Genomic DNA, 282,306 nt, shown 5'->3' on the forward strand with positions numbered 1-282,306 from the left:
GCCAATGCAGTTCCCGAGGCGGCGCGTGGCATTGCGGGCTCGGCTCCACAGCGAGGCAAAGTCCCCGCCGTCCCAGCTGAACTCGCCCTCCAGCGAGCCGCCGAGGAAGGTGGCCAGGTCTTGTCCAGCGGGCTGCCACCCGATCCTCTTGTGGGCGGTCTCCTCTACACTTGATCTGAGCCTTCAAGAGGCCAAGAAGCGACTACACTGACATGCTGCTCCAGGGGTGGAGTAAGAGTCCCCTGTGAGACCCTGGAGCACCTGTCGTGTTGCCAGATAAGAACACCCTGGTGAGGGGTAGCCCAAGTGAGGGGGCAGAGATGAGGACCCCAGTGGGGGGGAGAAGAACCAGAGGGTGGTGTGCCCAGTGTGTTTACATGTATTGAGTTGCCCCCAGAGGGCACCAGAGTAAGCTTGGATCCAGCCAAGTAATTGGCTGGCCACTACCCCAGTGAGGGTCACGGGAGAGGCCCAAAAGATGGTATGACTACCACCCAAGGGATGTACTAGCTAAGCCTATGACCTAAGGGGTCTGCTCCAAGAGGGAGCAAGGCAGAATAAGTTGTGGATGTATGAAAGAGACCCTGTGTGAAAGGGTGGAGTGAGAGAGGCCCTAGTGAGAGGAGGGCAGTATGAATGCATATGTGACTGTGGCCTGATGGCGTGGCCTAAGCTTGCTCCACCAGTAGGCTAGGAGCGCTGTAACAGCTGGATGCCATCTGTGAGGCATGGGCTGCAGTGTAGGAGCCACAGATAGTGCCCCCTGGCATCAGGGCAGAAATGGGCAGCCTCCCGCCTTAATTAACAGCTATTAATTAATTAAGGACAAGGCATGGCAGGAGACTCAGGTGGGTGGTGTGCCCATAGGCAAGTGGGGAACCTAGCACCGTGGCTAGGTAGGGAGCCCCATGTTGCCACAGTAGTGATTTTTTAAATTTTTTCCTAAAGCACTGATAAAAATATTAAATTACATAAGGCCAAGACCCCACTAAAAACACTGCTATTTGAAAATAATTATCTGTTGATAATTACATTTTGAGACCATCAATTAGCCGGGTTTTTTTTGTTTTTTTGTTTTTTTTCAATGTGTGCCAAGTTGATTTTTTTATCAGTCTAGTTTTATTAATCAAACTAGGGTGAACAAATGATGGATGACATGGAGAAGGCTGACACATTCAATGTTTTTTGGGCCCGTTTGCCACCAAAGAATTCTTAAAACAATATAATAGCTAAAGAATATGCAGATAAAGTAATTTTTTTTCATGTCAGCTGGACTTGATGAAATTTACCCTTGAGTACTTCAGGAGCTTTTCTTTCAATCATTAGCACTGATCTTTGGAAACTCATGGAAGACAGGTGAAGTCCCAGAGAATGCGAAACACAGTACCTATCTTTAAAAAAAAAAGTGTGGAGGGGAGAAAGGCACAAAAGGAGATGAAGAAAGTGACAGATCAATTAACTTAATTTTGACACCCAGGAAAGCACTGGAACTGATTATGAAACAATCAATTTGTAACCACCTAGGTGGTGATAAAGTAATGAGAAAATTAAGGTAGATTTGTCAAAAACAGAGATCATGCCAAATTAATCTAATTTCCTTTAACAAGGTAACTGAGGGGTAAGTGGAAAATAGTAAATGTGATATATTTTGAGTTATGACAATGTCTCTTCTGAAATTCTCATAAGCAAATGATGGAAATACAGTTGTAAGGCTCCTCTGCAGTCTGGGTCAGCTCTGTAAGGCTCAGTCAGGATCCTACCCTGAAGACCTTGTTAAGTATACCTGGCCCAGTTAAAACTAATTAAGGCCAGTTCCCTCTGGTTGTGGAACTGCTTTTAAGGAGCTTCTCTAGTACCTGACCTTTTTAGTGCACAGCCTACTGGACTCTGGTCTCTTGAGTGGCTCATGTCCTAGCAGTGTCTCTGGCTCTCCTGGGTATTGACCCTGCTGTTGGCTTCTCCCTCGATTTTTGGCTTTGGATTGCCCCATGAATGTTTCCTGGCTCATGACCCTGGTTTGGCTTCTGGACCTCTCCTACAGATTGTCCCTCAGATTTGGTTACTAGGCTTCTGATTCCTGGATCCTGACACTGGCTTGATGTTTGGTGCCTGACTTGTGGCTTCTGACTGCCACCCTTATAATGCCCAGTCCTACTCCCAGCTCTACCCACTAAACCAGCCAGCCAGTCTTGTGGATTGTGATAGTCTAGAATAAATTGATAAGATGTTGTTGCAAACTTGGAGAAAAAGTCATACAAGGTCCTTTTGAATTTTATCTTGTGTTTAGTACTATCCATCATTTGACTCTAATAGTACTTAATTTAGATTAGAGAGGTCCCTTATAAAATTGGAGGATGCTGTCAAGTGGGCAGGGGTTGTAAACATTCAGGGGGAGAAGAGCAGAATCCAAAATAATGGTGAGAGATTGGAGAAATGACCTGAGATCAATTAAACTAAATTTGGTGAGTGCATGTGCAAAGCATAGTGCTTAAAAATGAAGAAATGAAGATGAATGCAAAATTCTAATATTATAAAAGACTTTGTCTGTCTGTCTGTCTGTCCATAATGATTTATTCACACTCTGACTGGTTGTCTCAACAGCCAATCAAAGTGCTCCAACAGACAAACACCTGGAGCGCTGCTATGACAGTGGGGACTGAGGGGCCGGAGATGGGGGCAGGGCCAGCAGCACTGGCCCCAGCCCCCCACCTCCTGGCCCTGCTCCTTGAGGCACAGGGTGACAGTGGGGACAAGAGCGCTGCCATGACAGAGAGGATGGAGTGTGTGGGGGGGGCAGCAGTGCTGGCCTCACTTCCCCCCCACCTGGGCCCTGCTCCTTGGAGGTGACGGTGGCGGCACAGAGTGGTGGCAGTGCAGCGCTGGCCTCACCCCCCCATGCAGTGGAGCACCACCATGACAGTGGGGACCGAGGAGCTGAAGCTGGGGGGGAGGCGAGGCCAGTGGTCCTGGCCTTGCCCTCTCCCCAGCCACTTTGGAGTCAGGGGCCTGAGGGCCCCCCCAACAACAGCTGGCAGGAAGGGGGAGGCAGTGGGGAAGATGAGAGGGAGGGAGGAGAGCGGGAAGGAGATGAGGGGTTAATGGTGGCAGTGACACCCACCACTGCCATGTGCAAGCTCTCCTCCCCACCCTAGTCCTGGGAGACAGGGGGTAGGCGCATGGGCCCGCACCCAAAGCAGCAGGGGGTAACAGGACTAGAAAAGATGGGGGAGAGTGGGGGAACGAGCCTGGGTCTGAAGTAGTGGGAGGGGAAGGAAGGAAGCGGGCATGGACCCGAGTCGGCAGGGGGAGGAGGGGAGCCAGACCCCAAGCCACAGTGATGCGGGGGGCAACACAGGCCTCCTCGCCCCCAGTCAGGCTTGACCATCACTTTGCTGGTGGAGAATAACTGCCCAGGCAGCAACCCTGTGGCAAATGATTTGGAAGTCATATTGAACGTAAGCCAACAATGTGATGCTACGAAAAAAATTAAAAAAGCGCAAATGCCAACTTGGTATGTATTGATAGGAGTGTGGTCTGTCAAACACAGAAGACAATGATTCTATTCTACTCAGTCCTGTTAAGGCCACGTCTGGAAACCTGAGTCCAGTTTTGGGTACCATATTTTTTTTTAAAATGTAGACGAAGTGGAAAGGATCCAAAGAAAAGTAACAAAGATGAGAGCTTTAGAAAAAGTGATCTCTGAGGAGAGGTTGGGGAAAAAATGGGGAGAAATCAAGGTTCTTTCTGTTTAGTATAGAAAGAATGAACATACATTTTTCCATGGGTACATAGCTATTGAAAAAAGAACAGTGTTCAAATGCTCTCCCGTCCACTAAAGGAAGGATAAGAAGTAACAGGCTTAATTTAAAGCAAAATAGATTTAGGTTAGATACTAGGGAAAGCTTTTTAATTATAAGGAAATTAAACACCAGAACCAGCTAAGCAGGGAGATTGTAGAATTTCTCTCACTGGAGTTTGAGTACCACAGTACCACCATTGAGTAATCAGTTCCCAAGTCTTCTGGTCCTGTGGGCTGGACGAGTGGCCCGAGACCTGTTCATAGGCCATATCCTGCACAAGGGGTTGGCACATGGGTGTGATCCTATGCACCAGTACAATTCTGCGCACTGAATCTGGCTGCATGCTGGCATGACCTTGCACACTGGAACTGGCTATGGAGTGACTCCACGCGTGGGCCCACCAGTGCAGATGAGAGATCTATGTGCAGGGCTACATTGTCTGGCCCACTGGGTCAGAAATTTGGCTGTAGAAGAGTGGCAATTAAAACTGCCGCTACGAGGTGTGACTGGTGCCTCTTAAGTCTGTGGGGGGCACAATTTGTGCGTGGGTCCAGGGGCGGGCCAAAAGCCCTCCTATACTTCTGTGCCACAGCTTAGTGCCCCCTCCCCCACAACACGCTGCCAGCCCATGCAGCAAAAAAACTGCCGGTCCTGAGCAGTACGGAGTCAGGAGCCAATCTCAGGGGAGGTATGTGCCCCCCTGTGTCCCCCTACCATTTGCTTGTGGCTGCCACATTTCTGAGCCCAGGGAAGCCTCATGGACTGGAGGACACAGCTCTGCAGAATGATTCTGGTCTGCAAGCTGGAGTCCGTGCACTCCTGAATTAAACAAACATCTATCAGGGATGATTTTAGAATCCTTGATCCTGCCTCAGAGCAGCAAGATAACATTGATCTTTCTATGGTTGCGTCTAGCCCCATATTTCTATGTTACTTTATCACACAGTACCAAGTCAAATGTGTTACAGCAATTTAAGTACATTATATCAGCAGGATGATCTTTATGAAGTACACGTGCACTTTCATCAAAAAAATATAAAGCTAATTTCACAAGACCTATGTTCCACAGACCTCTGCTAATTGGCAATCTTACTACCTTCCTTTAATTCAAGTCCCATATCAGCCATTATTTGTCTCTGAATCAATGTCAGACTGAGTCGTCTGTAGTAACATGGGTCATTCTTCTGTTTACAATTTTTTTAAATATTGGCATAGCATTAGTTTACTTCCAGCCCTTTGGTCCTTCCTCAGTGTTCCAAGAGTTATTGAAAATCAGCTTTAATGGTCTGCACAACTCCCCAGCCAACTCTTTCAAACCGGTCAGGTGCATGTTACCTAGACCTGACAATTTTTACAACTCTAACTCTAGTAATCATTGCATAACTCATCCTTAGTCACTGTTGGAGTAGAAACTAATCCATCACCATCCAATGTATGAATACATCATCAACTTTTTTCCCCATAGACCAGAAATATTTATTTCACAAGGTCTACTTTCTCTGTGTTGTTACTGACAAATATTCCGTGCCCATCTATTCATCAACTAATTTCGTTGCTGGGATTCCTTTAGTCTTTAACTCTTTTTCTTCCCTTATCAATTTTATTTACTTACAAATCTAAAGATGGTATATAATGAGGGTAGAAAATGTAAAGATATATATAAAATATTTGATGATTCCTGAATGCAGCTCCTATCTTTGAAAGAGGCCAGGATAGATGCAGCCATCTTTTAACTCAAAGTCTCCTGCTGGGTGCAGATATTTTGCCTTTGAGTGATACTAGCTGCAATATGACCTTCCATGTCAAATATTGGGGTGCCTCCTGGCAGGGTTTTAACTGTGGTTTTAGTAAAACCAGTTCCCATTTTCATGCCATCACAGAAGTTCTGATTTGCAGCACTGTTGACAGCTCACCTCTGGAACTGGCTAGTACTAAAGTTTGTAAGCCCAGGGGAGCAGTGGCTGCCTTGATCTCTATAGAACTGGATTTTTACGTACTAGAAAAATGCCCTTACAGTGCTCTTGCTGCCTGCAATAATATGTTACCTATACATTAGGTGTATAAATAATCCATCTGTTACCCTAGACCAGATAAAATAACTTGGTGATTGTAGACTATAGTCTTCCCACATCATATGAATTTGAACAGTACTTAGCCTAAGGGTATAACTGTAAATCAAATAACAATTAAGCTAGAGTCAAAACAAGAACTTTGGGAATGAACTACCTTATTTTGGATGTGACTTGTATTCAGATCCAAATCTAATTCTGCCATGCTGTTCAGTAGCAGTATCCAAACCAGAGGCAACCTGTTCTGTTTCTAACAGAACTGTGACTGAAATCTTGGAAGATTGGACTGCCACCAGGGCTGACCCCACTTTGGTTTGGAACCCAGGCATATCACTTAATATGGATCTGAGCACAGTTTCATGGGCCAGCAATGCTATAACAGCACAATATTTATAACATGAAAAGCCACCATGCTGCACACTTCCCTGCACTACTACTACCATGTGTATCCTAACCATGTGAAGGGAACCAAGGGCATTGTTCCCCACCCTACTTTTCAATCTTCTGTTTTCAGCAGCATTGAACTAGCTTCACCATTTCAAGTTTTAATTCTAGTGAATTTGTTTTATTATCTATCTTGTACTCTCTCATTCCCCTATGTCTACAAATGTTACCCATTGTTTCTTTAAATCAGCTACACATGCCCTACCATCAACTTGGTGTAACTTGATCTTAATCTTGTGTTCCAGACATTCCTTGATGCATATGCACAGCTTTGGAAAGTGCCCTATTAACTACGAAAGGGCTATTAGTGAGCATGACCTCTATTATTAAATTACAGAGACAGGAAAACATGTTCAATAAACACAAGATGCCCTGCGGAGTAGCTCAAACCAGACTTTTTATGTAAATTGGACTTTATAGCTGGAGAGGGAAAATATACAAAGAGGGCTTTTGCAAATACTGGATGGTGGGAGATGCTGGATACTATGACTTCAGGTGCTAACAGAGCTAATTGTTGGATTCTAAAGGCCAGTGTGCTAATCTGAGACTGAGACCACGCATTTTACCAGCAGCACAAGCCAAGTTTCCCAACGGTTTCTGTGAACTGAAAAGCCCTTTGTGCTCTGGACATGCAAGCCAAATGCCCGTGTGTGTGTTTGTGTTCACATCAGCCTGCCATCTGGATAAGTTCTCTTTTGTTTCTTTTCCAATTAAATTTTAGGAGGGGGAGATGGGTGGTAGTTGAAGGTACATTTCACAGAGTCTGTAATTGCTTACAAGCTTTCAAAGCTAACGGCATTAACAGGAGACTGAGAGAAGATAGACTAGGGTCTGCCGCTCTCTAGAGCATTGTCAGGAAGAGCAAAGAAGCATGAAGAGGGAGGGTGGGAAAAGACTGTACTGACAGTGCATGTGTAATCTAATCTGGGACATAATCATTTCCTACTGGCTCAGCATCAGTCAGATCATTAGTCTGACCCTGAAATTAGATCTTGTCTGTCAGTCACATTCTCATTCAGACCTGGACCAACACGTCACTGAAACTTCCTGTCTACTATTTAAGCTGACATGAGACTTTCAATTCCAGTTGCATTGACCGAGACATAGGAGCAAGCTTTTACTGGATTCTTATTGCCAATCAGGGAAGTCATCACACATGAATGGTTAAAGAGGCAGCAAAGAAAAAAAAACCCTCATCATCTTAAGTTTTATCTTGACACTAACAAACACTGGAATCTAGCACATGGGATTTAAAAATATATATATTCTGTCAATTAATTCTATATGCTTTCCATGTAATGTATAATGGACAGAATTCATGCAGGCATGACTCAACTGTCTGCAGTGGGCAGTGGGGAAGAGCTTGATCCAGTGTATTTGGCTGGTAACCATACAAGCTCATGCTGCAATCTTGTAAGCTAAGTGTGGTCCGGTGAACTCGCCTATTGCGGTTGGAGTTTTTAGGGGAATCCTAGAACTTGAAAGAAACCCTGCTAGCAGTGGACTTAGGACCACTATTCTACCAGTGTCATGGCATTACTGCGTGGGGATTGTTATGTCTCTGGTCTTTATTTCGCTGAGACTTCATGGCCCAGCTACTTGTCATCAATCATTAAAAAGCACTTACAAAAGTAAGGAGTCACCACCAAATTCCAGTGTAACTGTTTTCTGTATTATCTTAATGCTCCTGCACTTTCAATTGTGTGTTCCTTGCAGTCCTAACCAATATTGTAGTGTTGCTGGATTTCTTCCACAATGGTAGCTGCATTTCAGTGCTAAGCATAACAATCTAAGTATATATGGATACACAGTTGTTAGACTAAATGAGGTTCAGACTGGGATTGTACCAATTCATGGTGAATAGGTCTATCAAGTAGCTATTAAACACAATAGATAGTGCTGTAACCTTGAAATTGGGACTTCCTAGGCCACTAAATCCTGGAAACTGTAGTGGGAGAGTGGCAGGGGATTGATGCTACTCTATCCCTTAGTATCCCCTCTCTGCCACTGTCAGACAGGCCTATTTGTTGTGCAGTGACAGCAGGCCTAAGCTTACCAGGAACTACAGATACATCTCATGGCTATAGAAAGGCCACTAGGTGCATGACAAGCAATTGCTTCACACAGCAAATGACAAATACTAGGATCAAGTACTAATGGTTACAAATTAATAAGCAAGATGCGAAGTGGGGACAACAAGCAGGGACCTCTGGCTAATGCTTACTGCTTCTTGAAAACATGGGGAGTCATTATACAGTGCCCAGTGAAATCCAGCTTGAAGATGTGTACGGACAGGGGAAATGAAAACACTCCTGCAATTACCTGGGACCCGTGCAGCCAGGCTCTCTTTCCTGGTGTGGTTTATGGTTAGGAAAACACTAACCAGAAAGTCTCAGAATTTCTTTGGGGCTACAGATAGTATGTAGATAGAGTTAGTGGTGTGGGAGAAAATGCAGCCAGAAAAGGTAGAAGAGAGCTGGCAACCTGGCACACTCCAGATGTGCACGCGTCAAGGTCTTCCTCTTTCTATAGAAGGCACAAATACCTGGGAGTCTATGAGCTTTACCACATACACTTCCATGCTGAGGTTTCCATGCAGGAATCAGGAGAGATCGGATACTGGGCTAGATGGATCAGTTGTCTGATGCACTATGGCATTTTTTATGTTCTTAGTATTTATAAGGTGCTTGGTCCTTGGCTTTGATTCTATAAAGTGGAAATGTATGTGCTTAACTTTAAATACTTCAGGAGTTCTGTTGACTTTTCATTATTAGTATGCACAGTCAGTGGATGAGAGTCAAGGCACTTAGCATCTAGCAGGATAAAGCCCTGAGTGGGATTCTCAGTTAGTGAGGCAAAGTGAAGCATGCTGGGTACCATCTGGATGAAAGCTGATATAGAAATATATCATTGTGGTCAAAATCCTGATTAACTTGCTTAAAAATGTAACATTTTAAGCTCTATAAAAGAGATAATCAGACCCTCAATTTATTAAAGAATGAAAAATCATCAGTTTTTATAATAAGAGGAATTATAATTCCTTATGAGTTCTTTAACCATCATCCTACTTGCTGGCATTTCAGGAGGGTTTGGAATAATTACAGTGTATTCATTTATTCAACCAGGGGTCTGATTCTGAAGTCTGTAGTCAGTCCAAACCCTTATTGAAGTTGGTGGGAGTTTTTCCCGATTTAAGAACCCAGGATTGGACTCCAAAAGAATTAATTCAGGATATGGCCTAAGATGACTCAATTTAACTTAGCTTTAGGAGACTTTTTCGAATTGAATTTTGCTTAATCCTTATTCTTCTATTCCTTCCCTTCTTGTTTTCACTATGGCCTATTTTTTTTGTCTTTTACTACATCTGCATCTTCCTGCATATGAAGTCATCAGCATGTGTAGTGCTGAGAGCATTTCAGCAAGGTTCACACTATATATAAATGCGCACACACTTACTTCATTATGTATTTTTCATGACCTGGGGCTAGGGGACTAATTTTAGAAGATGTGTTAAAACAGAGGCTTGAGGTGAGACTACACTGTAAAACTCTCAGGGGCCAGCTCTGCAGCTGGAATAAATTGCTGCAGCTTTTACACCAGCTGAGGATTGAAACCCTAGCTCCTAAATTACACTAACTGTTTATTTCACAGTCGAGACGTATTGATTTGCATTTTGTAATTTATGGGTCAGAACTTCTGCTAATGGATGTTTGGATGTAGGTTTCTGTATTCAGGGTACGGAACATCTATTGAGCTGGTCATTCATTTATTGATTATCTATTCTACTGTTAAACGATCTTCTCTGATCACTCATCTTCATTATGCTTGGGATTCTGGGAGCAGCTTGTGTACTTTGCACACTCCCCATCACACTAATGGATATTATTGATATGGTAATTGCCTAGGAGGTAATCGTTAGACTTGTAGATGACAGAATTGTCTCATAAGTCTACAAGTTGTCTATTATGACTACTCTGGAATAATTTGAGTAAATATTGAAATGTAAATAGAATTGGATAATTAAATTAATTTCATATGAAAAGATTCAGAAATGTTTTTGGAATAAAATTAAAAGGCCCAATTTATCTGGATTTCTGATTGGTCGCTGCAGAAAAAAACAACCCTCCAAGTCACGAAGGTTATACAAACAGTGATATCTTGCTCTGATTTTGTAGCTAGATATTTTGAACTACTTCCTTAGGTCAAAACTTTCATTGCCCCAAGAGGGTGCAGGTTCTGAGCCCTGAGTATGGTGAACATCCATCTGGGAAGCCAGATTTTGGATCCTGCAGGACTTTCTACACATACCTTTTTCTAAGTATTCCTGCTGAAGTCAATGGGACCGTCTGTGGTAATAAAGCATGCAGGTAAGCATTTGGAGGAACAGAGTCTAGCACAGAACCCTAGCAGGAGGCACAGTCACAGGAGCAGGTAATGACACTTCAGGAACCCTGCTAAAGTCACCAGCTGTTGACCTTGTAGGGGGCCTATGCAGAAACGGAGTTGCCCCACTTCATCTTCACAAATGCTTGACCCAGGAAAGGCAACAGGTAAAGGTAGGAAAGAGACACTGGGGTGCTTCCTGAATGGTTTATAAATGAGACTATCTAATTCAACAATTTACAAATATACATATAGACATTTACAACTATATAAAATGGTTACGCTAGAAAAAGCTTCCTTGCAAATGAATCTGGTAGTGTGGACCACTGCCACTCTGCAGGGTCATCTTAACCGATGGGGACTGGGATTAGAGTCGGGCCCTATACCTTGTCAGACTCTACATTCTAGCTCCTCTACAAAAGCAGTTTCATCAAAAGCAGCTGAAACCATGAGGCTTAGAATACTCCTGGTGTGAGATGGAGAAGATCCTCTGGGAAAGAGTTGGGCAAACATATATCCACTGAGAAGTGAGAGGGGTTTTGGAGGTAATTGGAACATTTGGCATTCCTGCTATTCTGGGCTAGCACACCAGCCTTCAGGAGGCTACTATAAGTTAATGGTTTCATGTAAAAAAGGGGACTGTAAAAATGCCTTTGCCCTGCACTTTCTTTGCATTTCCTGAGAGGGACAGTTCAAAACTGGGGTCCTATGTTTTTAGTATGGTCAAACTATGGCTAAGATGATGATAATCATTACTAATATCTGAAAGAGACAGTCATTGAAGGCAAAGCTGTAGGTTTAAGTTGCTTCACACATTATAGGACTACTGGTAAAATGTATCTCAGTCAATTGCTATGCCTGCAATAATAGGGGAAGAGTACTGAACAGGGCAGCTTCCTCTATGCCAGTTTTTAGGGCTTCCAGACACTGGCCTGAATCTGCTGCACTATTTGGCTCTGGGGTTGGAGGGGCTATAGGTGAAACTGCAAGGCCCAAAACTGTCTGGCAGCACCAGGAAGTGAGAAGGATGGCCATTAGTGCCATCCTCCTGGTAATGCAGTTTAGGGCCTGGCACAATTACATACCAAGGCCAAAGAAGAGTATGAAGGAGGTTAATACAAGTGGTGGTTTTGAGATGAAAGGGCAATGGAAGCAGAATATCAGACATTGCTTCCTGACAGGGAGCTCTCTTAGCCTGTGGAATAATCTTCCAGGAGAGAAGAGGGTGGGAGGCCCCTCTCTGGAGCCATTCAGAATAAAGCAGACAAAGCAGACAAAGAATTACTGTGCTGTAGGGGACAATCCAGCATTGTCAAGGGGCATGGACAAATGGAGCTAACATGTCTCTTCCATCTCTGATTTCTGAGTCACAAACACTAAGTGCCATTAAAACCATGTGTCAAGCCAAATGAGACCTACACAGCAGGGGGCCATTTGCAAGCAGATGATCTGTGCTGAACAGAAGGGGAAGGAAACTGGGAGCCCTGTCAAGAATTATAAGAGAGATTTTACCTGGGTATTTTTAAGCAAAGACAGCTCAAGTTTCCTTCTGGTTCCTGAAACACTAAGCCTGATATCTGGCAAGAGAGGAGGCGGCTTTTATACATCATTAGGTTAGGTTCCACCAGTGTAGGATTCCAGGTCGATTCCTTAACAGGATGTATAAATCACATCTGGATGCTCACACAAAGAGGGAGCAGCATGAATCTCCAGAGACTATTTCTAATATTAACCACTTGAGTTCCTCAGGAATACTGTGTAACTATCTGAGGAGTGAGCACATGGGAGCAAAAAAGGTAACAGGGTATACCTGCTAGCTAGAACCCTTTATTTTTGCAGCTTCATGTCCAGGGGGCTGTGGAATCTCTGATTATTTAGGGAACATAGGTTATTTTAATTTTCTCTTGGCAAAATCTGTCGGTTTTTTTTTTTCTGAGGTTTCTAGTGTGCTTTCTCCTACCTAAAGAATGCTCATTGCTCTTAATTAAATCGATATAAACAGTGGTGGATGCCCTATAAATGCTTACAATGAATGTCCCTTTTATATGTCTAAGTACCCATTTGATCATCCATGTGTGGGAATCTGGATGTCCTATTAAGACTTCCCCTTTGAAAACTGAGCTCTAATTCTGCTTTCTAAGCTGAATGCTGGTGGAAGAGTCAGAAGAGCTCCTAGCTTGATACAAAGTTACAGATCAAAACGCCATAATGAAGATGAATTCTAATGGGCAGATGGATATATGCCGATATGCTAATGTGCCTGTTTGACTTGATAAATGCTAATGATGAAGACCATTTTATAGACATTTTTGGACCCACATTTATCATTTTGCCATGAGATATTAAAAACTGGATTATTATTATTTTGAATTCATCAAAAAGCTGTTGCTAAGCCCTGTGCCAGGCTCACTGGCAAGCCAAAGTGGCAGGCAGTCATTTATAAAACACTGCAATATATTAGTACAAGTTTTTGTCCTTAATTAACACAACCCCAAATTTTCATCACCATCAATCCTGTTGCCAACCCTGACATGTATAAATGACCAGAATTAATTTTTTTCCCCCTGAGTAACTATTTTTCGAAGTGAAGCCAGCAGGTATAGATTACTGCTAGAGACATTATTAGATTTTGCTTCTTCATATCACTTCTGGATTATGAGGAGGATTGTAAAACTGAACATGAGTTACATAGTCTGCCACTTAGAAAAAGGTTATCAATGCCACATGTTGGGCTTAATCTTCCAAAGTGCTGAGCACCCCCAATTCCCAAGGCCATCAAGTTGTCTTCAAGAAGCTGATACTACAAAATGTGCCACATGGGTAGCCCTTCGTCACATGTGAGTAAAAGTCTACAGGATTGCTGTGAGAGTGGAGAACACCCAGCAGCTTTCAAGATCATACCCTTCAAAGATTAGAATGACTAAAAGCTAATACTTTCTGCCTTTTCATACCTGATGTTATCTGAAGGACTTCATATAATTTTGTAGGCAAAAGTAGAAGCTGATAACAACAGCTTTCACTTATGGGGTACCTTTGACATGTTGATCTCAAAGCACAAGGTAAATATTAAATAATTAACCTTCATTGCCAGTAAGTGTTTTGCTGTGACTAAGGCCCCTGACAGATGTTCACATGATGGGCTCTGATTCCCAGTCCCAAGAACTGCAGCTCCTGCCATGCCATACATGTATGGCCTGAGGTGTAAATAGGAATCAGACCACAATTACACCATATTGCCAGTGCAGGGGGAAACCCTGAGTCCCGGGACAGTCTCAGTCTGCCATCGGCTGGCAGGGACCACCCCAGGTTTTAAGTTCCATGGTGGCACATAGCCTTTTGTTCAGAGAAGAGATTAAGACTCCCAGTTTATCCTGCCACAGGCAGCAGCCAGGTGCCTGATAAGGGCAGCCACTTACCTCCTCGGTGCAAAGTGAGTTGGAGCGCCTTATAACCCCAGCCCTACATCCCTGGTGGTATTCTAACAAGCAGGGGGAGCCCAGGGCTCATCAAGGTGCCCTGAAGCAGAGCTCAGGCTGGAGGAGGGACCTGAGGCTGCACCCAGGCAGCAGAGGAAAGCCTGGGGGTGTGAGTCAGACCCTGTGTGAGAGGGGTAATGAACAGAGCGGCCCCGTGGGTGAATGAGAAGGCCCAGTGGGGGCACAGTGGCCCAATGAGGGACTAGAAGCAAAGTAGGCTTACAGTCGTACAATCGTTCAGGCGAGGGTAGCGGGAGACACCCATCAGACTGTGCCAGGGTTGACCGAGGTGAGGAGAGCTAAGCCTGATGTCAGGTGAGGCCGGGCAGCATGAGTGTAGCCCCTGAGAGAGGGCAGTATGCAAGAGGCTGGGTGAGAGCCAATGGAGTGAGTGGGACCCCGGTGAGAGGGGTGGTATGTGAGTGGCCCTCCAGGGCTGTAGAAAAGAGCTAAAACTGTGTTCCCAGTTTGCTCCAGCCATAGGCCAAGGAAGTAACACCATAGTAACATCTGCGAGGCATGGGACCTGTGGAGGGAAGGTCAGAGGGGTATTAGGTCCTTGTCAGCAGGGCGAGTAATGGGTATCCCCCACCTCAGTGATAACTCTCATATTTTCCATCAAGACGTGGCAGAAAAGTGAAGCGGGAGGTTACCTCAGGAGCAGGGCAGCCAGCAAACACCTGACGAGGAGGCCACCCTGTTACAATGAGAGTCATAACTTGAATGAAGACATTCAATCTTCAGAGGCAAGTTTGCAGCCAGTCAAGCCATGTGGACCCAATCACCATTTAATCATGTGTTATTGCATTAAATGCTATTTATGTCAGTAGACCGGGATATTTATAAGCAGAGGATTATGATGACCTCATTGTAGGATCAGCCAGAAGGAAAAATTGCATCTGGTAAGGAAAATCTCTTGGAAAAATACACATCTTTCAGAATAGTAATGGAAACACTAGAAATTGTGGTCAGTAGTAATTATGTATGTAACCAACCCAGCTCCGTGTGACAATTTTCACTGCTTTAAGTTCCATAAAAGTATAATCAGGGCTGGATTAACTCTTTAGTAGGCCTTGGGCAAACAAACTCATGGGCCTCTACTTTTTTCACTCAATTATAATATGAAAAATAACCATAACTGGGCCCCTTCTTCACTTAGGACCCTAGGAATGTGCCTAGTTTGCATATGCATTAATCCAGCCCTGAGTACAATACCTACATATGAGAGAGGCTTATTTACCAAGTCAATCTTGTAATAATATGGGCCAATGGGAACAGCATCCAGGAAGCCAAGATGAGAATGTGACTTTTTATTTTTATTCAGCATAATATTCTTCATTGCACTTTGATCGCATTTGTGGTACTCTGTATAACCTGGATCTATCAAGGTACCAAGCAACCCCCAATTCTACCAAAACCCCTGCTGTGAGACCCTCCTAGTATCATCAGGAAACTGAGTTGCACAGACAGACTTGTTCAAAGCTATGCTACAAGCCTTCAGCAGAACTGGAATTTGAAAATAGATTGGTTGACTGGCATACTGGTTCAATGTCTCAACTAGAATACCATCCTTCAACCCCTGCAATCTAACTATCTTGTTAAAGCTAAGTTGACTAGAAAATGTGTAGTAGTACAACTGATATGCTCTTTATTGTGCTTACTGATGGACTGAAGAAGAAGGAAACTCATGTAGAGCCTTAGAGGCCTTTTGGAGTCCCTCACTCTTCTCCCAGCACACTCTCTCCAATGAACACAAAAGAGGCTTGCTCGCTTCTTCCCTTACTGTGCTACTGGGTCCATACTCCTTTCTTGGACTCCCTGCTTGCTTTAGTATACCTGAGCAGCTGACATGCACTGTCACTTTCTTTATGGCCTGGGAGAATTGTTGAGCCAACAAGTGTCATATCAGGACCATAGACTACCAAGAGAAGTGTGGGGAGAAGGCGCATTCTGACAGTGGAGAGGAAATTTGCCTAGGAGGCAAAAATCCCTTCTCCTCTCTCGAAGTCCTCCTCTTTTTCTTGCAGTCTCCTTCCCAAGTCAAAAGCAATATTCAGCTCTGGATACTAGCTAGTTGTCAAGTTAGTGTCTACTTGGGAATTAACCATTAAGGGTTAAAGCTTCATTCCAAACAAAAGCTAAATTTAGGTATTCAGATAATACTTTTATTTTAGCTAATAAAGCATGCTCATCCTTCCAAATGATGTGAAGTTCTCATCAATAAATCTCTAGCTCATAAGCTTCCCTGACTATATTAAACATGCATTACAAGAACTCTGCTTGTATCCAGAAGTATTTTTGTACAGATTAGTTGAAGACAATTTTAGAAATCACTTGGCAGCTTTTGGCTGTTATAAACTGACTTTAATTCTTACCCAGAAGAACTCATGTGCTCAGCATTTCTGTACAACTATTGAAGGTATGTTGTGAACTTTTTGAGAGTGAAAGTTTATTGCATACATGCAGATTTAGTCGCCTACCTACCACACACTCAGAAATAACTTATGGTCCAAAAGGTATCACTCTTCTTAATTAATAGGCACCAAATATCCCACAAAAGCAAGAGATCAAAATGGTTGTTGTGAACTAGTGCAGATCTCTCAATCCTTAGTGTTCTTTAAACACTGAGAAAACAACCAAAGACCTGCATCAGCCTGCCTTGGGTCACGAATGTGGCCCCCCTCCCCAAAAGACCATTGAGGAAAAGACTCCGGAGGTCTTTTCTACCTTGATAGCCACCTCTCTCAGAAAGCGAACATTGATGAAGAGATCTAGCACAGGATCCAGTGTGCAAGTGCCTCCTTTGGGAAACTGCTTTGGTGTGTCTTTATTCACTGTGATCTCTGAAACAACACCAAGATCCAGGTCTATAATGCAGTTATCATCCCCACTCCTCTGGATGTGAAACGTAGGTGATATCAAGAGCCTGGAGAAGTATCACTAACAATGCCTCCGGAAAATCCTCCATGTCAAATGAGAAGATTTGTTGCACAAACACCAGCATCCTTGCTGAAGCCAATCTTACCAGCACTGAGCTGTTGATCCTCAGACACCAATCTCACTGGACTGGACATTGTGTGTAGCTGCCTGACTCTCAACTCTCAAAACAAGTGCTCTATTTCCAGCTTAGTAACATCCTGAGATCTCATGGAGGTCAGAGGAAATGCTACAAGGACACTTTGAAGGCATACTGCAAGAAAACAGATGCTAACATCCAAGAGTTGGGAGGAGCTGGCTGCTAACCAGCTCCAGTGGCATTGCAACCTCAGCAAGTGGCAGCCTATTTTGGCGTAAAGCATCTTACCCTCAAAACAGAGAAAAGAGTGCAAGGGAAGGAAAAGGAGAGGAATCTGCACCCCCTGCAAGCTACTTTCCTGGTGAAAAGAACTGCAACTTCTGCAGACAGGTCTGTGGCGCAAGGTTTGGATTCTTAAGTCACCTCAGGACAAAGCAGTAGAGATCATCTTTGAATGGAGGTATTGCCAACGAGTTGTTACACAAGGATACCTCTGTCTCCAAAGCAAGGCCTGCTGTTGCTTCCATTGAACATAAGGATTTCAGTGCTGTCAGGATCTGGCTCATGAACATCAAGTATATTATAAAAATGCATTACAGCATTCTTAATGCTGGGGTTAAGTGACTGACTGTGCTTTACAAGGACTGTAAGTGCCACAGACTAGTTTTGATTGATTAGCTATAATGCAAATTTCCATCATTTTCCAGTGACACTATGGGAAGACAGATGGCAGGACTTCCAGTGGTGAAGAAAGAAAGAAAAGGCTTTTTGAGAGGTAAGAAATCTCAGTGCCTTGCTTAAGTGCAGAAAGAAAGAGACAACATGGATCTTGTGAGACTGGATCTTTGTTTTCAGAGACTAGACACATAGCTGCAGATCTAACTCGCTCTGTCTCAATAGCCCTTCCAGGGGACAAAACAAGGGCCCCTCCATGCATGTGTGCTAGCTATGTGATTGATGCACAAGGGTATGGACTTGCAACTTTCCCTTATTTCATACATGTGTTCCTCATATTCAGGACCTTCCATAACTGTTGCTTGGGCAGTTGGGGCCCAGCCTAATGGATTTAATTAAAACATAGTCTGTTTAAATGTGTAGCTCCGGCACTGAAAAAATGCTATGGAAGATGCTACTTAATGAGTATTATTTATAGCCCTGTCAGTGTTGTGTTTAGAAGCCGTGAAACTGGCTGGCTCCCCATATTTACAAGGCTTCTTAATAGTCTGCTTCAGAACTGCTATTAGAAGCCTTGAAAATAGAGGAAGAGAGAAAGAGGGAGCAGTTGTGAGACCGACCAGTTCCTGTCATTATCAACCAGGACTCGTACTAGGTAGGGGTAATGTCTTTTATTAGGCCAACTAGGTTTTTGCCAAAAAAACCATTTAAAGAACTGCATTTCTGAGGTATGCCATCAACCCTTTTTTCTTTTCAAAAACCTAGTTGGTCTAATAAAAGCTATCACCTCAACTACAAGTCCTGATTGCTTTTTCCTGTAGACCAGGGGTGGGCAAAATGTGGCCTGGGGGCCGGACGCGGCCAGCCAGGCCATTCTATCCCGCCCACCAGGCCTCTAAAAAATTTAGAAAATTAATATTGCCTGTCATGCGGCCTGCAATGACTTGCCAAAACACCGTAAGCGACCCTCCGCCCAAAATAATTGCCCGCCCCTGCTCTAGACCAATATGGCTACAACCTGGATACCTGTCATTCTTGAGACTTTAACAGCAGCCCGTTGACCAGTTTCTCTTCTACTGTTCCTGGTACATTTAGATGGAGTGTAATTAGTTGAAAAATAGGTATATGCAGTTAGCGGGGTACTTGATATTTCAGAGCTGACCATGGGGCAGAGGGTTCCTGTGCACCTAAGTGGTGCTCCGTTAGGGGAGCCGGTTACACGGAAGCAGCCGGCAACAACCTGGGAAGGGCATCGTGTTCGGCCGCTGAACAGACCAGGTACCGACCCGATGTGCGCAGCAACGGCTAGACACGACTCCAGTGCCCAATCCAGGAGGGAAAGCCTAACCCTTTACCAATCAGGAGGGAGGCCAAAACAAGCAAGATTAGCTAAAAATAAACAGATATTTTTAGAGGTTGCTTTTCTGTATTTTTTCTCTCCCTTCCTTTCTCGCTGTGTGTCAGACGCAGCGGACTCCCCGCCGCAAGCCGGACAACTTCCCTCCAAGCACACACGTGGCCGCTTTGTTTGCAGGGGCCGGCGAGGTGAGATGAAAGCGCGCCGAGCCCCGAGCGGGCGGCGGCCGGAGCGGCCCCAGGGGTGCCGCGCTCGCTGCGGGGCCGGGCGGAGCAGCGCGCAGGGCAACTTCCCGCCCGCGCGCGGAGGGCCGGGCCGGGCCGGGCCGGGCCGTGTGCCTGCCCGGACCGGGCCGGGTCCGGGGAGGAGCCGGCCCTGGCCGCGCCTCCTGCCTTCCCGGCCCCGGCGCGGCCCCGCCCCGCCCCGCAGCCGCCGTCTGGGCCGGGCGTGAGCGGAGCTGCCGCGAAGTTGTCGGCGCGGCCGGCGGGGCCATGTGGCTGCTCTGGCTGGTGCTGGGCTCGGCGGGTGAGTGCGCGGGGCCGCGGGCTCGGCGCTGCCTCCCGCGCGCTGGGGCCGGGCCGGGGCCCGCCAGGAGGGGAGGTGCCTCTTGCGGCTGGAGGGGGCCGCGGTGTCCCTGAGCCCCTCGGGGCTGCCCCGCATCACGGGGTGCGGCGGGGGCACACTTGTGCCGAGCCCATTTGCGGGGATACTTGTTTGGGGGGGTCAAGCCAGCCCCCCCCCCCAGGAGTGCAGGAGATGGCAGTGTGGGCTAGGCGGGGTGGGGTGGCAGTGGGCACCACGGCGCCAGGGCAGAGCGCCCTTCTTGGCAGCCCTGGCCCTAGTTCAGCAAGGGCAGAAGTGCCCCCTCACCCGGGGTTTAAAGGGGGGTTCCTCAGCCTGTGGGTCGCATGGAAGGGTTGCCAGCAAATTTGGAAAATGGATCAGCAAACTTTAAAAATGGATTCTCCTTTAAAAGGGAAACACTGGGGGTTTCCACTTGCAGGCTGGCAGAGTTGCAGCTTGCTTGGCACCCCCTCCATCCCACACCCCCACCTTCTTCCCCATGCACTGGGGGTTGGGGCAAGGGGCAGTAGTTCAGGAGTGAGGGGCACTGGGTCAGTCAGGACCAGCCATCAATGTTTACAAATGGGTCCTGGTACACAAAAGGTTGAGAAGCACTGGTTTAAAGATGGGCCTGCTCAGATGGGAGTTAGTCGACTGTGTGCCCCCCCCCCCCCATTTGAACGTGGTGCCAAAGCTGTTTTTTAGGGTGCAGCTGCCTTTTCGGGTTTAGAAATGTTGCCAGTAATAAGGCCATAACTCACAGAGAGAGAGAGAGAGAAGGAGACAGGAGTATGTGGTACAAGCATCTGTTCACAAGTCAGCAGTTGCAGGAGTCTCCAAGTGATTCAAGTGCACTAAGGTGCCTATGCAGACAACATCTGTAGTTGGGGAGAGGAGTTTCCTCCTTTGACAGTTATGGAGCTCATGCAGAAATAAGAAATGCTCAAAAGGATTGAGATTGAGAACCCCTCCACACCTTACAGGTATCTCACAATTAACTGATTAATTGTGTATATGCATTGAGACCAGCTACATGTGCAAAGTAACTATCACTTCATAAAAGTGCCAACTGGCTATAAAGTTAGACCTGGAAAATGTGTATTAGCTTTATTGCTGGTTGCCATCTAGCTTTAATTTGCAAATGTAGCAGGGTCCTTGGACATGTATGTCAGAGGGTTGTGTCCATCTCCCTGATTTGTCTCTTAATGCTTAACTGCTTTGTAAATTATGACCTTAAAGGAGTTTTACAAAGTTGCATGCTGGGAGGTGAACTTCAGTCTCAATCTGCAAGGCAGATATGATGCTGTCCCTCTGGGTAGGGTGAGGATAGCGTTACTGAGACTTGGCAAGTTGTGTTTTCTTGTCCTGAAATGCTTGTAGTAGGAATCTCCCACACACCTGTTTAGCGAAATGATAAGCCAGTGTATTTATTAAGGGTGAAATTACTGGGTTAATGCTTGCAAGGAGATCACTGATTCCAACCAGCCAACCTGACTGGATGGTAGTTGAAAATGCAGCGTTAAGAAGTTGAGTAAAATACACCCAGAGGGTAGATCAGTATTTCATGTGTCTGTGTTTGAACATTTTCTGATTATAAGAAAAAATGATTTTCAGTTAAATTCATACAGGTAAAATGCTTGTCAGATGCCATACAAAAAACTAGAACTCTTGGTTCCAAAACGATACCTTTTATTAGACCAACTGCAGTTGGTCTAATAAAAGGTATCGTTTTGGAACCAAGAGTTCTAGTTTTTTGTAAGTCTTTTTGTCTCAGATCAACACGGCTACCAAGTACACACCCCTGTCAGATGCCAGGCATATGCCTGTCAGTGCCTGATCATACTTCATGCAGACTTGCTGGCAGGTACGAATTACTTCTACAATCTGATTTTAGCTTGCACCTTTTCAGACCTTGTCTGTGAAAGTGTGACTGGCCTAGCTTCGTGTTGCCTGCATGTGTTATTGAAATTGCTCCATAGCAATGTACTGTCTGAAATGACTGTACAAAACGAGTAAAAACTGGAAAATCAAGCTCAATTTCTCCAAGAGTGAAACTTATGAGGAAGTTGTGAAACTTAAATAAAGCTGCTTGCATAATTTACACTTAGATTAAATGGGAAGCTGCCCATTGTTGGCTGTCTTGCTCCTCTGACTTACGAACAGAGCTCTTCTAATGCCCCCCCCCCAAAAAAAAACCAAAACAAAAAACACACAACAAAGCCTTAAAAATGAGGGAAGGCACAATAAAGATTTTCTTGTGTTAAATCCTGAGGCACGTAACATTTGTGGCTCATGAATAGTTCTTGCACGGGCTTTTTGCTGTTGCTTCAGTAGTTCATCTTTTGGAAACCTTCAGGCAAAGCTTGGGTGTATGCACTTAAATTATGTTTACTTCATCCTATTATTATGTGCCATCATACTCTGACAGTGTTGCCAAAATTTGTCTAACATACTTACTCCTAGTAACCTATCCATCTTGTGCTAAATGTAGTTGTTTCCGTAATATAGCCAATCTGTCAAGATGTAAGAACATCGTAGAATACACGTTATACTAATATCAGTCTAATTTTTCTTTACACATTTCTTTTTATACTGAATTCTTCCTTCCCTCTTCTTTTTTTTCTCCCCTGACCATAGGGGCAAATAGCAACTGGGTTTCTTATGAAAACTAGTATTTTAGTTTTATTTTTATAGGTAGAAGTCTGTCATAGTTATACAATATCTTCCCTACAGTTATTTAACCAGAGCCTCAGGTTTTCCTCGGGACAAGAGGGTACTTAACATTCAAAAAGCTTTTTACAAACACTTTTTTGGAATCCTTGTAATGTTCACATTTCCTTTTGAAGAGGGAAATATTGAATTTTTGGAGATTTTTTTTCCTTGTTTTGGTATGCGTTTCTTCCTTTGTATGTATTGGCATCTGCAGTTGTGATAGGTCACACAGAGAGAACTAGTTAGTCTCTTCCTGGTCCCACTAGTCTCTTGAATTTTAGTTTTTATAACTGCTGAAAGTAGTGTTTGTTCCATAACTGGTCTCTTTTAGGGTATAGGAGGAAAAGCTTGGAACTTCTGGGGATCGAGCCTAATCATAGAAAACCCAAAAAACTTACAAATCACTGAGTTAGCATTTGTCCCAGGCAGCATGCAAGAATATTTGAAGACTTGCATTGTTTTAGTCAAAATTTGCCTTGCTAATCGTACAGCCCTGTACAAAGGCCAAATGTTATTTCTGATCCTGAAGACTTTTTTTTTCTTGTTATGAAGTATGGTGTGAATTAAATCAATATATTTATGACAGCCTAACTCTTGGGGCTTGTCTGTGTGGGAAAGTTTATTAGTTATTCAGGTATAAAGTACATGGGCCCACAATGGTGCTTGTTAATAACTTTAATAGTGGCTTTCTTTCAGTTCAATGTAAGCCCCTTTCTGTGCATTACAAACTAAATTGGAAAACACTCTTAAACTGTAAAATATTCTAATGATGGGGTGCCCATGTGTGTTATATAGGTGGTAAAACTTTCACCTGTAGAGAAGAGACAAATGAAGAACAAGCTCTGCTTAAGTTTTGTTCCTTTTTTTTTTTTTGCTTTGTATCTTTAAACTTCTTCAGTGACGCCTAAAACAACTAGCTTAAATTAAAGACTGACTATGTTTTTAAATCTGTTTCCTCTTCAGATGAGAGCAAAGATTGCATAAATTATTGCTACTAAGCTTAACATGCATACTTTAATAATTTTAAAGGTATAACCTGAGGAAAAACAAGGGTAAAGGATTATTGGGTTTGCATAACAATAAGCCCTTTAAATCCTGTCCGTACTGGGGATGTGATGTAGTCTTAGAAATATGAAAAACCTAAGATGGCTGGAGAGTCAGAATGCCATACGCAACTTGGATTCCTGTGCATGGCCTCCAGAATGCCAAGATGCAATTTAAGTCTTCCCTGATTAACAGGCCCTACACATGATACACATGTTTCCTAAAAATGTGGTCAACTGGCTGTTTGTGGAGCAGGCCCTACCCTTTTTTCTTTTTTCCCTTGTTCATCAGAGCTAATGCTGTTGGAATCAGTGGACAACTGCCAGAGAATAAACTCAAAACATGCATGCACAAATTTCTATCATCACATGCATTTGTGATTTCAGGAACTGCAAAAAAACAGGCGGAGATTTGGTTGGCGAGTAGAGTGTATTAAACTTAACAATACAGATTAACTTAAAACCTCTGTGTGTATTTACACAAATGTACGATGTTTGCTTAGGTTGCTCTTCAAAGTATCTTACTTTCAAATCATTGCAGAGAGGTATGATTTTTAATGCGAATTTTGTGGTGGAGAAATCCCATCTATTGTATGGGAAACAAACCCTTGAAAATACTATTATGGTGCCATGTGGGATAGAGTGGTTTTCTTCCTTTTTCCTTCCGAGGCTATAGAATCATTGGCTTGTTATGAGCACTTACAGTAAAAGCTACGTATGAAGAGTAATAGCAAGTGGTAATGAAAAGCTTTACAGATGAATACTTGAAAGTGAGTAGGAGTATTTTTGGAATAGTTATTCCACTCCTGTCCTCTAACTGGCAAGGCCAAAATCATACACACTCATCTCTAAATAGTGCATTATCTACTCTCAAGAGATTTTACAACAGACTTAATATTGGTATTCTATGGTCCAGCCCTACAAAAAGCCTGGGCCTGACTCTCTTAACCAATGTCTCTCTCTCTTATTGGCTCTGTCAACCATGGGTCTGTCAACCATGGGCTTATGAACCAAACAGCATTCCTAAAATTGACAGTAATCCTGACAGTGCCTTTGTACAAGTTAAGAAACTGCCTGCTCAGCAAGCTACTGGGAACGAAGGTGCTGTACACTAAGCTTCAAAGCTATTTGCCAGAAAAGTAAATCTGGTAGTATGGAGGAGGCAAGAGGCAACGCTTGGGTGAAAGGCCTTGTCAGCTGTTGAAATGGGGCTTTGGAGTTTCTACTAGGGCTGTATCATAGAGCTTAGCGTCAGAAGGGACCTAAACAGATCATCAAGTCTGACCCCTTGCCCTGGGCAGGAACGGGTGCTGGGGTCATATCACCCCAGGCAAATATCTGCCCAGCCTCCTCTTGAAGACCCCCAGGGTAGGAGAGAGCACCACCCCACTTGGGAGCCCATTCCAGAGCCTGGCAGCCCTAACTGTAAAGTAGTGCCTCCTGATGTCCAGCCTGAACCTTCTGTCTTAACAACTTGTGGCTGTTATTCGTAGTAACCCTGGGTGGTGCCTGGGGCAACAGAGCCTCCCCTAATCCCCACTGGTCCCCTCTGGTGAGTTTGTAAATGGCTGCCAGATCCCCTCTCCTCCTCCTCTTTTGGAGGCTGAACAGGTTCAGGCCCTTTAGCCTGTCTTTGTAGGGCCTGCCCCGCTGCCCCTGGACCATGCGAGTGACTCTCCTTTGGACCCTTTCGATGCTGGCCACATCCCTCTTGAAGTGCAGCGCCCAGAACTGGACACAATACTCCAACTGCAGCCTGACCAATGCTGCGTAGTGGGGGAGGATCACCTTCCTGGACCTGCTTGTGATGTCTCTGTAGATGCACATTTAGCCTTACTGACCGCTTCTTCGCATTGGCAGCTCATATTCATCCTGGAGCCAACAATGACTCCAAGATCCCTTTCTGCCACTGTGTTGACAAGAAGGGTGTTCCCTAGCCTATAGGTGTGTTGCTGGTTCCTTCTCCCCAGGTGCAGCACCTTGCACTTGTCTGTGTTGAATTCCATCCTGTTCTTATCCGTCCACCTCTGTAACCTGTCTAGATCTAGCTGGATTCTGCCCCTTCCCTCCAGCATGCCCATCTGGCCTTACAACTTGGTGTCATTGGTGAATCTGGACAGCGTTCATTCCACACGCACATCCAGATCACTGATAAAGGTGTTGCACAGTACAGGGCTCAGGACCGAGCCCTGGGGGGCTCCACTGCCCACATTCCTCCAGGTTGAAAATGACCCGTCCACCACCACTCTGGGTGCGACCATCTAGTCAATTTGCCACCCATCTGACTGTGGGCATCAATGCTGCAGTCGCCAAGTTTTAAGAGATTGAAGAGTTTTTTGTATACCTGGACATTGTGTGCGGCAAGGCCTTTTGTAACAGTGTCTGGCTGCTAAGCATCTCAAGTTTGAAGGCATCCTCTCTGTTCTGCTTGTCTGTATTATTATTATTTTTCTACTCATTGGACTACTGGAAGAGGAAAGGAACTCCGTTCTTGCCATCACTCTCCTGTCCTATCCTCCCCTTATTATGGCTGATGTCTGGTATGGCATGTTCTTTGTCCCTGTGCATTCAAAATAGTACAGCTGAGCTAGCAAGCAATTCTGGCAGCTTAAGACAGTTGTCCAGGAACATCTGATGCAAAGTTAGATTCTTATTATTTTTATTCTAAAGTTGGATTCTTATTGGAAAAACCTACCAAAACAGCATCTTCTGTGGTCACAGTGACTCTGCTTTTGTGGAAATGCTGCATGCTTGCTTAGGAACAATATAGCAGAACTGAGATTTGGCGTAATCGTAGGCATGGCCTTAATGTCAGTGCCCTTGCAATGACAGACCTAAGGATTGTTCAGCTTTGTGAGCTGGTGGGGGGGCTCTGGGTTGTCATTATTCAATTGTCTTTTGTGCTGCAGATTGAAGCTAATAATGCCCTACTTCGGTAAGCAAGCAGCTTGTAACAAGTATTTAAAGTGGTGTTCTCAGAGGTTTGACTTGAAAGCAGTTTTGTTGTCAGGAGGTGTTAGTTCAAGGTAAAAGAGAAGAATAGCCCTTGGCTTTTAGGTTAAACCCCCCCCCCCCTTTAAAAATGGCAAAAGTGAAATTTTCTTCTTTTTTCTTCCGCAAACCTGCCTTGACAGAATATGCCAAGATCCAATCAAGTTTTTCAAGCAAAACTGATTTTAATGATGAGTCTTGTTTTAAATGATATATCTGGAGTGAAGCCTTGTACCATACATTGCCCCCTGCCCTTGAATTTAAATAGGCCAAGGAATATTTTATAGGCTGGCATCAGTCATCAGTGGCATGCAGGTAAGCTTGCTGACTGCTGGAAGTTTTATCAGGCAAGTTGCAGCAGTATGACCTAAGATGTGAACTTACATGAACATAGTGGTAAAGATGTATGGACACACATTCTTAGTATAAAAGGGAATTATTTTGGTTTCCTGGAAGTCAATTAGGAACAGGTTTGACACGAACAAAATCACCATCTCTTATGTTAAAAGAAGAGTGTATGTGCAGCTTCTTGCACTGGTTTAATTGCATTAGATTCAGAAGCCAGCTTCTGGATGCAGCTTTCCGTTGTTGACAAGGCCCTGCTATCATCACAGGAAAAACCTTTTAGCCCGAGTGACTTTGTGCAGTCTTTATTTACATGAAAAGAAATGTGGTGTACTGAAGCAATCCAAAAGTGATCAGGAAAATGCTGCACAGCTCTGTTACATGGCACTGGTTCTCCTGGTTTCCAGCTGCTGTACAAGTGTCCACGCTCTTCGTTGTGAAGGAGAGCCTGGAGGCCCATAAAAATGGCTGGACACCTGGGGCTAACTTAGCTGCCTTTTCTGGCAGCCTGTCTAGAGAAGCAAAAGGAAAGTAAAAAGATGCTACTCTTGGGTACTGCCCCCTACCTGTAGAAGAGACGAGCCTAGGGGAGCAAGGAGAAGCCTGCAAAGGAGTAGATGACCATATGTACACAGAGAATAGCTTGTAAGCAAAGAAATGAAAGCAAAAGAAAACTGCTTAATGTCATTCCCAAGAGCATAAAACATTGATCGCTCTAAGGGCAATTAAAATGCATAAAGTGAGGTTGTTTTAGCAGCTGCTACAGGGCAGTGCTGTGTGGACAGGACAAGGGTTGGCCTGTGAAATTGTTCATGGCAGGTCACTGTAAGAAGGAACTTACAGTGGATTGTGTAGGGTCCTTTGAAGCTGGGAGTTGGTGATTCAGTAGTAGATCTGACAAGTGTCTAGAGTGTCCTTCTGCAGGTCGCAGGCGACCTTTAGGTGCATCTGTCACACAACTTTAAAATGGGTACAAAACCTTCACCTACCAAGCAGACAGGCTAAGAGGCTTAATGGATTAATAGTTGTGAAGGGTTTAATCTTAATACTCTCATGATATGCCATATTATCTTTCAGTGAGATTTGAAAAAAAAATCCTTTTCAGTTTGCATAATTTTTTCTCTCCTCAAGCTGGGACCTGCTTTTTTTACGGTATTCTGAGCCTTTAGTATTGTGAAACTATCTTTATTATCTGCTTCATGGGAAAATTGTTCTCCAAGAAAATGTCCGTCTTGAAATACAGATAGTGTGTTTTCAGGGACAGTGTTTCTGGAAACCCAGCTGATTGTTTGCTTTGGTTTGAAGTGGAAATAGTTTTAAAACAGGATGGCTTTAAATGGGACTAAAACTGAATTATTTGGGACAAGTCAAACTTGATGGTCTCTGTCCTGTGAATTTTAAAATGGCTCAGTCCAGAGGGGGAAATTTCAATTCTAATACAGTGTTTTTAAGAGTTTTAGTACAGTATGGTGCAGGTGGTAAGGTTACTTCAATGATTGGTGTTCACAGTAGATGCAAGTTAAGATGAAAGTATGTGAACATGGGCTGCTAAGTATAATCCTTTTTTTCCCCACTTTCAGACTCTGGACAGAGTTTATTGTTAGTTTTTTTGTGAATTCTTTTGTAGAATTCTCCAAATTTGAGGAGGAATTTTAGGCAGGAGGATTGTGAACTTTGTCATGAAGCTATGTATGTGACAGGCCAAATCCACATTCATAGACAGTCTAAAAGAAGTGGTATGGAATGGGGTACCAGGCAGGACTTAGTGATCTGGTTTCTATTTTTGGCTATATTTAAATCAGCTATGTGATAAAGCAAAATCTCAATGCTTCCCCTCTGTCTATCATAACTATGCAGATTGTAAGATCTTTGGGTCGTGGACTGTCCATCTGCCATGTTTATGTGTTCAGTCACTAGTACAATAGAGGTCTGATCTCATCCAGGACCACTATGTGAGGGTTGCAAGTAAAAATCCTGAGCATACTTGCCATATGTGCCATGTTTTGTTATATCTCCTCAGGTACAACTTTGATTTGTGATAGGTTTTTTTTTTTGCCTTAACCACTGTAAGTTTGTTTTGGGTCCTTCTGCTTTTTTATTCTGGAAGTGGTATTGTTACAGTGACATAATTAAGATCACACACTGCCTGAATGCATAAGAGACTTTCCTTCTGCAAAGTCTTTACAATATGGAAGAAAGAAAGCAGGCAAACTGAATTTGACATAAGATATGGACAGCCACTAAGGAACCTGACAAATGCATACATTTTGTTAATAACATTATTTTTTCTTGCTTACCTTACTGCTGTTTTGGTGCAAAACCAACCTGCACCTCCATTATTTGTGCAAAGTGTTATTCATTTATAATCAAAATGTACTCTGTGTATTGAGTACGTAAATCTAGTGATGGTTTCACATTGGATAAGGATATTGCCAACAAACTGCTGGACATGTTAGTCCTATACCTAAGAGGTTCATATTTTCAATGCTGGTGGTCATCACGTTTTCAGTGCTGGTGGTCACAGTTTCTAATGAAGTAGTCATGCTTCCACCCTCCCCACCCCTATAGAAACAGATTCACCATTAGTTTGGAAACGGGAGTGGAAAGAATACAATCAATACAAAGACTATATAGAGGTCACTAGTGGCCTGTCCTTCCTTCCAGACATCCAAAGGTCTGCAGCAAAAATAACCACTGTCTCCCTCTTGCCTAGATTTATTACCACCTCCCCTTTTCTTTGTGTGTCAAGTTCAGACTCCTCACTTATCCCTGCCTTCATCTCTACTCTCACACTCTTCTCCTTCTCCTTACCACACTTCAGTGACTTCACTCCTCCTTGGATGATCCTTTTGTCTCACCTCCTCCCACCTGTATCTCAGTATCTCTCTCTGATGCTGTCCTTTCCCCTTCCCCCTCTTTGTGTCAAATGGCTTGCATCTCAGCCAGATCCCTCTGTGCTCAGTTGTGGGCCAGCCTGCTCTTGCTAACCTTCATTCTGTGTAAGTCTGCTTTTGTGTCTGACTTAAAAAGACTGTGGCACACTTCATCATTTCTTTAGGTCACGCTCACTGTACAGCTCCTGGCATTCCTCCCTCTTCCCCACCTCTTCCAATGGCTCTCTATTGGCAATGCTTCCATCTTACTGTATTTTGGGGATTCCCCGTTTTCCTCTCTGCCCCAGGCCACTGTCTTCCATTTTTTTAGTTCCATGCCATGATAGGAACCGTGTTCCTCCCTCTATATTGTCAGTATCTCCTATATCTTCTTTGGGTAGGACTTCACTAATCTCAGCCAGCTAAATTCAAGATAGGTTTCTTACCTCTCTCCTCCTCCTTCCTTGCCAAATCATGTAATCTGAGGAAGAAATCAACAGAGAATTTTTTTTTTCCCCTCACTGCTCCTTGTCTGTTGTTATTTACTGGACTGTGCTTTGATTTTTAACCTCACTTTGTAGCACAAGCTGTACTCTCTGTGGACCCTGATTGCTTCTCTGCCATCAGTGGGGAGGAGTGGCATTACTTAGAGCAGAGGTCTGGGAGCCAGGATTCCTGGAGTCTCTTTCCAGCTCTCCTACTCGGTCAGTCTTGAACAAGTGACTCAATTCCTCAGTGGCAGTTTATGAGATAATCTTAATAGTTACATACCACCCAATGTAGGGCATGTTTTATATGAATGAATGCTTTGTGTGTTCACTGTATTTGACATACTGATAGTCAACATATTAGAACAATCCTAAATATTGTTTTTAAATATACAGAATCAATTAACTTTTGCTAGGCACCATAAAGCACATCAGTTCTTCATAAATAGGTACATTTCTAGACTTGGCACTTATAAACTTATATAGGAAATGCATTGTGGAAATAGAAATAAACTTCACAGGCAATGTACTCCTGTGATATTATAACAAGCAGAAAAACTAACAAGTCTCTTATCAAAAGCACAGATTCCTCAGGTAACCAGGACCAGAATTATGCAGTATCGGAGGGGTTGGGTGGAATTATGCAGTGTTACACATATATTAATCCATCTGATTGGAAGGTAAAATGGGTGTCAGTGTTAAGGCCTATTCTGGGATGTCTGTGCAGCAGCAGGATCTGAGTTATTTGGAATTCATCATTATGCTGATCTGGACCAATAAGTAAAAGAAACTATAGTGATTCATCCAGAGGCAAAACACATTTGTTTTATCAAGATCTTGGCATTATGTAGAACAGAATCTTTCAACTTAGTCATCTGAACATCCAGTGAGTGGAGAGACAATGTAGATCCTGAGATCAAGACCCACACGAAGCTGACAAAATGGATATTGTTCTTGATGGGAATTCTGGAGTCCAGAAGCACTGGCACTCATTATTTAATCAATTTTAAAAGAATAAGTCATTAAACTAATTGGACACAGTTGAAAAATCAGCCACAAAAGCAGCTGCAGGACGTGTTTTTATTGCCCTGTGCTAAGAGACAGTTAAAAAAATCTTCTGAATCCTATTAAAAAAATACATCCACTCTGCATACAGTTCTCTGCCTGGGGAGAGGCGGATGGAAAGAACAAATCATGTGAAGCAGATGTTAGTCACATCACTCAACATACCACTTGAAGGAGTTCAGATATTGTGATTACAAAGGCATTATAAGATCCTACGCTAAACAGAATGCAGACTACAGAGTCCCCATACCAGGAAGCAGTGGGCATAAACATGCTGTGCTGCTTCACGTGGGCTACCTCCTGCCCTGGAAGCAATGTGGCTGTATGTGCACAGTGCTGTAAGTGGGCTAATTGTCACTGCTGAGTAGCAGCGGGGTTTCTGAACTGCAGTATTGAGGCACCATGCTATAGCCAGATTTATTCCCTGAAAGCTGTGTATAAAATGAATGCAAGGGAGTACTGTGCATTCATTTTATACCTTTTCAGTTTGAGCCTCTGCTTTCAAGCCAAATCCCGAAAAAATTAAACTATTTAAATACACATTTTCTAGCTTTAATTAATTCTTGTCCTTGGTGGACACCTACTGACCATTTTTTGCTATCCTAGATTACAGACAAATCTGTTAAAGTATAATTTCCATTTTGTAATCTGCAGGTAAATAATATAACAATGTAGATTTAGCCAAAGTTTTTAACTGTCTACTGATTTTGAATGCCCAAACTTAAGGTCTGATGTCCCATAAGTCTAAATGGGATACCTAAAAGCAGTGGGCATCTAAAAATGTTGCCTTTCATGACTGCTGTCATGGATGGAAAATACCATTCCAATTTGGCTGTTATTTGATAGAGACTCCTTAGATGCATTGGTAGCCAATGACTTTTTATTGTATACATTAGAATGATTATATCTGGGAAGTCTTAAAGCATCTCTAATCTTTTCACTTCATCCAAGTCAGAGACTTGAGAGATGACATCCTTGTCGATGTAGAAGTCTGATCAACGTGGTTCTTCTGAAAAGTTGTAATGGTTGAAAAGTTGAAAACCTGCCAGGCAGGTTTTATACGCTTCCTGATAAATCACTTAAACCATGGCTCTGGTCTTTTAGTTGGTTAAAAGTCCTGAAATTAGGCTCTGGCTTCTTACTTTCTAATTTCCACATGTTATCTGTAGATAAACATCCACTTTGATGGATCTTACTACTTCATTACCCGAGTCAGAATCTGAAAATCTCAGAAGCAGGTTTTATTACTCTGACAAGGCATTCACATCCTAACTGAGTTCTAGTGGAGACTGCTTGTCAGTATGGTTTATTATTGCTGTAGCTCCTTGATGTATTTGCGTGGGAAATGGCATTCAGTCTGTTTTATAAAACAAAGTTTAGTTTAGCTCCTTTTTTTTTTCATTTCAATGAACATTACAGTGAAGCAGCATGCACCTTGTGTCATACTTTCCCTTTTAAAAAGCAATCAGTGTAACTTCCTTAGTACTCAGGTAAGATGTTTAACCTCTAAAGAAAGGTGCAGCTGAAATATTCATTAATGACTGGATTTATTTTGGCATCTTCAGCACTTTTTAACTAAGATTTTTTTTGCCTCCCTCCCCATCAGTGCAAGTTTGCTTATTTTATTTGAGGCTTCAGATACTTTAGAAGGTGCCCAAATTTTTATTTTTGTTGTCTAAAAAAAAAAAAAGTGTGTTTTGTTTTGTTTTGTTTTTTCTTTTTTTCTTTTTTTTAAATTGTGGTCTGAATGTTAAGAGCCAGGCTGTGCTTGTTGCTGACTTTGTGTAACTTCAGTGCATTTCAGCTTCAGTTTGCCCAGCCATAAAATGAGCATAATATAAATGCAGTTATCTCACGTGGTGATGTTAGTGTTTGCAAAGCATTTTAACAATTAAACGGGGGAGGTATATGTGTGGGCACAAAACATGAACATGGATGGAGCCTGCTGTTTCACTGAAATTTGGAAGTGACGGTTGGAGGATTTCTTTCTTTGTTTCTCTCTTTCTCTCTTTGCATTTGCTTTTTCTTGTGTGCCTAGCTTCAGAGATCTTCAAGGGGCCTTATTCCAGAAAATGAAGACCTTCCCTTTAGAAATCTAGGGCCACCTGTACACGTGGGGAGGGGAGGGGGGGTTAGTTTTCCCTGAATTTAAATGGTTAAAAACACACCCATTTCAGTTTAGGGGCTCCGTCACTTATTGTGAGGGGCCCAATCTCTTTCCCCCTCCCTCAGTGGAGCCTGCCTATAGCTGGGAGACTAACTGCCAGCAGGCCCTGAGTTGCCAGCACTCAGTCCACCGGCACCCTGCCCAGGCAGCCCCAGGGGACGTCACTGCCATGGAGGGAGGTACCAGGGCCCCCTGTAGCTCACACGCTGCCAGCAGCTTGCCCCTCTAGCCCCGTGTACACTCCACTGGAGAAAAAAGAAAAAGGATTGGGCCCCTTGCTGCTTTTTATTTCTTAGTGGAGCCTGCCCGGTGCTGGGGGGTGAGCTGCTTGTGGACTGGGGGGCCCCAGTCGTTCCCTCCAAAGGGGCAGCACCCCCCAGAGCCGCCCAGGCAGTGTGCAAGCAAGCCAGGTGCTGGCTCTGAGCTGGGACAGCACCTGGCCTGCTAGCACCCTGCCTGGATGGCCCCAATGGGCACTGCCACCATGGAGAGAAGGACCAGGTCCCCTGCAGCTCAGATGCACTCACACCTCAGCCCCAGGAGAGATGGACAGCCTGCGATGGGGGGGGGTGTAGAAAAGGCAGGTCCCACACTGTTTTTATTTTTTTTCCCTTGCCAGGGCTTCCAGCACCCCATGCACTGTCCTCTCCACCTTCTTTGGCTACCAGCATACCTAGCTGCCCTCCTGCCATCCTCCCGTACTGCCCCAGGGGCAAACCAGCCTGTTCCCAGGTGGTCCCCAGCAACAGGAAGGCAGCAGAGACAGCGCATGGGTCGCTGACAGCCTGCCAAACTGCTCACCATTATTTCCACCCCCCCACCCCGTGGAGCCTGCCCACAGCCAGAGAGAGTGAGCTGCTGGTGGGCCAAGTGGCCTCTGAGCTGCAGGTGGCCCTGGAGATGAATGTATTGCTGCAATTTATGCTGCCCCATGTGTAAAGTGTAATGCCATTTAATTGCCCTTTTTTAGCAATTTAATAGCTAAAAGGGGCAATTTCGTCATGTGTACAAGTGTCCTAGCTCCTTTAAGCTATTGCGTTCAAAGTAGCTTGGCCAGTCATAAAAAGAATTATGTTGGCAGGGCTTTGTAAATACGTTTGTGTATTCACTTTAGTTGAAATGGACTGTGTTTACCTATCAGGTGTCTGATATCCTGTTTCATTGAAATGTTGTAGTAAATCTGTTTGTTAGGGAGTCTGAGTGAGAGAAGTGAAACCTTAAACCAAGCATTACCAAGAAAAGAACTCCTAACATTATACTGCTTATTTTACCCTGGAAAAAGAGTGTGCAAAAAAACCCAAAACAAGTATACAGTAAGTTGCTCATAAAATGTAAGCTACATTTGTGAAATCTTTGTCATCTTTGCCATCAGAATTTTATTTCTTTCATTTTATGTTTTTTGGCTAGTTCTAACATACTTTATGTACTGAGGCAGAATATGAATGAAATCAACACCTACAGCAGGAGTTCAAGTGAAACCTGGGTCAGTGCAACAAAAGACTGCTGCCTGTTAAGTGGCCCATATAAACTGCTGGGGAGGTAATAGATTCAGTGGAGCATTCGTTTCTTAAAAATAACTGGCAGTGTAAGTAGAAGCTAAAGATTAAACCGGTTTGGAAACCCTAGGGCTTTGGCATAGGTTACCTGTAAGTCAGAAATATGTGGAATGTTGCAATGTCATAAAATTGTGACATTTTCAGAGCAGTCTCTGGTGAAGGCTTTGTGTCACTTCAGGCCCTCCCAACTATGACTTGCCATTAGAGAGCTGGCGTGCAGGGGTCAGGACTCTCTTCTTCCCCTGGTGGTAGGAAGGGTGGGGGGGAGGCTGCTGTGTATCTGGGAGGAAGAGAATCCAGCCCAGTTAGCAGGAGCCCAGCCAGAACAGAGAGTGGGAGGGGAGAAATCTTGCCACACTTTTTGAAGGGAGGTGGGGGAGGAGTAAAGAGAAAGGAGTGTGTGGGGGGGTGGAATCTAAAATCTTGCATGTGTCTCAGTGAATTGGGATTGGGGGGTGGGGACTTGAGTTAGGGGCAGCAGGGGTCATGCTGCCTGGGATGGGAGAACTGTCCTGGCCTGGAGGACTGGGGAAGGGGAGCATTAGCCAGGCCACAAAGCTGGGAATCAGCTTGCTGCATAGCACAGAGCACATGTCAGGGCAGAACTGAGGACCTGGATGCTTGCTGCATGGCACAGAGCATATATCAGGGCAGAGCTGAGAAACAGGGTTTGTAGGGCCAGGGGAACTGGGGCACAATGACCTGGCCTGTGTTAGTAAATTGTGGGTGGTGCTGGAGGGCTGTGGAGAGCCTGCTAGCTGAGCCCAGCTGGCTAGCCCTGTGCCAGCCTGTCCCAGTGAGCCTGTTGGCGCTGCCCTTTCTGGGGAACACTGTGGGGCCAGGATTGGGTCAGGGTAGTAGGGTTGTTCAGGCTGAAGTGGGGCATAGGGGGCTGCGTATTCCTGTCCTGGCCAGAGTGGGAGGGAGCTTAGACAGAGCCATCTGCCTTCAACAAATCCAGTGGTCCTGTCCCAGGTGGGTGGGTTTAGGGTGGCACCAGTTATCCTCCCATGAGTCCTCCACGGTCCCACCCATTTTAGGGTGGAGTGGAGTGGTGAGCAGAGCTCTGCCAAACAGGACCTCAGGCCCCCATTCTGTCCAAGCCCCCATGAGGCTTGCTCAGGGCTGCCTGTGCCTTCAAGCCCAGTGCAAGGTGTGGGAAACTCCAATTAAGCTCACTTTACCTATGGGTAATTGAAAGTTTCACACAGGAACGGGTCCTAGTGCCATGTTGTCTCCTGGGCAGGTGAGTAAAGGAGTGCTGCTTTTCCTTGCACCCCCAAGTCTGGTACTAGATGAGGGAGGGCTATGGAAGGCCAGGGCACAGAAAGCTTGCTTCCTTATCAACTCAGGATAATACTCTGTCCTGTCCCTGCCACCCTCCCGGTGCCTGGGAGTAGAGCCTGAGGGTGCCGGGGCCAGACCAAGGCAAGACGCTGGAGCCAGAGGAAACATGCTTCCCCCAGCTTCGTGATCTTGCTGCACTTAAGCCTGGCAGCCCCCCAGTATGGAACCACCAGGAGGCAAGACCCTGGAGTCACGGGAAGCATGTTTTCCGTGGCCATGTGGTTTCAGGTTACCAGTACAGAGTCTCCAGATGGGTTGGGGGTGTTATGTGGCCATGGGAAGCAAGCTCCTTGCCGCCACTGTACTGCCTCCTTTGAACTCCATCCTTCCCCTGGCTATATGGTCACTCTGCAAGTAAATGCTGACAGGGCTGGGGGTGAGGAAGGAGACCATTGGAGAGTGGGAAGGGGTAGAGTTGCTGGGAGCTGTTCATCCAGGGAAGCTGGAGGAATGGAAGTAAGTTGTTTTATTTCCCAGAGCATCCATACAATACCCTGGAATGACCTAGGCGAAGGGAATCGGGAAATAAACCTCAGCTAGATTGGCATATCTTGGAAATGTTTAGAGGGTATTTATGGCAGTTAAACACTGCTTAACTAATGACTGCTCTCTTTTTAAATGCCTTCATGCCATTTTTAAGGTAACTTGTGTCAAGGCCGTTATGCTTAGAGGGATACCACCTCGAGTCTTTGTTTTACAGCTCATCTCTAATTAATTGCACTATCCAGGTACTTATATCCATGATGGAGCGACTTCACAACTCCTTGATCAGATGAATAGTAGCCATTTAAAGCAACAGACAAGCAAAGGATGTTTTACTCTGTGTCTTTGTTTTAATCCATGCATGAAACAGCCCTGGGTAATGCCCTTTAAATAAAAAGTTATTTAATCTACTTTGTGCTTTTCTTTTGGTCCTAATCTGTCCTCATCACTTAAGCATCCAAGTACCTCACAGACATGAATGAATGTACCCTTGCAACATGCCCTGAGGATAGGGAACTGTGTTATCCTTGTTTGATTTTGTAATGAGGAGCTGGGGCCCAGAGGAGTGGGGAAGACTTCTGAAGCCATGCAAAGCCAAGATTTGAATTTTGGTCTCTTGTGTTTCAGTTCAGAAAATAATTTTTATCTGAAAGTGATCCCACCAAGTTCAGTTTTGAATGCTTTTGTGGGAGATTCAAGTTAATCTCACTTTTCCTCATTTCTCTAGCCTTCCCTCTGATGGGAATGTTACTGTCGTCAGCTCACAGGCACTTTAGGTACTATTTTTGTCTAGCATTCCTCTGAAAACATGAGGACACATGTTTAAAATATTATAACTTGCCTGCCAAGCACTCTTACCATGGTTTTTACTAACAGAAGGTATGGGAAATATTAGGAAAATTGTTAAGGTGTAGGTAGAGCCCGGATCTTATCAGTCCAATATATTTCACCATTTTCTAATGTCATTTCATGAATAAGAGAGGATGTAGGGGAAATTTGATAACGTAATATTTAAGTAAATTTTTGTGCTGCTTATATCTGTTTCATTGTCTGGCAGTATAAATAATGACGGGACAGCGGAAGGCTTGAAGGTAGGCTGGGGAAGATATCAGGAGATAGTGCAGTGGTTTTTCCCCATCCTCCTAATTGCTTTTATACATTAGTGATAGGAAATGTGCCTGCATGGCAAGAGTTACGACAGTGTTTGTGGTGTTGGTTGAAGTAGAAGTATGTGAAATCCAAGACTAAATTACTTTGCTTTCTACTGAGTGGAAATTGACTTGATTAGCAAGAAAGTTCATAACTTGGAGGCATGCTGTTTGCATTAGGACAGACTTAAAAGAATCTTGGAAGAGTAGGATTTGGAGGCCTGCTTTGATATATCCAGGCACTTTGGCCTCTGGCAATATTTAAAGGCTTAAGTTTTCCAAAGTTCAAAAGGAAATGCAGCTTCTAGTTTTCTTTGGCTTGATTTTGGCAGTATTCACTCTTCGTAACATTGTTAGACCAGCAAATGCACACAACAGTCTAGTGCAACGTGATGATAACATTATTGATTCTGTATTTTACTTTGTGCACATACTTAACGTTCCCTTTTAAAGTAGGATTTAAAGGTGAGAAAACTCAAGCGTGAACATAAAGTGTGATTCACTGTGTCTAGATATGTCTCATTTCTCATCTTGGCCCTAGCAGCAATTCTGGGCAGTGTTGACAGTGGGCAAGTCACTTAGTTTGCCTCAGATGCTTTCAGTAAAATAGCAATTCTGTTTACCCTGTCCCGCAGAAGTGCTGAGCTTTTCAGTGTTTATGAAAGTGCAAGACATCAAATGAGGGATATCTGTTGTTCATTATCTATCACTTAATCGGTCTTAAACTGGCTGAGTTAATTTTTTTTAAAGCAGAACACTGAAAATGTATTTAATGTTATGTTTGGTGTTTCCTTAGTTTCATTCAATCCACTGCTGTTCAAAAAAAAAAAGGATTTCATACTTGTTCTAGTTTCTCATCCCTTTTTCATTGATACTGTGCAAATATTATAATTACTAGCAAATTGGCTGTAAAGAATGGTTGGGGCCAGGGTGGTGGCTCTGCACTGCCCTGCTCCACCCTCCCCCCCCCCGCTGCTCCAGGTCCAGCCGTACTCTGCCCTGCCGCTCTGAGTCCAGCCCTACTTCACCCCCACCCCGTCCTGGCGCTTCGGGTCGGACCCTGCTCCCCTCCCTGCTTTGCATCCAGCCCCGCTCCCTGCTTTTCCCCTCCGCTTTGTGTCCAACTCTGCTTCACCTCCTCCTCCTGCTGCTTCGGGTCCAGCTCTGCTCCCTCCCTTCCCCCTGCTGCTTTGGGTCTGGCCCTGCTCTCCCCCCCTCCTGCCACCCTGCTTCAGGTCCACTTGGCCCATGTCCACCTGCCTCCCCTTCCCTGCTGGCTGTTCCAGGGAGGGGGGCGCTGCCACTGTGAATTGTCCCCTTTGCCCTCAGGCAGGGAGGTGGGGAAGGCAGCCCTGCTGCTTGGATGGCTGGGGAGTGTTCCCCGCCACCAAACTTCCCTGGCAGTGGCGCAAATTTGGTCCCATGCAGCCCAGGCCACCTAGTCAGGTGAGTGCGCAGTTGGCCAGAAGCCTTATGGACAGACAAACAGACTAAGCCTTTTATTATATTAGAATAGTGGAGATAAAAAAGAAATGACTGACTTGGCCCAGAAAATGAAAATTTCCTTTCTGAGTTGTGGAACTAGATTTGAAGGCAAATTGCAAACAAGCTGAAGTTGAGAGATTCTTAGACACATAGAGCTAACTTTAAAACATAAGAGAGTTTGCCGGTTTTTTGTGTGTTTGGCTCATCTGTGTAGAGACTCTTTCTGTCCTCTGTTTCATTTGCTATCCCCCATTGTGTGAAGTTCTTAGATTGACTCCAAAACATGCTCCTTGTCTGTTTCTGTTGTCTGTAGACTTGGTTGAAGGAGCTCATTTTGATTGATGTGTATGTGCTCCCTCTTTGGAATAGTTTTCTAAAGGCAAATGTAGAGATCATGTGTTAATCACAGTCTTTTAAAGAAATGGGAAACATCTAAAATTATTTAGTTATTGAATAGTACATCAGGCATTAGGAGCTGGGATTATGGAGCTTCTCCTTTTCAGGGTTTCCCAATCGAATGATGAAAGTAGCTCCAGTCACTGCTGATAATGTTTCATAATAGATATCTGAGATATGTGTGACCACTGCACTTTTCTGGAGCAAGACAGGCTGTTCTCTGTGGGATACTAAATTAGAATAAAGCCAGGAAGCAGTGCAATATCACATGCAGCCGTGTCTCATTCATGGAAATGAAGGATGGAAAAGCTCTATTTGGTTAGGTATCCACTTCTTCTCCCAAGACTACAGTAAGATTGCATTCAGTGCTGCATGCACCAATTATAAATTAATGTAATAGAGGACTTTAAATATTTAGTGTATTATCTTCTAATCAATCCTTTTGTTTTGATTTTGTAAAGTAAAGTTTCTTTAATATCTCTTAGGCTTCAGTAAGGTGAATAATTCCCAAACACTGCTCTAGATTTAAATCCCGATACCTGTATGCTTGCAGACTGCATGATTGTTTTTGCTCTGCCTGATGGATTGCCAGGAAAGCATTAGTAGTGTTGTAGTGTTGTTGTAGCCATGGTGACTAGGGAATATGTGAGAATCAGAGTTTGTTTGGTAATGTCTTTTATTGGATCAGCTTTACTGTTGGGAGAGATGTCAGACAAGCTTTCCGGCATGAAATGCCCTTCCTCAAGTCTGAGGGGGAAAAAAGCAACCTAAGCTAAATACCAGGTAGAACAATGACTGTTGTTCTATTCTGAAAGGTCATTCTCTAAGTGAAAAGATAGCTTTAGAAAAGAGAAATAGGCAATAAACCTATGAAGCAAAGTGATCAAAAGTAGTCATTCACAGACCAAGAAGAACCCTTGAAATAGATGAACCTAATATTCTTTAAAAAACAGTTCCTTTCCTTACTACCCATGGAGCAAAGAGAGGTTAGCAAGTGGAGCAGGGGACTTTAAATAATCCATAAAACTTTTATATGTGTTAAAATATTAGTTTTTAGTGTCCAGGCAAGTTGCATAATCTTGTTCTCAGACCCACCTTCTCAAGGTATTGCATAGATTTCCCTTGAGGACAAGGCCTGATGAGTGTTGATCCTTGAAAACTGTTCTTCCTTCGAGACATCTTGCTAGCTCTTAGCAGAGGAGATTTTGCCAGCTAGAAGGATCAAATTTTTGTCCAGTCATGCACTCAGAAAAGATGGACCCCAGCACCCCCTTCTAGGGAAGAGTTCTGTCTATATGGTCAAATATGCTGAAATCACACTTGCCCTGACAATAAATTTATAAATCCTTATGCTATCTTTTATTATAAGAACAAAAGCAAACCTAAGAAATCAGTAACCATATGCTGAGATACAGTCAGAGATAGTAGAGTAAACAAACAAAAGAAAATATCTGAACAACCATCTAATCTTACCTTGCATCTTAATCTGTGCAGAGAAACAAGCTTAAGGCAAAGCTTAAGTGTAGTTTATCTGGCCATTTACATATATCATCCATTGTATTCTTGGGGAGCCCACACACAGTGCATATAACTTCCTGCCCCTTCCACCCCAAGGTGTATTTGTGTAGCCGAATGGGAGTCTTTCCTGATCTAATTAGCATCAGGAGAATATTTCCACCCTTTTAGGCTTGAAGATTTTTAATTCTATATATATAAAAACCAGGAGATCTTACAACACCTTCAGCTCTCCTATGAAATATGAATTTTACTTAGGACAAATTTTACAATCTTTGCATTCTCCGATGCCTGAAGAAGGGTGTGTGCGCCTGAAAGCTTGCAAATAAAGAACTTTTTTGCAAATATCTAGTTGTTCTAATAAAATATATCATCTCTGCCATGGGTTCTGATTCCTTTTGCCTGTAGACCAATATGGCTACAACCTGTGACCCTGAAACTTGGAAGATATCAAATTTAGCTGTTTTAGAAATGAAAGCTTCATAATGTTATAAGAAGGAAGCAAATTCAGGACCGTGGAACCTGAAAGCTGACACCCTGGCTCCTGTCTATTGTTTCAGCCAGATCTGCATGTTCACAGAGCTCAAAGTGCCTCAATACAAGAGAAATTCCTTGCCCAAGAGAACATTCATTCCATTGCCCCATCCTCCTATGAAATATGAAATATCATAACCAGAAGGAAACATAATTCAACATCCTGCTCGACACCAGACAGTGTAGAGGTAAATAGATTGCTGTAGCTTTTACCTGAGCGTATTTGTTTTTGTATTTGTTTTCTTGTTTCTATTTTGTTTTTTGGTATGTGGTTTTCCATAAGGTGCCATTCTGGATGTGGATCATGGTATCTAGAAAGCTGATGCTGGTGTAAAGAAAGGAGGAGTATTCCACAGAGCATGTAATGGAGACGTAGTAGTTGAAGTTTCAGTAGAAATCAGTAATTGAATGTGGGTGTTTACTCCAGATGAAGATGATATTATCTGTGTACCAGAGATGCAGTGCAGGTTTGGTTGTGCATAGTTTTTTATAAAGACTCTTCTTCAAGATGGCTCATCAAGAGATTGGGATCATCTTAGTGTCTATGGTTGTGCCTTTGGTTTAGATCAGGGAGGGTGAAGATACGACCTGCAGAGCTGTAATCTGGGGCTTCCCTTGAGTCTGGAATTTAGGTAGTGGAGGAGTGGTGGCAATGTTAATTGCTGCCACTGCTTGTCTTGCTGCCAGACTGCCAAATGTGGGGGGAGCCCTGTGTACCCACAGAGAAGGCCTGTGTGCCTGCAGACCGGACTCCTGGGGCTCCATGAGTGAGGTACCAGTGGTTTAGATGAAGTGTCTGTTATTGATGGTAAAATTGTTCTGGGTGAGAATGAGATGGATGAGTTGTGGCTGGAAATCCAAGTCTTGTCTGTGGTCTTCTAGGTATTTCTAGCAGGCAATAATGCCTTCATAGTGTGGGATGGTAGTGATTTTCATGGTGGCAAGTATGGCCTTCTCGGGGAGGTGCTTTATGTGGATTTGGTTATAAAGTCCATTTGGTCTTGTCACACAAAGAGCATTTTTTTCTATAAGTGGCTTCAGGATATTTTCTATGAACCCTGATTGTTGTTCAGTAAGAGTACCATAGCTGGATATGATGGGTCTGACAGTCCTCATTTGTGTGTCTTGGGGAACATCCTATGATGGCAGAAAGGGGAAAGGGGGGTTTAGTTTATGTAGTTTTTCTTAGAGCTGACGGAAAGGATTTGAAGTTTTATTTATTTATTTGCCATACTGGGATGGTGTCTTCAGTTTCCTTATAACAGTATTGGAGAGTTCACTATTCTCCTTGTTGATCCACTCCTAGTGCTTGAGGATAACTTTTTTTTTTTCTCTGTCTGATGATTTGATTACTGTTTGGTTGTTGGATCTTAAGGGCAGTATGGCTTTTCTCTCCATTGGGGAGAGGTTGTGACAGGGATCCCGTTAAACCAGGGGTTCTCAAACTTTGTGATACCGCGACCCCAAGTGCTGGATGGTAGCGGTGTGGGACAGGGAGCTCGCATGCGGCAGCTGCCGCCACCATCCACCACTCTGTGCTGCCACTGTGTGCCTTTTCCCTGCACCATCACGTGTACCCCTGGGGAGGTTTGTGCCCCCCCCGCTTTTAAGTTGTTTGTGACCCACCAGGGGGTCAGTTTGTGAACCCCTGTGTCAGACCAATTTTATTGTAACTTTTTTCCTAAAAGTTGATGGTTCTACCACGGGGACATGTTCAGCAGGGTTCCTGGTTTCTGTTTGCTAAGGAAAATTGTGGACTTTTTCCTTGAAAGGAAAAGAATGCAGGAAACTGTGGCTTTCTCTTTTCAGGCTGGCAGAGGGTGAGGAGAAGAGCAATTAGGCAGGGGGTGCTACGTGCATGTGGCAGCCAGGCAGCGTGATGGAGAGCAGCTTTGGCCACTTCAGGGTAGGTCTATGGGGGGACATAGGTGACGCATTGGGGAGGAAGTGGGGGACATGTATCCCCCAGATTTGTGCGCTCAGAGCAGGCACAGGGCTGCAGCCTGACAGGTGTGTGAGGGTGGAGCAGGGTGGCAAGAATTATTGAAGCCACCACTTCCCTCATGGTACAGCCCCATGCTCGCTGTGGGCTCTTAAATATGGGGGGCACATGTCTTCTCCCCATGTCCCTCCCAGCACGTCACCTGTGGTTGGGCATGGCCCTGCCCCACACACCCCTGCCCTACTCCACACACTCACCATCCCATGCACTGGGAGGCTTGGGGTGGGAGGCAGTGGGTCGGGAGTGAGGGGCATCAGCAGGGCTGGGTGGGTGGAGGGGTGCAGGTCGGGAGTGAGGTTTACCAGTGGGGACACGGGGCTGTAGGTCAGGAGCGAGGGACACTGGCAGGGTTGAGGGGGCTGTGGCTTGGATGTGAGAGGCACCAGCATATCAGGATTGCTCAGCACCACAAAGTAGCAGGGGGGACAGCTGTAGCTGAATCTGTGTCCTAGGGAGCAAGGGGAACTCTGACTTCTTATGATTTAAAAAACAAACAAAATCAGTCACTGAAATATATAGGTGTTTCGAATGTATTTTATTGTAATGACTGAGGCACTGGTAGGCTTCCAAAATCCTTGGAATTCCGTCAGCTATTAGGTAAGGGTGCCAAAAAGTGCCAAAATTGTAAATATATCAATAAAACCTTGTGTTCAACTGATACCCATATATATAGTGGCATTTTAATTGTGGAAAAACATGGATCTGGGGGTTTTCAATCAGAGAATCCGGGAGTTTTTTATCAGCAAATTTGGAAGTTTTAAACAGAAAACCAGGATCCCAGGTGTTCAGTCAGAATTTGTCATTGTTACTGTGTGGCTTTGTAGGGAGAAAATGGGGTGAGGTGGTTTTGTATCGGTTGTGAAAGAATTCCTCTAATCCCCTATTATTAAGATTTTGTTGGGCTGTTTGTCTGGGCAAGGATTTCAATCCTTTGGAGACTACAGGATGAGTAAAGGAATGTTTTTATAAATTGACTATTTTGGTGAGTGGTATTCTCCTGGTTTGTTTCTATATTACTGTTTCACTGCCTGTTGAAATGATTGTTGTTTATGCTAGTTATTCCACTTCTTACATTGCATGGCTGTCATCAAGTTGGTTTTTGTTATTTTTTTTGGAAGTAGTTTTGGGCTTGCTGCATAGTCATTTCTTGTGAATTTGCTGCAATGTTTAGTTCTTGCAATTTATCAGAGTATGCAATAATTTCTTGTGTAAGTTGATCCCTCTTTTGGAGTAGGTGAGTGTGTCCAGATGTGTGTGGATGTTTGGTTCCCTGTGGACAAGTAGCAGTGGCCCACTTTGTGCCGCTGATGTTGTCCCCAGGGAATGCCCATGCTATGTGCACTTTGGCAGGCAGAAAGTTATCCCAGGGCGGTAGGGTAGGCTGGGACCATCACTGTGCTGGCTCCAGCAGCCTTACCTGGGGTTCTGGGGGCCTCCCGAGGCTGCAGCCATGGCAGTCTTGCTGGGCGGAGCTTGGCCAGCAACCGTAGTGCAGCTCTGGGCAGTTGGCTCTGCTTTTCAGCAGCGCGTGCTGCCTGAGCGTGTGCTACTCATTTTTTTTTTCCTTGCGTTGTTTTTGCCCAACTGGATATCCAGAGATAAAAAAAAAAAAAAACCCGCAGAGAAAAGTGGAGCAGTGCATGCTCAGGCATTGTACCACTGCAGTGTGGAGAACACTGGACTGTGCGGTATGTGGCATTGCAAATGCAGGACCACGTGACCATGCTCATCTAGACGTGCCAGGGCAGTGCTTTTGATGTCCTGCTTAACTATATAGCACATTTAGAGTTAGCCTTGGGTTTGTAGATGGCAAGTCATCTGGCAGTATTGTTTTGTTTCTTGCATAAGCTTAGACAGTAGATGATATTGTTTAGTTTTGGCTTTTTGGCTACTTACAGACGGAAAAAATAAAAAATGGCACTTTAAACTCCGCATACCCCTGTGCTGAGCCCAGTACATGTCCAGAAGAGGCACTGCATTAGATGGACCCAGCTCACCCAATGTCTGTATAGATCAGGCATTTCAGCAGGGCTTTTTTGGCACTTCTATCTACTAGCTGATTCAATCAGCTAGTGGATAAAAAAATGCCAAAAAGCTTTGCTGAAGTGAATAATCTATACAGTCATTGCAGAGCTGGGTTGAACTAACACTGCCTCTTCTGGTAATGCGTTGTTTTTGGTTATCTTTCATGTCTGTCAGAAGCCTTTGTGCCTTTGGGTTGAAGAAAGCCTATACAATAGCCTATAGGAGGTGGGTGTAGGAGGACAAATACATAACTTTAATAGACACCACAAACCATGGACTTAACGTGGAAAGAAGGGGTTATCACCAGGGAGGACTATTCTGTAGTTGCTCGGGGATGTAGGGGGGCAGTTAGGAAGGCCAAGGCAGAGATGGAACTGGGACTAGCTTCCCAGATTAAGGACAATAAGAAGTCTTTTTTTAAATATGTAGGGGGTAAAAAGAAGGTCCCGGGTAATGTGGGGCCCTTGCAGGACGACATGGGTAACTTGTCGGCAAAGCTAACATGTTTAATGATTTCTTTGCCTCCGTCTTCCTAAGTAGGGACCAGAACAGCCACCTCCCTGCTGGGCCCCCCTCGGGCCCTGGGGGAGGCACACCTGGGCCACGGGTTAGCGAGGATTTAGTTAGGGAGCTTCTGGAGGGGTTGGACGTATTCAAGTCAGCCGGCCCGGATGATCTTCACCCTAGAGTTCTAAAGGAACTGGCCGGGGTCATTGCGAGTCCCCTGGCACAACTTTATGAGCACTCGTGGTGCTCTGGTGAGGTACTGGAGGACTGGAAGAGGGCCAACGTGGTCCCCATCTTCAAAAAAGGCAGGAAGGAGGACCCGGGAAACTATAGGCTGGTTGCCTCAATCCTAGGCAAGCTGTTCGAGAAAATTATGCTGGCACACATCCAGGAGGGGCCAGCAGGAGACTGCATACTTAGGAGCAACCAACATGGGTTCATCAGTGGCAGGTCCTGTCAGACCAACCTGGTGGCCTTTTACGATCAAATCACCAGATTGTTAGACACAGGGGTAGCAATGGATATAATCTTCCTGGACTTCCGGAAGGCTTTTGACACTGTCTCTCACCCTGTTCTCATTAAGAAACTGGGGGGCTGTGGTGTAGACACCCACACAGTCAAATGGGTTGCCAACTGGCTGGAGGGCCGCACCCAGAGGGTGGTAGTGGATGGGTCCTTCTCGACCTGGAAGGACATGGGCAGTGGGGCTCTGCAGGGCTCGGTCCTAGGGCCCGCACCGTTCAACATCTCCATCAGTGACTTGGATGAGGGGGTAAAAAGCATCCTGTTCAAATTTGCTGATGACACTAAGATGTGGGGGGACGTGGGCACACTGGAAGGATGCAACAGGCTACAATCAGACCTCGACAGGTTACAAGGGTGGGCGGACGAGAATAGGATGGGTTTCAACACAGACAAGTGCAAGGTGATGCATCTTGGGAGGAACAACCGGCACCGTACCTACAGGTTAGGGAACTCCCCTCTTATCAGCACGGAGGCGGAAAAGGATCTGGGGGTCATCAATGACTCCAAGATGAACATGGGCCGGCAGTGTGGGGAGGCAGTCAGGAAGGCCAACCGCACCTTGTCATGCATCCACAGATGCATCTTGAGCAGGTCCAGAGAGGTGATCCTCCCCCTGTATGCGGCACCGGTCAGGCCGCAGCTGGAGTACTGCGTCCAATTCTGGGCGCCGCACTTCAAGAGGGATGTCGACAGCATGGAGAGGGTCCAGAGGAGGGCCACTTGTATGATCAGGGGACAACAGGGCAGGCCCTATGAGGACAGGCTGCTGGACCTGAACCTGTTCAGCCTCCAAAAGAGAAGGCTGAGGGGGGATCTTGTGGCCTGTTATAAACTAGTCAGGGGGGATCAGCAGGCATTGGGGAAGTCACTGTTTCCCCGAGCACCGCCAGGAGTGACCAGGAATAACGGTCACAAGCTGGCAGAGGGTAGATTTAGGTTAGCTATCAGGAGGCGCTACTTCACAGTCAGGGCGGCTAGGGTCTGGAACCAGCTTCCAAGAGAAGGGGTGCAGGCTGCTACCCTGGGGGTGTTTAAGAGGGTGTCAAGATGAACATCTTGCTGGGGTCGTTTGACCCCAGTATTCTTTCCTGCCATGGCAGGGGGTCGGACTAGATGATCTGCTCAGGTCCCTTCCGACCCTACAAACTATGAAACACAGACACATTTATTTTGCTTATTATAACCTACCTGTTCCCTCTGTTAACTTCTCTTTTGAACTTTTTTTAAAACATAATTTAGGTTTATCCACTTCACGGTTTTTTTCTTTGTCTGAAAGTACTTGTGAGAACTTTTCTTTCTGGTTTACTTCCTACTTCCCCCTTTTTTTTTAAGTAACCATTTGCATTTACAGAATAGGGTTAAACATTTGTAATTGTTCTACCTGCTATTTAGTTTAGGCTGTATCTGCTTGTTTCTCCGACTGGAAGAAGGGCATGTTGTGCCTAAAAGCTTGTTAAACATTTCTCCCAACTGAAATGTTGATCCATTAAAAGAGGTTATCAAACAAATCTTTTTCCTTCTAAAACTTTCTTACAAGAAACCTTTTTTTTCCATAGACATGATTAGATTCACAACGAGTTAAAGAATATTTTGTGATTGAAGATTGGAGAAAGAAAGTGGAATAATTGTTAGTGGTTTTAATTCTCCTCTCATTTAGACCAGGGATGCTCAACATCTGGCCTGTGGGTAAGATCCAGCCTATGGAATTGTCATCTGGCCCCAGTGGGTCCAGACATTTGACAGTGGAGGAGCAGTTCCACCTGTCCCCTGCTGCCAAATTTCATCTAATCTTGGTGTTGGTGACTTAGAGGGAGCAGTGCTGGGCTCCCAGGTCCAAAAATCAGCATGTGGAGGGCAGGAGGGGGCAGCAAGGAGGAATGGAAGGGAAAGGGCAACATTGTGACCCGGGGCGATCCAGTCTGCAAAAGGGTCCCATGGCCTTCATCTGGCCCCTGGGGCTGAAAGGTTGAGCACCACTGATTTCGATTTTACACTGGTATGTTTTTTATTTGGACCCCAGTAAATAGAGTAAGAAACAACTTATTTCTGAGACTTGGGTTTTAAAAAAAGCCTTTAAAATTGGTTCTATGATAAATGTGTCTTTAATTTAAAACTGGATTCATGAAGTTTAGATATAGGAATACAGGAAGTATTAAGAAGAAAAAAATATCAACCAAAAATGGTTGCTCATTGATCAGAAAGCAGAGTTGGTCCTAATGCTTCTGTCTTCCTTGAGTAAATATGGAATAACTTTCCAGAAGTTTCTGTTCCTCTAAAATGTGGGTAGGCAGGGAAGAATTAGTCCCAGAAAGCCCATCACTTTGTAGGACAGATGTCTATTGTAGAGCTGATCCAAAACTTTAAAATCCCACTATACTAAATGCTAAAAGTTTTGTCCAAAACATCTTGGGTTTGATGGACATTGAGTGCATCAAAGGTAAGCTTCTGAGGAAACCCTGCCTACTTTCCTGACTAGTCTCTGAGGACCTTGTTTGTTCCAGAATGGCTACCTAGATATACCACGCTAGCTGTGCAGCCAGAAGACTGAAAGCATTGGGAGCCCCAGCTTGAACCTAGATCCAGATCCTGCAAAGGTCAATATGGGTATTCAAGATGCATGGTGTTGGAACTGTTAGACTTGGCAGGGTTTCCATGTTCCTTGTTACAGAGCTGAGGGTATTAAGGTTTTGGCATTACAGCTCTAATTGGTTCTTGGCTTCTGGCACCGCAGTCTTGACATTACACTGGCGCTCAGAGCCTGGAAGAAGCAGAATGGGTTCACAAGGCCTGCGGCTTCAGGGCAGCATCGCCATGTCAGCCTCACCAGCCATTCAGCGAGAATGGGGTGGGGCTAGAAAATTGGAAACCTGGGGCTTCCCTGCATAGGACAGTTTGTATGGTGGAACTGCCCCAAAGCCATAGACCCTACAAGCCTCAGGCCCTGCTCACTGAAACTGTGAAGTATATTTAATTTCATAAACTGCAACTTTTGGTATTTCAGAAATGAGAAGCTTTGGCTGGGTGGGGATTTCTGGTTTATGGAAACATTTTTACGTCACGTGTTTCAGCAAGCTCTAGTCTGCTGTTCCTTCTAAACAGCTTTGTTCCCTTATTTGTTCCAAGGCAGAAAAAGAAAATGAACCAGACACAAAGGAAGCTATTGCAGTTGTGGTGTCTAGCAAAAAGAGCAGAATTTTGAAATCAATGGCAAAACTAATGGGAGTTTTGCTTTTGATTTCAGTATCCTGGGATTTCACTCCTATATTTAATGGAACGATGAGCCTGTTTAGATGCATCCCTATGTAATCTACTTTTTTCAGTTGCTCACTGAAAACTTTGTTTTGTTTTTTGTTTTGAAAAACAGCAAAGTGGGGAGGAAAAATAGCAATTAATCATTGCTCTGAAGGCCTGCTGAGTGTAAAGCCTTGCATCTTCAAAAGGATCATTTGTGTAAACAAAATACTTGGTTCTATATGCTTGGACCCTTGCAATTCCATTAACTTCAAAGAAACTAGTGTAAAATTTGTGTAGCAGAAAGGAGAACAAGGCCCTAAGTGTTAAAAGAATCACTTGATTTCCCTTTCCTCTTTTCCATAAGCAGTTCTGGGTCTTCATCTTACTCTGTTTAGGTACAGTGTTAGCTTGAGTCTCATCTTGCAATGCAAAATTGTTTGCGTTAAGTAAAAGTGTTTGATCACAAAATGTAGCTGTTAGCATTGAATTTTTGATGGCAAGGTGTCTGAAAACTGGAGTATATCTTGCGTTACAAGAGAAGTTGGTAGTGTCACCTGGTTCTGGCTGTCAGTGCGAATGAAGTTAGCTGCCTGCCTTCTCTGGGCCTCAAAGCAATGTCATTCCAGGTCCCTAAACCTCTACCCTTCAGTTGTGCAGTGTAATATTTGGTACCCATCATGTATTAGCTTTGATCAAACATCTTTATTAATGAGTAGTTCCCAGCTTTGGTAATCCAGATTTACAGTGAGATTCTGAAGAACGTTGAGTGTTTCCTGTACCTCGGAAGCCGTCTCTTGCAGAAGGCTGACGTCGACAAAGAGATCCAGCGTCACTCTGCTAGTGTAAGTGCAGCCTTCAGACTTATGAAGAAACAGGGATTCAAAGATGGTGACATCAGAGCTGAAACCAAGCCCATGGTTTATCAAGCAGTCATGATCCCTACCTTACTGTACAGACCTGAGATGTGGACAGCATACAGGAGACATCTCAAGTTGCTGGAGAAGTACCATCAATACAGGTGCTTTAGCTGGGATTCATCGGTCCATCATTCCGATATTGGATCGGCACTGATATAAAGAAAATTATCTGTATCGGCAATCAGCCTAATATGGCCTGTAAATGGCCTGTGCATGCATGTAGCTGCAGCACAGCACATAGACAGTGAGGAGCACAGCCAGCAGAGTGGCGAGTTGTGTGCAGCTGGTAAGTCTGTTGTGGTGGAAAGGGAGGGGGACAGATGAAGGCCTCCATGCTGAGGAGGGTGTGGGGCTGGGGCAGGAGCAGGCACTGCTCAGATAGGGCGGGGGGGAGGGGGCAGGCCAGAGATGTGGCTTGTCCAGGGACCATGGGCAGCTCCTGCTACTGTGCACAGCTTGTTCAGTTTGTTCGTTTGCTCATCTGGTGGCTCCCACTGCTGCTCATCCAGGAGGGCTGGGGGGGGGGGCGTGTCCCCAGGTTTGCATGGGACAAGTGGCAGTGGCACTGGGAGGGGGGGGTCTGTGGGGCAGCTATGGTGATTTTTGAGGTAGCTGCAGCCCTCCCCCGTAGCCCCCTTCCAGCGCCACTGCTGCTACCTGCCTGGTGCTGCTCCAGTGCCAGCCCCAGCCTGTAGCTGCAACCTGTCCCGCACAGATCCAGGGCATGTGCCCCCCCATGCCCTCTTGGGGTGTGCCCCTTCTCTCCCCACACCCCCTGGAGTAGCTGCGGGTCTGTCCTATGCCCTGCTCTACCCTAGCTGGGCAGTGCCTGTCCCATCCCCACTACCTCCCTCACTGTGGGAGGCCTTGATCTGTGCCCCCCCCACCCTCCTTTCACCACAACAGACTTACCAGCTGCATGCAGCTGTATTGGAAATCGGGTTGGTATTGTCTGATATGCCTTCTTAAAAATCGGCTATTGGTATTGGCCCCCAAAAATCTCTGTCGGTGCACATCTAACCATCGATCCTTTGAATCCAGTGGGAAGACAGATGCAGCAACATTAGTGTCCTCTCAAGCAAACACCGTGGTCATAGAGGCAATGATTGTCTGACATCAACTTTGCTGGGCCAGCCATATTACCCAGATGCCTGACTCTAGAAGCAGGTTTTATTTTCCTAGCTCAGTCAAGGCGTACACATAAGAGAAGGGTAGTGAAAGCACTTCAAGGACATCCTTGAGGCCAACTTGAAAAAACGTAACATTAACATGTGGGAGGCCCAGGACCACCCTAAATGGAGGAAGAGTCTGTTGCAAAGAAATCAGTACTTTGAAGCCTCATGATGGGAACAGGAGACAGAAAAATGGGAATGGCAGGAACAGCATGTCATAGACCGAATCAAGAATCCAGAACCACCCACCCTGCACCAAAACATGTGCCTGAATTGTAACAGAGTCTGTTGATCCCAGATTGGCCTTGTCAGCTGTCTTCAGCCCCACAAATAAGCAGTCATGGAAGACAGTCATCTTCACCTGTGAGGCATTGCCAACGATGATGGTTTCCTTTATTTTTGAATGTCTTCTGTGCAAAGTTCTTGGTGCTTTCCGAGTAGTTTAACTGCACAATATCCATGCTTTCTGTATGTAAGTGAGATGCAACTGGAATACTCCATGCACTTGTAAGAAGGAGTGTAGCTGCCGCTGTAAACAAATTTCTTGGTAAAATTGTGGATGTGAGAGGAAATAAAGGAAACCCAGTAAAGGGGATTTTCCCAGTCTGGGAGTTCCCTGCAGACAGGAGTGTCTAGACATTTTCTTACCACTTTCCACTGACTTTCCAAAGTGCCCCTATTCTCCATTTTCCTTTCTTCCAATTTTCTTGATTGCCCCTCACTCTCTCCTCTGGTTAGGTATATTTGGTCCATTAGAGGCAAGTGGAAGATAGATTGATGGGCTTATATTTTTTAGCCCAGTCTATACTATCGAATTTTGCTGGCAGAACTTCGAATACATCCATACTCAAAAGTCCTTTGTGGCGATACAGACTTCCTTTCTGTAGGGTTATGTTCTGCCTTGAGCTTGTCTAGCGGCTGGGGGAAGGTGTGTGTAGACACTCCCACACCTTCTGGCTGATACTGCCCTGAGCAGGTGGTGCCTTCCCAGGGTGCCTTTCCTGCGCTGTGGCAAAGCTGCTGCAGGTGAACTGATGGAGGTGCACAGACACATTTGCATTTTGGCAGATAGTCAGCGGCTGGCACTGTCTGCTGCCAGAACATCTGCCAGCACTAGCAAATAAGTATAGAGAAGACCTAGGATGGTGACATTCATCTTGTAGCCCTTTGCTTAACATGTGCTGACAACCTATACACTCTGAGGTAAACTGTGGCAAACCCTTCTTTTGTGGCTGGCACAACTTCTTATCCCTGAGTTTGAACACACTCAATGCAAGTCATGAGCTTTCCATGACTTCAGTCACTGTCAGAGAGCTGATCAGACTGCTGGCCATGGGGAATTAAGCAGGTGTGCATTTATTCTAGAGTTATCTTATGCAGGTCAGGCATTTACACATTTAAGTTTCTTATAATTCACAATCTACTTCAGTCATATTAAAACACACATATGTAACTGGATGTTGATTATACATGTACTTTGATTTTGAAAAGCACATCCCAGTGCTGTCTGGTTCTCTACCCTGCACAAGGCCTTTGATTCTGTTCACTCAGGCTAACTACAGGCAGTCAAAAAGTGCAACACTGAATTGATTCAGTCTTCGCAGGTTGGTTTAAACTGCAGAGATTAAACTGAGAAACAACTGGACAGACATTCATTTTTGATTCAGGAAATGCAGCCACATGCCTGCAGTAGCTCAGGCCAGAAGCCAGAGGATGCTAGAGTATAGCTCTCTGGCACATAGCCAACATGGGTTGTGCATTTGCTTCCTCTTCCTGATGCTCCTAAGGTCTGGGATTTACAATCCAGAATTACAGCAGCAGGATTCTGCAGGGTTGCTCATCACTTCTTCCTGCTTCCAGGTGCCTCTGGGATTTGTAGTCCATAGTCACAGCCAGCACTAAGTAAGCCAGCAGTAAGTTTTTGGCAGGGCAGGGTGGCTCTGTACTTGTGGAAAGAGAAGTTTAAACCCCCTCCCTGGCCCCAGAACCCAGCCAGGGTTTGCTGGGGAAAGGGGTGGGGACAGTCCCTGCCTCACTCCCCTCCCTCCCTCTAATGTTTCTGTTCTGGAGCAGACAGAACAGCACAGCCCAGCCCAGGACTGAAAAGCATGGTGGGATGCTGGGGGACTGTCATTTAACTTGAACCAGGAAGGAGTGTAGGATAGAAGTTTCATAAACCAGTTTGACCCAGATCAGTTAAGTCTGATACTACATTCAGCCAGGTTTATTTTAAATCAGTTTCAGCCATTTTGAAACTGCTTTATGTGCACTGAACTTAGATTTCATAGATTTCATAGACATTAGGGCTGGAAGGGAGATTCCATCATTGAGTCCAGCCCCCTGCCCAAAGGGCAGGAAGTCAGCTGGGGTCATAGGATCCCAGCAAGATAAGCATCCAATTTACTCTTGAAGGTGTTCAATGTAGGTGCTTGAACCACCTCCGCTAGCAGACTGTTCCAGACCTTGGGGGCTCGGACAGTAAAGAAATTCTTCCTTATGTCCAGCCTGAAACGGTCTTGCAGGAGTTTGTGACCATTCGACCTCGTCATCCCTTGAGGCGCTCTGGTGAACAAATGTTCCCCCAGATCCTAGTGGTCACCCCTGATAAACTTATAAGTGGCCATCAGATCACCCCTGAGCCTACGCTTTTCCAGGCTAAAGTGTCCCATGGCTCTCAGCCTGTCGTTGTAAGGCCTGTTTTCCTGACCTCTGATCATGCGCGTGGCTCTCCTCTGGACTCTCTCAAGCTTCTCCACATCCTTTTTGAATTGTGGAGCCCAAAACTGGACGCAGTACTCCAGCTGCGGCCTCACCAAGGCCGAGTACAAAGGGAGAATGACGTCCCGGGATTTGCTCGAGAAGCATCTATGGATGCAAGCCAGCGTTTTGGTCGCTTTACTAGCTGCAGCATCGCATTGGAGGCTCATGTTCATCTTGTGGTCAGTGATGACCCCCAGGTCTCTTTCTTCTGTAGTGCTATCCAACGTAGCACTGCCGAGCCTATAAGGATGCTGCAGGTTTTTCCTCCCCAGGTGGAGAACCTTGCATGTTTCAGTGTTAAACACCATGAGGTTCTCGTCTGCCCATTTGCTGAGCTTGTCCAGGTCAGCCTGGATCACCCGCCTATCTTCTGGCGTGGATGCTTTGCCCCAAAGTTTGGTGTCATCGGCGAACTTGGCCAGTCCACTCCTGACTCCAATGTCCACATCGTTAATGAAGATGTTGAACAGTATGGGTCCAAGGACAGAGCCTTGAGGGACCCCACTGGTCACAGGGCACCATGATGAGTGACTGCCATCAATCACAACCCTCTGGGTCTGACCACGGAGCCAGTTTCCCAGCCAGCGGATCGTGGTGGAGCCAAGGCCACAACTGGGCAGTTTGGCCAAGAGGTGATCATGGGATACCAGATCAAAGGCTTTTTTGAAGTCAAGATATATGACATCAATCTCTTCTCCCTTGTCCAGGTGATAGGTCACCTGTTCCAGACCTTGGGGGCTCGGACAGTAGAGAAATTCATCCTTATGTCCAGCCTGAAACGGTCTTGCAGGAGTTTGTGACCGTTCGACCTCGTCTTCTGAACTTCTGTTCTGCTACAGGCTTAAACCAGTTTCTGATCACTTAAACCGTTTATGTGTAACTTCTGTCCCTAGCCTCAGTGCCATTGGGTACTGCAGGTCTTTGACATTTTGAGAGAGTTTTATCAGTTAACCCTTCCAGACATGCTAATGAGATTTGTATAGGACTTGGCCAACAACTCCGGTTCAAGATTAAAAACTGTAGCATGTTAACACAATCACGAACAAGCAGGGGAAAATACTTTAAAAGAGGTAAGCCTCTTTAAAGTTTGCTGATTCAAAGAAAGGCAGACACAATGCATGCAGTTTCAGGTCTTTGCAGAAAACATCACAGAGCTGCAGCTGACAGTTTGAAGAGCCATGTAGGGCTAGGAAGTTGTAGTCTGAGTAGCACTGGCTTAAGACATGGCAAAAGACTGACTGATATTAATGGTTGTAAGGTGTGGGGGGCAAGGTATTGAAAAGATGGAGCAGACTGCAAGAGGGGACACAGTTTGTAACACACAGCAGAAGATAAAAGCTAGTGCCACCATAATTTTTTTGTTTCTCTTTCTCTTAAATTACTTGACTTCCATATCAAGTCAAGTTTCAATGGAAGAGGAGGAAAAGTGAGTTTTTTTTAGCAGGGCAGGTAAAGTGGTTTCCCAGGGAAAAGCTGCATGAGAGCTAATGTGATACTGTATGAAGGAATATAAAACAGGTGCATGATGGCCTTCTGCCTAGGGGAGTTATAACTACAGAGCAGCTATCAGGAATGGAGTTTATTCTGGCAGAATATTGTGTGTGCTGCTTAGTAAAAAAAAAAGAGGGAAGCAGTGTATGGTCGTAGAAGGTGTTGCACATGGGATGAAAGTCTTTCTCTGTCCTCTTCAGGGTTAACATCTTGTGATCAAGGTGGCGACTTTATTCACAAAGTCTGAATGTGTGGCCTTGAAAAATGGAAAGGAAGCAACTCTGAAATGATAACTGGTGATCCCTGAATCTTGGCCTGTGATAGTGTCATATTGCAGGCATACTTGCAATATGCATCCCCAGTGCCTTGGATTTATGTGATGTGTGCTAGTTACAGTAATTAATGAATTAATGTAATTAACTTTGCCTCATTTAAGCTGTGATCTAGTCATAGTTTGTAATGTGAGAAAGTATGTATCGTTTTTTAGGGATCCTTTAGAGCTGTGGTTCTCAATCATATTAGACTCAAGATACCTCTCAGATACTGCCAGCTCTTAGTTTTCACTGCTTTTTTTGACTATGAAAAAATTACAGAGGAATTCTTCTGTTGCAGGGAACAAGAGTTTCTGGATAATTTTGATGCTCCTCTTCTTTCCAAATTGGTACTCTATTATGCAGACAGGAAGCACTGTCCATCTGGGCTATTTACCTTTCATATGAAGTAAACAATTGGTCCTGGCCATCAGGGTGGATTTGATTTAAATCAAATCACTTTGAATCATGATTTAAAATCACTATTTAAATCACTGGTCAGGATGTCTTGATTTAATCACTGTTTTCTACAAAAAGTGCGTTCTTGGTGTTTGATATAGCCTTAATACATGTTATTCACAATTTAGAGATGGATGTAGGTTTCATTTTTAGAAGGTGCACACTATATATTTTAAAGCAGTGATTTATTTTGATATTTTTTCCTATTAATTTTGCAGCTGCATCAGAACTGAATTATGATTTGTTTATTTTATTACCAAAGCTAATTGAAGCAGATACTTGTAAAGTCATTGGGAAGTGAACTATGTCCGATTCACTAGATTAATCATGAATATTTGTGGGGGGGGGAATTTTTGCCACGCTATATTGGGAGGACATCAAATGAGCACTGCAGCCATATATGTTGTTATTTTGTGGCTTTCTTCACTTTCTGCTAGTTTTCTTCTCATCTTTGATTCCTTCTCTTTCATGGCCTGGCAAGCCTGCTGCCATGATAGGGTTTTCCCTTCTACATACCACTGCTTCACTAGATCTCAAATCAATAGAGAAGCTTTACTCAGAAACTTATCCCTTAAGACTCCTGGAATATTTTGCTCAAAATGTATCTCTTTTGTTTTTACTGTCCCACCCTCCTCGCATTTATCTCGTCCAGATCTACTCCACCCCCAACAATCCTCTCTATTCATTTAACTTCTTGAAATGTTGCACTTTTAGAGAGAGGTAAGGGATTGACTCTGTGTACACAGACTTGCAGAGAAGACAATAGAGCTGATGGGTAAGTAATCAGTCTGTTCTCTCTCACTTCATATACTGCTAGTAACAAGGATGTTACCTCTGGAGACACAAATGCACAGTTTGAGAACTGAAGCTAAACTTCACCGAGATATTTAATGGGTTCTTCTAGACTGAACATTGAGGCCTGTTGGGAAGAGTAGTTTTCTTTCATCTTTACTTATCTATAGAAGAGTTTCTGGGAACCCCATAAAATGACCTGTTGTGACCTATTTATAAAACTTTTCTAAAAAGGTTACATGAATGTTTGTCTCAAATTATATATAATTAGAAGTTATAATCTCTATTCCATCATGATATCTTTGAGCTTTAACATATCTTTAAACTATCTTTATATAAGAAAAAGCAGTTTAGCAAAAAAATAAAATAAAATAAAAACTTCTGATTTAAATTTTAAAAATCCATTTTTTTATGTTGAATTTTATCCACCCTGTGTTAACTGTTAAACATATCATGGTATTGTCATAGGAACTGAATTATTAACATTTCTGTCCTGAACAGTTTTTTTAGCCAATTCTGCCCATCTACTATAGATGGTCCCTATCAGGAGAGTCGACACAAATGGTTAACAATTAATTTTTTCTTTGTAGGTGTTAACTTCCTGAGTCAGGAATATCCATGTAGGTTGCTTGCAAAGCGCAATGACAACATAAATCTCTTTCTGCTGTATATTATAGACTATTGCATTTGAATGCAGGAAAATTAATTGCGTAAGAGGCTAGGAAGACAGGAAAAACCTATAATAGTTTATCACGTTCTGCATTTTTTTATGAGTGTTATAAATTTAAGTTATACAAATTTATTATTTAGGCTTCATGCCTTCATCAGTCTTCTTATTTAAATAGGGCTGACAGGTCCTTCCACAGAACAGGGGCCCTGTTGTTTAAACTGAAAATGAAGGCTGCTGAAAAGAGATGCCTTGAACATAATGGACAACAGCAGAGTTCAGACCTCATGAAAATACTCCAGTTACATGGCCATTAATAGCTGAATTATTAATGCAGTGTTGCTGGTGGAAGATGCTTTTGACTGTTGGCTATCCTTTTACATTGGCACATTAATCGCTGGAATTACAGGAGTCGCATTCCATGTGGGGCCTTTCATAACACAAGCCGGCTTTCTTTTCAGATTTTGGGCACAGCACATAGACTGAGTTTTCAGTGTTGTTTCTTCAAAGCTCAGAGTCCTAATTCCTGAATGCATGGAATTTACTTTGGTGGGTGGAGTGGAATAAACAAAGAGCAAGGGGCAGACAACATCCTCTTCAGTACCAGCAGGTGAAATCAGCCTAAGATGAACTTATGAGAGCTCCTTTTAAAAATAGAACAGCCTGTCATACTAAATATTGCAAAATTGTGGGTTGTCAGACAGGATCACTTACTTTACCCTCATGTTCTTGAATCCTGTGTCTTAGTTCTGCTGCTTGTTTTATGTTGGTGTAGTAATTAGTGTAGCCACCCTGTTGAGTTGCTGTGACATGGTGTCACTGAGCATTAGCCATTACTAACAGGAAAGCATCATTTTTTTGGAAGTTGCCCTAAAGGCATTTTAATTGAGGGCTTTTATCCATCCCTGATTCATAGGCTGTGTTACCTGTGCAGAAGGACTTGACCCTACTCCTTCATGGACAGACACATTTATAAATGACTTCCATTCTAGAGTGCTCGCTCATGTGTCTGTCATTTGCGGTTTGGCAGAAGAGAGTGAATTCAGAGCAGAGTATTTATAATTTTATTCTTTGAATGCCTGCCTCCTTCCCCCTCTTTTGTTTGGGACGTGGCCTTCAGTATGTAAATTTTTGCTGTTCATTGGGCTCTTGCCTTGTATGATCTCCTGTATTTCTAAAATGACAGTAATATAGGAACTAAAATTTTCTTAAGTTTATAAGTATATCCTGAAGAAGTCTATCAAACTAAATACACAAAATCACTTCTCTGATCCCTGAAACACCAGCAGAATTGAGGAGAAAAAAATCTCTGTGTGTGACAGGCTATTGTTTTTCAACGCGAGGATCAGATATTGTGACTTTGCCCTGCGAGTGTTCTTCCTGTGTGGCAGAATGACATGAGAGCCTGTACATTACTTACCTGTCTTACACGCCAAGTGAAATTATCTTTGATATTCATGTATCCAAGTAAATGGGTCTCATCCATGAGTGAGTGGCTTGTGTCTGTGAAAGGAAGTTTATTAGCTCTCAGCAACCTTTCAATTCACAGATATCTTCAGGAGAAAAATAGGCCAGGCTGAGAGATGTGTTCAGAGGAGGTTTGCAAGATTCATTTTATCTCTAATATATGCTTAGTTAAGGAGAAAATATTTTTGGTAGTAGTAATGTTATTATGAGGTTGCAATAACTCTCAGAGTTAAAAATGGGATGTGAGTTCTTTATCACTGCATCAAAGTGGCAGAGCTTTCTGGTGATCTAGAGGGTTTTAGGTGATATTTCTTTTGGTTCCTCTTAAAATTACATCCCAACAATCTGTTGTTCAACAGGTCTTTGCACCTCTGTGGTGTGAATCAAAACGGAATCCAGAAACTCTTCTTTGATATCCTATCACTAGTAATGGGCAGTCTCAGCAAAAAGGCTAAGGAGTGATGGTGACCATAAATTGAACTCACGGGGCATATAGATGTGCCCTGGAAGGGGGAGGAGGGGGAGACATTAATTAGCAAGCCAGGCTAATTAAAAGTGCCTGAGCGTCATATGCATCAGTGTCCCCATGCCAAAAAATGGTGGCAGGGCTCTGTGAACTAAAGCTCGTTGAATGAGCTTTTGTTTAAAGTATCCCACCACCATTTTTTTGGTGCGGGGACATTGATACATGCGACTCTAGGGGCTGCTGGAGCGTATTAAATTCCATACTTCAGCAGACTTGATTAATTGAGTCTGCTTCAATGTACTGCATTCACAGCATGTTGGAGAAGCCTCACTGCATGTCTGTAGGATCCCATAGGGCTTGATTATCCCAGTTCAGGGCCACTGTTCACTGCCAGGGGATATTAGGGAACTTTTCACTGCCTCTCTTCCCCTCATGTTGTTCATTCCAGTGTCAGTTGTAGTCAGTCCATTGCTAAACTTGTACTACTTCTGAATAATTTAAAAAAATAAATATAGAGACGCTATGTCTATTTTCACTGTTTTCGGTGCATCCTCCAACTTAATGGGGCAGGCGTAGGTTTTATGTATTTCTGGTGTAACAGTTTAGTGCATTGAAGAAATGCAGTTGGAGCCAGTCCTTTCCCATACTCAGCCACAAGTAGAAGAGACTCAGACACACTTGATGAAGAGAAAATTTTTGTTTTAAAAAGGTAGTTACTTTAAAAGTTGCTCTTTTCCCCCTTTCTCTCCACCCCAACTGAACTGTAAGTACTGCTAATAATTCTTTGTCCTCAAGTTAAGTGTGGGAAAGTGATTTTTAATACCTAGCATTTCAGACAAGCTTTACTGACTTAAAAAAAATCTTTATCTTTCATATGAACTCTGTCCTGTGTTTTGCAGAACAGAAAATGCATGGATTTCTATTATGGAGTGTGATTTGCTCCCAACCAGTTGTGCGCTGCCTACCAGTAAAGGAACACTTTGTTGCAAGACCCACCTTGCTAAATATATACCATGTCATTTTTGGAAATGTATTGCCACTAAATTTGCAGAATGGCTGGAGCCAAACATACCTGCTTTGCAGTTATATCTGTTGGGTTGATAATTATGGTAATAAAGTACCAGGACAATGAAACCTGTCAATTAGAATTAACCCTTGCTGGCTGAATCCTAGAATTGTTTTCTATTTCTTGGGGTATCAAGGTGAGCCATGGTTAAGGTTCCCAGGTATTACTTCAATACAAATAATGGTTGAATTCACAAGCCCTTCAAGTAGATAGGAAAACTACAGATGTGTGCAACATTGGGCCTAGATCTCGATTGTGACTGCCGAGTGTTACTCTGTCACAAAATAAATATTGAATAAATATGATGATCTCAGTCTCACAAATTTTCAAGTGGAAATGAAATACGGAACTGAATCAGAAATCTAATTCCTGAAGGAATTTTGCAACGCTGTTCTACAACTCTGTTCTACAACAGTTGATCTCATAATGTTCCCTCATGGCTAGATTTCTAACATCATTTCAAGATTTGGTTTTCTTAGGAATCTGAAATCAGTCTCCAAAACGAGGGTAACTTTTTATTCCAGTCCTTTCTGAAATATTTGAAAAAGTGAAACAAGGGCAGAGCCGTTTTCTGTACATATGGGAGCCTGGATTTAACTCCTTACTCACTCGGTCCTCAGATCAGCAGATGAGAGAGTTGTGATTTTTGCTGCTGCTAGGGGTAATGCCTGTTATCTGCCCCAGCTCCTTCTATTAGGACAAGAGGAGGGCTATTGGATGTAGTGAAGAGTCTTGTGCTTTTGGAAGTGATTAAAACAAGAAAACAGGTTTTGTGGGGCTGTCAGGGACATATAGGGACTTCTTGGACTGTATTAACTCCTTGAAGACTGCATTTGGAAACTGCTAAGCTAAGTCTTAAATGTGAGATAACTCTTAGGATTTGTCAGGTAATCACAAGTACCTTGATTTGAACTTCTGGAAATAATAGGGAACAAGACTGCCCAGGGCATTTCTGAATCATTGTGAAGTGTGTTTATGTTAAGGTTTCCTGACTTTGAGGCATCTAAATCCCTTTTTGGATTACAGACGTAAGCACCCATTTGGTAAAAATGGGCATTTCTTGTTAAGCAACAGCAGAGCTTCTGAAGTTTCCCGGTGTTCATGTTTTGCTGAATTTTCTCAATGAACTTCTGTACTTGTGTGGTTTGGGGAAGGTGAAAAAAACCTAACCAAAAACAAAAAACCTAGCTTGCTACTGTTTCCGACCCCTTGTCATCCCCAGTAATGTGTGTGCGTGCGCGCGCGTGCATTTAAAGTAGAATTAGAATTGATAGGAATGTTGCAGTTAGACTTAATAAATCATGAAAATGAGAGAAGAGAAAGCTTGATTACATCTGCATTGACAGTGATGAGCTAGATGAAGTGTTTCCTACAGTGAACGTTCCTACGGATTTTGTCCGGACTGCTGAATACCCACAATTGTCTCCTTTCTTTCCCCTGGGAGGCAATTGCATTGTCCAATTGAGCATGTTAAGACTTGAAACCCAAAACTTCCTCTGCTCAATAGTGGAAGAGGGAATTCCACTATTCCTCTTTCCTGGTTGTATTGCAAAATATTGTTGGAAGTGCCACAATCCAAGATTAACTTTATATCTCGCAAACAACTGCATTACTTTCCTGCCAGCTTTTAATTGTCTTAATATACAGCATACTTGGCTAGCACCTTGCTGCAGTCATATTGTTTGGAAAGAATTGGTCATCTATCCCACACAAGAAGATTATACCATCCATATTACACACCCCACATTAATTTCCCATTTTCATGGATTGAAAATATATTCTATTGTAGTAAAGAGAGATATTTTCTTTTAAGGTGAAATTAAACTCCTGTGAAAAGAATGAGCCTCTGCCTTCAATATAATTCCCACGGTGTATCTTCATAACAGCATGTGTCCCATTGACAAAATGCAAATGCCATTCATCTTTTTATTATTGATTGGCTTACAGAAAGCAGTGGAAATCTAATCCATGCAGCAATACTGAGTCAGTTTATCTTCTGTACTTATTTTTATTATTACCATATAAAGCACATCAAAGAACTCAGCTGAGAGGAAAAAAATCACATTTTAGAAAAGGTGGTTATAAAAGCTGTTATTTTTCACTTGGATGATTATTTTCTAGCTGTCTAGCACTGATTATGGGAATTTCCCAACTTCAAATAAATAACCACTTGTTATCTACTTTTCACCCCATTTAACTTGTTTTAAAGGTTGGGGTGGGGCAGGATACCTATCCAGAACTGCAAGAACTTGCCAAATACAGAGTGCTTTGTCTTATTTAACAGACCTCCTAATATCTGAAGACTTTGGCATTACTTGTGCTGTGTGATGTATCTCACTTTAAATGGATCCATTTATGAGGAGGTCTCCAAAGTGCATGTATGAAAATCAGGGGCAGCCCTTGGCATTATACAGTGAAGTTTGTGGTTGCTTCATGGTTTGTTAGTTCTTGGTATGGGCAGGTTTGGGGGGCAGGATAAATAACAATTACCAGATTGTTGTATCTCTTGAATGACGCTTTGGAGCCTATGACTTTTTTTTTTTCTTTTGTTATTCATTCAAATTTTGATATCTCTGTAGTATTTGATGAATTTTCCCTGCAAACACAGAAATTGCTGGAAAGAGCTCTTTGACTTCAGATTTTCACTGCTGATGAATTGGTTTTAAATTTGCTTGTATAATTTGTTCAACAAGATGGAAGAATAGGCATATGTTGTAGGAATTAGTGGAAATAAGTGCATGTAATATATACATAGTTGGTGAGATATTTGTTGAGACTCTTCGGCAGTTTTAAGCGTGGCAGTAGTTGGGTACTCTCTTGATTTAAAGGAGCAAGTCAAATATGACTTTGTAATTGGGAGCACCCAATTACATACATGCATGCAATATTGTATATTTTCAGTCCTTATCTGCATTACTAAACATTATCTGCATTTGTATCAGCACTTGTATCAGCACTAAACATTTGTATTATGATGATACCCTCTTTCCTGACACTCGCCTGTCCAAAGTTAAGAACTAGTATCCCACTTATATCCTCCTTGGCCTGTCAGCAGCGCTTGATATAATCCATCTGCTCCTCCTAAATGTTTGTCTTCCTTTTACCTCCTTGTCTTCTCCTATTTGTGGAAACTGTTGCTTTAACATGGCATGTGGAAATCTTCCTCATGCCCTTTTGAAATATCTGTGGGGGTTCCACAATTGCTCTTAGTCTCCTTTTCCTTTACACCTGAACTTTTGGTAATAGCCAGAAAAATAAATTTAGTTATCCTTTCTGTAAAAACTCTCTGGTCCAGATTTGAGTCTCTTCGTTCAAATTAAAATCTAAATCTGTATCTGTGGCACCTCCTTGTAGAAGTTCAACCAGGTAAGAACAGAGATGTTAATTTTCCCCTCTCGTCTCAAACCCTTTCTGCAATGCTGTGTCTTGATCGCTGTAGATAACTTCACCATCTAGGCCTTATCATTAAGGCCCATAACCTTACTATTTCTTGGATACTCATTCAGTTTCCATCAGATTTTGTCAGGGCATCTTTAAGGCATGGTCTTTTCTATCAACCCACAGAGCTGAAAGCTTTGTCTAACTTTCATTAGTTGCCACAATATTTTCTTCTATTCAAGTTTGGTCCACACACAACCATTTTGGGTGCTTTTGCAAATACCATTCTCCTAATCTCTCCCTTTGATAACGTCACCCTTTCTCTATGAAATTCCCCTGCCTGTCCATTTTGTCTTCTCAAACATAAGCACAGTCTATTCCAAGCCTTCCTGTCTCACTTGCTATGGAGATGCTGACCTAGGATATTGGGTCTCCACTTCGTATATTTTCAAATGCATACTTTTTGTATTCTCTCCCCTGCTGCTCTTCACATGTAGGAGCTTTTGAAAAATATCCATGAATTTATCCGACATCAGAGTGTATTTTAAAAACTTCTTGAAGATGATGCATACGAACAACTTGACAGTGATTAGATTGCAGTTGTGTTGATACTGCTGCATCACCACTGGTCACATTGACCAATATTGTTCAGTTGTTTCCTTGTATTTCCCATCACCATCTATGTATCTGCATCCATCTGTTCCTCTTTCAACTTCTACATAGATTGGAAACTGTGGGTAAGAATACTCTCTTTCCCCCCACTCTCTCCCCCTCCCTGTGTTTGACCATTGTCTAGCATAATGAAATCCTAATACATGACAAGGGCTTGTGGGTGCTGTAATCATAAAATAATTGCAACTTGGACAAGACATTTTTGTACCTAACATTCATCACCTGCCCACACACAACTGTTCTTTAGTATTTTAGCAGTTGCTTATGCAGATATATTGCACTCTTTTCTTTCCTCTTTCCAAGTTGTCTGTCAAAGGACTGATTTCTGTATTGTGGTCTGTAAAACACCCAGTGGAATACTAATTATGATTACAATCGTAAAGGTAAGCACTGGGCCAAGGGACAGCAAGGGTGACATTCTTTTGATTTTCCTGCTGATACTAAAGGTCAGCATAGTTGCCTGGTCTTTTGCGTTCTCATTGCTCCTCCTTTTATCCTGTTTCATGTGGGTATATATCTAAGCATAGGTTTTCTGTAGTGCTATACAGTACAGGTGACCTGTGCCAGGCAATTGGGTACTTCTTCCATAGGCTTTATGATACAATGTACCTTGTAATGAACAGAGGATGCTGCATAGTTAAGCTAGTGCAGTGATTTTCAACCTGTGGTCTATGCACCCCTGGGGAATATGAAAGATGGCAGTGAACAATCACAAGTATGTGAACACCCACACTTACAAATCAAAGGGGTCCACACCTCCATTCAAAATTTTTTAGGGGTCTGCAGATGAGAAAAGGCTGAAAACCACTGCTGTAGTGTGATGCTTTACAGTATATCTGGGATTGTAGGTGTTTTGTTCTTTTTTTTAATAATTAAATTATATATTCAGATTGATCACCTAAATTATAGTTTATACTGCCTTGTAGAGTAGTTCCAAAGGTGTGGTAAGGATTACTTTAAAAAGGACTGTGTTTATAAACAGCTCTCGTATCACAATGGTGCAGAGAGATGGGGAAATAGATGTGTGTAGCAAGGCATGTTGTTTTGGCTAGACTATAGCAACAACTCTGGGATTTTTCTTTGTCTGGTGTGTGACTAATTAAAATGTACTGCTCTCATTAGGTGATGAGAATACTTGTCCTACACTTTGCACAGCTAATTAGTATCAGTGCACACAAAACCTATACTAAGTTTTAAAGGAAGAAATCTTTGTCAACAGCATCAATTCATAAAAGAGCTTCTCCTGTATGGTGCCCAGACCTTGCAGAATCAAGACTTAAAGAGCAGTGCAGCACCCCACAGTAATTTTTGGAAATAATGAGTCTCTTTTTTGCAATTACAAAAACTTTGGTTTTTGTTTCTACAGTGAGAACAGTTAGATTTAAGGCTCTTCCTGTGTTGACAAAAGCACTTAGATTATTGAAACAGAACCCCATTCACCAGTTTTGCTGTTAAATGGAAAAGTGCACAGTTACTTATTTTGGATATTGAAAGCTAACAGGCAACACTTGCTTCCTGGCCCTCTTACATTTGTTGACTGTGGTTGTGTTTTAGATTTTAATAAATTGATAGGTACGCTAATGATTGCTAAAGAAGCTTTAATAGCTTAATTCTGGATGTGATCCTCTTGCAACTCTAATTGACATTTTTCTCCTTTCCTTTCTTTAATCTGAGACATTAAAGTTAAAAATACAGTCCAATGTTCACTTCTTCATTCAGGATTCTCTCTCTCAGAGCATCCAGCTTTGCATCATGTCATTACTAGTTTATACAAGATTATGATTTATTCTGAGTGTTGAGCAGAAGTATTCATTTGTGAAGGAAAATGTTAAACAAAAAGGACCATGTTTGCTCGGTAAACAGGTAGCTGAAATAACTTATTTTAGATGCTAAATGACAGAAACTAAATGTATTCTGATCTAAAAAGTTTTAAAAAATATTTGTGTTTTACTAGAAAGAGTTAACAGACAAGGCCAGTGGTGCTCAACCTTCTATCCCAGAGGGCCAGCTCAACATTGCAAGGTCAATTCATCACATGTGGCCAGCTTGTGTGTACCAGATCTGGCCATGGAGTGAGCCCACTCCCGAGCCCCACTGTGTGACAGTGTGATTGAGGGCACAGGGCCACATCATCTGACCTGTGAGGCTCCCCACAGGTTCATAAATTTGGCAGCAGGGGAGCAGCAATTAATGCTGCCACTGCTCCTGCCACTACATTTCTGGACCTGCGGGGAGACCCACATGCTGGATTTGGCATGTGGGTTGGAGGTTGAGCTCCACTGAGCAAGACTGTAGGGTACCAATGCAAGATTAAAATGCTTCTCAAATGCCTAATGCGGTTTCCTCTTTTTTAGACTATGTTGCATGCTCTTGTGTTTATGAAGTAAAGGTATATTTGAATCTTTTCTCAAACCTGCTCTGAGTTTATCCAAAGACACTATTATTAAAATGATGTTTCCCACCAAGGTATCTATGGATAATGGCTTGTTGTTCTCTTCTCTCCTGTAATAAGCCAGTCAAAGTTAGAATTTAGAGACTTCTCTTGAAGAAGAGGGTCACCTTGCAACATTTCTCTCTGTGGTGATGTTGGGCTTAAACGTCTGTAGGCAAAAAAATGTTATTCTTATCAGTAGGGTAAAGGCTTGACTGGTGAAGGAACAAAAAAAAAAAAAAAGGTAGAGCTGCTGTAGATCAGAAAGTGTAAATTTTACCTTGATGGTGGTGGATTTTTAAATTTTTTTGAAGGAATTCAAGTTCTGGACCAGGCATTGTAATGCTGAACTGAGAGAGTTGTTTTTTTCTTGGTGACATCCATCAGCTGAGTACTGATCAGAAGGCACTTCTAGTGCATCTGTCACTATGATATATAGATTGCCATTTATGAGTTTCCTTTTGTTTTGCATGCCAGACAAATGGTACTGACTAGTCTGAATATCCAGTCTGGTATTATTTGACTTTATGGTTTTAAAGTGGGGTGGAAGGATGGTCCAGTGATGGTAGAGTTTGTTAGCATCACTGTCTCCCAGATGGTGCTAAGGGATTGTTAAAGTACAATTATTCCTTAAATGGAAAGTGAAATATGAAAGAAGACAACTCAGTTTCCTAAATGAAAGTCTAACTTTATTACTACAACAAGTATTATCTTAGCAGTTTCTATATTCAGAAAGAAAAACATTCACTACAATAATCTCACCCAATTGCAGATAGTACTTCGCTCAACAAAAAAGCTGGCCACTTAGTTCCTGGAAGCAAAGGGTACGTCATGGGCTGGGGTGGTCCAGACAGTTGTTGAAGGCTGGATTTATGATGACGGTGATGATGACTAATTTTCTTGCTCCCCCCTTTTCATGCTTTTCTTCAACTTCACTCCTTTGGTGACTGTTTTCAGATTGGTCCCTTTGTGGTCAGCATCCTATCCATCTTTTATCCCATCAGCATATTTGTCTAACAGACAGACCCATCACAAGCACACCTCTTAATTTGGCCTTTTCTCGATGTCTTACTTTGGGCTTTGTCCACTGGTCTCTCTTATCTCCTTTCATTAATATATCCAGTTGTTTCATCCCTCTGATTCAGCTGATTAGTATCAAGTTCTTTAATTGGAGCCGATAACAAAGCCATTGCTATGTTATGTTAGAAGTATGATATGTTATGATAAAAATAAAATGTTAATAGGACAGAACTTAAGCAATGATTAAATGAGGCTAAATATAAACAATACTATAAGCAGGTGCAACTTCAAAGCATTAAATATAACAAGCTACCCTAACAAGTTGGCATGGGATGCAAAAGGCCAGAGCTCAGTTTTTTGCTGCATCAGAATCTTCCTCCATATCATTGGAAAAGTCTCTTAGTTCCTTTGTGAAGTGAGAGTAATAGCATTTCTGCGTCATATTAATGTGTTCAAGATTGTGAGCTTCAGGGGAAGATTGTGGGAGAGGAGGATGCAGTAGTGGTTACATGTCTCCCTCCCTCCCCCTTTGATTCCTTTTCTTTCCAAACTTTAAAAACAATTGTCTGGGAGGGACAGCAGCATTTCTGTTCAGACAGCAATGAGAGAGTCAATTGACTTTATGGCTCATTATTAGGGGTCTACTTAACTTGCGGCAAGAAAAAGCCATTTTCATGGCTTGGTTGCAGCACAAAGAGCTGATTTCGCAGGCATTTCCTGGCTGCCCTGCCCCTTGCTGCCAATTGGTGGAGAGGCATATACTGTGGAAAGTAAATTGTTATATAATTTATCACATTATAAATCTAAATATTAAATTTAAATCTAAGTTAAATATATTATAACTGTATATACAATATTAATTGTAACAATTTATTATATGTAGCATTCTACAAAAAGTTTAGAAATATTAATTAATGCTAACAATAGAAACATTTTCACTTCACTGACTACTAGCAGCTAATCTACATCACTAGCAGGCATGTCAATAACTCTCAATCCCGTGAGCTATGCTCTAGTGGTTGTCATGCTGTCTTTGTATTACAGTAAGCATTGGGACATTTTAAAACAGTGTATTATATGAATAATGGGTTGGGTTTTTTTAGGTTGATTTCATAGGAAATCGTGGCTAATACAGTATTTCCTGGTGATCAGGCAGTGCCATTTTTCATGTGAACTCTGCAAAAGGACTAATTAAGTAGACCCCCCCTACTCATTATCAGCTTTCTGATTCCTGCTAATCTGTCTCCACTTAATAGGTGTTAATAGTAGGGGTGTAGGAAGCGGGCAGTATTAGATTCGGATTTGGCCCAATTCGGGGGACAGTGATTCTATTAGCTGATTTGGATCACTATCCCAATATGATTTGGCTGTATCTGAAGATTTGATTCTGATTCAGACATAGCTTTATACGTTTTTTTTCCTACATACTGTGAGGCACCAGGTGCAGCTTGTGAATGCTGAGATAGTCCCATGGGAGCACGGGCAGGGTGGGGCCCTGCGTGCTAAGTGGAGGACGCACAAGTGGACTAGAAGCACTTCCAGGTCCGCTGCTGAGTATGCAGGGACCCCGCTGCCTCCCCAGCTTGGCAGTTGGCTGTGGGAGGACCGTGGGTGTCCCCTCAGATCCAGAAGGTACCAATTACGGAGCCAGAGGGTGGGAGGGAGGGTCTCTCACGCGCTCTGCGGCGAACCCAGAAGTCGACCGGAAGTACTCCTGTTCTGCTTCCGGGTCCACCACCAAGCGCACAGGAGATCTCCCTGTGCTTCCGTGGGACACTCCATCCACCCCGCCATGCCTGGTGCCTCGAGGTACATAGAAAAAAACATAAAGCTGTGTCTGTGGTGGAATCGTAGAATCTCTCCAAATTGAATTGGAGGCTTTCGATTTGATTCAGAAAGATTAATGGGTCTCCTGATTCGATTCAGATTTGGAGATTCGGTTGCCAAATTGGGCTGAGTCTCCTCCGAATTAAATCAGTAACCAAAGCTTTGCACAGCCTTTGTTAACAGCCCTCTATCCTTTTTTAATGGTCTTGATGTTACACCACTCAAACTAGGCATGCAAGGTTTTTTGATCTTATCTCTGCATATCATTCATGTGGTATCTTTTATTCCAACTGAGTAGTTGGAAAAAAGTTCTTTGCAAGCTTTCGGGCGCAGTCGCCCTTCTTCAGGTATAGGGAGTCTCTGCTGTTCTGATGATTGTGCCCGAAAGCTTGCAAAGAACGTTTTTCCAACTACTCAGTTGGTGTAATAGTTCTAGGTGAAAATCTTAATTCAGGTATGGTATACTATATTTACTTGAATCTAAGATAATTAGATTCTATATATGGAAAATTTATACATTTGTTACAAGTTTCCACATACAGAATCTAATTATTGGAGGGTTGTCATATACTTCATCTCTCCCACTGCTGCAGAGAGGCAGTCAGTGGGGAGACAGGTGGTATGGGGAGGTTAAGCAGCTTGCTCCCTACTTGTGTGTGCCTCATTGTCATGTCTGCTTCCCTCCCCCTTCCCTCTCCCTGCCAGCCTTTGTTCCCGTCCTTCTCCCTGTCCCCCCTAACCTCTGTTCCCTGCTCTCCTCTCCCCCTTACCCATGCTCTGCCCCAGCATGCTTTATCCCCATTTGAGCCTGGGGCACAGGGCACAGCTGGAGCCATGCTCAGTGTTGCAGCTTGCAGCACAGACAGAGCTTACTAGCATAGAGCACAGTAAAGGTAGAGAAGGAGAGGGGCAAGTGGGGGAGCAGAGACTGGATGGGGAGAAGGGGGAGATGGGGGAAAGAGGCTAAAGTGGGGAGTTGAAAGGGACCAGAGAAAGTGAGAGTGGGGCGGGGAAGGCAGCAGCTGCAGCTACAGCCCTCACCCCAGGCAGGGGCTGGAGCCAAGCCACAGCAGCTTCCTGTTCCCCACCCTCATACTTGGGTCTGTCTAAGACAAGGGGCTTTTCCTCCATGGTAATTGGGAAAGAAAACCTCATCTTACAGTTGAATAAATATAGGATTAATGACTAACAGTGTAGCATTGGCAGCACTACCAAGAGCTCAGGAAGGCTAAATTTTGATTTTTGAATCTGAATAAAAGGTGTGCATTTCACTGTAATGACTACAGGACTAATGACATTATATCTTTTGACTGTTTTGACTTTTTTTCCTTGGTTTGTTGTGGGTTTTTTAAAACTTATATTACCCAGCAAATTAGTGTTCATGTTGATAGTTTTTTGTTTTTGCTTTGATCTTAAACTGAGTAACACAATGCTAGTCCCCATATAGCCTATTAGTAACACTTCTTGTTTCTCTTTAAATAGAGAAAAGTATATGTTGCGTTGTGTGTGATGTGCCACGCTTTTTTTACTGCCCTTTTCAAAATCCTAGATCTGCCCATGTGAGGCTTTTAGATATTATATTGATGGGGCTATGTAGTTACAGTAGATGCCCATTCTGACTGGGAATACTCAGCTCTTCATCATCTTTGGAAGTAGTAAACCACATGTTAATAGTTTATCTGTGTGAGGGTCTGTCTGCAAAGACTTTAACAATTATGTTTCTCTGGTCTACAAAGGGTCTTTTGATGTGTCCTTGACCTAGACCCATGAGATTTGTCACACCTGACCTCAGTTTTCTAGTGTAGTATGTCTGTCTCAGGAAGAGCTAGATTTTAGTGGTGTGCATTGTGTTTATGGTTGGAGAAAGACTTTGATCTTTTTAAGATGAAAGGCACCACATGTATAAATTGTTCCATGTAGCATAGTACCTTGTCCCTTATACTGTGGCGCAGGATATAAATACAAAACTAAATTCTGTTAAGTTCATGTTTAATGTACCGAGGGAATTGTTGGAATTTCTTGCTTTGTGCTGGTGCATTTTTGTGCGTGTCAGTATGTACTGTCGCATACAGTACGCTTATTTTTGCCAGCATCACTTTCACAGTCTGTGATCAGAATAAAACTTTAAGAAGTTAAACCAAAAAAGCATACATTTTTAGCAAGAGAAGTTTTGAAAGAGGACTATAGATCAGGACCTGGTAATATGATTGCAGCCAAAGCAAAGTTAGCTACAACAGCTTGTCCTTTGGGACTTAGCACTGTGATATTCTATAAGGGTCTAAGCCAAGCTGTTGGCACCAGCTGAGTTGGAAAAGTTGGAGCTGATTCAACAAATGGCAGATCTACCATAGTGCCTCTGAGGACGAGTGTTGTTTTCCGATGCTACAGCTGAACTTCCGAAGTGATCAGCCTGTAAAACCAGACAATGCCACCATGAAATGTTGCCACATGAGAAATTTAAAAGATTTAGTGCTCTGGTGTTTGAGGGGTGAGGGGGGAAGGGAAAATGCTGGTGAGCTGGTACTAAACCTGCACCTTGGGTAGTGCGCTAGGTAGAAGTGGCATCTCTTGGAGATGTAAGACTTTCCAGGAGCACTTGTGGTCATTAGCTGCCTGTACACATGCTCCTTCTCTTTCTAATTACAGTGCTCCAGCATCACTGCACCATCACATGCATTAATCCCCTGCATATTTTAAAATGGTCGCAGGGTGCTTTATCCAAACCTTGATCATGGTTTAGATAAAGTGTCCCCTGGCCATTTTTAAACTCATGGGGGGCTTAATATGCGTGATGCTGCAGTAGTTTAATTGGAGTGGCTGCCCAGAAATAGCTCTAATTAAAACAGTCTTCTCCCCCCTCCCCACCTCCAAGCTTGCATATAGGCAGCCATTGAGACTACTAATGATCTACTGAGTCCTGCATGGCTTGGACATGCATCTGAGGTATGTCTTTATTTTGCTGCACCTGAAGGCAAAAGAGTTTGAGTGTGCCACTGGGTTCTCATCTTTATTGGTATTGAATCAGGATCCCATCATGCTAGGGGCTGTACAGTAGCACAGGGATAATTGCCTCCAACTGCAAAATGAGAGGTAATTCATGTGCCTAAAATTAAGTATGAGCAGCCACTGTGAGTGTGCATGTGTGGTTTGTGGTACCTCAAAGCCACTTGAGACACTGCAAACTGAACGTGGAGCATGTGCACCTGTGTGCCACACTGTTAATTTCCAGCACGGTGGGGTTTTTTTATACCAGGAGATCTTGGTGTCAGAAAAAAACACCACCAAAAATAGTGGCACTGCACACCGCAGGAGCATGCCTTGCCAGAAACTACCCTGGCCAGCCAGGGACATGCTCTTGCTGCTGGCTAGGGTCCGAGTGGCAGGATTGCTGTCACTGTTGCCTTGGGAGGCCCCTAGGACCTCAGGTAAGGCTCCTGGGGTCAGCACAGGCGCTGACCCAGCCTTTCCTACCCCACCCGGGTCTTTTTGCTGTGCACCATATTTGAGCCACTATTGTTTGTCCAGAAGCAAACATGTGACCCTGCATGTGTGTGCTTGTGGGGATGCGCCAAAGTGGGCTACTCATGCTTATAGGTAGACAGACACGTGTTTAAAAACCCATATCTGAATCTATTTTGAAAGGGTTCTGACAGAGCATTTTCTCAGTGTATAGTTTCTGAACTTACTTCTTTCTCTGCCTTCCTTTGGTCAGTAGAATCAATGGAATCAACAGAATAAGGAGCAATGGTCTCAAGTTGCAGCAAGGGAAGTTTAGGCTAGATATTAGGAAAAACTTTCTCACTAGGAGGGTAGTAAAGTACTGGAACAGGTTACCCAGAACAGAGGGGTTGTGGGATCTCCTTCCTTGGAGGTTTTTAAGACCTGACTAGACAAAGCCTTGGTTAGTGATGGTCATTTTTTGAGCAGGGGGTTGAACTAAATGACCTCCTGAGGTGCCTTCCACACCTCATTTCCTATGAATGCATTTGTCCTTATCTGTTCTCCTAGAAAGTCATTCAGGTATGCAGCAGTTGAACAGTGAATATTAAAATGGTCAGAAGAGAGTGGCTGTTTTTTTGTGAGATGAGGCAAATAAGGTGGAGCAGTTTCTTTAAATTTTTTGGATTTTTATTCTTACTTAAACTTTCTGTGCAAGTGCCCAGAGGTAATGGCTTAGCCTATCTGAATATATTCAGAACAAATTATTAGGGAGGGTGATGATGATGATTAGGACCCTCCAGAGTGGATTGCACTACATAAATGCATAATCTAATTATTTGCAAGATGACTTTTCTAATCTTAAAGTCAGTTTCTTTAAAATGACAGAAAACCTGAAGTTTAAAGCGTCCCTTCCCCTGGAATGCCGAGCTTGTAACAAGGCTGTCTGGGTGGCTGGGAACCTGGGTCTGAAATCGACAGGTGGCTTTCCACCGCAAGAGAATTTTTGTGGGGGAATCCACTACAAATATAACCCCAGTTTTCTCAAATGATCATTACACTCAGTGGCTAGAAGCCCTGGGTTGCATACTAGTCATTCTTTCTTCTTCATGGCCATCTTAATTATAAATCCTGCAATGTCCCATACTGGAGACTTTTAATATGACAAAGCAGCACATTGCTTTGGTCTCCAGTGACTACAAGGGATTATCAGCCTTATCCCTTATGGGATAATAAGGGCTTAACTGCTTCACTGCTGAATTCTTATCTGCAACGCCATATGTGCTTTTTTTAGGGGTTAAAGGCTTAAATGCATTGCTGACAGATCCCACAACTACAGTGGGGAGTAACCATGAGGTTATAAGTTAGTGATGAACTCATCACCTTCTAGGCAAAGTGGCAGCATAGTGCAATTATTGGGTCATTGGACTGGATTTTGGAAGACCTTCTATTGATCTGAACAAATTAAATTTTATTGCTCTCCCTCCCAGTCCCACCCCCACTCTCTCTCTCTCTCTCTCTCTCTCTCTCTCTCTCTCTCTCTCTCTCCCCCCCCACACACTAATTTTTTCAGCTTGAAAGCTCTCTGCAGCAGAAACGACACAGTGACAGCCCAGTGGATCTAGCTTGAAATTGCTGTAGTAATACAAATAAAGAGAGCACCAGTTTTTCTGACTCATTAGGGTAATGAAGGGAGACACTTTCATCTCATTTTTAAAGTATGAGTGTATTGGTAGTCAGCTACAGTAATAGGCAAAGTCAGCAGGCTCATTTTGTATAGTCTGAGCTGAGTTTTGGGGAGCAGATCAATGACCCTTCAATCTTGGAGCTGCAGTATTCCACTGACTCCCTTTTAAAGGTTGATTTGAAGTTAAAGCAGTCTCAGAATTCGCAGGATTACGGCCAGATGTTTGTACACCTATTTAGTGCTGGAGGCTGAGAGTAGGCTTCATACCTTCAGGATGTGGAGTTTGATGGGCCTCATAATTAGAACTCATAAGTAAAGTTGTGGACACATAATTGTATCTTTTTCAACTAAAATGACAGTTCCTCTTGGTACAAACCCAAATCACATTCTTGAGAGAGAGAGGAATAGTCGCATCATCAACCTAAAGCAGAGGACAGTGGTCAGGACCTCTAAATATTATTCCTAGATCTGCTGCGGGTCTTTTGTGGGACCTTATATAAAACTTTTAGCCTCCTTGCCCCAGTTGGCACACTTTTAAAATGCGGATACCACTTCTACCAGAGTGGTCATGTAGGGATTCATTCTTTCTGATCATTAAAGTGCTGTGAGATCTTTTGATGTCAGAAGTACAGTCCTTGCTAACTTTATATAAAAAGGAACCTAGTTAGGTAACATATCTAGTCTTTTCTCTCCTGTTTACTACTGCTGGTAAACATTCCTTCTGAGACTCCTGGCAACCACATGGAGCCAGTTTAGTAATAAAATATGAAACCATTTCCCCTCTTCACCCTTTGCCCTTTCTTTTTTTGCTTAAATCTGTATTGATTTGGTGCCACCTACTGCTTCCACGTTAGTTCTGTTTGTAAGCAGCCCACGTTCCCCTTCTCTTCCACCACACTAAACAGGCTTTGTGAGCTTTGACCCTGTTGAGGTTTTTTGTTTTTTTTTTGTCTGTATATAAGCTGAAGTAACAGCTGCATTGGAGGAAGCTAAACTTGGGGTTGCAGATTGCACCAGAAATCTCCCAACTGTCTGCACTAATTAAAGTAGGCCATGTGCACCTCTTCACTATGCACAAGAAATTCCTATCCCAACCACCCATTAAAATGCAGGTGCAAATTCGCCATTTTTTTAACTAACATTCATAAAGCACACTTAATTCAGAAAGAGCTTGGAGCTGTGTGTATGGTATAGTTACATCTTTTTGTAACCAGCACTGAAATGCTGTCTTTGGGGTGGAGTGCGGCAGCTGTTTGATGCTGTTAGACACATGGAATAGGAAGAATAGAGTACTCTTGCTGCCGCTTCATTTGTTTATGGTAGTGTCTGGGTTGTACGAGGCACTTTTTCAAACCTTCAGTCAGAGGTACTCTCTCCTTGCATTGGGGACCTTACAGGTGAACGACAGACATCCAACAGTGGAGTAAGCTGCGATTTCTTAAGTGATGTGACTTTTCTGCTTTCAAACTGGATGGCTAGACCTAATTTATCCTAGATTGGGGTGCCCAACTAACTCCACCCCTGGGACTGATCTGTATCATGGGGCTTTCCGGGGCTGGTTCTGGATATGTTGTGTAGCAGGTGGTGGCAGGAAGGTTTGGCACAACTATTGCTCACCCCTGCCACTGACAGGCATTGCCAATGGGGCTCCATGCACTCACTTTCAGTGGGTGGGTCCTGCCTCTATTGGGTCCCCCAGAACCCACATGAAGCACTTTGGCCCAGGTCTGACCTGCAGGGCTTAAGGTTGACAACCCTACTCTAACTTGTGCAAATGCTGAGGATCAAAGGCAGTCGTTCTCCCAATGTCTGCCATAGGTTGTCACTGATCTTCAGAAAAAAAATAATTGGGGCCACCTAATGAGTCATTCTTTAGATTGAAGGCTTAGGAAACAGAGGTTCACTCTTGTGAATGAACGTTACTTATGGATTTGCATTTTCTTGTGCCTGTCCATCTGCCTTCATAAGTAATCCTCGCTTCCCCCCAAACTTTGAATCAGAAATGTAACCATCAGACAATTTTAAGTGGTGAGGGAGGAGAGAAGGATTAAAATTGTTCAGTCGGATTAGAAGTCTTCAAATAATCACTAGCAAGTATCCATTTTTTTTGCCTGTAACAGATGGCTTAGGTGGCGCTGGAGCTGTAGTGGAGGGAGCTTGTTTCATCCTTCAGTTCTCAGCGCCAGGTTGGGATGCTTGTCTTTCTGTACTTCTGATATGTTTGGCATCACTGCAAACAAAAGCAATCCAGCCAGAGACTAGTCCCTACAGGGATTTAGGAGGCAAGTTTACAAGCAGACATCTACAGACAAACTTGCGGGTGGCATCAAATGTAATTATTTAAGGCAGGGATCAGGAGCTTTCTGGCAGAGGGGTTGGAATGACCCAGCTCTGGGCAGAGGACGGTGGGAATTGGGGCCCAGCTGCCACTTCTCCCCACTGCTCAGCTGAAGCGTAGCATGGTGAAAGCCCCCCTCTGCTGCAGCCTGTGTTGCCTGACTGTGGCATAGCGCAGGCAGAGACCCCCTGTGGTGCTGTCCAGGGAGAGCCCTCCCCCTGTTGCTAAATGCAGTCCTAGCTGCCGCTCTTCAGGTTGGATCCAAAGTTTCTGCTGGCCACATCGTGCTCATGGGCTGTAGGTTGCTAATCCCTAATTTAAGGAGATACAGAAATTAAAAGGAGTTCTTCTTTGTCCTCTCTGGGGATCTGACTTGGGCCAGGAGGCTGCTTCTATCTCTATGTTGTGTAGTGCAATTAACGTGGAATTTATGTTCTACCCTGCTTAATCTAGGGTTTTCTCCTGAGTGGCAGGCAGGTGCACCATCTTCATTATACAGTTGAATAAGTTCAGATAGAAGAGTTTGTGACCTGTTGAACTGTAGAGGCAGGAACAAAACCAACAAGAGTCCTTATTTGTAGTCTTCTGTCATATGCAGAAGTCAACACTAATTCCTGCTTCCAGTAAACTAGGCTGGGTCTGTGCCAATCTTACCAGAAAAAATGTTCTTAATGTGGACGAAGCTTGTATATGCAGACTGAACATACTTCTGGCTTGGTTGTGTCTGTTGGAGATCACACCTCTTCACTACCCTGACCAGCATAGTTACGCCCTAAGTCTGGTGTAGGTATTGCCTTTGTGAGTCAGTTTTATGTTAATGAAACAAGGTGGGAGTAGCAGCAGGGCAAGTGCTGTGCATTTATGTAGCATCTTCATATGACAAAGCAATAATTAAACCTCACAGTTTCCCATGAGACAGGTAAACGTTATTTCCATCCATGAAATGGAGATGATAAATTGAGGAAAATCAAGTGAAGTCAGTTAGCTGAGAAGAGACTTCAGTAGTCTAAATCTCCTACTTAACTAGTTTTTTTTTCTCTCTCTTTCTTTTTTTTTCTTTACTGTAAGCCAATTTCTTCTAGTGTGTTAGACAGTGGGGACTTGGGATACATCATTTCTCTTACCAGAGAGAATACAGAAATATGAGATTTGAGTATTGTGCAGATGAACTTTGTAGAAGGATGATTTGAAAGCTCAGACTGGTTTTACTTCCTGCCTTTTATCATGTCAGGGCATTTCATCCAAGCATGGTGATGCAGGAATAGATGCAAGTACATATCTGATACTCCATAATCAAAATGATCTCTTTTCAGGTTTTTTGTTACAAAGCACAGATACTGATCCAATGGTTGTAGCTAGAGGTATAAACACTTCTGGAATATTTAACCACCTTGGAAACAGGTTTGAAATATTGGTAATAGGTAGGGTAGGGGGCAGGCATGACCCACAAGGTTGTCTGCTTGTGGGTTGTCCGGAGTGTCTGGTGCAGTCTATGGGGAGAGTTGGGGGGGGTGGGGATCAGGGGCTACGTTTAGCCCTGGACCCCCCACCCCTGCAAGCCTGTACCCCAGTCCTTCCTCCCCTCCCCACACTGGGACATCCTTGCTTGGCTCTGGCAGCAGTGAACACTGATAAAAGTGCCTGCACCCGGAGCAGCTTTTGGGATGGGGTTTGAGAGGGCTAGTTGGATTGGGGGTGGGGCAAAAAATAGCCCAGTGGTGGGGGGTGGAGGGTGAAAAGAGCAGCCCCAGATCTTAGGCCAGTAGCTGGGTTTTCCCAGCCCCAAGGCTGCATAGGGAAAACTTAGAAGTGCCATGCATTGGTTTAACCCAAATCAAGTACATTTGGTACTACATAGGTCCAGGTTCATCCTAACTCAGGTTCTGCAGTTTTTAGACTGCTTTGTGTGCATGGAACTTCTGTACAGACTAACTGCTGGTCACTGAGAGCAGGTCTGTACCAGGATGAGCTAAGTTTAAATTGGGCGGCTATTAGAACCCTGTTTAAACACCTGAATGTCTGTCTGTAGTTAGCTTTAGAAGAGACATGAAGAACTTTGACCTGATCTAGGTAGATACTAGAGGTCCAGTTTGTCCTGAACATTGCCTACTTTTATTTTCCTGTACCTTCCACCAGAGAGAGAGGGCAGCATTGCAGTAGCACTAAATGCTGTAGAAATTGGTTTGGAATCCTTTTGCAATGAAAGATGTTGTCTGAATGATATACTTGTCCTTCTGTACTAATAAAATGTGAAGAGCGTAGTATGACCTTTTTTCCTGAATGCTTAAAACTTTTTTTTTTTTTAGCAAGTGTTAAATATTTCGTGCCAATATTTTTGGAAGGAGCCATACTTCCCCTCCCCCCACAACCCCCCTTAAAGTGAAACACGAGGCCTTTTTTATTCAGCCCAGATGGTGTGTGCTTTTTAAAGTGAGCAATGTGTTACAGTGAAAATGGGCCACTTTTTAACTTTTCTTAACTGAACGCATGCATGTAGTTAGTATCTGCTTTAGATTCAGAATTAGTCAAAGAGGCTTGCAGGATAAATATATCAGCTATTGGAAGCTGCCTGTGCCAGACTGAAGGAATTTCTGCCATTGCCAACAGGCAGTAGTATAGCAGCTTGGCTGCAGAAAAGCTGACAGCTGTGTGGACATTATTTTAAAGTAGTGGTTTGATTCTTCAGAGAAATGGACGGTATGAACTAATTTGGTCTTTCTTACATCTGTTTTCAGTGTTTCTGTAACACCTACTCCCTATGAATTAGCCAGCACCCTGTGTTTTGGTTGAATGGGCGGAAATAGTGCATGCCGGGGTTGAGGGGCAACAACTGGATTGAAGATACCATCACAGTTCTTCAGATTTGTTGATATTGATTAGGACAGACTGAAGGAGACTCCCAATACTTGTGACCAGTTGTGTTTATTTTACATATTATAATTATTGAGTGAAAAATGTCCCCACGAGTTTGTTTGCCTAGGGCCCACTAAAGGGTTAATTTGGCCTTGCTAATCATAACTCTGAAGTGAAGATTTTATGTGAACTTAGCTGAGATACTTATTCACTCTGTATCACTTTCCCCTCTGGTAAAAAGGGGCAAGGGATTCTTTTTTAAAGGACATTGTTAGGATAAATTTGAGTGTCATTAGAAAGCCTATAAGCAATCCTTTATTAGCTGCTGAATGAGATTTGATATCTAAACCAAGAATCCTGATCTATTATATCTTTATCTCTCTGGGACAGCATAATCATTTTGTATTTAAAAGGGATATTAAAAGGGGAAGAGAAACTTGGAATGGAGAGATTTCCTTTAAGAAATTTGGCTTGACCTAGAATGAATCTGAGGCATTTGTCCTGGTAATTTAGGTAAAATATAGAAAACAAATAAAATACTAAAGTTTAGAAGTTCCAGAGTCTGTAAGACCCATTGTGTCTGAATCACATTCTTTGGAAACGGTTCTGACTAGCTTTCTTTTGCTTAGAGAACAGTGGTTAAGACAAAAGAAGGGGAGAGTTACCATTCTTAGCTCTGCCAGACTTCCTGTAACACAACCCTGGCTCTCATTCAAGGGTGGGTTCAGGGAGGTGCAGTTGCAGCCTCTCCACCTTGGATTACTGCTCCACCCAAACTTTAAAATCAGCTGCCTGGGAGGGCAGCACCATTTCTAGTCAGGCTTTGCTGAGAGAATCAATTAACTTTATGGCTCATTATTGTCTCTCTGATTCGTGCTAATCTCTCTGCCCATTTCACAGGTGTTAATAACAGTCTGTCCTTTTTAATGGTCTTGATGTTCCACTATTCAAACAATCCTTTTCTCTGCAATTTAGCTTGTCTGTTAGCCATTTTGACTACCAGTATTTTGACAATTTTTTTCCTAGTTTGTTGTGGTTTTTTAAAGCTTTATATGCAATCTAGGGAATTAGTGCATATTCCAATAGTTATATTTCTTTTTGCTTTGATCTTAAACTGAGTGATGTAGCGCTAGGCCCCTAGCATGTTCGTAAAGAGACACTTTAATCATTAACTGGAGAATAGTTTTGTGTTGTGTTATATGTGATATGTGCCACACCATTTGTACTACCCTTTCCAAAATCCTAGATTCTTCCATGCTCTCACTGGTGAAAACACAACCAGAATTTCAGTTTCATATAAGTTGAGTTCTGTGAATGAATAGAGAAGGACTAGATAACACGACAACAAAAATATGTGAACCCTAGATCATACTTTCGCTTCCACCGATAACTAGTATCAGAGGAAGATAGGCCTGCACATGCTGCGACTTAGATTTAAACTTTCTTAGTGTGGACTAGGGCCTCACCTTAATTTCCTCAGCTGTAGAACAGAGATAATACTTCCTGTATTTAGTGCATGGTAAATCTTAATTCATTAATGATGTAACAGTATAAAGCCTTTGGCTCTTTCTGTCTCAGGATCTCTCAAAGAAAATGCCTGTTATTAAAATTACTAAACAGGGACTGTCTCCAAAGACAGCGTTCCAGTAGCGTCACATTGCCCATATGTATGTGTGGGGTTTTTTGTTTTTTTTACTGATCCCATTAGGATCTGGTATTAAAGTTTAAGCTGTTATATTCTGTATAATTAGACTAAGAAGAATGCCGATCAACTGTGAGCCAAGAAAAGAGGATCTAGCCATGTTATTTCAGATTTTAACTCGGCTAATTATATATTGCTTTCTCTGACAGTGGGGCATGTGCACTGTATTCTTAGCACGTTGGTTGCTTTTTGCTGTTAGAAGGTTGCTGTAAGGTTCACAGTGTTCACCCTCTGTGTGTAGTTGTTTGAAAGTGTTGATTTGACTTAGCAATTGCTTAGCAGATACAGATCAATGATGCAAAGAATGACTTGAACTGGATTCAGGTGAGGGTGAAAATTGACTTGTTGGTTGAGCATAAAATTGCAAAACTTGTATCTGCAGTGATGCTCTGAGGCTTTGCACTTGCCAGGTGCTTACTGCTGGTAACTGTAGCCAGCAGTGGCTGCAGTTGAACTGATGCTTCATGTGGTTTTCTCTGCAAGAGTAGTCAAGGACAAATCATTTTCAGTACTACTTTAGGAATGGTGATTCAAATCTGAACTGGATCTGGATATCGTTTGCCTCAAACTGCTGTCAGCAGTAGATATTTCTGCTAGTGAAGACAAGCTAGAGTGGGCAGGCATTCAGCTCAGGGACTCTTTCCAGCATGTACTAGGTAGTGACCTCTATGCACTGGGATGTGCGTCAAATGAAATTGGCTTCACTTGAACAGGTATGTAATGAAGCAGAGAATGGAAAAAGTTGAAATGGATAAAATTGACAAAAGCAGAAGGAAATAAGTGTTTGCATTGCACATGGTCTGGGCCTGTTCTTTGAAAGGTGCTTTCTTTTATGCAGCACTGCAGATTAAAATGGATAGAGCTGAAAGCATAGCTAATAGTTAAGGTTCCCAACTCAAGGTAGATATTGTAGTTTTTTTCGGCACTCTGACCAAAAACTGTTGCCTACCCCTGGAATAAGCACTTAAATTTTCCCTGATATTAAGGGAGCACAGAGAATAATAGATTGTAGTATTGTCATCCCCAGTGTTCAAAGAGCACAAGAATATCTTAACAATCAGAAGTTGTTCTTTATTTTTTAATACATTTTCTTTCTTTTTTTTAATTTGCCTTTCCTGTTTTTTGAGTCATTGGATGCAAAGAGTAAAATTTTTAATTTGGACAGCAAAGTTTAAGGGTTAGAAATGTTGTTGTTGTTCTCACTCTCCCTCCTCCCCCCCATTCATTCCCCAGCTCCTATATATGAGAAAGCTGAGATTTTTCTTAAAATTGTCTGTCTCCAAGATATGAGGCTTTATGCAAGACACCAAATATGTTCATATCAATGTTGAGAAAGTTGGTAATAGTGAGATTGGAATGATGGAGTGGAGGCTGCTGGGAAGGGGGTTTGGACCACTGATGGGGGTTGAAGGAACGATGTCCTAGGGGATCAGTACTTGGAAGAGAGAAGGCGAAAATGGGATGAGAACCCTGGGTAGGGTTGGCAGTCTACGCAACTGAGGTGGCAAACTATGAAGGGAGGAGAAAAGCATCTTTCTTCCACCATCTGTCCCATTCATTATTATTCTGTAGTTCAGATTTGAAGCTTTACAGTACTGCTCTTCACCTTGAATCGGGGGAAAAAAGGATTCCTATCTGTGAGCTTGCATCTTCAGTTTTCTTTAACAGCTTGTTGCATACTCTCTCATGTATTTTTCCTGAAGTTTAGTAGGGTATCTGCATTTAACACTTCCAAGGGATTGAGATTACTGAGTAGAGCCACATTTGACCTGTAGACTTGGCCCTCATGCTTCCATCCTGCTCTGAAGCCCTCCTTCCATTCTAGTGCTGAATCTGCTTTCTTTGCCAGACTGTTTTAATGTGCCAGCTGCCTTTCTTGCCTGTGAACAGATGTATGCCAGGGGACTAGATTAAGACCAGGAAGCTCACTTCTAATTTTCACTAGCAGTACTGTATTTAAAACTAAATTGAAAAGCTAGTATGCATTAACCAACAAACCATCTAGTTCCCAGCCCCTGGGGGATAGAAGAATGTTTTGCAGACAAAATACTAATCAGGCAGAATTATGGGGATTTGGAACCCAATTTGTAGCCTTCTTTGGTTTTACATGGGTGTATGCCTTAGAAAAGAGGAGAAGCAGCCCAGAGATCTCTATAATTTGGGAAAATCCCACAGGATGTAGTGGGTGGGAATGAGGGAGGGGAAGATGGTGCTTCTGGGTTGGAGAGCAGTAGTGAAGAGTAAAACCTTTCAAGGAAGCAGGTTCCCTGAAAATCATCATGTGTTTTAATTCTTCCACTGGTGAGCAGCAGCAGCATTGGCTTTGCGTTTGTCTGTTTATATCAGTGGACTACAACTTAAGAAGTTAAAGTCACTTCTGTAAATCATGTGGGATCTTTTCTTTTTGTCCCTTCTTTTGCAGATAGCCAGCTGTTGCCTGGAAACAACTTCACAAATGAATGTAATATTCCTGGAAACTTCATGTGTAGTAACGGGCGCTGTATCCCGGGGGCCTGGCAGTGTGATGGGCTGCCCGACTGCTTTGATGAAAGTGATGAAAAGGAATGCCGTAAGTTGTCACTGCCATTATCGTTGCACATTTTTATCACATGGCTCTTTTAGGTATCATTATATTCTTTGCTTTGATACGGATTCTTTTAGTGATGAAGCATCTGCTGGACTGTTAATCTTTCAGTTAGTGATGATATACTCTGAAAATGCCTTTGATTCCAGAGCTCCCAAGCTCCTAATGTGGTTAAACCTCATGTCAGTCCTGTGATGTAGATACCTTACCAGGCTTGCCGAACATATGGCCTGTGGGCCGCCATGTGACCTGCTGAGGCATTTTCTGTGGCCCGCAGTGCTGCCATGGGAAACAAAAGTAAACGCTGTTTACTTTTGTTCCCATCCCTTGTCCTTCCCCCAACCCCTCAGCAGCTTCCTAATGGCTGCTGAAGGGCTGGGGAAGGGGCAAGGTTCCCACTCGCACCGCGTCAGCTTGACGTTGCCGATGCGGTACGTGTGGGAAGAGGAGTAGCCATGTGCCGCTTGGGACAGGATGAGCCCAGCCGGAGCAGCGGGGCCTGAGATGCATTTTCCCCCTACCTGTGTTGGTCAGTCCCAAGTGGCATACGGCTCCGCCGCCACTTCTGCTGGCTGGTGCCGACATGGGTGGGTCTGTCCCATTCAGAGCAGCATGCAGCTGAAGCCGGCTTCCCACATGCTACTGGGGATGGGAGGAGTCTGGCCAGGTCTGCACCAGCCAGCAGAAGTGGCAGCAGAGCTTTGTGCCGCTCAGGATGGGATGAGCCTGGCAGGGTCTGAGATGCATTTTCCCCCTGCCTGCACCGGTCAGTCCCAAGTGGCACACGGCTCCGCAGCTGCATCTGCTGGCCGGTGCCGACCCAGCTGGGCTCCTCCCATCCCCGGTAGCACTTGGGAAGCCGGCTTCAGCTGTGTGCTGCTCCAGATGGGACAGACCCGCCTGGGTCAGCACCAGCCAGCGGAAGTGGTGGCAGAGCCGTGTGCCACTCGGGACTGACCAGTGCAGGTAGGGGGAAAGTGCAGCTGAGCCCCTGCTGCTCCGGCTGGGCTCATCCTGAGGTTCATTTAATATTTATAAAATGCTTGGAGAGCCCCACATAGATACACTGCATAGAAATGCAAAATATATTTTGACTTATTTGGTTGGCACCTTGGGCTGAGATTTTCAAAGCTGAGTCAAAAGGCCAACTTCCATAAAAATGAATGGGATTTAGAGGGCTCCAAATCTTTTATGACAACTTTGTAACATGCCTATCTACCTCTTTTTGCAAATCTCAGCCATAATTTGGAAGCTCAGCCAAAGAACATAAGAGCTTCTGAACATAAGAGCATAAGAAGTGCCATGCTAGGTCAGCCCCATGGTCCACCTTGCTCAGTATCCTGTCCCGAACAGTGGCAGAGGTGGATGCTATAGAGGGAGAGTTTTGAACTGGTTAGACCCATATCATTGTCACTTACTGCAACTTCATTGGTGTCAAAGGTCACATGACATCGCTTCCTGATGTGATACCACTTCCTGTGAGGTCTTTGAATATGGCTCGCCAGCCCACTGGGTGATAAAAAGTTCATGATCCAGCCCCACATTCAAAAAGGTTGGACACCCCTGCCTTAAACCCATGGTTATATTAAGAAAAACTTACCTGTGTTTTTGTACTGAGCAGACTCGATTTCAGTGGGCTGCCCTCTGCATAGGCATGTAGGTGAAATAAAAGGCATATGCATGACACTTGGGATGGAGCAGGAGGTGGCTCTCCTATCTTTTTTCGCCCATTTAGACCAGTAAGTTATTGGTTGGGGCATTTACTGAGAGAGCCAGTAGACCTGGGTTCTGGCCAGCCCTCACCAAGAGGGAGTTGCATCTTTCCCCCTTTCCAGCCAAATGATCTAGTTACCAGGCTACAGGCTGTGCATTGTTCAGAGCACTTTCTTCTGAACAGTGACCATTAGCACAGAGATACTACTCCTCTCTTTAACACTGTAAGTGTGCTATTTTTTATTTAAGAATCTTTCCTTCTGAAACTCCTGTCTTTAGGAAGAGAAGCAATGGTTCCTGTATCTCCCCAACTTACTTTTCATATCATTTAAAAACATCTCTTAGGCTTTATCTATGATTCTTATTTTTTTCTCTTCCTTCATAACCTGAGCTTGAGAAGGTAGGTACTCATTCTCTAGAAAGGTATCAAATAAGTTTAAGATTTTTTTTTCCTTTATTTTTTTTAATAGGAACCCCCCTCCCTCCCCCAATCTCTTCCTCTGCAGCATTTTGAACCATAGGAGCTAATGACAGCCTCTGGGAATCTAAGCTGAGTCTCCTGTGTAATTGCATTTTCTTTTAAAAAAAGAAGGCTTTTATTTTAGTTGGTATGAAGCTTGGCATATTAGCTAGCTTAGTTAGTGTGATGGTTGGCATTCTATTCAGAAAACAAGACTGTACAGTCCGTGGGTACAGATTTGTGATTAAAAACTATACAGGAAGATCAAACTAGAAAAGGTTCAGTGAGATTCTAAAATGGGTTAAAATTAAAAAAAAAAAAAATTCACAGCTGTCAGCTTAAATGTAAAGGGGCCACATTTGTTTGACCTCCTTGATGCTTTTATTCATCTTAAACCCTGTTGTAAGAAGCTTACCTTTACAGTTTATTTCCAAGTCATTATTCACTCTCCTTATATGTGCACTGAAAGAAGGAAGAGCTTCAGCTAAATTCATCAGATTAGAAATAACACGTCTGGTCAAATGCTATTCTTTCATTAACCCTCCTGGGTTTTTCTGCCTCACTGAAAGTAAAAGAGCTTTACCTACTGTACAGTGAGAATTCACCTAATTGCTGACATAGCCAGTAAACTAATTTTATTTACTTTTATTGCTTTCCATTAGAAGTGCCTGTCTAAGATACCGGACATATTTTCCAGTCTTTTATAAAACATCAGGTTTTGACCTGCCGCATCTTTCCACCAAGTCAGTTTTGTGACGAAACGGTGGTAATAAATATTAATACTGTGTCTTAGCCATTAGAATGTAAGTTCCTATTAAGGGACAGTCCTTGACTCATTAATATATATAACACCTAGTGCTCTGCATCTTAGCTTTCACTTGGAGGCTTTTGGTTCTAATGTAAGATGATGATGATTAAGAATGGGATAATAATGATTAAGATGCCTTTCTGAGCTCACCATGTCCATCAGTTATGCATACAGAAGTTGTCATTGGTGTATATCATACCTTTCCAAGCTTGGTGCGGCCCACTGTGCTTCCATGCCACAGACTGTCAGACCAAAAAGTGATTTTTAAAACTAGTTGAACTAAATGCTATTTGTCCTATAAGATATTTATAGGATGCAACCTTGGATGCTTTCTCCTTTTGCTGAGAACTTTGTCATTCTCTGCAGTTCTTTCCCCCTGGCTGTAAATAGACTCTTCATAAAATATCACCAGCCTGGAGTTAGCGCTTATTTGTTCATGTATCAGTAATAGCCAAATGTGCTTTGTGACCACCTCCATTCAGCTGCTCTCTTTAGCAGGAATTGGCTGAATCCAAGTGAGATGAAGGCAGTAATGAACACAGTAACTGACAATAAAATTTAAATAGCTGTAAAACCACAGTTCATAAAATTATTTTTTTTCTTTGGGTAAATTACAGTGAACTCCTCAGATCAAAGTTCTGCGCTGTGATCATGCATTTAGGTTTTCACAGAATTGTCCTCTCCAGGTTTTTTATTTAAATAATACTCTTCAGCTCAATTGGACTAACAAACAGATTTTTGGTTGAGTGTCCTTGTGGGCCTGCCCAAACGAACAAAGATAATTAGGCTGTTCTTTCCTCTTCCTGTGTATTTATCTGCCAGCTGATCCCCTGCAGGAATGTAAAATTAGCATGGAAGAGAGAACTGGGAGAGCAAATGATTCATATCCTGCACTGGCCTGCTGTTGAGAGGTCGGAGAAGCCAAAAGCAGAAGGGAGGTATTTGAATTCTTAGACCTCTGTGAGCTAAATTGATCTTCATGTGGGCAAGATGGATCCAGTGACACATCCCAAACCTTTCAGGAGCTTGGGGTTTCCCTTTTCCTTAGTCTGGTGGCTCCTAGGCTGCATTAAAACTAAAGAGACACAACAATTATATTGCTGTCAAAGGACACGAAACAAGCTGTTATGTCTGCTTGATTCTGTAGTGATATAGAATCATAGAATCAATGAGTCGGAAGGGACCTGGACAGATCATCGAGTCCGACCCCCCCGCCATGGGCAGGAAGGAGCACTGGGGGTGGGAGGGGTCATAAGACCCCAGCCGGGTGCCTATCCAGTCTCCTCTTGAAGATCTCCAGGGAAGGTGAGAGCACCACCTCTCTGAGAAGCCCATTCCAGGCTCTGGCCACCCTTACAGTGAAGTGGTTCTTCCTAATATCTAACTTAAACCTCTCCTCCCTCAGCTTGTGGCCATTGTTCCTAGTGACTCCAAGGGTGAACAGACTTTCCCCGAGTCCCTGCTGCTGGCCGCTGATAAGGTTGTAGGCAGCCACAAGATCCCCCTTCAGTCTCCTCTTGTGGAGACTGAAGAGATTCAGGTCCCTCAGCCTCTTCTCATAGGGCTGGCCATGGAGGCACCCAACCATACGAGTGGCCTCCTCTGGACCCCCTGCAGGTTCTCCACGTCCTTCTTGAAGTGCGGCGCCTAGAACTGGACACAGTGCTCCAGCTGCGACCTGACCAGTGCCGCATAGAGGGGGAGTAAGACCTCTCTAGACCTATTAGTGATGCCCCTGTTGATGCATGACAGGGTGCGGTTGGCTCTGCCTATTGCTTTGTTGCATTGGTGATTCATTCATCCTGGAGTCAATCCTGACTCCAAGATCCCTCTCTGCCTCTGTACTGCTGAGAGGGTCATCCCCTAACCTATAACCATAACGCTGGTTCCCTCTCCCCAGGTGCAGCACTCTGCACTTGTCCTTGTTGAACCACATCCTGTTCAGATCCATCCACTTCTCTAACCTATCCAGGTCTGCCTGAATGAGGTCCCTGCCTGCCAGTGTATTCACTTTACTCCACAGCTTGGTATCATCAGCGAACTTGAACAGGGTGCTCTCCACACCCTCGTCCAGGTCTCTAACGAAGATATCGAACAGCACCAGCCCAAGGACCGAGCCCTGGGGGACTCCCCTGCCCACACCCTCCCAGGTTGACATCAACCCGTCCACCACCACCTTCTGCGTGCGCTCCTGGAGCCAGTTTGCCACCCATGTGACTATGCATTCGTCACTGCCGCAGTCCCTCAGCTTGCCCACCAGACTTGGGTGGGATACTGTGTCGAAGGCCTTCTGGAAGTCCAAGAAGATGACATCGACTTCCTCCTTCACATCTGACCAGGTTAGTCAGGCAGGATCAGCCTTGCATGAACCCATGTTGGTTACCCCTCAACATCACTTCCCCTGCAGGGCTCTCATAAATGTGGCCCTTGATAATTTTTTCAAAGACCTTCCCCAGGATAGGAGTGAGGCTGACTGGCCTGCAGTTGCCAGGCTCTTCCTTTCTCCCCTTCTTGAAAATAGGGACCACATTGGCCCTTTTCCAGTCCTCAGGGACTTGGCCCGAGCACCAGGAGTCCTCAAACAGTCGTGCCAATGACTCTGCAATGACACCAGCCAATTCCCTCAGCACCCGCGGATGAAGGTCATCCAGGCCCGCTGACTTGGACATATCTAAGCCCTCCAGGTAATCCTTAACTAAGTCTGAACTAACAGTCAGGGGACTTGCATCCTTCCTGGGCCTCTCTATGCTATCACCCGAGAGCACCCCGTTGTCAGCAGACAGGAACACGGAGGCAAAGAACTTGTTGAAGAGTTCTGCCTTCTCTCGTGCGTCCATCGCCATCTGCCCTGCCCTGCCCGGCCTCGTAGGGGTCCAATGTTACCCTGAGACTTCTTGCTACCTATATACTTGAAGATGGACTTTTTGTTATCCTTAATCCCCGAAGCTAATCTAAGTTTTATTGCTGCTTTAGCCTCCCTTACCAAATCCCTACAAGCTCAAGTCAGGGAGGTGTACTCCTCCTTTGTCTCTGCCCCCTGCTTCCACCGCCAGTACACTTTTTTCTTTGCCCTCAGACCAGCCTGGATATCCATGCTCAGCCATGAAGGTTTCTTGGACCCTTTTCCCGCCTTCCTGTGCAGAGGAATTGCGTCCTACTGTGCCCCAAGGATAGCCTCCTTGAGGAAGGACCACCTTTCCTGGACCCCCATACTATCTACCCCCTGGGCTCCGAGTGCCTCCCTGACTACTGCCCTGAGCACATTGAAGTTGGCTTTCGTAAAGTCAGGCATTTGCGCTGTGCTAGTTACCCTCACCACCTTTCTCTGAATAGCAAACTGGATCATTTCATGATCACTGTCTCCTAGCCTCCCTTGTACTAGCACATCCCCCACCAGGTCATCCCCAGAGGCTAACACCAGATCCAGTATGGCATTTCCCCTAGTGGGGACGAGTACCTTCTGCACGAGGTGTAGGTCCTGTACGCATGTGAGAAACCTTAGTGAGTGGCTAGACCTGGCTGACTGCTCCTCCCAGTTGATGTCAGGGTAATTCATATCACCCATGACCACAACATCCTTTGCACAAACGGCCTCCCCCAGCTGCCTGGAAAATTCCAGATCCAGCTCTTCCTCCTGATGTGGTGGCCTGTAGTAAATCCCTACCACCAGATCCCTCTCCCCCCGCCCTCCTTGAAGTTTGACCCACAGGGTCTCAGTTAAGCCTTCCTCTGGTCCCATTTGGAAGGTAGAACTGGTATACTGTTCCCTAACATAGAGCACAACCACCCCACCTTTTTTCCCCTTCCTATCTCTTCTAAACAACCTATAGACCTCTATGTCTAATGCCCAGTCAAATGTTTCATCCCAACATGTCTCCACTAGGCCAACCAGGTCGATTTTACTACTTGCAAGCAGGAGACCAAGCTCCTCCTGCTTGTTCCCCATGCTTGTTGCATTAGTGAACAGACACCTTAATCTCCCCGTGGGAGCCCTGGGCACCCCCGCTTCCTGAGAGACAACTGGTCCCTTGGTATATACCTGAGCTCTTACCTGGGCAGGTCCTACACTTGGTTGAGTTTTTTCTTGCTCCTGTGGATCCTCATCCCCTGACAAACTTAGTTTAAAGCCTGCCGGTGGAGGTCAACTAGCCTGTAAGAAAACAAACTCTTACCTTTGGGGGAGAGATGGAGACGATTACGCCCCAGGATGCCCTCTGCTCTGAAGTGTGGGTCGTGGTCCTGGAAGCCAAATCCGGTGTGACGACACCAACTCCGGAGGCACCAATTCACCTCCCGGATGCAGGTGCTCTGCCACTGACGGCCTCCACTAACCGGGAGGAGGGACGAAAAGACCACCTGGGCCCCCGACTCTCTAAGCTTGGCCCCCAGAGCCCTGTAGTCATCCATGATCTGGTCCAGACTCCTATATAAGCAGTAGCAAAACCGCCTCTTCCAGGGGTCAGAATTAGGGTGATTTAGCTCACCAGTGTCATTACAGGATTGCGCAGGCCTAGCAGTTACAGCAGGTCTGAAGCAGCTGTCCCCCTCCCCTTTTAAAGCAGCTAAAATGTATGTGTCCTAGATGTTCATGTCCTAATGTTTGCCCTTGAGGAACTCCTTTAGTTACCCTCGGGATATATCAATTCTGGTGGCTGAGCCAAGCTATAAGCCCATTAAACTTTGTGCTGTCCCAAGACTGTTGGCAGGCATCTGGTTATAGCTGTGCTTTTTTTTGGTACGCTTCCACTCCACCATTAACCTGGGTGATTTGTACCCAGGATTAAGTAGTTGCGTTAGCCTGACGGGGGAATGAGCACTGCTATATCAGGCTTTTAACTGTTACTCTGTCCTTGTTTCTGCAATTGCTTGTGCATGTGCCTGGGGACATATCTTGTGAAGCACTGTGCAGAAGCACTCTTAAGGTTTTTTTGTAATCAGTTATGGAGAAACTTATCTTGTCCTTCAGGGGGAATTGTAGGAAGGGCATTGGAGAGTACTCAGGTGGCTAAATCAGCTTCCTCACTGCACATAGGTGGATCTCAGCCCAAGCTTAATTGCAGTTCAACGTCTATTCCATAACCCAAGCTAATAGCACCTCTGGACTTCGGCTGTATATTTTTCTGTCTGGATAATCAGGCTTGGGGGCTAGCATGCCTTTTACATCTGGCAGAGGCAGGAAAACCTATGGAGATTGGTGATACTGACTGCTGTTTGTTTAATAAACTCTTTATGGTCCCTTGTTCACAGTTCTTGATCAGTACAGGTGTGGGATCCTGAAAAGGGTTTACGCATTGAGAGTGGCAGATGGTGGGCACAGTCCTTGTCCTGTGGCAAACAGACTGAAGTTCTCCTGATTGACTGAAGTTCAAAGCCCATGGCTGTGGTGGGGACTCCAGGAAGGAGTGAGCTGATTTATCCATGTATGAAATCATGAGTTCAGAAATGGCCATGCTACATCAGCCTTGCAATCCACTGTGTAAGTGATTGTTCCTGCCAGTGGCTAATACTAGAAGCTGAAGGAAAGGGTGCAAGAAATCCAAGACAGGAAAATCATGGAATAACTGGTGCAGTTTTTTCCCAGTCTCCATGAGCTTGGTGCTTACCTTTATTTTCTGAAACATAAAGGTTTATGTTTTTTCACCCTATTTTAATGAAGATGTGGATGTTTTATAGCTCTCTCTTATACATGTCTAATCCTGTTTAGAATTCTCCAGAGTTCTTGGCCTTAATGATAACTTGCAATCAGTCACTCCAGAAGTTCAGTATGTCATGTGTAGCTAGAGTAGAATTCATAATGTTTCCAAAAAACCTTCAGCAGTTTGGAATGGGCTGGTTCCTAAGGGGTGGTGACACAGGAGCCACTAATGTGGTCAGTTTCTTGATAGAGAGGACTGGAATTGAATTAAGAGCATGAACAGTTCTAAAGGTCTAGAATTTTCTGTAGTTAAGACATATTGATAGGTAGACTTTTTTAAATGGACCTGAAGAGCAGATTTGATTTGGTTCCTGGCTGCTACTGGCTGTGGTCAGAGCTGTTGTAAGAATGGCAGGGGACATGGGGTGGTCAAAATGCTTTTGCAGGAAATGGGAGGGGGTTATGCCAGAGTTTAAATTACCGGGGTATATAGTAAGGGTGCACCAATAAAGATTTTCTTAGCCAATACTGATAGCCGATTATTAACCAGCCATATTGGCCTATACCCATTGGATTACCGATTTACAGGAATGCAGCCAGGCAGTGTGGAGAGCAGGGCCCTGCAAGTAAGTCTCTGAAGGGGAAGGGGCATGGGGGAAGGAAGGAGCGTGGGGGGTGGCAATTGAGGCCCCCCATGGTTAGGGAGGAAATGGGGCAGGGGCTGGGAGCACTTCCCAGCCAGGGCAGTGAATGGAACCCGGCGCTGGTGCAGGTAGTGGACAGAGTTGTGGGTGGCTCGTCCAGGGGATCAGCATCTTGGTGCTTAAAAATAGCAGCAGGGGTGCTTCAAGCATCTCCCCCAGCATTTTTAAGTGCAGGGATGCTTGTAACCAGAGTGGAGCCAAGCAGGGCAAGGGCAGGTGCAGGCTGCCTTCTGTGGGCTTGGGTCTTTCCACTCTGTTGTCTTTCCCCTGGGGGTCCTGTGTCGGCCATTCACCTCCTGCTTGCCCGACAGCTGGAGGCACAAACTTACCTCTCCCACCGCTGCCAGGCAAGCAGGGCACAAGCAACTGGTGTGGGGCTCCTGAGTGAAAGCAGCAGAGTGGAGAGCCCTGAGCCCACAGAGGGCAGCCTGCATCCACCCCACACACAAATCTGGGGGGTGGGGGTACATGCCCCCCCGGCCTCTCCTGAAGGGTGTGTGCAGCGGCAGGAAGCTGCCCCTCTTGTTGCCCCCCTGCCCCCAATGCCCCCTGGACACAACCCACCCATGGCTCCGTCCTGCTCCTTGCCCCAGCCCTGGGTCCCATTCACCACCTTGGCTGGGCAGCACCCCCAGCTCCTGCCCGGCTCCCTCTCTTACCATAGGGCCACGATCTACACCAGAGGGTCCAGAGGAGGGCCACTCACATGATCAGGGGGCAGCAGGGCAGGCCTTATGAGGAGAGGCTATGAGACCTGAACCTGTTCGGCCTCCACAAGAGAAGGCTGAGGGGGGATCTAGTGGCCTGTTACAAACTAGTCAGGGGGGACAAGCAGGCATTGGGGGAGTCCTTGTTCCCCTGAGCACTCCCAGGAGTGACAGGAAATAATGGTCACAAGTTAGCAGAGGGTAGATTCAGGCTAAACATCAGGAGGCGCTACTTCACTGTCAGGGTGGCTAGGATCTGGAACCAACTTCCAAGTGAAGTGATGCTGGCTCCTACGCTGGGGATCTTTAAAAGGAGGCTGGATGAACACCTTGCTGGAGTCATTTGAACCCAGTACTCTTTCCTGCCATGGCAGGGGGTCAGACTTGATGATCTGCTCAGGTCCCTTCTGACCCTACCAACTATGAAAGTATGAATGGAGAAACTTGCAGAATTCGCAGTTTTGAAAATTGCTCTCTGCAGGCTGGCAGATTTCCAACCTGCAAGGGGCTGGAAGGGAGTGGGAGGAAGGTGGTTTGGCAAGTTTGGAGAGCAGCTCCTGCAGGTAAGTGTTGGGGTAGAGTTTGAGACCTTCCCCCTACACATAGGAAGGGAGTTGGCCAGGGATGGCAGTGTGTGGGGCTTGAGGCCCCAGTGCATGACTTCAGGGCCCTAATGCAGAGTGGATGGGGCCACAGGCAGCTCATCTGAAGGGCAGGGTGGGTGGATCCAGCTTTCTGCTGCTGCGCACACTCCTGGGGGGGGGGTGCAGGGATGACCCATGATCACAGGGCAGGGGTGGGCTCAGGCTGCTCACTGCAGGCTCAAGCTCCCTGCTTTGCTGCCCTCCCCTGGGCCTCTGCAGCCCAGTGGCTGGGACCCAGCCCTGCAAGGCACAGCGGGGCTGCACAGGGAAGCTGCTTGCTGCTGCGACCTCCACATTGCCCTAGCAAGGTGTCCCCTGCGCACTCGGGAGGAGCAGGGGTGGCAGCATAGGTTTGTGCCCCTCATTGCTGTCCTGCATGCAGGGAACACACTGCCAGGGCAGCGCAGAGCTTGCAGTGATAATGAGCTTCCCTTTGTGGCCTCACTGTTCCCTGCAGTGCCGGGTAGCACCTGCTGGGCCACAGAGACCCTGGGGGATGGCAGCGGGGGGGAGCCCGAGTCTGCAGCAGGCAACCTACCCCACGTACACATATGGGAGACACGGGGTCTGTTGGCGGGGTGGGGGTGAGGGGCATGAGCAGGGGCCTGGTAGGCGAGGAAAATGAGGAGTACAAGCAGGGCCAGGGGGGGAGGGGGGAAGTGAGGGGTACCAGCAGGGCTGGGGAGTAGTGAGGGGCCTTTTATTTTAATCATAGATTTTGGGGGTTTTATCAGAGAATTTGCATTTTTTTTTAATCAGGGAAGACCACGATTCCTTGTGATCATTAAACTGGTTAATGTGTAGCTTCTTTCCCTAGCCATGATGGTCCAAGAAATATGTGAGATTCAAGAATTCTTGCAAGTGATATCTTTTATTGGATCAACTGCATGATTAGGATACACATATAGGGTTGGGTATGACAGTACCCTTACCATAAGAGACCTGAGGAAGGGTACTGTGATACCTGAAAGTTTGCCAACTTCTACCCCAATAACATGGCTGGTCCAATAAAAGGTATCATCCACAAGAACTCTTGCCCCTTGCAAAAGCCATATGGTACCTCCCACTGATCTCAGTACTAAAGGTACTGGAGCTGGACATTCCTGCAGACACACCATGTGCCCAGGGATGGTTCCTGAGCAGGAGTGGGCAATTATTTGGGCCCAGGGGTCACATAGGGAGTGTTGATGAGTTGTGGCAGGCTGGGTCAGCACTGCCCCCCCTACTCCCAGCAACTCACCAAAACTTGCTTTGTGTGCAGTTTGCACTTCTGCCCTGTGGGGGGAAGAGGGAGGAGACCAGGAGTTTGTGCAGATGGTGAGGAGGCTGCTTGGACTCTAGGTCTCAGGAGCCACCAGGGGCAGTGAGCATGTGCAGCAGAGGTTTTCTGGATGGTGTGGTCTGCAGCTGCCCCTGCAGCATTTCTCATAGGGCTGAGCCACACCCTGGGCAGCCAGTGCAACATTTCTGCCCACACCCACCAATCCTGATCGGGACCAGTGCACATAGCTTACTGGTAGGGCTGCTCCTGGTACGGCTGCAGCCGGCTGGGTGCTGCTTGGTTCCTTTTGCCTCTAGCAGTGGTTCCTCCTCCTGCTCCTGCCCCTGCTGTGCCGCTCTGGGTGGGGAGGGAGCTTCAGCTGGGCACCTCCTGCCCCAGCATTTGGGACACTAGCTCCAGCTCCCAGCTTTCTTCTACCCAGTCAGCCACCCATGCCAGGTAGAAGCTGTGTGTGCTGGTCCATACTGGGGCCAGCCGGTGTGGGCAGGAGCATGGCCCTGGCTGTCCTTGGTTGGGCTTGGCCCCATGCAGTGCCATAGGGGCAGTTGTGGGCTGGATCCAGCGAACTGGAAGGCATTCCCTGCGGGCAGGATCCAATCAGCTGGCAAGATGGATCTGGCCCAGAGGCCATATTTTGCCCACCCCTCGCCCAAAGGGTGTGCAGCTGTGTAGTTGCACCCCTGCTTCTGTCATTGTTGCTGCTGTTCCCCTGACCAGATGTAGGGAGAGCCACAGAGCTGCTTGTGCTTTGCTCCAGTCCTGGTTTTGTGGCTGTGTGGGGTGCCAGGTCCAGCAGGGGACAGCAGCAGAAGTGAGTGGATATCCTCTTTCTGCACTTGCTCACAGTTTCACCCCCCCCTTTCCCCTCTCCCCCCCCCCCACATGCACCGTGAGTCCCCGTTGGCTGGGAGCAGGTGCTGCAAGGAGGAACTTGCCCACCTCTGTTTCATCCCAGCTGACAGAGATGGGAGCCCCAGAGGCACTCCAGCCATGGGTTGCTGGGAGTGGCTATGTGGGGAGCTGGGCTCAGCCAGAACCAATGCCTGCAGTCGACAGGTTCCTTTCTGGCATCTGTTCCTGACTGGAATAATTGCATGTACAGATACAGACTGGGGAATAATTAGCTAGGCTTCAGTACTACAGAGAAAGACTGGGGATTATGGTGGACCATAAACTGAATATGAGCCAACAGTGTGCTGTTGTTGCAAAAAAAGCCCAACAGCATTCTGGGTTGTATTTAACAGGAATGTCTCTTGCAAATCAAGGGAAAGGATTGTTCTGTTCTATTCAGTACTCATGAGGCATCACCTGGAGTACTGTGTCCAGCTTTAGGTCTCGCACTCCAAGAAGGATGTGGACAGTTTGGAAAGAGTCCAGTGCAGAGCAGCAAAAATGATTAGGTGCCTGGGAGGTAAAACTTATGAGGCAAGGCTGAAAGAACTCGGGTTATTTAGTCTGGAGAGGAGAAGACTATACAGAGATTTAGTAACAGTCTTCAAATATCTGAATGGTAATTGTTAAAGAAATTCTCTGTGACCATAGTGGACAAGACTAGGAGCATTGGCATTAACCTTCAGCAGGGGAAATATAGGTGGGAGATTAGGAAGAACTTTCTGATTATTTCAAACATTGTAACAGGCTGCCTAGAGAAACCCTGGAATCTTCTGAGACATTTTCAAGGACAGATTGGACAGACACTTGGCTGGAATGGTTTAGTCAGGGATGATCCTGGACGAGATGACCCTTCCAGCCCTATATTCCTATGATCCTCTGTCCATCCAGCTAATCTTTCCCAGGCTTCACAGGCATTTGAAATGCTTCAAAAGTTACCTCTGTCCACACCCTCAGGTGATAGTTTCATGGGTTAGCAGCTGTGCACCTGACTAGCAGCAAGCAATTTTGGCACTTTTCTCCAGCCATCTCTACAGCTGTGGCTGTAAAGCTGATACTGCCACACAGCATGATAGTAGTGGATATGGACTAAAGGGTTTAACAATCCTGTGTGTATCCAGACAATAGCTGTTTGCCAAATGAGTCTGCTGTATGTGGTCTAGATTGTATACACATCCCACTGGGGTCCTGTCTTCAGTGCAGTGTTAGCCTGAGTTAACATAATTCAAGTTAGTGGCCCTCCTGGTTAACAACACAGGGCTGGTCTTAGCTGGTAAAAAGCTGCATTTTTTTTTTTTCAACCAAGCATGTAGCTTTAGGATCAAATTAGTGAATTTCTTCACCATGTGAAAAAAACTAATACTTTGTCTTCCACTGTGTCATTATGTCAAAGTATTTGTGTTAACAGTTAAGACAAGCTCACACAGCAGCTCTGTTTGCAGCACAGTCCCCCGTTGCCCACTATGGCACTAGCTTGAGCATCAGCAGCGCTCCAGATTCAGCCCCAGCTAGGTCAAGTTTAAAGCATATATTTGAACTAGAAGTTTGTATGCATTAATTAGGAGTTCAGGTAGGGAAAACATGTAAGTTGTACCTCAAGTTAATCTTGTTTTCAAGACCAGTCCACCTAAACTAGGAAGGTAGAGTTCTGGGGCGCAGTAAACTTTGATTACTGAATAGTTTCCTTGCATGTTGATAAGTACCGAGTAACAGTCTTTTCCTTTTGACTATAATTGCTGCATGCAGAAAGAGACTAGTAACGTTATTATAATGGACTGGTCAGATTATTTTGAGCCCATCCTTCCCCACCCCCCAATACAAACAGAAGTATTAACCATCTGCCTTGAAAGAAAAGAGAGAAAAATAAAGGGAAATAAAAGGCTGAAAAATCACTGAGATCTACCTTTTCTGTTCCTTTAGTGTCTTCTTTTCTGTCATGTGAGACCTACTCTTTTAATGTCAGTTTCCACATTTCAGCTGAAGGTTTCCTTTTTGTTTTCTCTTCTTCAAAAAAGGTGGAAACGGCAGCAGTATCTTTTATTCCCTTCTTCTTCCACGTTTACAGTATCTGTGCCGTCTCCCCCTTGGCTATCTCCTGTGTTTTGCAACTTGCTTCTCTGCCCTTATCTGTAGTCATTCTAGCCTCCCTTCTGCTATCTGTTTGCAATTCTATTTCACATTCTGTAAATGTGAATCAGATATCCCATAGCTCCTGTATAGACAAGAGGGAAACTGAGGCACAGATATTGAAAGCAATTTCCTCATGGCCACACTGGGCACCACTTTCTGAAGCGGGATTACAAGTTGGATCTGATTTTTATTTCAGTAGGTTATGTTGCCTCTTGCTGATGAGCTGCCCTTCCCTGTAGTCAGCCTTACTGGTTTTTCATTTAGTTGAGCTCGTGGCCCTGGATTCTGCCCCCTTGTAGTTGCAAGTTAATATACAGCCTCCACCCGTCTCCAACAATGAGTAAACATCTGTAATTTTTTTCCATGGGGCTTCTTGGCCAGATCCTGTCTGGTAAGAAGATAGTTTATAATCTCTCCTTCATAACAGGAAATAGCCACAACAAATGTATAACCCTAATGATTTGGTTTTGCCTCTTCAGGGCTGTTGCAGTAATGCCAACTTGTGATTTCTAAGTCATGATTTCTAAGTAAAATTAAGTCTGACTCATGATCTTGTGATAGAACTCTCAAATCTCAGTATTTTTTCTTCTGGCATGTCTCATGTGAGCCTTGTACAGCCTTCCAGGGCTGGGCCGAGCAGGACAAAGTTTGGGGTAGGCCCAAGGTGGAGCCCAACCAGGCTAGAACCGGCTGCAAATTCCCTGCCAGCCCAGGCTGGGCCCAGCTGGGGAGGGAATGGGGGGGGTGCAGGGAGTCCCGCCAGGTCAGCACCGAGCCCAGGGCTGTAATGGGTGGGGGGCTGCTCAGGGCATGTGTGTGAGGAGCCGGGGGGAGCAGGGGTTAGAATGGAGGATCTCATGATTTACATACCAAATCTCTTGATTTTTTTTTTTTTTTTAATAGTTTGTCTTGATTTTTGACATGGTGGGGTTGGCAATACTCCTGTTGTCAGATATATGTAGTCTTTGTAATATAGTGGAGGTTATTTAAAAAGTACAAAATCTTAATAGCCAAAATGTGCTGTCTGGGGGCTTCGGGCCACTGTCTCTGAACTTTCCAAAGAGCCTGAGCATGTTTGTGTATCATTAGCTGTGTGCTGTCTCCCATCTTTTTCTGCACGTAATCAGAGCACTGTTGGTTGTCTTGTGCTCCAAATCAGAAAGTATGCATGTGCGTTTAGGTGGTGGTGGGGAGAATGGAGTGCAGGAATGAGGATTTGCAGAGGAGGCTGGAAAATACTCGCTTATTCCAGGATATTTTTAGAAAGAATGAAGGCATCTAATGTTGAATTCATGTCAGTGGAGACATTCTTTTCAGGTCAAATGTAGGCTCCATTGATGTCAGGGGTTCTCCAATGGAAGCAAGGTGCTCTCATTGCCGTTATCGTTATCTTTTTAATTTGCGTTTCCTGTTCTTTTTTGCTTTTTGCTCTTTCGTATATAATTTTGTTCTTTCTATAATCATCTAATAAAATGTGAGCACTGAAAACGGCTTTTGTCAGCTAATGAGCAACATCCCCCAGCTAGTGGGGAAATGGCATGTTGCTGCTTTTCTGTCAGCTAACGAGCAGCAGATGGTGCCGATTCAGAGCATGGCACATCATCTAAGCTAACTGCCTGGCATGACAGGAGCCAAAATTAGAGATGTACCAAATACTTGGGAACTCCAGTTTCTCTTTCATCCCTCTTTTGAGAGTCATTTCTTTTATGCCAGGTCCTGTGTATGTGCAGTTCTGTTCCTGTGAATTGGCAGTGACGCACAGTGACCAGCTACCTTAATACATGTCATGTTGGAAAAGCTCATCTAGAGGCTGTAGGCTGGAAAGGTGCCTGAACCAGGATGGCCAGGTGGCAGGGGTGGTGTTTTGTAGCTTCCAGTTCATATGTGCCTCTCTGTTTGCAATTGCCACGGGGACAAATTCCATCTGAGATATTAAAATCAAACTGGCATGCGTCAGGGGGAATTGCTTGTGAGGCACTGTAGTTTTGATTTCGTCCCCGTATTCTAAAATTCCCTTGGGCGGGGGGAGAAATTATTAATTTAGCCTCAATCATGCTTCAGGTCAACAAAACTCTTGGACACAAATGCTTCTCATGGGCTGACAAAGATCCATTTGTCCCCCCAAATTGTATTACTACTGTATTCACACAATTAACAGAGGTTCAGTGATGGTAACTCAATTAACTTGTTTTTTGGATGCTTGTTAGATGATGCAGTTCGGAGTTTGGGGTTGCACACTCCTGGCTGAGCCAGCCCCTGCAGGACTATATGGAGACAAAAATAGTAGTGACTTATTTTGTCACTGAAGTCCACTGATCTGACTAATATTTTGGGAAGCTGATGTGCTGAGCAGGGCTTGACTGCCTGGCAGCTGGTTGAACCAGGACCCAGGCAGCCCTGAAAGCTCTGGCTCTGGTTAATGCTCTATGGATTTCATGGTTCTGTGAAGACAACTGGGAAGTCCTGAGATTGCCAGCCTGGGAACTTCCAGGATCCAAAAATCCCATTAAGTTTAGTGTTCAGGATGAAATACAGCAGGATTCGGGGGGGTGGGGAAAGAGGCATGTGTGAATTCAGTTCCCAGAACCCAAGCATTTTTGTGGAACATGCATTTGATTTCCTACTGAGCTCTAGTGTTCACTACAAAGGTGTTCTTTTTAGTCATTTTTTGTGACCCAGATCATGCTTCAGAAGCATTGGGTGACCTAAGCAGAAATGGGAAATAAACCCTAGGTTTTTTTTTTCATATTTCCTCCTAGTGTTTTGTACACTTATTTCTGTAACTTGTCTGTTGGGTACGTTTTCAGCAGCTTAATGTAATTTGCTTTTCTGTGTATACTTAATATAGTTATAATGCTTGGTAGTTTCTGAACACTTATAAACCTCCTCACAGCAGTCCTGTGAAATGTGGAGGATTGAGGGAATGGGTGAAGAGTTGGGGGGGAACAAATGCAAAGCCACATCACACACGCACACCTGCTCTTTGGCAATTCTGTATTGGCAGGGGATTGGACTGGATGAGCGATTATATTACTGTGTGAAAATACAGCCTGCACTAACCACTTTTAAGTATCCCCAAGGTTTCCTGTACATTTTTGTACTACCTCTAATTTAAAGAACCACCGACCAGACAAATGTTTACTGCTCCCTCTGGTGTTCACTTGCAACAGGTTTTAACTGCTTCGTACAATCAGGGAAAATAGATCCCACAGAAAATGTTCACAACAACAATTATATACAGGGTTGGATGAGTTATGAAGGGAATTAAAAAACATACCAAATGAAACCCACACTCTGCAATTAACAGACTAGGTCTCCTGAATTACGTGACAGATCTTTTTGTGTGCTCTAAAACCTTTCAGTTAGAAAATTGAAACTCTCACAGAACAAAGACAGGATCTGTTTTCATTTCAAAACTGATGCTTCAGAAGCAAGCACTGACATACAGAAACTATTGAATAATAGTTCATGAAGAAACTTCTTTATTAAGCCATGAGGAATTTAGAAGAAGTTACTCTTTAGGCTTCATAAAAAGGAGTTGGGATCCAGTTTGTGGTTGCTCTGTGGCTGCTTTCTTCAGCAAAGCAGCTGCACAGACCCCGGGAGGGTCTACCTGGGGCAGGAAGATTTGTAGTAGCTGCCATGCCTAGATAGACCTCCAAACAGGAGCAAACAGAGAAGGTGGCTGGCAACCTGGGATATTATTAATTTTACCTAATTAGCACAGCAACTAAACAGCTGTAGGAGGCGTAGGCATAAATACCTAATCCAGCTACTCTCTCCCCTGCCCCTGCACTGGGCTTGCCACTGGTGTATAGATTAATTGGCGGTGGAGCCTTTGGGCATACTTCTGATCTCCTGCACACAAGTGTATGTCTGGAGTTACTGTGTTGAATCAACAGGATTGAATCTGTGAGATCAGAATCAAGCCACAAGTTAGTGGCTCCCAAACTTTTTTTTCGTCAGCATGACCCCTTTTATGGCCCCACTTCCTCAGCATGGCCTCTCACTCCCAACCCACAGCCCCCCACCCCTGTGACCCCATCCACTGATGGGAACTGCTGCCATAAATCCACCATGCAACACAATAACAATCTGGAATCCCGTCAAGAGCTGTCTCTTGCTTCATTTTCTGCATTCTCACTCATTAACGTCATAGAATAAAATGATAGCAGCAAAGCCATCATTACTAAACAACTTGAAGTGCCATTCCATGCATCCTCCTTATTTTGCCTGTCCTGGTGACACTTTGGGATTTAGAAGTAGGGCAGATATTAGTCTTTTTGCCTCCCTTAGACTTGTAAAAGCAGTCAAGAATAAATAGCCAGTTTAACCAGCCACTTCAAAAAATAATTAGCTTTGTTTGGGATGGCAAATTTTGGAATCTCTGTAAGCTAATTAATGATTGCTTATTACCACAGTACAATTATTATGGTTGAAGTTATTTTGCTTGGATTTGCTCTGCTCTGCAGAGTCAGAGGCTAATGAATGGCTTTCATGTACAAGAACAAAGGGCACAGAATACCTCAGGCTGCTATCCTTTAAATACCAGGCTTTAGGATAGACATGCAGAGCTCAATGCACTGGAAGAATGAGATGCAGCATTCTGTTAATAAGAAATGTCTACCCAATTCTGTGGTGGTAACAGTAAACCCCAGGAGTGGTTTAAACCATCTGAGATCTTCCTTGAAGTAGAGCAGCAGGCCAAGAACTCAAGTCAGACTAATCCTTTGCATCTGTAAAGATTACCGACAGTATGTAATTTAATGCATCAGTGGTAAAGAAGTTTCTTGGAGCATCAGTTACTCTTTTCTAGTTAACATCAGTCTCCAGAATCTCAGATTGTTGGTGTGTATATGTATTCAGGCCAATGGGATTAATTTAGAGCGCTGCATGCTTGGAGCCATTTTCTGGGCCGTACTGCCTTGTATGGAGAGGAAGGCACCTATTCGCTGCTCAATTGCATTGCAAACTAGCAGTGTCCATGGAGATTTGCCAGTGATGTCTTTGGCTAGGCTGATCTCTGGACTCTTGCATGCTTAACACAAATAATTACGATGTCATAGGGATAACACACCTGGTAGGACTCCACCCATGACTGGACCACAGGTATAGATGGCTATACATTGTACAGGAGGGATCGAGTAGATAAAAAGGGCGGGGGTGTAGCTCTCTATGTTAAGGAAAGCTACTCGTCCCTGCAAGCTGATGTTGGTAACCAGGGTGGACAGCTGAAGACCTTCTGGGTTAAAATCCATGAGGAACGTGGCACAGGGGACACAACAGTGGGAGTCTACCACAGACCTCCCATCCAATGTCAAGAGCTTGACCAGGAGTTAACCCAGGAATTGACTGAGGCTGCATGCTCCAGGACCATGCTTGTCATGGGTGATTTCAAGTACCCAGACATCTCGTGGGAGGATCACTCAGCAAAATCCAAGTGGTCACAAAGCTTCCTATGGTGTGTGGATGACCTCTACCTGTCTCAAGAAGTCTATAGGCCAATGAGAGGTAAAGCTTTGCTCGACCTGGTGCTGGCTACTGGGGATGACCTAATCGGCAACCCAGTGATTGATGGGAAGGTGGATGACAGTGACCACGAGCTGATCACCTTCACCATCCACCGTAAAGCTGGCAAGTCAGTCAGCAACACTGAAGTCCTTGACTTCAAGAAAGCCGACTTTGACAAGCTCAGGAGGCTTGTCATTGAGGCCCTAAGGGACCATGTCTCCAGGGGAGGGGGGTCCAGGAAGAGTGGTCGCTCCTCAAGGGAGCAATCCTCAATGCACAAGCTAAGTCTATTTTATCTTGGAGGAAAGGCAGCAAGAGGGCACAGCAGCCTCCCCCGGCTCTCCAGATATCTAGCAGACCTCCTGAGGCTAAAAAGAAAGGCCTACAAAGGATGGAGGATGGGATTCACCTCCAAGGAGAATTATTCTGCACTGGTCCGGATCTGTAGGGAGCAAACTAGGAAAGCCAAGGCTGTAACTGAACTCCAACTAGCTTCGAGCATCAAGGACAATAAAAAGTCCTTTTTCAGATACGTGGGGAGCCGGAGGAAAAGCAAGGACAACATTGGACCCCTGCTGAACCAGATGGGACAACTGACGCCCAGGAAAAAGCCAACCTATTAAATGGGTACTTTGTGTCAGTCTTTCATCAGTGCCATGGGACACCCATGCCCGCTACAGGACAGGGAGGTCCACGTGAAGGAGATCTCCTGCCCTCCATCAATGCTGACCTCGTAAAGGAACACCTTGAGAGGTTGGATACCTTCAAGTCAGCTGGCCCTGACAATCTATACCCAAGGGTACTCAAGGAGCTGGCGAGCATCATAGCCCAGGCTCTGGCACAGATCTTTGACAACTCGTGGTACTCTGGTGTAGTGCCCAAAGACTGGAAGAAGGCCAATGTGGTGCCTATCTTCAGGAAAGGGAGGTAGGTGGATGCAGCTAACTATAGGCCCATAAGCCTAACTTCTTTCCAGGGGAAGATCTTTAAAAAGTTTATTAAAGATGCTATTCGTAACAGACTGGCTGATGGCAACATCCTGAGGGATAGCCAGCACGGGTTTGTTGTGGGTAGGTCTTGCTTGACCAACCTCATTTCCTTCTACGACCAGGTGACCTATCACCTGGACAAGGGAGAAGAGATTGATGTCATATATCTTGACTTCAAAAAAGCCTTTGATCTGGTATCCCATGATCACCTCTTGGCGAAACTGGCTAGTTGTGGCCTTGGGTCCACCACGATCTGCTGGCTGGGGAATTGGCTCTGTGGTCGGACCCAGAGAGTAGTAATTGACGGAAGTCGATCGTCATGGTGTCCTGTGACCAGTGGGGTCCCCCAAGGCTCTGTCCTTGGACGCATGTTGTTCAATATCTTCATTAATGTTGTGGACATTGATGTCAGAAGTGGACTGGCCAAGGTCGCCGATGACACCAAACTTTGGGGCAAAGCATCCACACCTGAAGACAGGAGGGCTATCCAAGCTGACCTGCACAGGCTCAGCAAATGGGCAGACAAGAACCTGATGGTGTTTAACACTGAAAAATGCAAAGTTCTCCACATTGGGTGGAAAAACCTGCAGCATCCTTATAAGCTTGGCAGTGCTACGCTGGCTAGCACTATGGAAGAAAGAGACTTGGGGGTCATCATTGACCATAAGATGAACATAAGCCTGCAATGCGATGCTGCAGCTACTAAAGTGACCAAAATGCTGGCTTGCAACCATAGATGCTTCTCAAGCAAATCCTGGGACGTCATTCTCCGCCTGTACTCGGCCTCGGTGAGGCCACAGCTGGAGTACTGCATCCAGTTTTGGGCCCCACAATTCAAAAAGGATGTGGAGAATCTTGAGAGAGTCCAGAGAAGAGCCATGTGCGTGATCAGAGGTCAGGAGAATAGACCTTACGACGACAGGCTGAGAGCCATAGGGCTCTTTAGCCTGGAAAAGCGTAGGCTCAGGGGTGATCTGATGGCCACTATAAATTTAGCAGGGGTGACCACCAGGATCTGGGGGAACGTTTGTTCACCAGAGCGCACCCCAAGTGATGACGAGGTTGAACGGTTATAAACTACTGCAAGACCGTTTCAGGCTGGACATAAGGAAGAATTTCTTTACTGTCCGAGCCCCCAAGGTCTGGAATAACCTGCTATCAGAGGTAGTTCAAGCACCTACATTGAACACCTTCATGAGTAAATTAGATGTTTATCTTGCCAGGATCCCATGACCCCTGCTGACTTCCTGCCCCTGGGGCAGGGGGCTGGACTCCATCTTCCAAGGTCTCTTCCAGCCTTAATGTCTGTGAAATCTATGAAATCCTAGTTAATAAACAGGTGTAACTTCAAGTAAAAATGCATAGTTTTTTTTCCCCAGATATCAGTGGCTTGGATTCCTATTTCTGTACACACATAGGGATCCAATTTATTTCACCCTGCTTGATGCCAGGATATTAGTAGGAATGTAGCTGCTTTGTAGAATCATAGAAACTTAGGGTCAGAAGGGACTTCAGGAGGTCATTTAGGTTAGCCCCTTGCTCAAAGCAGGACCATCCTCAACTAGCTCATTTCAACCAGACCTTAAAAATTTCCAAGGATGGAGATTCCACCACTTCTCTAGGCAGCCCGTTCAGGTCCTTCACCATAATCCTGGTGAGAGAGTTTTTCCTAATATCCAACCTAAAACTCCCGTGCTGCAACTTGAGACCATTGCTCCTTGTTCTGTCATCTGCCACCCCTTAGAACAGACTAGCTCCATCCTCTTTGGAACCTCCCTTCAGGTAGTTAAAGGCTGCTTTCAAATTCCCCTTTGATCTTTTTCGTATGAAAGCTATACTGACATTAGACTTAAGAGCAAAGTGACACATTGTTCCTTCACCACCAGTGTGTCACAGGACTAATGACTGACATTAATTTTCTGTAGTTGCCATGAATTGCCTATAGCAGGGGTAGGCAACCTGTGGCATAACTCTCTGTGTGGTGCCCAGGAGATTAGGAATGGCACGGTGGCTGATACAACTTGAAGCAGAAAACAAAGCAGCACATTGGGAAAGCAGCATGGGAAAGGAAGCAGAAAGTGAAGCAGCAGATTGGGTAGGAGAAGGAGATTGGAATGGCGCTTTGGGAGGGTTTGGGGCTAATTTTGTGTCACTCCTGCCACTGGTCTGTAGTGTCCTCTACTGGAAGGAATCAGCATTGGTAATTCCTCTTCCCTACCATCTGTTCTCTCACCCTCTCGCCATCCTGTGGATGGTGCACTAAAGCAACGCATGTTGAATGGTAAGTGCCCACATATTTCAAAAACCTGTTGGGAGCAGTTTATATCTGTTGCTTTGAAGAAAATCTGAAGTTGGTTCCATAAGTTGGAAAGGGGTATCCAGTGCAACCCTTGTTGCCAGGCCATCATTTGTGCCCTGCTGGTGGTGTTGGGCTTACAGGGTACATCTACACATGTGCTTTAGTGCACACTAGCCTATTTGAATGTGCATTAAAGTGTCACTAAGAAACCATGTTATTTAGTTAATATGCATTAAGACAGGTTAATGCGCATTTTCCTAGCATCTCACAATAAACTGTGCTTACACGCATGCAAGAAGCCAGCATGTTGGAACAGGAAATCCAGTGCGTTGGAGCAGACTCAATTAATAGAATCTGTTGGAGCACATAAATTGATGTGCTGTGACAGCCTTGCGTGTCAAATGTTTTAGTGGCGCAGCATGCTTCCACACTGAGAAAATGGCAGCAGTACGCTTTGAACTAAAACACATTTGATGTGCTTTAATTCAAAGTGCACTGCCGCCATTTCTCAGTGCGGAGGCACGCTGTGCCACTGCGTGTGACGCACAGGCACTTTTAATTAGCTTTTAATTAGCATGGCTCACCAATTAAAAGTGCTTGGTGCTATGTCAGCAACGCATGTAAAAATGCCCATAGATACTAAATGCAATGCACGTTAACTAAAGCACATTAATGCACGTATAGGCATGTCCACAATGCTTCCTTCAGAGCATAGGCTCTGTGTACGAGTGTTTAGATACTAAGGGGCCTTTGTTACTAGCCTAGTAAATCTTTTGGCTTTTGTATATCTGATTTTTCAGGAGGGCCAGAATTGCGCCTGACTTTATAGAACAGAGACTATGCAACCCAGCCTCCTTGTTCTGTGTACCACAGGCACCAACATAATGTACCTATTGAACAAAAATAAATCTCAAGTGGTTGATTAGGGAGCTTGGTCTGAAAATCCATTTCAATTGCCCTTGATAAAACAAAGGGGCTTCTAACAGAGGAAACGTGGTAAGGGTCAAAGAGGCATATGGTAACTCTGACTGTAGGAGCAACTAAGATCTTTCACTGTAATTTGCGGCAGAACCACTGCTGACTTCAAAAGAAGTGGGAGTAAGCTAGCAGAGTAATCGTATTTGTATTGCTTTCTGGGAAAGGAGCAGCAGGGAGTGCTTCTGGAGAATGAAGCCCAGAACTACTCAGAAAAGGCTTCTTAAGCAGGTAGTTGGAGGAAGCAAGCTTAACAGATCCATTTCTTTGGGTTCTGGAAAATGAGCTGTGATTAGTGAGTGAGTCCCCTGTGGTTCAGTGGCAGAATTCTTGTCTGCTACACAGGAGACCCAGGTTCAATTCCCAGGTACTTATACAAATACAGCCATTTAGGTATTAAGTGTCTGGACCCAGCCTGGCCTTTGGATTTTGTCTCAGTGGTCTAAGGATGGAAAGTCTGCCAAAAAACCTCCTGCCTAGGCCTATACATCAAATGACTAGGGTGACCTCTCATGTACACACCATAATTTGGAAGGATCAGTGGTTGCCAAACTTAACTCAAGGAGTGGCAGGCTTTTTTTTCATACAAGGTGAGCCTGTATCTGTGGGATTCTTTTTCTCTGGGAAAGTGTCTGCATCTTGCTGCTCCATAAAGAAATTGGCTGCAGATTGGAGAGGGAAGAGTTGTGCCACAGAGGAATGTTATTTAAGGGTGGAAAGAACAGGAAGCTTCATCACCCTGCTCCTTTCTTTCTATCCCATTGAGAAGCTGTTAGCTGAAATTCTGGCTGGGAGATATGATTTGAAGCAGGGTTTTTCTGTTTGGTTCAATCCAAGTGTCAGCTGGGTTTGATAGAGATAGTTAAATTCTGTATCTCCCAGTGGATCAGTTTGCATAAATGTTTTCAATAGTATTTATTCATCGTGGCAGCGTCTTCATCTGTCTGAAGATCTTAAAGTACTTTATAAATACCAATTCCTGCATCCTTAAAAACATCCCTATGAGAGAGGTTAATTTGTTCCCATTTTCAGTTAGGGAAACTGAGACATAAAGATTTGTAGTTAATTTGCTAATGCCTGAGAGTAAGTTTGTGGCAGAACCAAGAATAGACTACTGACCTCCCAAGTATTAGCTATGTGCCTTCAGCACAAAACCAACCGTGCTTTTTAAGTCGTTACTATTTCACTGGTGTTATTGCCTTGCTCATGTGAAATTTCATTTTCTGGATGCTTCAGTTAAAGCCATCGATCCACAAAATGTCCCTCTGAACCCAGTCTGCATTGCAGAAGTCACCAGATATGAAGGGCAGCGTATTTCTGGTCTTTTCTTGTTGACTGCCTTTGAGTCTGTGCCTGTTACTGCTTTTGGAGACTAATCTTGAATAGCCAAGCATAGGTGAGAGGCATAGGAGCCTAAAATACCATTTGGGTTTACACTGGAAGCAGAGCAGGCATTGAGCTGGTAAGGAACAATCATGGTGCCTGGCAGAGTGGCCTCCTAGGCCAAGGGTGAAATTCTTCTTTCCAGTAGGAAGCAGTTGCTCTTAATGTGTCTCCAGGCCAGCACGGGCTTTGGAGGTGGAATTTTTAGCAGAATTCCTAAACAGGGCTGTTTCCAAGTGCCAAGTGTCAGATTTCTTATGCAAAGTAAAACATTAAACAATGAATAGAACAAGAACTCAAATTAATTCGGAAGGGGCTCCAAGCCAACCGATTTCTTTCTGTTTGTCCCTTTTTCTGAGTCCTTAAGCCATCCTTTGGACTAGAATCAACTCTGATCTTCATTTGCACTTGGTCAGCTGAACAGCTGACACATTTATGATAACTTTTATGATGAGGTGACTATGCTCAGGGTTTTCTTTAGTTTGAAGCATGGCGACAAATAAGAAGAACAACTACTATTGTAAGTTGAATTTACAGCCTTGCAAGTACTTTGTACATGCTAATTTAATTCTCATGTTATCCTTTTATGACGTCAGTAGAGGTGAAACTCTCCCAGGTTTAAAGAGCCAAACTGAGGCAGAATTGCCAGAGATTGAACAATGTCAGTGGCAAAGTAAGAAACAAATACCAAGAAATCTTCTGTTTCCTTCTTTAACTAGTGGGTTGAAGCAGGGTGACAAACTGAATAAACCAGTATACAATTACCCAGTGACCAGAATTTGCATCTATTATTGCATTCTTGTAGGGCTATATTCCACTGAATGAGTCGATCTAAAATGACTGCATGGAGGTCAGTGAAATTATTCTGAATTTACAGTAGTTTAGTGTCTAATTTTGGTTATGCCCCTATCATAATTTATTTAAATACTGTTATAAATGTTGAGTAGGTTTCTAAACCTGTGTTCTTCTCAAGGGAAACCATTCTTTCAGTGATCTGAAAATTACATCTTTAAGCCTCCTTGGGTACCTTGGGCATTGTAATTAGTATTATATAGGGCATTACTGTTTTGGACTTGTTAAATCTAAGATAGAAAAGAAAATAAGACTCCTTTTCACCAAATGTATTGTTCAAATCCAAGACAGTTCTGTCTTGTGTCTCATCAGCTTTGTAACAACTGTGAGAGGTTGCTAGACTTAAACAAAACCCTGGGCTATTTCAAAAACTTACTACTTGCCTAAGAGCAAGCAAGGGCTACCATCCGTTTAGCACCCTAACTATAAAGCTGTTTGCCCTTTTTTTTTTCCCTCTTTCAAAGGAAGTGATTAGTTCTCTCTATGGTGGGGGCAGTCTCTAATTTATTCCCACTAGCTTAATTTAATTGTTGAATCTTTTAATTATTTGCTAGGAGAAAAATGGTACTCATTAGAATAGTTTTCTATTTCAGGTTTCCCATTTCCTATTTCTGTTGCATTTCTCTAGTGATGTATAGGTACACACAGCTTTAAGTAATCAATTGGAAAGGTTACCCTGGTTTCTTGCATGAGAATGAAATCAGATAATCACGGGGAATTTTTCAATGCAATAAATGCTGTGCAGGATATGGGAAGACAGCCATATTTTGGACACAGACTAGCTGAGGTTCAAAAACTGCATTTCTGCTGTGTGTGAAAATGCATAGTGTTAATGACCTTGAATTAATACTGGGGAATGGTGCCAGCTTTAGTCTTATTTACCATGAGACATGCCTAGCAGAGACAGTGAAACCTACTCAGTACTGGACCAGCACGCTTCTACCCTACCCCTAAGGGGATCCACCCTTAAGCCAGCAGGTCATGCTCTCCCATGCCCACATAGTGTGTTGACTGCTGATGGCAGTGGGATTTGCTGGTCCACTAAGAACTGAAACTACAAAACTCTTTTTAAAAAGGGCCTCCTGAAAAGCAATTAAATAGCTGGGAATAACTTTCTGTCACAGCTGAGCTGATACGGATTTGCATCAGCTATCCAGAGGTGAAAGGTGGTGCAGCTCATTGCCATTTTTCTTATGGAGCATAACTTCATAAAGCAGAGTCCTTATATTGATGCTAAGCTCTTCACTCAGGAGTGGGGCTATGATTGGGGAAGAAGGAAACTATTCTTAACTCTTTCATAAAGCAGTCGCTTTGTTAATGCTTTATACCTCCATTGTATCAAGCTATTTGAGCCTTCAGCACAGTCTTGCATGACAGAGGGGCATCGTGGTGCTTTGGCCATTTTCCTGGAATGTCTGAATAGCCAAAAAAACTCTGGTGTAACAGAGTACTTGGAGTTAGGGAGGGGACTGGCAGAAAAGAGGTTAAGAAAATATTAGTGGCAGAAGCATAATGCAGCATCTGCACATGATACACAATTAGTTTAGAGAGTTGGGGCTCTTGCATGGAAGATATCAAAGTTTGATTAGTCAAATACATCATCATTATTGTTGGATTGAGACCTGTGAGCATGAAGCCGCATAGACCTATTTTGCATGATTGCTATTGAAATTGTGGGGAAAGGAGGGAGGGAGTTTTGAGGCAGTATGTATAGCTTATTTCCAGCTGCAGGGAGTCTTGACATGTCTGCTCCTTAACTGGTGTTTTGAAACACAGCTGCATCATCAGTAAAGTTTTTCTTTGTTTCCTAATGGAAAATATCTGAGAAATTATGAAGATGTCTCTGTTTTTTTAAGAGATTTAGGGTGGGAGGAGTACAAAGATATCTGTTTGTTCTAATGGGTGTGCTGTGAGGTAGCTATTTTTTACTGTCCAGTATCTTCATGGGATGCACTAAGGTGGGGCAGAACAAAGAGTGAAATGCTGGAGGCATGGACCAACTGATTCAGGAATGGAGAGCCAGCCAGTGAGTTTTCCTCCCTGGAGTTCCCTTTGTCAGATTTAGTGCATTGGTTACAATAAGACAAACCATTTAGTACATGGAATTTAAAAATCTTCCATTTGGGATCCTCCTGGTCCAAAGGCTTCCTAGCATGTGGCTCTAGCTTCTCAAAAGCTTTTCTCTTTGATTTCCCAGCAATGTTTTTTTTGTATTTATTTTTGAACAGTGTTGGGATTGTCTTGGAAGATCCTGAGCCAGTCCTTCTGTTCTTAGCCTTTGTTCTTTACTTCATCTTCTGCACCTCCCCTGCTGATAATTAGCTCGGCTAACAGATCTCTTGGCTAATCAATTGCAGCATTAATTATGCAATACAAAGCATCTGTGCATCTGAGAAAGAGGTTCTGCTTTATTACTCTCCAGTTTCAATCATGTTTTGGGACCCTATAACCAAGCTGCGGGGTTTCATAATTTCTGTTTATCCAAGTATATATAATTATGTTTGTACACAGTGTATGCTGTATGTCTGCCTCACTTCACACTGTAGATACTGTTCTTCTGTATGCTGAAAAATATAATGAAATAGATTAAACTTTTGGAAAATAATGCATTATGAGTTTCACTCTTTTTGTGCCCTAAAGCTAGTAATATGTTTTTCTGTTAATCAATGCTGCAGAACACTGCCTGTGAGCTGTCATTTCTACATTGAAATAAACAACCCAATTTTAAGGGAAATTGCTATTTTTAAAGTAGACCAAAAAAAAAGTTAAAAACAAAGAGCAAGTTTGCTTTTAGGGTGTAAATTCATGCCCTGTGCAAAAGGGCAGCAGGAAACTGCCAAAATAGGTCTCAGGACTAGTGGGGTGCACAGACCTTGTGAAGTTCAGTATTAACCAGTGAATCAATGTGAGGTTTCACGTTAGAGATCAGTTATTATGCTGTAGCCAGTAACTATTTCTAAACTCAGTTGACCAGCCATTTTATGATGTAGTTTTGAGAACTGGGCAGTGATTTTAGGGAACTATTCCTAGTGGATAACGGTGGCCAGTGTAAGGTTCTGAAATGCAAAGTTCACTGGTTCTTTTCTCTGGTGCTCCTTTTCAAATGCTCCAATCTATCTATTCAGGCTTAGCTGATGTAGGTACAAATTAAGACTTGTGTTACTTCTGAGATTTCTCCATACCAAATGTAGCTGGACAAGGGAGAATATTAATTTCCACCATACATAGGTATACTGGAAATTTCTGCTTATTGAATGGAGGTAATTGTACTTGGGATAAGCATGGAAATCAGGTGGGCTGCTACTCGGGTAAACTGTTTTACTCTCCATGGGTCATAGCCATCTACTTAGATACCTGACTGAAGCAGGATTTTAGTGATATGGACACTTGTGGAAGTGGACTGAAGCAAACACCATAACCATCAAATGGTAGCAATTTGCTACTGCCAGTATCTAAACCTCCAACCTAAAAGTGAACGTTTCTAAATCCCACCCACTTGCTTACCGTAGGCATTTGAGATTCTAAGAATTTAAAAAGGTTTTGCCTCTTTTTTCTTTTAGGTTCCTGAATAGTTTCATGTGATTCTTAATTGGACTTAAATGAATGAAAACCCTGGTCCTGTTGTTTTCTTCTCATTGTCAGTATAAATTGACTTAGTATCTTACGTTTCTTAACAACTTGTCAAAAGACCAGCGTTAAAATTGCAAAGAGCAGCACTCAGGAGTTAAGAATTGCCAGCATTAAGGTTGCCTGTGCTCTGTTAGTATGGCAGTTGGGGGGGGGGTGCATGCACTAGGAGTTGTAACACAGTCGAGTCATTGGATCTCTTAACTGCTACAATCAAAGTCTGTGAATCAGATGCAGACTGCAGGTTCCCCAAAAGGCTTGTAAATTGGCCAAGCTTACATCTATGCTAAAATTCTACCAGTAAAATTTCTGCTGGCATACAGCTGCTGACATTGCCGGGTCACTAGAATGTGTTTGCGTTTGTCTGCCATTGTTGTTGCAGCACTTTCTCCCAGAAACAGAGTGTATCAGCAGAGGATGTTCAGCACTGCGGTAGACATCCCAGCGTTCTCTGCATCGCTTTCTTGCGCCGCGCTACTTTCTCAGAAGTTATTGTAGTGCATTGTGGGATATCAGCTATCCTCTTGGGGATATGCAGTGATTTTGCAATTAAGTTTCCACCACTGTTTCCATTCCATTCTATTATCTATTCTTCCTTGGGTTTTGATTCCCCTGCCATTTGGGTGTCAGGGGTAGGGGGTGGGTGAATGAGCTGAATTGCCTGTTAGAGAGAGGGTGACCGGCTCTTCAGTATTTGTGGAACTACAGCTACCTCAGTGACTAATCACGCAGCATTAAAAATGAGACAGCTTGAAGGGAAGGCAGTGAATGAAAGTTGGCAGAGGCTGTACTTATTTGCTGTCCAGCTTTACACAGTGGGTTAGGCTTTTGGGGGCTGGTGAAATGAGCAGTTAGTGGTGAGATTGGATTCTGATGTTAGTGTGGGACTGTCAGCCACAGGTGAAGGAATTTCACATTCCTTAAGTTGTTGAGTGCACCAGTCCAGTGGCATGAATATGAAAACTGTTTTGGTTGTGGGGAAAATGGGGTGAATGGGTATAATTGGGCTCAGAGAGTACGTGTAGACACGCGAGGATGATGTTTCAACTCGCTGTAATTACAATAATTACAGTACGTTGCAGCAGACTTGATTCATCTGTGCTGATAACCTGTGCTAATAAGCACCCATGGCACCTTGTGTATTCAGCATCCCCATGCTTCAAAATGGCAGCAGAGGCATTTTAACTAAAGCTTGTTGAACAAGCTTTAGTTAAAGTGCCCCTGCTGCCATTTTGAAGTGCAGGGCGCCAAATGTATGAGACGCTGCAGGTGCTTTAATTAGAACGGCTTTTGGAGCTGCTGTAATTAAAGTGCCCCACCCCTGGAGCTGTGTAAAGATGCCCAGGAAGCTTGCAGCCTTGGGTTGGGCTAGATCAGTAGGCACTCCATTTGGTTTTGGAAAATGCATGGTGTCAGATAGCTGTTATCCAGATGTGCAAGGCTGTTACGTTGCATAGAACGGTGATTCTGACCAGTCTGCAGAAAATGATAAACACTTTCATTAAAATGAGGTTTCCTAACAATAGTGAGGTGATAAATGAACTTCTGTCTTGATTCTTTCCCACCCATCCCTCCTGTTGTTGTTGAGTTCACAAACAAAGCAACCTGTGGTGATACTATCATGCATGGACCACAAAAGGAGTTTTGCTGACACTTAACACTGGATGATCGGAGACGGCTAACGGTGCTCATATCTTAGGAATACTGTATGCAGGGACGCTTTCTCTACTGGCACCTTCACATTGGAGGTATTTCAATGCCAGCTGGAATTCTTGCTGCCCCCATTTGCCCTTTTGATTTCTTGGCTCATTAAACCATATACCGGACAGTAGAAAGGAAGGATTTGACTGGAACCTCAGGGAAGTACTGGATGACCACCGAAAATAAATTTGGCAGGTTAAAGGGCTGGTAGAGATGGTTTACAACTAGGCTGGATCTCAGTTGAGCCAAGTATTTCTATTATTTTTGCAGCATGTTGTATTTGTAGTGCCAAAGGGAAAACTCTGCCAGCAGGTTAGAGGGAGAAACTTGGAAGACTGCTAATTTAGGATAGCCGATACATGAGCAATTACCAGAGTCTACTGAGGTTCTGAATAGCTGAAGGAGGCCTTAAGAGCATGCTCTGACCCTTTGCCCTAGCCAGGATAGTTTGCTGCACAGTGGTGTTCTGGGAGTGTGCAGTACACGGCCAGGTTATGAGTTGTTCTGAACTCTGAATCTGATGAGATGTATATTAATTTGGGACTGTCTTATCTCTGTAATGTAAACCAAAGAAAATCAGATTTTTCACAAAAACAGAAGCCCATTGTGTCTTAATAACCAACAACCTCTATTACAAAGGAATGTACAACAGGTTGAATGCTCTGGGCTGCAGCCCAAGTGTCCGTATATGTATTCATAGCAGCTCTCCTTACTGTCTAGTGCAAATTTGTGCTACTGTTGCAACACATGCTGGCACTTTGCGGGTGGAGTGTCCACGTATCAGGGCACTTCTCGGTGCATTTTGGGCCCTTTGCCTTCTCTCTAGCATGCAGTCTGTCTATCCCCTAATCCCTTGGGCTTTGGACTTGAGACTCTTGAGCAGCTCCAAAGCGTGTCTTCCGTTTTTGAGGGTTTTTTTTTTTTAATTTTGGTCAGTCCTTTGGCATGTGTGGAGCAGGGAGGGAGCTTCTCAAGGATACCAAAGCCAAGGTCATCAAAGCAGCCTAATATACAACCATTGTTTACTTGTAACACTTTAAATATAAGGCAAACTGTCAACTCAGATTTTTCCCCCAGATAGGTTTGCCTAAAAAAGTCAGGGCTTTAAATCATTATCAAGAGATACTTTTGAAAACCTTTAGCAATGATGGGTGTGTGCTGGAGAAAAGGGAGGGGCAGGTGAGTATAGACTTTATTCGGTAAACTGCTGAACTTGCTACTGTCAGTAATGCTTCATAGATTCATAGATGTTTGGGTTGGAAGGGACTTCAGCAGATCGAGTCTGACCCCCTGTCCTGGACAGGAAAGACTCCCAGCCAGGTGCATGTCTAGCCTCCTCTTAAAGACTCCCAAGGTAGGGGAGAGCACCACCTCCCTTGGAAGCCCATTTCAGATTCTAGCAACCCGTACCGTGAAGAAGACCTTCCTGATGTCTAACCTAAATCTGGTCTTTGTCAATTTGTGGCCATTGTTCCTAGTTACTCCAAGGGGTGCCCTAGTAAACAGAACATCTCCTATTCCTTTCTGGCCCCCCCCCCATAAATTTATAGGCAGCCACAAGATCGCCTCTCAGCCTTCTCTTGTGGAGGCTGAAGAGATCCAATGCCCTCAATCTCTCCTTGTAGGGCTTTGCCTGCAGGCCCCTAACCATATGAGCGGCCCTCCTCTGAACCCTCTCGAGCTTGCCTACATCCCTTTTGAAGTGCGGCACCCAAAACTGGATGCAATACTCCACCTGTGGCCTGACCAATTCTGCATAGAAGGGAAGTATCACCTCCCTGGACCTGTTTGTCATACACCTGCAAATGCATGATAAAGTGTGGTTAGCTTTACTGATTGATTTATCACATTGACAACTCATGTTCATCTTGGTGTCAGCAATGACTCTGAGGTCCTTTTCCACTGCTGTACTGCTGAGGAGGTCCTCCCCTAGTCTGTAAGTGTGCTGGTGATTCCTTCTTCCTAGATGCAGCACCATGCACTTGTCCTTGTTGAACTGCATCCTATTCTGTTCTGCCCACTTTTCCAAACTGTCCAGATCTGTCTGGATATATTCCCTACCCTCTGGTGTGTTAACTTTACCGCATAATTGGGTATCATCTGAGAATTTGGACAGAGTGCTTTCCACACTGACATCCAAGTCACTGATGAAGACATTGAACAGCACAGGTCTAAGGACCAAGCCCTATGGGACTCCACTGCCCACATCTTTCCAGGTTGATACCGACCCATCTACCACCACTCCCTGGGCATGACCCCTAAGCCAATTTGCCACCCACCTGACCATGTAATCATCTATGTCAGGGGTTGTCATCCGGAGGTACATGTACTCCCAGGGGTATTTAGACAAGTCATAAGGGGTACGTGCAGGTGGGTGGGGACAGTGTCCCTGGGGCGCAGTGGTGGTGTCTCCCTTGGCATGTTTGCCTCTTACCTGGGGGAGAGGGAAGAGGAGGGATGCATCAGGCACTGCTGGCCCCACACAGCACACCTCGGGCCTCCCTGCCTCCACCCGTCTAATGGTTCCTGCCCCATTCCTTCCTGCACTGTGGGGGGCTCCATCGCCAGCCCCACTCCATCTCTCACTCTCGGAGGGGAGGGGGAACAGGTGAGGGAGGGAGTGGGACAGGAGTAGGGGCTGGGGTGAGTGGGGCCCCAGCCAGGCTGGGTGGTGGGCAGAGGGCTGGAGGTGCCACACCACCCAGCCCGGCCAGGGCCCCACTCACCCCAGCCCTGCTCCTGCCTATGCCCTGCTCTCTTCCTCACCATGAGGGACCTCAGTCTGCCCTTCTCCATGTCCCCTTCCCCTCCCCCTGCTCTTTCCTCCATAGACTTAACTGCTGGGGGGAGTGTGCACATACACACTCATCCCTCACAAATAATTTTTTCTCCCTCCACCTATGCAACGCCTGCTTGAACCCCGCTCCCTCCCTCACTGTGGGGGCTTTGATCTGCCCTGTCCTCCCCAAAAGAACAGAAAAAAATATGAAGGGGTACACGAACTGAAACATTGAGACCGAAGCAGTACACTTATTAAAAAAGGTTGAAAATTTTTTATATATATCACAGCTGCTCGGTTTATCAGGTTCTGGAAGACGTATCCTCCAGGATAGTGCTAAAGGTCTTGGAGCTTGTTGCATTGCTATGAGAAGATCTCTTTCTGTAGTAAAAGGAACAAGCTGCCTTTCTTCTATGAATTTCTGGGCAACGATCAAATAATACCTGCTCAGAAGCTTTGGGTGTTTGTACTTCAAGGACTGATCTAATTAAAGCACATGGAGCATCTTGTGTATTGGTGTCCCCACACTTAAAAATGGTGGTGGGGCCACTTTAGATAAAGCTCATTCAATGAGCTTTAGATGAAGCTTGTCAAGTGAGCTTTAGTTAAAGCCCCCCAGGTGCCATTTTTAAATGCATGGATGCTGATACGACACATGGGAGTCTGCTGGTGCACAGTAACTACCATGCTCCAGCAGATTCGATTAATCGAGTCCACTCCTACATGCTATAATTACAGCACATCAAAGTAGTCGCGCTGCTCGTGTATGAGCACACTTTAAGTACAGTTGTGCCAGAGGGCCAAAAAGGATGTCCAATCTAAAATAGACTGCAAATTCCATAAGCGCTGTGAGTCTGCCAAGCCATGCTGCTTTGAGTTAGCAGAAGTTTCAGCCAAACGTATCGGAGGCCTCTGCTAAAGGTTATATTTTGGAAGGTTTGTTTTGGTTACTTTAAAATATTTTGTTGTTGTTAAATCTGTTACAAATAGCGCAGAGTCTTGAAATGAAAGAATCAGCTACTCATAACGAAAATGCTTGGCGTGTCTACACATGCAGACATGCAGTTAATATGCCTCAATTTTCTGTGCAGAACATTCAGGTTCATTGAAGTGTTCCTTGGTGCACATCTACACATGCACTCCCGTCAGGAGCAAATTGGAGCTCCAGGCTCCCCCGGGTGCCAGCCCCAGGCTGGCAGAGGGTGTTTGGGTTTAGCCCCAAGCTCTGGAGGGCTGAAGGGTGGGGTGGAGGAGCTGTCGTGGATTGGTGGGCAGCCCCAGCTGGGGGGAGATCGGGCTTGTCCTGAGTTGGAGGGGACAACTCTCGCACCCATGTGGAGATCAGGAGGAGTCCCAATGTCCACATGGCTGGGAGGCAGCTGCCCAGTAACTGGGACAGCTCTCTCTGCTACATGAAGATTGGGGTGGTTTAGTACTAGTATCTACAGTACCTGTATCTACAGGTACTAGAAAACGGTGCATTAAGCTAATATACTGCACAGTAATTGCTGCACACATGTAGACAGTGACACTTGAATGCACATTAGATTTGTTTACTGCACATTAAACTGTCTCATGTAGATGCACCCAGTAAGTCTACATGAGCCCCCTTTTCTCTTCGGTTGGTTCTGCCCCAGGTTCAGTGGTGTTTCAAAGTGCTTTTGGCAGTCTGTGAGATCTGTATTTCCCCACATCCCCATCCACAGGTAACTCTGTTGCCAGATATGCAGTGGAAGACACTCCAGAACTATTTCACAATGTCATCTAGTTTTTCAGTTTTGATTATAGGATTCCTGCATGGTATCTAGCTCCATATGGTTGCAGCAGCTCTGTGGCTTTGGCTTCCTTTGTCATCTGTGTAGGACTGCTAAAATTTCATCCTCTTTTGTTGGCATTGGACCTTGTGCCAGCCTGCTCCTGCTCCCTTTTGCAAAGGGAAGACTGACACATTTTACTCCCAGGTAAATTCTGCAAGAGTGCTTGCACTCTTCTTTCCACCCCTTACAGGTAGAGGAAATCCATTTGGTCCTTTTAAAGCCAGGCAACAATATGTTTTACAGTAGTTTTGTCAGTTGCATTTCCTGCAGGCTAATGAAGGTATGGTAGGAAACAAGGTGTTTCCCAAATAAGTTCTTAAAGTAAGAGAGATGGGTTTCTCTTACCTTAAGAGAAGCAGCAGAGATCAGAAATTCTGCCTGGTGTGGTGGTACTTTCAGTGGTCTTTGTAATCTGTAGCTGGGGTGGTTTAAAAAATAAAAAAGGAGTATGGACTTTTCTCAGACCTTAAAGCTATTCAATTACATTGATAAAATCCATGATACCACAAGCTCTGTGGTTACAAGTTTTATCTGTAGAAGGAGTTCTGAAGTCTTTCAAATATTTTGCAGTTGGGAGGATTTTTTTCCACTGCCAAAGTTAGTGTGTGTTAAATGTGGTGGTGACTCCAGGATAATTTATTACCTGTTTTCTTCAAAGCAATGGCCCATTATTTCTGAGTGGACCTTGGATTTGCTTCAGAAAATATGGTAGTTTGGTGGATATGTGAAATTCACTGATAGATCTCATTTAATGCTTCCTAATCTGAACTGAGACTGTCTTGTATGATGAAGAGAAAGTGCGAGAGGAACTGCAGACTTTGTTTTGAAGGGTATTAAATCAAATAAGAGGGATTGTGTGACTTCTCTTAAAACAGTTTATATTACAGTATCTGCTGAACAACATAGGAAAGAGGCTTCAATGCATCTGTACTCGCTTCAGCTCTGCAAAAGAGAATCTCCTGCAAATTAGTACTGAAGTCTCAGAGCCAAAGCAGCCATCACCCTTCTTAACGGCTATCACTTTTCTGTTTCTGTTGCCATCCCCTGTGCCTCCTTTTGATCTCTCCCATACCGCTGCTTCATCATACTCTCATTAAACTTTGCCAGTCTGTGCCATGTAGACTCATTCTGGCACTGTTTGAAGTCCAGTTCAAGGGGCCTTCTCAAAATCTGTGTGTTGTAAAAATGTGAGATTTTTTTTCAGCTACCCACACATGCACACATAAAAGCCAGCTTTGTGAAAGGGCACTGCCATGAACCTAAGGGCTTTGTGGGGTATCTTGCATGATTTAAGTTTTGGTGATATGGCATGCATAAGCTCTGTGTACAGGTAATGTCACAGTGCATTTAGCCTTATTGCCCTTCTGTTCACGTGTATTGTGGTATGGGATATAAAATGTATTTCTTATGTGCTATAGTAGGGCCACGATTACACAATGTGAGAATGACTTTCAAGTAGTAAACTGTGCTTTTCTTTGACCTGTAGGAAGAACCCCAAGCCTAAGTATTTGAGGAGCAGTAATGCCTTGAAATTAGCATATGACTTGAGTTGTTTTCTCCTGTCCTTCATGGATGTGCTCTCAGGCATAGGAGCCAGGCTTTACCTGACAATGGCTAGTCAAACTGTTTGGGGGAAGGAGATTTCTTCCCATGGGGGGAAATTATCTGCAATCATCTTTAGGATTAGTAGTCTGTCTGTCTTAAATAATGCACATATTCTACTCTTAATTAGATGAGGAAAGGTGTTACTTTAGCAGACATGCACCTCAGTAGAGGGTGGGGTGGGGGGGCAGAGAGAGCTTTGTATAGAGCTGGCCTCCCGAGAATCAAAGAGTCGATATATGTGAATAGCTACATAAGCAACTATACTTAAGCCTGCCTTGAGAGCATGGTTGGGTCTTCAATTTTTCCTGGATATAGGGAAATGCTGGAGTCCCCCAGCTCATGAGCTTGGTGGAGACTGCATTCTTGGATTAAAGATGCAGAGCAAGACTGGGTTAGTGTTCTGATATTTTCTTTTGTTTGTTTATTATTATACTTCTGTCTGTATCTCAGCATACGGTTACTTATTTCTTATGCTTGTTCCTGTTTTATAATACAGGAGTATTTTGGTTATCTTTTTCTATCCCACTTATTGTCAGTGATTCCAGTGATTTTAACCATACAGGCTTGCCTATTCTAAGGAAAGAAAGTTTCATAAAACTTGACTGGTCACTAGCTGGCAGAATCTCCTCTACTAAGGGCTGGTGTGGCCTGAGACAGACAGGTAGGGCTGAAGCATATCAGGCCAACAAGCTGGCTCCTGGTACATCTCAGTTTATTCTTAGTGTTCAGGCAGCAGTCAGTAGAGATGGGTTTGGGGCAGAAGGGCACCACAAAGGTGTGGAAGTACCTGGGGAGGGTGTCCCAGAGATGCACCTGGCATGCATCTGGATTTGGGGACTGTTACAAACACTGTAAGATCGATGACTGGCTGTACTTTGGAGGAACTCTTCCAAAGGAACCAGAATGCTGGGATACAGGTATAAGGACATAATAGCTGCAGGCGAATCCTAAATAGCTTAAGAGAAGGGAATCAAGGAATTTGAACAGATGTGTTGTTCAGCTACCCTATTGGATTCCTGTGACATGCTCCAGGGAATGGGTTATCCATGGCCGCTTTATCCAGACCTCTTGCATTGAACAAAAGTGATGGAGACCTATGTTTTTGCAGCGAGGGGCTCTGAGTTCTTTCTTTGCTTTTGCCTTGATAAAAGTGGCCTTGCTGTGCTGCAAAGCAACAAACACAAAGATCCAGATTATAGAGCAGCTGTGTTTAAATCTTGTTTGCTCAGGGTGTTTTGATGCTCCTGTTTTTATTCCTTATTATTTACTGTGTTGGTGCTCTTAAACTGACATAGTCACTGTCATGAAGAACTTATGATCCAAGAAAAGACAAATACCAGAGGAGAAAGGGAGACAGTTCGTGCAGTCTGTGTTTTCCTGTTGCAGACAAAAAGGTTCCAGTCTTCTTAATATTTATTTAATAAAGTCAAATACTTAAAAAGTAAAAATGTTAGAATTCAGAAAGTTGCCAGTGTAACTTCTAATGTGTATGTGCATGGATGCTGAATTAACAATGTTAATTCTAGCATTTTTGAATGCTTAATTTATAAGCTTAATGTTCATGTGCATGTGGGTGTGTCTGTGTGTGTAAGTGCAAACTGAAAAAACAGAAATGTCATAAGTGGCACTATGGTGGCACCCATGTGCGCCATGGAACCTTTAGGGCTGCTCCACTGACCACATCCAAGCAAACCAACTGGTAGCAGTAGTAGGTTGTCATCTTCCATGTGGACCAGAACTAGAAAAAGGACTGAGCATACACAATCATTAGTTGATTTTTACGTAGATGTGTTGACTTCAAAGGAACTTTGGGGTCCCATCCAGGTCCAGGATGGGAGTGTGCACTAGTATCCCCAGTTTCTTTGCCCTGTCAGTCACAGGACCCAGTTGCCCGGCACCTCAGCTAATCTTTCTTCTTTTCCCGCTGTTCCGGCCTCTTGTCTTTCTCCTCCCACACGGTCTTACCAATTGCTTTTGTGTCCCAGACTTCCTTCACAGTCTCATCATTAAATCTGGATGTTCCTCTCTTCCCCTGATTCCGCTTTTCTTTGTGTAGCAAGTTGCTTTCTCCCTCCACACCCCAATTTCTAATCCCAGTTTCCCTCGCCTACTGCCAGGCTCTTCTTTCCATTCTATGACCCTATGCCTAGCTCTTATTTCCGCTGCATTTAAAATAGGTATCTTCTTCAACTAGGCTTCTTGAGCCTGGCAGGAAGAGCATTAAAAACCAGTAACATAATTAGGGAGTGGAGGGGTGGGAGGAATTGGAAATTGGGACAAGCAGCTCTTCTTTTGTGTCTTAGGGACAGCGGCAGGGGGACCCTGCAGCCATCACAGCTGTATGCATCATAGCTGCCAGTTGCCCTGCTTACACCTCTCTTAAGAACGCAGGAGAAAGGAGCCCCCAATTTAGGTTCTCATTTTAAGTACCTGGACCCATTGCAGACTGTAACAGACCATACTTTCAGGGAAAACCTTGGGCTGTGGCTGCAAAGCTCTCATCAGTGCACCCATCTCTGCATCTGGCCTGCTGGGTGAGCGTGCAAGTTACTTCTATCCTTGCGTCTCCATTTTCTGCCTGTGTAATAGGTAAATAGTAATGACTGCCTTCTGTAAAGAGCTTTGGTGATCTTGTATACTAATTGTGGGTTTTTTCCACCCTAAGATGGGAAATTCATGTGAATTTCCAAGGGGATACCAGAGGGCATTCTCCTGGATGCTGTAAGGGCATGGTCCAGCCCTCCTGCTAAATTTCGAGTCTATGGTCAAACCCTAGGTCTTTTAGAATCCTCCAAAGAAAAGGTCACCAGAACCTTTTAACAGGGCAAAACATATTTGGGGTGACCAAAAGATTCAGGTTGAGGCATGGAAACGTTCAGCTCAGCCAAACAGTTTGGCAGCATCATAAGCCTGGAAAACTAGTCTTACAATGGAGAGAGCACTGACAACCTGAATACCAGGTGATGTGCTCGCCTCATCTCTAATAATAGCTCCTTTTGTGATGGAAATGTTTTGGTCTCCTGTAAACCCTTCCTAATTCCTGCTGTCTTTGTTTGTATTTCAGCAAAAGCCAAGTCTAGATGTGGGGCCACATTCTTCCCCTGTGCTAGTGGTATCCATTGCATCATTGGCCGTTTCCAGTGCAATGGCTTTGAGGACTGTCCAGATGGCAGCGATGAGGAGAACTGCAGTAAGTGCCAAGTCTGTCTGGAAACAGAGAAACATCTTCTTTTTCTTTCAGCAAATCGATATAACATAGGAAGGAAATGCTGTTGAGCCCTAGTCCTGAGTCAGATGCACACTCCCTATTATTTACTACCCAGCTTGTCTTGTGCTTTTCGCTTTGTAAATGACAAGACACCTTGGTAGTAAGCAGATATTTATAGTGTTAATAACAGTAAGGAATCTGCCACAGCAGGGAGTGAAAACTTCAGTGCTTCTTAAAGGAGCTTCTTTCTCTCTCTCTCTCTTTTAAAAACGAACCGACTTATCTTGGCCACAGGTCCTGCTTTTAGAAAATCTGTTTATTCTCTGTTTCTAAAGTGCTTTTGCAAAAAAGTGAGCCATAACTACACAATGGCCCCAAAGCACCCCTCATTCCCCTTTATGCATTGCCCCTGTGACTTCAGATACCCCTAGGTCCACTCTGTCCCCTGTTAGCCACACATCCTCATGCTCAACTCCACCCCAAACCCATCAGACCCTGCCATCTACTTTGTCTCGCTGCATCCTACCCTGCCTCTTCACTGCCCCCATGAATCCATGGCACCCTGCACAGACTTATCCTGATTATGTCCCAGTCCCCCCGACCCTGCGCCATCCCTCATGTTTCACTGAGCCCTCCCTTGACTCTTTGAGCTTTCAAACCTCACTATAGCCCTCCCAACCCCCTTGTACTCTTATTTCACCCTCAGAGACCCCACTGCCTCCTTTAGCTGCAAACCCCATCTGTCTCTCGTTCCCACCCCCATAATACCCCAGCCCCTCCCTATTCCTATTCTCTACCCCACAGGCCCTTTCCCCCCCACCAAATCCCTGTTGCCCATGGACCCCTGCCCCCCATTCAGATCCTCAGAGCCCCTTCCCTTAAACCCCTCCTAAACAGTCCCCCTCACATCTCACAGCCCCAAACCATGGAGCAGGTAGAGGGCAGGGCTGTAACTACTTCTGCCCTGCTCCCCCACTTCCTCACAACATGCCTGTAGCTGGTCTCCATTGCTCTCTACCCTCAATTTACAGAAACAAACAGTTAGGGTTGAGGGAGGATTTGCTCCAGTCATTGGCCATGCTTTTACCTGGGAGACCAACCACTCTTATCCACCATTCCCCATTTTATGCTGCCATGATTGTGCTGCTGGCTCAGCCTTCTATAGCTTCTGTAAAGGGTCACTGAAAAAATTTACCTCTGCCTCCTCTTTGCAACGCCTCCTGTTTCTGAATACTGCCCCATTGCAGAGCTAGACCTGCTTCTAGCTATTCCCTTCCCCCTCCTGTTTCTGATTTACTGCAGATTTATGTTCCCTAGGAACAAAGCCATTCAGTACAGGTTCCTAGGTAGAAGCACAGCTTTACTGGACATGCTGGAGGGTAAGCAGAGACACATTACCAGGAGTAAATAACAGACAGGATAATTGTCAAAGAAAGCCTAGCTTGATTAGAGGTAGATCAAGGGGTGCTAACAACTAGAGGTTAGCAGGAATCAAGCATTGCTTTAAATTCAGTTGACTTCCTCAGCTCTCCTTGAACAGAAATGCAGCTGTCTGCCCTGGGCAGTTGGTTTTACATTTTCAGTGGAGCAGGAGTCAAAGTGGACCCCAAACCTCCACCCCCAGATCTGCCTCCACTGTTTAGCCTTTTATTTTTGGTGGCAACAGAAGATAGTAGGGTCCAGCTGGACATTCAGATCCCAGAATCTGGCTGTTGAAAAAGCAGCACTTATTTCATGTGACTTCTAACAAGACAATTCATCCCTTTATGGCTGGCTCTAGATGTTACAGAATAGACTCTCTCTGTTCCTTAAATTCCACTTAAAACTTTGTAATGGGAATTCAGTTCCAGACAGGCATTGTAAGGCTCTTGTACACAGAGGCGAATCTCACCCAGATTGGGTAAACTTGAGTGGCTGAAAAAAATTAACTTGCTTTGCTATGTCATCTTTTTGTTTTAGGCAGAAAAGGTTGATTTCTCTGAGCAATAAGTATACTTGGACACCTTGGTATATCCTAGTTTACAAAATTAAAAATTGTTGAGGTGAAGGGTATATTTTGGTTAACTTCTTGTAAAGAGGAGAACATTTTTTCCTAACCTGAAGATACTTGATGATGCACTGGCTCGAGTCATTCTCCTGCTGGGTAGTTTGCAGAGAAGTCGAGGTAGAAAGTTTGAGTTTCAAACACTTTAATAAAACCTTTGCACATGGCTGGATAGATCTATTTGTATGTATAACTACTGCTGGGGGGTATCATAGCAATAAAAAAAAGGTTATGTTCGGTACGTTAGGTGGCTCTGCTGCTCTTAGCAGAGCTTGGTACCCTGACGTGCTGTGGGTCTGTAGATGGTAGCTTGTAAGAAATACACCCTTGCTAGAGTGAACTGGATTTTTTTCTCTTAATTACATGTAAAGGTCAAATGGAGGACAACAGACACCAGCTTTCTCAGATAACAAAAGGGTAATCTCTGTGGTGATGCATCACTGTCTCCTGCTTGGAGGACATGTCCTCCTTGTCTGTATACTTCCCTCCCACACCCCTTGATGTCTCTATGGTAGAACAGATGTCTCTGATCTTTCTTTAAGATGCCACCTGTTGATGACTTGTAATGCCCATTTGGCATCCTGGAAGGTTTTGAGTAGGGACATGGCACCCCTGCTGAGAGGATGAAAAAGAGGATTAAAGGGCATGGAAATGATTTGTGGTCGTTGGTTACCTTTGGAACAAATGGTACCAAAAGGAGCTTTGGACAAATCTGCCTAGAACCAGGGATGGGCAAAATACAGCCTGCAGGCTGCATATGGTCCACTAGGCACTTTCATTTGGCCTGCAGCACCTCACAACAAATTGTACCCTGCCTAGCCCTTCTGCCTGTGGGGGTGGGAGCTAGGTGCCTACGTCTGCCCTCAACATACCCTATTATGCCTTGCTCCCACCCTTGTGCGTGCCCCTCTAGTACCGGGTGGGGTTGCTGCTGTAGGCTTCCTCTGGGCAGCAGGTAGGGAAGTGCAGGGGAGGCAGGGTTGCGATGTGCAGCGTTGGTCAGAGCCAAGCACCAGTGCCCTTACCTGATGCTGTACCATGGAGGGAGTGTGTGTGGAGGGTCCCCACACACATCCTACCCTCCCTCCCACCCCATAAACGCCACACATGCGCACGCACACCAGTGTTGCCTGCCTTGACTGCAGGAGAAGACAGTGTGTTCCAGAGCCACACACCCACATCCCACAAATGCCACACAACCCCCCACCATACCCTATGCCCCCACATACCTGCACCCCCTCACAAATTCCCCCTACAGCATCCCACCCCCCGCACACACACATCCTGCAAGACTAAGAATTTATTTTTGAGCTATTATGCCATCACCTCTATATACAGTACACAAACACAAATCATGACAAAGATATTTTTTGTAATAAAATTTAAATACATTACAGTAGGTGTTTGACTTTTAGTGTATGATTTGGTTTTTTGTGGATCTAAGATGGCAACTCCCTCCCCCCCAGGAGCATTTCTGTTGGGCAAAGGTCAGGGGTTAGGGAGTGGGACTTCTGGTCCCAATATGGCAACTAGGGCAGCCATCCAGGGGTGGCGCTATGCGTGCGGCCCTCAACAGCTCACCAAACCTCATTAAGTGGCTCTCTGCCTGAAATAATTGCCCGCCTCTAGGCTAATAAAGCCTTTGAGATGGTGGGAGGGAAAATGGCTATCATTTTAGCACACATGCAATTTGCTACCAATTACGTAATTTCCAAAGTGTATATGGTACGCAGTTCTAGGCATACCTTACAATTGGTTGTATAGCACTGCTTCACTCCCCCTCCCCCTCTTGCAAGCTTCTCTAAGGCTGTGTACAGGCAGTTAAAAAGCCTGAGGCTGAATCAGTTCAATCTTCACAGGTTAGTCTAAGGTGCGTAGATTGAACCAATAAGCAAGTGAACAGACATTCGCTTTTGATTCTGGAAAAGCAGCCACATGCCTGCAGTGTCCCAGGCCAGAAGCTGGGGAGCACTGGAGCTTGCCTCCCTGCTTGGCTGGAACAGACAGATTGGGGCAAGGCTAGCCCACCCACCTTGTGAGGGAGAGTTTGCAGGGGAGGTGCAAAGCATTCTGGGATGCTGGAGGAGTGTGAGTTAACTGATTTAGGTTAAATCAGTTTATTGAAATTCTCTCCCAGATTCCCTGCAGATTCAAGTTAAATCTGATACTACATCCATCCAGGTTCATCTTAAGCCAGTTTCGGCCATTTTGAAAGTGGTTTACATCACCGAACTTCTATTATGTTACAGATTTGACATGATTTCCAAACACTTATACCAGTTTATGCATAATTTCTGTTCCTAGCCTAGATGCGACAGAAGCAGTAGCCCCTGCTGTAACCTCTGAAATTAACTGCCATGTGTTTATGCAGCAGCTTCAGGGCAATGCAAAGTTGGCATTTGCATTATAAACACATACTGGGGTGGGGTGTATACACACATATAATTAGCCCAGACGTGGAATTATATACTGTAGATTATATGCACAGAAGTATCTAAACTTTTTTTTTTTCAGTTCTGGGATTCAGAAATTGTACCACACGACAGGCTTTTTTGCTTAGTTTAAAGCAGAAAATTAGGCAGCCAGTTACTCTTTGACAGCCATAATCCCCTTTGTAATTCAGTCAGGAAGCACTTTGAAGCAGATGAGGCATCTAAAGGGACACTGTCAACTGCTTTTTAAAGTTAAAATTGGAATACTGCATTCAGTTTCAATCACCTCATTTCTGAAAGTTGGAGAGGGTTCACAGAAGAGTGACAAAAATGATTAAGGGGCTGGAGGAGTGATTTATCAGGAGATATTAGAAGAGCTAAATTACGTACAGCCTTGCTTAGCAGTGACTAAGCAGGAAGATAAAGCCAGAAATGTACTATATGAATGGTGTAAGCACTCTTTTGGGAAAGGGATTATTTCGTGTAGTAGTTTGGGAGAGTAGTTGGATGAGAAGTGTGGTACCCAAAGGAATGTGAAAACTTAAGATGAGTATCAGGGAAGTCTTCCTGATGAAGAGATGTGTTAGGCTGTGAAACAGTGTCCCAAGGGAAGTGATGAAAATTTTACAGTTTGAGACATTTTGAAATAAGACTGGACAAGAGTGAAAGTGCTGTAAAAAATACAATGCTGGCTAGGCTGTGTAATAAGAGGGCTTTTTCTTACTTTTATGATTCTGTTTGGACGGTGGGCTCTTTGGGCTGATCCTGTCTTTTTCTTATTTTGTGTTTTTCTATTACATAATACAATGAGATCCTCTTCTGTGTGTGGTGGTTTTGAGCATTGCTGTGACAGAAATATTGCACTCAGAGGGGAAAAAACTTAAAATAACATTATTAAGCTTGCAAAGTTAAGGAACGTCAGATTTCAATTTTTTTATATAACTTTAATTTAGTCTCTTGGTGTATATGTATTATGATGCAGTCTCTAATTAGAGACAGCCTGTCTCCACTTTAGTTCCATTGCCTGGACCCAGTACTGCATTTGGGAACTGTGGTTGCAGGCTGTATGAAGTAGGAAGCCTTATTCAACCTGGGAATAGAGGATGTTTAGTGGGGATGCAATCTTTGGGGAATTAAAAGCTCTACAAAGTCTCTGAAAAAGAACAGTTTGCAGATGCTCTGCAAAGGCTAATGCCATGGCCATATTTAAACAAATTTTCAGCAGGATGGCAAGAGGCATATCTTTGACACAAAGGTTATTCACTGTCAAATTTCAAATCCCTACTCTAAAACATGGCAGAAGTTTTCTAAGAAAAGGTCATAAGAGGGTTTTCTTTTGTTTTTTAAAAGGGTGGGGGGCGGTAAAACAATGTTTCTTTTTTAGCATAATCCAAATAATGTATTTTTCCACAGTCTTGTGCCCAGAAATGTTTGAATACCTTTAATTAGAAATTTTATATCAGAAATGCCTGAGGCTGGTACCCTGTCTGGCATTTTTCAGCCTGGATGGCTAAAGTCTGACAAAGTTCTAAGTAACTACAATAGGATCTTACGACATATCAGGCAATGTTACAAAGAGGCAATATTAACAGTTCTGCCTCTAATGTCAGTGAATATTAAATATCAAAGTGTGTGTGTGCATGAACTTACTATCATGTAGGAAAAGAGGGAAGGATTTGCTATATCACCTATTCCATAGTAATTGTCTATGTGCATTCTCTTATCCTGCGGTATGTGAAAGATAGCCCACAGTAGCTTAGTGTGAAAGGGGATATTACTAAACTACCCTGATTTGGCTTTGGTTTACCATGATTAAGAGTGCCTGGCTTCACAGTTACCACAGAGCAGCTGAAATGTGACAAGCTCCTAAACTCTCTTGCCTCGCTGTGGGCGCATCTACATGTGCTTAAAGTAACTGAATAAACTCTGGCATAGTTTGTGATGGAGTTTATTGCTCCTGGGCTGTTTGCTAGGGCTGTATGAAACGGCTGTATTTCAATTAGGTTTCGGATTCAGCCGTTTCAGAGGAAAGTGACTCATTTTGGTGTTTCAGATCACTCTCCTGTTTTGTTTTGGCTGAATCTTTTTTGGACAGGCTGACAAGGAAGCTTTGCACAGCCCTACCCAGCCAGGCAGAGCTGCAGGGCCTCAATGGGGAGCAGGATAGTACCGTGGGTGGCTCATCCGGGGAAGATGGAGGGCCGCTGCCCTCTGTGCAGGTGAGGAGACCCCCGCATGGGTCTCTGATCTGTGTCATGCTGGGGCAGTTGTGCGGCAGGGAAGCAGCTCAAAATGGTGAGTTAACTGGCTGGTCCCTGCCACGCGACTTGGCTCCTCAGGGAACAAAGATCTGCTTTGGGGGTCTCCTTGCCGCCGCTGCCTGCCCCCTGCTGAGGCTGTGTGGGGCAGGTAGCAGCAGTGAGTAGACCCCGGCATAGATCTCTGCTCCCTGCAGAGCCAGGTTGTGCGGCAGGGATTCCCCAGCCCCCGGTTCAATTTTTCCCAAATCTTCCCAGGGGGTGTGGGCCCCCAGTCGGGCCAGCAGCAGCACTGCAGTCTTCCCGGCGCTCAGCACTGGGTGTGCTGAGCAGCTGCTGCTGGCCTGCTGCTGGCCCCAGCCTGCAGCAGCAGCCTGCTGAAACCCCATGCGCAGATCGGAGGCCTGTGTCCCCTGGGAAAAGCTGGGGGGATCGAACCAGGAGCTAGATGTTAATATCAAAGCAGTCCTTCTCCCCCTTTCCCCTCCCTCTTAGTTTTTGTTTCCCTGCAAGCCCAACTCTGAAATTCTCTAAAACATTCCCAAAACGTTTTGAAGCCTTCCGATTCATTTCAAAGCTGTTTCTGAGCCTTCCATTTTGCTTTGGATTTGGTGTTTCAGGCGCCGAAATGGCCCGAAACACCTCTGAAATGAAACAGGTGCCAAAATTTCACACAGCCCTACTGTTTGCACGTTATGCCCAGGACCACAGCATGTTGAGCCAGGGTGAAGCAGCCCCAGCTGGCAGGGGTCTGAGGGTCAGTCTGTCATCCTGGTTCTGCTCCAACCCGGCTCAACATGCTGCCGAGGTGCTGGCTGGGGGCATGAGTGCTTCACCATGGGGCTGGCTGGCAGCCAGCCCCTGCACTGAAACATCCTCATGCCCCAGCCAGCCTGGTCAGTGTCTAGACATGTGCTGGGATGCACTAAATAATGCCGCAGTTGGATAGTACTTGTTTACTGCAAACTAATAGTGCTACACATGTAGATGCTGATGTTTTATTGTGGAGCTAATTAGGTCTGCAGTAAATGTCTCATGTAGACATGCCCAGTAAGTAGTTTTGCGTCCGTGGACTGTGAGCGATTGTGATAAAGTACAGCTTTAACAAGAGGCCTATCAAGGCAGGGAGCAATTAACTTCCTGTTACTTGTAATGAATGTTACTTTGTTTAAAAGTAGTACATTTACATGATTTCCAGGTCATTCTAACAGACTTGGCGAGTCAACCAAGTTTTGAATTGTGATCCATAATGAGTTTTAGGAATGCCTAAAGACAGCTTAGCTCTCTGGGTGACAGCTGAAGTTTCTAATGGAAGATCATACTTTGTTTTCCTAGCAGCCAATCCCTTGTTGTGTTCAACTGCCCGATTCCACTGTAAGAATGGACTTTGCATTGATAAAAGCTTTGTGTGCGACAATCAAAACAACTGCCAGGACAACAGTGATGAAGAAAGTTGTGAAAGCCCTCAAGGTAGGTACAAGGTTTGGGGTTTTTTAATTTAGCTTCTCTTGTAAAATAGTATGCTATACCTAAGTGCTAAGAAACTGATTTATGAAGAAATGTGATATTACTGGATTGGCCTCTTTTGGAAGTACCAGTTCTATCACGGTCTTGAAAGTAGTCTTACCCAATATGCATGTAGCCCTCTATCTGAGCACCCTAAGGATTCCTTACAGCTGTTTTAAGCTAATCAGTAAATGTGTCTGTAGCCTGTTTGGCATAGTTGGAATGTGCTTCTATAGCAGCTTTTGTAGGAAGATCTTCAAGTGCTTATAAATCCTGAGAAGGCCTCTCTTGGCTTCTGTGGGAGTTGGAGTGAATTCAAACAGATAAATAAGAAAACCCTGCAATCCCCATACTTCTAGGTAAGTCCATGCTCTACCCATTTTACAGTTAGTTTCTGTATGCATGGGGGAGGGATTTAGTTTTTTCTTCTTTTTAATTTGAACTCACAAAAAAAATATTGTAGCCTGAAAGAATATCCAGCCTGAAAAATGTCATCCCGAAAAATGAAAGTTTTGAAGATGTGACCAGCTGAAAACTGGATTAGCTAGAAGGGAAATAAGTTGAAGAGATGCAACCCTGGTTTTCATCTTTATTTTAACATTGTGGGCTCAAAAAAAAAACTGTAAGCAAATGGGCATGTTATCCACTGTTCAATTGCAGTCGGGATTCCCCTATGCCGTTCCTACCATTCAAACATTCTGGGACAGGTTTGTTTATGTCTTTCTGAAATTGGGATGGTATTTTCCTATCTCACAAGGTTGATGAAACCTAATTAAGCTGTCCAAGTTTGCGCAGGTAGAAGGCACTATAAAACTGCAACATCTTCTTTCTTATTATAAAAAAAATCTTATTATAACGTAGCTGGGAATGCTATCTAGGTTTGAATTTTCCTCTAGTAAGTGAGTATATGCTGTCTGATGAAAAATGAAGCTGCGACAAATGCAACATGCTGGATAGCAGTTCTGCTGCAGGAAAGGTTGGCATAATTGCCGCTGGGGAGATCAGAGGGAAAGTTTTCAAAAAGGGTTGGGGTTTGTGGAGCAGTTTTCAAGCATAGAGTCAAGGAAACTGGCTCAAAACTGAAAAGAGGACCATTTTTAATAGTGGTTGGCAGTACTGATGATTTGGTATTTTCACTGATGGTGGGGGGGAAAATCCAGAGCTTAAAGACTGTGAAAAATATTTTTAACAAATGTGAAGCAGCATGTCACTGCCATGTTCCTAGCTAGTACGGGGAAAAGCAGCATAGTAGCAACATTCCCAACTTCTCTATAGAATTTGCTGTCTCTTCTTGCATCCTGTTTCCCTGGTGGACTTGAGCAGAAGAGCTCGGCACAGACAGGGTTCATTTAGTGAGTAGACAGTCTGAGAACACACCTCTGTTTCCAGAGCTCCTGCTGGGCTGCTGCTACATCATGATCGAAATACTTCTTTTAAAGGAATGACTCTGAAGGAATTATCATGTGTGCACTGCTGCTGTTATGATGCCATTGCAAGGATGCTGAAGGGTGCATTGTTTTTAACTGTAGGCCTGTGGCAGTGTAATAAGATTAATGTGCATGTGGGTTATTTTGGCATTTGAGGCTTAAAGCAGCAGTATTCTTTTCAAGGTTTGGATGACTACTTCCTCTGCAGATTAATTGGCTGGATCGCCTCCAGGTTGTTTGTTGTCATGACAGTTTGCTTTGGAAGTGACTGTCAGGCTTGGGAAAAGAAAAGACCCGCATTTCATGAGGATGTTACTTTTGTCTTTAGTCCTCTGGAAAAGTCAGATTAAGGGGAGTCATTCAGTTGGATTCTGTGCATGAATGAGCCCCTGTACAAGGAAACCATACCCTGATTCTGTGCTTTTTCACTCGGGCCAGAATAGCAATTTCCCCAATGCAGTCTACTGTGAAAAAAAACGCCTTCACAACTTTCAAGAAGAGAGACTGAAACTGAGCACCAGACTGGGGGTGAGGAACTCCATCGTTCAAATCCTTGCACTGGCAAATGATTGCTGGCACTTGGCCTCAATCAACAAAGCTGTGACACCATTTCCAGGTGATGTAGCTCCCCACCCAGCACATCCACCCGATGCCCAGGGCAATGCTTCTTGCCATAGTGTCAGTCCCACTACTGGCTGTTTTTATACCCTCTCCACCCACAAAGGCAGCTCCTGGGGCTGTTTCCCTCATCTCCCCCACCTTAGTTATGCTACTGCCACTTCCACACGTGCTTAGCTGTCTTGATCTGTCATGCATATTTTAACATATTTTTATCAAGCATATTTTATTGGATCTCTCTAGCATATTTTAACAACCCTCATAGCTGCAGAACATTGGCTGCCATAATCCTCCTGCCTTACCTGTGGTAGGTTAGGGTGTTATGTCTTGTGGCTGAGTCAGGGTTGACTGTACAGGTTGGACAGTGGTTTGAATAGGGATGATCTTGCATCTGAAGGCCGGGAGTGGGGAAGATTAGACTAGAAGACCTCTACTTTACTTTTCAGTGATTCTATACCTGTCTTTTACAGATCTAAAGACTAAAACTCTATACAGTTTAACATGCTATATTTCATACTTCAGTATAAATAAAGATTTTGTATATCCAAGTTTACTATTATGAGTCTTCACTAGGCTTCAAAAGTGTATTAAATCTTCAATTTTCTTGACAAAGGCTGGTGTGAAAAGGAATGTTGTTTTTCTCCTATTTCCTTATTGAGGATATTGAATTAGCATGATGTCTGTTGGAGGCTATATTGAGGAGGAGAGTGATGATTACTTGTTTTACTGCAGCATGTACAAGTCCTACTTAAGGACTGGGATTCTGCTGTGCTGGGGGCTGTACCCAGAGCCAAAAGATGGTCCCTGCCACAAAGAGCTTACAAGCTATGCATTATTATTAAAATATAGTGTAGATATTTTCTCTGTGAACTTTGTCATAGTATTGAATATACTTCCAGTCCTATACAGTATATTGAAGTCTGTATTGTTCTTGGGTGCATCTACACATGCAATTAATGCACATGAATAAACTCTGGACTTCATTGCTCCCAGGCACTGCGTCTTCACATGTGACCAGGATCGCAGCACATTTAGCTGAGGTGGAGCAGCCCTGGCTAGCAGGAGGCCCGGGGGGTCAGCCTGCTAGTCTGGGACTGCTCCCCCAGCTCAGTGTGCTGTGGAGGGGCTGGCTGGGGCATGAGGGTACTTGAGTGCAGGGTTAGCTGGTAGGAAGCCCTCACCCTTGTGCTCCAGCCAGCCAAGGCAGCATCTACATGTGCGCTGCTGCGGATCATAGAATTCAATATGTGCTAATTAAGCCTCACAACTATACAACATAGCAAGTTGGCATCATTATTCCAGTTTCATGGTTTAGAAAACTGAGGCACAGAATAGCTGAGCAAAGTGCCTGAACCCATAATGTAACTTGTTGGCAATCAGGAGTAAAACTCAGAGGTGGCATTTCACATGCCTGTTGTGAAAATTAATTGGTGCTTGTGGAATGGTTTAGAATACCCTGGAAAAATGTGCTTTAGAACAGTGAAATATTAATTGTGACCTTGCTTTGTGCCTGCTCTTTGAATACCCTGACATTTTTCTTAAATTAACACCTCTTCACATCCCTTCTGAGCTTCAAAGTTCTCCTCTGTTTTGCTGTCATTGCTAAAAGGCTCTAATAGTACATTCAGTTGGTCTGAATGTGTCAAATACTCTTTGATGCAGTTAGAAGGCCATTTCACTAGGCAGTGGTCACTAAGGAAAGCAGAAACCACCTGGTGAAAACTTCATTGATCTAGCACTAGCATAGAGAACTTCAAAATGAGCCAGCATCAGTAAGTAATAACTTTTGTTAGGTCATCACAACTCAGACTGAACCTGAGGCTGGGGGGATTGTTGGTGGATGTGTGCAAGGCAAAGGCAGTGAAGAGAGACAGAGAGAGAGAGCAGCTTCTTGCTTCAATTGTAGAAACAGGAGAGTGGTTAATTTGTCTTTCTGTAGACAAGCATTCTTTCCCTTTGCAACTGAATTCTGCACATTTATGAGGCTTTCAAATCACAGCTGAAGCAGCAGTTTAAAATTTCTAAATGCTCTGATTTAGATGCAAGGAAAATGATTCTGAGCTCATTCCTGATTCTGATTATTTGCAGATCTTGTAGCTGCCATGGTAATCCGTAGAGCTGTTGCTTAATCTCACCCCATTTATGCTTCTCATTCTGTCATCTCTATATATTCCACTACTGTAGTAGCAGAATGGCCAGAGTTTTCTCTTGTCCTGAAGTGTAGCATTAGTCCCAGTGTGTCAGAATCATAAGAGCTGAAGCCAAAAATAACTGCTTACATCATCCAATCCATCTCTCTTCAGCTAATGCAGAATTCCTCTTTATAGGATATTATTCTGGTGACTCATTTAATTTAATTTTAACTCCTGCAAGTTCTAGGAGTTCTGTTTCTGTTCTGCTACCTAATACTTCTTTCTGTTGGGTAGATTTGGATATTAAGCCTAAAATTTCCTTTTCTTAATTTTCTCCTTACTTCAGGATCTTTCCCCATGTGTCAGACTAAAGAAGTGGTAGCAATAATTCAGAACACCTGTTCTGTGCCTACTCCTGGTGCATTAACCTTATCCCCACCTGTGCTGCAGGACATTTCCTGCCCAATGTGATGATTCCACTGGGTACTTTTTTTAATGTGTGTTTAAGATACTATCCATGAACTTTAGGGATGTTTTTAGGCTCTGGGATTATATGCTCATGCTATCTAATTATTCCCTTAGCTGCTCTGCATCAACTGTTTTTGGCACTGGCTTTTCCTATGTTTATAGAACAAGATTTTAAGAGTTCAGATTGTGGCCATTTATGAATCAACATCATCTTTCTCTTGTAATATTTATTTTTCCTTTCCAACATGTTATTAGAAGCCTGTCTTATTCCCTTTAACTCCTTTGCCTACCAGCAACTATTTTTTGCTTTTATTGGTGCTTTTATCTATTCCCAACAATCCTGAACAGACTCTGAGAAATGCTTTAGGAGCAAAGATTCCTAGTCATATTCCCCACATTTCTATCCGTGCAATCACTATTTTAATGATAGCGTTGTACGCTAGACTAGTTGTTGTTATAACTAGATCCCAGTAGTATCAGGGATCTTACTACCATGTATTCAAGTCATTCTGGTTATACCAGTTTGCCTCTAATCCAAGACTTCTGGAGGGAAACAAGCTATTTTTTCCCAGCAGAATTCTACTTGGATTAATCATCTAGTTTTCATTGTAAAGCCTCTTGTTGTTTTAACTGCATTTACCATCTATCTAAGACTGAGGCAGGAGGTTAAGTGACTTACCCAGTTTTTAGTAGGTTAACAGCTAACCTGCAATTACAATTAGAGAACTTGATTCTGACCAAAAGATGAAACAATGTTGGGCCCTCAGATAGTTGTAAGTTTCTGCTAGAAACCTACTTAGCCATATAAGAAGGCTAGTTAAGCAGTGGATCAGGTTACTTCAGGAGGTTGTGAAATCCTGTTACAGGGGGCTTTTTTTAAGAGCGGATTAGACGGACACCTCTCAGGGATGGTCTAGTAGGGGGGTGACCTCTTCAAGTTTGATTCAGTTCTAAATTTCTGTGATCCTATAATCTGCAGCACAGGTAAATACATTCTTTCAGGTTGTAGATTTCCAGCGTGTTTCCTTTTTGAGATCTTGACAACTTCATTTTGTGAAGTATTAGACGAATAATCAGTTATCAGTATTCCAGCCCTTTCCTCAACTGTGGATGCTCCTTGTTGATACAAAAAACTGCAGCACACTGAAACGGAAAACTTTGGCACTGTGTAAAACAGACCAAATTCAGTATCAGTGCAAGTAATGCAAGAAAACCTGCAGTGGCCACTTCTGAGCTTAGAGCTGTCACTCTTATCAGGCTCTGGTTGTCATCCATAGGAGACTGTAGGTGCATCCCAAAAGCTGATTGGATTTGTATAGGTATCTTTCAGCCAGCGAATAAGTAATTCTGGGCAGCAGGAAGGGGGATTTAGGAAGATCCTAGAAAAGTGATAAAACAAAGGCAAGAAAAGCTATTCTATCCCACCCACTTCAGTATTTCTCTTTCACACTCTTCACTCATAGGGACAGGGCCTGATCCTGAAGACACCAGATGCTATAAATATTCCCACTGCCTAGAGTTAAACAACTTACAGAAGCAGGCACAAGACAAGTACTGAGCATTTTCAAGACCAAGCTTTTAACTCTAAGTGTGTTCCAGAGCTGGCTGCCAAATGGAGCAGACCTACACTAATTTGTAATGAAATAGCCTAATACCTAATTTATAAAACACAAATAGCTCCCAGCACCTCCCACTCCATGTGGAGCTGTAACCAATCCTCTACACGTGGCAGATTGAAACCCTCCTAAATTTCCTATGCTGTGGTGTCGTTTAGACTTTCCAAAGCTTTGCAGTCTGATTCTGGCTGTGTAAATTTCCTTTTATTGAGTCTGTCTTTGACTCATTATTTACATAGGCTGTAAACTGAAACTTAACTTGCAATTACTGTACATCAGCTTAGTCCAAATGCAGCCTACAGCTGGAACTTAATACTCAAAGGCAGACTAAATAAAAAGAAGAAACTTAAGAACAGATACAAATAAAATGTCACTGAATGCTTAATTAAATAAAGGGTGCATATTTAGTAGTCTCCTATCTCCTGGTTATAACAGGTGGTGAAGGGAAGTAGTTATATCAGCTGTGAATATTTCTTCTGGTTATTTTAATTCTCCTTCTTTCTTTCCTTTTTTTTTCCTTAGTTCCCACGTAATGATTTATTTGATGGAGTTTTTATCAGGGATAAAAGGCAAATTCATCTATGTAGAGCGTAGAAAGATAAGATGTGCTAGACAAGATGCATGCTAGAGCATTAGAAGGCAGTTCAGATGATCCATGTGATGAATGGATCTGTGCACCTTTTCCCCACCCAGTTTGGGTCCCTGTGGCTATACCCCTTGGCCAGGCACTGGTTTCTAAAATTGATTATTTACCTATTTCATTTGAACAGTGGATACTAGGACATTCTTTACTATTAGTTGTATGGCTTTATTTAAACCAGTGGTTCTCAACCTTTTTAGACTTGAGATGCCCCTTGTTAAACATCAGGTATCCTTAGAAAATGTCAGCTCTTTGTTTTCACTTGTTTTGTGACTTCGGAAAAATAATAGAGCAGCTTTCTCTTGCAAAGAACTCAGACAGACCACAGCAGATCAGAATGTTTTTAACACAGTGGGTTCCTATTAAAAATCTCTGGGTCTATCTTGTGATCCATGTTTGCACACCTAACAGTGTTAAACTGATTGGGACCCTTGAAAGGCAGTCCCAAGGAGTTCTTTGCAACAGAAGAATTGTGCTATTATTTTTCAAAATATCATTCATCAAAAAATGAATAACTAAGAGATGGCATTTTCCAAGGGGTGCCTTGAGTCTAATGAGGTTGAGAACCCGGGCTCCAGGGTTCCACCCTGTCTTGCTTTCTGCCTTGCTCCAGATTATCATGGCTAACTACCTCTGCCTATTGAAAAGAGGTGTATGTTTGGCATCACATAAGTATGTGTCTGGGCACTGCTATGCCTTACATTTCCCTGAGTTTTACACAGATGTGATGTTCTTTTGTTGCATAAGAATAAGGATACAGATACAGAATAATTCTCTGCCTTGGCTCGTTAGCCCACATTCTGCTGCAACCATTAACATCCTGGCAAAACATAAGGCCATGCCTAGTATCCCTTTCACTAGTAAAGTGGATGCCTTTCACTTGGAACACGGCAGCAGTCAAGTAGCTATCTGAGGACATCAGAGGTACAAAATGATCAACACTTTTACAAAGATGGGTTTTGATGACCAATGAGGTATAGTCTTTTCTCTGAAGCACCTTGTTCACATTCAGCTCTGGTGAGCTGAGACTGAAAGCAGTTTTGATGGTGTCTTGGCTGAGGTCAAATCAGTTTTGTGAGCTCGGTCAAGTTCAGGTAGATAAGTGTACATATCACACAATCTGCCAGCTTTTCTGGCAGCTTTGATGAATGGGACAATGAGCAGGTCGCTCAGTCTTACCCCTGGAAGTGCTGCTTTCAGGGTAGCATAGGGGAGAGTCTGGCTGGGGTCACAGAGGTTCCAGTGGCAGTTACCTACATTTGGTAGATGGTTTTAGTCCCTTCAAGATTTCCCTAGTGCTGAATTCACCCAAAATATAATACTGAAAATGGAGTTTAATCCATGTAGTGTTGAAAATGATTTGCACTGGTGCATTACTAAACTCTTTCTCTGGTACAGTATAGTGATTGATTTTTGCAGCCAAGGCTGAAATAATGATGCAATTTTTATAACTGTCTTAGGAACAGGGATTAGTAACCATTTTTTCCACTAGATGTTGGTGTTTCTCCTTCAGCTAATGGATAATTATGGGAACTGGGAATTCAGATTGTAAATGATTTCTTATCAATAATATAGTTGTAAATTATGAATTCAAGCCATTTCTTCCAGCTGTCTTTCTTTTACCTCTTAATTAGGCTTACATTCCACTAAACAGTGCTAGAGAGAGGTGATGACAAGCTCCTAGCATCTTCCTACAGAAAATCCAAGTCTTCAGAAGCAGGTGGTCAAAGGATCATCTTTTTGTAAGTTCAAACAAAAGGCCATCTTTCCTCAGCCTTTTTGTTCATTAAGTTCTTGTTTTTGAGCTTTCATGGATAGAACGGTCCTTATAAGGCACTCCTTCCGAGTTTTCACCAGAATGAAGATGCTTGAAACGTGCCTGTGTGTTGCTTTATTGTACCAGAATCCTCACCCTTAAACTGCAGAAATTTAGCTTGGGTATCACTGTAAAAATGATCCCGGTTGGAGAGTAGCTAGCACATGGTCTGAGCCTTTATGCTGTCATTGGAATGAATCCAACTAAAAGGCACAAGTGAAGTTAATTTTGAGTTGCTGTAGAATACAATGGATTTCAGGGAAGCAGAACAGAGCATCTTGATCCAAATGATCCCTGTAGAATTATTGAGCAGTATTTTTTTAAATACATTTTTAAAATGCATTAGCTTTCTAGCTAGGCCTTTTTCATGGTGCTTGTAAAGTCCAGTCATTGCTGACGGGAGAGGTAGTTTTAACTGGCAAGCGTGTCAGGGGAAGGGGTGACAACAAAGCTACCAGTTTTAAGTTTTTATTTAAAAAAAAATTGTATTCTTGATGACTACAAAGAACCCTTGTAAACTGACCAGTAATTCAGTGCTTGCCTCATCTAGAGAATGCTCTTTTACTGCTACTTCAGCTCAGACTCTTGTTGCTGAGGAAAAGGTAATGAACTCCCGTAGGCAAGAGTGAAGTTATCCAAAGCCATGTAAAATTCAGTCTGACCTTACTTTAGAAATCTATGGACAGCAGCAAAGCCAGGGGAAAGAGACCCCAAAAATGGAAGCTGCAAGTACAGTTAAACTTGTACTCGCTTAATTAAAGCTCTGATTGGATGCTGGTTGAGAGACTGATCTCAGCATAGCTTGTCTCATTTTATAAGCACTATCTAAACTGATATTATTTATTATTACATAGGAGTTGAGGTGCATGTCATATACTTGGATTTTTAAAAAACCTTTGATACAAGTGTCACATCCCATTCTCATAAAAAAAAAACCAACAAAACTAAGCGGCTGTGACTTAGATGATTACACGGTCAGGTGGGTGGTGAATTGGCTACTGGGATGCACCCAGCAAGTGGTGGTGGATGGGTCAGTCTTCACCTGGAAAGATGTGGGCAGTAGTGTCCCCCAGGCTCAGTCCTTGGGCCAGTGCTGTTCAGTATCTTCATCAGTGATTTGGATGAGGGGGTGGTAAGCACACTGTTCAAATTCTCAGATGACACCAAATAATGGAGCAAAGTAGACACACTGGAGGGCAGGAAATAGATTCAGGTGAATTTGGACAGGCTGGAAAAGTGGGCAGAACAAAATAGGATGCGGTTTAACAAAGTGAAGTGCAGAATACTGCATCTGGGGAGAAGGAATCACCGACACGCACACAGATTGGGGAATAACTTTCTGGGCAACACAGCAGCAGAAAGGGAACTTGGAGTCAACTCAACGATGAACATGAGTTGACAATGTGACAAAGTGATCAATACAGCTACCCAAACTCTATCATACATTAACAGATGCATCATAAACAGGACTAAGAAGGTGGTACTTCCCCTCTGTGTGGCATTGGTAAGGCTGCAGCTGGAGTACTGCATCCAGTTTTGGGCACTGCACTTTAAGAGGGATGTGGATAACCTTGAGAGGGTCCAGAGGAGGGCTACTCGTATGGTTAGGGACATACAGAAAAGGTCCTATGAGGAGAGATTAAGGGACCTGAATCTCTTCAGCTTCCATAAGAGAAGGCTGAGATGGGACCTGGTGGTCATCTACAAATTCGTTGGGGGCTGGGGGGCTGCAAGGTATAGGAGATGCTCTGTTTACTAAGGCACCCCTTGGAGTAACTAGAAACAATGGCCACAAACTGACAGAGAACAGATTTAGACTTGACATTAGGAAGCACTGCTTTACGGTAGGGGTTACCAGAGTCTGGAATGGGCTTCCAAAGGAGGTGGTGCGTTCTCCCCTACCTTGGAGGTCTTTAAGAGGACACTCGACAAGCACTTGGTTGGGTCACCTGACCCCAGCGCTTTCTTGCCCAGGGCAGGGGGGCTGAGTCGATGATCTACTCAGGTCTCTTCCGACCCTAAAAATCTATGAAATCTATTTACTGTAAAATTTAGAATTTTCACCTGCAGCATCTAAAGCAATTTAAGAAACTACTGCAAGATAATCTCCACAAACAGCAGAGTTATACCATTTTAACTGTGGTAGTGGAGTTAGTGATACAGTCTCCTGATGGCAGACAGAGTTCAACCTTATTTTTATATACTGCTATAAATCATGGGAGCATGATTTACAATAGCCATAAGGGAACATGGATAGACAATAGCCATAGAAGTATACTCTAACTGGGGGTTGACCAATGTAGCTATTTCAGTAAAAAATTCAGATATTGCATCCCTAGCCGAAATAATTACACTGTTTAAAAAAATAAAATTAAAACCAGGTCATAATTGGTGAGTTGTCTGCTTACCAATGCTTGTTTTAGCCAGGTTTGTAAGAACATTTGTCTCTATGTGCAGGTCATTCCGAAGTTACTATAATAACATGCTCTGACTGGAGAGCATAAATCACCATCAGGATGATTCTAAGACAAGAGCCAGTTGTCAAATGAAGCGCCAGGGAAAAGTATTTCATGCAAGTGGATCTAAAACTAACAAACATAATCAACAAACACATTATTAAGAAAAGAGACTTTGCCCCCAGATTTAGATTCAGCCAAAATTTATCCTCAATTGCTTGTTTTCAGAAAAGTTATAAATCCTTGAAAAGCGGGGCTAAGGAAACATGAGCTTTCCCAGCTTTGTCTCTTTCATTTAATTTCTGATCTGCTTCATATCCTTGGAGAGTCTGGCACCACATCAGATTTTCATAATGGTTACTGGACACAGTTGTGGGGTGAAGAGCATTCTTGAATGTGTGTGGTGTTCTCCAGGCTTGCAAAAGCAACTCATGTTTCACATCTAACATTACCAGATAGTCTGCACTAATTTGCTATAAAGAATTGTATTTAAAAAGGACCATACATATTTATGAGGGATGTTAAAAACATAAAGCAATTATGTGGTTTGCAATTAAATAAACATCAACATGCAATGGGAATTAGAAGCTGAATAATTAATTTTCCGTTTATTTGTAGTAAAGAGTCTATGCAAACAGTAAAACCTGGAGATCAAGGAGGGGGAGGAGTGTAGGTGGTCCGGTGAATTAACACTTCAGCTTTTTGTCTCTAGAGAGATGTAGCTGTGGTCACCAAAATAGGTGTTTTCCCCCTTTCTGATGGGATAGCTGGGTAGGAGAAAGACAAACATAAGACGTCATTATACTGCTGCTGTACAATCTGTGTTTCCAAGGTACCTGCTAAAATGGGTCCAGAACAGAAGTAGCAGCAGGTGACAAAATATGTCCTACTGTCCTAAAGACAAACCTGAAATTCAGGACCTTCTGGGTTTTAAATGTTTCTGCCACCCATCTGATATGTTACCTTGGGCAGCTCATTTGGCATTGAGCCTGTGTTTCTTTGTCGTAAATGAACCTTCCAAGGCTCTAGGGACTATTAAAAGGATTATAAAACACTTTGAAGATGAAAAAAAATGTTTCTTGTTGTTCTGTTAATATCTCATATCAGATTTAAATGCACCTTCAAATCTGTGTGTGGGTTTGGTTTGAAATAAGGGAGGAGGGTGTAACTCAGGACTAAGCTGTGTTGGAGGTGTTCATGCAGTTGCTGTTCACATTACTTCGGCACATGCCTGGCCAACAGTATTATATTTCAATGAGCATGAAATTAACTAACTCCTAAAAAGGTAAATGAAAATACGTTTGGGGAATCTGAGAAAAGTACCTTTGGCAGACATTAGGAATGCACTGAGCTCTCCTGAAACTTATGGGAATTGAACTACCGGTACTTTATACTCCATTGTTCAGCCCTCACTCTTACATCTTTGTTCCCCTAAACCTCTAGCTGCTGAGTAAGTAGCTAACATCAAGTCCTGTCTTTGGTTTCTGTTGTCCAGGAGACAAATGCCATGCTTTTCTGACACATTTGTTGTAGGAAAAGCCTATTTAAAAATGGCTTTGGCAAGTTGCCTTAAACAAGACCAAATGGAATTCATCCTGGCATCTCACAGTGGGGAATTCTGCAGCATCAAGATACTCTTTATGAATTTGAACCCTGATAGCTTTTCAGATGGTTGTAGCTGCCGTCACTGATTATGTGGGGAGAGGCTATTTCTGAGATAAAAGACTTGACTGAGATTTAAGGACATCAAAGGTAAATGATTGATCTCCCCAGTTGGATGCGAGGCAGTGAGAGACAGGGCAATAATGACTTTGTAAGACCCATAGTCGGAAAGAAAAAGATACCAAATGCTTCACAAGTGAAAAGGTGGGAATTGATCTCTTTCCTGCAAGCAATTCTAATCTTAGTACTTTGCACTCTAGGACAGTCATAACATGTCTGAAGTGGTAGTAATTAGAAAGTTCTTGAGTCTGTTAAATTGGCTAAATACTTGGAAGGGAATAGGAGTGTATAGCTTTAAGACAAGTGTAGCACGTGAAAACACATACCCTTGCCTAACAGAGGAATAACTAGTCATCAAACCCAAGATGGAGAATGGCAAGAGTAGATGCTTTGTGAGATGGTTTCAATCCCGAGTCTTTGACATCATCAGAAACTGATGTCAGCATCCTCTTGGAGCATGTATGATTGGGTGGTGGTAATGAATTAGACTGGAAGACCAGAACTGACCTGGCCGAGCTAAGAGGATGCCTCACACCTACCTGCTTCCTGATTAGACTGTATTTGAGAGGATTTTACTTGCCCATGTTTAGAACCTCTGTGTAAAATAATGATGTAGGTAAAGGCTCAAATCACATGCTCTGTTGTTTTTCAAGAGCCCTCTGCCTGTGATCTAGACATTTCAGAGTGTTATGGTCTGCGTACTTTATTGCTAACACGGCAGCAGAATTACAATATTGTGCCCTAGATGGACAAATTTTGTGATAGCGACCCCAGTGGAAGGGATAGTTGGGGTGTTGCAAATTCAAGCATCAAGCTCAATTTCTCGGTGATTTTACTGAACTCACAACATGAGAATAGTTGGCTGGTCAGACCCGAGGTCCATCTTTCCTAGTGTTGTATCTCACAAAGTGCCAGGAGAGAGTGGATGCTGAAAGGGCGACGAAACAGGATATGACCTGAGAGAGGTGTTGGATAATGGGCTCCAGACTGGAAGTGATTAGACACTGTTGGAGCAAGATCAGCCTTCAGTTTTGTTGGTAATTACATGAAAATATGTAGAAGGAAGCTTTCTAGCCAAACTGGATAGAATTCAAGATCCTTTAAATAAAGGAAATCTTTGACTGGAGGTGCTTGAGGAAATGACTAGTGATAACACTTCAGCGTTCCATAATAGAGCAAGGACATGGTTTGATGCCTTTGCAAGCTGTAGCATCTTTGTTTGTGGAGAAGAAACCAAGCAACCTGGAAAATACTGTAAAATATGTTAACCATGTAGTAATGAATTTCCCAGAGAGAGTGAAGGAAGGCTTTGGGTTACGTGTTACTTTCTTACCAGTACTCTGGCAATGTGTTCCTCTTCCCAAAAAGCTCAGTGTATACTAGGGGGAGGAGGTATATATATTTTTAAAGACAATGAAAGAGAACAGCACCTGGAACATAGTGAATATGTTACTTGAGATCTTTCCCTGGTGGGTGTTTAAAATATCCTATTCATTGAATAGTATTCGACAAAATGCACATAGTGGAAATATGCTTAAATGTGTTGACTATTTGACAAGACATATCTACCTATCTGGGTACTCCCATTAGTACTAACATATTCCTGTACTGGATTTGACCTGGAAAGGTCTGGTCCAACCAAGGGAGGCATGGAGGATCCGGCGCATGTACCTGTAGTTAGCTCTTTGTCCTCTCTACAGCATTCTCCTCTGTAGCCCTTCTTGCTCCTTTCTGGGGCTTTCATTTACCTGGCCTCTCTGCAGCCAGGGTATCTGCAGCAATGGTAACAGCAGGTGGCTTGACCTCTCCAGGGACCGAGATTTGCAGCTCAGGGCAGGGGGCAAGGTCACCAGCTCTGTCCCAAAGCAGCAAAATGTTGCTGACCCCTGCTCCAAAGCTAAAAACAGACATCATGAACGCAGACAGAAGTGACAATTTTCACCTGATCTGGCCACAGAAAGCTGTGACTAAATACAAGTGCACAGCTGCAGACTGCTTCAGAAATGGCTGATCAGGTAAAAATAGAAACCCTCATTGCATGAGGGGTCAGATAAAGACATTTCAAAACAGAGCATCTTCTGTTACTTGTCTGTGCTGCCTGCCAGCCTGTTCCTGTTTTCAGAATGGGAGGGGGGAAAGGGAGCTGAGGGGGTTCGGTCTGGGTTATTTTTAGCCCCCGCTGGAGGGTAGGGCAGGTGTATTAGAGCCTCACCAAGGTGGGGGGGGGGAGGAGGCTCCAATTCACACACCCCACCCTCCAGCGCCAGCTGGGGAACCTCTAAAATAAGCTCCCTCTTCTCCTTCCCCCCCCTCTTCCATTCTGAAAACAGTGCAGCCTCGCGGGGAGGAGGAGCCATTGCTAGGGGAAACCGGCTGCAGGGTCCCAGCCAGCAGCTAGATTCACCACCCCCGGAACTAACTGATAGTGAACGTCTGTTTGGTCGGGGGGGATCATTGTAACTCGGAATGCTTCCTGCAAAGTGTTACCGTGGGGAGCTGCACTTCTGTTTGTGCCCCGTGCTTCGCCTTTTATCCTGGGATCCTAAAAATAAATGATAGAGCCCATTGGTTCACTTTAGGTACCTGTGAAGTATCTGAATTAACACTTTGCCCTGGGACAATCAGAAGCTAATGTGAGTTAATTGCCATTCAAGTCCGTGTGTGTCTCTGTAGAGCTTAAAATATTGGGCTCTTACTGTCATTTATCATGCCTGATTTTTAAAAAATGCAAGTAGGGAACTTTTTCTGTTTTATTTTTACTAAAGAGCAGATTTGGGAAACATTCAGATCTGTGCCATGTAATTTTCTAAAAGCTGCTAAGTCTTACTACCTGTTCATGAGTGCCAGCTGGTGGCTAAGTGCTAGAAGTCCTGCCCAGTTATTGAAGTTCATGGCCACTGGTCGGAACTGGGTTGCGCATGCATTTTTGCCTGTCTCTTCCACTAAGACTCATATCAGGATTTTAAAGTAGCTGCTGGTTTAACCGAGCCAGGTGAACCAGAAGTCCATCTCTGACCCAGCTGTGCTAACCCTGTCTCAGCAGGAACTTCCTCTCTGCATGTTGTACCGCATGATCCATCCTCCTTATGTTTTATTACCTTGATTTACTGTATGTGTCATGAGTGTCTCCGACTTTGCTAGAGATCTGTGTATGTGGTTTATTTGGTGGGAGCAGCTTCCTGATGCTTTTGACATTAGGGATGTATTTGGCAGTAGCATTTTCCTATACAACAGAACCAAACAGTTAATGGGGGAAAAAAAGCCTCAAAAGGAGTTACTGCATTCAACATCTGTTGAAGGGGGAAATTTGAACAGGTACCGATTTAACAGTTTTGTTCTGGAATGTAATCTTGGATTGCCTGCCATCCCCTCCCTTGCAAGCTGCAGGTGGCAGCAGGTACAGAAGCACAGTAGTTTGTTTGACACAGTTCACTAAATTTTCAGTCTTCAGCTTAGAACTTCCCCTACTGCATTAAAACCCCTGGAAAAAGCCTTAGAGGAGAAAAAAATCTAATACAGAAAAACAAAATCTGCCTCACATTTTTTTTATGGGGGTGCAGAGATTTTTACATACCCTCTCTTGTTAAAAATATTGCAGGGTCCTTTCCCTAAGCTTTTGGAGCCCGTAGTCTCTGTATCCTCTCTAGCCCTTGGTTATTTGCCTTTTGTTCAGGTCCCTCGCCACCTCTTTCCACTGGACCACACAGGCAGAATGCTTGGAACTACAGTCCTGTAGTGTACTAGATATTGCAAGAGACTGGCTACTGAAATGGAAAAAAACCAGTATGTGTGGGGTGACCATATGTCCTGGTTTGGCTGGGACAGTCCCAGATTTCATAGGTCATCCCAGCATCTCAGACAGTTGGTGAGAATTGAAGGAGAAGTCCCCTACCCTCATGTCCCCAGCCTGGCTTCTGAGCAGGCTGGAGGCAGGGGGCTGTCTGGGCTGAGCACTGCTGCTTCTGCCTAGGCAGGGTGGGCCAGGGGAAGGGGTCAGTGTCTGGGTCTCAGGCACCTGTGCAAAGCAGGCTGGGATGGCTGGGTGGGGCTGTTATGGGACAGCACGGAGGGCCACAGCCAGGCTCCATCCCCTGCACTCAGAGACTGGACCCAGCTGAGAGTGATCCTAATGTGGTCCGTCCATGCCCCCCTGCCCCAGATGTACCAGCCCAGGCTGCACAGCCACACAGTACCTCCCCACCACTGGCAGCAATTTTATGCCCTGCTGCTCTAGCCACTGCTGAGGTCTGGGCTGCTCGTGGCAGCCCTGGGCAGCTGCCACCAGTAGGGGAAAGGTGCCGTGTGCTCTGCAGCACAGGCTAATGGAGCTAAGAGGGGCACCACACATGGACTGCTCCCAACCTCTGTACATGAGGAACGGAGCATGGCCACGGGCCTCAGTGCTTTCCTGGCCCACCATGCTTCACCATCATGGCTCCTGAGAGTCACAAGATTGGGGCTGTGTGTGTGTGGGGAGAGGGATGCAGAGACATGGTGTGTGTGTCTGTGTACATACACATGCACTGGCATGTTTTGTCCCAGATTTCCTTAACCTGTCTCAGATTTCTCTATAATTATTATGGTCACCCTAACTATATGTTCTCCCCATCAGCCTAAACATTTTTCCTCTTTCAGTTCTTTTAAGTCTTTATTGTTGCCACCAATGCCATATGGAGAGACATCTGGAAATCTGGAAGATAGTGCCACAGAAAGATGGTCTTTTGTACAGGAATAGAGACTATCTGACCACAGTATATTCCTAATGTGCATGGATCTAGGGGTTATATCTGTGCTTAAATCAGGGTGCCATGAGATTCTTTTAAGGCTGTTGCAATATTAGTACTGTTGTATATTCAAATGCATATGCACAAATCACAAGATAAAGCCAGAGGTAACAAATAGGAATTCATAGTGCCAAAAACATTCTGTCCTGCTCCAGTCTTTCTGAGTTCTTCACAATAGTTGCTCACTCATTTTTCTGTAGTCAAAAATTGAGTGAAAGTTAAGAGCTGGCATTTTCCAAGGAGTGCCTTGAGCCTAAAAAGATTGAGAACCAATAATTTAAACCAACAAAATGGAAAACTTTGTAAAGGATTATATTTATCTAAAGCATCTAAATGTTTTAGGGGTGAATTTCACATGGATTTGAATAGTTTTGTGCTCCTAAAGCATTCAGATGCTTCACAATAGCCTACCTTATCATTATAAAGAAGTACAACCCAGATAAATGCCAGGATTTCAAAAAGAGAAGTTGATTTTTTTTAAAAGGATGAGTTTCAGAACATTACAAAATGCAAGCAGCATTGATTTAAACATTTATTGCCTTGCTTCGGAGGAGACTCATTTTTAGGTAGAAATAATTTGTTTTGTCATGTTTGAATTCCCTGAAGATATACAGAAACATGGAAATTAGAGATGGGCAAGATCTGTGAAGTCTCTAGTCCATCTGTAATCTAACATTCTGTGTCTCAAGTAAGAGATTCCACTACTTCTTTGGAAGATTATACTGCCTTGTAATTTTGACATATAGGTTGGTCCCAAACTGTAAAACACTTAGAGAGAATAAGATGAAGTTAGAATTGCAAACTTAATGTTTTCCCTTCCCTTCTTGGTGCTTGTGTTTCTCAGGTAGGATATTTACTGTGGATATAGATCAAACCTTTCTTTCACTTATTCTTGTCTGTTCTGTATGCAGAACAAACACACTGTCTGCCCATCCCCCTCGTCTGAAAAACAGTGAATTTATCTGACCACTCACGGACAAAGATTGATGCAAAGATTAAAGAGCACATTGTACTGCACCACTCTGTGCTTTCTCTATTTCTGTAAACGTGCCGTGAATCCACCATGTCCATTTAATTTGTGTTCTACATTAAATAAAAATTCCAGCTTTACTCTCTACCCCTCCATGTCCCCCAAATTGTGCTGTGATTTTTTTTTTTTTATGGAGGTTGCCTGTGCCTCTCATTGTCCAGAAGTTTTACTGAACTTCATTGAATAACTTCCCCCTGCAGGAAGGTCATAATTGATCTAGAAAAACGATGGTGGCAGTGCTGAGCATACCTTGTCAGTGGTCAATTTAGTGTCATGGTGAAATTAAGGTATCTTTGAAGAATGATGCACACTGTGTCACTGAGAAGCACATTAAATTGTTGTAACAGAGACTTTTAAAATACTGTCCCTGGTTTGCACAGGGCTCTATTTGGAGAGGAAGAGCTCTATTTGCCTGGTCAGTTTTCCCTTTTCTGTTTCTTGTCCATTTCACCTTTGTATGCTGTAGTCCCATAAAGCTGTTCAGACTCATTTTAAAAGATGACTGGGAGATGATTAAGTTGAAGACGTTTGTATTTATTTTATTTAATAACACTTTTAATCTTCCAGTTTCTACCACCTAGTTCTCAAAGCATCATTCAAACAAGGATAAAGATAGTTACCTTCATTCAGAGATGAAGAGACACTATTCTGAAGTGTATTCTCCCTATGCCTAAACAAGGGTGTTTGTGCCCGAAAGCTTACAAAGAACAATTTTTCCAACTATGTAGTTGGTCTAATAACAGATATCGCATCTATTCAAAAAACCTTGACTCAACCATGAGTTAGATTAGTGACAGAGCTTCCTTTTGTGTCTCCCGCCCCACTGCTTTATCTGTTGCCCTCATTAAATTTGATAAACTGCCTGTTCTGACTAGATCTTTTAATCCTCAATGGAAACCTCAACTGTCCCACAGAATCAACTTTGCTGAAACATTCAGTTGGCATGTGCAGTGATTAAACTGATTCTTGCAGCTGAAAAGGCTTCAGGGGTTTTTCTTTTGCTTTGGAAAAAAGTTCAGCAAACCTGAGGAGTAAGTCCATGGTCACTAGCATGGAAATCCTCTGGACTTGAGCAGAAAGCTTTGTTCAGAGTCAAACTTCTCTGTGAATACTGGTCACATGAGAGAAAGCTTGAGGAAAAAAACAGTCTTTGCCCTTCAGTTTAAAGCCATTTAAGGAGCACTGCCTTTTCTTGTTGGAATTGGAAGAACTCCATCTTGTGGCCAACTGCTATGAGATGCTTGCAAACTCTGCAGGATATTCAAGGACCTGAGGGAGTTTATTTATTCAAGTTCCGGCACGAGTCACATTTCAGGAATTTAAACCTGTGTTTTAGTTCCCAAGTGTCATGAATGTTCAGGGAAAAGATCTGTGTGAGGGAGGGGGAAATAGCTTTTTGAAAAAAGCACTGTTGCCTTTTGTCATGGCTTTAAATCATGTTTGTCACTGCTTATAAGGTGTTTGAAGCCTGTTTGCTTACTGACTAGACTAGGTCTCTTTTCAAGCATGGATTTAGCAAACATCAATTTGGCAAGCTGTCCATATAGAAAAGTGTAGTCCATCTTAATGAAGTCCTCCCTTAGAAAGCGTTATGTATACTACTCCCTCCTAGTTCTTTTTCAGAACCATCACATGCAGAACAGTTTCAAAATGATAGAGTATAAATCTTGTTTGGAAAAAAAACACACTTTTATGTTCAGTGTCTTGATACGCTTAGTCAAATATCTTTTAAAAAGTGTTTAAAATGATACATGATCATCAGAGTGACAATGATGGAAAAGAGAAGATATATTTATCCTTTTCTCCCAGTAGATGGGATAGCAAATCACCAGTCATGTAAACTACACATGGTGTGTTTGCTTGTTGCAGGATTTACTCTCAGCCCCAGCTTTCAGAAGACCGTTCGTTCCCCTAGCTTCTAGTTTTCAGAAGGCAGGGAAAACGCCTTAGACTGGCAATTTGTAGCTAATTTCAGACATAGGGAGATAGACTAGATTTGAGGGCCCTTTCTCTAGATTTGAGGGCCCTTTCTCTACCATGTCACTTTCAGGATTTGTGGACCAGGTTGGTGGATATGAATTATGTTGATTCATTAAATATTTCTCACACTTTTGTAGTCTTACAGAAGAGGTGGGGAAGTTATGCTTGCCCTCAGATTTTGGAAATCCCACATCTCCAGCAGGTGTGTGTGTGTGTGCGCGCGCGCGCTGGGAATGTGATCCATATCCAGTCCCCTAGAGGAGTGCAGTTACTTCCTTTTCTTCTTTCCAACCCTCATTTCCCTGCCTTTTGTTTCATATGGATAAGCTAACACTTAAGGGAAAAATATCTACCAATAATGTCTTAGGAATGTGCTAGTACTAGAAAAAAGTGGTTGACTGCTGAGCAGAGTCTTATGGAGCACCAAATACAACTCTTTTACAAATCACATCCATTGCTGCTTTCTCTCAGAGCACATTTAATTGAATTTATTCACTTGGTCTCTCATTCACAGAGAGGTTTTAACCAGACCACAAGTTCCTCCCCCTTGCTACCCATTTCAGTGGAAAGCTTTTCATTTGCCCCTCAGGAAGAGTGTGTTGAAGTAGAACGTGCTTGTTAGGTGGCCTTCATTTGCTGAATAATGGGGGCCTCCGATGAATGAAGAGAATATATTAACTATCTAAGACTGCAGCAAAGAGTGATTACTGCCAGGACTGGTAAGTCTAAAGATACTGAGTTCCCCTCTTTTGCTTTCATTAGTCTGAAAAACCCAGAATATTTTCCCTACTTCATTTAGCAGTCTCAATTTTTCTGAGGTGGAAAAACCAGCATCAGAGACATGCTTAAATGGTGGTGTGTCTCTGGACATCTTAAACTCTGAGATCCCTAGAGGCTGACATGTTGGGGGCACCCTTCCTGCTAGTTCTCCCCATTTTTCTGTTTGTGATGTGGAAGTGGGGAGAATTTGTGTCATTTAAGATGTTTTGGCCATGCTTCCATTGATGCCCCATCTTAAACTTGATTTAAAGGGGAAGGGTAGCATAGGAGGAGGTGTTATGGGGAATACTGCTTTCCCTAGTCAAGAATAAAAGGGGTCACACCCTTCTGTTTTTAGCAAAGAAGAAATAAGTACATGCTCTGGTGTGCTCATAGTTTATTTTATTTGATGCTCTATTCACTAAACTAATTCCAAAGGTATCTATACCTTTTGGATGGAGGGAGTTAAGATAAAGTGTAAATGATGAAACATCCCCTTTAGGAGATAAAAGACATCTAATTGTTTGTAACAGAGTGGACTCTATCATCCATCACATTTAATAAAGTACAGCTTATGGGAGCTACAGGTGCTAGCACAAGGCACAGTTAGGATCAAGATGGACTGCATCCTTCATAGATTCGGAGATTGTAAGGCTGGAAGGGATGTCAGAAGATCATCAGGTCCAACCCCCTGCACTAAGGAGGAAAGATAACTGGGGGTCAGGTGACCCCCAGCAAGGTGACTGTCTAGTCTCCTCTTGAAGATTTCCAGAGTAGGTGATTGCACCACTTCCGGAGGGAGCTTATTCCATGGTCTGGACACCCTGACTGCAAAGAAGTTTTTCCTAATGTTGATCCTGAATTGGTCTTCCAGGAGTTTGTGGCCATTACTCCTGGCTTTCCCCTCAGGTGTCCTGGTAAACAGTTGTTCACTGAGCCCTTGATGTACTCCCCTAGTATAGCGGTAAGCTGCCACCAGGTCCGCCTCAGCCTTTTCCTCAGGCTGAAGAGTCCCAGATCCCTCAACCTTTCCTTGTATGGCTTGCCATGGAAGACTCTGATTATACGGGTGGCTCTTCTTTGGACTCTCTCAAGCTTGTCCTTGTCCTTGTTAAAGGGTGGTGCCCAGAACTAGACACAGTACTCCAGCTGCAATCTCACCAGTGTTGCGTAGAGTGGAAAAATCACCTCCTTGGTTTTGCTGGAGATGTTTCAGTTGATGCATGCCAGAGTATTAGTTGCCCTACTGGCTACAGCATTGCACTGCCGGCTCATATTCATACTGTGATCTATTGTTACCCTCAGGTCCCTTGCATTGGGTGTTCTAGTCAGTTTGGTGCCACCACACCTGTAGGTGTGTTGGGGGTTGCTTGTCCCAAGGTGGAGCACTTTACATTTCTTGACATTGAACTTCATCAGGTTCCAATCCGCCCAACTTGCTAGCTTGTCTAGGTCCACCTGTATCTGTAGCCTATCCTCAAGCGTGACCACGCTCCCCCATAACTTGATGTCGTTTGCAAACTTGGCCAGTGAGCTCTTCACCCCCACATCCAAATCGTTAATAAAGATGTTGAAAAGTACTGGACCAAGCACCAACCCCTGTGGCACACCGCTGCCCACTTCTCGCCAGGATGACACCAATCCGTTCGCTACGACTCTCTGGGTTCTATCCTGCAGCCAGTTTCTCACCCACCTGATTGTCTCAGAGTTAAGCCTACAATCCTCCAGTTTTCTCACGAGGACACTGTGGGATACTTGATCAAAGGCCTTTTGGAAGTCTAGGTATACAATGTCAACTTGCTCTCTTGTATCCAGGTGGCAAGATACCTGGTTATAAAAGGAAATGAGGTTGGTAAGGCAAGACCTGCCTGTGATGAAGCAATGCTGGCTGTCATTCAGAATCTTACCTTTTACTTTATTCTTACCTAATCTAACTTTGACTTGAGATCCACAAGGTTCAGTTTCTCTCTTAGCGGTAAGGACAGCATTACACATTATACCATATTATTAGGAATTTAACCAACCTGAGGAGGCAGCTGGCTGATTTTGCAGGGAGCTTGTGGGTCTGGTCACCATTTTTGCAAGGTGATTGTGGTGCTCCCCTTACCCCCCCAATGTCTCTAATTGGTTATGGGGCCCTGGTGGCCCCACCCTCACTGCTGATTGGTTGTGAGAGCTGTCCATCATACAGCCACACCCCTCACCACTGATTGGTTGCAAAGGCTGTCCATCATGAGACTGCCCCTTACCACTGATTGGTGGAGAGGAGCAGAGCTACATGACAGGCAACCTCTCAGCTAATCAGTGATGAGGGGCCAGGGCAGCAGCCATCTCCCCTTTGTGGTGGGAATCCCACTCCCCCCTTTCCCCTTGGCAGGCTGCATGGCTGGGCCACAGTGCTATGAGGATTGTTGACTCACTCTGGGGAACCAGCATTTTATATTCAGTAAGTTTCCCTGCCTCTCACTCCTGCAGATTTGGCAGACATTGCCTGATTTTGCAGGCAATGCTGGATTTCATGATTTCTGCAAAAATTGCAATTTTGGGAGATTCCTACATATTGTAAACAACCTTGGCTGGTGATACCCAAACTGTAGCCCGTGGTCCTCAAGGTCATAGTACGTGATCTGCTAGTGTTCCTCAGATTACACCCCTCCCTTCTGCCTCCCCTTACAAGTTAGCAGTGATCAACAAGAAATTTTGAGAGATGACAGTGGCCCTTTGATCTCAAAAGCTTGGAAACACCTACAGTAGGCTCATTTTACTTTGATTTTATGCCCTGATTATTCTTTCCCTTAGCTGCCATTAAACTTGTATAGCTGAGCACCCACACACTTGTCTCAGCTTGAAGACGAGAATCTTACCTTTCAACTTGTGTATAATAATTGTAAAAATATAACATTATAATGTCCTATTCCTAGGCTTGTTTCACGTGAAGAAGAGAAAACACTAACTGAGAATGTTGGCTTCTTTTTCCACCTTTGCCATTCTCTGGCACCAGAGTTAATACTATCAGCTGATCAGCAGAAGTTGCCAGAAGAATAGGCATATCCATGTGTCAGAACATTTCCCTTCCCTCAGAATTTAGTTCATGTTAACAGCTAGTGCACTTCTTACATTTAGTGCCTGGCAGCTAAACATGCAGATTTTAAAATGCTGTACTTCATAAAAGGATCCAGAGCTCAGTTTTTGCTCATCCAGCACTTAATTATGTAGCCACATGAGATGCATTATTCCTCCCAGTTTCTCTTTCCCAATTAATGTAGCTCAAGCAACAAAAATAACTCATTGAAAGAAGCACATTTACAAAAGTTCAGAAGACTAGCTGAGAAGCCTAAGAGCTCAGATGGAACACTTGCTGTCAGCGTCAGCAAACAGTCCATTTTGTAGTAATTCTTGTATTCTATCTATTCAGCACGGGTGAGGTCACATCTGGAGTACTGTGTTCAGTTTTGGACTCCCCACTGTAGAAAGGATGTAGGCAAATAGGAGAGAGTTCAGCAGAGGGCAAGGAAAATGGCAAGGGGACTGGGTTATGGTTATGAGAAGAGTCTAAGAGAACTGGGCTTATTTAGTTTGCAGAAGAGAAGATTGAGAGGGGATTTAATAGCAACGTTAAACTACCAGAAAGGTAGTTCCAAAAAGGATGGAGCGAGCCTGTTTTTGGTAGTGGCAGATAACAGAAAAAGGAGCAATGGTCTCAAATTTCAGCAAGGGAAATTTAAGTAAGATATTAGGAAAAACTTTCTCACTAGGAGGGTGGTAAAGCACTGGAACAGGTTACTCAGAGGGGTTGTGGCATTTTCATCCTTGGGGGTTTTTAAGACCTGGCTAAACAATGCCTTGGTTGGGATGATCCTGCTTTGAGTGGAGGGTTGGACTAGATGACCTCCTGAAATTCCAACCCTAATTTTCTGTGATTCTATGACTTTTGGGTAGCTTTCTGGAAGAACTGTGCTTTATAGCTCTTATAGCAACATGTTCAGTAGGGCATTGGATTAAGGACTTGGGATACTAAGTTTTTATGGCATCTTTACTTATGGTATCAGATGAATCATTTCTGTCCATTTTAAAGCAACGTAAGGTACTTGCCAATCTCATAGGGTACTTTGAGAGTTAATGCTTGGAACTCATTTTGCAGCCATTAAGTGATAGTTGATTTCTATGTAATGATTAATGTGCCATTCATTTGGACTCATGACATCTGTGAGTTCATAAAGTGATTATGGTAAATGATTATGATGATGTAAATTGGTAGATGGCTTTGTTAATGTCTAGGTTGCATGCTTTCTATACATAGATATTTCTACTCAGACTTGCCCTCCAAAACACTTTACCAATTGTATAGTGTTTGTACTGGATTTGCTAAAAAGGGGATAGAGCACAAAGGCTCTTTTGTTTGCACAGTGGCTTAGAATGGGATGGGAAGTAAATCATACCTTATTGAATTTTAAACTGCAGGAGGATTTTGTCGTCAGAAGGTAGCAGAACTTGTACTTGAATTTGCCTGTTGCACTGTGACAACCTACACCCCATGAAGTGCCATAGGAACTTTCCCAACAAACAGTCAGGAGCATAGATTTCGTAGACATTAGGGCTGGAAGAACCTTGGAAGATCGTCGAGTCCAGTCCCCCACCCAAAGGCCAGGAAGTCGGCTGGGGTCATAAGATTCCAGCAAAATAAGCATCCAGTTTGCTCTTGAAGGTGTTCATGTAGGTGCTTGAACCACCTCTGATGGCAGACTCTTCCAGACCTTGGGGGCTCGGACAGTAAAGAAATTCTTCCTTATGTCCAGCCTGAAACGGTCTCGCAGTAGTTTCTGACCGTTTGACCTTGTCATCCTTTGGGGCACTCTGGTGAACAAACATTCCCCCAGATCCTGGCGGTCACCCCGATAAACTTATAGGTGGCCATCAGATCACCTCTGAGCCTGCACTTTTCCAGGCTAAAGAGTCCCATGGCTGTCAGCCTGTCGTCGTAAGGTCTGTTTTCCTGACCTCTGATCATGTGTGTGGCTCTTCTCTGGACTCTCTCAAGCTTCTCCACATCCTTTTTGAATTGTGGGGCCCAAAACTGGACGCAGTACTCCAGTTGCGGTCTCACCAAGGCCAAGTACGGGGGAGAATGACGTCCCGGGATTTGCTCGAGAAGCATCTATGGATGCAAGCCAGCATTTTGGTCGCTTTACTAGCCGCAGCATCGCACTGCAGGCTCATGTTCATCTTGTGGTCAATGATGACCCCCAAGTCTCTTTCTTCTGTAGTGCTAGTCAGCATACCACTGCCGAGCCTATAAGGATGCTGCAGGTTTTTCTTCCCAAGGTGGACAACCTTGCATTTTTTGGTGTTAAACACCATCAGGTTCTCATCCTTCCATTTGCTGAGCTTGTGCAGGTCAGCCTGCATCACCCGCTTTTCTTCTGGCGTGGATGCTTTGCCCCAAAGTTTGGTGTCATTGGCGAACTTGGCTAGTCCGCTCCTGACTCCAATGTCCACATCATTAATGAAGATGTTGAACCATATGGGTCCAAGGACAGAGCCTTGGGGGACCCCACTGGTCACAGGACACCATGATGAGTGACTTCCATCAATTACTACCCTCTGGGTCCGACCATGGAGCCAGTTTCCCAGCCAGCAGATCGTGGTGGACCCAAGGCCACAATTGGCCAGTTTCGCCAAGAGGTGATCATGGGATACCAGATCGAAAGCTTTTTTGAAGTCAAGATATATGACATCAATCTATTCTCCCTTGTCCAGGTGATAGGTCACCTGGTTGTAGAAGGAAATGAGATTGGTCAAGCAAGACCTACCCACAACAAACCCATGCTGGCTATCCCTTAGGATGTTGTCGTTGGCTAGTCCATTAAGGATGGCCTCTTTAATAAACTTTTCTAAGAACTTTCCAAGGATGGAAGTCAGGCTGATGGGCCTATAGTTAGCCGGCTCCACTTTCCTCCCTTTATTGTAGATAAGCACCACATTGGCCTTCTTCTAGTCTTTGGCCAGGAGTTTTCAAAGATATGTGCCAGAGGCTGGGCTATGAAGCTTGCCAGCTCCTTGAGTACCCTTGGGTGTAGATTGTTAGGGCCAGCTTACTTGAAGGTATCTAGCTTCTCAGGATGTTCTTTCACAAGGTCAGCATTGATGGAGGGCAGGAGATCTCTCTCACCTGGACCTCCCTGTCCTGTAGCGGGCATGGGTGTCCCATGGGACTGATGAAAGACTGACGCAAAGTACACATTTAATAGGTTGGCTTTTTCCTGGGCGTCAGTTGTCAGCTGCCCCATCTGGTTCAGCAGGGGTCCAATGTTGCCCTTGCTTTTCCTCCGGCTCCCCACATATCTGAAAAAGGACTTTTTATTGTCCTTGATGCTCAAAGCTATTTGGAGTTCAGTTGCAGCCTTGGCTTTCCTAGTTTGCTCCCTGCAGTACCGGACCGCAGAATAATCCTCCTTGGAGATGAATCCCGTCCTTCATCCTTTGTAGGCTTTTTTTTTTTTAGCCTTAGGACGTCTGCTATGTCCCTGGAGAGCCAGGGGGGCTACATGTGCTCTGGGAGGACGGTGGGGGGACTTTGAGAGCCACTCTAATTAAAGCACCCATAGCGTCTTGTGTATCAGCATCCCCATGCTTAAAAATGGCTGCAGCCATTTGATAAGCCATCTAAAGCTTATCAAACAAGATTTAGATAAAGCACGCTGCCACCACTTTTAAGCATGGGGATGTTGATACATGAGACTGCTGGGGCGCAGTAGTTATCAAATGCCGGGAGACTCGATTTAATTGTCTACTCCGATGCTCTGTAATAAACAGTACGTTGGACAGAACAGCCTCGCTGCTTGTGTATAAGTGCCTTTTGTGTTTAAATCACACCTGGGAGAGCCCTTGAGTAAAGCAAAATATCCTATCAGGTTGGAAAGCCAGTGTTTCAGATGAAAGTCTTAAGTTTCACCAGCTGAACTGGCAACTCTGCTTTCTGCTGTAATCTAGGCATTTCACAGATTTTCCCCAGTCAAAAGATAAGCCTAACCTAACTGCTGTGCTTTGACTTCTGAGATATATTAAGAGAGATGTTTGAAAATAGATGGCTGCAGTCATTATACCCCCAGCAGTTCTGGACACCTTGCTTAAAGTTTATTTTTGTCAATTGATTAACAAAACATTATTTTCAAAACAAGTAAAAATCTATTTAAATAATTACTTCAGAAAGTAATAACATTTTATGGAAGGTGGAGACTTCATGTTTCCTAACTTTACGTGAAAACCTTTTTCTGTATCAGAAAGTTAAAAGGTAAACTCTGTCAGTTAAAAAGTATATGCAGTCTATCTCTGCTGCACAAAGCAAACAAGCCAAAAATTCACTGCTTAATGCTGATATACTTTTATCTTTTGCTTTGTAATTTTGTTTTTCTTTGCCTCATGCCATTGTTGTTGCCAGTTTTGAAGACTAGCTTAATTTTGAAATCCCTGGTTTACAGAGGTTTATTGCTCAATTTCATTATGCATTTTCTTTAAACTGGAACAGTTGGCATGAGAATAGGTGTTGCCCCATGCAGTTGCGATAAACTTCCCTGCTCTACTAAAACTAGCAGTGGCATTGCTTTGATTTATAATTAATCCTGAAAACTTTGAAGCATCTCATTAATATAAAACAACCTGCATCTGACTATGTGACGGGGCATCTTTTGTTGGATGCGAAGTGTCACACATTTTAATTTTTGTACTGAACTAAAAGTCAATAGATTTCCCGTGAATAATTTCTAAGGAAGAAAAGATCTATTGTGTGAGACTCTTTGAACTTGAAAAGACTAGTCAGCTTCTTCAGGAATGCGAGATTCTGGCAGTTGCTTTAAAACTTTCTGTTTTAAAACATATATAAACATATTTGTGCTTTTGTTTTGGGACATCTTGGATTTGCATGGGTCCCTAAAGAAACATATCTGCTCCTTCAACTCCAAAGAATCAAGTTAACATGTATTTGTCATTCGTAAATGCCTGCGATCACAGTGCGAAAAGGAAGAATTTGTCAGTTTATACCCAGTGCATGCTTTGATAAGCGACAAGAAATAGCTGCCAAGATACTTCTCACAGTTGCCCTACTGGATGAATAGACTGAGAAGTCAAAGTCCAGTAAGTCTTTTTTTCCCCCTCAAAGTATATTTTATTAGAAATGATCTGATCTGACTTTAAAGCAAGAAGAAGTGAAAGGTGACATGAGAGATTTAGGGGAGGGGGAAGGAAATGACAGAACAGACAGATAACTGACACATCCTTGGTGAGCAGGAATTCAGACTCTGGTTTCCATGACAACTAGCAGAGCCAGCCAAATGTGTAGTCTTAGAGGAGGGTGCACAATCCCATTGCCTCCATAGTTCTTCAGTAGTACAGTATTGTTTGCAGGTTGTGGTCATATATTAGGTGGGAGTGATAGGCTGGAGAAGTACATGAGGATTTATTCATCTAGAGGACAGTACTGGAGAACGGGAGGCTGGAATGTATGTTGCCTCATGTCAAAATGCGTTATCAGTAGGTTTGGTTTTGTTGAGTTTTACTGGACAGGCTGTTGAAAGTCCATCTATTGATATCAGGTATGTTGTGCATGCTGGTATAAGGTTGCTCATTCTTCTTACAAAAATAACTTTTCACAGGGGCAGGAGCTATCAGTGGTGATTTGAATGATGATTCTACTTCAACACATTTTTCTCTTTAAAAGACTTTGTTTAGGCTTTGGATTCTCAATTGGAGACTCTCAACACATGTTAGGAGGCCCTGATCAATATTTCTTCTGAGAAATGACTGGATAGATGGTGTGCCCAATATGGTAAAAGGGAGTTCAGGTAGGGAAACGATTGAGGATTGCATAGTCACAGTATACTGTACTGCTAGTTTAGACAAAAATGTTTTCTGCGTATGTCCTACTTAAATTCTATTTAACTAGCAACAACTTCTGCTCATGGGGAGCTTGTACACATGACGAAAATTGCCCGTTTTTGTGGTTTAATTGCATCACTCTTTACATGTACAGGGTTTTTTGTGAGTTAAACGAGTTTATGTTACAAATTCAACCACATCCCCATGTAGTTTAGTTTGCAACACAGCTACTTGTAACATTGAAGCTTTAATCTGGCAGTTCTCCCCCTGGCTGCGAGAGAGGCAGGCAGAAGTGGCAAGGGGCCCTGTCCTCCTCTTTTTTTCTTTTCTCTCCACAGAGCTTGTCCATGTGTCCCGCAGCTGAGGGGCAAGCTGCCAGTGTACCAAGTGGCCTCTGATCTGCAGGGGGCCCCAGTCCTTCCCTCCGTGACAGAAGTGCACCCCGGGGCTCCGCAGGTGGGCAGCTAGCAGACAAGGGCCTGTCCCAGCTTGGAGGCAGCACCTATCAGATCTAACTCTTCCCTGAGCCCTCCAGGGTTTCCAGTGCTGTGTGCATGGTGTCTGCTGCCTTCTCACCACCTGGGACTGCTTGGGAATGGGCTAGCTTGCCCCTGGGGCAGCACAGGAAAGTGCCTGGGTGTGCTGGCAGTCAGAGAAGGTGGCAGGGACAGTGCATGGTGTGCTGGAAGCCTGCCATACCCACGCTTCCCTAAGCCCACCTGGGCTTCCAGCACGCTTTGTAGCATTTCCACCACCTACCCTTGCTGCCAGCATACCCAGCTACCATCCTGCCGCCTCCCCACACTGCCCCAGGGAAAGCCAGCTCGGTCCCAGGCGGCAGGAAGGTGGTGAGGACCCTGCACATGGACCCTGCACAGGCTCGGGGAACAGGTTGAATCTGGTGAGTACTGCTTCCAAGATGGGGCAGCTCCTAGCCCTCCTAGCTGCCTACCCAGGTGGCCCAAGGGAGGCACTGCCACCATGGAGGGAAGGACTGGGGCCCCCCACAGCTCAGTGGTTGCTCAACCCACCGGAAGGTTGCACAGGCAGGCTCTGCTAGTGGGGGAAAAAACCCCAGCAAGGAGCCCAATTCCTTTTTTTATTTTGCAGAGCGTTCCTGTGGCAGGAGGATCAGTCCTTCCCTCTGTGGCGGTGGCACCCCCTGGGGCTGCCTGTGTGGGGTGATAGTGGGCCAGGTACTGTTCCAGCTCAGAGGCAGCATCTAGCCTGATGCAAATTTTTCCTGAGCTGGGGCAGCCACTGGCCCGCTAGCAGCCTGCCTGGGTGGCCTTGGGGGGTGTCGCTGCCATGGAGGGAAGGACTGGGGCCCCTTACTGCTCAGGGGCCACTTGGCCTGCTGGAAGCTGTCCCCTGGCTGTGGAAGAAGTAGACAGGATTAGTGGGGGGAAAAAAAGGATCAGGCCCCCACCGTAACAGTGACAGAAGCCCCTAAATTGAAACGGTGGGTTTTTAATCATCACAATTAAAAAACCAGTGTTTCAGTTTAGGGGACTGACCCCCCATCACATGTACAAGTATCCGTGGAGAGCAGAGTCTTTGTAGCATTGTTAGTAATTATGTTTTCAGACTGTTTGAACATATTTAGCAAACTCTCTATAGTTAGAAACAAATACAGAATTCTTGTAATATCAGTACCTATCTGTGCTTTTTCAGTATCCTGTGTCCATACAGTGTGTAAACAGGGCAGCTTTAAGGTTTTGAATACAGTATAGTAACTTAATGATTTTTTTCAGCTCAGCCTAATCTTTGCAATGTCACCTTCTAATGGCAGGCTTTGATATGAACATTGCTTTGCTAGTCTCGTTTACAGTGTGGTTGCCTTCAACTCTCATCAAGCCAGATGAATCGTACTAGGCTTCTCTGGCCTGTTAGTAGAATATAAACTGATCACTAAGGTCTCTAGATTTTATTGTTGTAGGCAACTCTGTGCCACAAGCAGCAGCAGTCTGTCCCAGGTAGAGGTGGTCTGCCCGTGTCAGAGGAGTCACGTTACCAATTTGGCAAATAGTCTGTGTAGCTACCATATTGGAATCCCAGATGGCTGCTGTGAATTGCTGTGAATTCACATTTTGGTCAATATTTCAGTCGCCACTAGGGTTAGAAAATTAATTCCAATGACAAAACCAAAATTGCATCAACTGAGACTATCAAGACACAATGCTTCTTTTGTGGATTCCAAGATGGCTGACACATTAGCATCTATGTATCAACTCAATGTGATTAAAAATCCTAGTAAACAATAATACTAAAACTTATAAATTCTATCACTACAAGTTTCATAGCAGGCCTATAGTAGTGAAAACATTATAACTCAGGCTAGCCTACTTGTTGGAGTTATATATTGAATAAGACAATGCATTTTTAATTTCAGAATGCAGGTAAGTCTGCTATTAATAATACAGAACTCAATGGCAATGTTCAGCTTGAGTTCATAGGAAAATATAATAGTCTCGAGGCAACAGGAAAATGTAACAGTGGTAATATAACAGTAATACTATAGTATGACATTAATACAGTGAGTAAAATGGTAATAAGCTGATGGATAATAGGCTTAGGTTAGAGATCAGAAGACAATATTTTACAGTTAGGGTGGCCAAAATCTGGAACCAACTTCCCAGGGAAGTGGTCTTCGCCCCTACCTTGGGCAAATTCAAGAGGAGGTTGGATGATCACCTGTCTGGGGTCTTGTGAACCCAGCATTCATTCCTGCCTGTAGCAGGGAGTCAGGCTAGATGATCTATTCAGGTCCCTCCTGACCCTAGCTACTATGAAACTATAATTGGAGTTTTTCATATCTCTTCATCACTTGAATCCATTTCTGAATCCCTTTATTTATTATACCGATTGCAACATGCTGTCTCATAGCACTTGTAGCCAGGACTGCATAGCACATTAACCTGCTTGCACGTGCATGCAGGTCCCTGGCATTCTGTCTTGCACTTGCAGTTTGTTATTGGAAGGTATCCTGCTGGTAATGGCTAAAGTGCATTTATGATAGGAACATAACTGTCATTTTCAGCTTGCCAACCACACTGTTCAGGTGATGGCAGTGTTGGATTAGGTTCAAGTGCAGCTTGCTAAATGAGACTTTGATAATTGGCTCTACGTATGTAGTGCACAAGGGAGTTGTGTGTAGGTGGAAGTTTATCCAAAGCTTTTCCTTGATGGAGTAATTTCACTCTAATATCCAGAAGGATTGTCATAGATGTTGACAGCTGATACAGCAAAACAACAAACTTTTCCACACAACTGTACAAATCCTTATCAATGTTAGGCCTATTTCCTAGACTTGCCAATAGATATAGATGTCAAATAAACAATTTCCAAGCAGTTTTCTTAACATGTCCACTGAACTGGCTCATGGTGTCACAATTAGTGATGCTGGAATCTGATTAGATGTTCATGACTGGTTTAGGTAATTCTGACACAATATCACCAACTGAAATGAATCTTAGTGTGTTGCTTCTTGTCATCTAAAACTTAGGTGCAAGATTATGCCAAAGAAGAACAATACGTATATCTGTGTCATCTAAGGAGACTATGAGAGCGGAATATCCCAGACCAACTGCATGTTTGCTGTGTAAGAGCATTCTTGTGCGCATCTCTTGCTGCAGATGCAGGTGTGAAATGTCACATAGGCCAGAGTGCTCTGCTTTTCCATCAGTGAAATCACCAGTAATGAGCTCTCCATCACTTTGGAAGCATCAACGTGATTCCTTAAGAAGCTCCTTACTTAGAAAATTAACTAGGTTTTCTTTGTTTCCTGGTGAGGCTATGAAACTACTCCATGATGCTGGTAATGGAAAAGTTCTGATGATGATGATTCTGTGAATTGGCTTAGTAGTTAGGGTCCTTAATATTCTTGTGCTTGCCTTTATGGATGGTGATATATATTGATTGAAGACAGCGTTGACTTGTTTGCACATGTTGGACTAGTTGGTAAACACTTGTTGCATAAAGTTATTAGCTAAATCTACAAATGTCCATGCAGTTGTTGGCTTTCCTATGCTCTGTATAAGAGCCATGATGTCAAAATAGCAGATTTTTCAGACATAGCATTGGCAGAACAGTTACTGCTTTATCTCCAATCAAGATCCATGACAAGACTTCTTTGTCAGCCACACTGAGTAATTTGTTGGGTTTAAAAAGTGACACGGGGTATCCAGACAGTTTGTGCGGTAGGACACAGTGTATGTCAAACCTTCTACCTGCTGCAAATGCTGCAAGTAGCCTTTGCTGGATCTCCTTTGCATTTTGTGTCTGTTTCATTTTGCTGCACTGTCCCATAGTTGACTTTACATCCTTGAAAGTTTTCAATTTTGATTTGGGCATGTTTGCATAGAAGCTCTTGGTAGCATCTGCAGTAAGACATTCCTGGGTAATGGTGTTAACAGTTTTTCTTCTTTTGTCACATGCATTCACAATGTCTAAGTCTGAAGTTCTTGCATCAGTGTGGTCAGAGGACTTCACCACCTTCATCTTCTAGTAACTTGCAATATCTTTTAAGTGTGTATTTCAGACTGCACATGTTTTTCCATGCAAAGCCAGCATCTGGTTCATCAATCACTGGATGCCATGCTCTCGCTTCAGGAGAAAGAAGAATATCTTCTTGCACAGTCTCCACATGCAAATAGGAATGAGAGACTTGTTGCTTCTGTTGTTCCTCCCACCTGCATTCAGGATGGTAAAGTCCCTCAGCAGCTATTAGGTCTTCAACACCAATTTGGCAGTGTATCACTTCATTTTTCTCTGCCAGCTTGTGTATTGCAGGTGATAACACTTGTCTCACTCTCTTCTTATTAAAACATTTCTGGTAGAGTAATCACATCCTCCAACTGCAGGAGTAGATGATCTGCTTGATGTCCTAATGTGTTCTTCACTTGATATTGATGGTAGGGTTTCCCTTTCATCCTCTACCTTGCATGACTTTCTTGACAGTCTCTCAATATGTCCTTTATGTGTAAAAGAACTTTAGCAAGAATAGTGTCAGCTGAGGCTTTTGGAATGGTGCAGCTCAGGATCAACACAATGTGATAGTCTGCCAAGAATACTGCCATAACAAGTGTTGAATTCAGCTGTCCTACACTGAATGAGTGTCTTGTTTAGTTGTGCAATTCTAGCAGGTGTACTTTGGCTAATCATTAACTGTAAATCTACTTTGAGACATACAATGCGTCTTATAGATTCTGAGTCATACCTCCCGTGCTTTGCTGGACTCAGTGATGCTGTTGGCTCCCTTGTAATGTTTGCTTAAAGACAATAAGGGCAAGTCTCTTGTTGACGGTCTTCATCGGAGGTTTTAACTCCAAGGTAATCTGAAACGGAGCAGAGTTGATGTAGCAATTCTGAAAAACTTTTGGGTATCTAATAATGAACAAAGCCTTAAATTCATGGCATCCATCTTGGAATTCAGTATGGATTCAGTATGTGATGGAAAGGTTATGATTAATCTCTTTGGTTCATACAATGTTGGTTTCATTATTGGAATTAAATTTCTACCTCTGTTAGGGGCTGAAATATTGACCAAAATGTAAATTTAAGGCAGACAGTCTTCGATTCCAGTATGGCAGCTGCACGCACTACTTGCCAGATTAGCAACATGACTTTTCTGTCATGGGTAGACCACCTGTACCTGAAACACCATTGCCACTTATAGCAATATACTGCTTACGGAGTGACACCATTACCCTTCTTTTTTACCGTAGTATATGCACTAAGCTGCTGCTTCAGCATCAAATTGCTACAGGCACCTCAGTATTGACAGTCTTCATGAAGCAGTGTTATGAGAGGCTGCAGATAAATGAATGCTTGGTGAGAATTGTTCCCTTTCCTGCAACTGGTAGAGCATTAGATCCCATTATGCTGATCCCTCCAGGAAAGGATATTGTGAGAGAGGATTCAGAGAATCAGTGGACTTCTTCCCCAACATTTTTGGATCACATCTTACCTACTATATGCTCCGCAGCCTGTTTCTATAGGTCCTCATACTGTCTGTTCCATCCCACCAATGAAAAACTATGTTGCACATTTCAAATCTAAATTGCAGTACATTACACTACGTTCTACAACTTAACGTATGGCCGGTCTCGATCAAAATTTGGGACTACAAACACAAGGGGCCTCTGAAATTATGAATTAGTCCTTTCACAGGGTAGACCTCAAGATGTATATTTGAATATAACATTTCCAACAAATTTTCAGGTTTTCTATGGAAAACAACAATTTAGGCTATGTGATAGAAGAAACATGAACAAGAAACAACTTGACCTACAAGAGAATAATCATGAGCAAAAGATCTTACTAGCTTTGGGTACTTACAGATATTTGGGGAGGTTAGGGGGAGATTAGGTTGGGCTAAAAATGGCCACCCACTCTAAGGTAAATTGGGATGTGAGGGGCTAGTTGGGGGGAGGGCATGGGAAAATTGGGAGTCCTAGCAGGGAATGGACTGGGGGAATCAAAGGGCTATTGAGGTCTGTAGGGGAGTGTGGCAGTGCGACTTGAGGGTGCCGTGAACTCCCCTAGCGCCCTGCTACCTACCGTGCCAAATCAGGTTTAAATGCACCCTCTTTATCTCGCCTGCCACGTCTTTGACGTTAATTATTGGTAAAGGGAGGCTGCCTTTTACCCTCTTTGGCACGGTGCCTTAAGATGTCCCAGTCTGTGCCCTGCCTTCGGTGACACGGTGCACTCGCCCTACAATCACCCGGGCCCTCACGGGCTCTCTGCCTCGTCCTTGCCCATCTGTGCCCTCATGGGCACCTCCTGCCTTCTCCCACGCTGGCAGCCCCCACTGGGGCCTGTCTCCCTGCGGCACTCACAGCCCCCACCAGGGCCTTGCCTCGCGATTCCCTGCAATCAAGGCTCAGGTGGCCACAGCCGTGCCTGGCCTCCAGACCCTCTTTCTGGGTCTTGTGCCCCACTGGGGCTTCTTACTGCCCCCTCTCGCTCCAGGGTTCCCTACTGCCCCCTCTCCGGTGCTAGGAGACCCCACACTACTGTGGAGCTCCTATGAGGCCTCCTCCACCCCAATAGCCTCGCCCGGTCCTCCGGTCTTATACAACAACAAAACAGAAAACTCACACTCCTGTGTTCCAACATAAATTCCAAGCCGGCTGGCTAACCTTCATACATATCCCTACTAGGGTTTCCTCCACCCAGTACCCTCATGCAGAAACCACTCAGACCGTCAGGCTTCTCTGCTCTGCTTGCTCCAGCAGAGCTCCACCTTCCCCACTGCCAGAGGGGAACTGATCTCCAGCCTGGCTTGTTTATATAGGCCAGGCCCTGCCCCCTTCTGGTCAGCTGACCAGACTGGTTGTCTCAGCAACCCACACTTGTGCTGCCCCGATGACTGGCAGCTGAGCCCATATTACTGCTTGTCAGTAGCAGGCACCTTAGTGACCTGCTACAGGGAGCTTGGTGGAATGCAGTGGGGTGCTAGAGGAATCTGTAGGGGGATTGGTGGGGTCCATAAGGATTTAGCAGGATTGGGGGGGAGGGGCTAGTGTGGTGTGTGGTTGGGTTGGAGGGATCAGGAGGGTTGTGGGGACTGGAAAAACTCCAAACAGCCTCCAGTCCTCCACTCTGATTTTCCATTGTTTCCTGCCACTGGAAGCAGCTTGCAGGGGTGGGGGGTGGCAAGGCTGGTCCAATAAAAGAGCAAGCTTCAGTTCTGTTTAAATTTCTTATGTATTATAGTGACTCATTCAGTACTAATATTCTACCGCAACTTTCTAATATATTAGGATAATGCTATTGGCTACTCACCCATGAGCGTCAGGAATATTGTTATCAGTGGTCCTAAATGAGTGGTGTCTGGTCTGCATTTTCAGTTTGTTAGAGCCAACAGAGGATTGACAAGGGCAAGTCATAAAAAAACTGTGGAATAATTTGGCTAATATAATATCAGAATTATTTGGCGGATTCTCTATCACTTCACAGTGTAATATTTTTCTTTCCCTCCCCTATTATTACAGTGTATTTATTTAATTTCTATATTCAGTTTATATGCCTCTCTTCCCAATAGGGCTCAGGGCAGGGGAGGAAGGGAGGTTTACAACAGGAAAAACAGAATATTTATAAAACAGGAAAACAATAAAAACCCTTAAAAGGGAACTGGAATATCAGCATAAAACAGAAACCACTCCTCCCCGCCCAAAACAATATCTCATCCTAGCTTTGATTGTTAAACATGTGCCCAGTGCTTCCAAAAGATGTCCAATATCAGGTTTTTAAGGGCCTCAAAAGCGAGGGAGTTCTAAAGCTTAGGAGCAATTAAAGCTCGGGAGAACTGTGAGCCTTTATCTACAAACATATAATGGTTGTCTGTTACAAACTAAGATGTCTTGGACAGTGTTGTATAACAAAATGTGGACTTTGCATTAAGATGGGCAAGCTGATCAGTTGATATTTTTTGACCGGTTAAAGATTATAGTACTTTTACAGGGAGTGATTTTTTTTTTTGGTAGATTTCTTGATAGAAATATGAATTGTTATTATTTTTGACACATTTTTTAATAGAAAAATTGTGTTTTTTCTGTGCATTATTTGACTATATTGGCATTTATTTTTTATTTATTTATTTTTACATATTTTGACCAATATTTGCCGGGTCAGTTGACCAAACTCAATATGATCGGTCAAGCAGCAGGGACTCGGGGAAAGTCTGTTCACCAGGGCCCCCCTTGGAGTCACTAGGAACAATGGCCACAAGCTGAGGGAGGAGAGGTTTAAGTTAGATATTAGGAAGAACTACTTCACTGTAAGGGTGGCCAGAGCCTGGAATAGGCTTCCCAGAGTGGTGGTGCTCTCACCTTCCCTGGAGATCTTCAAGAGGAGACTGGATAGGCACCCGGCTGAGGCCTTATGACCCCTCCCACCCCCAGTGCTCCTTCCTGCCCATGGCGGGGGGTCGAACTCGATGATCTGTCTAGGTCCCTTCTGACTCATTGATTCTATGATTCTATGAAATACCCAGCCCTCCTTTGTATAGCTGTTTGCTAAACTGCTTTAATAAACTTGCTGCATTTGAAAGGTACCACTGATAACCCATGAAAATGACATTTTCTGTTTACCTGCAGCTTGAGCATTAGTAATGCAAGCTTCCAGTACACCCTCAGCCATTTTACATCATTTTACTGTTTCATCAGGTCCCTCAGTAGTTTTCTGGATCTTCAATAATTGGTTCCCCTGGCATGTTGTTATTGCTTAGAATCAATTTGTAGTTGTTTAGTCAGCTGTTTGTGTGTTTAAATGCTCAGAGTTTCAAAGGGGAGATGTTTCTACATCATATGGACCTTTATTGATCAGGATTTAGTGGGAGGCTAACTTGCTTCTCTGAATGGATCATGTGGATCAAGAAAACCTGCTGACCAAGGACAGATTTTAGGCATTGTTAATAACTGAGGGAATGTACTGTCAAATGTTTTCTTTCCATAGACTATTTCTGGCATCACATCAGATAAAATTTAGCTGATTGTATCGGCATCCTTAGGCTCCATTTATTTTTTGTGCCTGTCAGTTGGGGTTAGGAACCCATACAAGCCATATGATTGGATTATTTTCTGTCTGTCATTAAAAAAAAGTTGTCTGATGCAGTACTATGGGCTTTTTAAAGCATTTAGTACTTCTGAAAGGTATAGCTTTTCAGCTCTAAGTTATGAGGCTGTCTGTCCTCAGTTAAAGTATGGATAAGAGCCATGCATATTGTCCTTTAACTACTTTTCAAACCTCTGGAAGAGAAAGAAGGGGAAAGATCAATCTTTGAGATTGCTGACAAGTTTTGCATTGTCATTGTGGTGTTAGTCAGCAGAATGCTGCTTCTCTAGAAAACATAGTAAAATTACCAGGCCCCCTCACATAGGCCAACAAACAGTCATTGGATGGTAATTTCAGTCAGCCCTCATGCCCTGGAGTAGTGATCTAAAAATGAGAAGCACAAAAGCCCATGAGGCATAAAATGTAACAATTTCACTTATTTGATTCCTAATTCTCTGGGTTATTACTACTGCAAATTTTGTCACAATTACTTTCTAATTGCCCTGCATTAAGGTGGGGAGAGAAGATGAAGAGAAGGCTGCTTCTGCCAGCATTGTCTATTGCTATTGGCATAGACTTTGGAGCAGGGTATCAGCAGCAATAAGACTTGCACTCCTAAGCTGTTTCATTGTAATGATTCTAATGATCCTTTTATAGCAGATCTTTTGTGTGGTGAAGAAGTGCTACTATTAGGGTTACACAGAGCTAGGTCTTGTGAATATGTCTTTTACAGAAGAGAAAGGGGTATGTGAGACTGCATCTGACTTCCCATGTGCTTTGACAATGCCTCAGATTGCTTGCCTGTGGAATGCACAAAGATGCACCTCACTTCTGAAGCCTTTAAGTGTTTGATAATAACAGCAGTTTTCCTTTAGCAAAGGGTTAGCAAGTTTCAGAAGACAGGTGCTTATACGCATTAAAATAGTACATGCACTTACGCTAGCTAAAATAAAAATACAGGAGCTATCTGGTGTTACACTTCATAGTATAATAAAGTTAGGAGAGAGGTCACAAATTAGCCCTCCACCCTTTCCAAGTGCTGCTCCACTCCTTTTCCCTTATTCTCACCTGCTGCTCTGCTTTCTGCTCCCTGCCCAATGCTGTTTAACCAAGCAGTTGCTCTGCTTTCTGCTCTCTTCCCTATCTGCCACTGTGCTACCTGTTTGCTCCCCAGTCTTCTGTGTGTCACACATGCAGGCTGCCTGTACCACCTGTGGTACTTGTGCTGCAGATTGGCTACTCCTGATCTAGTTCAGTCCTCTACATACAAAGAGGATTTCCTATTCCTAAACCACCCCAGACAGGACTGTCCAGATTCTTTTTGACAGTCCCCAGTGAAGGAGATTCCACAGCTTCCCTAGGAGGCTTGCTCTACTACAAAAAGCAGCCCTTCCTAAGAGTTAATCTAAATCTGCTTGTCTGCTGTTTAAACCCACCACTTTATATCCTGTCTTGTGTGCCAAAGGAGAAAAAAAATCCCCTTCTTTGCAGCAGTCTTTCCAGTATTTAAACAGCATGGTCATTTTTCTATTTAATCTTATTTTCCTCAAATCATATACACCTAGTTCCTTCAACTTCTGTCATATAATGACTTGCATTCCATCTACTTTATCATCTCTAGATATCCTCCACCTTCTCTCCAACCTTAAAATACATTGCCCCAAACTAGCCACAGCACTCCAGTTAAGGTCTAAGCAGTGCTTGGTTTGTTGCTGATGCTGCTTCTATTAATCTAAGCCAAACTTTGCTTTTTTTTGTGACGGCCTACTGCTGGCTCGTGTAACTTCATGGCAAAAGTGTATCATCACTGGGGTCGCTGGGGAAGAAATTGCAAGGAAAAAATCAGGCTGTCCTCTTAGTAGGGTCTAGCCTAGAAACTGGAAAGACCTGAGTGTATGAGTGTATTTCCTTGCTCTGCCATAGGTATCCTGTCTATCTCTTTATCAGATTGTAATCCTGGAAGGGACCTCAGAAGATCATCGGGTCCAACCCCCTGCACCAGGTAGAAAAAACAAGTGGGGGTCAGGGGACCCCGCAAGGTGACCATCCAGTCTCCTCTTGAAGATTTCCAGGGTAGGCGATTGTACCACTTCTAGGGGGAACTTATTCCATTGTCTGGACACCATGACTGTGAAGAAGTTTTTCCTAATGTTGAGCCTGAAACGGTCTTCTAGGAGTTTGTGGCAATTACTCCTGGTTCTCTCCCAGGGCAGCCTGGTGAACAGTTGTTCACTGAGCCCCTGATGTACTCCCTTGACATGGCAGTAAACTGCTACCAAGTCCCGTCTCAGCCTTCTCTTTTTGAGGCTGAACAGTCACAGGTCCCTCAGCCTGTCCTCATATGGCTTGCCGTGCAAGCCTCTGATCATATGGGTGGCCCTTCTCTGGACTCTCTCAAGTTGTACCATGTCCTCGTTAAAGTGCGGTGCTCAAAACTGGATACAGTACTCCAGTTGGGGTGTCACCAGTGCCAAGTAGAGTGGAACAATCACTTCCTTGGTCTTGCTGGAGATGCATCAATTGATGCATGCCAGAGTATTATTTGCTCCGCTAGCAACAGAGTCACATTGCCAGCTCATATTCATGCTGTGGTCTGTTATTACTCTCAGGTCTCTTTCATTTGTAGTGCTGGTCAGGTTGGCGTTGCCAAGCCTGTAGGTATGCAGGGGATTATTTGTCCTCAGGTGGAACACTTTACATTTCTGACTTGCCTAACTTGCCAGCCTGTCTAGATTCACCTGTATCTGTAGCCTATCTTCAAGTGTGACCACACTTCCCCATAACTTGGTGTCATCTGCAAACTTGGCCTCCTGCATCCAAACCAAGATGTTGAAAAGTACAGGACCAAGCACCGACCCCTGCGGAACATCGCTACCCACTTCTCGCCAAGACGACACATCTGTTCATTCAGACTCTCTGGGTCCTACCCCGCAGCCAGCTTCACACCCATGAGCGGGGCTCTCCTCCTCTCCCTCACCCTTCCCGAATGTAGGTAAATGTTATTTACTGCTACTTTCAGACAATTCTTACAATTGATCTCTGTAAGACTAAGGCCTTGGGTTTATTTCAGATGCATACAACATCTAAATATGAGATCAATTTTAGAGAGCTGAAGTACCTTGCGTAATTCTGTAAAGATCTGTTTATACCCTAAGCCTTCAACCTGCTGGAAAAGAATGACAGGAGATGAAAGCACACTTTAATCATCTGATCACGAGTTTTTAAGAGACTTACCATTTGATTTGCAGTGTTTTCTAGAGGCAACATAAATCATATTTAAAAAATTGCAAAATGGAATTGATTTGTTGGCAGAATATCTTTTTCTTTTGCAATCCTGAGATTTTATTTCCTATCTCATATTACATCTTTTCATGCTTATTAGCATCATGATTTTTTTGACAGCATACATATTAAGTTTCACTGTTTTCTCAGGGGCTCTGATAGTCTTCTGGTAAAGGAAGGGTATCACTGCTGTAATTTTAAGCTTGAAAGAGAAGCTATAATTTCAAGCAATTAAAAAAACCCCAAACTATTACAAGTAATCAGTCGACTGTTTGCTGAAAAAAGCAAAATTTCAAGATGTAGGATTTTGGGCAATGTTGTTTGCAGTCTAATGTGGTATCCAGATGATACAGAGTTTACCTATTCAGTGAAAGATTATGTCTGTATCTGTTTTTAACAAGAGCGTTCTATATTGTTTATGTATGCATCAAGATGCAAAGTAAAAATGTGTTGTCACACATACATAAGATAAAGCAACACTTGTGGGAAGTGAGAAAACATGCTTCATTTCATCTGGAAAAAAAACACATGTATACAGACTGTAGTTGCATGTTTTGTCTAGAAGTTTTTTTTACAAAGGGCCTTAAATGAACTTTCAAGTGGTTTGACCTGAGCATTCACTTGTCTTATGTTAGTATCCAGTGTAGCAGAAACTCTGCTGTGCCTAATACTTGAAGTACTACAGTTAAGATGCTGATGAGTTATGTGAGTTTGTTTTTCTTCTGGATGGGCCCTTGTTAATGGAGGGTTTAACATACAAAATTTCCCTATGCATCTAGGTGAGGCATATTGGTGAAGTCAGTGGGAATCTACTGGTTATTTTGTAACTTGATTCAAAACATCTTATTAGACTGGTTTACTTGGAAAAAGATCTTATTTATGGGTTTTTTAGTCCCTTCTAAAATAAATCAAAACAGCAAATAAAAAGCAGCAAATCTGTAGCAAAGCAGTGTGGAAGCTGAAGGGATTTTTTTTTCTTGTTGTTTCCCTGGTCCTTTTACTTTTCTCTCATCACAGGTTGGTGCTTTCTTCTAGTAGTCTGATGGAGATAAACCAAGTTTAGCACTTGTGAACTCACTTTAGTTTTTATTTTAACTTCCAGATTGGGTTGTTTTTTTTTTCAAAATCTAGTATAGTAAGGGTGAAAGGAAGTTCATGTCTTGGTCTTAATTCACCACTGTGTTTCAGTTTTCTGCAGGAACCAAACACAATGCAGCTGTGAATTAGGCCATCTAATTTTAAGTTGCTCACTTAATACGTACACTAGTTATTATAAAAGACACCAGCTATAGGGCCAAATTATGTCCTGATTTGGGATATGCTCTTAAAGAGATGTTGAGGTGGGGAAAGCTGATTCTTCTTTCTGCTTTTCCAGTTGTTCCTGATTCCCAAATATCGTAAGCTACTCTGCCCCAGCCCTACCGCTTTTGTCATTTAGCATAGCATCATCTACACTAGATGTCTTCAACAATATAGTGGTACCACTTGTGGGGATGTGATTTTTATGACATTTTCACTGAAAAAAGCCTTAGTGCAGACATAGTTATATCAGGAAGAAGTGGAGGGAGTTTTCCCTGGAATAACTCATTTATTTTAGGAAACTGGTATGAATTTTACCAACAAAAGAACTTTTACTGATATAAACTATGTCCATATACAAGGAGGTTTTGTCAGGATAGTTTTACCAGCAAACCCCTTCTGTGATTTTTCTGAGGAGATGGTTTACTACCTGAGAATTTCTGTAGAGGGGGGAACGGGGTCCTTTTTCACCCCCAGCACAGTCTCTATGCCAGGCAGGAGAGGGTTGGTATAAGCGGAAGCTCATTCAGCTTCCCTGAAGGAATTCTCAATTGTCTACCTGCAGACAAAATACATTGTCCTTGCACATTTTTGGATGAGGAGGGAGCCAGGTGTAGAAACTGGCTTGGCATTCCTATGGCTTTTCCCGTTGGAGTTCTATTTGAAGACATTCTCTAGTAGTAGAACAGTGTATCTATAAGCATTGTGCCTTTTTTTCTCATAGAATGTCTTGATGGTTGTATGATATTTTATCTAAACCTTCAAGGCATGTAACTTATTAGAGGCAGATTCCTGTTTGCTTTGAACATTAAACAAACTATGATAGACAGTAGTTTTTGTTCTTTTGCCTGCTGGGGTAACAATCAGCAAGCTTGCCTGCATTTCCAGTCTTCTTTCTTTCTAATGGACTGCTAACAGAGAGTAGTAACAAGGCATTTCTGGGAGAAGGGGATCTGTCTGGGGATGTGAATGTGTTGTACACTCTAATATAAGGAAGACTTACAGATCTGGGGTCTTGTGAACCCAGCATTCATTCCTACCTGTGGTAGGGGGTCAGGCTAGTTGATCTGTTCAGGTCCCTCCTGACCCCTATCTACTATGAAACTATCTTTTGGTTGTCTCGCTTGACCCTCAAAATGTCATACTGCTGATTGTCCTTTAATTAGCACTTGGGCCTATTATTCTGAAAATCTGGCCATTCTGAAGTTATAAAAGTAACAGAAATTACTATTCCAGGGCCATTAGTAGCTCCCCTTCTGTTCATGTGAGCTGAAAATCTCAGAGAGAGAAAATGTTGCTTTTAGAAAGATAAACTGACATTCAAAACTTGACAGGAGAGTTTCTGGGGTTTGCCATAGTCAGCAGGTTTGGGTTTAGATACTCAACATGTAATGGACCCACACATGGAATAGATGGTCTAGTGCAGTGTTTTCCAACCTTTTAAGTAGCAAGTACCCCCTAACTTCTGAAAATTGTAATAAGTCCCCAACACTCAAATTTTCCAGGGGATTTTATATTTACAGACTAATGTGTGCCATATGTTAGAAGAAGGGCTGTGTATGTAAGGCCGTGATATGACAGATGTCTAATCTGGTGTGGGTAAGGTTGCCACCTTTAACACCAGGGCTACACAATTCAAGTATGTACCTGGGCTAGAGGTGATGTTGGCCAAAGATAGGAGAGCTGAACCCTCCTAGCAAAGTGCAGCATGCAAAATTATTACTGGGGAATTTAAAGCACCCCTCAATGCGTGGCATGTCAAATTTTTTGCAATAGTTTTGAGAAGAGGAAGGGGCGAGAGAGAGAGGAAAAGAGGGCGAGAGAGAGAGAGTGTTGGGGTACCCATGTACCTGCTGTCTGTGTCTGGGGGTACATGTACCACAGGCTGAGAAACTATGGTCCAGTGGACAGGGCCTTGGATTTACACTTAGAAAGCCTGGGTTCTGTTAGTAGTTTATCTTTCCTGTGTGACCATGACCAGGTCATTTAATTTGCCCTGTGCTTCAGTTGCTTGTTTGTAAAAGAGGTCAATATTGCCCTACTGCACAGCTTTGACAATAAAATCTTTTGATAATTGTGAGGTACTCAAGAACTACATTATTGAGGACCATGAAGTGCCTGAGCAGACTAATTAATTCGTCCAAGATGGATCATTTTAGTACTGTGAATCTACAAGGGAGAGGATATTCAGAAGAAGTTGTTAATGCAAATATGTGTATTTCTGAAACTGATCTTAAGACGAGGTTGGTGCTGTCTGCTCCATCTGGACTTTGTTGCCTGTGTTATGCTTCATAAGAGCAGACAATTGCTCCAGAATCCTTAGCTGAAGTTTTATTCATTGTGCCAGTCTAACTATCACTCTTCACCCTAATCATAAATGAATTAAAACTAGTGCTACCTATCTGTTACTCAGAAATCCCAAAGCACATTCTTAGGAATAAAAACTGATTTGTTATTTATTAGTTATGCAGGAAGAATGGTCTTAGTGCCGCATAAGGCATGGATGGATATGAAGAAAGTTCCCAACCCTGCAGGGCTTAAAATCTGAGACAGAGACAAATTTACTGGGGGATGCTGAGGAGAGTGCAATCTCAGTTTGTTAATGTAATGTAAATGAAAAAATATGCTATTTACATTTATTTTGGATTTATACATGCTGGAGAAGGACATTAATATAAATATATATGTAAATGCCAAGTCTCTCGACCCAGAGACTTGCCTGTAATATAATTTTAAACCCTTCAGAATACTTTTCATAGGAAACACCATTAAAATTAAAAACAGCTTTATCATCTGAAAATCCTAAAAGCTACCACACATGAATGGAATCTAAAATTGGTTGAGACTGCAGGATTCCTGCAAAGTAAATTCCTGCTTTCACATTTTGATCTTTAAATACAATCCATCAAATTGTTTTTCATTCATTTCCAGCAAAATATGAAAAGATACACTTTCCTGTCTCCTTTTCATATTTACACCTTTTCAATTGATGCGAGTGTGGGTGAAGAGTGTTACTGAATATTCATAGCACAAAATAATCCACTCACTGGTTTGCTTCCATGCTGTGAGTGAATATGGATGAAGTTTAGTCAACGGCATGTCTCATTTTTTCATTCCTTTTGATTCTTATACACATTGTATGGAAAATAAATAAAATAAACCAGATACTTGAGTAGTGAAGAAGTTCCTCCTAATATCCAATCTAAATCTGCTCTCCTCTAGCTTGTGGCCATTATTTCTTGTAACCCCCGGGGGCGCCTTGGTGAATAAATACTCACCAATTCCCTTCTGTGCCCCCCTGACGAACTTGTAGGCAGCCACCAGGTCGCCTCTCAACCTTCTCTTGCGGAGGCTGAAAAGGTCCAGTTTCTCTAATCTCTCCTCGTAGGGCTTGGCCTGCAGGCCCTTAACCATACGAGTGGCCCTTCTCTGGACCCTCTCCAGGTTATCCGCATCCTTCTTGAAGTGCGGCGCCCAGAATTGCACGCAGTACTCCAGCTGCGGTCTGACCAGCGCCCGATAGAGGGGAAGTATCACCTCCTTGGACCTATTTGTCATGCATCTGCTGATGCACGATAAAGTGCCATTGGCTTTTCTGATGGTTTCGTCACACTGCCGACTCATGTTCATCTTGGAGTCCACTAGGACTCCAAGATCCCTTTCCACTTCCGTGCCACCCAGCAGGTCATTTCCTAGGCTGTAGGTGTGCTGGACATTTTTCCTCCCTAGATGCAGCACTTTGCATTTCTCCTTGTTGAACTGCATTCTGTTGTTTTCTGCCCACTTGTCTAACCTGTCCAGGTCTGCTTGCAGCTGTTCCCTGCCCTCCGGCGTGTCCACTTCGCCCCATAGCTTAGTGTCATCTGCAAACTTGGACAGAGTACATTTCACCCCCTCGTCCAAGTCGCTGATGAAGACATTAAAGAGTATCGGACCAAGCACCGAGCCCTGCGGGACCCCACTGCCCACACTCTTCCAGGTTGAAACCGACCCATCCACCACAACTCTCTGGGTTCGACCCTCCAGCCAATTCTCCACCCACCGGACTGTGCAGTAATCCAAGTCACAGCCCCTTAACTTGTTCACCAGTATGGGGTGGGATACCGTATCAAAGGCCTTCCTGAAGTCCAAGTATACGACATCCACCCCTCCTCCTGCGTCGAGGCGTTTTGTGACCTGGTCATAAAAAGAGACTAGATTGGTCAGGCACGATCTACCTGCCACGAACCCGTGCTGGTTTCCCCTCAGCATAATTTGTCCTGCCGGGCTCTCACAAATGTGAGCCTTGATGATTTTCTCAAAGATTTTGCCAAGGATGGAGGTGAGACTGACTGGCCTATAGTTACCCGGGTCCTCCTTCCTCCCCTTCTTGAAAATGGGAACCACATTGGCCCTTTTCCAGTCCTCCGGGACTTGACCCGTGCGCCACGAGCATTCAAATATTCCCGCCAGTGGCTCTGCAATGATGTCGGCCAGTGCCTTCAGTACCCTCGGATGGAGCTCATCCGGGCCTGCCGACTTAAAGGCATCCAGTTCCTCCAAGTGACCCTGCACCACCTCAGGGTCCACGCATGGAAGTCTGGTGCCTTGCTGCTGCCTCCCTACACTCCCAGTGAGAGACTTGTCGTGCCTCTCACTTAGGAACACTGAGGCGAAGAACTCGTTGAGGAGTTCAGCCTTGTCCCCTCTGTCCGTCACCAATTGTTTCTGCCCATTTAGCAGGGGTCCTATTCCTCCCTGTGCCTTCCTTTTACTCCCTATATATCTAAAAAACAATTTCTTATTGTCTTTTACTTGGGTTGCCATCCTCAGCTCCATGGTAGCTTTGGCCTGTCTAACTGCCTCCCTACAAGCACGAGCAGAAGAGGTATATTCCTCTTTGGTGATCTCTCCCTGTTTCCACTTTTTATGTGCTCCCCTTTTGGCCCTTAGTCTGCCCTGGATTTCTCTGGTCAGCCAGGGAAGCCTCCTGGCCCCTTTCCCTCTTTTACCTCGCACGGGGATCGTCTCGCTTTGTGCGAGAAGGATAGCTTCCTTAAGGCACAGCCACCCTTCTTGGGCTCCCATCGTTTCAAAACTACTACTCTGCAGTGCATCCTTCACTAATCGCCTGAGTTCGCTGAAATCAGCTTTCCTAAAGTCCAGCACGTTCACCCTACTGGTTACCTTACCCACTAGAGTGTTACTGAATATTCATAGCACAAAATAATCCACTCACTGGTTTGCTTCCATGCTGTGAGTGAATATGGATGAAGTTTAGTCAACGGCATGTCTCATTTTTTCATTCCTTTTGATTCTTATACACATTGTATGGAAAATAAATAAAATAAACCAGATGCACCACGTGTGCCTAACTTGAGTAAAACTGTCTTCTGCTTGCCTAAACCGGGAGCAGCCCACTTTGCAAGTACAGTTAGGTACAGTATCATTTATATAATTTAGAAATGATGTTTATTCAGCATTTTTCATTCAAGGGATTCCAGAATAACTTACAAAATGTCCACGCACATCAATATTCCTAAGACAGCACATTTGGAATAGAAGAGTAACAGCTGAATGGAAGTATGGGTCTTTACCAAGCAGCACAGGAGGGAAAGCTTCAGGACAGCCCTGCTAATATAAAATATGCTGTGGTTCGGTGTAGAACAAACAGCACTTTGCATGCTAATGATCTCATCCAAAGTAAGTCACACGGCATAACTTTTTTCTCCAAAAAATAAAAGACTGAGTTTTGACTGTCTTTTAATGGTTCCAGTAAGCCTACATATTTCATGTTTGTTCCCCAGACTCTCCCCTCTGACCTAGGTTCCTGATTACTGTTGATTTATGGACAACTGAAGAAAATCTGGTATTTGATTCTTTAATGCACTGTCTTGATTAATCAAATACATTGGCCACCAGGAGTAAAAGTCTCCTGTTAAATATAATTGGCTTAGTTAGAGACTACTAATGACACAATAATAAGGTGTCATCAGTGTATTGCCACTTACTTCTTTTAAGACTTTGGCCATCTTTAGTTTGTTCATCATTGCTTTTTAATAAATGCACACCAAGGAATCATTGCCTGATAAAACCAAGGAGTAGATATGCAGACCACACAGAGAAGGCATAAAGGTTCTTCCTGGGTAAAATGGTATGTAGGGGCTTTATAAAAGAGCAAAAAATCCTGAAGTTCTTTAAATAAACAGTAGGAAGCATTGTAGTTTTTGCAGCTTGCAGAAAACTCCATGTAACCTATAATGTAATTTGTCAGCCTTTTGTTATCCATTAGCAATTTGCTTTGGTTGTAGTTTATATCTACACTGATGTCTAACTCTCTAGTTTGAAAAAACTCAAGCGTCCAAATTAGAAATTTCTAATAGGAATCCATATTGTCAAAGCATTCTGACTTGTGGTCATTGTTAGTTCTTTTTCATAGATTTCATAGATTTCTAGGGTTGGAAGGGACCTATTAGATCATCGAGTCTTACCCCCTGCTCCGGGAAGGAAAGAGTGCTGGGGTCAAGTGACTCCAGCTAGGTGCTTCTTAGGTAATCTTCTTTTGAGTACCTCCAACGTAGGGGAAAGCACCACCTGCCTTGGAAGTCCATTCCATATTTTGACAACCCTCACTATAAAGAATTTCTGCATGATATCCAATCTAAATCTGCTCTCCTTCAGTTTATGGCCGTTGTTTCTAGTAACCCCAGTGGATGTCCTGGTAAACAGTGTCCCCTATTGCCTGCTGACACACCCCAATGAGTTTGTAGACAGCCACAAGATCACCTCTCAGCCTTCTCTTGCAGAGGCTGAAGAGATTCAGGTCCCTCAGTCTGTCTTCATAGGATCTTACCTGCAGGCCCTCAACCATACAAGTAGGCCTTCTCTGAATCCTTTCCAGGTTATCCACATCCCTCTTGAAGTGTGGCAAACTGGACGCAGCATTCCAATTGTGGCCTCACCAATACCGCATAGAGGGAAAGTATCACCTCCCTAGACCTGCACGTGATGCACCTACTAATGCACAACAGAGTACGGTTAGCCTTTCTTATTACTTGGTCACATGGGTGACTCATGTTCATTTTTGCTTCAACTGTGACTCTGAGATTTCTTTCCACTGCTGTGGTACTCAGAATAGTCTTCCCAGTCTACAGGTGTACTGGGGATTCCTTCTCCCCAGGTGCAGCCCTTTACACTTATCTTTATTAAATTGCATCCTATTCTGATCCACCCACTTCCCCAGTCTATGCAAATCCACCTGAATTCGCTCCCTACCCTCTAGTGTATTTACTGTACCCCATAGTTTGGTGTCTTCTGCAAGTTTGGCCAGAGTGCTTTCTACACCCTCATCCAAATCATTGATGAAGATATTGAACAGTACTGGTCCAAGGTCAGATCGCTGTGCTGGTCAAAGTGCTGTATTCAGTGCTGATCATTAAACTGCTTCGGATCAATTATTGGGGTACCCCGAGCACCATTCTCCTTAGTTCTGCAAAATTCAGCATTGATCCCTTTAAAAGACATTATTAATAAATCTCACTTGAATAAATGTTATAGTAACAATTTAAATCTTCAGTTCAAGGAAAGGGCTGGCAATGCTGAAAATCTAGTAGATGGGTTCAAGAAGCTCTCTTGTTTGTACATGGGGGTGTGTGTGTATGTGTGTGTGCACGAGAGAGAGAGATCCGTACCTTAAAGAGCATAATTTTCTAAATAGAAAAGGGCAAGTGGAAAGAACAGAGGTTGGCACAATTATTCAAACTGATAGTATTCAGTGAACAATAAACCAGCTATCCATTATTGCATTTCTGCATGGCAGACACGCTTCCAAATGAATGATGATTTACCAGCTAAGTTTCAGTGCAAATGTCCACAATGCTGAAGTCAGCAAAAACTAAAGCAATGCAGTAATCACCCAGTGAGAAGGTTTAAAACAGATACTGATAGAATTTTCTACTTAACTGCTTGCATGACGTGCCAAAACTGGAGCATGACATTTGACACTGCCCTGTAGTTCAGTGGTATGGCTGGTTATTCATCATAAGATTTTAGGATTGTGCTTCAGTTAGAATTAAAATTTTTCCAATAGTCTCTCTAAAAAGAGGGCCCAATCTCTGTTCCCCCAAAATATTTAAGTTTTACATTTATGCCAGTTGTATAGTATGTGCATGTGGTGAAGGGCTGACAGCTGGTGATCCAGGGGAAGGAGACTTCTAAAACTTGACAAGTCCTAGATTCTTCAGTCTCTTCCTCTAAGCACCTCTGCAGTACATCTTAGTCCTGACCTACAGCTGCCTTGCTACTTCAGTCTTGCAGCCTGTACACCAGTTCATCCACTGCATCAGTCTTGTTCTCTCCCATTCCAGGTCAGCTTCCACTTTCCTGAGTGCAACCAAAATTAATTTGCACTTGGGTATTACAAAATGAAAGGTTTGGGAGCTGTTGCATACTTGGCTCCACAGACTTTTTGACTAATAAAATATATCACAGTGAATTATAGTTTCTACAAGTGTGGGTAAACTGAAAAATTGTAGCCCAGTGTCTAAAAGGCTTTTATGAGACGTTGCTTTCTAGCATTGTACCTTTCTTCAAAAGATTTCAGATGATGTAAGCGATAAATAGATTCCAATATTGAAAGCACTGATTGTCAGAAGGAAAAGGTGTGTTGCTGAATCAGGAGTCATCACAAAAGGACATCCATTCCTTAACCATTAAAGAACTGTCTTGCATTGGACACCCTTGTGGTTTCATCTCTGGGGTGCTTTCTCATATACAAGAAAGCATCCATTATTTCTGCATCCTCTATCCAATGTGACTGAATTGTTCTACTAACTGGTGAGGAGGGCTTGGGGTCAATGTCACTGCCCTTTGTCCATCCCTAGTTCCTTTTGGCCCCATGCCACAGGGTCTTCGCAGTGGAGTATGCCTAAAAGATGAGGAAGCCTTGTGGTGCCTCCTTTTCTTCTAACTTCATGCTTACACAGACAGGCTCAATTTGGAGGAAAGTTAGGTATGAGGTAGAGCAGAATAGAATGGAGTCTGGATCTAGGCATGAGACGAGCTATGCAAAATATTCGCATTCATATGAGGGTTTTTAATAGATTAAAAATACCTTCTATAATGACTTGATACCAAGGCAGTCTATTAGAGTAAATTCACAACAAGATGAGATTATCCCAAGTGTCAAATTGTCTAAAGTTAAGAAGAACCCATTGATCTGATCCCATCCAGAAGAATGTGGTTGACTTCTGTTCAGTTTACCAGAAAGTCTTTGACAACTCAGCTACATCCATTGAACCATGGTTGTTCTCTGGCTCTACTAAACTGAAAATTACTTTGAGTATAGGCTGCAAGATCGGATGCCAAGGAAAAATGTTTCCTTTCAGCAGCACAGTTTATTAAAAAAGGTATTGGCATCAGTCTGAAAACAAAGCAGATCTATGTATCAACCCAAGTTGCAGCAAATGCCTAAAATTAGACTCTAGTGTCAGAGAGTGAAGCTGTTATCAAATAATGTTCAGTGCAACAATATCTCTAGATGATGGGCTGCAATGTTTTGTCAACAGTCTTCAAGGTCACTTATTTTGAAAATGAGGGTAAACGTGTCAATGGCTTAAAACCCTGTTCTGTAAAAGAATTTCTGTAGCTCTTACAGATAGACTTCAGGACATACTGGTCTTATGGGGGAGCCAAAGGCATCTCAGGAAATGTTCAGAGCCTGATCATATAATGCAGTTTGCACCAGCTTAAATTAATATCTTTGAGTTAAACTGATGTAAATCATATTGGAATCAAGTACTTTAGTAACTATTTTAGATGGAAACTGCTACTGACCAGGGGAATATGGGCTGGTCATCTACGAAGAGAAGGCCCCTTACTTAGCCAAGGCAAACTTTGTCTTCCCATTTGCTGCCAATCTCTACCAGTGAGTCTGAACTTCGCACACCTCTGTAAACTAGAGTTAAGACCTTGTACTCCAAAACACTGCAGGATGCAACTAAGAGAATCCCCCAGAGAAAACAACTGCATTTAAATAATCAACTGCTAATCTCTGTTCTGAAACATAAGCCTGAAGCCAGAGAAGATAGTAAAAATGTATAGAATATAAAATGTCACAGGAAAAAAACAACTGTAGCCCAGCAGTAATGGGAATGGCTTGGGTTCTTACTTTCCTTTCACAAGTCCCAGTTCTGTCTGGCATTTCTCACAGACTTACTTTATCAGTTGTTCTCTTTGCTTCCTACATTCAGGTTGGAATACAGCTGGTTGACAGATGAGGGGGAATTTATATTTGTTTTTCTTTGAACAAACTGTATTAATTAAAATGTCTCCCACTGGGCTTGCAGTTTCCTATAAGTAGCACATATTTCATTAACATTTGCTTTTAAAACGAAGAGGATCATAAACTCAAGATTGCTTTAGCCTAAATGTTTTCCGAGTGTAATATGCACACTATAACCCAGAGGCAGAGTTGTAAACATGGGTATACAACTTTGGGTGCTCCACAGATCTGTGTATGTGTTTTTAAGTGTAGAGGGAGTAGGTAAATGATGGGCCTGCGTTTTACCAGGAAAGTGCTCTGTTAAGAGCAAACCAAAGAACTAAAGTTATAATTAAAACATAATTGAATTGTAAAGAGTGGATCTGAAAGTGAGATTTTTGCTGAAGGGCCTATGCATTATCAGAGAATGCAAGGGCTGAGATGTGCATTTCCTGTTGAGATGCATTCAGTTAAATGCTACCTAAAATTTGTAGGCTTCCTTTGTAACATGCCAGGGCTTGAAAGAAAATAAAATATAGTCCTTGAGCATCAAAATCCCACTTGTCAAGCTACAAAACCAAAAATTCTTTGATGGACAGGCGAAAGCACCCATGCTAGGCACTTCATATTGTTTTAAAAAAGTAAGGTTTAAAGCTTGAGAGGCTGAGCCTGTTTATTTTTTAAAATGGGAGAAGCTTGAAATTCAGTAGGAGGAAACAGATTGATGCTATATAGTCCTGGAAGGAGTAGGTGGTGAAGAGATTTGCAGTCATCAAGGGGAATTTCTAGAGCTTTGGGGAGTCCGTTTCAGGAGCAGGCAGCAGTTGTAGAGTGGAACCAAAAAAAGATGCCATCTGTTCTAACAAGTTTCAGTTTGCACTGACAAGGGTAATCATTTTCACTATTAACTACACTGGGTACAGTCTGTAGTGAAGGAAGAGACGGGAGAGTGTTCAAACTAGAAAGTGGGTAGTTTGTGTACCGCATTTCAAACATTTACTGGACACCCACTTGATCTAGTACTGAAGCCACGGTGAATAATTATTGGACTTATTTTAGGGGCAACATTTCTTAACGTACAGTGTAACAAATGTAACTAGAGTCAACACAATTGTGTTTTGGGGGAATGGGTAGGTGGTCAGTTTTGCCTCTTGGCTGTTAAGGAGGGGGGAAAGGTATTTTTAGTCTTTTTAAAAAATCCTGAAAAAATTAGCTCTGAGTTATGTTGTTCAGAGTTTATTTTGACTAATGCAAAATAGAAATGCATTAGTCAAATGTAGCTTAATATAAGTGCTCATTTCATCAGGTTATACAATTCATAAAATGAAAGACTTTGTATTCTGGTTGTCAGAGAAGGTAACAGAACAGATAGGGATTGGAGATGGAGTTAGCTGCTTGGTTAAAATTCAGAATCTGCCTTAACAAAGAGAAGTCAAAAGCAAATGTATGTATGCTTTATCTGTTTGAGAACATGCTGATAATAGATAGCACTGGGAGTAACAGAATAAAGATGACAAGAATAATAGTCTTGAAGTTTAGTGACATAGAGATATCAAGTGTAGTTATTCTAAAAATTAAACTTTGCCTTGTGCTTTTGTATATGGAGACGCATTTTTCAACCATGTCCATCTAGGAGCGGGAGACTGCCACCTGTTTCCGTCTTTCCAACTGGTGAAATGATGAAATTAAGCTAGGCTCCAGCAATGAAAGCAATTGTCTTATGCGAAGTCTCGCCTTGTGGCCCAGATAGCATAGATGTGAACCTCACAGGCCATCCATACTCGGAAAAAGGTGTTGTAAGGGCAGCTATCTTGAAGAAAGGAAGTGCTAGGGTTTGGAATTATAAAAGAGTGGCCAGAAATAAAGATAAGGAATCTGAGGTAATATTCAGATGAAAATTTGATTAATTTAGGGTTTTAGAGGCAAACGAAGTCCAAGGTTCAAGTGTCTAACAGACCCACTGTAAAATAAAAAAGGTAATGTAAAAACACATAGGTAGGTTTAAGTGCCTACGTCCTTATATGGCTCTAGGACAGAGTCCAGGCGTGCTTCCAGATAAATGCAGTCATGCAGTATGTGGTGCCGCAAGGTGTGCTGCTGCTCGTTGTCCCTGGGGAACCAAACATCCATGCATGTCTGGGCACAGCACCCCAAGAGTGCAGTCAACAAAACCTTTGTCTGTCTTAAGCATGTAAAGTCTGCAAGCCCCTATGTTTTTGTACATGAAGTTCGCTACACACCTGAAGTTTTTTCTGTTATGTCTAAAGCTGCTTCTGTGTTGGCAGGACTAAGCAATTTAGCACCTGTCTCATGCTTATATCTGACTGGGATCCCCTCTCCTGAAGTCCCTTTGAGGGGCTGAGCTGGTGGACGTACTCAGAGCACTCATCATGCATATATTGATAGGACTGAATTCTATGGGGAAAAAAACTTAGGGCAGGTCCACACAAGTAGGGGCATGTCTTTGCAGTAGCACAAATAGTAGTGGCACAAATTTGTCCCTGCCCACGTGCTTTGCAGGCTCCATGTGCTGGGCGGGGGGGAGGTGGGGGCTGGCTGGGTGCCTTAGCAGAGGTAGTCATCCCCTGCACTGCGGCACCTTGGTCAGCCAGGGAATGGCATGTGGAGCATAGACCTGCTGGCTGGAGTGCACTGTGCATTGAGAGAGATTAGCAGTGCCATGCACTCATGTGGTTTGTGGTGCTGCAGAGAGATTTGCAGCATCACAGACTACATGTGCCTGCATGTCTGGATCTAGCCATAGTGGTCACATCTACTTTCATTCAAAAACTGCTGGTACTGGTTGTGGAACTCTTTTAAGTCCAAAATCGTGTACTTTCTACAGCATGGGAGACCTGAACTCAAGATTTGCCTCCACCTGAGAAGGTTCAAACCCACATCTCCCACCTCCCAGGAGAGTGCTCTGATATCCTGGCTGCTGTCTGCTTGGGGGTGTAGGCACCCTCCAACCCTCCTTTTCCTTCCATGCCTCACGCTCAGAAAACAAAGTACATTTGTAACGGCAAAGAAGGAAGCAGAAGGAAGAATGACTTTAGCCAGGTTTTTTGGGTGCTTACTGTGGGGCAAGGGGAGACCTGGTTTTATATAAGTTTTTGCAGAATGAATTGGAATCCAGACTTCTCCTGCTGTCAGTGAGTGCTATATTCACTGGGCTGCAAGCTGGGATGTGGGAGTTGTTCAGCCCAAGGCACCCTATAACCCAGGCTCCCACATCCTGGCAACATTCTCTAACCACTAAACTGTTGTTCACAACAAGCTGGGGAAGAGCAGGGGGTCATAGTCACAGTAACCATACCTAGCATCACAGGACTCCTATATACATGTGCAGGGCACCTGCTCTGATGTGCTGGAAATCCAGTGCATCAGAGCAGACTCAATTGAGTCTGCTGGAGCGTAGAAATTCACGCTCCAGCAGACTCTAGTGTCACGTGTATGGGTCTTTGCACTGAAAAATGGTGGTAGGGTGTTTTGATAAAGCTTGTCAAACAAACTTAAATTCAGAATGTCCCATTGCCATTTTTTCAGGGCAGGAACACTGATACATGAGATGAACAGGTGCTTTTTATTAGCATGGCTTGCTAATTAAACTGCTTCCCCCCCCCCCCAACGTGTCCTGGAGCAAATGTAAAAATGCCCACAATGTCTAAGTTCCTTTGTGAAAATAGCCCTAACTGAAGAATAATGTGCACGTATTTGGTAAATTCTGCACAGTAAACATTGTGTTTGAAGCTTAAGAATAAAATATGAAGGTTGAAAATAGGATGGGCAGTGTGCTCAAATAATCATTGATTATTCTGCTATTCATGATATTTCTATACTGATTTAATTGTTCTCTGGGGTACAGTCTGCTACTCATCCTTAAGGCAACATAGTTTCATACCACATTGCAAAGAGCCTTTTCTTCACTCTGACTCTGAAAGTCATTCTCTGAAAAAAACAATGATTTTCTGAGTCTGTGAAACTTGATTTATTGGTTAGAGCCCCATAGGAGAAACTAGATAAAAATTGTTGGCTGTAAAAAGCTATTATATATTATGCTCTGTAGGTTTTTGTCTAGACAGAGTACAAGACCCCAGTGTATTTCCTAAGGTACAAAGGAATATCTTACTTTTGAACACAGGGGCAGTGCTTTTTGGACAATTGCTTAATTGTTATTTAGTCTTGCACTGCATTTACATTAAGAAAATAAAAAATTCTAAATGCACATCAATGCTTTTAACTAAATAGACTTGGCAGCAGTCTATCAATTCAAATGTAGTTGTACAGTCATCTTGCATCCCTGGGGTACTGCTCCTGTAACTATCTGAGAAGGGCCATAATCATTTGAGATTTGTGACCTAAAGTCTTGGCACAGTAACACAATGAATGCATAACTATAAGGGAAACAGCCTGCCTAGTGATGTGAATTGACATTGCTAATAGCCAGTCCAGTAGCTCCTCTTGTTCTCAGTTCAGGAAAATCAAGAACACCTTGACATTGTCTTCCAGGCTTTTTGGTCTCTCCCAAATCCTGGATATGAAGAAAATCCACAGCAGTGAGACAGCTATGATGGCTGGTATTTCCTAAGCATTTGAAATGCATAGAGGAAGAGCCTCTCGACTACCTTGCCACAGAAGGCACAATACAAAAGCAGTGCCTTTAAATTGGAGCAGAGTAGATTTAGATTAGATTTCAGGGGGAACATCTACATGAGACGTTTACTGTGGAGCTGCCCAGTTAGCTCTGCAGTAGACATCTCATGATCTACACGTGGAGCCCAGTTAGGCTGCAGTAAACTAATAAACTGCTCTTCAGGATAGTACTTGTAAATGCAAGTACTGTCCTGCGGTGGAGTTTTTTAGTGTAGCGCACGACAAAGCATGTGTAGATGCTGACCTGCCTGGCTAGGGCATGAGGGTGCTTCAGTGTGGGGTCTGCCTGCTGGCTAACCCTGCACTGAAACATCCTTGTGGCCCAGCCAGCCCCTACGCAGCACACTGAGCCATGCAGGAGGAGCCCTGGGCTGGCAGGCTGACCCCTGGGGCCCCCTGCCAGCCGGGGCTGCCCTGACCCAGCTCAACACGCTGCGGTCCTGGGCACACATTCAAATGGTAAGCACCAGAGTTTATAGTTTTGCATTAGTTGTGTGTATAAATGCACTCAGGAAAAACTTGTTTGCTGCTAAGAACAGTGAGGCAGCTGAATAGGCTGCACAGAAAAGTTGTGGAATCCCCTTTACTGGGAGCTTTCAAGGGGAGACTGGATAAGCAGTCATCATGGATGATTTAGAAACAGCATTATGACATTCTTCTGGGAGGCTGTGCCAGATGACGCTTGAGGTCCCTTCTGATCCTATGATAATGTAATTCTAAGAAAATTTGTAGGCTTTGGGCTTGGAACCTAAATCAGACTCTCATGCACCTATATTACATACAAGAGAGTCTCTTCCACCTCCCTAGTCTTTAGAGCTGATTCTTCCACCTCAGAGCCCCCTTACGCTTCCCCTCCCTGCCTTTCCCTCTATTCAGTATGCTTTTATCTCCTGCCTCTTGGCGTGGTATCAGTGGATACTTGAACACCCTTGGTGGCAGTGGCGCACAGGGCAGTGTCAGCCGTGTCTGGGCTTCTGATGGCAGCAGCAATGGCAGTGCAGCCACTGCTGTTTTTGCACACTCGCCCCTTGATTCGTCACATATGGTTGAAGCTGTGGTTGTCCCCAACCCTGTTACACTACTGCCCTTTTCCCAAGACATCAACAGCTGCAGGATATGCATCATATCAGTGAAACTGCTCACAGAAGGAGTGTCAGTGAACCTGTGACTATCTGCTTTTGAAAATGAGCCCTTGCTTTTTTATTTGAATAAGCATTTAGGAAATGAGTAGATTTCAGCATTTTTCTAAATTCCCTAGGTTAATAGGAATCACAACTCGTGGCAGAGGTGATATCTTTTATTAGACCAATAGGATATTTGTAAATACAATTCTTTATTTGCAAGCTTTCAGGCACAATCACCCTTCCTCAGGCACAGGAGAATGCAAAGACTGTAAAATGGCTCCCAGGTGGAAATGAAAATTCATACCTCTAGGTTAATTGTATCCCTAGATTAATAAGTAAATTATACCCCTAAGTTAATAGGTAAATTGATATTTTTTAAGAAACATATTTTTAAAATACAGTTAGTTGTTTCCCTGTAATCATCTTGATCTATATATTTGCATGCAGTTTTCAGATTCTTAGGAAGACATTATTTCTGAGTACATTTGAATTGCAGACATGCTGAAGCAGTACTTATTTTCTAGCATTATGCTGCAGAGAATGTTATTCAGCTATGCCAATGGGGACAAATGCTTGTAGTCAGCATCTTGCCGAACAGGGATTTTAGGTGAGAATGAGGTCAACTCGGTAACCTTCCTTGGTTCCAAGGGGAACCAAGTTCATTTTAAACTACAGCCCTAATTAAATCTTCAGATCTGCTTAACCAATTTGATATTTAATTAAAACAGAAGGATGTTGGGATAGTTGAGAGAGAGTGACACTGTCCACCTTTGCAGGGCACTGATATTTTCTGAGGCCTTTAAATTATTTTTCCTAAGCTTCCAAAATGCTTCTTAGTTCAGTGTCTGGGCACACACCTGGAAATCACAACAAAAAATCTTTACAGAAATTAAGGCTTCCTATAGTGCATTGCCAGTGTGTTTGACCCTTGCCCAGAGAAAATTTTGTATGTACTTTAGTGCCTTTTATCTTCATATCAAACTATGAAAGTTATATGTATTCTGTATGAAATGCATTCTGTACAACAGAATATTCTGGATTCATGTAATGTTTTGTGTGTGTGTGTGTGTACAGGTTTCTCTCGCTTTGTGCAGGTTCTGTCTGTGCAAATTCGCTCTTCTGCAATGGCCCATTTTATAACCAAAATTTGTTATATGCGAGGTAAATTTGTTATATGTGAGGTACGTCTGTAGGGGAAGGGAAGGCGGGGAGGGACATGGCACAGTCCAGCAGCTGCAGACAAGTGGTGTTGGCCACTCCTGGGGCTGCAGCAGGGAGCAAAGTGGAGGGAACTGTCAGTGGTTGCGAGGCATCGGGATGTGGCTCTTGCTGCTATGCGCATCCCAGGAGGGCTGCAGGCTGGGGGACTATGCCAAGCTCTTCTTTGGGGGTGCATGCCCCCAGATCTGCGCACAGGACAAGAGCAGGCTGCTCCTGAAGGCTGGAGCTAGCGGTGGCGCTGGACTCTTCCCAGCATTTAGGGCAGGTGGTGGCAGCACTGCGGGGGGGCTACAGCAAATTTTGCAGTGGCTGCAGCCCCCCTCCCAGCACTGCCACTGCCTGCCCTGAGTGCTGGGAAGAGCCTGATGCCGCAGCTGGCCCTAGCCCACTCCGGCAGCCTGCTCTCATCCCAGATTCAGGTGCACATGCCCCCGAGGAAGAGCTCGGCACAGTCCCACAGCCCTCCCAGGGCGTGCATAGAAGCAAGAGCCGTACCCCCATGCCCTGCACCTGCTGACAGTTTCCTCCACTTTGCTCCCTGCTGCAGCCCCGTGAGTGTCTGACACCACCTGCCTGCAGCTGTTGGGCTGCATTGCACCCCTCCCTCCGCCCCTTTCCTAGTCCCAGCCTCCCTCCCACCCTCACCGCTGTGAGAACGTATCCCTATTTGTTACCTTATCAATTGGGTTCACTTTATGCAAATTCAAGTTATGCACAGTTTTCTGGGAATGCATGTACTATATAAAGCGAGAGAAACCTGTGTGTGTAAAAAAACAAACAAAAAAACAAACCCCCCCAAAAAACACCCCAAAAAACCATGGGGTGTGTGTATAGTGTGTGTGTGTGTATGTGTATACATGTGCTTGTATGTGTATACTAGCCAACTTTCTGTTAGGAATGATGGGGGGGATGGGCGGGCAGGGAGCTGCTGCCTCTGGGGAGCAGGCAGCTCTACTGGCCTCCCTTCCCCCACCTCCCCCCAGTCCATTGCTGCCACTTCCAGTGATGTCACGGCAGAGCATCGCCTCCACCCCCTGTCCACAGTGCTCTTGGAATGCTCTGATTGGCTGTGGAGACAACCACTCAGAGTACAAATAAAGCATTATGGAGAGACAGATGGATAAACTAAGGCTTTTGTAATATTAGAATATAAATGTGTGCGTATAAACTATGTGCATGGTGTGTATGCTGTAGTAGTGTCAGCCTTCAAGAGTCCAGAATATTATACATTTAATTAAAAGTGGTTTTAGTTTAGTGATTAGATTGCTTCTAAAATATTTGGGCATCTTGCATAATTAAAAGTATTATTTAAATGAAGGTTGTTATAATAAAAATATGTTTTTGAATTTTCTTGAAGTTTATTTCCCTTTTTAAATTGGACTGTACAAGTAGGGTTTTTATGCAGTGGATTGCAAATTACCTGGAGAAAAGAAATCATGGCTCTTTAACACCACACCCTGGTTTTATCTGTTCAGTACCTCCTACTTAATAATACACACATGGCTCATAGGTTCAACAGCCTTTAGCCTACTGAGACAGAACAAATACCACATTCATTTGTTTTACTGGTAAAGGATCACTAATCATAGCTCCTAACCTACATCGTACTCAAAGTGCCTTTTTGGCCTTGGGCCTCTTGACTTAGATTGCATGTTCTTTTTAATTTCCTTTTAATTACTTCTGATCCACCCTGAGACTATTCTAGTTGTTCTGGACTCCAGAGCTATATCATGAGTTGTTTTTGGCTGTTAATAGGCAGTTCACCTAACTTGGTGAAAACATTATTCTGTCTTTTTAATCCAGTCTGTTCCTGTGGTACTGAGAAACAAATGTTCGTATTCTTCAACAAAAGATCTTCGTTTTTAAGGCATAACTTTGTTGTTGCCAGTTTGTTCACCCCGTCACACAGTTTCCTGCAGTGGGGGCTTGCACTGTAGTGCAGTTCTAGCCAAGACCATCCCAGGGCTATACAAGAAGCAAGATTTGTTTGGAAATACCTTTTATTGGACCAGCTATACAGCTGGGAGAGATGTTAGACAAGCTCCTGATCACAAAATTTTCCAGACCTGAGACGCGTCATTTTGTGTCCAAAAGCTTATCTAATATTCCTTCCAACAATTACATTAAAAAATACCAATTCGGTTATAATCTGTCCCTGGAGATGATGGAAGAAGTAAATATTGTATTTATCAGGCTCCCCTTTTTCTGTCAAAAGTGCTCAGGTTGTCATAATATAAGGTTGCTGTAATACACTTTTGGCAGAGGGAAGAAATTTAGAAAACTGGTGCCCAAAAGCTTTAAGGCAAGTATCTGTAACAAAAAAAATGGATTGACTTGATTTTTGTAATAAGATGCTATTTTACAGGGCCTAAAAGCTTATGTTGCTATTATTGGCATATGATAAAAACATAGGTTATACCTGGTATTGAGCCAGTGTCAGGTGCCACTGACAACCACAGAGATGTACTGGTGACATGCTGGGCATCTATCTTGGAGTGCAGGTTGCTTTGGAAACTGTTAACCAAGGTCAGAGAGATCATAACTTTTATGTAGTTAAGAAAACAGCTTTTGATGTAGATAATGAATTTCTTTCAGGCATTGGTAGCTCTTTTCATGGCTTTAACCTCCTCCACTCTCTCTGAATTTACAACTGTCTTCTGAGTGTATTACTTAGCCACTTCATTATCTTTCCAATTATCCCCCCGCCTTGTCATTTCTGACCTCTGTACAAATCCTGGGCTTGCAGTGCAATCCTTGTCCCTAATGTAATGAGACGGCTTTGATGGGCCTTTTGGAGCATTGGCTGATCCTCAGCATGAAAGATGAATAAGAAAACTTTGTGGGGGCTTTACCCAAGATAAGCTGCATCCACATTAACCCAGGGAGAACAATCTCATTAGACTTTTACTGGTAGATCTAAGGCCTGACAGATGCTAAATTAAAGGCACAGTGAGATCTGATGCATCATCCCAACAATACACTTCCTGCTATGCCATATGTTCATAGCAGGAGACATGATTGTGGGATCAAGCATCAGATCCCATCGAGCCATATTGCCAGTGCAGGGGAGCCTGGAATCATGTTCCCAGTCTCCCCATGTACCAGCAAGTAGCAGGCTTGGCTCTGCTTTGCTCCCCTAGCTGGGAACTTGTCAGCTGATTGGAGCACTCAGCTAGGGTAGCACAGGGACACAAGCTTGCTACTTGCTGGTTCAGGGGGATCCCAGGATCATGACCCTTCCCCCTGACCTGCACGGCAACTTGACTCAGTTGGATCTGATGTTCGAGGCTGCGTGCCCTGGTCAGCTGATTAAAGCTCCCAGCTGTGGAACCCAACTGGAAACCCCAGTCAGCTTAGGGCACTCCCAGCCTCCACAGCACATGGGAGTCTTGAAGGGCTCCTGTGTGCCCTGGAAGCTGGGAAAGTGGCTATATGCTCAGTTAAGTGTGTTAGGAAATGGGCACAATGTTATTACACAATATTTATCATGTCATCAATTAATTGAACATGTGGCCAGGTCACTACTTAAAACATGATTAACTAGTTAGTCATGTCTTAAGTTTCACATCTGTCGGGAGCCTGGAAGACTCTTCAGAAAGTGTCATAAATACCATATTTTCACAGGTATAACTTGCCATTTAACCAGTATCCCTTTTCAAGTATTTTTCCTTAAAAATAAGTACTTTGTAATTGGCATCCTTAACTACATTTTACCCTTGTAAAAAATAATGTTCCTACAGGCAGCTCTGTACAGGTACATTTCTTGCTCCACAGTGAAAACAGAACATTTCTGCTTAATAAATTTATATTACCTGCATATGAGTATAAGTTTCATTGCTGCTAAATTAAAGTTTTTTGATAGATAACCTGCAGGTTACAAATGTGAAAGGATGGCACACCTGCCAATGACTCCCACAGTACTTCAGCTTTTTACTTTCTGTTATCACAAGGCTTTATTACAAGCTAGAACAAATCCCCCTTAGAAATGAGTTAAGCTGATCTTCTAGATTCTTACCCTTTTACCTTCATTGGCTTTTAGCCTGATAGTTTTGTTCATTCAAAAAATTAAGAATTGCAAATGAAATAAAATGCAAGCTGCTTCCGATTCTTTTTTTCCCTGCCCTTCCTCCACAGGACTTTTGCATGCTTATCTCCACAGCATGGCATCTAGACATGTTCTACAGTACAGTGCAAACTTATGATATATAGCATCATTCACACAAGCTATATCCTGGTAATAGACTAAACTCAGCATTACAGATGGAGCTCGAATTGCATCCTGCAATTAAATTTGCCAAACCATTTGTACTAAAAGATCCTTTTTTATGTTTGCATAGAACTTTGCCACACTTTTTAAACTTGTTAGACTGGAATTTTCTATCAAAAGAAGGTACCTCAGGCTGCTCTTTTTTTTTTTTTAAAGTTTCAGCAAAAATGGTTCAGCCATATCTTAGAATGTGGTTACAGGAAGACTCTTTGCTTTACCTATACATGAGGGGGGGGGGGAAATAACACCTTTATTTAAGAAGCTTTCATGGCCCCCCCTTTTTTTTTTTTTTAGAGGAATGTGAAATTTTTCTGGAGGAACACCTTGGTGCCAGGCTGTACTTTGTTTCATTAGAAAACCACCCAAATTTGCTCAAGCTAGGAGCCAGGGGAGGGAAAGGAGAATCCAGTATGCACATGTGCCATAGAAATTTGAGTTTGGCAGCTAAATTTTCCAAAGATTCTGTGCTGACGTCAGTCCAACCCTGCGTTGTTGCAGGCACCAACAAATACTTCCCCTGTAATCATTTCCCTGGCACTTGTAGCATCAGGCAGGAACTGAGAGTAGAGAAACTAAGTTTCATGTGCTCTTGTGCTCCTCCTGGTGCATCACTGACTGCTGAGAGGAGGGAAGCTGTGTGGCTTGAAAGTAGAAGAAATGAGCCAGATCCTGGAGGGAGTAGGTTGGGATAAAATGTTTGGGGACACTGGGGTTAGACGTAGTTGGTTGATGAAATAAGACTGAGATTTGTTGGGCAGAAAAGAGATTGGGAATGAGGCTGGAAGGCTGAGAGGAGGACAGTGAGGTGGGGAAGAAAACTTGAGGTCAGATGAAGTGTTAGGACAGGAGAGGGACTAGAGGTATGTGTAGAGGAGTAGGATGGAAGGGATGACGGTAAGTGAAGAGACAGGATTGGAACAGGCCAGAGTAAACGAGAATGAAAGTGTACAGTAGAGCACACTTCCCTAAAAGCCTAAAATGAAACTCAAGAATCTGCATTTCACCATTTCTTCTTAGCCATTGGCAAATATTTGTAAAACCTCTAGGGTCAGTCCATGCAGAGGATAAAAATCTATTATTGCTGTTGGTTGGTCCATTAGTTGAAATGGATCTTTCATTGTACTGATGACATAAAGGGTCCATCTCTTCTAATTGTCTGTATAGAAATAAGTATAATGTCATAAAGTATTTCTGTGTTTTCAGTTTGTTTTTAAAGACAGGACAAAGAAACAAAATCTACGTTAAAAGAAAGCTGTTCTGGGTGCAGAGTCTAGCAATTAAGTGAGGAAATGCCAGTTTAGGTTGCCTATGTAACCTTCATTTGGACTCTTCTGCAAATATATTAGGATACAATTTCTGATGAGATAGTCATATGGCAAAGGATTGCTACATCATTCTCAGAAGCCACAGTACTTGTAGGAGCTAGTCAGGTACAAATGGAGGAGGTGGTATAGGAGGATGTCTTCTGTAAGATATTTTCCACATTTGCTTCAGGAGTTGGAAGGCAGGAAAGATTTAGGAAGAAGAGGTTAAGCAGCAGACAAAGGCCAAAGAGAGACCAGGATTGAAATTTTCAAAGACTGCATAATATAGGGTGGCCCAAATTTTCAGTGCCCAACTTGAGATTGATTAAGAATCTGATATCTTTTTTTAAAGGAGGGGAAGTGCTAGGCAATTGTTCTAAAATCAGGTCATAGTAAAAGGTCTGGAACAAGGAATCCAAAAGCATTTATTGGTTCTGAAATGTTAGACACCAAACTTTAGAGTAAGCTGGGAGAGCTTTAAAGAGAACGGGAAATTCTGAATCAAGGTCAGAAAAGAGCATGACATGGGGGGGAGTTGTTTAAAGCATGTGAGGGTGATGTGTTGCTCAAGTTGTGGGCAGTGGCCGGTGAGTATTTTGAAATAGTATGAGAACCTGCTATATTTGTTCAGTAAATACTGTATTTTGAGAACAAATTTCTATTTTAAGTGATGAAATTTACAATACTCTATGTACTGTATAACTGTAAGCAATTAAGGGAATATCCGGTGTATGGCACAGTCTGAGGTAAAGCACCATGCTTACAACAATGTCTCGGTTGGAAAAAAAAAATTAATTTTCAATTAAGCTTGAAAGTACAAAGTGCAGAATTAACTAACTTGCAATTAATTTCAGTAGTAATTATGTAAAAATTCCAGGCATGTAGAAGGCAAGAAGTGTGGCATAATTAGTTGCATGGGGTTTTTTGGGTTTTTTTTGTTTTTTACTGCTGTAATTACAGTGATGAATATGCATGAGACTGTTTGGGAAGGAAAGCACAGCAAGCAATTGTATTTAATTAAACTTTAGCTGGCTTAGCCATGGAAGCTGTTCTTTGTTTTAATCCTTTTAAAACTTTAGTGAAATTTACCCCCAAAAAAACAGTACGCCAAAGTGTGAAAATGGGGCTTTTGGATGCTTTTTCATTTTTTATTTTCAAGTTTACAGGCCTCTCTGTGGTCATCTGTCATTTCCTGAGTCCTGGATAACCATTATGCTCCAGTTTCATCTCTCTTGAAACCTTTGTGTAAGATTTGATCAAAGCAAATTGTACTTTTTACTCTTTAGGATTTTAAAATATTTTAAAGAAAATACTTGATACAATGTAGGAGCTGCAGGTGAGAACAAAATTTGAGAACATGCTGGTGAGACCAGGACCAAGGCAAGAACAATTCCATTGTAATCAGTAGTATGAAATCAAAATTGGGCCATGGGCCTCCAGAAGTTTTTATGGGATCCCAACCTGTACAAAAGGTGCACAGTTCAATTAAATGATTAAAATGAGCTGAACTGTAATAGAAGAGAGAACAAAATCATGCAAGTGTTCTGATTCCAAGTTTTCCAAATGTTTCAGAGAGTTCAGAACCTCGTGTAATTTTGATTTGCCCTTTTTAATGGAGAGATGTTGGTGACAGTCCCCTGCTTTTTATGCTCTAGTCATGTTTCCAGAATCATGTTACTGTTTATATGTATAAGACATCACTACAGTATGTGATAAATACCATAAAATATTGGGGATGTGGGGATTTAGTGCTGAATCACTAGAGAATAATCATTCAACCGTGTTAAGAGATTTCTTGGGCTGGGGACAGACATTACACATGAGCCAGTTTAAGTAACAGAACAAATGTTCAGTGCTCATAAACAAGTTTGAAAATGGCTGAAACCAGTTTGAGATGAACTTGGTGGAGTGTAGTATTAGACTTAACTGATTTGGGTCAAACTGGTTTATGCAGTGTTTGTCCCAGACCCCTTCCTGGTTTAACTTAAACCAGAGCGCCCCACCATCCCAGATGCTTTGTAGCCTGGGCCGGTGCTTTCTGTTCCACAGCAGGGCTGGCCCCTCCCCTGTGCTCTCTAGCTGGTGCTTCAGCAGAGACTGCAGGCACAGCAGGGTCTGCCTGGCTTTCCCATGCCCCCTCTCCACCACTCCCTGCTCAAGCAGGGATTCCCCGCTTCCCTCTCCCACAGCATGGACTGTAGCCAGCACATGGTATGCTAGCTAATGCTGATAGGTGTCTGTGTAAGGCAGAAAGGACAAAGGCAGACAGAACAGTGTCTGCTTAAGACTTTTTGGAGTTAATCAGTAGGTAGATGGTAATGTCCCTCCATTCCTTCCTGAGCAAAAGTTGTTTAAGAAGAGCTTGAACTAATGAAAGAGGCTTTTGTTTTCTTAATGGGCTAATAAACACTGTGTTATCAACTTCCTGCTGGGCTGGTCAGGAGCAGTGAAGAGAGGGGGAGCCCCTCCCTAATGAGGACATCCTGCTGGGCTTGGCCACACCCCCCTGCTGCGCTTTGTACTGCGGAAGGGGAGGGAGGGCTGCTGTAGTACCCCCCGGCTTCTAGCCTGAGCCACTGCAGGCATGTGCAAGCATTTCCTGAGTCCAGAGGGGATGTCTGTATGGTTACAAATGGGTTCAGCATAGCCAAGGTAGACTAACCTGCAAAGATTGAATCGATTCAGGCTCAGGCTTTTTCAATATCTGTCCCTAACCTTGGTGACCCACAATAAAAGACAGTTTGCTACTCCAAAGCATAGAAATCAGTACCTCTTTAACTTGTTAAATTCCATGTGGTCATCCAATTTTTATTTAATGAGTCTGACAACTTGATTTCACCTATTCACCCTACTCACTGTAAAATTCATCCTTAAATTCTTCTTGCATATGTTTCCTCTTAACTTTCAATGCTGAAGCCTTTATGTCTGGTCTGGCCAATAATCTAAAAATAAATCATCAAGCTTAATTTTATAATAATCCTTAACTATTAGGAATATCTCAGTCATGTCACCTCATAATTTTTTCTCAGGACTAAATAAACCCCACTTTTTCCCCCCTCTTGATATTTAAACTAGTATTTTCTATTCATTTTTGTTTTTTGTCTAATACTAGCCAATCTAATTCTGTCTTTCTTTAAAATAAACTGGCCAAAACTGGACGCTGCTTCAAATATGGTTTTGCAGAACTTCATAAACTGACAACACAGTATATTTAGACTTGTAGAATTTATTCCATTTACAAAAAGGTTGTATTCTATTCACCTCCTTTACTGTAAAATGTCACACTAAAAATCTGCCAATTCATGATCGTTTTCTTCTGACATGTTAGCTAATTTGATGCCTTTTAAGCTATGGTTAGTTGTATTAATCATTATTATTTGCCTGTAGTCTCACAGTGCAAAATGAGAACCATAAGTCAGCTACCAAAATCTTGTCATTCTCCTACAGTAGTTGTCTTGACATAGTGATTAACAATTATGATTCCTGCCTACAAATATAATTGTAAAATATATTTTTGCATTGTTCATGACCTTTTTATGTATTTAAAATGATACAATTATATCATTTTAGGTCAGAAGGAAAATAAATGTTTCTGTGATCTTTCTACAATAAACAGCAAGCTCATCTTTTAAAAGAACAAATCCAGAGTGGTCATATTCACCAGACTCTTCTATTATATCAGCTATGAATAAAAAAAAGGCTTTGCCAAATGCAGCAGTTTCTCCATTCTGTAATTAAATAATTTTTTGACCTAAAGATATTTATATAAACATTTGGTGAAGGGCAACAACATATTTTTATAATATGTATTTCAAAGGGAAATGAAGAATCTGGATAGAGTCCCAGAGACTGTAAAGTCTTGATATGTTCTCTGAAATGCTATGCAGATGCCATCTGCAAAAAAAATAAAAAATAAAAATTCCAAGTTTAATTTACACATTACTGAAGGCAATGAGTTCCTTACTCCTTTAGGTACTCCTTTTTTATTTGTGAGGATGGTAGGAATTGTACATTTGCTAATAGAGTATAACATTTTTGCTGAAATTATCATTAGGATGGGAGCAATTGAAATAAAAGCTACATCACTCCTAAGTAAACCACATATTTGAATGTGGAGGTATTTTGTTGCTCTAACAATATAGGTTTAGTGGAACTTCAGAGTTGGTTTGCAAGTAGGTGTGTCAGTTGGAGAAGTGAGTCTGATTTTATTCATTTTATGGTCTGGAGCTGGGGTATAATTGGAGCTATATAGCGTCTGTGGTACTGTGGCCTATCAAATAGGTTGCACCTAAACTAGGGGTTGCATGTTTGAATAGTGAGTGAGGGGACTAGTGTTCACAGCACTTTTTATGTATTAATAAGTGGTTCAAATCTGACCCAAGGGAACAGTTTTACCAAAAATTTATGGGTTTTTTTAGAGGCTTTTGAAAATGAGTTGGGAACCTGTATTGTGCCTGCCAGTGGAGAACAGTCCATGTCAGAAAATCACCAGAGTTTAGTAGCCTTACTGGCAACTTCAGCAGGAAGATTAGAAGTTAGAATAAAGGTAAACCTAATCTCTCCCCCATGAGGCATCACTTCCTCCTCAAATAGCCAGTGTGTGAAAGTGTTTTGTGCTGTGCTTTGGCTGTGGATAAATAGGAATTCAGTCTCTGATCTTCACCTGGGACGTTTCTTCACACCTTTCAACAACAGAATATTGTCAGTCACCACGTCTGTTACCTAACCTAATTTTATTCAGTTCAGAGAGCATGGTAAACAAGGCTTTTTAAACCTGTCCTGTTTATCTGACTCTGCACAGAACTGCAGATTGAAACTGACATATGTGATTTTAAAAAATATTTTATTTCTTGTGTTTAACTAGCATAATGATAGACTGCTATAGAAAATTGTCCCTGCTATCAATGCATATTAATTATATTCAAAGACTTGCTAATGACAAGTTAACAGTATGCCTATTATACCACTAGTGTAATCCATACAGCATCTGTGATTATGTAATAATGTAAGAGATGTGGTTACTAAAAGAAGATGAGGGCACGCAGTTTAGCAGGTCTACTGTTCTGTACAGTGTGGGGTATGTACATCATGGGAAATCATCTAAATGTGGAACCATGCTAATTCCTATGACCTTTCTTTCTGTTGCCATACTACCACATTCCAGAGCAAGAGGATAGGTGGGGGTTGCGTGGCTTTGTTGTAGAAAGAACCGAATATTTTGTCTTATTAAAAGGCTGTCTAAGCCCAGTAATATATGGTAACAATTGAACTTGTGCAATGGGGCACTAGTTAGAGTCTTTAACGATGCTGAGATGTTTTATGTGTGTCTATTACCAAGCTGACTTATTTCTTCTTCTAGTGGAAACATCTTTACAGTGTTCCCATTATTGGATATTTAAAGAAAGTAGATTAACTGCTCTTTTTTCTGGCTGTTAGCTTGCTCCTTGATAGTCATGCAAGCTGGTCTGCCATGTCACCCACCTAATTACTGTCCTATGCCTTGAACTTGGCTATAATTAAGAAAAAAAATCTGCTTTGGAATATATTTAGCCCCACTTAGCTCCATAGTCACAGGCTGTAGCATGAGGGGCTCTATACTCTATGGACAAGAGTACTACTAATAAACCATCTGCTGGGGAATCCTGGTTAAGATAATTCTGCCATGTGCAGGAATGTGGAACACATGACATATATTTCCTAAGTTTTTGAATGAATTATTCCCATGTCCAATAGTGAGTCATCAAAGTCCTCTTCATCTAGTATTCTCACAGTCCATGGCTTACTCAGAGTATAGGTGCATTTAATTTCTGCACAGATGGCTCTGGTCCTTGTCTAATAGGTAACAGCATGGGTTGCCTAATTAGTCTCCATTAGGTAGAACAAAGGGTTACTGCAAAATTAAAATAACATCAGCGTTACAAAAATCCTTCCTGAAGGGAACTTTCTGCCAGTATGATATTCCCCAGACTGGAGTGGCATTTGAGTGTTCTGAATACATCAACAGAAGTGTTGTTCACTTTCTGCAGTATAATGACATCAGCAAATGTTTGGGTTTTTTTTTCTTTCCTGACACTTGAGCATGATTTCTTTGCTCTTGAACTTTCACATTTCCTTCTCTTGTAAGAATCCTGTGATTCAAACAAATTTCAAGGTTGGAACCAAGAATCATAGAATCATAGAAAATTAGGGTTAGAAGGGACCTCAGGGCTAGGGACAGACATTACACACAAACGGGTTTAAGTAATCAGAAGCTGGTTTAAACTTGTAACAGAACAGAAGTTCAGTGCACATAAATCAGTTTCAAAATTGCTGAAACTAGTTTAAGATAAACCTGGTTGAATATAGTATCAGATTTAACTGATTTGGGTCAGACAGGTTTATTCAATGTCTGTCCCAGACTCCTTCCTAATTTAAGTTAAACCAGAGTCCTGCCGCACCCCAGATGCTTTGTAGCCCTGGGTTGTGCTAGCCAGAGCTCCGGCAGAGACTGCAGGCATAGCAGAGTCTGCCCTGCTTCCCTCTGCCCCATCCCAACCTTGCTGCTCAAGCAGAGATTCCGCCCTCCCAGCCCCACAAAACCTAGGCATGTGGTATGCTAGCTAATGCCTGAGAGGTGTCTGTGTGTGTTTCTCCAATTTCACTGGGACAAGCAGACAGAACACTGTCCGCTTAGGGCTTTCTGGAGCTAATCAAGAGGTCAGGTGGTAATATCCCTCTGTTTCTTCCTTGGAAAAAGCTGTTTAAGAAAAGCTTGAACTAATGAGAGAGGCTTGTGTTTTGTTGATGGGGCGATAAATGCTGTGTTATCAGCCCCATGCTAGCTCCTCCATCTATCAGGTTTGCAGACAGTAAGAAGAAGCAGGGGTAGGGAGATTCAAAAGCTCAGTTTCAACAGATGCATGCACTGCACACTCCCCTGCCTCCCACCCACCCACACTTACTTTGCCTCAGAGTTCTAGCCCAGAGCTGGGGTCTGGCAACACTCCTGCCCCTTGAGCAGTGAGTAGGAAAAAGCTTGGGATGGTGCAGACAGGCCAGGGGTTTACACCCCTCCCTAATCAGAGCATCTTGCTGGGGTCTGGCCACCACCTGCCCCCAGCTCAGCACTGTGGAATGGAAGGGAGGGCTGCTCTAGTGCCCCTTGGCCTCTAGCCTGAGCCACTGCAGGCATGTGCCTGCATTTCTTGAGTCCAGAGGGAAAGTCTATGCAGTTGTAAACTGGTTCAACCTAGGTAGGTTAGACTAACCTGCAAAGATTGAATCAGTTCAGACTCAAGCTTTTTGAATGTCTGTCCCTAGCTCAGAATGTCATGTAGTCCAACCCCTTGCTCAAAGCAAGACCATCCGCAACCAGATCATTCCAGCCAGGGCTTTGTCGAGTCAAATCTTAAGAGATGTTTAGGAAGCTATAAAATTGTCTTGTTCTTCCTTCTCTCAGTTCTTATGGCCGGTCAGTTGTCAATGAGGCCCTTGTAGTGAGAGATAAGGCTCCACATGACAGGTGATGAGGAGGAGGTAGTCTGTTGGGAAATCATCTTCCCAGGTATCTTTTTGGTTCAAAATTTGTTTTATATTTACCTAAGTGATTTTAGCAGAAACTATTGCAACTTTCAGTTAAGCCTAAAATAAACATTTTTTTGGTATTGGGTTATCAGTAGAATTAGCTGGCTGAAGCAACAGGCACTTAATCATATTCATTAGGAAGCAGAATATCAATTAGTGGTCAATAGACATGTCACTTTATTGTGAGTGCATACATGTACAAGGGAGGGTGAGACCGTGAAACTTTAAAACCCCAGTCTCGGTGTGGTTGTGCAAAACTCTTGGAACCTGTTACCCAAAATATTATGAACTGGACAAGATACTTGATTTTTGATTGCTCTGTTGTTAACCCAAGATTACTAATTATGACAAAAAAATTGAGATGCAATGTATATACTCCAGTTCCATTTTCTTTCCTGTAGTAAAACAACTAGAGAACTCTTGAACAAGAGGTCAGTCTATTGTCGCTGTTGGGGAAAAGAAAATGAATAGATTTTTAAGAAGGATGCAGAATAAATAAATTGTGGCTGACATGTTTAATTGTAGCTAACAGTTATAACAAATCAGAATAATTTTTATATCATTTCAAATGCTTTGGATACTTCTATGTAAAAGCAGATTTCTTTGTGCACACAGTGTGCCTACCATAGATAGAATAAAAACCACGTAAAGCTGTGATCACAGCAGTCTAGTCGTGATTGATTTATGAGCTATTCTTCTTCAAAGTCAGCAACAAAAAACAAAGTTCCCCATTTTTTCCATCTCCCTGTTGTGCCCTGTTAGTACAATTGAGCATAGCTGTGATAGCAAAATGGGGCAATAAGAAGCTTCCCTGGAATAGCAAGATGTGTAGCAAGAAATTTCCTAATAAGATGTTAACTGATCTCAATTTACTTCAGATGCAGAAGATGATTTTATTCATCATCCTACTTAGGATTTTGAAAGTAAAATTGCAGTCTCTTGATAAGGTGATAGTCTTATCTTCATTAATTTACACAGGGGTTGCCTCTTAAAGAAAATGGCTACCCTGCATTATCTATCTAATTGTAAATCCCATTGAAGGCAAAGCAAGGCAAGAAGTAGTTTTATGTTGCTGTAGCTCAAACATAGGGCCCATGGGCTGGATCCAGCCCACATAGCCAGGTCTGCCCTTAGTTGGGATGAGGAATCTTCCTATACTGGCAGCCAAGTGGCTGGATGACAGCCGCAGTGCTGGAAGCCTCAGTAACACCTTAGAAACAAGCCTGGCACTGCGGTTTGTTGCTGCAGTGGCAGCCAAACATGGATGATACTGGGTTTCTTCCTGTGGTGTTGCTGGGGCACCAGGACTGCAGCTCTTGCCTGAGCCCTTGGTTGCTGCTGTAGGAATAAGCCCCGGTGCTTCTGGAGCTCCAGCGCCCACCTGGCTGCCAAGCTGCCGAGCAAAAACAGCAGTGCTGCAGCCCCAGCAGTACTGGGGAAGAAGTCTAGCACCACAGCTTGAACCCATGGCCATAGACAGCACTTGCTATGCGGCACCATGTGCACTAGATCACATGTGGGGGTCCATAGGCCTGGCCAGCCCCCAAGCTATTCCCATGCCACTCATCCAGCCTGTGGGGCCAGATGAGCTTGACACCCCTTCTGCAGCTGACCAAATGTTTTTGCCCAGGATTTTCCCCAGTTACCTAGGGGTGCGCTTCATGCCTTGTTTCATGATTTTTATTACAAATGTTGTGAAGACTGGTGTTTTTCTTGAGGTCCCAGTTTCTGGATTCATGTGAATATGTCATGTCACTTAGCGTCTTTCTGCCTCTCTTCCCACATCTCTAAAAGGTGCATAATTCTTACTCACTCCACTGTGATTTTTGTGAAGCATAATTCATCTTGGCAAAGAAGTTTTTTCTCCTGATGGAAGCTGATCTAGCTATGCAAAGTATTATGCTTTTTCCATTTTCTCCCTCCTGTGCTGCTCATGATGATTTGTATCTGAATTGTTGGTTGAGCTACAGCCCTAATGTAAAAGCATTAAGTTTGCCTCCTGAAATGCATGAATGATATTCTAAAATAGCTGGATAAATAGTAAATTTATTTTAAAATGCTATGAAACTAGCAATACTCTATGATTCACCTACATAGAAATTGTTTTACTTATCACTGGAATGGAGGCCCATGTTACATGGCATAATACGGTGCTTTGTGGAAAGACTAAGCTAACTCTGAATAAGCTGGTTGAGGGACCAAAAGCAGAACACTTGTGTTAATGTGTCACTGTACTCACACTAATGAATCCCTCAGAAGCATGATATATTAATTTGCATGGAGTCCTGAACTAATATAGTTATACTACTTCCAAAAATGAGTTAGCTTAGGTACCCCTGTACAGCACTGCATTGGGGCACATATGCATTCACTACCTGTGTTAGTTGTTTAACAGCACAGGGTTAAAGAAATACACTAAAAGAGCTCAAGGGAAAGTTTTTAGGCTATAGAAATTGGTAAACATGGAAATGTATCTCAATTTTACATCTTATAATGCTTAAAGAATTCTTGGACCTCTTTATAAGTACTAGGACCTGTGTTTCCCATCTCATTTGAGGACTTCCTACAGCCACACTGAGGAAGATCTCCCAGCAGTGGCCAGACCCAAGCCTTCTTAATGCATAGGCTCTAAAAAAGGTAGCAGTGACTGGGGCATTGGAGCTATCACATAAATGTACTCTTCTTTCCTAAAAATAATCTAGATGAATCATAAGCAGTTCAGTAAGGAGGAAAAATTGCGAGTGAAAGCCACAGTGGATCCAGCCACAGTGTGTTTTTCAGAGAAATCTAATTTTTTCCCCATGTTGATCACGTTTCTGTTTATCAAGGAGGTACTCCACTTCTGCCATTCAGCTTATGCTAAAACTGCTTCCTGGTTTCAGGTCTTCTGTGCATTTTGAGACATCCCATTCTATTCACCAATTTCTGAATGACTTTTGTTGTGTTCATAGGTTCATAGAAAAGCAGGACTGGAAAGGACCTCAAGGAATGATCTGGTCCAATCTGCTGCACTGAGGCAGGTCCAAGTCCAAGAACACCTGAGCTCCCTGTTGGGTGCATCTAGTCTCCAGTGAAGGAAGTTCAACAAGACCTCTAGATAAGTTAATCCTAAGTTTTAGGACCCAAAGAGTTAGAAAGTTTTTCTTAATATCCAGCCTACATCTTTTGCTGCAGATTAGGTTTATTTCTTCTCATCCCTCCCAAAGAGCCAGACAGATCAGTCGATAATTATCCCCTGTATAAACAACCTTTTACATAGTAAAAGACTTGTCATGTTCTCCCTCAGTCTTGTGTTTTCTAGACTAAACAAACCTAGTTATTTCAACTTTTCCTCAGGTTTTCTAAATATTTATATCATTCTTGCTCTTTGGACTTTCTCTAGTTTGCCTATATCTGTTTTAAAGTATGGCACAGAAAATCAGACACCGTTTAAACTGAGGCCTCACTACGACTGGGTAGAGTAGAATAATTATTTCCTATATCTGTCACACAGTGCTCCTGTTAATACATCCCAGAATAAGATTTGTGCTTTTTTTCCCCCCAATTGGCATCACGTAGTTCCCTCCTGTTTAGTTTCTGATCCACTATAAACCCATGGATCCTTCACTGTTGTATTGCTGCCTAGACAGCCAGTTCCCATTTTGAGGGCATGGTCACATGGTAAAGACTTGTAAAGATCACCTGATTGTCCTGTTTAGTTGGGTCTAATTTAGTGTCCAAACTGCTTCAACTCTCTCGTGATGCCAGCTGGTTATTACAGTTAACTTGCTTATTGATCTGAATGTACCTTGTTTAGCATTACATTGAAATGCATGATTTACTCTACATAGCAGCTGGCATGAATATGGAGTGTTTATATATATCAAAAGGGCAAGATATGTATTTCTCAATGATGATGTCTGGTTTAAATATTTGCTGCAGGGGGTTCAGTCTAGACGAGGCTTGCTGGAGGGATGACCTAAAACACAGTTGCAGAACAAAGACCATTTTTTTTTAGTGACAACCACAATTTTTTTTTTACTGACATATGGTTTACATAACATAAAGGTAACCATTTTTCTGCCAGGCCCTGAGGAAGGCTCTGATTCAAATTTAGAAGTTTAACACTAACATAAGTAAAAAAGTAAAAAACATAGAAAAAAAATCTTGGGTTGCCATCTCTGCCTGATGGTTTTACATCATGCTGCCCCCACCTTAGGGTCCCCTGTTTCCCCGATATCCCTGGCACCCCTGACCCTGATCATGAAGTTATCCCCCATGCCCACCCTGCAACCTTACCTCTGCCCAACCCATTCTGCCCATCCGCCTACCCAAAATCACTATTATCTGCCTACTTGCAAGAGAAGCAGTGGTACAGGCCAGTAACCCAATGTAGGCATACATGCAAAGGGGCAGGGCAGGGTGGGGTGGGACTCCATTTTTTTTTTTTTTTTTTTTACAGACTTTATATACAGACATTTTTAGGTTTGTTCTTTATGGATTGTCTGTAAACTTACACACAGTTGGCTTTGCTGATCTAAAACAATGTTGATCTGGTGTTATGTTTGAGCTTTGCTGAGGACACAGTGTGGTTTGTTTGCAAGAACTTTTTTTTACTAGTGAAAGGGGTTTGCAAGAACTTTTTTACTTGATTTTCCTGTCCCATGCTGAATTTGCAAGTCTGTCATCAGGAAAAAATAACAGTTTTACTTGCACACTAAGCATCTTTAATACTAAATTTGAGCAATTTAATGACTAGGGAATCTCATGATGCTGTTTGCATATTCACTTTTAGAACTGCATTTTCGACTCGCTGTTAGCATCCTCCAAATCCACCAGCTCTACCTGTCTGTTGTGGCTTTGCTTTCTTTTCTTGCCAGCTCTGCACTCTTTGTGGGCAGCACAAATGGGGTCTAGGATCCTGGCTGGTTTTCAGAACCAAAACCCTCATTCCTGCAAACTTTGGCTAAAGAGATGGCAGCTCAGGAATAGCAAATATTTCCTTCTATGAATAATTGAAGGTAATATGAGTGATGGGACTGGTTTGCAGAAGAACTAGATGACCTAATAGATACTGTCTCTGTCTATTTTCTGTTTTGATTCTTTCCTGTGGTCATGGTGCACTAGAGGGCTCTAAATCACCAGGACACTATCTTTAGGGAATGAAGCCATATGGACTGCTTATCTGATAGTATCTCTTCCTTTTCTCATTTCTGAAAACGGTGCATGAAAATAAAATACCAGTCAGAATTGATAGACTGCACTAGCAGTTTTTGTGTCTCCTTTAGAATACAATCCTTGAATGATTAGACTACATTTTAAAAGCTGATTAAAATACACTCTACAGTGTATCTAAATTACACTTTAAGCTAAAAGTATTCCTAGCGAAGCACAGCTGACTCTGCAGGCTCAGTAAACCCTTGCATTGTAGCTCCCTGAGCTTATTATCCTTCCAGTACACCAACTGTCCATACTGCTAACACAATGCCTGAGAGGAACTTAAATTGCAGTTTTTAGCTGAGTGTTGTGTATGTCCTCTCACCTATCCCATCCCCCTAAAAACTCTGTGTGATAGAACTGGTACTACTTTGCAGCAAGTTTTTGGTTTTTCAGTGAAGCACTGTGTATTTATATAGGCGTATAGATTTAAGTCATGCCAAGATAAATCAAGCAACTGTACTTTTCTGATGCAGAATTCTTTGAAGAAACCAGGTTGATGGATGACGTGTGTGTGGTTTCTCCCTCCTCCCAGAAGTTTGCATGCTTTATATTTAAATAGAGTAAGATATGTATTTTTATATTATCTGTTTTGGTTGGATAACTTTTACCATCCCATGAATTAAAATGATTAGAAGGGAATACCATGTATACCAAGCTAAAGTACCAACCTCCCACAGAGGTTTATGGTATATAGTTCAGTGGTGCTCAACTGTTGAGTCCTGTAGGCCAAATGATTGGTGTGGCACTAGTCCACGGGCCAGATCCAGTGCAAGTTTCAATCCATGGGTGTGATCCGCATTTTATCCACACTAGCCTGACACCACATGCAGCCCAAACCCTCATGCCAAATCTGCCCATACACCAATTCAGTCTAGTGCGCAGGGCTCCCTATGGTCCAGAAATTTGGCAGCAGGAAAACTGTAATTAATACTATCACTTCTCTCCCTCTACTACATTTTCAAATCTGTCAGGAAACCCATGGGCCAGATGACATGGACTTTTGGGCTAGAGGTTGAGCACCCCGGTATAGGCAGGTATAGAGTTACATTGATAGTAATGCCATGCCAGTATAGGCTGTTACGAGTGATTTCGTAGCAATGCACATGTAACAAAATACTTTCAATTTTACTTGTACTTCATTCAGAGTCAAAATTAGAGCAATTTAATTTATGTTGCTACCAGATTATGGAGATGTAACAGTTGCATCATATTAGTTAATGTGGGCTCTTGAGCAGTCAACTCTCCCTCCTAGCTAAAAGACTGCCTTAGTCCTTAGATTCTGAAATCAGCAGCATCACAGAAACTCCTGATCCCAAATTTGAAGCATGTCTTTCATAGTTGAGATCACACTGTGATCTCAAAAAGTCCCCTGGTGCAGACCTTTTCTGCATTACATCTTTTCATGAGTTTCCAGTTAATTTGCATTATGCAAAATGGGTTACAGATCAGCCAGCCAGGTAAATAGCTCCTCATTCTGGCATTTTTGTTCTCTCCACTGCTTTTTGGGAATGCTTGCTGTGACTTGAAGCAGACAATGCAGAGGCAGTAGCACAACTAGGGGTGTGTGACTAGGGTATGAACCAGATGCTGGAATGGTGGCAAAGGGATGTGATCAGAACAGGCTCACCCAAAGGTTGCTAACTGTAGCTGCCTGGACTGGAAGCAGAAGACCCCTCATCAGCCTCACTCCCCCTTGCCATGCTTTGTAGTCAACTGCTACTGCATTAACCTTCTTTCAGCTGCCATCTAATTAAGGCTTTTACATTTACATTCCACGTTCAAAGTCAGCAGCAGTTATGCGGTTAGCCAACTGTTGAAGCAGTAACATCTTCCATGGGAGTAAGGGTGATAAGGGGACTCCATCATGGGAGCCTCCAGCCTGTGGGTGAGCCCAGGTCATAGCAAGAAAGACTCTGTCTGCCCTCGCACCCGCATTACCTGAGTTCACAACAACATCTTCCACACTCCTTGTCCTCAGAGCAGAGAAATACTAATTATTCCTCTTCACTGGAGTAGTGTCCATAAGTTGAATGAAGCAGCCATGTTGCAGAATGTATGTTGGCCCTCTAGCACAGGGATTATGAGTGTGATTTGTAACCTGGGGTATGAATAAACGTCCATTTTAGTCATTGTAAAAGGGAAAGGGGGAGCTGCTGCTCAGAAGCATGCATCAACTGTTACGATATAAGTCTTGCACCTGCATGATCTTATAGTGACTGCATGATCTTATAGTGATGCCACTTTCGTAGTTAAATCACCCTAACTTTGACCCTAAGTAGAGTAGAGTTAAGGCTGGAGCAGGTTGCTATACTTACACAGTCCACTGTGATATCATGCATACATAACAGATGCTTTGTACTAGCTTACATCCATATCAAAGTATATCCATGTAATTGTTACAACTCTCGGTACCCAGGTGCATGACCTAAGTTTGTTGCTAAATCCTAGGCTGCTCCTGGCAGCCTTAAATTTTGGCTACAGTTTGTTGGCACTGGATTTAGGACCCAGATGCCTTGTTCTGGGTGGACCCAAAATCCTCAGACTGACCATGACCTTTCTATTTGATAATAAGCAAATGTTATTGATACATAGTGATAGCAGATAAAAATAATGCAAACAGTTCTATAGCTAGCAGCCCCAGGACTGTCATCAGAGGGAAGGTAAGTCTGACTAGTACTCAAGCTTTGCCCGGAGGTTCTCTCTTGAATGTCAGATGTCAGCAGCCTGATGATCAGAGCCTGAGGCCCAACCCCCTGCCCCCTCCCCCAATGGGATGGGTGGGACAGGTTGGTGGTGTGCCCTCTATCCATGGTGACTTCAGGTTCCCCTCTCTGGGGTCCCTCGGCTCTGAAATCCCTCCTTTTGTATCCTTTTTCTCCTTCTGATGACTTTTCATCTTAGGCATCTCTGATTGGTCTCTGTGGTTGTAATACTGTCCATGTTCTGTCCTGTCAGCATATTCCGTTGTTTCACAAACCCATCACATGCACACATCCTCAGTTGGGCTTTTTCTGATCTTCTAATTTGGTCTGTTCCCCAAAACTGTAAATCCCAAGGGCTCTGCAGTTGGGCACTGTGATCTGGCTCCACCTTATCTCATGTTATGGAACAGCGTGGTACATGTCTTCAATATCAGCCTGTGTGTCTATTTGTTGCTTGCCTATGTCAGACATAGTGGGCCTTGAGGAAACTTTGTCACAAAACAGGCATTTCAGAAATCAGTTAACCCTTACCATTGCCCTGGACCATTGTTCTAATACATATCTACTTTACCTACAAGCCTATTCCCAGAAGCAAACCTCTAGCTACCATTTTCTAGCCATCATAGCTGAGAGCATCTTCTTTGCCCTGCAAAAAGGAATACAGACTTTTCTTTTTCAGATACAAGCTTGGTCAAATTACCACATCTGTCTCACTGCATGCTTAAAATGTAGAAAAGCATTTTACATGGTGATGCACCTTGAAACCATGTGCTGCAAAACAGATGTAAGTTACTTGGTGGTAAAAATACTGTACTAGGGTCTCACCAGTCAGCCTCATGTTGTGTATTGCAGAAAAGACAGGCTTAAAGAATGTAGGAAAACAAGTTCTTGCCAGTTTTCTGGATGATTTCAACATTTTATAAAGAAAAAAAGTGGGGGCACAGAATTTGAAGCAACTCAAGTTCTCCCTGTTATAAGATGAGAGGGCATTTGTAGAAGAGTTTTCATCTTTTTATTTTCTTTCCAGGGTTTTATGCATATTTTCAATTCTGACTGTATTTATAGTCAGATCACTAGTCTTTGGCCTATCATGTATCCAGCAAGTGCTGCTTTTACTCATGAAAGAAGAAAAATACTTCTATTTTCGCTCCTTTTTTTTTCTTTTTCTTTTTTTAAAGTAATGCTTTAATTTCTTCTCTGGCCTCCACCCAGGTGCAAAGGCTGGCTCGTTGCTTCCATGCTTGATAGCAGATTCTGGCTTTTCAGGCTTTTTTACACCACACGGGTTAATTTTAGGGCTTGAGTTGCCATGGCTGCAGCAAAGCATTTCTTCACTTTCATTTTATTTGCTCATTTCACTGCTCTGCTTTTTTACATTTTAACTTGGGATACAAGAAGTATGTGGAATAATTATCCTACCTTGCCTAAGATTAAAAAGGGGTCATGTGATTGCGTTGCCCTTGATAGTTAATATGATAGATCAGTTGCAGAAACTTGCAAGTTGTACTCTTCTAATGAACAGTAAGGACAATAAAGGTTTAAATCTTACAGGACTAAAGCACAGGCTTGAATGTACAGAGACTACTGCCAACCAGGCTGACTACTGTTGTCTCACTGTTTTCTTGTGCTCCCTCAATTGTCCTATTCTTAGACTATAAGCTCTCTGAGGTGGTGCTTTGCATCTGTACAGCACCTAGCTCAGTGGAATCGTAGCCCTGCCAATGGCTTCTAGGCCTCTGGCAGGTGTTACATTTATCACACAGCACAATCACACAATATGTGGCATGATATACTTTAAAGTAAGTTATTACCCAATAAGAATGGTGAACAAGTCACAAAAATGGCATACCTGCTTCAAATATGTTACTTGTTTAACATCCTTGTGGCTTGTCTGTATCAGGCTTTATTTGAACATATGGCATATTACACAGCAAGTGATGGGGCTTCCCTTGGTCTTCCAGCATCCCAGAATGCACTGCTTCCTCCCCCCACCGGGGCTGTCAAACAGCCTGAAGCTGCCTGTAAGGAGGAGGAGGAGGGTATGCTGTCCATACCCTCACCCCTGCTGACAAACTGGAGCTGCAAGCTTAGTCCTAGCTGCTATGAGCCAGGGTGATCCTGGTCCTGTGCAAGGGAATGTACCTTGCCCTTTGCAAAGAATGAGAGTAACTAACTGATCTGCGAGAGAGGAGGTCATTCCCCTTCCCAGGGGCACCTCTGAGATCTGGGGTTGCAACTGGTCTGGGATGTTCAAGGAGCCCACCTGCAGCCCAGAATCCCAGGGCTCCAGGTAGCAGTGTTTCCAGATCCTAGGTGGCTCTTGGAATTTTAAAGGGCTTTCAAGCCCTTCTGTGAACCTTTCTGGCTTGCTGATGGGCTTTCACCAGAGATGGTAGCTTCTGCCACACTCCTGCCCGGGGACTTTGAATATATGTCTGTAGCTTTTTTTTTTTTTTTTTTGCTACAGCCAAAATAATAATGTCTGCCAGGGGTGCCTAGGTAGTGTGGTAAGAAGAATATTGGGTATGTAAAAAGCCTCCATTCCCCCTGATGGCATTCTCCTTTTAAGCAGGCAGGGATGTGCATCTCTATTCTGGCATCCACTTTGCTGATCCCTGATGTACACTTTCAGCAACCTTTTATTAATGTGGGCCATAGCTTGTGACCTGGCTGATGCCATAGGCCACCGTTTCCCTCCAGCTGCTCCAGTGACTGCACTGAGAAAGAACAGCCTTTCATGTTGGCTGGAGCAGCCAGAGGCAATCATCACACCATCAGCAAAACACCGACTGGTTCAAACAACTGAGAATCAGTGTATGCTTAACAAAATGTGGGCCGGGTTGGACCTCCATGAGCCAGATCCAGTCCCTTTATGGGCCTAATCTGTCTTGTGGGTCATAGGTTGCCAACTCTGGTGTATGTGAAAGGAAACTGCATACTGCTGCCCAGTCCTTAGCTAATACAATTCTTTCAGCTGGGAAAGAACATGGTAAAATGAACCGAGAGTCCTCCTGCATGCTGAGAGGTACGGGACTGGATTTCAGAGCGCTGGTGCAGAGAAGTGCACATGTCATCTCCCAGGACTATCCATGGAGTTACAACAAAACAGAAGAGAGTAATAGTATAATAAGAGCTAGGTGGACCTTATTCACTATATTTTGAAAACATAGGTGGGAAAACAGAAGCAGAAAGAGGCCAATTGACTTGATAAATGTCAGTCACCTCTGTCAGACCAGAATAAAATCCAGGTCTTGTCAGTGTACCCCAGTTCAGTTCCCTGTGTGCTAGCCTGTACTGCAGCCTTTTACCCAACAGAAGAAGGTAGACTTTAAAATGCCTGAGTCAGAAGCTGAGAGACTGACTGAAGTCAAAGTTGCTGGCAGATACTGCTTTTTTTTTTTTCTAGCGCATGTTGTACTGCCTACTTCTCCAGCTAAAGGCTAGCTCCTCCCAAGGATACAACCTCTTTTGTTAATGAAACTGGTCTTCTGTGTTTGCAAAGGTGAAAAACAGAAAGAGGCATTTGTTTCAGACAGAATTTTTTTTTGAGTACTGTTGGAAACAAATCTCATTCCTTTAGGGTTTAAGGTGAAAATTGTATAACAGTTTACTGCAGAATAATTTATCCCCAAATGTATTCTGTGGTTAGTTTGTTCCATAGTAAGGAATACATCTCACAGGGTAACACTGTTACAGACATTGCCACTAGCTGGCAAGGGAGCCAGTTTACATAGAGTAAATTGCTGTCCCTGGGATGAAACAGAATATGAGGGAGGACACATGACGCCTATTCCATAGTAAATCGGTCCAGCATAAACCGATAGAGATTTTTTTTTTGTGGGTAACTTTACGATGAAAGAGAGAGACTGAGTCTAAAATAAGGCTGTTATGAATTCACTCCATTTTTACTAAAGTCAATTCACTCCATAATAAAATCATGCTCAGAGTGAAGAAACTGAAGATAGGGAATGGCTGTGGAATACATGAAAATGTTGTACCACTTGGTTGACACTTATATGGTAGCATTCAAAAAAATAGATACAGAAATTGTTGCTGAAAGGACATTGCCAGAATAATGAGTGTTTTGACAATCCAGTGGACAAAATTCATGTCCGATTTGTTTTAATGGAATCGTGCAAAGATGAGAAATCTGGGAGGTTGGGGTCTTAATTGGAGTCTCTAGGCACTACTGCAGTGCAAATAATAAGTAATAATGTACTCACTTTCTGCTTGCCTGTAGTTGATTTTCATCTCCTTTAACCTTCTGAGCTGTAGCCATGCTTTTTAACCGATTGGAATTTAAATGTGTTGTTACAGTACTGTCTTTGTTGGAGATAGACCGTGACTTGTGTTCATTAATGCTACAGATGTCTGGTCAGATTATATATTTCAAAAGCTCCTTCCCTGATGAAGTGTGAAAAAGCCAGGCTTGAGCAGAAGCTTGCAAAAGATAAAATAATAGCCCCTCATCCCAATGTGTGACAGTCTTAGTGTAGTTACTCTCAGATCTTTTTTTAAGAAAAACTTTGAGACTATGAATTTGTTCCCAGTCAATAAAATAGTCCTCTGAGCACAAACCATAATGTTTCTGTTATCAGTCTTTCCCTAAATTATTCAAAACACATTTTGCACTCAAAAATTTCTAGTCTGCATATTCAGCATTTCCCAGGTAATAAAGTTTTAATAGGCATAAGTGGCATTGATAAACTGTTTGTACCTGGTGCTATCAGAAAACATAGCTCTTTTTAAGAAAAAGCCATGAAAGAATAAAATGCCATGAATTTGGGTTAAATCAGCCTGCCCAGTTGATTTTTGTGAATTGCAAGAAGCAGTATAACAGACACGGCTTTATAAACCTGCCTGGACTTATACCTGTTTCTCGCTCAGGAAAGATGACTGCATTACCAAGAAACTTAGTTCAGCAACTTCTACAGCGTGTAATCATTTGCAGAAAATTATTAGAGCAGAACTAAAAAGTCATATATTTTTCTAAGCAACTATCGTGCTTACATCCAGCCAATATGTTCTCAGGGCCCTTATACCTTCCTGCCATATACATTATATACTGCAGTGGTCACTAACCAGTAGATCTCGATCCACAGGTAGATCTCGGAACCTCTTGCAGTATATCTCTGAGCTTCTTGGAGTAAATCCAAGGCTGGGGTGAGGGGGGCTGAGTGCCCGTGTGCACGCACACGCACAAGCATGCCCCAGCCCAGCAGGTCAGTCCGTAGGGGAGGGAAGGGGTGGGGGCTAGATTGAGGCCCCTGCAGTGAAGGACAGTGCTGCAGAGGCAGGAGCAGGGGTAAGTTGAGTGGGGCCCTGGCTGGGTGGGACTTACCTGCTGGACAGGCATGCTCCCAAATAATTTTTTCTCCCTCTGCCTTGATCTGCCCCTCCTTCCCTCCCCACAGACTTACCTGTTGGGTGTGGGGGTGGTGAGCACCGTGGCACATGGTAGATCTTGGGTTTCTTTTAAATGCTAAAAGTGATCTCCTACTTAAAGGTTGGAGACCACCTATATACAGTGTGTATGCTGCTAAATTCATATAGCAGACACTGCTAACAATCCCACTATTGCACATACACTATAACTCTAGTGATACTTGGAAGCACCGTCTATAGCAGGGGTGTCAAAGATACCCAGCCTACAGAGCCCCATCACCCAGCCTCTGGTGGTCCCCTGGGTCTGAGTTTACCCACACGGTGCACGGTGGACCAGCCCCACGCCACTCAGTCTGCCCACAGGATTTGACACCCCTATCCGTGTGTTAACATCTATAACGAGCAACTTCTTTCACTACAGTTAATGGGAAGTTTTCTTTTCAATATAAAGAGTAAAGGTCATGCACTGATATTATGAGTGGGTTGCTATCTTAAATACTTCCTCTGAAAAAGGACTACGAATGGCTTTCTCTTACTGAATATTTTATTGGGTAAAGTACTTACATATATTAGAAATCTCTCAAGAAATATATTTGCAACATGCTGGATGAACAACAATCACACATTTCTTTTCCTCTGCAAATGTTTCTTGACAAAAGACAAAAAAAATCATCAGAAATTCTTTGCACATTTTAACATGATCCAGCTTAGCAGGAAGAAAACCTACAGTAAATGTCTCCTGTAGCAGAGCTGTAGAAAGGTCATGTGTACTTCGTTTTGCTTTAAGACATATAGCAATTTTCTGTCTGGAGTGTTGTTTTGGAAAATGACCTTTAAGGGATGCTTGTTTTTTCTAATCTTTATTTGAACTGGAAACTGTCTTTTCAAAGGTTGCCAACTAAGCTGCAATGGCAGGCTTATATGATAGGACATGCTCCGAGTTTACTGACTTTAGGTTAGTGCCAGGGGGTGGTCAGGAAAATTAGATTTGATTATTGTGTTAAACCAGCACTGCCATGAAGGTGGAATACCAGGAAGTTCCTGTTGCATCACATCTTCCAAAAATACCTGAAAGTTAAACTATGGATAAAGAAAGATGGTGCTGGGGTTCTGTTCTTCTATCACAAAAGTTGAGTAACTCCTGTTCACTCTGGTATGCTGTGGTTGGAGCAGAGGGCCTAAGTAATCATGTTTTGGCAGAGCCCTATTCCCCACATGGAAGGCCTGTTCCCAGTAAAGGAGAAAGATATTCTGCATTGGTAAAGGAACAGGAGTTTTCAGCAGGATTTTTTTGTTTTTCTCCGGTCCAAATTAGAGCGGAGCTATGTTAATTGCCTATCACTGTCCTCCCTGTAGCCCCTTTGTGTGTGTAATATGACATGAACTCATCCATTCAGTTTGTGAATTAGGGAGTGGATTAGAGAAGCAGCAGCTGTATGTGATGAGCTGTAATTACTTTTACTAATGCATGTAAATTCCTTTGCCTCTTCCTTCTATTCTGCTTTGCTTTGAGATTCTTCACACAAACTTTCCCTGGCTCATTTTATTGAACCAAAGGACTAATGTGGGTTGTTAATTTCAAGGTTTTCACAACTTTCACTTGAGCACATTTGTGTGGGGAGAGGAATCAGAGCTTTGACAGTCCACAGTGTTGACAGCATGAGTAAAGATCTTCAATGAAGTCTGACGGGGGGTATTCATGAAAACTTGGAATGAAGCCATGGCAAGCTTGGAATATGATTAGCCCATGAAAGAACTTTCTGGTTTGTGGTTATGATGGTTATGTCAATAAACCAGATTTATTTGGTTAACTGCAATAGATTTTTAGACACAGATAACACAGCCGATAATTATGTTCCTTCATTTCTGGCATAGCTCCTGTCTCTCTCTCTTTTTTTTTCCTCCTAAGACATCTATTTTTTTAAACTAAGATATTTAAAAGTAAAGAATGGGACACTTTCAATTTTATTACCTTCTTTGAGTAATGGGGAATTATTTTAAATGTGGCCATCCAGGGTGTGTGTTGCATTTATTATCAAAGTGAGCTACCAACTTGAAATTAAACACTAAGAGCCGTAGCCTAGAAATCCTGAGGTAGACATTCAGTGAGCGTTGCTATGCAATACTGGGATAATTCAACCTATTTGAAATTGCATGTACTGTGTTAGCAGTCTCCTTCTCACCCTTCCCTTCCCTCCAAATGCTGGGAAAATTCATAATTGGTTGTTACAGAGTTTGCAAAACAGTGGGCATGTCTACATGAGATGCTACTGTCCTGTGGTTACTACACATTTATTTAGTACTTCTGTAATCAAGTACTAAATAAATGTGCAATAACTGGAGACCGCCTTTAAGTGACGCTACTGTGCAATAGCATATTAGCACTGTTGGTGCTGTGACGCGTTACTGTGCAGTATTATTTGGCTACTGTCCAGTGTGGCCAATAGTATTGTTTGTCAGTAGACAACAAGGGGGAAAATTATCTGCTAACATTGGTTCTGCAGCCTATGATAGGGAATGGGATGTTTTCCCCTTGAATCTTAGTCTTTTCCTTCTGCTTAAAGTAAATAAATGATTTTTTTTTTTGTTCTGGACTAAAGTGAGATTTTAATGTATTTAGTTACTGGAAATTGGGAGATCTAGTTCTGTTCCTGGCCATGTCACTGGCCTTCTGTCACTTCATCTCTCCCTGCCTCTTTCTTTTTCATAGTCCTTACATATAGAGTGACTATACGTCCCAGTTTGACTGGAACATTCCAGGAATCAGTAATTCAGTCCTGGCAAGCCGGTCAAAGTCCAGGGCCATAGTCTGCTGGGGAGGTGGAGTTGCATGGTGCGCCAGGCAGGCAGTCGAGCAGGAGCAAGGCAGGTGGGCTGGAGCAGGCACCACCCCTCCCACATGTGGCACATCTTTGCTCCCACACCTGTCTGGCCACTTGCCTGGTACACCAGGCTGCTGCTCCACCTCCCCACTCTGACCCGGGACTTTTGACCAACTAGTTGGGACTGGGCTACAGAATCCTGGAGTGTGCCAGCCAAACCAGGACGGTTACTATATATGGATATAGATATCTATAGGTATCTATATATATGCTATAAATAGATGAGAGAGAGAGAGATCTTGTCTATTTGTAGCATGAGCTGTTCAGAGAAGGGATCCTCTCTGAAGAGATGTTTGCCCCAACATCTAGGTACTAATGTAATACAAATAACGGTAATTGATACTTTTGTTATCAATTTAAATGCAACTTTAAATCATCATCTCAGCTACCTTTTTGTTTCTCTGTTCTAAATCCTAAACTAAATCTCTTATTTTCCTCTGTCTCCAGTTTCTTATTAAATTCTTTTGTTCCTTCCTTTTAATAGCTGCAAAATCTGCTCATATAACATCCTCGTTCATATGCTTCCCAGATTACTATCTTTTTCTGTCTGGTGTTCCTTTCTCCCCTTTGAACTCCAGTTTGCTCAAAAGACAGTTGTTAATGTCATGTTCCACTTCCTACCCAAATGCCACGTGACCCTGAAGCTAACCAACAAGGTTCTCCCATGACCTTGTCTGACTGTGTTATCATGTCAGCCTTTTTCCCTATTTTGTTCTCTGCATTCATCACCTTGTGTTGCCTGATCTCTTCTGCACCCTTGGCTTTGCACCTTCTATTTGCTACCCCCCTTTTCTCTATAAAGAAGGCTTCTTGATTTTTGTCTCAAATGCCCTCAACATACCTGTTCTTGAAAGTTATTTCATAAGGAAATTGTCCTTCTAAATATGCAAATCCTTCCAACAGTCACCCATAACAGAATAACTTGTCCAGTATTTTCTCTTGCTTTTATCCTAGTTCGTAAGGTCTTTGAAGAAGAAAAACGGGTTACTATTTGTTATAAGACACCAAGTAGATTTAAAGTGCTTTGGAAACTGCATTTTTAATATTAACAATTAGCTTTTTCCATCTCGGATTCAATACATTTAAAATACAATAAAATAAGGAGAAGAATGGAGAGAAAATGCTGTTAAAATGCTGGGCATGCATGTTCCTGTTCTGACCTTTTTCCATCCATAAAAAGTATCACTGTCAGTTAGGCGTACAGATGGAGGATATTTTTGCAGCACATTCACTGCAAGACTGTCTCTTTAGATGGATCTAATGTATTTCCTCTTCCTTAGTCAGTTTGCTCTTTGCCTACAGTGTGTGAACACATCTGTGAAGATCATAGGCGTGCAACTCAGCCAACGGGGACTGAGTGATTCTGTCAGCCAATCTCTGATTGGTGTGTGCACTTTTTTAATAAACTAATTTTCCACAGTTCAAAGGAAGAAAGAAAACTCAGTTGGAAGCCTAGTCTGGCAACATGTCACATGGTGCATTATCAGAGAACACAGCTGAGTATGAGCACAGAATTTTCCACTGCGGCTAATCCCAGGCTTTCCCTTTCCTTTTCTGTCTCTTACAGAGAGTGGTAGTGGCCAAGATTATGTGACCTCAGAGAACCAGCTCCTGTATTACCCCAGCATCACCTATGCTATCATCGGCAGTTCAGTCATTTTTGTGCTGGTCGTGGCCTTCCTCGCCTTGGTTTTGCACCACCAGCGAAAGCGCAACAACCTCATGACCCTGCCTGTGCATCGGCTGCAGCACCCTGTCCTCCTGTCCCGGCTGGTTGTCCTTGATCATCCACATCATTGCAGCGTCACCTACAATGTGAACAATGGGATTCAATACATGTCAAACCAGGCCTACCATAGGCCAGTGGATCTGGATTCTCCTCCATCCTACTCAGAAGCTGTTTTAGACCAAAGGTATGGGCAAAAGTTAATTGTTTCATCACCAAAGTTATTCTAATGGTAGACTGAGACAGGTGTCTCCCATGTGTTTGCATCATTGCCTTGATAGCACTCCTCTACACTGGAAGCTGCACACATTTTGTACCGATTGCGTCAAATGTAAGTAGTCCATGGGAGAGAAGATGTCCCTTTCCAACCTCGACCTGAGTCTGCAAAATACGTGAGTCTCTGGTCCAGTTCCAGAACATATTATGAAGGAGATTTAGATATGCATGGCATCCAGGTCCTCATTGATGTTCACCTGGCTGATCTAAGCCATAAGGTGCTGGAACACCTCTCCCTTGAAGTCAAGCCAACTCTCAGCAGAAGTAGTCAGTGCCCCTGGCAGTGCCATATTCTACAGAGGTGGCAAGGAGAAAACCCTCCCTTCTTTAGCTACTCCTTGCCAATCTGGAGCAAAGCTTGAAAAATTCTGAAATAGCTTTTCTGCAAGAGGCCCTAAGGCATAGATTTTGAAAGGTATTTAGACACCTCCCCCATTGGCCTGAGCACATTTAAAAATTTAGCTTGAAGCACAATAACCCAGGAATAGAACAGTGCAGGTTTGTTCCAAAGACATTTGGTGAGTAAGGTCTCTGCATTTGTGTAAATATACAAGAAAAAGTAAGCATTTGTGACCCCTTCCAAAATCCTTTGTCTCTTTCCAATTAGCCCATATCACTTTTTGAGTAGTGCTTCTCATCCACACGCAAATACAGATATACACCCCTTTTGGACACTGCCTTTATTTATAGGACAGCACATATGCCTCTACAGCCTTTTTTTCTCTTTGTAAATCTGCACGTGACAGATATGGCATACGTAATGGCAGTGGAAACCTCTATCTGTTGCCCTGCCAGTTTTCCTTAGAATTGATTGTGAAGTGTAAGGATGAGAGGGTCATTGATTCTCCGTGCCTATTTATTCCCTTACTTTCTTGCCGAAACCGGTTAAGTAGTTTCTGTTTCAAGTTTTTGTTTTTGTAATGACAACACCTTTCCACTAGCAGCTTCACTGAGACCAACTAACTGGACAGCTATCCAAATTATGATTGCTACTTACCTGGGCTGGTATAAACTGCAGGCAACTCCAAAATTAAATGTACCTTATCCCATTATCAACCTGCTGGAACGTTCATTTCCCCTTTTACTTGTTCTATGACAGTAACTGTTTCTTTGAAGCCATTAACGGTATTGTCTGTACTTAGAGAACAGTTGCTTTGTAAGCTGTATCCCAGGAGTGAACATGAATTGTCCTACGTAGAATCCAATTTATTGTTTGTTTGGATATAGTAGATCACGCGAACCATTACCTTCCTGTATTGGTGAGGTTTTTTTTCCTTGAGCTTACATCTAAAAAGTATATACCGTCATCTTATTGTCAGTACCCCTCGGTGCTTTTCACACTACGTAATTGTTATCCTAGAAAAGGCTTTTATTCATTGCTGAATGGCAGCCATTGACCATGGTAGGTGATTGGCAGCGCAGGGGATGCAACATTTTAGGACAGAAAATGAATACCCTGTTAAAATTGTAATAGCAGAAAAAATCATTTAGGCAGAATTTTATTGTCAGTATTAACTTTTGACCAGAACATGGTTTTAATATCTACAGATGAATTTCCCCTAAACTTTTGTATTTACATCTCAGTAGGCATTTCCATGGAAAGTGTCGTAGGGTTGCTGTTGTTTTATCACTTTGTTGGGGGAAAAATTCATAATTAGTTAGAACAAAATTCACTATTCCTCCCTACATGCCATTGTCTTCAGTAACTTGTTGCTTTTTTGTATATTTTGCAGCAGACCCCCTTGGTTTGATCTTCCTCCACCCCCTTACTGCGCAGAATCTGAATCTCCCAGTCAGACAGATCTTCCTCCTTACAGATCTCGGACAGGAAGCTCAGTGAGCACAGGCACCCCAACGGCAGGAAACAGCCTGCACACAGACCACAGTCGGACAAGATGTGTCCGTTTCAATGTGGACCATCATGAGACACTTCTTGGGACAAGAGCAGAGCAAAATGACTCTGATCAACTCTGCTGCTGAAAGAGAAATGTTACAGGCTTTTTAAATGTGGTATATGTATTAGTCTGTTGTGGTTTATTACCTTCTGAGATAGGAGGGAGCAGCAATGTTTAGAAAAGGATTTAATTTTGGATCCAACTCCAGATTGCTGCACATTTCACAGACGCTTTGACTCAGTATTTGAGCTCATCACCGACTTCTTGATCTAGGTTCATGTCAGAACTTCCAGAAGGTTGTAAGGGAGGGTTCCAGTTCAAATCTGTATAATATGTTGATGCTAAGACTTTGTGATTTAATGTATTTCTGGGAGATTGTATATGTATGTACATAGGTGCACATATAATATATACAGATAATACACACATGCCCGCACACACAGACATACACTTTTGCATTTACATTGAAGTTTCCAGACTGGCTCTTGTCTTTTCCACACTTCAGTTCAGGCGCAGTCATCTGCACAGATGATGGGGAGTCATTGAGTGTATAGGACGGACAAAGAAGGTATCCCTGTTTTGAGATCTGATACTCAACTACACAACTGCCCCACTGCAGCAAGAAGCAGCAGTTGCAGGGAAGGTCCTGTTTGGCCCCTCCATCCCCAGAAGGGAGCATGCTCAGTACAAATGTAGTCATGGAAAATGTTAGCTTAGCTTTGAACTTTTAATAAGTTCCTGCCAAGGTTCCCTGTAAGGTGCACGCGTGTGCAGCCATGCATAACTAAAAATGTGGCTGTGCACAGCCTTTTCAAGGCCGCGCACCAGGAGAGGCTGGAGCCAGAGTCTGATGCGGGCTCTGCCGGCTCTGGGGAAGTGCTGTGCTCCCCTGCATCAGAGCCAGGATGTGGAGCACTTCCCCAGAGCCGGTGGAGCCTGCGTCAGCCACTGACCCTAGCCTCCATCCCTGCCTTGCCTCGCCTCAGGGAGGAGCTGCTGCCTGCCCTAAGTGAGGCTCTGCCAGCTCTGGGGCATGCCACTGAGGCCATGCGGGGGAGTGGAGCAGTGTCCCGGAGCCAGCAGAGCCTCACTTGGGCCAGGCAGCGGCTGCTCCCCAAGGTGAGGCAAGGCAGGGATGGGGGCTGATGAGGGCGGCTGGTGCGGGCTTCACCAGCTCTGGGGAAGTGCTCCACTCCCTGGCCCTGATGTGGGAGAGCGAAGCATTTCCCCAGAGCCGGCAGAGCCTGTGCCAGGCTCTGGCTCTGGTCCCCGGCTCCCAGCCCCTGGCTCTGGCCCCAGCCACTGGCCCCTGGCTTCAGCCCTTGGCCCCCAGCCCTCAGCCCCCTTCAGTAAGAGTCCCACGCCGGACCAAGGCTGCACGCTCACGGACTGAGGCGGTGAGCTCATGGACTGCTGCTCCTTAGAGGGAACATTGATTCCTACTTAGCAAAACCTAATGATCTGGATGGTCTTTCTCCAGGAATGTCTCCTAGCTAAAAGGGAGGTGCACACCCAATGGAAGGGAGGGGCCATCACCAGGGAGGATTATACTGCGGGTGCTTGGAGCTGCAGGGGGGCAGTCAGGAAGGCCAAGGTGCAGATAGAACTGGGACAAGGGACCTGGATCAAGGACAACAAGAAGTCCTTTTTTAAATACATAGGGGGTAAAAAGAAGGTACTGGGTAATGTGGGGCCTCTGCAAGGCACGCTAGGAAATCTGGTCATCACACCGGATGACAAAGCTAACCTATTTAAAAACTTCTTTGCCTCCATTTTCCTGAGCAGGGACCGGATCAGCCCTGCCACCGGGACCCCTTCAGGCCCCAGGGGAGGTACACCCAGGCCTAGGGTCAGTGAGGATCTAATCGGGGAACTTCTGAAAGGACCAGATGTATTTTAATCAGCTGGTCCGGACGATCTCCACCCCAGAGTGCCGAGGGAATTAGCTGAGGTCATTGCGGGACCCCTGGCACAGCTTTACGAGCACTCATGGTGCTCTGGTGTGGTGCCAGAGGACTGGAAGAGGGCAACGTGGTTCCCATCTTGAAAAAGGGGAGGAAGGAGGACCCAGGAAACTATAGGCCAGTTAGTCTTCCCTCGATCCTGGAGAAGCTTTTTGGGAGAATTATCCTGGCATATGTCCACGAGCAGGGCAGATTATGCTTAGGGGCAACCTGCCTCTTTAGAGTCAGGTCCTTTCAGACCAATCTGGTGGCCTTCTATGACTAGGTCACAAAATCCTTAGATGCAGGGGTAGCAGTGGACATAGCTTTTCTGGACTTTAGGAAGGCCTTCGACACTGTCTCTCACCCTATTCTCATTAAAAAACTAGAGGACTGTGGTGTTGACACCTACACAGTCAAACGGGTCGCTAACTGGCTGGAGGGCTGCACCCAGAGAGTGGTAGTGGATGGGTCATTTTCCACCTGGAGGGATGTGGGCAGTGGGGTCCCCCAGAGCTCAGTCCTCAGGCCCTCACTGTTCAACATCTTCATCAGTGACTTGGACGAGGGGGTAAAAAGCACCCTGTTGAAATTTGCTGATGACACTAAGATGTGGGGGGATGTGGGCATGTTAAAAGGAAGGAATAGGCTACAATCAGACCTAAACAGGTTACAGGGGTGGGTGGATGAGAGCAGGATGGGATTCAACACCAACAAGTACAAGGTGCTGCAACTGGGGAGGAAGAACCAGCAGCATACCTACAGGCTGGGGAACTCCCTTCTCGTCAGTACAGAGGCAGAAAAGGATCTTGGAGTCATCATTGACTCCAAGATGAACATGGGCCGGCAGTGTGGGGATGTAGTCAGGAAGGCCAACCAGCATGCATCCACAGATGCATCTTGAGCAGGTCCAAGGAGGTGATCCTCCCCCTCTATGTGGCACTGGTCAGGCCACAGCTGGAGTACTGCATCCAGTTCTGGGCGCCACACTTCAAGAGGGATGTGGACAATGTGGAGAGGGTCCAGAGGAGGGCCATTCACATGATCAGCTGGCAGCAGGGCAGGCCTTACAAGGAGAGGCTATGGGACCTGAACCTGTTCAGCCTCCACAAGAGAAGGCTGAGGGGGGATCTAGTGGCTGTTACAAACTGGTCAGAGGGGACCAGCAGGTGGTGGGGGAGTCCCTGTTCCCCCGAGCACTCCCAGGAGTGACTAGAAATAAGGGTCACAAGCTGGCAGAGGGTAGATTCAGACTAGACGTCAGGAGGCACTACTTCACTCTCTGGGCAGCTAGGATCTGGAACCAATTTCCAAGAGAAGTGGTGCTGGATCCTACCGTGGGGGTCCTTAAGAGGAGGCTAGACAGTCACCTTGCTGGGGTTGTTTGACCCCAGTACTTTTTCCTTCCATGGCAGGGGGTCAGACTTGATGAACTGCTCAGGTCCCTTCCAACCCTACCAACTGTGAAACATCAGAAAGCCCATGTTGCCAAATTCCCCTAATGCCAAGCTCCCCTTGCTCAAGAGCAACTCCTTCCCCTTACCTAAAGGAGCTGAGATTAGTCAACAAAATAGCAGTAAGAATTTTTTTTAATACGGTAGAACACCATCTTCCTATAACCTTGTTCTAAGAAACAGCTAAGCTGTTTTTAGCTGAAACTTTCCAAAATAATTCAGCCTGAGGCAGGCACCTAGTCTGAATGGGAAAAGTTATAGACCCAGCTGAAAACAAGGTCTTCTTAGGGAAAGAGTTGGACAGCCTTAATAATAGATGTGTGTCAGCATCATCTATAATTCATATGTGTATGCTTGCATGCACACACATATCTTTATATAATGAGTGCGCATACATATACTGGATTTCATAATGTTGGATATCTTTCTGGTATCCTTGGAAATATAACTTAAATTGCATACTAAATGCTTTCAATGTTGTGTAGAATACTAGTTATTCTATCAAATGTTTCCCATTATTATTCATGGTTTTCACTGGTTGAAATTTAAGTTCATGCATAAAAACAAAGGCACGGCAGAGCTGCGCAGAGTATGAATATGGCCCAGTATTTACCTCTGTTCTATTTTCTGTTCTCATTCTTGGAATATTTCTGTCTGACATTTGTAAACTGGAAATGAAGCAGAACTTCATTATGAAAAAGCAGCTTTTATGCACAGGTAATGAATGTAGAAGGAAGGAAGCTAAACTGTCCCTATTGCTGCAACTTTAAATTCCTGCAGCTGTAGTTGACATTCAGAAAAGAAGGCAGTTCATTCTCCTATCCAGAGGGAAATCAACCCTAAAAAATAATTGTCACTTCTGTTTGTTCATACAGAGCCTGGCACACCATTGCTGTACTCCAGCTTTATGCTAGTGCACATTGGCATAAAACAGGAATAATGGAAGTGATAAGCCTGCAGAAAGGAAGTCAATATAATATTTTTAGATAATTATTGTTGACATAAAGGTTATCTCCTCCAAATTGAAACCTGACCTTGGGAAAACTAGTCCAGTTCAATTAGAGGTCTGAAACTTGCAAGTAAATGAGCATTCTACATATCTGATATGGGTATCTGCATAGTGCCAATCACTGTAATATCAAGGGGGTCAGAAATTAGGTGTATTTCTACAAGTACAAGTCATTTTAAAAATGAGATGATGTAATAGAAAGCACCAAAAAGCTTTAACATACATCACTGGCTTCTCTGAACAGAAAACGGAGATATTGGGCTCTGGGCAGTCCAACCAGAAATGTAGCAGTGAGGAATGTTGATTAAATATTACTAAATACTTGTAAAGCAATTTAGATATGTTGGGCCAGATGCATTGTTTAGTGGAATTGCAAGTGGTGTCTTTGCACTTTCTCACAGAAGGCTAAATGGGACTTGCCCAGTTGGTCACTGACAAAAATCCATTCCATTTTTTACAAATACATAATATAAGCCACAGTTCTAAGTTAATGGCAAAACAGGATATTATTGTTGTTGGCACCCAGGTTATTATCACTCCTGGCTCCCAAACCTGTGTTGTAACCATCACACTCTGTTGATGTTTCTTCCTCTATTTAGGCTCCTGATCAGCCTTTCACCAAAGAACTATGTACAGAGGCTGAATTAGGCCTTGTTCGAAATCTTGAAATATTACTCAAAAGTTCTTAGAGATGTCACTAAACAAGTCTCTTTATTTTTTCTCTCCTAAGTTGAGATTGGTGGAATTTACACAGCTTACAGGCCCTCTGCAAAGAGGTGAATGTTACTGTGCATAAACTGGTTTCCCAGATGTCAGAAGCAGATACAAACGGTTATCTGGCAACGCTGCTTCCACCATCAAAAGACAAGAACCAAATACACATAATGCCACCTTCTCTTTCTTCCCATTGTATCAGTTATTGTCCTCTGTAGGTATGATATTCTTTCAGGGTGTACATAATTTTGTAAATTTGAGTTGTGACGAACCATTTTGACTAAAAAAAAAATGCATTCTAAGTGGTGTGGTTTTGTTCCCTTCCAGCTAAGGGTATATTTATCTCTGTACAGGAACCCTTTTTTTAAATGAGGCCAAGAATTGTAAAAGGAGATTGTGTGCCTTCCCAACTGAATGTTGGATATTTTTTAATAACAAGATAAATTAGACTAACCTGTGTTGTAGCAGTTTGTGCACTGTTGCATATTTGGTTATTTATCATAATCTCAAAAGATACAGAGCAAGAAACATATCTCTTCTCCATCTTGGTGGTTCTTTATTTCTGGCAATGGAGTCTTTACTCCCTGTGCTTTGGGGCTGTCATCCCTTTACAGGAACCATTGGATTTGGAGAAGTGCAGTGATTTCAGCACCTTGCTGTAGCAAGCACTATAATTTAGGTAAGAAGTTTGCCATAATGCATTTTATTACTGCTAGAAAGGTATTCACTCATGATCCCTTACTTAGAAGATGCTATAATGTCACCCAGGAATTATCTGTGGTATGACAGCTTCCAGTAGTGTTACTACCTTGTCTTACTGCATAATTCAGTGGTATCTTTAGAAGAGTGGTAGTAACACTGAATAGATGGAATTAAATATTTAATTGAAAACCTGTAAGTTCCTTGATCTTCAGTTTTCAAGGCTGAAGATAAAACAGTTACAAAATGCCATTTGAAACATTTTTCTAACAGTATCCCATAAAACAGGAATTGACCATACAGTAGCTTGCTGCTGTTCACCCTGAGTCTTAGCAATTATCTTCAAGGATTCTTGAAGTGTATATTGCTTAAGAACAAATGAATACTTGCTTGAAAGCCTGATTGTGCACCATTGAAGTCAGTGGGGGTTTGCCAGTTTGTGATCTTTCCATTTTTGTTGAGCGGTACCATAGGACAGAATGAAACTCAGAGTAAAGGATGAGAGTAATATCACTGATTTTGGTGCAACTACTTGAGAACGAAGCAAAAAGAGGTCAAATTTGGCCCAGATAAGTTTTTAAAGCATAAATTTTAGGATCTGGACATGGACAATGCAAAGTTCTTTGGGCACACACCAACTACAGATGCTTCCTCAGCCTGTCAAATGGTATTTATACCCGAAAGCTTTCTAAAAAGTGTTTTCCCAACTATTTGAGTTGGTCTAATAAAAGATATCAGAGTTACCCAAAGGACCTTGTCTGCCTATGTCCTTAGGCCAACATGGCTACTACCTATACCCCTGTAACATGCAGGATATGGACACACATCCATTTAAAGCACTTCAGATGCTGCCAACCTGAAACACCTTTCATTTGTAGCATTCCAGGAGCATTCTGAAATACCTCCCAGCTAAATGACCATTGTGAAGTGCTTTAAAGTTATTCCTGTTCTAGCCAGGTTCATTTTTCATATGGTTTGGGCCAGTTTGTAGCACTGCACATCATCTGTCCATACATTTTCTGAAGTGCTTTCAAGTTGTTCACATCTGTCCATACCCTCAGAAGATCTGAGTATCAGCAAATCTCACTAAAGTCACTGAAAACTGCACATTTGAAAATGTAGGCCATTAATGAATATGCTTTGTAGTCATTCAGTTACTTAGAAGACAAATTATAATGTACCTCTCTTGGGTGTTGCCTTAATGGAAAACCATCAGTAATGTTTTTAAAAAGAACCTGTGAATAATTTTCTCCATTCTTGTCTGCAGTGACACATAAAGGAACATTGATTATATAGTGATTTTAAGTAACTGGTTTCATACTTTATCTTCTTCTAAATCTGTTCAGTTTTATTTGCATCTCTTTATACAGTTAATAAAACCCTTGCAGTAGATTTAGAAATTGGGTAAGTGAAAGAGGAGAAGATTTTGATTTTAATTATTGCTGCAGTCCATTAATCTTATGCTTCTTATTTTTTGACATCTTAGAAAAGACAAATGGTTTTCACAGATAAGGAAAAACTATTAATGACAAAAAGGAGAGAGGGACACACATTCTGAATTCACTTTTTTAATGAATTAAAAAAAAAAGCTTTTTGATCCAAGTGGTAAGCACTGGTTTTCACTAATATCAGACAGAAGCTGTTTTGCATATGATACCCAGGATTAAAACAGGAAGAATCAGAAACTAACAGCAACTTGTGCTTTTGTTTTAGAGCTGGAATTATTTTTCAATACAATGCTAAGCTCTGATCCTGGAATCTGATCTGTGTGACTATGCATGGAACTTCAAATTGCTGTATGTATCCAGCTCCAGGATTATGGCCCCTAGTATTCACCCTGTTCCCTCTTCCCTGAGCCTCCTTTTCATTTTTCAAACAAGATTTTACTTGATTGACTTAAAGGAAGTTGTACGTTTCAGCCATGTCTTGTTTACATCCCTACAAATGGGAAATCTCTTTAACTGGTTTCTATATTCCTGAATAAAGGGGGCATTTCACTTTTCAATAGCATAAAACTCAAGAGGCCTGTCCCTATAGCAGGAAATCTTTGTCATTTGTGATTGTGTCCGGAGAGAGGTATACTGCTTTCTCAGTCCCATTTTATGTTCACTTTTATTAATATTGTTAAACGTTGTTCAATCTGTTAAATATGTTTCAGTGTTGATCTTTTAATTTTTATAAAAGTTTTTATATATGTGTGTGTGTATAGATATATAAAATTAATGGTGTTTTGCATAATTTTACTCTTTGTATTTCTCCCTTTTGTTCTGTGCTACAGCTCACTGCTAGGCATCTGAAGCAAGTCAAAATGTTGCTGTTAGTATTATATTTGTAGTGTAGTGATGTCCAGCAGGCTTCAAACCAGATCTGTGCTGGGTGCTATAGAACACGTAATAAGAGACATCCCCTCTTCAGTCAGTCTAAGGACAGCGTTTTGCAGGTATTCTTTATAAAGTCCTTCTCTTCACGCCCCCCAAAAATCAGGAACTAGGTACATTCTTCTAAAAGCTTATGATTGCAGAAAAATGTTTATTTCATTGATCAGTGACTTCTTGATGGCTTGATAGATCCTTCAGTCATATGTACTGTATTTTGGCAAATTGCAGCAAGGGAGCTGGACTTTTGCTGATGGACCTAGTTATCTTGGAAGAAAGGGCATCCAATACCTGGTCTTTTCATAAGCCTCTATTAACCACTTTATTGGACTATATTGCCACTTCTGCAAATGTCACCTTAGCCTATCACAATTTAATTTAGTTCTTGCCATTAACTAGGTTCCCTGTCGTTCCCAACCAAATACATTTGACAGGGAACTATATTTTCAAGTGCTAAATTACTCCAAATGTTAAAAAATTGTGGCTGCTGATCACCTCACAGTAATATAAGAGGAAATGGGTCTTTTGACATTCCTACAGTATATCCTCTACAGAACAGAAAGCACTGGAGTTTCTGAGCTAGCTGACTCGCTTGCATTCCAGCAAGAACTAAGCTTGAAATGTTGATTCAGAAGACAGCCGCTTATGAAAACAAATGGCATGGTCTCTGGCTAAGCTCCCAGTTTAATCATTTTTATTTTCACTACTTTGACTTATTTAAATGTCTTATTTTTTACACTTTACACATGCAAACACATGGTTATTTAGCAACAGTATCTGCAGATGGCGTCTGTTGGTATCAATTCTAAGATGCTTCCGGATCATTCAGCTTAGATTATCTGTCAGTCACAGGGGTGAAGGGTCCTTCATGCTTTGCTGCTCTACAGTCCAGAAAGATGGTTTACTGATTGCCTTAATTGAAGTAAAGGCATCTTCAAAGGAAAATTCACAGTGCTGTATTAAGTATCCTCTTCAAAAAAAAGAGCAGGGCTTGTTCATTGCATAAAGTACCTTGGAAAAGTGCTGGATGGATCCCTGAAACTGTCTGTCTCTTCACAAGTTTCAGTAGGACAACAGCAGCCAAAGCTTCGCTGTCCTCACCAGCATTCCTGACATCTGACTGTGGGTGAGGGTGTTGAAGATGGCCTGTTTAAACTTGAACAACCTGGCAAAGGTGTACCAGTAGTCATTCAATTAGGGCCAGGCATGTTTTTGAGTGATGGACATCTGCTCGTTGAGACTGGAGCTGAGCTCATCAGTTCCTTCATATTGTACCAAATAGCCATTGTACAAGCAACTACTTTTAATTGACAATTAAGTGAAGTTGGCTTCAGACTAGTAACCTGCAGTGTACAGCTCCATATCACATTACTGGAGACTGCAACCTGTAATCCCTCTCTGTTTAAAATATGACTTATCTCTTAACACAAGAGTACAACAGCCTGTTATTACTCTTAATAACAGTATATGTTATAGTCCAGTTCCACATCAAATGGCAAACTTTTGAAATGCTGCATCATTCTTACTAGAGCAAGCAAATTGTCGGTTGCATTTAATTGCGAGTGCCTGCTGTTTCCCTGACAAACGCAAGCCACAATGCAATTACAGTGATGAAGAAGTATGCTGCTTTGTTTGACAGGGCAAATTTTTCTACTTGTTTGTGACAGAGCTAGCTTAGGAAAAACTGTTTGCCTAACAAAGCATCTCAAATCATCTACGATCTATAGCCTTGGGGTTGTGGGGAGGAGAAGGAATTCAAGGGTTTAATTGATATCAATATAAATCTTTAGAGGTTTTGTACTCATCACATATGGATATATATGAATGAGACCAAGATTTTTCATAGGCTGCAGATTAATTATGCATCTTGTGTTGTTACTGAGCTCTTCACAGTGTTTTTGAAGCATTTGTTGTACAGTTTATTCTAGAGAAAACTGTTCCTTATGCAGCTGCTCTTGCCTTGTTTTACGTCACAATGCAGATTCAGAGCTGGAATGAACAAGTATAACAAAGGTCCAGTTCAATATGGTTCAGAAATTAAATAAAGATGATGACGATGATAATAGTTTCATAGTTGGTAGGGTCGGAAGGGACCTGAGCAGATCATCAAGTCCGCCCCCCTGCCATGGGCAGGAAAGAGTACTGAGGTCAAATGACCCCGGCTAGGTGTCTATCTAGCTTCCTTTTGAAGACCTCCAGGGTAGGAGCGAGCACCACTTCCCTTAGAAGTTAGTTCCAACTCCTAGCTGCCCTGACAGTGAAGTAGAGCCTCCTGATATCTAGCCTGAATCTACTCTCCATCAACTTATGGCCGTTATTCCTTGTTATTCCCGGTAGTGCTCAGGGAAACAGGGACTCTCCCATTGCCTGCTGGTCCCCCTTAATGGATATTAATATGCTACTTGTCCCAGATTTATAGTGTGTAAGGCCAGAAGGGACCTTGGAAGATCATCGGGTCCAGCTCCTTGCACCAAGCAGGAAAGATGACCCCAGCGACGTGACCATCTAGTCTCCTCTTGAAGATTTCCAGAGTAGGTGATTGTACTACCTCTGGAGGAAGCTTATTCCACAGTCTGGACACCCTGACTGTCGAGAAGTTTTTCCTAATGTTGGGCCAGAATCGGTCCTCCATCCTACATGGGAGCTATTAATTCCATCTTAAATTTGATTTCCCATTTTAGCTTTTCTTTCATCTCACCCGTTTAACACCAGAGATGGATCCTTCAGCACTGCCAATATTTCAGGCACTTGAAAACTAAGTAAATGCTATCGATATTTTGCCTCTTCCCTTGCCAGGTTTTGTTTATATAAATACACTATAAAGTCAGGCACACACTTTTCTGAGCACCTGTCAGTGTATCAAGTCTTATTCACACTATTGTAAGCAGAATGGAGGAGTTGGTATGATCAATAAATTTCCAAAGCGGGTCTGGAAAATGCCATGCTTGGAGAAATAATTGAGACCATGCCACAATACTCTTTCTAAGGTATTCTGCTATAAATGTAGCATTTAGGGAAAGTATCATGTTAAGTCAAGGCATATCTCAACTTGCATGGGAAAAACTGCCAGTCTATCTTGCCAGTATGTAACTTGCAGATCCTCTTGCTGAAGTTAGTGCCAAGGATTGTGGTATCATAAGAATGGATGGACCCTCTGCCAATGAAAGGACTGTAGGTAAAGGCAATGCCAATTGCAGTTACTGCAACAGCAACAGGCCCTACAGTGGTGTAAATCTTAGAGGTATGTTGAGGTGGGTTGGTGCCTGGGAGCACAGCAGGGTAGACTGCTCCTCTGAGCCTTAGATGATGCCTTATGTCTATGCCAAAGACCCGAGTGCTGAGGAAGGATGCAGTGCCATGGTCATCTTGGGTTGCTCTTAGGGACGCTATCAGCCTCCAGTGCTATCCTATGACTTTTGTGATGCTAAAGCAATCCACTCTGTAAAGTGATGTCTTGATGCTGAATTGTTGGTGTCATGATGCATCCAAACTTCACGCATGGTTGCAAAGTCTCAGTGGAAGGTTTGTGTAGGAGTGGCGATAGCTTCTTGGAGGAGCTCTGGGTCAGGAATCTATCCTTCAAAATCTTACCAGATAGATGCCAAGACTTATGATGGAGGGGCACCAAGTCAGAGAGCCCATGTTGGTACTCTTACTGTCCCTGGCGGAGCTTCCAGGAGGGGAGGGATTTTGTGCTCTGGGATTAGAGGCTAGACCCACAGATTTACCCAAAAATAAATCCGTAGCTTTGCTTCTGTATCTAAGTGGGTCAGGAGGTAAAAGATGTTATAGACAGGACTCTCCTTGTATATGGGATTCATCCAAGCAGTACAGACACTTGGAGTACTCATTGTTAGTGGGAATAGCTTGGACAGGTAGTATCTAAAGCTGAGTGATCTACAGGAGGTTTAGAGTAGAACAGAGGCCTGCTCTCTCTTTGAGAAAAGATCCACTGACTCTTCTTTTTTCTTTTTCTTTTTGAACAGTGAACAAAAAAGCCACCTACAGATGGTAAAAATGAATCTCTAGCAAGAGCAATACAGTAATGAAAGCTAACTAAAAGCTGGGTCACAGGAAGTCAGAAATAACTGCAGCCTGATGGAGAACAGAAACTTCCATCTTGTATCAAGAGACCCTTAAGAGGAAATGGAGGAGCAGGAAGTGCACACTGTCATTCAAGCATGAAGAGACCTAGGGTGCATGTATCCTACAGGTTTAGCTAGTGAGAAGTCTCCAGGATTGAATGTGTGAGCTGCATGTTCACCTACCACGGAATGTGCCTATTCACTACCATCTTAAATTACTCCAGTTTACAGTCATCAGGTTAATAAGTTCTCTTTCAGTCGTTGTATTTTGCTCTTAGCATATGCCATTGCCATTAGCAAGATCTCTTTGTTGGAGACTGGCAGTTAGGAATACCCACAGGTGGCTTCACCCCTCCGCCCCCATTATTGCTTCTATATGGGCTGAGCATTCTTGAGAGTACTGCTCCAGAGAGTGCTGTAGAAAGAGTATAGATATAAGCATAACTAGCAATGTCACTGTCCTGGGTAGAGATGCTGTTGACTTGTAGAAAGGGTGGTGAGGGGAGAATGCCAAGTGCTGGAGAAAAGGACCTGCATAGCACTGCTGGGTGGTGCTGGCACCCCCTCTAAGTCACCACCCAGGGCAGTTGCCCCACTTGCCCTGCCCTAGTTATGCTACCAGGTATAGGCAGATCCTGTGTAGCACTAAGGTATTACTGCTGAGTTTGTGTTGTTTTATTTGTTGTTTTTTTATTCCCACCTTCCCACCCGTCCATGTCCTCTTTTTTTTTCCCAGACCAGGCCTTCCCTTTTACATAACAGAGTATTTCCATGATTTTTTTGTCAATCAACTCAAGCCAGCGCTGTAGTATTGTGGGAATTCTTGGTTTTCTATTGGTATTCCAGATATAGATGTATTATGTTGCAACCAAGAGTGGAAGAAAATGAACCGGATTTTGTTAAGGAAACGTTACTACTTAGTCCTAAGTTTTGCTAGTGAAATATTTTTGGTTGCTAAATTTTATGGCCAGAAAGAGAATGTTATGTTCTAGTTCAGCCTTCTGCACAGCACAAGCCATATTGCCTAATGATACTGTATCCTGACACACCCTGTTTGGCTAGAGTGCCTTTTTGAAAGACATCCAAAGTTGATTTAAAGGCTTCAGTGCAGAAGCTTTGGAATCTGTTCCAGTGGCTGGTTGCTTTCATTAAAATTTTGCATTGTATTTTTAGCTTAAATTTTGCGAATGTGAATTTCCTACAATTGGATTTGTTTTGCCTTTTGTCTCTTGGTTTGAAGCACTATCTAGCATCTGACATCATCATACCGTGTAAGCAATTGTAGATTATTATCAGGTCATCTCATACCCTTCCCTTCAATGGACTAAAGGGACTAAGATCCTTCCATTTCTTAGTGTAGGATGTGTTTCTCAACCACAAATTATTCTTGTAACTCTTCCCTGGACACATTCCAATTTTTCCTCACGAAGTGAATTTACCATAAGCTCCTTTTTATGAATGTAAAACTGAGGCACAGAGAAGTGAAATTACATGCCCAAATCTATCCAGCAGCCCAATGGCAGATCTAGGAATGTAATCCAGGTCTCCTGATGTTTAGCCTAGACCCTTTATCCTTTAAGCACAACTATCACATTCATACACTCATTTATTTTCATAGAATCATAGAATCAATGAGTCGGAAGGGACCTAGACAGCTCATCGAGTCTGACCCCCTGCCATGGGCAGGAAGGAGCAGTGGGGTGGGAGGGGTCATAAGACCCCAGCCAGGTGCCTATCCAGTCTCTTCTTTTTAACCAATTCCATAACATTTTGAGGAAGTGGACAAATGGGAGTGTGAGCAGAAAGGGTGACAGGGCTGCAGGAAAATTCCCAGTGCAATGGATCCATCTTCCCAAGAGATTCTCCATTATTTCTCACAGCCACATAAAATTTTGCTGTGCACAGATGCTTTATGCTAACCATTCAAAATGTATTCCCCACTGCACACTAGTTGCTCATAGACCAGTAAATTCTGGGTGCCAGGCTGAAACCAGGACTTCTTGCTTATACTTTTATAACCAGGGAGGGAAGTTTTAATTTTGATCCTGATCATAGGACCATAAAATGTGATGGGGATCTGTAAAGAAGCATAAGCTTTCAAAAGCACCAGCTTAATTCAGCAGATGCAGATCTATAAAGAAGCAAAAGCAACCTGACTATTCTCAAGTTGTCAGCTGAAAATAAGCTCAATGTAGCTCTTTGAAGGGTTGGATTGATTTTTTTTTTTTAAGTGACTACTTGCCATTTGTTAGTATCAATGGCAAGATGACTGAGGTGGGGAAGAGAGTGGACTGAAATTATTTTTGGAGTTTTTTGTTCCTTTGAAAATTCAGGTGAAGTTAATTATGGAAAGGCAGTGGTGTCTGATCTAAAGCAGGTTCCCTTTCATCTTAGCTCTGCTTTTAAAATGTATGCATTCTTATCTCAACTTTGGGGAAGAAAAAGGAAAAATTGTGCACTCAGGTCTGGCAGCCTCCAGATGAATGAAATGCATTGTAAGATCTGAGGCCGTTAAAGATAGCAAGTAAAGAATTAATAAGAATTTAGGAACTAATTTCCCATGATGAAGATGACCAGAGGAAGGAAACTCCATGGCCTGCAGAAGACAAAGAAGAAATGTTAAAAATTAATGAGCCCAATTATTTTAATAGTGTCCAAAATATGTTCTGTTTAAAAGTAAGTAGAGAGAGACAAGAATTTGGAGATGTGATGGGTGTTTCCCCTAATCTGCTCTGACAGTCTCAGTCATTCAAATACCCACGCTAACCCCTCAGTTCATTTATCAAGCTTAAGTCGCTACTATTAATCATTATTAAGAACAGCCTGCCCAATGCTAATGGCATTTTTATATTAATCTAATAAGGTAAGCAGAGAAGGGCTCACATTCCAGTGTGCCTAAATTGTAATCTACATAATGCAGGGAGATGCATTCTTCGGATGGCAGCATTGTCTCGTGGTAGGACTAATTTAAGGCTATGCGTTCACTGCAAAAATGGGGGTAATTTTACCTGGAGATCATAGGAACACAGGATCATAGGAAAATAGGGCTAGGAGGAACCATCAAGGCCAGGCCCCCACTCAATCCAGGAGCATCCCTGACTAAGCCATCTCAGCCAGGTGTCTACCTAACCTGCTCTTGAAACTTTCAAGGATGGAAATTCCACAATTTCCCTAGGTAGCATATTCCAGTGCTTTACCCCCGCATAGTCAGAAAGTTCCTCCTAATCTACAACCTAAATTTCCTCTGCTACAAAGTAAGACCGTTGTTCCAAGTCCTGTTCTCTGTAGCCACAGAGAGAAGCCCATCTCCATCCTCTCTGTAATCACCCTTCAAGTATTTAAAGACATTTATCAAGCCCCCCCCACCCCAGTTGTCTCTGTCAAACTAAAGAACCCTAGTTCTTTCAGCCTTTCCTCATAAGTCTTGCCCCCCTAATCCTGTCACTCTGCATTGAACTCTCCAAGATTGTTGCATCCTTCTTGAAGTGTGGGGCCCAAAATTGGTCACAGTACTTCGGGTAGAGCCTCACCAGTGTTGAATATAATGGAAATATGACTTTCCCTCATTTGGAAGTGATACTCCTGTTAATACATCTCAGTATGCTGTTGGATTTTGTTGCAACAAAAGCACACTCTTGGCTCATTCAGCTTACAGTCTACTGTAACCTTTGCAGTACTGAAGCCTAGCCAGACATTTCCCCAGTCTCTATTTGTGCATGCAATTATTCTGTCCCTGGTGCAGGACTTTGCACTTGTATTTGTTGAGTCTCAGCTGATTGTGAGCCATTTCCCATTCTGGATCCTAGTCATATCCTCTGAAATATCTGCAGCTCCACCCAACTTGGGTGTCAATGTAAACTTTTGCTGTTCGTGCACTTGATTCCATTGTCCAGCTCATTAATGGAGATATTAAACAATACTGGATCCAGAACAGACCCCTGGGGAACCCCACTTGATACCTCCTCACAACTAGACATTGAGTGACTATTCACTGAGCATAGTGGTCCAACCAGTTAGGTACCTACCTTACAGTTTTTTCATCTGGTCTGTATTTCCTTAGCTTCTTAATGAGAATGTCATAGGAGAGTGTCAGAAGCCTTGCTAAAGCCAAGGTACAGCCCATCCACTGGTCTCCCCCACAAAGCCTGTCACTTTGTCCCAGAAGGAAATCAGGTTGGTCAGATAACTATCTTGAGGAAAAAGCCTAGGGTCTTCTGTCCCTCACCACAAGATTGCCAGCATGAATATGATTCTCAGCATTCCTAAACTTCCATTTTCCTTGTGCTCAGGAGGGATGCTAATGCCTGTCTTACACAGAGCAAAAACTAATTTCATTGTTCGAGATCCATACGTAGCAAATTTAGAGGTGCATGAAAAAGTGGTGGATTAATTTTTATTTATGTTTAGTGATTGGCTTTAAGATTCAAACTGAAAATAATTCTTTTGAACTGATGAGGCAGAAGTAATGTAGATATGACTAATGTTTTTAAAGGTATTTTGTAAGTGAATGAGACCGGACTGGAGAGGAAGTAGGGCAAGATCCATGCCTGCTTCCACCTAGGATGTTTTCCAGAATAAAAGCTGCAATGTACAGGCAAAGTGAGCATGAGGGCCAGGATGGCATTTGGATCCCCAAGGGTCAGCCAAGCAAAACTCATTTGAAAGCCCTTAACTATATCAGTGGGCTCAAAAATCCACTGAGGGAAAAGTACCACAATGAGTCTTTAACCAACAAACTGTGACAGTTCAAACAGGGGCCTAAGGGAAGTCGCAGAGGAAAAAGATGGCAGGATTTAAATAATGCTAAAGTTCTGATACCAAAGTCCTGCTGCTAGCACTTCTCCCTTCAGGATGGCATGTTGGATTGAATTTAGCTTTACACCCTTCTTTTAGAGCACTGGCATAAGTGACTTAGGGTTGGCATATATACTCAGGGGATTGGGGTGGGAGGGAGGCTCTCTTGCCAGGATTACTGTAAGGAGCCATCACTGGGTTGTGTTTGCTTTTCTGTTTAGGCTGTGAGCAGCAGAGGTTTTCACATGGCCCCAAGGAGCTGTTTGTTTTGCTAATGCTAATGGCTGAACCGACGTATCTGCAAGCTCTGACTGCACGAAGTTTTATTTCTTCCCATATGTGTCCCCAGTTTGGGAACTCTACCTTTCACATGAGCAGGAAATGGATTTCTCAAGTAACTCCAAGATCTAATATATTTTTCACCTCTAATATAATCCCATTTCAGAGTTGAAATCAGAGTTCAGCTGGAGGAGAGTATACATACAGCAATCAGGGCCTGTGCTGCACTTCTCCAAGGAGCTCCTGTAGTTCTACTGACATAAGTCTTGCTGCCTTAGCCAAGGCGGGCCAACATAGGGTTGGCAGGAACTCTCTACCCATTTACCCTTTGTCTGCAGCAAGTTTCACAGTCCACCATGTATTACAATGAATGGAAAAATTCACTCCTGTCAGACTTACTGTTTAAGGCGGGCAGAAGACCGAAGCAACCATTGCTGATTTAGTTAGACTGCACTCATGTTTTTGAGGTTTCTTTTGCAACCATAAGTGTCAGAGAAGATTTTCTTCCATTAAGCAAACTTAGATTCTGCCATCATCATGTGACTCCAAAAACCAGACCCATAGACAGGGACTTGTGTCCCTCTTGGAGTTAAGTGTAATGTAAACTTTAGATCTCAGATATCTTAAAACCAGAGTATTAAGAAATTAATCTGTGCCGGTCCTGTCCCTCCAATTTACGTTCTTGCACAACACCCATCAACAAAGACACCTTCTGCAGTTGTTGTGTAATGCAGAAAGTTTGGGGTTTTCTTCTTGCTTCTCATGGGGGCCTTATTTTCTTATCCTGTGCTACACAAAGAGATGCATTGGAACCAAGCTGAATTAATCGTTCTTTCTCTGACTCTGTGAGAAATGATGCTCAGACCCCTTCCTAGATCACTGATTTGCCGTCATGTCCCATGAATCTGGCACTCCTTGGTGGAGACATGAAAAATGATTCCCTGCCTTTCGTGCAGCAGTGGCGCAGTGGGTGAAAAATGCATGCTTTTCATGCCTGCTTACTCCTTGCCTTTGTGCGTTCTCCAGATAAGGCGCGTCTGCCACAGCCCTCTCGTTAATCAAATGCACAGCTGGCCTGCAAACTGCTAGCCTAGAGCAATCTCTACTGCTGAGCTCATCACCATCTGGACACCACCCAGGGGCAGGGGTAGAGGGAGTTAGGTTGGACTATGTTGGTTTGGAAGGGATATGGAGGTAGGGAGGAGGTAATGTTATCTAATTTGTTTCCTAAAAGCTTGTTTCAAAAGCTTTGAAAAGGAAAATAAACAAACCCACCAAGGGTAGCCCAGTTATTTAACAGCCTCTCTCTTTGAAATGCATGAGGCATTCATTGCTTTTGGGCTACAAGTAAACTAGTGTTTTCCAATTAAAGCAAGAAGGGAAAGGAGGGAGGGAATTAGGAGAATTGTGCTGTGGGGACTTTTCGACACAATTTCTTATGAGAGCCAAATAATGACACTTTTTCATATTCTAATTAGATATATTAGTTGTGAGGCTTTTAACTTTTTTTGGGATATTGAATGCTCCTCAGAAAATACGCAGAGTGAGTCTGCTAACCAAACAGAGAGCAGGCTGAGAACAGCAAAAGGAAATAGTACAGCAGTTAGTCTGCCTTGCCTCTCTTTTTAAGAGATCTTGTGCTTTTAGTTAATGACACTCAAAATTTAGAGTTAGATGTTTTGGGGGGAAAATGGGTGGAGGTGTTGGTGATCGGCTTCAGCTGAAAAATTTGGATCTAAGTTCAGATTTCAGTGAACAAAGGTAGTGATTCTGGTCCAGTCTATTTTCCTGGAGTGCTGTTGGCCCCAGAGGTCCAGCTTGTAAATGAGAACAGGGAAAGGAAATGGTTTGAAAACTGGCTTTCCCTTTTTTCATTGCGCAACCTGAGAGAAATGTTAAATATGATGATAAATCTAGGATAAAGTCTTGAAATGTCTTTCACTGATAATTGAAGGTGATGTTAAGGGGGGGGAAGGTATGTGTTTGGGTGGGGAGGAGAACAAAACCTTATTCTTTATTGTCATGATGCCCCTTTTAAAGAATTTATTTTTTAAATTTTGTGCCTACAGTTTTATGGCCTGGGGAATATTGGGAGCAGCATTTTTACTGGAGAACTTTGGTCTTGATCAGCAGTGGAGCTCAGAAATGCAGCACAGTGTGAGTGGAGATGGGGTCAGTTAACCTCTACACATCTCATTGCAGTATCAGGGCCTGTCAGATGTCAGTCAGGCACTTATCGGCTCTCTGCTTTGAGGAACTCTTGAAAGAAAATACCAGGAGTCCTTTTCATCTGTCCTCTCCACCTCAAAACTCTCAAACAAACAAAAGTTGAAGTGTTCCACTTTAGCATGTCTTGCTTTTGCTTTGCTGTTCACTAGCATTTTCCCTCTGGAGATCTCAGTATGCTTCACAAACTTTTACGCATTTAGACTCTCAAAGACCCTAGGAAGAAAAGTCAGTATTATTTACCTTATTCTCTGCCTCTCCCTCTGTCTCTCTCTCTCTCTCACATGCACACACATACGCACATGGACAGGATGTTACCCCAGCATCCTGACTAAATGTCAGGCAGAAAGCAGGGCAGGGTGGCACTGTAGAGACTGATAGTTTCAGAGAGACAAGCTTTTATAGCTGACACCCTACTTAGTCAGATGCTATCATCTGATGAAATAGGCTATCTCCTATGAACAGGGAACTATCCAAATCAGCGATTTCACAGACTGATCATGGTACTGGCCACCATTTTCACAGGCTTACTGGCTGAGAGGGCTGCCTTTCATGTGGTCCTGCCTTTTGGGGTTGAAAGTAGAGCAGCTGCCATCTTGGCTGTTCCCCTTCGTGCCTGCAGCTTCCCTGCCAGCAGACTGTGAAACCTGAGTAGGTACCTGTGAAAGCTTGTCCCTCTCTGAACCAGATAATCTCTAGGGTTAAAAAACAACTGGTTTGATGCAGCCTGGATTGGGCCCATGTATGGCTCTAGCCTCAAAACAGGCAAGGCTCAGCCATTTACACAAGGCTTAAATGGCAATTAAGTTGAATTAGCTGTGATTGTTCTGAGGCAAAGTATTCAAATAATTCATAGGTACTTAATGTAGGACAATGGGCTTTTCAGTCTGTCAGCTCTGGTCCATCTAAATGTAACTTCTGCACATCCCCTAAACATGTGAATCACTGCTCTATGGCCTAATGAAGAGGTTCTCAGGAGTTTCTACCATGGGCTTTATAAAAATGCAGTTCCACTCAGACCATAACTCACCCAATTCACCGTGCTCCTAATGCTATTGTATGTGTCAGTTGTGTGGTACTTCGGGTAGATGTGATATCTTTTATTAGACCAAGTAAATAGTTGGGGAAAAGTTATTTGCAAGCTTTCAGGCACAAACACCCTTCTTCTGGCATTGGGAGACTCTGGTAGAAAAGAAGCGAAAGTATAACAAGAAGTCTGTGAAAACGCAAATGAGTGGAAGTTTGGAAGGTAACACTTTTAGAAATTGCTCTCATCACTCCATGACCATATACTGTACCGGGATGGAGATGCATTTGCAGAACAGGTGCCGACTTTTAGCAAATAGCTTAGAAATTGTACAAGAGAACCAGAGAGGCTACTTGAGTAATGCCCTCCCTTATAACTCCCTGTTGTAGACTGTGATAGGCTCTAAACTGCATAATGGCAATGCAGTAGACAGAGTATTTGCTTGCATTCTCTTGACCAAAGTTCGGGTAAGAGAAAAACAGGCAAAGGAAATAAGCAGGCAAGGGAATGTTGGAAGTGAGAATGATTTTAGGGAATTCCAGAACAGGATAGAAGAAGTAAGTTAAGGTTGCTCAGAGAACATTTAATGGTTTTATGCTAGTTGATTCAGACAAGACACAGCTTAAATAGGTATACGAATATAAACTAGAGTAGAACCTATTAGAAACATTTTATCTCCCCCCCACCATCACCACCACCTTATTTAGGAAGCTTTTTTGATATTGAGCCAGGTAATTGAGTTTAAAAATCTGGGTTCACCTCATAATCTTTGCTCTTCAGCCTTGAACTACGGTTCTTGCTGAACAGCCCATTTGCACATTAACTGAGATAAGCACACCTTTAAAACTTTAATGTGAAACCTAGGTGAGAAGTTCTTTCTCTAACAGGCTGCCTACCTGTTAAGAATCTTTTTAAGACTCTAGAAATTAATTTTAAAATTTCTCAGAAGTTAATAAGATTATTTCCTTAGAGGAATGCATATTTTACAAATTCTAATAATTTGCTTGCTATGCCTTACCTGTATTATTTGGTTATTTATCTCCTATATGTGTTTTGTTATTGAATTTGCTATTAAAATGTATTTATATATACTATATATAGGTTTATATACTTGTGAGTGTTTAATTTTAGTGGGACTGGCTATATGAACCTCCTCTGGGAGTCAACACTATCTACAACTTGGACTTACAATCATTACACTGAGAGGTTTTGTGAAAAATAAGATAATTTCCCAGGGCTCAGACTGAGCCATAGATATTTTATATGTAAAACCTGTTGTCTACTGTGTTCAGGGAGGATTAAGCTCTGAGATTTTGGGTGGAACACAATACTGGTATTTTGATACTTTCCTCTAAAATAGTATTGTACTTCTGACCGCTGAAGTCTCAACATCACATTCTCCATTTCAGGCCTTATACTACCTTACCCCTCCTTTTCTGTACAAAATGTCCATTTGGAGGGGGAGCATGGGTGGAAGGTGAACAAAATGCTTCCTCCTTTTTCTGTGTTTGCATGAACCTGGAGAGGGGGATGCTGGAAAAGGTTGGTGTCAGGAAGTCTCTATTCCACCTACAAAATGTTTTGGAGGATGTGTGGGGACATGTTCATGTAGCACCACAATGGCAGTAGGGAGTACTGTACTGAAACATACTGCACCTGCTCTGCATACATGCTATTTGCCTGTCTGAAAAGGAAGTAGAGGAGCCCACTTAATGTGGGGCTCACATGCCAGTTTGTTCTCCCGAGAGGCAGAGTTTGTTAGCATTAACCCAGAGTTACACTGAGCCTGCTATGCTCCTGGTTCAGGAAGTAGTACTCATCTGGTCAGCACAGTGCATCTGAGTACGGTGCCCTCTAGTGCTGTGTTGTATGCTCTCATATGCATGTGCACACACAGGTGCACACCCCCTCACAATATGGTTATTTTTTCACCCCTCCTGTGCTCCCCTCTACTTTTATTATTATTACAATTACTGGGAACATCTCACACAGCAGAAATAAATATGAGCAGTGGGTGCCTTGATGGTACAGCTTGATATAGTTCATTTTTGTGCTGATATAACTGTGGGAACTGCCAAGACTCACAGAGGATCTTTTGCATCACTTTGTGCTTCTAAGTAGGTTTATTGAATAGTAAGTATGTATGTTAGGCTACAGAGGCCTTCACTTTCTCACGCTCAAACATGCACACATACAATCTCACTGCATATGCTCAAACACAGTCCCTTTGGAGACAAGGTAACTGAAGCAATAACAATTTAATTTAGGCTGGAACCTTTTTGAAGAGGATCAAATCAGGTAGTACTTTACAATTAAATAAGCCTTACAACTTGTTTGAGAGCTGGGTAGGTATGATTACAGCATGGGTAACTTGGTATAGAGAGGTGAAATAACTTAGCCCGATCATAATGCAAGTCAGGGAGAAAATCCAGAAGTCTTGATCTTCTCTTCTAATAAGCCATGTATGCCTGCTAGCAAGAGACTGGCTCACTGCGGAGATGGTCAAAAGGCACCGAAGGGATTCAAGAGCCCTGTAAGGTTTCCTCCACTGTAAGAATGCACTGTTTCCAACATGGACAGGGAATGCAATCTGTGATGTATTCCACACTGCAAGGACTATTAGTATGCCCACAGCTTGTGAAAGCTGTGAAGCCAATGAGCACCTTGTCTGAAACACATCCTTCACTGCACTATTGGCCATCTACTGCCTGGAATCTCTTTTCCTGAGAAGTGTGTTGTGATTATACTACTAACAAGTGGTGGAGAGCAGCCTTTAGCTCAAACAATAAAGGCCTGGGTTTTTGGAACTGTTCTGTCTCCTCTGTTGCGGGCATGGATTGCTGTGGCCATGGTTTGTTAACTTTTTTGTAACAAATGGCTTCTGGAACCTGTCACAAGTGACTATGCTGGAAATAATCATATGCTTCAGAATGGGGAGGGAGTATTTTGCTCAATCAAACCATTTGGTGTAATGGCATTTAAATTTATCTTGCCTAGGCAATTCCTTATATATCTAAAAGACTTCACTGGTCTTCCAGGACCTCAGGGAAAGGACATCTTCAAGGTGCTACTGCTTGTCTAGCTTGCTTAGTTTTCCTCTTCATGGCTGTCTGAAGAGGTGTGAACATCAGCCTGGGTTATAGAGTAGCAGAGTTATACTTGCTAGCCGTGTAAAGAGGAGCACTGGAGACTGAAGCCTCGGGAGAAGGTAAGAGCTGACAGCCTAGGACTGAGCAGACTAACCAGAGCCAAAGCATCAAAGAAGAGAAAGAAATCCTTAGGGCAATTTCAAGGAGCAATGGGGAGGACTTGGAGAAGCCAAAAGCAGAAAGAAGTAATTGGGTAGAGAGTACATCTGGGATCAATAATCCAGGAGCAGCTGTGGGCTTGTTTTCCTGGGGTGAAAATTCTATATTTTAAATTAATGTATTTTTTAATTAACTGAGGGAACTGACCCTTGCAGTGACCAGATCTAGTTCATGCGACTTACCATTTGCAAAGCATGGCCTGTCAGGCTGTTTTGCATTAGACTGAGGGCATGGAGGTGGAGGTGGGGAGTTGCTCCACTGTGGAATGGAAACAGCGGAAACAAGCCCCTGGAAATAGTTGCTTTCCAAGAGAGACAGAGGAGCCCTCAGGGGAAGTGCAAAGAGAATTCTGTGTGTCAATGAGATAAACTGGGTTTTATTGGATTTATGTCTAAAAACATGCTGGATATGATTCATTGTTGCCTGCTGCCCCTTTGAACTAATTAGGCTGGTGTGAAAAAAATATAGGGGTGGTCCCTGAGGGCTTGCACACTGCCTGTGCAGCAGCCTGCTGGGAATAGGAGAAGAGTTGCAAGAGAAGGAGCATAAAAGGGGGATGTGGGCAGGACGGAGCTGAGCCTTGGTTTTGCCGTGCCTGTGTAAAGCCCATCAAAACTCACAAGGCAGGCACATAACTTAAGATATCCTTGGGGAATGTGCAGGCATTGCATTTAGATCAACCTAGCTAGGGTTAGGTTGATCTAAATGCCCATCTGTGCAGATGTTCAGGGGGTTTAAATCAGGTCAAAAAGTGATGGGCCTGATCTAAATTAGGTCACTCGAGGAGGTGAACTAACTGTTAGGTACAGGTTAACCAAGCTATCAAACATCTGCACGTGTTCAGAGTGCAGAACTGGTAAAACCTAGCTGATTGCCCCAGCCCTGGGACTGTGCTCTTCCTAGCCCCTCCCTGCCCCATGATCAGGCTGTTTTTAGCGTCCCCCCAGTTCCCTCCCCTTGGATGGACAACCCTCTACCCCCATGGACCCACAAACACCCTGCCCTGTAGACCCAACACCCAGACCTGCTAGCTCCCCCTTGAATCTTGCCTGTCCCTTGCCCCAGCCCAGGTTACTTGCACCAGGTCTCCAGCATGGTCTCCAGCACCAGTGAACATCCGCACACACTGCTCCCAATTTATAATCATATAGCTTAAAATGTGATCAAAACCAACATTTGTATGCACCCTGTAGATAATGTCTAGGTGGTAGTTTCTGCTGTACTGCTACTGGGAGTAATCTGGTCTGTACTTCATCTGAATGACAGGAACTGGGAAAGAGATGGAGGAGCAAAGGTATATTAGGAGTCACAAAAAACAAGCATAGTTCTTTAGGCGGCTAAGCAAAAGGAAGCCACTAAACAGTTTGAACCATTCCCCGTCTTCACTAAGTGAAAGTGAGCCCCCAGCATGTCTTTCCACTGAATACAGAGGCAGAGGAATCCAGTCACTTAGTCTTTCCTCTCTTGCCTGGCACAGGATCACTACTGCACTCTGCTCTCCAATCTAGTGTGAATGACCAAAACAGTGGGGATTTCCAGTAGTCCTCTTGGGACTCTCAAGCATGTAGGAGATGTTAGTGTCTAGAAGTGATTCTGATATTTCCCATAGCACCCAACAAAGTAGGCTATCGCCTATGAAAGCTTATGTCTCTGAGCCAGCTGCTCTCCAATGTGCCATCCTAGTCTGCCTTCTTCCTTTTACTTCATGTTTGCAACTGTGGAAAAATAAAGAACAACTCTCTTCAAACAAACCTACTGCCGTGGCTCGAGGCAATTTCTAGCCTGCTCTTTGACATACACACATACGTCTGCATAAAAGGAAGGCTATGCAGACATGGTAGAATATAGTCATTGACCTTTTACAATGTGCTGTAATAAAATGATGAAGAAGGATGGATAGGGGAAAAAATCAAAGTGTCTCTACATCAAAGGCAGAGAAAGAATCCAGTTAGCATGAGCGGATGTGGGGAAATCTAGCAAGGGACAGAAAGGGTATCTACATTTGCAGAAAGGCCTGGCATCCCCTTGTCCAGACCCCTATCAATCTTGCCAGAAAAGTTGACAGGTGAGGAAAGTCAAAGAGCAGCTGAAGGATTCCAAAATCAAAGGACTTTGAAACCTGGATCAGAGGCTGAAGCTCAGTTTTCCCCATCTGCTTTGAATTTATTGCTGCTAATGTGGAAGCAGCCTCTGTTTTGAATGAACATGTTGGACCAGAGGGGTCATTTAACATTTCCATCATTCTTAGGAAAGGATAATGAAGATCCTCTCTTTCTTATTTAACCCCTTCAGAATCAAACAGGTACAAATCAACAATTTAAAATGAGATTGCAGGAGAGAAAAAAATTGCCACCTTTCCTTAATAGTAAAAGGATATTTTGTTTGCATAACCCCTGTTCTAGTCAACTGTTCCCACCCCCAGTCACTTCTTTCCTAAGTCAACTTGATCCCCTAGAAAAACAAGGTTATTGCCTGGACTCCACACTGCCTATTTTAAAAATTACGGAGATCTCTCTAACCAAGGCACAATCAAATACCTAGATTGAAAGCTAGGAACAAGGTATACTATCTAAATAAGATCCATAAGATAGAATTACAGCTGTTGCATTCGGGTGTCCAAATCTTATATCATTTGGACACTTTGAATGGATCAAGGGAATCCAGCCCTTAAAATAGTTTGCTAATTTGAATCTAGCCCTGTTTTGTAGTTACCAAAAAATATTTGATGCTTTTTTATCAAGCTGTGTGAAGTAAATGGGTGTGTCTCTGGTTTCTATCCTAAGGACTCCCTGGCCACATCCACATGTGCTTGGACCCCAGGGACAGTTAGCAGTGGCACACCTTGTGCCACTGCTGCTTGTCCCCAGGGAACACCTATGCCACTTGCCCTTTGGTGTGCATCAGGTTACCCTGGGTGGGGTAGGAGAGGCTGGGGTTTTCACTGGGCTGGCCCCAGCTGCCTTACCTGGTGTCCAGGAGGCCACCTGGGGCTGCAGCAGCATTGATCCTGCTGTGTGGAGCCTGTCTGGCCAGGCTCCAGTTTTGAGCACCACATGCTGCCCCTGCTTGCACTTCTCCACTTTTTTTTCCCCCATGGGGTTTTTAGACCCCTGGATATCCATGGGTCAAAAAAAACCCCAGCGTGGAGAATTACTGAATGTATATTATGTGCCACTGCAAACATGCCACATACCGTATGGCTGTGCTTGTCTGGATGCGGCCCCTGAATATTGGCAGGGATCAAACCTAAGGCTTTGAGCTCCAGAATTATAAGCCTCTACCAGCTACACCATATAACTAACATAATGTGTAGGTAATGAACTCGTGTCTGTCACACGCACACCATAATGGTAGCATCGATACGCGAGGCACCAAGGTGGCGAGCCCCCCCCTCCTTCCCCGCAACCATCACAAAAGGGTAAAACAAATGCTGCCATACATTACTTTCGTTATCAGAGCGTCACCAACATAGGTGAGGTCAGCTAGTCTGCAACGTCAAATAAGGCCGGGACACAGAACCCTGAGAGGAGATAGGTGAAAACAGCCAGCTCACTGCTGAGCGCGTCACCTGAGTGATATAAGGGAGCGCACAGCTGCACCCAGGCGAGATCGTTCGTCACCCGCTTCGAGTATCACAAGGGACGCTAGCCTGATCATCTAGCTTCCGCCTCCCGTTCGCGATTAGCAACCGCCGAACGCTGCTTCATTGCCGGCCCCGACATGATTAGCAGTCTACTTCTCTGCATCTCGTTTCTCTCCTCAACGCTCACTGTGAGTAAATAAACCTCTACCTTCAACTACTTTCCGCCTCCATGACTATCACCTCACCTCCAGTCTCTTCGGGCGACATGAGCTGGACTTGCGTTAACTGCCCCATAGAGAGCTAACCGGCCCTTCTAACCCCTCTGTTCCGGTCCCTTGCTCTGCGAGCGGACAGCAGCGTGACAGTGTCCTAAATCTGGGTCAGTTACTAGTCAAGTCATGAAGACCTGCAGGTTAGGACACGTAATAATTGAACTGTTCTACAATGTCACCAATTGGGAAAACATTCATAATTGTGTGAAGTGCTGTGGCTCCAACACAAGGGTGAGAGTGAGCACCGAGCCTAGCAGGCCTCACAGGAGCAAAGTAGAGGGGCAGTGCTTGCACCCAGGATTTCATAGTTTCATAGTTAGTAGGGTCAGAAGAGACCTGAGCAGATCATCAAGTCTGACCCCCCGCCATGACAGGAAAGAGTACTGGGATCAAATGACCCCAGCAGCGTGTACATTTAGCCTCCTCTTAAAGACCCCCAGGGTAGGAGCCTGCACCACTTCGCTTGGAAGTTGGTTCCAGGTCCTAGCCGCCCTGACCGTGAAGTAGCGCCTCCTGATGTCTAGTCTGAATCTACCCTCTGCCAGCTTGTGACCCTTATTTCTTGTCACTCCTGGTAGTGCTCGGGGGAACAGGGACTCCCCCAATGCCTGCTGGTCCCCTCTGACTAGTTTGTAAATGGCCACAAGATCCCCCCTCAGCCTTCTCTTGTGGAGGCTGAACAGGTTCAGGTCCTGTAGCCTCTCCTCATAGGGCCTGCCCTGCTGCCCCCTGATCATGTGAGCGGCCCTCCTCTGGACCCTCTCCATGCTGTCGACATCCCTCTTGAAGTGCGGTGTGCAGAACTGGGCCTGACCAGGGCCGCATAGAGGGGGAGGATCACCTCCTTGGACCTGCTTGAGATGCATCTGTGGATGCATGACAGGGTGCAGTTGGCCTTCCTGACTGCATCCCCATACTGCCGGCCCATGTTCATCTTGGCATTAATGATGACTCCAAGATCCTTTTCTGCCTCTGTACTGACGAGAAGGGAGTTCCCCAGTCTGTAGGTATGGTGCTGGTTTTTCCTCCCCAGTTGCAGCACCTTGCATTTGTCAGTGTTGAATCCCATTCTATTCTCATCCGCCCACCCCTGTAACCTGTCTTGGTCCGATTGCAGCCTATTCCTTCCTTCTAGCATGCCCACATCATAGTGTCATCAGCAAATTTGAACAGGGTGCTTTTTACCCCCTCGTCCAAGTCACTGATGAAGATGTTGAACAGTGCGGGCCCAAGGACCGAGCTCTGGGGGACCCCACTGCCCACATCCCTCCAGGTGGAAAATGACCCATCCACTACCACTCTCTGGGTGCAGCCCTCCAGCCAGTTAGCGACCCGTTTGACTGTGTAGGTGTTGACACCACAGTCCCCCAGTTTTTTAATGAGAATGGTGTGAGAGACAGTGTCGAAGGCCTTCCTAAAGTCCAGAAAGACTATGTCTACTGCTACCCCTGCATCTAAGAATTTGGTGATCTGGTTGTAGAAGGCCACCAGGTTGGTCTGACAGGACCTGCCTCTAATGAACCCACATTGGTTGCCCCTAAGCATAATCTCCCCTGCTGGCCCCTCGTGGATGTGTGCCAGAATAATTCTCTCAAAAAACTTACCCAGGATTGAGGGAAGACTAACTGACTTATAGTTTCCTGGGTCCTCCTGCCTCCCCTTTTTGAAGATGGGAACCACACTGGCCCTCTTCCAGTCCTCTGGCACCACACCAGAGCACCACGAGTGCTCATAAAGCGGTGCCAGGGGTCTCACAATGACCTCAGCTAATTCCCTCAGTACTCTGGGGTGGAGATCATCTGGACCAGCTGATTTGAATACATTCAGTCCCTCGAGAAGTTCCCTGACTAGATCCGCACTGACCCTTGGCCTAGGTGCGCCCCCCCTGGGCTGTAAGGGGGCCCAGAGCGGGGGTGGCTGTTCTGGTTCCCTCTCAGAAAAATGGAGGCAAAGAAATTGTTAAATAGGTTACCTTTGTTGTCTGGTGTAATGACCAGATTTCCTAGTGTGTCTTGCAGAGGCCCCACTTTACCTAGTACCTTTTTTTTTTACCCCCTGTGTATTTAAAAAAGGACTTGTTGTCCTTGATCCAGGAAGCTAGTTCCAGTTCCCTCTCTGCCTTGGCTTTCCTGACTGCCCCCCTGCATCCCCAAGCAACCACAGTATAGTGATGGCCCCTCCCTTCCATTGGGTGTGCGCCTTCCTTTTAGCTAGGAGACATTCCCGGATGCTTTTGGTGAGCCATGGGGGCTTTTGTGCCCTTCTGCCCCCTTTGATCCGTGTTGGGATTACTTCCCTTTGGGCTTGGAGGATCATCTCCTTAAGGAGCAACCACTCTTCTTGGACACCTGGTTCCCCTCCCCTCTGGGTCCTCAGTGCTTCCCCGACTATTCTCCTTAGCTCATTGAAGTCCGCCCTCCTGAAATCTAGGCCTGCTGCCTTGCTGTAGGCCTTTGCCACCTTGTGCTGGATGGTGAATTCCAGCAGGCAATGATCACTGTCACCCAGGTGGTCAAGCACCTGCAGCCCCCTCACCAGGTCATCGCCTGTGGTCAGCACTAGGTCCAACAAGGCGTCTCCCCTGGTGGGGCTGTGCACCTCCTGGGTTAGATGGAGGTCCTGCATTTTGGCTAGGAACCTGCATGAGCGGTCAGACCTGGCTGACTGCTCTTCCCAGCAGATGTCTGGAAAGTTCAGGTCAACCACGATAACTACGTCCTTTGACCTAACTACTTCCGTGAGCAGACTTAAGAATTCCTGGTCTAGCTCTTCCCCTTGGATGGGTGGTCTGTAGTAGACCCCCATCATTAAATCTCTTTCCCCTTGACTGCCTTATATTCTAACCCAGGGCACTTCAGAGTGCCCCTCCTCTGACTCTTTGCTAATTGATGAGGATATGTATTCCTCCTTAATGTAGAGCGCCACGCCCCCACCTTTCCTCCCTGTCCTATCCTTCCTGTGCAGCCTATAGCCCTTGATATTCACCGCCCAGTCATACGTTAGGTCCCACCACGTTTCAGTGATCCCCACTATGTCTGGGCTGGTGTCAGCTAGCAGGAGGGTAAGTTCCTCTTGTTTGTTTCCCATACTACAGGCATTTGTATAGAGGCATTTGAGGCCTCCTGAGGACTTGTGCACTGACCCCCTACTTTCAGCATTGTCCTGGCCCCTGTTGCTTACCTGCATATATGTTCCACTCATTGGTTTAGGCTGAGCTGTACTTGTGGGTGTTGCTTGGTTTGGCAGTCCAAGGCTTCCTCCGCCCTCGTCTTCCCCGTCCCGCAACAAGCCTAATTTAAAGCCCGCCGGAGGAGATCTGCCAACCTAGAAGAAAACACACACTTACCTTTAGGGGAAAGCTGGAACCATCCCATCTGAGCATGTCTCTTGTCGTGATGTGCGGATCATTGTCGAGGAAGCCAAAGCCCACCTTGAGACACCATTCCCAAAGCCACCAGTTTGTCTTTGAGATGCAAGTCGCATGTGTCTTCCACGTCTGCTCACTGGTAGGACAGAAGAGAAAACCACCTGTGCACCTTCCTCCTTCATCACGCCACCCAGAGCATGGTAGTCCACCATCAGGTGATCAGGGCTTCTCCTGGACGCATCATTAGTACCCACATGGATTAGAACCATGGGGTAGTAATCGGTGGGCTGGATCACGGCCTGGATCATGCCCTTCATGTCCTGAATCTTTGCTCCGGGTAGGCAGTAGACCTCGTGTGTCAAGGGGTCCTGGTGACAGATGGAGCCCTCTGTACCTCTCAGGATGGAGTCGCCTATGATAATCACTCCATGCTTTTTCCTTCAGGACTGCTTAGCTCCTTTGGCCTGCTCTGATCATGGAGAGTGTGGAGTTGCCTCCTCTCCGGTTGCCTCCTCTCCTTTCTTCTCCTCCAGAGTTGCCAGGGCCTCGTACCTGTTTTCCAGCTGGACTGGAGGAAGTGGGACTGTTGTGTTGCGAGCAGCTCTGGTTCTGGAGATGACCATCTACCACTCTGCAGTGGAGGATGTCGCAGGGCACTGAAGTGCCTGCTCCTACGGAAAGGTACAAGTGCCTGTTGCCGGGGCAACCGCAGTTGGTCAGCTGACCGGAAGGGGGCAGGGCCTGGCCTATATAAACAGCCTAGGCTGAGGCCAAGCAGGCAGTTCTCTGCTAACATCGAAGGGTGAAGGAGCTCTACTGGAGTATTGCAGCCTGTAGAAGCTAGATGGCCTGGACAGCTTTGGTTGAGGACTGGGTGGAGCAAGCCCTGGTAGGGTTTTGAACGATGGATAGCCAGAGGGCTTAGAAATTGTGTTTTAGCCAGATGGCTTGGAGTTTATGCTGTAGCCCAGGGAGGATTGGGTGAGGCTGTAGGGGTTGGAGGAGGCCTCATAGGAGCTCCCCAGTAGCGTGGGGGTTCCTGGCGCCAGAGAGGGTGCTGCGTTTTGGGGTGTATCAACCCCGGCCCCAGTGGGGCAGTGTCATGAGGGGAAAAATCCCAGTGCGGGTGCAGGTGAGAAGCCCCAGTGGGGTGTAAGATGCAAGAAGGCGGGTCTGGGAGCCAGGCATGGCTACAGCCACCTGAGCCTCAGTGCGGGTTGTAGACCCGAGGTGGGGGTGCACTGACCCCAGCCCTGAGAAGAGGCACAGTGCATTGGGGGCCAGGCACGGCTACAGCCACCTGAGCCCCAAGCGCGGAAAAAGGCCCCAGTGCAGGTGAGCACACAGGCGAGGAGCCCCAGTGTGGGTGAGCAACCCAATAGTAAGGAACACTAGAGTAGGCACTGGCAAGAAGCCCAAAGGGTGCTTGCGTTAAGCCCCAGGGAGGGTGCACGCAGGAAGAGAAGCCTCAGGGAGGGGATTTGGGGGCCAGGCACAGCTACGGCCACCTAAGCCCTGTTCGTGAGGCAGGGCCCCAGTGCGGGCGGGATCATGAGAGTGCCCTGGTGGGGCACAGCTGCAAGAGAGGCCAGAGAGCACCCGCGGGGAACGCGGGCATCGGTGAGAGGAGAGAGACCAGGGAGCGCTTGTGAGAGAGCGCAGGCTAAAAGGCCACGAGAGAGGCCAGGGGACCCGCGAGGGTGTGGCCAACTAAGACGAGCCCAGAGGATGTCTGTGAGGACACGGACTATAGTGAGGCAAGCAAGGGGCCGCCATGAGGGTGCGGTGAGGGATTTGCCTAGACAACGGCCGGTACATCTGAGAGGCTTAGGGCATGGTATTAGGGGTGGTAGGAGCCATGCGTAGCCCTTGAGCCTTTAATTCACAGGGTCCACTAAGACAGGACACTAACTGGGATACATCGGGGTACCGTGTCCAAGGGGGCAAAAGGCAACCTCCCTTAATATTTTTGTTATCAAAGACGTGGCGGGTGAGAATGAGGGTGCATGGACACCCACTTGGCACTGTAGGGGGCACTAGGAGAGATCATGGCCACTCCTAGGACCCCACTCTGCCACAGAGGGCACTTCCCGAGGTGCTTCTTCATTGGATGTGTGGTCCTGCAGGGAAAGGAAATAGCCATCAATTTCATCCTCTGCCTCCCTGATTCCCCTCAGCCTGCTAACCTCCTCCTGGAGCTCCCTCACCTGCACCTCCAGGGCCCTAAGGTGGGTGCCTGCAGGACAGGTGTGGGGGTCCCCAATCCCTACCCCTTGGGCCTTGCTGGGAAACTCCCGCAGGCCAGGGAGTGGGGGGATGCCAGCCCCCCCATGGTCTCTGTATGGGTGGAAGCCTCAGACAAGCTCCGGGTAGGCTGCCCCCCCCCCGCCAGGCAGGGGCCCTGGCAGCACTCCGTGTCGACACCATCATAGGAGTGCTGCTTGTTTATGGCTTAGTGCAGTGCCTTCGCCCTGCCCTAGCAGGAGTCTCCCTCCTGGCCCTTCCTGCTCACCTGCCAACGCAAACGCAACTGCAGGCATTGGGGGGTGGGTGGCCTGTGGTTGGAGGAGTTTTCATTTTTCTTCTTTCATTTCCCTCCTGAATGTGAGTTCAACAAACTTCAATAGCCTGCAATTGTCTTAACTTTGTAGGGTTCTTGACTGATATGTGGTGTATGTGTTTGTTTTGCGGGCTGGTGGGGGAGGTGCTTGGACTCGCAGCTTTTAGCTTTCAGGGATTAGAAGGACATGATGGCATGCTGTAGTTTAGTAGGGGGTGAGAACATAGCTTGTTGTTAGATAGTTTCTATTGAACAAGCAGCGCAAGGGAATTATTGCTAAAAACATGCTAACAGAAGGGGAAAAAAACTGGGGCAGTAGAGTTCTGGCTGTGTATCACATCAGCCAGTTGCAGTGGTGGGGGTAAGGAAGGGAAGATGAAGAGCGATGCAGTGTGGGATACCTGGAGGACCAACCAGACCCATGTCATAGAACATTTAGTGTCTGTATATAAAACACTCAGTTCACAGTGAACCATTTCCATATAGTACATATGGTAATTTTCCAGGTACAATTTTGAAGTGTTCCAGGTGGCTTTAAATTGATTTAAGAGTCTTTAATATGTCCATCTTCTTCTTCAGGCTTAAACTGCTTTTGAACCTCTCTAAGTGTTATGTGTGTCCACAAACCAGGTGCCACTAGTGCAGGTGTGGGCAATTATTTCAGGCAGAGGGCCACTTACCAAGTTTTGGGAAGCTGTTGAGGGCTTCATGGATAGCCCCACCCCTTGACAGTTGCTCCACCCTGGTTGCCATATTGGGACCGGAAGTCCCACCTCCTAGCTGCTGACCTGTGCTATTGGAAGTCCCTCCCCTTGCCCTGGAAGTACTCCTTTTGGGACCAAGGGTGCTGTGATCGGGAAACAGTGACAAATACATATATATGTATACACACACACACACACACACACACACACACACCATCTACTATAACCTATTTTAATTTTATTTAAAAATATTTTTCTACTGATTTGAGTTTACAAAAAGTGTATCTAGAGGTGGCTGCATAATAGCTTAAAATATAGTCCTACTGTGTGTTTTGGGTGGGCAGGAAGGGGGTATAAGTGGCAGTGTGGATGGGGAGAGTGTGTGAGAGTTTGTGTGTGTGTGCATGCGCAGTGAGGTGTGGGTATGTGGCTGGGTGTGTGCTGAGAGAGCCGGGGCCAGGCTGTTAGCTCCATAGCATGTAGCTCTAACACACTGCATGTGAGCCTCACATGATGCAGCCAGGAAGACCCTATGCCCAGGCTCTGTATTTCTGCAACCCCACCTTGGGTCCCTGCCAGTCCCAGGGCACTTGCACAGACTCCGTGTTTCTGCCTGCCACCACTTTTCCCTGTGTTCCCTCCTGCAGCCTTGCCTGCTTGTCCCTGCAGCCCACTGCTCCCCGCAGCCCTTGCCAGGGCCCAACGCCTGCCACAGCCCTGCTGTGACTTGCCTGCCACAACCCTGCCACTCGCCGTGGCTCCCCCGCTGTGACTCTGCCACCTACTGCACACCACATGGGTCCTGCCACGCTGCTCCCCACGGGCCCCCTTGCCACCGCACCGTTCCATGCAGTCCCCACCGTTCCCCACAACTACCACTTACAGCCACTCCCTCCCTCCAATAGTACCTTATTTTCTGCTCAGACAGAGGGAGGAGGAACAACTCCAGGGGCATGGGGCCAGAAGCCACAGAGGCTTCTGGCTGGGGGTGGAGAGGCTGAGTGGAGCCAGGCTAGCCTTGTTGCTCAGCGACAGACTCCTACTAGGTCCTGCTGCTGCTGTCTACCTATCGTCTTTGCCAGGTGACCACAGGCAGATGTAAATTAATTTTCTAAAATTTTTAAAGACCCTGCAGGCCAGATAGAATGGGCTGGCGGGCTGGATGTGGCCAGCAGGCTGATTTTTCTTTTTTTGCCCACCCCTGTACTAGTGTAACTACAGAAGTAAAACATCCTGAGACTTGAAGGAATTCAAGTCTTATGTAAATTGGTCTTTTATAGTGAAGTGCTGACCACATGCCTCCATCAGAGGCCATAGTTTATAGTTTCATAGTTACTAGGGTCAGAAGAGACCTGAGCAGATCATCAAGTCTGACCCCCTGCCATGGCAGGAAAGAGTACTGGGGTCAAATGACCCCAGCAGCGTGTACATCTAGCCTCCTCTTAAAGACCCCCAGGGTAGGAGCCAGCACCATTTCTCTTGGAAGTTGGTTCCAGATCCTAGCCGCCCTGACAGTGAAGTAGCACCTCCTGATATCTAGCCTGAATCTACCCTCTGCCAGCTTGTGACCGTTATTTCTTGTCATTCCTGGTAGTGCTCAGGGGAACAGGGATGCTCCCAATGCCTGCTGGTCCCCTCTGACTAGTTTGTAACAGGCCACTAGATCCCCCCTCAGCCTTCTCTTGTGGAGGCTGAATAGATTCAGGTCCTGTAGCCTCTCCTCGTAGGGCCTGCCCTGCTGCCAGCTGATAATGCGAGTGGCCCTCCTCTGGACCCTCTCCATGCTGTCCACATCCCTCTTGAAGTGCGACGCCCAGAACTGGACGCAGTACTCCAGCTGCGGCCTGACCAGTGCTGCATAGAGGGGGTGGATCACCTCCTTGGACCTGCCATGCATCTGTGTTGGCCTTCCTGACTGCATCCCCACACCGTTGCCCCAGTAATGACTCCAAGATCCTTTTCTGCCTCTGTACTGATGAGAAGGAAGTTCCCCATCCTGTTGATATACTGCTGGTTCTTCCTCCCCAGGTGCAGTATCTTACACTTGTCAGTGTTGAAACCCATCCTGTTCTCATCTACCCACCCCTGTAACTTGTCTAGGTCCAATTGCAGCCTATTCCTCCCTTCTAGCATGCCCACTTCCCCCCACATCTTAGTGTCATCACCCATCCACCACCACTGTCTGTGTGCGGCTCTCTAGCAGGTGTCGACGCCACAGTTCCCCTAGTTTTTTAATGAGAATGGGGTGAGAGACAGTGTCGAAGGCCTTCCTAAAGTCCAGAAAGACTATGTCTACTGCTACCCCTGCTTCTAAGGATTGAGTGACCTGGTCATAGAAGGCCACCAGGTTGGTCTGACAGGACCTGCCTCTAGTGAACTCATGTTGGTTGCCCCTAAGCATAATCTCCCCTGCTGGCCCCTTGTGGATATGCGCTATGATAATTCTCTAAAAGCTTGCCCAGGATTGAGGTAAGACTAACTGGCCTATAGTTTTCCAGGTCTTCCTTCCTCCCCTTTTTGAAGATGGGAACCACATTGGCCCTCTTCCAGTCCTCTGGCCCACACCAGAACACCACAAGTGCTTGTAAAGCCATGCCAGGGGTCCAGCAATGACCTCAGCTAATTCCCTCAGCACTCTGGGGTGGAGGTCGTCCGGACCAGCTGACTTAAATACGTCCAGTCCCTCGAAGTTCCCTGACTAGATCCTCACTGACCCTAGGTCTGGGCGTGCCTCCCCTGGGGCCTGAGGGGGTCGTGGTGGTGGTGGGGGGAGGCGGGCTGATCAGGTCCCTGCTCAGGAAAATAGAGGCAAAGAAATTGTTGAATAGGTTAGCTTTGTCATCTGCTGCGACGATCAGATTTCCTAGAGTTTCTTGCAGAGGCCCCACATTACCCTGTACCTTCTTTTTACCCCCTATGTACTTAAAAAAGGACTTCTTGTTGTCCTTGATCCAGGTCCCTTGTCCCAGTTCCATCTGCACCTTGGCCTTCCTTAATGCTCCCCTGCATTTCCCAGCAACCACAGTATAATCCTCCCTGGTGATGGCCCCTCCCTTCCACTGGGTGTACGCCTCCCTTTTAGCTAGGAGACATTCCCGTGTGCTTTTGGTGAGCCATGGGAGCTTTTGCACCCTCTTGCCCCTTTTGATCCACATTGGGATTACCCCCTTTTGGGCTTGGAGGATCATCTCCTTAAGAAATGACCACTCTTCTTGGACCCCTTACTCCCCTCCCCACCCCTCCGGGACCTCAGTGCCTCTCCAACTATTCTCCTTAACTCATTGAAGTCTGCTTTCCTTCAGCAAGGCAGCAGCCCTACATTTCAGGTCTTTGCCACCTTGCGCTGGATGGTGAATTCCAGCAGGTGATGATCACTGTTACCCAGGTGGTCGAGCACCCGCAGCCCCCTTGGCAGGTTGTCGACGGTGGCCAGCACCAGGTCCAACAAGGCGTCTCCCCTGGTGGGGCTGTGCACCTCCTGGGTTAGATGGAGGTCCTGCATTTGGGCTAGGAACCTACATGAGTGGTCAGACCTGGCTGACTGCTCTTCCCAGCAGATATCTGGAAAGTTCAGGTCCCCCATGATGACCACGTCCTTTGACCTAACTACCTCCATGAGCTGACATAAGAATTCCCGGTCTAATTTAACAATCCCTGATCACTAGCAAGGATTACTGTAAGGGGCTTCCTGCAGGTGATGATGTCCAGTACCCTCCTACAAATTCAAGTGGTGGGAGCATGTGTATTTAGTGCTGAAAATCCCGGGCTTGATTTCGACTTATTATCAGGGCATCTGTGCATATATAATCTGGATTGCTAAAATTTGCATTGTTGCCACTTAGGTTATTTTTTGCTAGGACTGCAGGGCTGTGAATGCAACATTAAAATTGTCTTTAAAGTAGCAAAGAAGAGAAGAAGAGCTTCAAGTGCTTTTGCTATATATAAAAACAAGAAATCATTTTATGGATAAATTACATCTAGGCCCCAGATCCCCTTCAGGTTTGACACTGTCGCTGTCAGCAAAAGTTATATGAAATGTTACTGCTCTTTTCTCTCCTCAGAATGACTTCCCCTCTCCTCCAGCCTTCCCGTTATGTTTCCTAAGCAACAGAGGCTGCCTGGTGTTCAGGCAAGGAGGCAGATAAGGCAGGCAGGCAAGTCAATGAAATTTAAGCAATTGTCAGAACTGATTTCAGGTCTCATACAGCTGATGAGTTAAGGAAAAGATCCCTCGATATTGAAATCAGCAGCCTCATTATTTTTAATAGCATTTTGGTATTATTTTCTTGCGCTTCCCAGGAATCGCTGCCAGTTGTGCTAAATTCCAGTGCCATCACAGTCTGCCTTCCTCGGCTACTTGTAATAATGTTGCAGACACGGCAGCTGACGACTAGAGCCACAGGGAGTTGCTCGCTAGGGTTATGAACACCGCCTAGGGCTGAACCAATTACAATTCTAGGCTGCTGGTTGTCTAAAAAGCTAAAGCAATAGATGCAACTCAGCAGAAAATTCCTACCCTTCAGGACAGGGCAAGCATGCGAGAGAGAGGAGCGTTGGTTTGATAGTCAAGGCCCAAAGCATCTAAGAACCTATGTCAGCCAGATAACCTGTGTTAGATAGTAGACTTGAGGGCTTACAGAGCCAACTTTAGGCCCCAGATGTAGTTTTCAAACATTTCAAAAGTTCAGATCCAGGTTTTTATTCTTTTTGTTACAGGGATAGAGACCAAGTGCAAATATCAATTCTGTGGCAGGGTTAAGGAAAACCCACAAGATGCAAGTTGATTGTGTGCATCTATCCTTAGGGAACGTCTTTATAGCAGGACATATTTAAACAAAGCTCAAGCCAACACAAAATCCCTGCCCAGCATGAATGACTGTAAGAGAGAATATCATGTGGCTGAACAGGCTGAGTCTTAATGCAGCACTTAACTTTGACAGCATTTCCAGCCAGGACAAAATCAGCAGTAGTAGGTATCTCACAAGGATCCTGTCCTCCTGAAAATTTTTAGAACAAAGAAGTTCCAAGAGGCTTCCAAACTTCTGGATTTTCTCTCTGGCAGACTTTTGAGACTTACCTTCAATGTAAAATTTCAGGTGGTTTTGCTTATTAGGATTTTAATGATGATAGTGGAATAAAGTCTTGGTAAACTTTATACAGAATAAAGTTTCTGACACTGTAGTGTCATCTTCAGTCTCTTGCCTTCTTGCTGCTCATAGTAATGGGAGGCTAGGAGATGGACACTCAGCGCTCCAAGGTCCTACTGCTATGAATTAGTAATACCAGGCTTTATCATTATTATTTATGTATTGCTATTATTTCCCGGTATTTATTGTTGATGATTTATTATTGCTAACACCAGTCAGGAACAGAAATGTGAGTCTTAAATGATCATAAAATAATAAAATGAAACCACATAATTAATGTTAACTCACAAATAAAGCTCTATTTTGGAATCAGACTGAGGTATATAGAGCTTTCTCTATTAATTAAATAAGCTAGGTTCAGTTTCTCTGTTCCCCATTGGCCATAGTCTGCTGAAAGTCTACTAATTGCCTCTATATTTCTACAACTTTTTCTTCATTTATTTGTTTTTCTGAGTCGCAGAATTAAACAGCCATGGTAAAAAGGAAATCTATCCAGTTTATTATAATAACTCTTAAGTCTTGTAATAGCACTTCTGTAGCCAACTCAGTTGATGGTGATGTAGTAGTCATAGGCGTCTGTTGCTTTGTCTCGGGAGACAGTAGAATTATGCTGCGTGAGACATCAGCTCGCTCAACGTAATCCTTACTTGAAAATAAAGTGAAGCTGGAGTGACCTCTGCAGGGTGCAGAAGCCTGGGGAATCCTGGGAGTGGATGAAGGATGTAGCCATTGCTTAATGTGATGTTTAGGATTATGTTTTTAAGCAGGGGAGTTGGGAATTAAAGGGACAATGTGTTTTCAAGGACACTTGATGTACTGGGAATGGTTAGACCAGAAAAATTGCAGTGTCGATAAAGTAATAAGAGGATTAAAGCTCACTGCTTCTGACTCCATCAGAATCAGAAAATTTAGTTACCAGCAAATAGCTAGAGCAGAAAACCCTTATGCAGTATTAACTCCCTGATTTGGAGGTCTTACTGGTCACTTCCTGTGAAGTTTCAAGTGTTGACTGACAACTGGCAATTTAGAGCCCCGTCTGCCTTAGAAACCTCATCTCTGAAGTGCTCTCTAGCTACCCGCTCTGTAATCCGGGCTAGGCCATAAGTTAACTACCGCACTCAGTTAATTTACTCGATTTTCCAACCATTGCACAGTTCTGTGAAGAGACGTCTACCCCAGTTGGGTTCGCTGAAACTTGAATTTGTGGGGATTTTTTTTTAACTCCAGCTGATCCCTGTGGTAAACTACAAACATTTGTGTCCTGGAAGAAAAAAGACAAGTATCTAGACTGCTTTACAACGGTGTTAGGAAATATGAATTATAGGGCAATTAAGGAACGTATATTAAAATTGGACCATAAACTTGTCTAAGCAAACTCCCCTGAAGTCTCCCATCACTAAGACCCACTGGCTGAAATTTTAAATCTCCTTGCTTTTTCACAGTGTGATGGAGCTGCTTTTCTTTTAATGCTCCCTTGCTTTTCTTCTAACGCTTCTAGTGAGGAATAGGAAGAAAAGCTGCAGTAATCAGAGCATTATTGATGCTGTCGTCCCCTTAATAATGGTGCCTGCCAGGTGACTGGAACACCATGCTGTCTGCACTAATGTCATGTAGACACACAAAGCTGGGATTAACATCAAAGAGCTCCAGTGCTGGGCTGTAGTGGCAGGCCTGCCCTTCAAAGCTTCCTTTAGACTGGCCGCAAATGTGCTAACAAGGCATGAAAAAGAGCTTCTGAGACCCAAGAGAAAAAAAAGAATATCAAGCTGTGGAAGATGTTTTGGATTTATTTTCCAAAGCAGATATGCTAATGCCACAATAGCATATAATGGCTAGGGCGGTAGAAAGAAGCAGCGTCCTTTGTAAAGCACTTGGAGATCTTCTGATTATTTAAGAACCAGGCAACAGCAGAAATAGTGCTGTCTGAGAACTCATTTGATGACTGTGAAAGATCCCCTGATGCTTTCTGCATGTTTTGAATTAAATTAGCTCTCCCTTGGGTGACACTAGCGAATCCCTTAATCCAGTGGTTCTCAACCTTTTTTTCACTTGAGGCATCCCTTGTTAGACTCAAGGCACCCCTTGGAAAATACCAGCTTGTAGTTTTCACTTATTTTTTTTAACTGCAGAAAAAGAACTGAGAGACCACAACAGGCCAGAATATTTTTAATACCATCAGTTCCTGTTTGAAATCTCTGGGTTTATCTTGTGAATCATATTTGCGCACCCAACAGTACTAACATTGTATGGCACCCCACAACACCCCTGACAGGATCTCAAGGCACCCTAGGGTATTGCAGCACCCTGGTTCAGCATCACTGCCTTAACCTCTCTGTGGGTCAGCCTCAGTAGAAGGCAACTTCATTCATACTCAGTGTTATCCTGCCATGTTATGACAGTTTGTCTTCACATACTAAAGATGACAGTGAAAGCAGATGGATAAAGCAGTAATTGGCTGTGGTGACTTCCCTAATGCAGTCATACTATGTGCAGAAATTGTTTTTAGCTTTATTTTTCTCCCTCCTGGATGGCTCAGATGCATTTCCAAAATAGGTTTGAAGGGTTTTCTCCCTTTCCCTGGACATTTTTGCTGCTTCCCCTTCCCATGTTCTCATAAGTTTGAATTAAGCAGACTTATTTTTAAGGGTCTAAAGAGGCTATACTGCCCTCTGGCTAAGGTATATAGCCCTATAGCAACTAAAATGAGGTTAGTTTAATTCCACACAGACAAAAACAAATCAGTCAGTGGAGACTCAGTTGTTAAAATGAAATTTCACATCAATCTGCAGGCCTGATTCATTCAAAACTGCCAACAATTTCTTTTCAGTTGTTAAACTGCAAGTTAAACTGTGTAGAGAGATGTGCTGTAGTGGACTTAAATACATGAACTGTTCCTCATACCCCTTAAACTCAGTGCTCCGCTCACCACATCTGCAAACCTAGAGACAAGTCTTAAGGAACTCTACGCCATCGAACTGGGGGATCCTTCTTTTGGGTAGCTAGTTTTTGAAAGAACTCCCCTATTCATTTAGCATATTTCACACTGAAATGGACCAGCAAAGGGTTCATCTGAAGAAACAAATGAGCAGCACTTTCATTCTGGCCTCAATTCACAAAAAATTCCTTTAAAGGCCTGATTTTTATATGAATGAGTTATAAAGGCAAACTTGGTAAGTGGGCCAGGGATGGGAGAAGATTTGCTCTAAGCTATAAATGCCATCAGGACATATGTTTCCTTTGAAGAGGATTGTAGTAATGATTTAGGTTGTAGTCCAGGGGTCAAACTTGTTGTGTTTAGGAAGCTGCAGGGTGCTCCTGTGCTCCTAAGGAACTCTCAAGAGAGAAATACTATAAAGTTCATTTTTTTTAGTAGCCAGCAAGAATCATTTCAGCTTGGCAGATAATGGCACTAACCCACATAACCGTATTGTCTCATACTGATGTCTGTTTTCAGCTGTGTAACCATACCCTGGACTCCTTTGCCCACAGACTTCAAGATGTTTAACAAACACAAATCAGTTGATTGCCCGATCTCTAGGTAAAGTAGGTAAGTTTTACTGTTGCACCCAGTAGGTGTCATAGGTTGGGGGACACTCAAGATCACACAACAGCCAAATGACAGAGGAGGTGTTAAAGCCTGAGGAATCTGGGCTCCCAGTCCTTCCAGTAACCACTCAATGATGCCCCTTTCCCCAAATTCCTGAGTAGGAAATAGCTGTCTCTGTTTAAGCCTGGATACCATTTGTGACTAAGATATGTATTCGGCATTCAGTGATTGTTCCCAGCGTTTTTCCCCCACTACTAAGAATTGCCAATGAGTTGAATTAATTCCATGGAAGTCAAGTTCATTTTTAGTCACTGGCAAACTTCACAAGTCCTTTAATTACTTCAATAGACATGGTTATGCGCCCTGGAGACATTTTTGCTTGAAATTTTGATGTAGATGTTGCCTTGCTAGAATTCTTGAAATAAAGAGGCATTGTTTCACTAACAAAGTGTCATGAATTCCAGGGTAGCAGGGCAGAGCAGCATGATACAGGGCAACAGAAGAAGAGATACTGGCCAAGGATGCCAAGGCAAGCCATTACTCTTAAAATTGTCTTGAGACCTTTCATAATCCTAGCAGTGCTGAGCATCACAATTTCTAGACAAAATGCTCCACTCCTTTGAAAAATCAGCCTGTCTTTGCAAGGTGTCATTATGAAGCTGAAACCTGATCCTGAGATAACTAAGCTATCCTTGCAAGGCACTAAAACTGGAGATAGAATTCATATTTGTTATTATTCTGTTGTTGTCTGTCATTGTACCACTGATTCTCAACCTGGGTGCCTGGGGCATCTTGGGGTACCACCAGATACTTTGAAGGGTACCACCAGGTGTGAGGGGATAACAAAGATATGAGGAGATGGGCAGGTAAGCACAGTTTTGTTTTATAAGGCTCAGATTAAAAGTGGCTTATAAGGCTCAGGTTTGTTCCTGCGTAGACCACTCTCTACCCCCACTGCCTCACCTTTCTAAGAGGAGATAAGCCCTGTAATATACACATTAATATTCAAAAGTTATGGAGGAGTGCCTTGAATCCATTGAGGGATGCCTTACATCCAAAAGGTTGAGAATTATACAGACTAACATAGCTAACTACCTCTCCCTACTCATAGATGGCACCACACTCAGTAGAGTGAAATGGATTGCAATCAGTACACATTAGATACTTGCTCAGGTACTCTCAGATATCTAACCAGAAGCAAGCAGATTAATATACTTGAGCCATTCCCCAAGAGCATAACAGCCATTCCCCAAGAGTAGATCTCCATGAAACCTAAAGTGCCACCCTGCACTGCCTTCTCCATATTGTTATTTGTAAAGCATCAACAGGATGTTGCTATAGCATCTTGCACATATAAAAATTCAGGCCCTTGCACCAGAGAGCTTGCAGTCAAGAGAGATAGTGGACAAATACAGGCCGAAAAGTGGTGTGCTTGATTGGTATATCTAGAACTATCAATAGCTCTTGCTATTCTTTAAAGCAATCTTTAAAGTCTAGTTTCATAGTTGTTAGGGGCTAGAAGGGACCTTACACCAGCCCCCACTGCACTTGGGCAGGAGAAACTGCTAGGAACAGATGACCCCAGCAAGATGGGCGTTAAGGCTTTTTTGAAAATTGCCAGAGTGGATGACTGTACTGCATCTGGGGGGAGGGGAGCCGTTCCAAATCCTCAGCACACAACTTGTAAAGAAGTTTCTCCTTATGTCTAGCCTGAAGTAATCTGCGATCACTTTGTGCCCATTATTTCTTGTCTTCCCTTGAGGCCCTTAATGAATAGATGCTCCCCCAAGTCCTGATGTATGCTCCAATATACTTATAGGCTGCCCCCAAGTCCCCTCTGAGTCTTCTCTTCTCCAGGCTAATTTCCAGGCAAACCTTTCAGTCTCTCCTCATATGACCTAGTCTCTAGGCCTCTAATTATGCATGTGGCCCTCCTTTGGACTCTCTCGAGCTTCTCCAGAGCATTCTTGAAGTGCAGCGCCCAGAACAGGATTCAGTACCCTCAACTGTGGTCTCACCAAGGCCCAGTAGAGTGGGAGAATGATATCCTTTGCCTTCCTCGAGATGCCTCGGTGATGCATGCCAGTGTTTGATTAGCTCTGCCAGCTATGGCATCGCATTGGTGGTTCATGTTCATTTTGTTGTCAGTCATGACACCTTGGTCTCATTCAGTTCTGGTGCAGGCAAACATAGCACTGCCAAGCCTGTAAACATGTTGCGGATTATTTCTCCCCAGATGGAGCACTTTACATTTTTCCAACATTGGGCTGAGGCCCATCCACCTCACAAGCCTGTCCAGGTCGGCCTGTATTGCCAGCCTGAGTGTGACCACGCTTCCCCATAGTTTGGTGTTGTCAGTGAACTTTGCTAGCTCACTTATAATACCTGGATCCAAATCATTGATGAACAAGTTGAAGAGCTGTGGTCCGAGTACTAAACCCTGAGGGACGCCACTGGTCACCTACCGCCATGATGACTCAGTTCTGTCAGTCGATACCCTTTGGGTCCCACCACAAAGCCAGTTACTAAGCCACCGGACTGTAAAGTAGTTGAGGCTGCATTTTCCCAATTTTACCATGAGCACATCATAAGAGACGAGTCAGAGGTCTTTTTGAAGTCCAAATATATGACGTTAACCTCATTTCCCCAATCCAGGTGGTGAGTTACCTGATCATAGACGGAATTGAGGTTGGTCTAGCACAACCTGCCCGTAATGAAGCTGTGTTGGCTATCCTTCAAAGTATGCCTTCAGTTAGCCTGTGTATGATGGATTCTTTGATCATTTTGATCCAGGATTTTACCAGGTCAATGACTGAGGTCAAACTGATTGGCCTATAATTTTCTGGGTCCTCCCTTCTCCCTTTCTTAAAGATAGGTACCACATTGGCCTTTTTCCAGTCTTCTGGTATAAAGAACTTTAAAGTATAAAGACTTTTGGTTCTCAGTTTAATATACTCTGAGGACAAGGAAAAGGCAGCTTGTATGAGCAGCTTTTGTTTTCCCAAAAGGATCTTTGCTTTATTAGGAAATATATTGTCGCAGCCAGATGAGTTCAACGTAGTCCATTCCCATTTTATTTTGTTTACTATTATTGAAAATTTTTTGTCTGGCAAGTAAACACCAAAGTGAAAAATGAGGTCACAGGAAAAGTGATGAGTGAGGAGGGCAAGCAAGAATGTTCGTTAGGTTGATATTGTGGTTTGAAGTTTCCCATCTGTTGCCAGGAAAATTGAAACATCCTGAAAAACAGATGGGTAGGCACCTTTCCTCTCCTTGCGCACACCCCTCCCCGCAGCTCCAAAAAAGAGAGAAAGAGAGAGATGCACTGGGTTAAAATGTACTTATCATCATTTATGTCTCTGAGGTCTCTGATTTCTCTGTAACACCCCTATTTGTTTATCTGTTACCAAAGCCCTGTTTAATGAAGCCCTGTTTCCTTCTGGTGACATCTAGGTTATTCTTTCATGAATTTCCAAGCTCTACTCTTTCTCTAGCTTATTAGAGCACAAAATAACCATGGTCATTATTCCTAATGGGGTCAAAAACTTGAAGAGCAATCTTGCTGCTAGATGGAGAGGGCAATCCAAATGCTATAGGAAGATCCCCTGGAATGAGGCATAAATCCTCCAAAGTATTCAGGCACCTAAATGCTGAATATACTAGAGCCCTAATGTAAGATAAAGAGCTCTGTGCAAGTGAAGCCCTAGTCCCTTTGCAGAGCTTCTTGTTGAATCGAGGCCTAGGTGATCAGAAAGATGCTGACCTAAACACGGTTACACTTAAGGGTACTGGAGGAATTTGTCCCTAGAGATACTGGTAGAGAACTGGGGTCTGTTCTCCTCTGGATCAGTAAGCAAGAATAAACTAATTAAAATGATGTAAGGCATTTCAGGCTAGATCAATTTTCCATCAAGCAAGGAGCAGGCACTGATGGACCTCAGTCCTCATTTACATCACTGTGTCCATAACTTTAACTTAACTTACAATGCAGTCGAACGCAAATTTGATATTTATTATATTTATAAAAACCTCACTCACTCCAAGATCCAAATCTTATATGCAAAGTTTCATCCTGTGTCTTATTTGGTGTAGCTGAGTTATAACCCCCTAAATTACAAACAGAAGCACTGGCAGACTCTAGCTAACAGCTCTAATGGATGCTATTATAATTCTGCTGCTAGTTGGCACTGAACCTTCCCCATCTCATCAGCATAAAGGGATGCTGTCAACTTGAAAAATTGCATTTCCCTCTGCAAAGCTATCCCTACCATTGTTACAAATAGCTTCCATGACAGCTATAACCAAAAGAGATAAGGGTGGGCGTGGGAGCACCTTTAACTCTATTTATTCAGCTTGTTTACTTTGTGTGTTTGACAATACTTGAGCACAGTGCCACTTTCACTATTTTGCTGATGGGCAATTGTACTTCCTGTCTCATGCACTAGCAAGATGACTTCCCTTGGGTATTACTTTGGTAAGGGCAGGGCGCATATTCCTTCTGAGTCCTAAGCCTTAGATTAACAAACCTGAAAAGGCAGCAAGCAGATGGGCATGTGCATAAGGAAGGCAAGGAGGAGAGGTGAGCTGCAGGAAGGGCATTGGGCAGTGTTGGTACCAAACTCTTTAGAGGCTCTTTATGATTCCAGTAAAAGAGCAGAAAATACCTGCCTAATACTGCTATTTTGCAGTATTTTTGTAAATGTTCTTTTTACATTATTTAAAGTGGACTTGTAGTGTTTAAAACTGACTAATTTTATGAGCTTTCAAGTCACCAATGTGCCTTTAAATATAAAACTGTTCCATTTTACTTTTGGGAGCCAAAGCTGTCCCTGGGGGAATCTGTATGTAAATAGGCGAGAAGGAAGGATTTATCCCTGGCGAGAAGCCTTTTCCATTAAAAAGGCAAATGACTGGCATTCTATTTAGAGTCATCCGCTAGCACCAGTCCTGCCAGCTTCTCCAGGAATCAGCTCAACTGCTTCAGCCTACAAATGTGCTAACAGTTGTAACTGGCCTTGTCAGGGAATAACAGCTTAGAGCTAACCAGGGCATAGCATCCACATCACCCCTGTTCTACTGCTAAAGCAAATAGCTTTACTGGGGTTGTGGCAGGTACCTGATTTCTTCCAGATTTTCATAGCACTAGACCCAAACTTCTGCTTTTTACTGATGAACTGGGATTGTGGAGCAAAATTGGGAGGCCAAGTGTGCCATCTTCTGGAGGAAACATGGAAGCTGCCAGGTGTGTTTGCAAAAACTCTTGCCTTGTTTCTGCTCAGACTCCTGAATTGTCAGTGTATTTGAGAAGGTCTGAGGATGAGCCTAGGATCCGATGTCTGCTGGCGTCCAATGCCATCTCTGAGCATGCCATATTCCATAAGCACCGGCAAGTCACTGACACTCCATGTGAATGCGTATAACGGGCTAACATGTGCAAATGTAAATGATCTCAAATGTATTTTGGCAGCAGCTCCAGGCATGCTAGTTGCTGTACACAAACAGATCGGGAAATGAAGAGTTTAGAAGAGTGCTGTTGAGCAAAGCAAGCTTTCCCCATACTGAAGTGGCAAGAATTAGCCAGGTGGATGGTGACAATTCTGGGGAACAGGTGGAAATCACAAAATCAACTTTAGGTCAGTCTATTGTAGGTCATTAATAATTATATATCAATTGGTTAAATAGTATTATTTTTCTGGGAATATTCAGATTATGAGTATCCAAACTGGCTGCCTAAACTAGGTGCCCATTTATGGATTGCATGGTCAGATTTTTAAGTGATGAGCACCCAGTGACCCTATTGTCCTTCATATTGTATTGGAAAATTCTCTCTCTGTTTCTGGCCTCCAGTTGGTAATCCTTCCCTCCTCTTCTAGTGGCCAGAACTCAGGAAATCTTGGGATTGATTGAGGCCTTAGACAAGCCCCTGCTCCCTCTCTCCCCTCCTTCCCTCCTGCCTCCACCCTGCTCAATTTACCCATGTGTTAAACAGAAGCAATAACACCTACTGTGCTGTACTCAGAGGTGTACTTGTAAGGCTCCATTCATCAGCATTTATAAAGCTATTGCAGTTCCTTCTAGTGATGCCAAATAAATGCAAAACATTAATGCTATCAGATAACTCTGTAAAACATGGCACAGAAGGTGAAGTACTGCATTGTAATGGTACAGAGCTTGCTGCTGTGGTTCGTGATGTGGTTATAGGAAAGCTGTAAACCTATGGGAGATTAAATTATATCACCTTAATCAAGTTACATCCAGGAGGTGACAGTTATTCAATGAGCAAGGTTCTAACATTAACCTTTTATATATGAAAAAAGAATCTAGCCAACCACCCAAACAAAAGTAGTCTAGAATAGAGAAAAAAAGTGTGAAGGTTAGCAAAATTGCAATAGCATGTAATTAAAGTTTCTAATGCTAGAAAAGGTGCAACGGTTAAAGGCAACAACAGGTGAGCTGGATGCTGAAAAATCAGTTGTTGGCACAATGCTCAGGGCCATCCACCACGCACAGCATCATCCAGCACTCTCAGATATGAGAGTGCTTAATTTAAATAAATTCTCTTCTGAACAAGCAGACTGAAAATCAGCCACTCTTGTTTTTACAGTGAAAGCATAGAATGAGCTGTACACCATTCAGAAATATCAGAAGATATGTTTGGAAAAGTCCTGACAGAACCCAGAAAACACTACAGCAGAAGCAGACAAGCACCAGGAAGGCAGCTTGGTCAAGGGGTGCATGAAAGAGCTGACCCAAGATTTCTAGAGTCCCAGCTCCACCACCTGGTCAGCTGCAAGGCAAATGTCATCTTTTCTTTGCCTTAGCTGATCCATCCAAATGCCTGCAGGAAAGAGAGGCTATTAACAAAATAACCTGAGACAAGTTGCCTGTTCTAGCAGACTGAAGAATATGAATTTAGTTAGCTAAACTAGTTTTAAGGCAGGTGAGGATGTTACAGACAGGAAAATAATGATGGGCTAATTTTAAAGAAAGGTTCAATTTTATTAATTCAAGATCACATTACAAATTTATTACAAATGCTGATTTTTCTTCTAGTTCTATACTAATCTGGGTAGCTAGTCCTGAAAGGCTCCTTCTGTTTAGATCCTTATTTCATCTCCAATGAAGTTTCAACACCAAACAGATTATGGGATTGCTTATTTTTGTTCAAGCAAAAGCAAAAATTCTCAAGGAGGAAATTAGACAAGTTACTGCATTTGCCCAAATCCAAGATGACTCCCCAGTTATTAGATTGTTTTAATTTTTCCATGTCTAGAATCTAGTTATTGGAGGATTGTCTTAAATTCATCTCCTTACTCCTGCCAGAGGGAAAATGGCAGCTAGGGGGCAGGGAGCCTGGCCCATACCTCTTGCCCTCCCCTTTCCATTTGTGCCTGCCCCCCTGCCACCTGCTCCCCGTCCCACTGCCTACCGCCAACCACTTGTCCCCCTCTGATGCCCTTACTTTTGCAGCTACTCCCACCACCACTTGTCTCCCTGCAGCCTGCCTGTGCCCTTGCTACCTGTGTCCCCTGCTTCCTGTCCCCCTACAGCATCTGCTCCCACCCCACTCCTCCACTCCTTACTGTCAGGTATGCTCCAGCTCTGGCTCCATTCCCCCTGGGCACCGAGCATAAGCAAGCCCCAGCCTTTGCCCAGCCATGCAGCAGCATCCCAGGCCTGAGCTGCTACTGTCACTGCTGCATAGCCAGGCAGGGGCTGGAGCTGGCATGTGTTTGGTGCCTGGAAGGGAATGGAGCCAGACTGGAGCTCTGCCTGACAGTATGCAGCAGGGATGGAGTGGGCACAGAGGCTGGGGGGAGCCAGGCAACTGCTGTGGCTCTGACTCTGGCTCCAAGCCAGGCTTAGGATAGCGTTGGAGCTGCAGGAGCCATCTGCCCCACAACCTTGTATTCAAATCCAAGGGGATGGCTTCCCTCCTGCCCTTCCCCGCTCCCCGCGGGATATTGAATGTGGGAAAGGACTCTTTGGATTCAAGTAAATACAACATATTTTGACTTACCAGTTTAAGCTGGCCTGAAACATGGGTTCTCTGGCTCAGTTTTGCACCCGTAATGATGGCTTCTCAATAAAGAGTTTATTTATGTGATTTACCCTATGCCTGATGATGACTGCTGTATTCTTTCTTCACACTAGTAGGAACTGTGGAGCTTCATCAGTTTATAAAAAGGACTGGGAGACAGGGTTGCCTGTGATAGCAGAGGGCTGGACTTGATTACACAAGAGGTACTTTCCATTCTTATTTTCCTACACTCTTTGCAGATCTTACTGATGTCTTTTTAGGTGATGCTTTGTCCAGATATTTTGGCTTTGGGGGCAATATATTTTGTAGCAAGTGTTTTATATGCTTTATTGCTGGGCAAAGCTGATATGGGCCAGTCATGAAGTGACTCATGCTTATATCAAAGTCTTGAAAAAATGTCCAGCTGGAGTAAGAATGGTGTCCCTTCTCACCCAAGAAGAAACTTCTTTACAAGTTCCTGAAACTTTGAGTTGAAAGCTATTGTGTCAAACCAAGTTTAAGACATATTGGACAACATTTGCCCTTTTCCAGTCATCCAGACCTCTCCTGATTGCAGTGAGTTTTCAAAGATGATGGCCAACAGCTCTGCAA

The 282,306-nt window shown here is 43.8% G+C and overlaps 1 protein-coding gene and 1 long non-coding RNA gene across 2 annotated transcripts; both read left to right on the forward strand.

Annotated features, from left to right (window-relative positions):
* Positions 1-12,354: 12,354 nt before the first annotated feature.
* On the forward strand, positions 12,355-238,643 carry LDLRAD3 (low density lipoprotein receptor class A domain containing 3). Its single transcript, XM_090034631.1, has 8 exons — positions 12,355-12,492; positions 13,684-13,755; positions 19,421-19,745; positions 85,562-85,708; positions 127,300-127,425; positions 135,516-135,647; positions 228,252-228,597; positions 230,420-238,643. The coding sequence occupies exons 1-8, from the start codon at positions 12,355-12,357 to the stop codon at positions 230,664-230,666; spliced, it is 1,533 nt and encodes a 510-aa protein (XP_089890757.1). The 3' UTR covers positions 230,667-238,643.
* Positions 144,272-187,112, forward strand: LOC149871673 (uncharacterized). The gene is made up of 3 exons (XR_016440286.1): positions 144,272-144,326; positions 185,619-185,826; positions 187,025-187,112. It is a non-coding gene; the product is annotated as an uncharacterized LOC149871673 (long non-coding RNA).
* Positions 238,644-282,306: the final 43,663 nt, after the last annotated feature.

This window comes from Crocodylus siamensis, chromosome 2 (genome assembly GCF_052110815.1).
Source record: "Crocodylus siamensis isolate JL-2025a chromosome 2, ASM5211081v1, whole genome shotgun sequence".
NCBI lineage: Eukaryota > Metazoa > Chordata > Crocodylia > Crocodylidae > Crocodylus > Crocodylus siamensis.

Coding starts and splice junctions, on each gene's coding strand:
- LDLRAD3 (XM_090034631.1), top strand. CDS start 12,355: ATGTATAAATCACATCTGGATGCTCACACAAAGAGGGAGCAGCATGAA. Junction 12,493..13,683: donor AGCACATGGGAGCAAAAAAG/GTAACAGGGTAT, acceptor ATAATTTTGTAG/GCAAAAGTAGAAGCTGATAA. Junction 228,598..230,419: donor GAAGCTGTTTTAGACCAAAG/GTATGGGCAAAA, acceptor TATATTTTGCAG/CAGACCCCCTTGGTTTGATC.